The 288,358-nt window shown below is 45.3% G+C and overlaps 2 protein-coding genes across 2 annotated transcripts; one reads left to right on the top strand and one right to left on the bottom strand.

Annotated features, from left to right (window-relative positions):
- Positions 1–2,848: 2,848 nt before the first annotated feature.
- DMC1 (DNA meiotic recombinase 1) lies at positions 2,849–162,305 on the bottom strand. Its single transcript, XM_088455055.1, has 13 exons — positions 162,228–162,305; positions 155,426–155,470; positions 147,518–147,664; positions 137,339–137,421; positions 89,803–89,855; positions 82,877–82,918; positions 71,774–71,846; positions 69,295–69,386; positions 65,529–65,602; positions 45,164–45,278; positions 44,049–44,109; positions 23,019–23,135; positions 2,849–3,132 (listed from the first exon to the last, which is right to left on the bottom strand). Exons 1-13 carry the CDS (start codon positions 162,282–162,284, stop codon positions 3,063–3,065), a joined length of 1,029 nt encoding a protein of 342 aa, XP_088311181.1. The 5' UTR covers positions 162,285–162,305; the 3' UTR covers positions 2,849–3,062.
- A 72,156-nt stretch (positions 162,306–234,461) lies between these two features.
- Positions 234,462–236,246, top strand: LOC148479040 (zinc finger MYM-type protein 1-like). Its single transcript, XM_088455107.1, has one exon. It carries the CDS (start codon positions 234,462–234,464, stop codon positions 236,244–236,246), a length of 1,785 nt encoding a protein of 594 aa, XP_088311233.1.
- Positions 236,247–288,358: the final 52,112 nt, after the last annotated feature.

Raw genomic sequence — 288,358 nt, forward strand, 5'->3', positions numbered from 1 at the left:
ACTGAGAATAAAACAAAATATAATGTCACCATTTTCAGAGCTGGATTAAGAGTCACATGGACCTGGGACTGAAAATGTTTAACGGCCTATACTGAGAAGGGGAGGAGCTATAACCTTTGCTGTGTGGGTGTGACCAGAGCCAAGTGCATGTGCACCTCCCATACACTATCAGCCCCACTGTCTCTATAAAAATAGAAACAAATTTGTGAGAAAACTAGAAAAACTATTTTAATACTTAGAATTTATGGCTGACTGTGTGACCAGCTAGGCAGCTGGTCATCATCATGCTGATGATGGGCCTATTTTTATATGGAGACATGGAGCTGGAGCTCCATCCGCTCCATTGTTAATCTGGCCCAGACATCAGGTTTTTTTTGTATCAAGTGACCAAGAAAGGGAAACATATTGTTGAACAATTGGTAGTCCTGAAGGCATATAGAAGAATGGTGTTAAACCTGGCTCATGGTCACATAACTGCAGGTCACCTGGGTGTAGAAAAAAAACACAGAGAGAGATTTTTCCGGCCCGAGATCCATAAAGAGGTATCTGAATATCGTGCATCCTGCCCTGAGGTATCTGAATATCATGCATCCTGCCCTGAATATTGGTACCATGCTCTAAGGCCACATTTTAGAAGTCTGCTTGTCCCGGTACTCAATATTAAGGTTCCGTTTGAGAGAATAGCTATGGATTTGGTTGAACCTTTAATAAAATTGGCCAGGGGCCATCAATATGTTTTGGTGATAATGAGTACACTACCAGATACCCAGAAGCAATACGCTAACAAAGACCATTGCTAAAGAAATAGTACATGTCTTTAGCAGATTGGGAATACCCATACACCATTTATGTAAAAATGAAAGAATGATGTCGCCTGTTTAAATTTACTCAGCTAACAACCTCTGTGTATCACACCCAAACTGATGGTTTAGTGGAGAGATTTAACAAAACTTTAAAGAACATGCTTAAGAAAGTGGTGGATAAAGATAGAAGAGATTGGAATTATTAGTTAACTTATTTATTACTGGACATTAGAGAGATTCCCCAATCTTCCACAGGGTTTTTACCTTTTGATTAGTTGACTAAAGGGGATTGCTGGACATTGCACAGGAAACATGAGAGGGGCAATCCAGTCCTTATAGAACTGTTATTGAGCATGTTTCTCAAATGCAGTAAGCTGCACAGAAAGAGAGCTAATAAAGGCATGCCTCTGAGTATGCAGGGGCGTGCCTTGAGCACTGATGGATACCTTGGATGTGTATTGTGACCAGGAAGTGCACTGCAGTATTTAGAGATTGGAGTTCAGTCAGCAGCAAGATAAGACACAGTGATGAAGTAGGTGATGGGAGAGTTAGTGAGTAGGGGAGAGATAGGCTCCCAGCACTCAGACCCATCTCCATATGTGCCTTCCCAGGCATTGACCTCACTGCACATCACTGGATACTACTTGCTGGGAAGGGAATGCAGGTTGATCACCTGATAATGCCCCTTTAAAATGGATGTCTGATGGTTATTGCCATTACATTTTCAGTAGGGCACAGGCCAGGAAGCCAACTGGCCAATGCAGATGCTTTGTCGCATGTTTTTTTGTTTGGGGGCTGTAGTTGTTCCGCCACACAGGTCAAAATAAAGGGGTGGGGGATAGGTGACAAAAACACTGGTAAGATTATACACAGGATATATTTGCCCCCAGGGGGGCACCTGGGGTGCATCACCTTACGTTGATCTTCCTGTGGATTATTATTATCCCCTATTCTATCTTAGAAGCCTTGGGTGTTCCGATTGGAGTAGTCCTCTAAGTACCCCCCCTATGACCTTTATTGAAACACCACTTCTTTCGGGTGTGTGTGCGACCATAAACTGATGTACTTACACATATAGGTATTGGTTTTGTTTCCCTTTTTTATATACCATCACAACGTGACTCTTGGAGTAGAGTAAAAAGAGAAACAAAGATCGGTATTACTTACCATTTGGTGAAACTTTTTTCTAATTTTTATGTTTAAATATGTTTTGTTTATAATGATATTATCGTGTTAGCCCCTTAGATTATATAGCCATACCTTATAAATTAATAATACGGCAGAAGGTTGTCAGCTGGGTATAAAGCTGACACAGTGCTCATAATGAAAATGGTTGGGGGAGGAGGCGTGTAACTTAAAACATTTTTTAAAACCAAAGGAAATCACTTTTAAAAAACTAAAGCTGTAAAATACCTTGCATTTTAAGTTCCAATGGTACTATTAGGGGCATATGATCAATTGGGCACATTTCCCGTTGTTTTAACTTTCCCGCATCCCTCGTGCGAGATTTGTAATGTGTGTGGTCCTGTTTAAGTGCTGTCCAATTGAAAACAAATTTTGCATGTGATTTGCATGCAAACGCGAGAGAGGGCTGGTCCAAAAATCACACACGTCATATATAAACCTCGCCCTCCATGTTTGCAGCATCTATTTTGTGAAAAACGCACTGGGAGCCGGCTGGTGATACCTGCCTGGTGTTATAATTTTTTATTTACTCTACTTTGACTTATATAACCCTCCCCACACATCCTCCACATAGTTTATTTTACATACCCAACCCCCCAGTACCACCAGACACACATTACACAGACCCTCTCACCGCATACACCCCTCCTTATTTTTATACTTAAACACCCTTCCCCCCTAGACATTTCCCACCTATTTAAATACTCCCAGCACCAAGAATATAAATTTCTAAAGTTATCTTTCTGCTAGTCAGAGGGAGGATAAGGAAATGATAGACTAAGAATGTTGGTGATAGTTTTAATTTTAATATATGCTGAAGACTTAATTCTATATTTATGTCTAAAACATCTAATTGGAAACACATGCAGGGACATTTAACCAAACATTGATTATAATTTAAAATTAAACCTATGGAAACTTTGCAAGCAAACAATTGAACCATTCATGTTGTAAATACTATATGTGGTCGTCAGTTTAATAATATCTCTACTTTTATGTGAAGAAATGCACTGGAACGGTGATAGGTGCTAAATCTCATGCGGAATGTCTTCTTTCCCAGATGTAGGCCAGTTGTCACTCTTTTGCATCACAGATACCACCAGCAGTGATTGCGAATGTGGCTTCATTTTCTGGCATCTCAGGGCTGTCAATGAACAACATTTAAACATTATGTAACATGTATAATAAGAAATGTGTCATTTTAATTTTATCAGTATTTAAAAATGAAACAATGTTCTAAAGATATTTTGAAATCAACTTTTCATATTTAATGTTACAAAAACCAGTGTACAGTATATATGCCCAGAGTATGCCAAACAGTACAGGCAAGGCGTCTTTTCTGTACTGGCAGCCAAGACTTACAAGGAAGAATTACTAACAGAGACAGTCACTAGAACTTTTAAAGTTTGATTTAGTGCTGGTCAAACTCTTAATGAAAGAGGGGCACATTGTTTTCAAACTATAAGCAGGCGGTCAAATACCATAAAGGCCATGATATAATGAAACAGTAGACATCTTCCATTGTGTAAAACTGCATATACATTGTGAAGTACATGAGATTGGAGGTTGGATTGCCTACAAAACTAGGGAACTAAATTGGAGCTATGCAATTACTGTGCGCAGTAAGCCAATGTCTAGTCCGAGGGTGTGAACAGAAATCCACGTTAAGTGCACCTTCAAGTCTGGTGCATATCCACTAGCAGATAGTGGAACAACAGTACGATTACAACATTGTAATCATACAGTCGTTCCTCTTCCCCTGCAGTGCCTACACTGAATGATATGTCGTCCAGTGTAGGCACCCTCCCTCATCCCTGAACATGGTCAATCTGTATTTATCGGCAGATTGACTGGCATGTTCAGGCGATGATTGATGCCGAAAACGACCAGCGGGAGCACGCATAGTTTTCGACACTTTCATGCCCGATTAATGAACGATTGCACGATTACGATGTTGTAATCGTGCAATCGCTCATTAATATCTGCTAGTGGATACGTGGCATTACTGAGACAGTAATTGAATAGCTCAGAGTTCTTAACCGGGGAGCTAAAAGACTGCAGTAAGTCGCGCAGCTAATTGAATTCCCCCTGTGTGCTCAATCAGTTATTCACAGATAGCCAGAGCCCCAACAGGCACTGGTGAGTGTTACAGAGCTAAAGGACAACTGCGAGAAGAACAGAGTGGAAGTTGCCGCTCTGGCTTGCTTTAAGTATAATACTTCTTATGCTGTGACCTAAAGCAACCCCCTTGTTTTTTACTCCTTGTTTTGTTCAGAGTGAGCCTGTTCCTCATATATGTCTCCAAACAGAATTTATGCTAAATAATCATTTGGTAAAGTTACAACAGACTGAGTTTATTTACCAGCACCTGAAGCATGAATCTATACTATAAAATGATGTCATCACTTTGGCGAATATAAAAAGCTTTGAAAAAAATGTCAGGGGCTGACCGTGGCAGAGTGGTGACAGAAATGGTGGAGTATAGCTTTGAGTTAAACAGTTTCAGAGCCGTCATGTACAGGGGGTGTATGGCTCTTGGGGAGAGGTGGAACATGCTGGGGGGATGTATACAGTGGATTTATTTGAACTCTGAGAGATTGTATATCCTGACAATGTGGCAAACTGCAGGGACCCAAAATTCATCTTGGAAAGAATATCTAAGACGCCTGGACTCAGAAAAGGTAAAGCCAGGTTGGACAACAAGAGTGCAATTATTAGCAGAGACGAGTAAGAAGGGAGATGGAAAGAGAAGTTTTTCTCCTAACCATCTTTCATTTTTTGTCTCCCAAAAGTAATAATCTAAGGGGTAAATTTACTAAGATTCGAGTCTGATTGAGTCTTTGTGTTTTAAACTCGATTTGCCTCGCCAAAACTCGGGTGATTTTCCCATTTTTAAACACTCAAATTTACTAAGAAGTGAGTTTAGCTGAAAGTGAGTTGGCTGGTGAAGCAAATCGAGATTTCTCCTCCGAGTAACAAGTTTAGATGAGATAACTCACCCAAGATTGCAGTGTTTTCTATCCGCAAAACTCTCCCGAGCAAGCAGCCTGCACACATCAGTTAGATATGTGAAGGCTGCTTGTGTAGTTTACCTGTTAAACAAGGGTTAAAGCTTTAAAATAAATGTAGGGTCCCCCCCCCAAAAGCAGAACCAGCCCCGGACAGCTCAGCCAGTCCTGGTTCCTAAAATTACGGGGAACAAAATGATTAGGGTAACCCATCATTTAGGAACCAGCACCAGTGCTGGTTTTAAATATAGGGGGGTAAAAATGCATAGGGGTCCCCCTATATTTAAAACCAGCACTGGACCCAAACCGACTGGGGTGTAATGCCACAGCCAGAAGACTATCATCGGGTCTCCAGGGCCAAATCATTAACACCCAAGCCAGTCAGCCCAAGTCGGGGATCTCAGGGGAGGTGGGGACCCCCCAAGAAGGGGTCCCACTCTCCCGAAACCCTAGACTCAGGCTGAAGCCCGGGGCTCTTCTCCGCAGCCCTGAAGTGGTGGGTACAGGGGTAATAATGGGACAAATAGTTAAAAACTATTGTATTTTACAGTAGAACTACAGGTGCCAGCATGCCTGCCCTTTGGAAGTTGTACAGCTATAAGTGCCAGCAGGTTGCCAGCACCCGTACCCCCACTGTAAATTAAATAGTTAAAAAAACACAAGAAGGGATCCCCCTCTCCCGAAACACCAGACTCAGGCTGAAGCCCGGGGCTCTTTTCCGCACCCCTGGAGCAGTGGGTACAGGGGTAATAATGGGGCAAATAGTTCAAAACTATTGTATTTTGCTGTAGAACTACAGGTGCCAGCATGCCTACCTTTTGGCACTTGTGAAACTACAAGTGCCAGTAGGCGGCTGACACCAGGACCACCACTGTAAATGAAATAGTTAAAAAACACAGTACTCACACCATATACAGTATAACTATATTACATACCTACCTATCCCATTCACACATACTTATCTACTGCTAGCTGATTTGTCCACTTCTCCCATGTAGAATCCAATGGGTGTACCTTGAATACAGATTTGATACTCACCTCCATCCTCACGCTGCTCTCCGTAGCATCCCTGGACTTGGCAACATAACAAATCGACTGCCCCGAAGCCATACGGACAAGTATTGGTATGTGTTGTCTCACATACCAATACTTTGCGAATGCCAGCTGACGGGCCTCTTTGGGAAATCCCTTGGCCCACCAGCCAATCAGAAGAGGCCCTTCAGCTGGCATTCGCAAAGTATTACATCTGAGGTAGCCGCTGACAATACTAGCAGGCGGAGAAACACGTTATTTATCCCCTATCTACAAGAGGCTGCATATTTGAATGATCTATCAGACGATCCAAACCCAGGAGAGAAGTATAAACCTATGTTTAAGTCTGTTCTAAACTGATTACATGCTCTGGTATAAACAGCCAGCAGTACAAACAGCTGATAAACTCCCTGGAAGTCCGGGCTGTATTCCTGCAAGAATATGCCAGTGAAATGGTGTCTGTGTCATGAAGTGCAGCATGATTAAACAATCATAAATAACTATACTACAAAATTAGTTATGGGACAAAAGGATATTCTTTGAATTGAACATTACAAAGTGCCTTTTTTTTACAACAAAAGCCTCTTATTATTAATTTTTCCATTTTTTATAAATTTTTGCTTTTTTCCTTTTTTATAAGCATGCTAATTTTAGAGTATTAAATAAGTGGTTGTAATAATTATGTGTTTTTGTGAATAGAAATATCATAAAACATAATATCCATTGGGAAATTAAGTACCAATTACATTGGAAGCATTGTGCAACACTTAATTAATTTTCTGTGTGGATTAATTGTTTTTTAGTTAATAAATTGAATGTTACGCCTACTAATTCACCCGAGATTGTAATCTCGATTCTTGGTAAATTCCCGAGTTGCATATTTTTCATGAAAAGTACTTCAGAGTTTGGAAGATGGTGAGTTGATTCGAATTTGCAATCTCACCCAAGTTTTTCAGTGAAAAATGAAAACTCTTTCCCAAACTCACACGAGTTTGTCTTTAGTAAATTTGCAAGATGAAAAACATGCCTAAACTCACCCGAGATTGCAAACTCAACCAAACTTGAATCTTAGTAAATTTACCCCTAACTGTCCATGGGGAATAATAAACCCAAAATTTCAGTAAATCCTTCGAAAACAGGTGTTTTCAGAAGATTTCTGCATTTTTGAGCATCCCCATATTTCCGATAGCAAATGCAGTTCACATCGGTTTCTATCATGACTGAAAAAATTTCACATTTACTAAACTCTGAAAAGCGTAGCTTTTGCAGTTCAGCTTGGGCCGATTAGCTAACACCATCTTTAGATAATGTTAGCCCATTGTACCCTACAGGCTACATTTTACTATTTTTGAGAGGGATCCAAAGGATGCTCAGTTGCCCATTTTCTTATGGACCCACAATTCTGTAAAACGTTGTGGAAGGCTTGTTTTAAAAGGATAGTTCCCAAAAATGGAACGAGGTCATGAACTATGTACTAGGAAGAGACTTAGGCTCATTTATACATACATACATTTATTATGGTTTCTAACATCTTTAATATTCAGATAATAATATTTATCTGTTCCCATAAATTGCCAGAATTTGAAATGCTTGTCTCCTTATGTGGCAGATTCAATTAGCTGCTAGTTTCCACAGGAACCTCTCATGCAAACACTACTAGAAATAGTACACACCATAGATTTGCAAGCAAAAGTAAGTGAGGTATTACCTACAGTATTAACCAGAAATGTGCACAGTTGCACATAGAGCGAGGCTCTGAAGCAGTCCTACTCTAGGTACATCTGAGTCATGTTTTACATTACTGCACGGCAAAGCATAAAGGAAGAGGCAGTGCAGTAAAAAAGAAATAAGATAGCTGGACTGAAATTGTTTACTACAGAGTGGCATGTCATATAAGATATGTTTACCTTATATACCATGCTGTATATTAGCATAGTGTATTTTTTACATACCTTGAAGACAAAAATTTACATTTTTGATCCATGTTTATAATTTGTCCAATATGTGTCTTTGTATAATTGTAATTAGTATATTAAGGAAAGTCTTTTGATGATTTAGGTACAGTAACTTGAATAGAGTAGATTTAGGGCTTGATTCAGAGGTGCACACTATTTGCGTGCGCTCGCTCTGAATCAGGGCGTCCCTATTTTTTTAAATTCTGGCCTGCAGGTCGCTCGCACAGCTGTGGGTGACCACCCACAGCCTGTGCAAGCAGCCTGGCGATGGTCACGATTATGGACAATCTCTCTCGCTGCACACATCCTGAAATACAAGTTCCAGAATGCGCCGTTCTCTGCATAAAGTTGTTCTGGCAGGGCCTGAGTAAGGGTTCTGATCACTGTAGGCTGATATACACCACAGTCCAGTCACCATCATGTTTGATTAATTCAACAAAATATTCCACTGCATACATTACATATATTAGTCCGTTATTTCAGGACAAAGCCCACCACCTACATTAGTCTGTCTGTTCCCCCAGTCCAGTTACATCATCTAGTAAGGGGAAAATCCCCATTCCAGCCATCACCCTGTCAGAGCACCCTATCTGTAGCCAGGAAAGCCTTCCGGCGCCAGCCAATTATGCAGGCCGCTAGTCCCCTGACAAGTATAGGGCAGTTCCTCCCATCATCTGTGTCTGGTATTATGTATTTGTAGGTGGTCCAGACTCCCCATTCTCCTTTTGTCTCTTCTTGACTGGACTGTGGCTTTTGCCATGGTCTTCCCTTTAAAGTTGTTCTCTTAACATTAGTTCCTGGGCAGACGACACCTCAGCCAGTTGAAGACATAGTTACAAACATAGAAAATACGGGGACAAGGTTCACTTCACATAATGTTAATACTAATTTTTAAGCTTCTTGTGATTTTAAACATGATATAACTCTTAACATGCATATATGTGGGTTTTCTTCATGATTGCATGAGTTGCATATTCATAAACACAACTTTACTGCACTCAGGTTACACTAGAATGTTCGCTTCTGAGCATGCGTACAGCAAAATGACATATGATAGGCTATACAAACTGGCATAGTACACACTATCTACCAAATATTAATTTAGAGTCCTTATTCTTGTGTTTCAAAGGCAAGAATCATGTCGACATCCAGCTACACCCATTTTCCACAATATTCAGAAAAATGTTTGCATCTAGAGACCATTTGTGACCTGATGGCCTTGCTCCTGTCAAGCGACCACAGATTAGTTTTGATCCCACTGGACTTTGGGGTATTAGGGAGTCCCTCTTACAACCAGTAACCACCTCTTACTGACCCTGCCCACTGCGCCGTGGGCGTGTAACGTTAATGCCACCTCAAAGCTCCTACACTGGCACTTGGAACTGCTTATTTTCACCCAGGCTCCTACGTCGGCACCTGGAACCGCCTCTGCTATGTATACATAGACAAGCTGCACCCGGTACGTTTCGGCTGATACTCACTAATCCCTCGCAATGGCTGGCAGTGGTCACTCCCCTATGCTCGTGCCTACCTGGTGTTTTAGTCGCCACCCAGGAGTCAGCTCGTCTAGGGCCGGGGGAGGTTTCCCTCCAAAACCGACTTCCAGGAATCTGCTAAGGGACCAAGCCTGCCACCTCTATCTGAATCTGGGTTCTAGAGGTGGGCAAGCAGGGTCCCCGGGCAGGGTTTCCTGGTCACGGAAGGGAAGCTATTTTGGAGCTCCCTGAAACAGTTAGCTGGCTGCATTAGCCAGCTGCATTAGCCAGCTTCTTATGCACCTCCTCTTCCCACTTCCAGAGGCTGCATAGGAGAACATTTATTCCTCTATTGATACCCCTTAATCGCTATACCTAAATGTCGCTATTTAGCGCTACAAGTCTCATAAGAAATAATTGCTTTCCAATCTAATTGTGGTTCCAAAGGACAAAAAGTTATATTATTCAATGAAAAGTATAATGCGCTGTGATCTAGACAATTAAATCAAAAAGCAAGTAAATACAAAAGGTACAAGCCGATACATACGCATGCGCACTGGTCCAGTATGCAGTATTTCAATCCTGAATCTGCGGTCACCGTCACCCAAGGATATGGAAAATTGATTGACTACTTCTCCAGCTCACAAGCCTATATTCGGTACAGGTTTCAGAGAAAACAAAGGCACAGAATAACAGATGCTCATTGGTTCTTGCTTCAGGTCATTCCGTTCATTGGTTAGTTCATATGGTGTCATCAGAGGTATGGATCAGCTTTCCAACAGCTTCTTTGTTTAGGTTTCCCTCCGAAGGACTGGTTTAAACTAGCCATAAGACACTACATACACGCAACCACGTGTTCCCCTCATACATGCTAATCCCTAATTCCCTATAATCCATAATTTACGGATGCATGATGCGATCTCCTTGCTGACAGAACCGGAGATCTGCAAATAAACAGGGATTTAGAATGGTACCAAACATGACATGTCTACTAGTTTCTGTACCTTAAATATAATATACATACATTTCACAACATAATTATTAGCTAACAAAACTTCTAATATTAAGCATAATGTGAGGGAACCTTTTTATAAGTGCCTGCATGTGTGAGATAGTTGTGTAAATTTGCTGGTATGAGTTGTGCATATTTTTATTTATGTATGTCTTGTGTATAATGCAAATGGCATAGTGTGTGTATGCATGTGAATACACATACGAGCGTCTATGTGTGAGCATATGTAATATGTAATATGTAATATTTATATTTCATATTTGGTTTGCCTAAACCAAATTCCATGGTGTAAGGGTGTTCTTCTGTATTGCATGTGTGTGTTCAGTAATGCCCTGTATTACACAGATCCCTATTTTCCAAGATTGTGTGTAAACCCACCCCTTTTTTTTCACAATCAGACATTAAGAACAACAGCAGGTCATAAATACAAATCACAATTCACATTAGTGTTGCACTCTAGCTCCTGTATAAACCATGATTATTCATAACAAACATCTTAAAATTTGCCAATTATAATGTTTGTGACATTCTCAGAACACCCCACATTGGAACAATCCATCAATATATATATATATATATATATATATATATATCACATTCTAATATGTAAAAATAATTTTATCACTAAGAAAAATGAATTTCCAGCTACATTCATTTGCTTCAAATATATAAAAATTAGTCACATCTGTGTTGGCTGCCATTACTTGTGAATTCCCCAGTACTTTAAAACAAGCATTGTACATGTGTGACTTTAATGCCCAATTTTCACTGCAGATATGCTGCCAGGTGGCCTATATGATATAGGCAGCACAGACAGGGTTAATACAAGATACCTTTGATTCCCATTTCTTCAAAAATAGAGAAAAATGAACATAAGTAAGTTTATAATTAGTACTATGAGAATTCAACGCTGGAGTGATATTCTTATTGAGATGGCTACCTTATGACTTAAGTTAACATTCTATCTAAGTAGCTTCAAGGGAAAAAAACCTGTTCTTATTAGCATATAGTAACTTTTCTGAATTGAATTCCCAATCCCAATATATACTGCATTCAAGGACACCTGATTTTTTTTTTTCACACTGCACAATGACTAAAGCTTGCACACGCTGAAAATTCCTAGAAGTGAATTAAACACTTTTTTTTTTTTCAGTTACATTTTTCCTAGAGGTGAATTAAACAGGGTATTAGGTTACATGTTACGATTTTTAGCATTTTTGGTATTAGCTGTACCATCACCTTCAACCGCATAAGGCGGTGACGGTGCACATGCGCGATCCCCTTTACCTTTGGAAGCGCTACCTTGCTATTTTGCGCCGCGTGCATGTCACGCAACCACGTGTTCCCCTCATGCTGCCATAATTTCAAACAATCATACTTTACTTGTTTTTTTTTTAGAGATTTCACCACACAGATGCTATCTCTAACATTATTCAACACTTCCACATCAAAACTGCCAATTTTAGGAAAAGGTTTCACACATCTCTTGGTCATCTTAACCCATACATCACAGTACGCAGTTGCATACGCACCATACTTTGTATACATTATATGCCTTGCCGAACCTGTCGGTCCTCCCACAAGCAGAGCATCATCGACCATTTCCAGTATCTGCTTAGCACCCATCTGGGAAAACGCTAAGCAGCTTATCACTAGAGAATGTGGACCGGTGAACGATTCCAATAGAGCTACATTCACGCACTCCTATCCTGTTGTGCACAATCGGCCTGCTAATCGTTGTGGACAGCGTTCACAACGAGGAACAGAATAATGTCTATACGATTATACTGTCTTTCCGGACACCTTTCAGCCCTTCCCTGGTAGCTTACCCTTTTTGTACTCTCCCCTGTTAGAATTTAAGTGTTCCAATAACAATTACCCTTTCCAGTGATTTCCTCCACTACAACCCAAGTCACAATCACGGTCTGCCCAACCGTGCGGTCTAGTCGCAGTGTCCAGAGAACCTAACTGATCAATGGGCTCTGCGATTACTATTGGGAGCCGAATTTCGAAAACCCCTTGTTTTCTTCGAGGTACAAAATCCCTGTCCTCGCTGCAATACACCTGCTATGTTTACACACTCAGTAGCTTTCTGCCTCGTCAAACACCTAACGAGTCTTTAGGACCGACACATGGTACCTAGCATAGGCCCCACACACAGTAGTAGCCTCTTTCACGTTACAATCACACGTTTGCTTTCATACACCTTTAGTTTTCTGCGCAGAAAAATAGACTTTTCGCTAGTATGCAGTATGATTCAGAGGTTTTAAACAATGTAATCACGCTATCAATACAACAATTCTATCAGAACGATTGTTTGAACACGTGGCAGCAATACAGGAAATACACATACGCTATTGTGCGACTCGTACTCTAGCGCCAAGACAGACAATGAAAGAAACAAACTTTTCTCTCCTGCCCCGTGTCCTAGTCAGCACTCCTTGAAATCACACAATAACGGATATCGGTTTCACAACACTAGATGGTACAGGTTTTGAACACAGTGCGTTCTTTCCTGCATATTGTGCCGTAGTCCACCCTTTGTTGGGAAACCGAGATCCGTATGCTATCGTGCGAATCCTGGTAGCGTGACCTCCAAAACTATGAGCCCCCAACTATTGATACCCCTTAAGGTGCATACACACTAGACGATATGCTCCCTGAGCGATATCGTCTAGTGTGTCCCCGGCAGGCTGTGCTCAATGTCGTTCATGACATTGAGCACAGCCGCTGAACGATATCATTAGCGATATCGTTCAGCGCCGGGCTCTCTCACCCATTCCCTGACATGCAGCAACCTGACGAGGTCGTCAGGTTGGCCTGCATGTCAGCGCGATGAACGATGATGACGAACGACCCGCGGGATCGTTCATCTTTTTTGTGTTAAAAATGGACGATAAAGTGGACGACTGAACGATAACGATATCGTTATCGTTCAGTCGTCCTCTTTAATCGCCCAGTGTGTACGCACCATTAATCGCTATACCTAATGTCGCTATTTCGCGCTACAAGTCGCATAAGAAATAATTGCTTTCCAATCTAATTGCGGTTCCAAAGCACAAAAAGTTGTTATTCAATGAAAAGTATAACGCGCTGTGATCTAGACAATTAGCACAAAAAGCAAGTAAATACAAAGGTACAAGCCGATACATACGCGTGTGCACTGGTCCGGTATGCAGTATTTCAATCCTGAATCTGCGCTGTCACCATCACCCAAGGATATGGAGAAATGACTGACTACTGCCCCAGCTCACAAGCCTATATTCGGTACAGGTTTCAGAGACAACAAAGGTACAGAATAACAAATGCTCATTGGTTCTTGCTTCAGGTCACTCCGTTCATTGGTTAGTTCATATGGTGTCATCAGAGGTATGGATCAGCTTTCCAACAGCTTCTTTGTTTAGGTTTCCCTCCGAAGAACTGGTTTCAACTAGCCACAAGACACTACATACAGAGGTATACATTCTAATCCTTAATTCCCTATAATCCATAACTTGCGGACGCATGATGCGATCTCCTTGCCGACAGAACTGGAGATCTGCAAATAAACAGGGATTTAGAATGGTACCAAACATGACATGTCTACTAGTTTCTGTACCTTAAATATAATATACATACATTTCACAACATAATTATTAGCTAACAAAACCTCTAATATTAAGCGTAATGTGAGGGAACATTTTTATAAGTGCGTGCATGTGTGAGTGTGAGATAGTTGTGCAAATTCGCTGGTATGTGTTGTGCATATTTTTATTTATGTATGTCTTGTGTATAATGCAAATGTGCGTAGTGCGTGTGTATGCATGTGAATACACATACGAGCATCTATGTGTGAGCATATAAGTCTATGTAGGGGCATTATGTGAATCAGTGAATGTGTAATATATATATTTAATATTTGGTTTGCCTAAACCAAATTCCACGGTGTAAGGGTGTTCTTCTTAGAGGTGACCAGCAGACCTTTGCTGGGTCTTGAAGTCTGCTAGCTCATCAAAGGCTTTTTTCTACTTGTTTGAAGTGCAAATATCAGTTCCTCTATGCAGGTTTCTGACAATGGCTTTTAACTCTGCATTCAGAACACTTCCTCTGAGCTATCAGTCTCTGTGTTACACTTCAATTGCCACAGACATATTGTATCTGTATGCGGAGCTTCTCAATATATATAAATGCAAACACACACAGACTTACGCATGGAACTTGTTTCTCACACACTTGACTAAACCTTGAATATTATATATATCTATATATATATACGCATCTGTGCGCATCGGATTGCGCTGATGCAAAGCATGCGTCCGAATTACTCTTTACCAGGCAACAGACTACTAAATCGTCAGATAATAATTGCAAATGATCACATCCAATTATTTGACTTCTACACCTCTGGAAGGAGCTGGGGAATCCAGCAGCCCACTGAGGTCTCTGGATTCGCTGGCCGTCCAGAGAAACCACAGGTAAGTGTATTTTCTTTACAAAACATACATTTAAAATCATACATTTTAAATACATTCACATATCATGCCTGTGCACAGCATCAGGCTTTGCACCCTGCAGCACTTTAGCCCAGGATCTGCTGTCCTGGCTCAGTGCTGCACATACCATTTTAAATACATTTTTAATTATTTTAAATGTGTGCTAGTGTGCTTTTATGTGCTCAGCGCTGGGCTTCCCTATACCAGTGCTGGTGGCACCGGGAGCTACTCTCCCGGTCCCCTGCACTCTGCAGCACAAGCAGTGCCCGACACTCATCGCCGGGCTCCCCCTGCTGCCATCTAAGGACCTGATTCAGACCTGCTCGCTAGCAAGCGCTCGCTTGTTGCTGGCGATGTTCGCTAATGTGCGCATGCGTAAAGTTCGCAGTGCGCATGTGGAAACTAGTACATGCGACCGGGATGCGCTCACTCGCCCTGCAAAGGCAGCCCAGTGGAATGAGTGACAGGAGAGGCCATTTGTGGGTGGTAACAGGGCCAGGGCAGTAGTAACGGGGGAGTGGAGTTGTGGACGCAGGCGTGCCTGAGTGTTTCAAAGCCGTTTCAGAGGCGTGCATAATTAACAGGCAGCGTCATAGTACACGTCACCTGGTTGAATTTTACACTGAAGTGCTCGCAGTGCTTGGGTACAGTCAATCTAATGAGAGAAGGAGAAGTGTAAGAAAGTGTAAGATAGATAAGAGCAGCTACTGCTGCATATATATATATATATCTTACACTTTCTTACACCACCTTCTCTCATTAGAGTGATGCTCTGGGGTGGCTCAGCTGGGCCTGTTTGGGGGTGTCCTGTGCTCTGGATTTCATCCCCAGTAGGTTAGGGACCTACCCTCAGAGGTTACCTGGGCACGGTGGGTAGGCCCATAACCATGGCCATGATTATGCTAAAACCTCTATGTATTGCAAAATTCTATTGCATAATGTATTATATATAATTAGTAATGTTGGAGTTGTGCACTTGTACTTTCTTTTCTTGTGTTTGCAACAATAGTCTCCACAGGTAGCACCTCCCATTATATATATATTCAGGGTGTGCAGTCTAGGGCCCCCCTTTCTATATCCTCAGACAACCTTTGATAGGAATATTTGTTTTTCTGTCTCTAGCAGATCTTGGATCCTGTGGGCCTATTTACATAGGGAGACCTGGAGCTGCAGCTTCATCTGTCTCGTTGGTAATCCAGACCTGTTTATACCGTGTGCCCAGTGCCGGGTTTTGTTACCACAGTCCTGTAGTGCTGGAGCTGGAGGTAAGCTCCCAGTCTCCAGAGTAAGTCACTCAGGTCTGCATCTGGGGGCCATGTCCTGGCTGCAGGAGCTCTACTTCCACACTGCAGCGCTCAGCTGCTGTTTCCCTCTCAGCGCTGGGAGGTACCAGGAGCTGCCCTTCCTGGTCCCCCAGTGCTACTGGCTCCCATTACATAGCCACAGCCTCCAGAGCTCCCAGGGCTGGCGGCACATCTGTTATATCCTGTATTATACTATGAATAATGAATTAATGATTATTGTTTTATGTAATACAAACCAATGTAGTCGTTAAACATTAAAGAGTCAACGCTGTCAGGCTCTGAATCAGGGCGTTTTTTTGGAGGGGCCTCCAGGCCGTTTGCATAGCTGTGGGTGACCACCCACAGCTATTGCGAGCGGCCATTATGATGGTCGTGATGGTCAAGAGCCGGAAGCTCTCCCACTGACATCACTGGTGATGTCAGTGGGGCCGCCCACAAACGGCAGGCGTTCGCATGGGAACGCCTCCGTTTGTGAAGCCACCCCCACGCCACGCCTCTATCAAAATCGACAGCCGCCCCCTTTTAGTGCGAGACCCGGAGCGACGGAGCGACCGTCGCTAGCCGGGTCTCACGCATGCGCACGTCGGAGCCGACTCCGGCATGCACATGCGCAGTGGCCTAACATCGACCCGCTCGCGAGCGCATAGTGCTTGCGAGCGGGTCTGAATCAAGCCCTCAGTTTCCTATGATATAGTATGAAAATTGAGTTTGGCACCAAAATGTGCCTTGACATGTCCAGCCGAGCCGTGTTCATAGTTGTCATCAGCATGCAAAATGCCACAGCCGCTGACACTGTAACGTAGTATTTCACATGCAGATACACCCACAGACGCACACAGAATACAGGCATGCCACATATCGTTTTAATCAACAGAAGCTGCGTAAGTCCTATTCACATCGCTTTGCCAATAATTTGAAGGTAAAAAGTTGCACAAAAAGATGCTCTGCAATACCGAGTCTCACAGGGCTCTCACATCATGTTTAATGTAACTTGTAGCGCACGGAGGTAAGATGTATGTGGACTAGGGGTGAGCGGGTTCGGATTTCTGAAATCCGAACCCCCCCGATCCGAGTCCGATCCGAGTCAGGCTCGACTTTTCCCGCCTGACTCGGATCTGAAATCGAGGCAAAACGTCATCATCCCGCCTTCCGAGTCTCGCGGGTTTTGGATCCTATATAAGGTACCCGCGTCGGCGCCATTTTCTCACTCGGCTGTGGACAGTGAAGAGGGAGGGTGGGAGTTAGGGCTGTGTAGTGTAGTGTAGTGCTGCTGTTGTCCACTACTTCAAAGTCCATAGGGGCTGGCTGTGTTGTGCTGTGCTGCTGTTGTTAATAGGAGCTGTGTCCACTACTTCAAAGTCCATAGGGGCTGGCTGGACTGTGTTGTGCAGTCAGTTCTCCATAGGGGCTGTGTCCACTCCAAAGTCCTGTGCAGTGTCCCAGTCCTAAAGGGGTGCTGTAGTGTTGTCCAGGGGGTGCTCTGTCCATCAGGGGTGCTCCCCCAAGTGCTAAAAAAATAATATATTTTCTGTGTTTGTGAATTGTGTGCGCAGTAGCCGCACGTGCATCAACAAAGTAGTGCCAAGCGTGCGCCTGTGTCATAAGTAAAGGGCCGGCTGGCTTGACCGTTAAGGGTGCTGTAACCCCCGAAAGTACACTCCAGTCCAAACCAAAAAAAAAATTATTTTCTGTGTTTGTGAATTGTGTGCGCAGTAGCCGCACGTGCATCAACAAAGTAGTGCCAAGCGTGCGCCTGTGTCATAAGTAAAGGGCCGGCTGGCTTGACCGTTAAGGGTGCTGTAACCCCCGAAAGTACACTCCAGTCCAAACCAAAAAAAAAATTATTTTCTGTGTTTGTGAATTGTGTGCGCAGTAGCCGCACGTGCATCAACAAAGTAGTGCCAAGTGTGCGCCTGTGTCATAAGTAAAGGGCCGGCTGGCTTGACCGTTAAAGGGTGCTGTAACCCCCAAAGTACACTCCAGTCCAAACCAAAAAAAAAATTATTTTCTGTGTTTGTGAATTGTGTGCGCAGTAGCCGCACGTGCATCAACAAAGTAGTGCCAAGCGTGCGCCTGTGTCATAAGTAAAGGGCCGGCTGGCTTGACCGTTAAAGGGTGCTGTAACCCCCGAAAGTACACTCCAGTCCAAACCAAAAAAAAAATTATTTTCTGTGTTTGTGAATTGTGTGCGCAGTAGCCGCACGTGCATCAACAAAGTAGTGCCAAGCGTGCGCCTGTGTCATAAGTAAGGGGCCGGCTGGCTTGACCTTTAAAGGGTGCTGTAACCCCCAAAGTACACTCCAGTCCAAACCAAAAAAAAAATTATTTTCTCTGTTTGTGAATTGTGTGCGCAGCAGCCGCACGTGCATCAACAAAGTAGTGCCAAGCGTGCGCCTGTGTCATAAGTAAAGGGCCGGCTGGCTTGACCGTTAAGGGTGCTGTAACCCCCGAAAGTACACTCCAGTACAAACCAAAACAAAAATTATTTTCTGTGTTTGTGAATTGTGTGCGCAGTAGCCGCACGTACATCAACAAAGTAGTGCCAAGCGTGCGCCTGTGTCATAAGTAAAGGGCCAGCTGGCTTGACCGTTAAAGGGTGCTGTAACCCCCAAAGTACACTCCAAACCAAAAAAATATATATTTTCTGTGTTTGTGACTTATGTGCACTGTGGCTGCACGTGCATCAACAAAGGACCAGCGCCAAGCGTGCGCCTGTGTCCCATAAGTAAAGAGCCGGCTGGCTCATTTCTTAAAGGGTGGTGTAACCCACAAAGTGCACTACTCTCCAGCAAAAATAAAAAAATATTTTCTGTGTTTGTGTGCGCTTTAGCCGCACGTATATATCAATATAACATAAATGGAGGACCAAACTTTCTCCGATAAAAATAAAATAGGGAAACATCAAGAACCACTTCCTCCTAGTGCTATTGCTGCTGCTGGGAGTTGTTCATCATCCCAGAGAGGAAGTAGGAACATCACTACTTTTACTAAACAATTGACCCTCCAACAGTCCCTAGCGATGAGGATGAAGTACGACAGCAGTCATCCTGAAGCAAAACATATAACTGAGGCCGTGACTGCTATGTTGGTGTTAGACGTGCGTCTGGTATCCGCCATTGGTGCAGTGGGATTTAGACAATTGATGGAGGTAGTGTGTCCCCGGTTCCAAATCCCGTCTAGATTCCACCTGCATCCTCAAAGCAGCAGCGACAAGCGTGCGTCTGTCTGTTAAAGGGTGGTGACACCCTCAAAGTGTGCTACACAAACAATAAAAATATTGTTCTTTTTTTTTTGGTCTTTGTGAAATGTGTGGGCTGTAGCCGCACCTGCACCCTTAAAGCAGCAGCGACAAGCGTGCGTCTGTCTGTTAAAGGGTGGTGACACCCTCAAAGTGTGCTACACAAACAATAAAAATATTGTTCTTTTTTTTTCTGTCTTTGTGAATTTTGTGGGCTGTAGCCGCACTTGCATCCTCAAAGCAGCAGCGACAAGCGTGCGTCTGTCTGTTAAAGGGTGGTGTAACTCTCAAAGTGCTCCAAAAAATAAAAAACTATATTTTTAATGAGTTTGTGATTTGTGTGCGATGTAGCCGCACTTGCATCCTCAAAGCAGCAGCGACAAGCGTGCGTCTGTCTGTTAAAGGGTGGTGACACCCTCAAAGTGTGCTACACAAACAATAAAAATATTGTTCTTTTTTTTTCTGTCTTTGTGAATTGTGTGGGCTGTAGCCGCACTTGCATCCTCAAAGCAGCAGCGACAAGCGTGCGTCTGTCTGTTAAAGGGTGGTGTAACTCTCAAAGTGCTCCAAAAAATAAAAAACTTTTTTTAATGTGTTTGTGATTTGTGTGCGATGTAGCCGCACTTGCATCCTCAAAGCAGCAGCGACAAGCGTGCGTCTGTCTGTTAAAGGGTGGTGACACCCTCAAAGTGTGCTACACAAACAATAAAAATATTGTTCTTTTTTTTCGGTCTTTGTGAATTGTGTGGGCTGTAGCCGCACTTGCATCCTCAAAGCAGCAGCGACAAGCGTGCGTCTGTCTGTTAAAGGGTGGTGTAACCCTCAAAGTGCTCCAAAAAATAAAAAACTATTTTTTTAATGTGTTTGTGACTTGTGTGCGATGTAGCCGCACGTGCATCAACATAGTAGCAGCGCCAAGCGTGCGCCTGTGTCATAAGTTATGGGCTGGTTTGGACATCTGGTCCGGACTGAAGGACGCGCCAACAATTTCTGACAAGTCTACTGTCACTGCATATGATACTGTCCTCAAAGCAGCAGCGACAAGCGCGCGTCTGTCTGTTAAAGGGTGGTGACACCCTCAAAGTGTGCTACACAAACAATAAAAATATTGTTCTTTTTTTTTCGGTCTTTGTGAAATGTGTGGGCTGTAGCCGCACCTGCATCCTTAAAGCAGCAGCGACAAGCGTGCGTCTGTCTGTTAAAGGGTGGTGACACCCTCAAAGTGTGCTACACAAACAATAAAAATATTGTTCTTTTTTTTTCTGTCTTTGTGAATTGTGTGGGCTGTAGCCGCACTTGCATCCTCAAAGCAGCAGCGACAAGCGTGCGTCTGTCTGTTAAAGGGTGGTGTAACTCTCAAAGTGCTCCAAAAAATAAAAAACAATTTTTTAATGTGTTTGTGACTTGTGTGCGATGTAGCCGCACTTGCATCCTCAAAGCAGCAGCGACAAGCGTGCGTCTGTCTGTTAAAGGGTGGTGACACCCTCAAAGTGTGCTACACAAACAATAAAAATATTCTTCTTCTTTTTTCTGTCTTTGTGAATTGTGTGGGCTGTAGTCGCACCTGCATCCTTAAAGCAGCAGCGACAAGCGTGCGTCTGTCTGTTAAAGGGTGGTGACACCCTCAAAGTGTGCTACACAAACAATTAAAATATTGTTCTTTTTTTTTCGGTCTTTGTGAAATGTGTGGGCTGTAGCCGCACCTGCATCCTTAAAGCAGCAGCGACAAGCGTGCGTCTGTCTGTTAAAGGGTGGTGACACCCTCAAAGTGTGCTACACAAACAATAAAAATATTCTTCTTCTTTTTTCTGTCTTTGTGAATTGTGTGGGCTGTAGCCGCACTTGCATCCTCAAAGCAGCAGCGACAAGCGTGCGTCTGTCTGTTAAAGGGTGGTGTAACCCTCAAAGTACGCTCCACAAACAATAAAAATATTCTTTTTTTTTTCTGTCTTTGTGAATTGTGTGGGCTGTAGCTGCACTTGCATCCTCAAAGCAGCAGCGACAAGCGTGTGTCTGTCTGTTAAAGGATTACATCGGTGACAGCATCCAAGTAGGCATGTCAGACAGTCCGTACCTGTACTGGCAGGAAAAAGAAGCAATTTGGAGGTCCCTGTACAAACTGGCTCTATTTTACCTGAGTTGCCCCCCCTCCAGTGTGTACTCCGAAAGAGTTTTTAGTGCAGCCGGGAACCTTGTCAGCGAAAGGCGTAGGAGGTTGCTTCCACAAAATGTGGAGAAAATGATGTTCATAAAATGAATTATCAACTCTTCCAGGGAGACCAGCCTCCAGAACGTACAGAGGGACCTGTGGTTCCAGCGGGGATGAATTAATACTCTGTGAGGATGAGGATGTACACACTGAAGAGGGTGAGGAATCGGTGGATGAGGAGGATGAGGATGACATCTTGCCTCCGTAGAGCCAGTTTGTACAGGGACAGATTAATTGCCAGCTTGTTTTGTGGGGGCCCAAACGAACCAATCATTTCAGCCACAGTTGTGTGGCAGACCCTGGCGCTGAAATGATTGGTTTGTTAAAGTGTGCATGTCCTGTTTATTCAACATAAGGGTGGGTGGGAGGGCCCAAGGACAATTCCATCTTGCACCTCTTTTTTTTCTTTGCATTATGTACTGTTTGGGGCCTAGTTTTTCAAACTGCCATCCTGTCTGCCACTGCAGTTTCACGCCTAGATGGGTCACGTGTTTGTGCCGCCCACTCGTGTCGCTTAGCATAGTCATCCAGCTACCTCGGTGCAACCTTTTGGACATAAAAACACTATTGTGAGGTGTGAGGTGTTCAGAATAGACTGGAAATGAGTGGAAATTAAGGTTATTGAGGTTAATAATAGCATAGGAGCAGAAAAACCTACAAATTCTGTGATTTTAGCTGTTTTTATGCTTTTTTTAAAAAAAATACAGATCCAAAACACAAAACCCAGAACCCAAAACAAGGAAGGGTGGTTTTGGCAAAACCAATCCAGATCCAAAACACGAAGAAAGATCCAGATCCAAAACCAAAACACAAAACACGAAAAGTGGCCGGTGCACACCCCTAATGTGGACACATCTGTATGTAAAGTCTTACACTAGGCAATATTTTACACGATCATTGGAACGAGAGATCGTGTAAAATATGTCCTCATCGTCCACTCACGATCACGCTGCCGATGCGCGTACCCGCTGGTTGTACATCGCATGTTTAGATCTTGCCTGCTGCAGGCAAGATCTGACAATCTCAGTCACGATGCTCTGTAAATAGTTAGGATGCACGTTAGATAATGGGTCAATTTGTACAGTTTTTAACACCAAATCGTGCCCATGACTCCCAGGGAGCTGCTGGGGAGAGTTCAAGGGGAGATCGGACATGATATTGTATCTTGACCACATCACCTAGTGTGTAGGCACCTATAGAAAAGCAAATCAGTATTGCTGTCAAGTGCCTGAGAAAGACATAGGAAAAACAAGTGCCACTTAGCACTTTAAATTAGTTTATGCATATGTGGTAAAGGAGCAAAAGTGTGTAACTTAAGATATTACCTGTCATATATTTTGGCAATACGAAGCTCGCCTCTTCCTTTTCTTAAGCTGATTCTTGTTGTGGAAGCGTGTGCGAGTATGTGACCTCCTATGGGCTTTTTGGGGTCAGCTTGAAATCTAGAACAAGGCCAAACGAAGCTAAATTGTTAATGCTGGTTTTATGCATATTTATTTTTATTTTTTTTAAATTACAGTATTACTATTTTCATCAATTTATTAAGTATAATTTTAATATTAAAACAACATGGAGACTCCACAGAAATTAAAACTTCAAAAAACTCTTTACTGTTTTCTAAACATTACAATATTAGAAGGCCTGTTAACACAAAGCTTGTTTTATTTGTGTGAACTAAATAAACAATATTAACTTTCTATGAAAGTGTCTCCTCTTATACGCTGTTGTATGTTAATCAGTGATGAATGTGTTTGACATATAGTGAAGAATAATTTGATACTGGACATCCTGAAAAACACATCATTAAAGTTGTTGGATCAGACATCTCTAGATTTGTTGACCTATATGCATAGACATCAAGGGGAGCGGGGATGGTGAGTACAAACTACATGGGCTTGGGCCTGATTTAGGGACCCACCACAGTGGCAGATTATATATTTGTGGCCAGAGCCATCTGCAAAGCAAAAATAAACAAAAGGGGAGTTGTTGACTGCATCGTAACTATTTAGTGCATCTCTATGGTCTCAGGAGGGGACTCAAGAACCTGGTGCACAAGATTTTGTTACATTTTGCTAGGGCAAGGTGATACTATGCTTAGTACCAACTTTTCTACAAAAAATTACATTTGCTTTCTATATGACCCTAAGGGGCTCATTTATCAACGAGTTTTATCATTCACGAGTGATAAAACTCGTAGCATATGATAAATGGCGCTCCAGCCAATCAGCTCCTAAATGTCATTTTTCAAACAGATGACAGTTGAGAACTGATTGGCTGGTGCAACATTATCATATGCTACGAGTTTTATCAATTGGTTGTGAATGATAAAACTCGTTGATAAATAAGGCCCTAAATCCAGGTACACACTAGATGATATATTTACCGATTTGTCGTTTAGAGGCGAATCGGAACGACAAATCATCCAATTTGTCCAGTGGGGTGTAGTAGGTATTACCGCCAACCACATGGACGGCGGTTCAAATCTCGACAGCGGAAGCCCGGCAGGGGTGAAGATCCTGATCGCTAATTCAGGTAAGTACCGCTAACCTAATTCCCTACCCTAACCCTCCTTTAGGGGTGCCTAACCCTAACCTATTCCCCAAGTTTTCAAAGACTGAAAAAGCCCCCACAGTGGAAAGAGGGGCGAAACGCATCAGCATCCCCAGTTTTTGCACTCTTTACTAATCAGCCAAGCACCACTACTAAAGCACTTATCGACCCATTTGGTTATGGAGCATCGGCACCTTTGTATACAATTTTCCGGATGACCATGTACGCCTATGCTTGTTGACGAGAGAGATCTGCGGCATTAACCTCAGGATAAGCGACGTGGCTTTAATGTAAGTCAGCTGTCTGGCTATTCAGTTACACTTCTTGAGAGAAAGATTATATGTCAGCTGTGCCACCTCTGCCCCGTGCAGTGTACGGAACATTATTTGTGGTCACCCAGGAAACCTAATATGCTTCCTGTATCCTCAGTCGGATCAATACTCCTCCAGATAAGAAGTCGATACATTTGTGTGCTCCTATTACTTGACAGTGTCAGTGGTTATAGTGTGAACTTAGAATCCCAGTCAGGCAGCCCTGTATATTTGCGGAGACATACCACCATCTTTTTGGCAAAGGATCACTTGAATATATATTTGACTGCCTAGAGACTATTGGGACACATGCAAGCCGTTCTAAATAATTAACCATAGGAGGAATCTCTGTACGGGTGAATTCAGATCATACAAGCCAATTAGAGTGGTCATATAGTGAAAATTTTTTATATGTGTAGTGCTTAATATGCTATTTTAGTCTTATATGTACTATTAAGGTTTTTTATTTTAGAGAGGTGTTAATTGGATTTAATTATATATGAAGGATAATTAGTAATATGGTTATTTTCATGCAATAGATGCTCAAAACTGTTTTATGAATAAAACTGTACATTTATACATATAAGATCGAGTTGTGTTGAATTTATTCTGCCATTTCAGATTATCATTAGGCAATAAGCGCAGAGTCCATTTTGTCTTGTTTATCTGTTTGTAGTTGTATGGGGCAATTCCAGCCCTTATAGTGACTTTGCAGCTGCCGATATTCAATTGAGATTTATCTCTATAAATTATATTTTTGAAAAACGTTTTTTTATTAGCGCTGTAGCCATTCTTTTGAAGTTTTGCTGTCGTTATTATCTTCCTTTGAAGACAATGAGATGATGATTTTGGATGCTCGGATGTCTCAAATTCTTTTGGTAAAGCTGTTGATGGACTTCCACTCACCTTGTATGTCCTGTAATCTCTCAAGGATGCACACCACCGAATATTGGTACTCAGCTCCCGATGAGAAATCTAGCCCTCAGGTGGTTTATTTATACCCTCCAACTGTGCTGAGAGTTTAGGGTGCGGAGAGTGGGAAGTTAGGTTCAGGCACTAGGGGGGAGGTTAGGGTTAGCCACCGGGGAGGGAGGGTTAGGGTTAAGGGTTCTTTTCCTTATGGGTGTCGGGATTCTGACCCAACCGCCGGGATCTCATACCCAATCCGTCCAATACCTGCTCCAACAGTTTTAGTACCCATTACCTTTGCCCCCCTCCCCATATTTTTTTCAAATAGGGACATAAGACGCGTGCTTGAAAAAGGGACATTGCCTCATGTATAAGTAGCATGACAAATCTGGTCTACCATCAGAAATTGCGGGGTAGATTGCTGTGTGTGTTAAATAAGAGAGGATGTGGCTGAAGGTGCTTGGGGAGATGGCCGCATGGAGGGGAGTCAGCCAGGGAGAAGATAGGGGCAGCCACTGCAGTACAAGTGAGATAAAAGAAGAGAAAGCTGCAGTACAAGTGAGAATGATTATAAACAAAAAATTGACAGGCCTGCGGTGCACAACCCTAGTTACGGCCCTGATAGGAAAACCTCCTATCAGAGAGAGGTATACGTGCGCTCCTTGGTGTATGTAAATTGAATGGTGTAGTTGGGAGGACGGTGGTTGGAAAGGGGGGGAGAAGGGGGTTGTGACAGTGTATGGATGTAACGTGGGTGGGTATGGGGTGTGTAAAGGATGAGACAGACACTTGGGGCCATATGTAATAGGGTGAGAGTTTAGAAAATGTGAGAGTTTAGCAGTAAAGTCTCACATTGGTTGAGTTTTATCTTCAAAATGGGAAAACATCTGAATGAGATTTTAAATCGTGAGAGTTTTTTAAGTCTGAAAAAACATGCAAGTTCACTCTGTTACTTTGTTTTTGGACTCTATTACATTGGCAAAGTTTAAATAGTGTCAGAAACTCTCACTTTTCTAAACTCTCACCCTATTACATTTGGCCCTATGAGTTGAATCCAACCTGTTTATTGGTGGGGCACAATGCTCCCCAGGCGGTTTCGTTTTTTGGGTTTTGGGGACGGATGGATGATTCCATGTGATCCTGGACAGGGAGTGGGTGGACCCTTTTAGGGGGCACCTTGCTGTGCGGCCCTTACTTTTGCACGCCCCCTTGCTGGACCTATGGTCTACAGTCTTATGGGACCAGGATGTATGTGCTGTTAAGGAAGTCTGTTAGGAAGTCCCGTACAGTAGCAAATGGCGGCGTCCCGCACTGGTTGGATAGGGGAACCTACTGGTAGGTCTGTTGTCCCTTGTTCGAAGCGACGTTGGTCTGCTCTTCGGTATGGGCTCGGTGGTTCCTGACAGCCCTGCGAGCCCACAGGGTGTCTGCTGGATGGGCGCCCGTCACTGCTCTGTGGGTTGTGGTGATGCGGAGGTCCGCGTTGTGGTTCTGCCCCACGGTCCCGTGGTGTCAGTGAACAGCACAAAGGTGTATTGCTTTAGCGGTGGTGTGTGGGGGATGTGGGTTCCCCAACGCATTTCGGCCGTAGCCTTCATCAAGGAGTTCACATTACATCCATACACTGTCACAACCCCCATTCCCCCCCTTCCCTCCCCCCTTCCCAACTACACCATCCAATTTACACACACCAAGGAGCGCACGTAACCTCTCTCTCTCCTCAATACCACCAGGATATGGTACTCCTGTTCCACGTGCAGCACCGCCATATTTCCCACCCCATGTCCCCCCCAGTCTCTCCCCCCCCTCCGTTTCCCCACACCCCCTCAGATTCACCCACTAGGACTTGGAGCACGGACCACTCTGCTTATCTACTCACTTGGTTCACTATTACAGGTGCTGGTGAACTCTGGATTGGAGTGGAGTACGATGAAGACGTACAAACGTAGTTGACAAGTCAGGTCAGAACCAAACGGACAAGACGATACCAGGGATCAGACATAAACAGAGTAGCCAAAGTCAATACTGGATATCTAGTGCAGTACCAGGGGTTAGACGGAATCAGGTCACAAACAAGCCAAGGTCAGGAACGAGCAGTATGGATCACTAGAAAGCTGGAGTATGGTTGGGGAGCCTTTACTCTGGCATCTGCCTGGTGCCCTGAGACTCTCTTTAGAGAGAGGAGTTCAATCTTGGGCCAAACGTGACGTCACACGTTTGACGCGCCTGTTCCTTTAAATCTTCCTGCAGGTCGGCGCACGCACTCCTAAGGGACCTGCAGCCGCCTGCACTTGCAGCCGCCGAGGAAGAAAGAGAGAAGCCAGGAGCCAGAGGATCAGAAGCGGGCGCTGGGGACTCCCCATCTGCTGCCCTATGCCATCCGGGACCTCAGTGCTGCCAGACCCAATAAATGGGTGTCGGGTTCGGTGGCACTGTAACATTGGTCATAGTAAACACCCAAGTACCTAAGATAATCTACTAAAAACCTGCTCGTTAGGCTGCGCTCACACGCAGCCAGGCGATTTTTGCAAATTGCGCATGCGTACGCATTGCAGAGCGTGTGCACGATCCAGTGCGAGCGATCGGGAAGCGCTTGCTCGCTGCGCATAGACAGCCCGGCTGATTGAGTGACAGGAGAAGCCGTTTGAGGGTGGTGATGGGCTGGCCGCTAAAACAAGGGAGTGGAGGTGCATACGCAGGCGTGCCTGGGCGTCTTAACGCCGTTTCAGAGGCATGCATAATTAAGAGGCAGCGTCATAGTACACGTCACTTGGCTGAAATTGACACTGAAGTGGTCGCAGTGCTTGCGGCAGGGTAGGGTCAACCACAAGTGCTGCGATCGCATCCGATGGTACTCGATGTTACCGATGGTTGCATACACTTCCTGGAGATGACTTGCGCAAGTTGGCATCTTAAGAAAGGCTGGTGGGTGTCTGCATACACCATGCGATCTCACACTAAGACATAGTGGGCGTGCTAATGCCTTGCCGTGCGATCGCCTGCCTTGCCAAATTTGCATACGCATCTAGCGAGCGGGTCTGAGTCGGGCCCTCTATTTGTTGTAGTGTAAAACATTATCACACGAGTGTGTTCTTTTGTGTTTTCTTTTTTGCTAATATGAAACAACCTACCGGCACCAGGACTAGTGTATATAGAAACAAGATATTTGATAAACAGTCCTATGCCCCAGTATAAGAATGCATAGATATATGATGTATTTAAAAGTGAATAAAAAGTATTTTACTGGAAGGTCCTGTAGCCTTGGGGGTAAATGTAATAGGTTGCAATTTGTTAAAAATTAGAGTTTTGCACTAAACTCGCATTTTTTATTCATTTTTTATTCATTCGCAAATGTAATAGGGTGCGACTATAGTAAAACTTCGGGCTTTACTATAACTCGCAAAAAACATCTTGCATCCAGATGTTTTCCCATTCTCTAGATCAGGGGTCTTCAACCTTTGGCCCTCCAGCTGCTGTGGAACTACAGATCCCAGGATGCCCTGCCACAGTTTTAGCATGCTGTTATATCAAAATGGTGGCAAGGCATGCAGGGATGTGTAGCACCACAGCAGCTGGAGGGACAAAGGTTGAAGACCCCTGCTCTAGACAGAACTCGGACAATGTAATAGAGTGAGAGTGCTTCACTCGCACATATTACTGCCTGAGAACTCGCAAAAACAATAGACCAGCTTCAGGATAGCGAGTTTTTCCTGAGCAGATCAGAGTAACACATAAACATGCACATATCCATGAGATACTTGCATGTTTCATATAAAAACACTTTAAAAAAAGTCTATGGTGGGAACCGCGACATTGTATCTAATGATGTAACCACAAGGTTACTTGAGGTGAACCTTGTGGTTACATCATTGGATACAATGTCGCGGTTCCCACCATAGACTTCAATGGAGATTTCTCACCATTGAAGTCTATGGAAGAGACAGGCTGACCACACACAGCCAATCAGCGAGCAGCTCCGACGGAGACGCCCGCTGATTGGCTGGCGGCTCCTGCAATGACTGGGCACATGTGGGCCCCAGTCATTTGCTCATAGGAAAGGTATGTGTAAACACATACCTTTTCCTCCTGTTTGGCATGGTTTCATGAGTATTTGTGTTTTATTTTTTTAACCTCCTGGATGCCTACAGGGACCAAAGAGGACATAAACATCGCATAGTTGAGGTGAGTATGGCTTTTCTATTACAGGTACACCTATGGAACCCTACTGGACATTAGGTTACTAGTAGGGGTGAGCGGGTTCGGATTTCTGAAATCCGAACCCCCCCGAGCCCCCCCGATCCGAGTCCGATCCGAGTCAGGCTCGACTTTTCCCGCCTGACTCGGATTCTGAAATCGAGGCAAAACGTCATCTTCCCGCCTTCCGAGTCTCGCGGGTTTTGGATCCTATATAAGGTACCCACGTCGGCGCCATTTTCTCACTCGGCTGTGGACAGTGAAGAGGGAGGGTGGGAGTTAGGGCTGTGTAGTGTAGTGTAGTGTAGTGCTGCTGTTGTCCACTACTTCAAAGTCCATAGGGGCTGGCTGTGTTGTGCTGTGCTGCTGTTGTTAATAGGGGCTGTGTCCACTACTTCAAAGTCCATAGGGGCTGGCTGGACTGTGTTGTGCAGTCAGTTCTCCATAGGGGCTGTGTCCACTCCAAAGTCCTGTGCAGTGTCCCAGTCCTAAAGAGGTGCTGTAGTGTTGTCCAGGGGGTGCTCTGTCCATCAGGGGTGCTCCCCCCAAGTGCTAAAAATATAATATATTTTCTGTGTTTGTGAATTGTGTGCGCAGTAGCCGCACGTGCATCAACAAAGTAGTGCCAAGCGTGCGCCTGTGTCATAAGTTAAGGGCCGGCTGGCTTGACCGTTAAAGGGTGCTGTAACCCCCGAAAGTACACTCCAGTCCAAACCAAAAAAAAAATATTTTCTGTGTTTGTGAATTGTGTGCGCAGTAGCCGCACGTGCATCAACAAAGTAGTGCCAAGCGTGCGCCTGTGTCATAAGTAAAGGGCCGGCTGGCTTGACCGTTAAGGGTGCTGTAACCCCCGAAAGTACACTCCAGTCCAAACCAAAAAAAAAATTATTTTCTGTGTTTGTGAATTGTGTGCGCAGTAGCCGCACGTGCATCAACAAAGTAGTGCCAAGCGTGCGCCTGTGTCATAAGTAAAGGGCCGGCTGGCTTGACCGTTAAAGGGTGCTGTAACCCCCGAAAGTACACTCCAGTCCAAACCAAAAAAAAATTATTTTCTGTGTTTGTGAATTGTGTGCGCAGTAGCCGCACGTGCATCAACAAAGTAGTGCCAAGCGTGCGCCTGTGTCATAAGTAAAGGGCCGGCTGGCTTGACCGTTAAAGGGTGCTGTAACCCCCAAAGTACACTCCAGTCCAAACCAAAAAAAAAATTATTTTCTGTGTTTGTGAATTGTGTGCGCAGTAGCCGCACGTGCATCAACAAAGTAGTGCCAAGCGTGCGCCTGTGTCATAAGTAAAGGGCCGGCTGGCTTGACCGTTAAAGGGTGCTGTAACCCCCAAAGTACACTCCAGTCCAAACCAAAAAAAAAATTATTTTCTGTGTTTGTGAATTGTGTGCGCAGTAGCCGCACGTGCATCAACAAAGTAGTGCCAAGCGTGCGCCTGTGTCATAAGTAAAGGGCCGGCTGGCTTGACCGTTAAAGGGTGCTGTAACCCCCAAAGTACACTCCAGTCCAAACCAAAAAAAAAATTATTTTCTGTGTTTGTGAATTGTGTGCGCAGTAGCCGCATGTGCATCAACAAAGTAGTGCCAAGCGTGCGCCTGTGTCATAAGTAAAGGGCCAGCTGGCTTGACCGTTAAAGGGTGCTGTAACCCCCAAAGTACACTCCAGTCCAAACCAAAAAAAAATTTATTTTCTGTGTTTGTGAATTGTGTGCGCAGTAGCCGCACGTGCATCAACAAAGTAGTGCCAAGCGTGCGCCTGTGTCATAAGTAAAGGGCCGGCTGGCTTGACCGTTAAAGGGTGCTGTAACCCCCGAAAGTACACTCCAGTCCAAACCAAAAAAAAAATTATTTTCTGTGTTTGTGAATTGTGTGCGCAGTAGCCGCACGTGCATCAACAAAGTAGTGCCAAGCGTGCGCCTGTGTCATAAGTAAAGGGCCGGCTGGCTTGACCGTTAAAGGGTGCTGTAACCCCCAAAGTACACTCCAGTCCAAACCGAAAAAAAATTATTTTCTGTGTTTGTGAATTGTGTGCGCAGTAGCCGCACGTGCATCAACAAAGTAGTGCCAAGTGTGCGCCTGTGTCATAAGTAAAGGGCCGGCTGGCTTGACCGTTAAAGGGTGCTGTAACCCCCGAAAGTACACTCCAGTCCAAACCAAAAAAAAAATTATTTTCTGTGTTTGTGAATTGTGTGCGCAGTAGCCGCACGTGCATCAACAAAGTAGTGCCAAGCGTGCGCCTGTGTCATAAGTAAAGGGCCGGCTGGCTTGACCGTTAAAGGGTTCTGTAACCCCCAAAGTACACTCCAAACCAAAAAAATATATATTTTCTGTGTTTGTGACTTGTGTGCACTGTGGCTGCACGTGCATCAACAAAGGAGCAGCACCAAGCGTGCGCCTGTGTCCCATAAGTAAAGAGCCGGCTGGCTCATTTCTTAAAGGGTGGTGTAACCCACAAAGTGCACTACTCTCCAGCAAAAATAAAAAAATATTTTCTGTGTTTGTGTGCGCTTTAGCCGCACGTATATATATCAATATAACATAAATGGAGGACCAAACTTTCTCTGATAAAAATAAAATAGGGAAAGATCAAGAACCACTTCCTACTAGTGCTGTTGCTGCTGCTGGGAGTTGTTCATCATCCCAGAGAGGAAGTAGGAACATCACTACTTTTACTAAACAATTGACCCTCCAACAGTCCCTAGCGATGAGGATGAAGTACGACAGCAGTCATCCTGAAGCAAAACGTATAACTGAGGCCTTGACTGCTATGTTGGTGTTAGACGTGCGTCCGGTATCCGACATTAGTGCAGTGGGATTTAGACAATTGATGGAGGTAGTGTGTCCTCGGTTCCAAATCCCGTCTAGATTCCACCTGCATCCTCAAAGCAGCAGCGACAAGAGTGCGTCTGTCTGTTAAAGGGTGGTGACACCCTCAAAGTGTGCTACACAAACAATTAAAATATTGTTCTTTTTTTTTCTGTCTTTGTGAAATGTGTGGGCTGTAGCCGCACCTGCATCCTTAAAGCAGCAGCGACAAGCGTGCGTCTGTCTGTTAAAGGGTGGTGACACCCTCAAAGTGTGCTACACAAACAATTAAAATATTGTTCTTTTTTTTTCTGTCTTTGTGAATTGTGTGGGCTGTAGCCGCACTTGCATCCTCAAAGCAGCAGCGACAAGCGTGCGTCTGTCTGTTAAAGGGTGGTGACACCCTCAAAGTGTTCTACACAAACAATTAAAATATTGTTCTTTTTTTTCGGTCTTTGTGAAATGTGTGGGCTGTAGCCGCACCTGCATCCTTAAAGCAGCAGCGACAAGCGTGCGTCTGTCTGTTAAAGGGTGGTGTAACTCTCAAAGTGCTCCAAAAAATAAAAAACTATTTTTTTTATGTGTTTGTGACTTGTGTGCGATGTAGCCGCACTTGCATCCTCAAAGCAGCAGCGACAAGCGTGCGTCTGTCTGTTAAAGGGTGGTGACACCCTCAAAGTGTGCTACACAAACAATAAAAATATTCTTCTTTTTTCTGTCTTTGTGAATTGTGTGGGCTGTAGCCGCACCTGCATCCTTAAAGCAGCAGCGACAAGCGTGCGTCTGTCTGTTAAAGGGTGGTGACACCCTCAAAGTGTGCTACACAAACAATTAAAATATTGTTCTTTTTTTTTCGGTCTTTGTGAAATGTGTGGGCTGTAGCCGCACCTGCATCCTTAAAGCAGCAGCGACAAGCGTGCGTCTGTCTGTTAAAGGGTGGTGACACCCTCAAAGTGTGCTACACAAAGAATAAAAATATTCTTCTTCTTTTTTCTGTCTTTGTGAATTGTGTGGGCTGTAGCCGCACTTGCATCCTCAAAGCAGCAGCGACAAGCGTGCGTCTGTCTGTTAGAGGGTGGTGTAACCCTCAAAGTGTGCTCCACAAACAATAAAAATATTCTTTTTTTTTTTCTGTCTTTGTGAATTGTGTGGGCTGTAGCCGCACTTGAATCCTCAAAGCAGCAGCGACAAGCGTGCGTCTGTCTGTTAAAGGATTACATCGGTGACAGCATCCAAGTAGGCATGTCAGACAGTCCGTACCTGTACTGGCAGGAAAAAGAAGCAATTTGGAGGTCCCTGTACAAACTGGCTCTATTTTACCTGAGTTGCCCCCCCTCCAGTGTGTACTCCGAAAGAGTGTTTAGTGCAGCCGGGAACCTTGTTAGCGAAAGGCGTAGGAGGTTGCTTCCACAAAATGTGGAGAAGATGATGTTCATAAAATGAATGATCAACTCTTCCATGGAGACCAGCCTCCAGAACGTACAGAGGGACCTGTGGTTCCAGCAGGGACGAATTAATACTCTGTGAGGATGAGGATGTACATAACACTGAAGAGGGTGAGGAATCTGTGGATGAGGAGGATGAGGACGACTTCTTGCCTCCGTAGAGCCAGTTTGTGCAGGGACAGATTAATTGCCAGCTTGTTTTGTGGGGGCCCAAACGAACCAATCATTTCAGCCACAGTTGTGTGGCAGACCCTGGCACTGAAATGATTGGTTTGTTAAAGTGTGCATGTCCTGTTTATACAACATAAGGGTGGGTGGGAGGGCCCAAGGACAATTCCATCTTGCACCTCTTTTTTTTCTTTGCATTATGTACAGTTTGGGGCCTAGTTTTTCAATGCCATCCTGTCTGCCACTGCAGTTTCACGCCTAGATGGGTCACGTGTTTGTGCCGCCCACTCGTGTCGCTTAGCATAGTCATCCAGCTACCTCGGTGCAACCTTTTGGACATAAAAACACTATTGTGAGGTGTGAGGTATTCAGAATAGACTGGAAATGAGTGGAAATTAAGGTTATTGAGGTTAATAATAGCATAGGAGCAGAAAAACCTACAAATTCTGTGATTTTAGCTGTTTTTATGCTTTTTTTCAAAAAAATACAGATCCAAAACACAAAACCCAGAACCCAAAACACGGAAGGGTGGTTTTGGCAAAACCAATCCAGATCCAAAACACGAAGAAAGATCCAGATCCAAAACCAAAACACAAAACACGAAAAGTGGCCGGTGCACACCCCTAGTTACTAGGCGAGTATGTGTGATAGTGAGTGTGCATGTATGTTATAATAAACTTTTACTGACACGGTGTGTGTGTTGTGTTTTTTTTTTTAAAGTATTTCTTTGGCTGTGGAACTACAGAGAAGTTCGTAATGCCCTGCATGCTGGTACTTGTGATTCTCCAAGTACCAGCATGCGGGGGAGGCTTGCTGGGATGTGTAGTACCACAGCTAAAGACAATATAAACACTTCTATTGTACACAACACATTTACACTATCAACTGTGGTGCCCTGCAGAGGGGGACCCCCCAGGGCTGGGCAGACTAGCGGTCAGGAGTAATACTCTGGCTGGGGAAAGGTTTTCTCTGGCTGTGGCATTACCCCCCCCCCCCCTCACTAGAAAGAGTCTGGTGCTTGTTATGGAAATTACAGGGGACCCCTACTCGTTTTGTCCCGTTTTCCATAACCAGGACCGGCTCAGAAAAGCCCTGTGCTGGTATTTAATATACAGGTGATCCCTACGCATTTTGGATCCTGCATTTTTAGAACCAGTGCAGGCTGTACAAAGCCCGGGCTGGTTATGCTTGGGAGGGGGCGCACGTCCTTTTTATTAAAAACACACTGACAGAAGCCTTCACGGATCTCACTGATCTGTGATGGCTTAATTGCATTAAAAGGTGCGATTAAGCCATCATTAATTGTGATGGCTAGTCGCATTAAAAGGTGTTAGTTTACATAGGGAAATACTCGCATAGATTCGCATAGTGTAGTAGCCTCAAGCTCAAAAGTTTGCAGTCTATTACATTTGCGAGTCCCGGCACAAACTCACACCTTCAAAATATGCGCAAAGGTGCGAGATGGATTTTACTTTAAATCGCGACCTATTACATTTATTTATTACCAGTTATTTATATAGCTCACACACTATGGTATATTTTTGTGGGGAGCCAATTAACCTATCAGTATATTTTTGGAGTGTGGGATGAAACCGGAGCAAACCCATGCAAGCACAGGGAGAATATACAAACTCCACACAGTTAGGGCTGTAGTGGGAATCAGATCCTTGACCTCAGTGCTGTGCGCCAATAACGCTAACCATTACACCGTCTGTGCTGCACAATTTTGGCCCTCAGTGTTTAAATCCTGGTGCTGAGCACAAAGCAGAGTATGCAAAATGTGCATATATTTTATATGTTTAGGCCCTCATTCAGAGCCGTACGCTCTGAGCAGAGCGCACGCTCTGAATGAGGGCCGGGCTCCATTTTCATGGAGCGTCCTCCTGGACGCTCGTATAGCTGTGGGTCACCACCCACAGGCTATACGAGCGTGCTTTTTGATGGCCGCGATGGTCGAGACCATCGCGACCATCGAAATTGCGAGCCGGAGCCTGCGGTTGAGGTTTTCAACCGCAAGCTCCGGAGTGATTTTGGCTCTATCAGAGCCAAAATCACTCCCACTGACATCACTAGTGATATCAGTGGGCCGGCTTCTGACGGGAGGCGTTCCCGTGGGAACGCCCCCGTCAGGGAGGCACGCCCCCGGCACGCCCACCAAAGGGGGCGTGCTGTCAATCAACATTGACAGCACGCCCCCTTTGATCGGACACAACGAGCGAAGGACTTTCCTTCGCTCGTCGCGTCTGGTGCATGCGCACGACGGAGCTCCCTCCGTCGTGCGCATGCTCAGTGCATAACATCGACCCACTTGCGAGCGGACAGCCGCTCGCGAGTGGGTCTGAATCAGGCCCTTAATGTGTTGAAATGTATAGGTGTATAAAATAAGTAAGTAATATATTTCAAAGGTATTTTGTTTTATTAGGCTTTATCATTTGGGAAAGATTGTTCTTGGGACATTCTCTCATAGAAAGTGTGAAGCTGCATACACACACAACGATTTTTTGAACCATATATTGTTAAACGATATCGTTTAACGATAATCATTTGAAAAAAATCGTTCACTTTCTGAGTCAAACGATGAACGATAATCGTTCATGCGCGTTCAAGTTTGCAGTTTGTAGTTCAGTCAGACTTGTCAACTCAACGATTTTCATTAAGGGAATATGCAAAAATCGTTTGTAGTTCAAAAAAATCGTTCATTACACTTTAAAAAATCTGACAGATAATCTGACAGATAATCTGACAGAAAATCGTTCATAAAATCGTCCATAAAATCGTTGGTAACAAAATCATTGTGTGTGTATGCAGCTTTAATGTTAACGACTGTATCCTGAGATCAGCAAAGGCAATGTTAACTTATAGCACTTTCTTTGAAATGCACACTAGGTGGTCTCTTGTGTGTCTGTGTGTACATGTACTTGAGGAAGTCATATGTTAATTATATTACTGTTTAAATCATATAGACCAGTAGTCAGGGAACAGGGGTAAATTAGCCCACATGGGGTAAAAATGAAATTCCTGGGGGTAATCGACGGACAGCCGGGCATGCATATGAATCATTCTATAATATAGAATGATTCATATGCATGCCCAGCGCACGCAGGGAGGCTCTAAACCGGACGCCCGCTGAGATGTTATTACCAGCGGGCACCTGGCTCCTTCCCTGCAGTGTCGCGTTAGCCAGAGGCTGGAGTTCTCTTCTGAACTCCAGCTTCCGCCTCTCTTCATGCGCACTATGGGAGGGACGTCACATGCTACGCCGCCCACCGCCCCCTCCTCATTGGATGATACACGTGACGTGCCCGCCCCCCCACACCCGGAAGTGCAGATAAATGAGCAGCACAAGCATTGTCCACTCACAAACTCCTGGAAGGCCTTACCGCCGAAACGCGGGTGGCGACTTTACACAGACAACAAACCCCACCTGAACCCACGACACCCGCATCCGGATACAGGATCGCCGGTGTCATTTTGCAACGCCTCCACTCCGTCCACGGCTATACAAGACACTAGGAGGCTCCCATCGGTCCAGGGGACCTGGAACCCCACATACACTGCGTGTACGCTGACAACAAATAGCCATTCAAAGACCCCTCGATCTCGTGAGGTGCACTCACTCATTAAGGTGGCCCGGCCACCTCCTCCAACAAGCGCCCTGCATTCTCGCATTCCGACCACCAAACCAGCAGAGCATGCCAGGAAGAGAAAAACACAGCATTCATTCCCAAGCATCTCGGCCGCACCATCCACCCACTCCAATAACCTATCTGTAGGTAAGTACTCTGTAAACTTTGATACCACCGTGCAGGACGCCGCCTATTGCGAGACATTCATTAAGCAATAAACTGACTTCCAAGGTACCTGGACACTCCCAAAAGGCTTGTAAGACTGCAGCACTCCCGCTAGGCTGTTTTAGCGGGGCGCTGCGCCCTGCCCTCCTTCTGGAGGGCAAAAAGCGCCCTGCCCTCCTTCTGGAGGGCAAAAAGCGCCCTGCCCTCCTTCTGGAGGGCAAAAGTGCCCTGCCCTCACCGCACAGTGCACAGCTAACACCAGTGGTGGGCTGGGCTGGGGGGCAGGGTGCCATGTGCACCCCGGGCCGCAGCGTCATGCGGGCCGCGGGCAGTCTGTGTCACTGTGACACAGACTGCACCACGTGTGTAGCGATGACCGGACGGAGTTCGGTCAGCCCTACACAAGTGACAAACACACAGCCGCCGGCTCCGGCAGCTGTGTGTTTGTTGTAGGCAGCAGCCAATGAGAGTCTGTCAGACTCTCATTAGCTGCTGCTGCGCCCACTGCGGGAACCGCTTCATCTTCCGGCTACCGCAGTGGGCAATGGGAGAAACTTCATGATGTCATATGACGTCTCTCCCATAATGCAGAGCGGCCCGGGAGGACAGACGGAGGAGCAGATGGCGGCGGCGGGTGTCTACTGGGGGGGGGTCTGGCACTACAATGAGGAGACCACTACTGGGGGCACTACAAAGGGGGGGATATACTACTATTGGGGGCACTACAAGGGGGGTGGGGGACTACTACTACTACTGGGGACACTACAAGGGGGGGACTACTACTGAGGGCACTACAAGGGGGGGGACTTCTACTACTGGGGGCACTACAAGGGGGCGGACTACTACTACTGGGGGCACTACAAGGGGGGGACTACTACTACTGGGGGCACAAGGGGGGGACTACTACTACTGGGGGCACTACAAAGGGGGGGACTACTACTACTGGGGGCACTACAAGGGGGGACTACTACTACTGGGGGCACTACAAGGAGGGGGACTACTACTACTGGGGGCACTACAAGGGGGGACTACTACTACTGGGGGCACTACAAGGGGGGTCTACTACTACTGGGGTCACTACAAGGGGGGGACTACTACTCCTGGGGGCACTACAAGGGGGGGCTACTACTGGGGGCACTACAAGGGGGTTCTACTACTACTGGGGGCACTACAAGGGGGGGGACTACTTCTAGGGGCACTACAAGGGGAGGGGACTACTACTAGGGGCACTACAAGGGGAGGGGACTACTACTAGGGGCACTGCATAGGGGGGAGGGGGCTAGTACTAGGGGCACTACATAGGGAGAGGGGACTACCACTGGGGGCACTGCATCGAGGGACCACTGCTGGGGGCTCTATATAAAGGGCAATACTGGGGGTACTGCATAGGGGGAGACTACAACTGGGGCCACTATATAAGGGGCACTGCATAGGGGGTACCACTATTGGGGGCACTATATAAGGGGCTTACTACTGGGGGCACAAGGGGCACTGCACAGGGGGGACCACTACTGGGGGCACTATATAAGGGGCTTACTACTGGGGGCACAAGGGGCACTCCATAGGGGGGATCACTACTGGGGGCACTACTGGAGGCCTGCATAAGGGTGTTCTCTCCTGTGGCACACGGGGGCACTGCATATGGGCACTACGACAGGGGGCTGCCCCTAATCTTTATTTTTACCTTACATTAATCCCATATGGACCCGCCTCCTCCCTGAAACACTTGAGGGGAGGCAGCGCCGTAGCACGCACGTTCTTCGGGCACCCTGGCTACACGCTACTCCTCTGCCAGGGCCGCCTGCATGCATTTGCCCCCCAGGCTAAAAGTTGCCAGCCAGCCCCTGGCTAACACAGCCTGTGGGAGCCGTCTTCACCCGCGGGTCACAGTGTCCCGCTGGTGGGGAAATGTGCAGTGACCTGGTCACCACCGGTGAATAGACGCTGATATGTGCAGGCTGCTTGCTCGGGAGAGTTAGGCAGAGAGAAGACACTGCAATCTCGGGTGAGTAATCTCCTGCAAAACGTGCTACTCAGGGGAGATATCTCGTTCTGCTTCACCATCAGACGTCTCACTCTCAGCTAAACTCACTTCTTTGTAAATTTAAGAGTTTCAGGAGCCTCAAATCACCCGAGTTTCTGCGAAGCTAATCTACCCCTTATAGTAAAAAATACTAAAACAGTAAAGTGCAATAAAAGATATAAATGTTCACAGGTCTTGTGCAAAGAAACAAAATGATGTAAAAGTGAAAGCAAGTGTCCTTCACCATTTTCACATGTGGTAAGAGTGAATGAGAGGTACTCAAAATGCGTCAGTAGGAGTGAGGCAAAACTCCAAAGGACCGCCAAACGGACATCTGGTGGCTTACTTTCACCCTTTCCTGGACCCCAGGAATTCAATGGAGATGTGGTGATCAGGGACGTATCTATAATGGGTGCGGGGCACACGGGCCCCCGGGTCCAGGGGGGCCCCGCACCACACACCCTGCACCCGGTGTCCTGCGCACTTTTAAATAGACTCTGGGCGCACTCTAGTGCCCAGAGTCTATAACTCCGGCACTGGCCGCGCACAGCTCAGTGCGCTGCCGGACAGAGAGGAGGGGGCCAGTGTCGGAGACAGCACACGGGCCCCCTCCTCTCTAGAAACACCCCTGGTGGTGATATATGCTATTCCTATGCTGACTGCCTTGAGGTATTAATTGGATGGTTTACTGTGTGTTATATGTTAGCACACATGTGTGCTTGTACGTTTGTCTAATAAATTATCTTTTTAAATTTATCTGGCAATACATCACAATGTGATATGTTATTTGCTTTATACTGCTGCTTATCACAACCCTGTATATCGTGAGGACTACATGGCTTACTTGAAATATTGAGAAATTAAATCCCTACACCTTCCTTGCCAGTGTAAGCTTTGTTCTAAGACTGGTAAAAGGGATGTGAAAGTGGTGTAGGACACTTGTTTTCACTTTTACATCATTTTCTTATGTATATGTTTTATATTTTCTGGTCTTATATGTTGTAGATTATATGAGACACTTAGGTGGTCATATTCATGTGGATTGCACAATATTATTTCTTTGCACAGTTTCTGTGAACATTTATATCTTTTATTGCACCTTGAAATTGTTGCAAGACTGAAAGGTACCATAAAGAAGGACCTGTTTAAAAAAAAAAAAGGGTGATAGATCCATGGAAGCATACATGGAAAATCATACAGTTAAATAATTGGAAAATCATACAGTGGAAAATCATACAGTTAAATAATTCAGCAATACATGGTACAAATAAGGGGATTTTTGGTTACTTACCGTTGAGTCCTTTTCTCTGAATCAGGCTGGAGGACACTGGACCATGGGATTGTAGGTTGGGGCTGCAGCTGGCACTTATTAAACTGTAGCTTTAACTCCTATGCTCCTCCCCCCTGCAATCCCACAATTCCAGTACTTCTTTAAAAGAGTCCGGAGTGGAGTAGCAGGAACCCCATAAAACTATGAAGATGGGCGGTAGAACTGCGCTCTCGTTGACCAGGGGGTGGTGTGTTGTGGTTTCGGGGTGCTGCACCTTTGTGTGGGAGTAACTTTCCCGCACTGAATACGTATGGGGGTAGGGGGGGTAAGGTGCTCTCTTCCTGCTAGTAGTGGTGATGGTGATGACTTGTGTATGTTTGTGAGTGGTATTAATTGGAATGTTCTTCTGGTGGTGGTGGTGTTTTGGGAGTGAGAAGGAGGGTGTGATTGGGTATGGAGTGTAGTTTGGAGTAATGTGAAAAGGGGAATAAAATAGGATCAAAATGAGGCCAGTGAGACACAGTAATTTGGGACAAAATCTTTTATTGAGTAGTCACAATGCTGCTCTGTTGAGATCCCGGGCAGGTGGGTGGAGTTCAGTGATGAGTGGTGATGAGACTGGGGAGGTAGGTGGACCCTTTCAGGGGGCTTCTTCCCGTGCGGTTCAGTGACCTTGCACGTCACACCTGTGCGGCGTCCTGCGTGTTGGTGTGAGTCTTGGCAGTACTTACCTACCGGTAGGTTTTTTGTTATGGTGATGTAGGTCGATGTCGCGGCCGTTGCAGTTAGGTTGGAAGTTGCAGGTTTGTTGGTGAGCTGGATCAGCGTGTTGCTGGTGTGCTGCAGGTGCACGGCTGTTCTGATTGGTCTGTGGAGGTCAGCGACCGGAGTGTGCAGCTGAGGTTGGCTCTTGGTCGTGCCGCTGGTGGTGCGGAGCCAGAGGTGTGGATGGGTGAGCCACTGGGAGGCTGGGTTGCAGTGTGTGTGCTAGGACCACCCCTGGGAGGGGGGATGGTCTGCCCGGGATATTGACTGGAAAAAAGCCAGGGAGGAGGGAGGGATGTGGAAGGTGTGACCGGGATGGAGCTGGTCACTGGCGATGTTGGCTGTGTGGACTTGCGGCCGGATGTGCATGGTGCTCTTTTCACTGACGGTCCCTCGTGGAAATGGGATCGACGGTGGAGACAACCCTGGCCAGTAGTCAGTTGCTGCGCACGCCTGGATCGGTGTCAGGTTTGATGTGAGGGTCCCCAACGCGTTTCGGCACAGGTGCCTTCTTCAAGGAAGTGTGAGAGGATCAATGCTTCTGAGGTTCTTATGTAGTGCAACTACACTCCATACCCAATCAAACCCTCCTTCTCACTCCCAAAACACCACCACCACCACCAGAAGAAACATTCCAATTAACACCACTCACAAACACACACAAGTCATCACAATCACCACTACTAGCAGGAAGAGTGCACCTTACCCCCCCTACCCCCAACCCCATGAAACTGTTTAGAACAACCAAACAAACCAGTAGGGAAAAATAAAAACGGTCAAAAACCAAACACCTCGCACTACTGAGCATGAGAGAGGGAACGTAGTATCCCCCAGCCTGATTCAGGAAAAAGAACTCAACAGTAAGTAACCAAAAATCCCCTTTTCTCCTTCATCAAGGCTGGGGGACAGTGGACCATGGTACGTTCAAAAGCCGCGCCCAGGGGAGGGAACGCTCAGGCTGCCTGACCGGAGAACTTTTTTTTTCTTTTTACACCAGAAGTGGGTGCCGCCGGCAGCAAAAAAACCTGAAACGGAAATATGAGCAAACGTGCGGACAGGGGACCAGATAGCTGCACAGTGGGTCTGTGCATCTGAAGTCCCGCGTCGCGCTGCCCAAAAGATCACCGCCGCCCAAGCGGAAGGCGCCGACACCCAGACTGGTGGCAGTCAACCCGTCCCAGAATAGGCTGAGTAATGACCGAGCTGAAATAAAACAAAATAACAGTAAAAACAAATGTGCTGCAGAATGGCTGCATAGCAGCCCATAAAAATGGTGCCTAACTCCTCAGGCACTTAACGAAGACTGGAATTGTGGGATTGCAGGGGGGAGGAGCATAGGAGTTAAAGCTACAGTTTTATTCAGTGCCAGCTTCAGCCCCCACCTACAATCCCATGGTCCAGTGTCACCCAGCATTGATGAAGGAGAAATATTGCAATTGTTAAGACTTATGGCCTGATTCAGCAAGGATCGCAACTATGATTACACACGCAATAGGACGATTGTTGCGTTCTACGCATGCCTATGCATTGCAGTGCGCTTGCGCGAAGACTCCACTGCGATCGTGATTACGTAGACCCATCACAGAGTGATTGACAGGAAGTGCCATTTGTGGGAGGGGACGGGGGTAGGTCAGTGAAACGCAGGCGTTCCAGGGCGTTTGAACGCCGTTGCAAGGGCGTGCATAAATTAGGCACTGCGATGCCATAGGCAGCATGAGTACTCACAGCGTGTGATGAAGTTAGCAATTTCTGAGTAAGGTCAGAGCTTGTGCAAGTGTGCATGAAGCTGCGATGGTACTCGATGTTACTGGTGGTTTCACAGTCTTGCTACATTACAGTTGTGTGTAAGGTAAGGTGGGCGTCCTTATGTTGTGCTGCGACTGCATAGCAATAGCAAAGGATTAGCATATCATCGCAGTCAGACTGCGTGCGTAATCACAGCTGCGTTCACAGTTGTAAATCAGGCCCTTAGATAGAAAATATTATGTAAAGAAAGATACCCCCCAATGAAAACAAGCCTCCTATTTATTGGAATGTGTTTCCAATAGTCCCTCATTCTATTTTATCATATTAAAATGTTTAGGAAACTCAATTTTCTTAAGTGATTTATCAATATAACTTACGTCATTGTTGCTCCTGGATCAGCAGTCATTTGATTTGTGATAAATACAGCAACATTGTATTCTAAAGATAAAAGAAAGCAAAATGTTGCTCTTTTCTAATACGGATCAAACAAGCCAATTTACTTACACATGGAGGTATATTTACTTAAGTGAGAGTTTTAAAATTTACCCCATGAGCTCTGTAGTTGTTAGAGGCACAGGGTCTGATTCAGAAATTTGTACGCAGCTGCTGTGCGAAAATAGCCAATTGTCACAGAAGGCATAACAAATCCAAGTAGCTGTGTACAAAGATGCGTCATCGGTCACAGATCCTTCGATGCTCAACCTACTCAGTAGCCATATGGTCGCATAGAATAGCTGCATGTACTGATACACTATAGCCATTTTTATTTTTTTTCTGTGCCGCCTCCTGGCCACTCGCATAGCTGTGGGTGACCACCCACAGCTATAGCGAGCAGCCATGATGATGGTCGCGATGGTCAAGACCATCGCGATAATCGGGCTTGCGACGAGACCCTTGTGGTAAGGTCTCGTGGCCGCAAGCCCCAGAGAGATTTCGGCTCTAACAGAGCCGGAATCTCTCCACTGACATCACTCGTGATGTCAGTGGGGCCGCCCCCAAACGGCAAGCGTTCCCTCGGGAAAGCCTCCGTTTGGGCAGCCACCCCCCCCCGTCCCGCCCACCAAAGGGAGCGTGCTGTCACTCAACAGCGACAACTCGCCACCTTTGGTGCGAGACCCGGAGCGACGGATTGCCCGTCGCTAGCCGGGTCTCGCGCATGCGCACAACAGAGCCGGCTCCGTTGTGCGCATGCGCTGTGGGCCACCATCGACCCGGTTGCGAGCGCTCAGCGATTGCGACCGGGTATGAATCAGGCCCTCAATTTGGAATGTTGCAATGTTCGATGGTGCGACCAATGGTGCATCTTAATACTGTACACACCGCAGCACATTAACACCGCAACCGGCGGGCGTCTCTGTACAAATTCCATCCATCATTAAGATGTAGCCACAGCTGCAATAGCGCGCACCTCTGAATCAAGCCCTTTATGTTAGTTGTAAACTAGTGTCACAAACTGAGCTTGTAGGATGAACAATACAATAAATTATCTGACCTTCTGAAATTTTCTGAAGCCTGGAGAGCATCTGAGCTAGTTTCTGCTGCCTCTCAGCCAATTCTCCTCGGCCACTAAAATCCACCCGGAAGAGAGCCATGATAGAATCGATAATCTGAGGAGACCAGAAAGCAGTCACATACCTTATTCTATTCACAAATTCTGCTGTGACATGCATTTTTAACCATACCTTTAATGTAGAAATGACAAATAGAATAATCAAAATAATAGCACTAAATATTTTTGGATTCTGGTAGAAACTGTCATAAGAATCTTTGCACAAATGCAAGCACAGACTCTTATAAGGGGGCATTACAAATGTAAAGGGTAGAATATACTTAGAAACAGTTTTGGACTGGGGCATGAAGGGCCCACTGGGGGAATTTAGCAGGAGAAGCCAATGCTTAAGGGGGGTGGCCAGTCATCCCAGATGCTTGGCTAACCAATAGACAAATCTTGGTGTAGTTTCTATAGAAGGGAACCAAGCACCCATATTGATTAGTGGTACTGCTCCACTAGGTAACTGACTGCCTAATAGAGTAACAATGTATAATTTGAGGTCTGTAACCCGACACCTTGAAGAGGGGATGGGCTCTTAGGCAGTGGGGCCCACCTGGGTTTTCCCCTGTACCCCTGTGGGCCAGTCCAACCCTGCTTAAAACTATAAAATGTTAAACACCAAATTTTCATGGACATAATTCCACCTGCTATACAATAAAGTTTTTATTTACATTTAAGTACTGTATACTTGAATCCTGTCCTAGTTAAGGCTACAAGCAGGACCGGCAATATCACTAATTACTTGGTTTCCAAAGCTTTGGAGGCACTGTATAGTTTTCATTTTATTTTCCCTTTGTCACCCCAACACTATGTGCCAGCCGCTCTGATGATTTAAAATAAACACCCCTTTTCTTATTGGATGACTAGCTGGGATACCTTGCGTTGCCCGGGGTAAAGACTGGACCCTGAAATATCCCTGCAGCCTTTGTTTACATTGTCCTCGCTTATAACCCCATTCCATTGATCCTGAAGAGGACCCCATTGTTTGTTAACATGCTTGCAAACAGTTGCGTAACTAATGCGGGTGCAAGGGGTTCGGCTGCTATGGTACCCCTAGCTGCCTGTGTTGCCCGCCACTCCCCCTGCAGCCAGTCACGCACACAAGGTGGGCTGGTCCAGTCAGAGCCATCGAGGGGGTCCGGGTGTCAGCAATGTTGATTTGGTGATTACAGCTGGCGCACTGGCAGGCAGTCATGGAGAGACAGCACCACCATTCGCGAGGCAATCAGTGCTTGCGGATTGGCAGCCAATCAGCAGTGGTGACTCCTGATTGGCTGCCGGTCCGCAAGCTCCAATTGGCTCACGACCAACACCAGCACTGTCTGTTCATGTCATGCCACTGCCTGCCAGTAATTAGCTGGTGGCCCAGGCCCAAATCCACATCTGCTGATGGCACACAGGGGGGAGGCAAGAGGCTGTTGGAGGGACATCGGAAGGTGAGTTGCTGGGGGGGGAATAATGTTTAAGGGGCACTACTATTGTGTGAAATAATGTTATATGGGGCACTACTACTATGTGGCATAATCTGTAAAGGGCATTACTGTGTGGTATAATGTGTAAGGGCATTAATATGCAGTGTAAGGAGCTTTACTGTGTGGTATAATGTATAAGGGGCACTACTACTGCGTGGTATAATGTGTATAAGGGGTACTACTGTGTGGCATAACCTGAATGGGCACTGTGTGGCATAATCTGAATGGGGTCTGTGTGGCATAATCTGAATGGGGTCTGTGTGGCATAACATGAATGGGCTATGGGGGTCATTCAGACCCACTCGCGAGCGGCAGTACACTCGCAAGTGGGTCGATGTTCCCCACTGCGCATGCGCACGACAGAGGGAGCTCCGTCGTGTGCATGCGCGAGACCCGGGGAGCGACGGGCTTCCCATCGCTCTGGGTCTCGCACCAAAGGGGGCGTGCTGTCGATGTTGATTGAAGCCGGCCCCACTGACATCACTAGTGATGTCAGTGGGAGTGATTTTGGCTCTGATAGAGCCAAAATCACTCCAGGGCTTGTGGCAGGGAAACCCTACCACAGGGTCTCCATCGCAAGTCCGATGGTCAAGACCATCGCGACCATCTTTTTGGACGCTCGTATATGCTGTGGGTGGTGACCCACAGCTATACGAGCACCCAGGAGGACGCTCCATTTTCATGGAGGAGGGTCCTGATTCAGAGCGAGTACTCTGGTCAGAGCGTCCGGCTCTGAATCAGGCCCTATGTGTGGGGCAAATGTATGTTTTTTAACTCTCGGAGGGGCTTTTAAGATCTTGCTATGTGGCCCACGAAGTTGTAGTTACACCCTTGGATGCAAACACAGAGGGCTGACTAATATATATGGTAACTTTAAAAAAGACTAACTCTGGCTTTAATATGAAATTGCACGAGTCATAAAGTTTGACACTTGCTCAGACTGTGAGGTTAAAAGGATACCTTTGTAGTTTTCACACAGGTTTTTGGCAGAATGCCAATTTCCACTTCCGCCAGCTCGGATCCTGTGTAAGAATGTCCCCATTTTTAGGGATTGTGTGGCCATGACGAAGTTCAACCCTAGGCAAAAACCTAATTCTTGTCAAACTATACCACCCTTCCAAATTTGGTGGAGCTAGGTCCAAAACTCTTGCCATGCATAAAGGACAAACAGACAGACGCTTTCTCGCTTATTATATATACAGTTGTGGTGGGGAACAAGTGCTACTTTTGGCCACCAGGTGGTGATGCAGAACACATTCAAACTGTATTTATTGTGCCCTTCAGGTTATGTGTAATGGGAGAGTAAAATACCACAGTAATGCACTTTACAGATTATTCCACATAGTAGTGCCCCATATAACACATTATTCCACACAATAGTAGTGGCCCTTCCACATTATGCCACACAGTAATGCCCCTTATAACATTATTCCACGGTAATGCCCCTTACACATTATGCCCCCCCAGCAACTCGCCTCCCCGTGTCCCTCCAGCAGCTTCTTGCCTCCCCGTGTGCCATCAGCAGCCAGCAGGTGTGGATTTAATTACAGCCGGCGCACCGGCAGGCAGCATGAGACATGGACAGACAGCGCCGGCGCAATTTGAATCTTGCGCCGGTTGCGAGCCAATCGGAGCTCGTGGACCAGCAGCCAATCAGGAGCCACCACTGCTGATTTGCTGCTAGTCTGCGAGCTGATTGCCTCACGTTCAGCGGCGCTGTCTCTCCATGTCTGCCTGCCGGTGCTCCAGCTGTAATCACCAAATGAATACTGCTGCCACCTGGGCCATTTTTGGTGGCTCTGACTGGACCGGCCCACCTTGTGTGTGTGACTGGGTACAGGGGAAGCGGCAGGCCAGAGGTAGCTCGGGCACCAAAGCAACCATACCCCTTGCATTCACGGTAGTTATAGTTACTAATAATTGAGATCCTCTGCGCTAATTAAAGTGAAAAGAAGGCTAGACTGAAATAAACCACAATATGTTTTATCAAAAAATAAAAGGAAATGTAATATCCTAAAACAACAATATAACCGGTCACATAATAAATATCACATATAAGACAATGATAATGTCTACAAAAATTTTTTTTCAATATAAAACAGATAAATCAATGTTATACTACAATATATATTGAAACCTGAAGGAGTTGGATCCTAAAAAACCTGGTATTACCAGTATAAAAATTTGTAATGTGTGATACTCGAGGATTGTAATTCACATCAATTGATGCAAAATATTTGGAGTCCCGTAGCTAGTTCAGTAGAACTCAATCAAAAGTTCTGTGGAGTTCTGTTGGAAATCCGTAATAACAATGCTGGCTATGAAGTATGTATCATACGGTGTGCACACAATATATATATATATGTGTGGATGGAAGGAGACAAAGGGAGGCACTTCTCCAAACGGAGTTACCAGGCATCAACTATCTGTCAAATAAATGCAGTCCTGTAACTCACGTGTTGTACCCAGCCTCAACCTTAATCACAACAGTGTATCAGCTGTGCAGTGTATCTATGTCTCCAAGGTTCCACGGTTGTCAGGTATACACGATCCTGTGGATCTCCTGATATGCCTAGCTTCCACTTAAACAGCAGTAGTGCGTCCAGCCATGATATAAAGCATCTGAATCTCCGGGGCTCCACAGCAAGCGACAAGTGTTCAAGGAGTATACACAATAGGTCCAATACTAAGCCCTGACGCATTTCGTACCACAGTATGGGGGCTTTTTCTCTTTGAAACACCAGAAAATGGACGAAAACTGTTGTTTGAACAAATTGTTTAGATCAAACATTTAACAAACTTGTCTAAACGACAATTTTCATCTGTTTTCTGGCATGTCAGAGCAAATTGCTGATCATCAGTTACTCCCATACGTCTTCCGACTTGATCTTCCAGTTTCTATGAATGTTTGCACAGTTTTATATAGTTGTCTACTGAAACCAGTGAGCCATAATCCATTTCCTTTCCGTATCTTGACTTATACACAGTCGAGTCACATTATTATGACCATACTAATAGTCAGAGTAACCACCGTGTGCAGCATGGACAGCAGCTAGACGGGCTGGGAGTGACTCAATAAGGTGCTGGTAGGTTGACGCAGGTATCTGGAGCCATGCTGTCTGCATGGAATCGGTATGATTCCGGACCCATGCCCGGCGGTTGCAATCCCGACAGCGGCATCCCGGCAGAAGAGGAAATCCCAATTGTCAAAGGTAAGTATATACTAACCTATTTCTAACCCTAACCTTCCCCCCCAGTGCCTAACCATAATCCCCCCTAAGTCCCTAAACCTAACCCCCCCCTTCCCCGCTGCCTAAACTTAAGTCCCCCGGGAGGGTGGCTAACCCTAAGTCCCCCCCCTGGGGATGCCTAACGCTAACCCCCCCTTCCCCTAGCCTAAACGTAACCTCTCAGGGGGGTGCCTAACCATAAGTCCCCCCCAGGAACCCTAAACCTAGCCCCCCCCGCGGCTTTCCGCGCTCGGCGTCCATTCAATTGGAATGGCGGGCGTCGGGCTCCCGGCGTATGTCTAATGACAGGCGTCGGCATATTGACGCTTGTCTTTAGACCCTTGCCGGGATATGACAGTCGGGAAACCGGCTGTCTGGATTAGGTCCGCCGGCTTCCCGACTGCATACCGTCTGCAGTGCATCCCACAGGTGCTGGAGGGTTCATGGTGGAGTATCCATAGAGCGAACACAGCGATCGAGGTGGTCCCACAGATGTTCAACTAGGTTCAAGTCCAGGAAATTAGGGGGCCAGGGAAGTACTTGGAAGTCTTGGACGTGGTCGTCCAACCACTGTCGGACATTTCTAGCCATGTGACATGTCGCATTGTCTTGCTGGAAGATCCCATCTGCCTCAAGGAAGACAATCAGCATGTATGGGTGTACATGGTCTGCAAGGATGGATTCAAATCCAAATCGGGTGCCTTCCACATGGATGAGTGGGCCCAGAGAATGCCATGAAAACATTCCCCAGACCATAATGCTGCCACCACCAGCTTGTGTTCTCCTAGCAATGGTTGCAGAGTGTTTGTGTTCTGATGTTTCTTACCTGACATTCCAACGTCCATCCGTTTGATGAAGCAGAAAACGTGACTCATCAGAGAAGGCAACCGTATGCCAATCAGCGGAGGCCCAAGTCCAATACAGGCGTGAAAATTGAAGCCTTTTCTTCCAATGCACCTTCGTTAGCATAGGAGCAGTGACCATCTGTTTGCTTCAAAGCCCCATACGCAGCAGGGTTCGTTGAACTGTCAGTTTAGATACACGTCTGGTGGCCCCTGGGTTAATTTTGATGGTAAGCTGCTCCACTGTAGTGTGTTGGTCAGCCCTCACGCACCTTCGTAGCCGACGTTCACCTCACCGCATGTGGTGTGCCGCAGTTTTCACGTCGTTTATTCACAATGGTGCCATTTGAAACGCGTTGGAGACTACTATACCATAACCCCAGACCACTATACACGAGAAATATAACTATCACTTCCAGCTTCCGACAAACCGCAGTCACGTGACCACAAGCCCGAAAGCAGGAACTTGCCGCAGCAGAAGACGCACCCCAAGCCGGCTAGGGGAAGGAGTAGTCGGCCGTTGAGATCACCGAAGGTAAGTTCTCTGAATTGGAGGGGGTACCCAGCAGCTGGTTTGGAAGAACCACTTCCGTGACATCCCCTACCCAGGCAGCAGCTCACCTCCCCGGAAACACGGTCCCAGTGGGGGACCTGGAGACAGGAACACTGCTGGTGTCCGTTCCTGGCCAGAGTAGAGCCCCCTTCAGAGCGCTCCTGCACTTCTCCGGCTACTGTACTTCCTTGCGTCAACAAATTCACCCCGGGCAACAATACCATCATTATTGGACTTGGGCCAGTATCATTTACTTTGTTTTGCTTTTTAATATGTATATATTTTTTCAACAATCCTCCCAATACATCTAGGTGTTTAGCGGGACGCCGCAATCACCTTACATAAACGCTTTACTTTTACCTTGGATCTACTATATAGGGACATCATCTATATAATCCTATTGAGTATATTCCGGTGGATATTTACCAGACTGTAATTATCAGACAGGAGCGATTGCCACTACTAACCATATCCCCCAACTAGTGTCTGTGGCTAGTTGCAGATTCATATTTATAATTATTTTTATTTCTACTTCACTCATCATTTATTTATACTGAAGTTTGGAGTTTTCATTACCAACTGACCAACATGTCTGTCCAACTAAAATGATTCCCCACACATCTAACCAACTTTTCATCCAACCTGACAACTTTTTGTTAACAGACCAGCCAACTTCTGTCCAACTTGTGATGTCACAGAAGTAGGTGGGCAGTGTCTGCCTACTTCTGCAGGTTTTAAATAATTACATAAATAAGGGCCCCATTTAACAAAGAGCCTTCTTACCAGTGGCAAAGCCTCCCGGGCATTGCTGGGGCCGGCTCGGTGAAAGTGTCATGTGCTTGTGCAGACTACAGGGTCGGTGCTACCAGTAGGCAACCGTAGGCAGCCGCCTAAGGCGCCGGCCACTGGAGGGTGCCCCTGAGTCCACATAAAAAAATGAATGGCATAATTCATGGCTGAGTGACATATAATGAATTTGTGGCACAGTTGTGTGGCATATTACGAATTTGGGGCACTGTGATGAGGTACATTATGATTTTGGCGTTCTGCTGTGTGTAATATTCTATATAGTATATTATGAATTTGGGACACTGCTGTGTGGCATGTTATTTAACTGGGGAGACTGGTACGTGGCATATTATGAATTGGAGGGAGCAGGGGCGGTTAGTGGAATGTTGCCTAGGGCGCCCGGAAACCTTGCACCGGTCCTGGCAGACTAGCCATCACACAACAAACAAGAAAAAGCAAGGCTATTTGTTGGGGCACACTTAGATGATAATTCATATGCAAAAATAATATTTTAAGACATAACTTTTATTAAATATCCATAAAATTAAGAGGTATCCACATATGACATATTCATTTGATCAGAATATGGTTATAGAGTAAGATAATAATCTACTGGTGTTTTAACTAGCATCACACCTGCGCATGACACAGCAGCCGAGGAGGAGCGGAGTATGATGCCAAGGAGGGGAATGTAAATACTAACAGCATGTCCAGTGACATGCGTCACCTTGGAGACCTCCTTAGGGAGTACTTTGGTCCTGATTACAAGCAGCTGTGCAAATCCGTCCATCTCAGATGCAAATACAGAAGCAGGTGTCAGACACCTCCTTGCTGCATTTGTGTGATCCCGGCGCTGTATCCATGGTCGCGATTGTTCTCCCTTCTGAAGCTTCCCGCAGTCAGGCCAGTGCCTGGTCATGCAAGAAGCCAGGAATCTGCGTCCGATGACACAGAACCTGGTCTCGTCCATCCCAGAAAACGTAGACGACACGGCCACGCTCCGCCCCCCCAAACGCCGCAGGATATCAATAATGCTGGAGCTTGGGTGGTCTGTGAGTGAGATCGCAGGACCCATTCTGTGCATATGCAGAACGGGTCCTGCGATCTCGCTCACAGACCACCCAAGTTGCATCGGAGATGTGCGTTCATCCTCGGATGAATGTACATCTCTAAATGAGGCCCTTTATCCACAGTTTTGTTAAAAGTCTGCTGTACATGCCCCTGTATGTGCTACTTTGTAGCTGAGGTAAGGTGCTTCCAGGGTGCCCAGTGTGTGGGATGTTATGCGGCATCCGGCAGTGAGGAGGTATTTACTGGCAGGTGCCCAGCGGTTATATTCACAGCATCTGAACTGTTGTATGTCCAATTCTGTGTATTTCTGTGCCTGGCATGCAGGCCCGGCGACAGAGGGGGACTAAGGGGACACCAGTACCAGGCTCCGAGGGTAAGGGGGGCCCCGAGGATTCAGGGAAATAAAAAAATCAGTCTGCAACAAACACCTACTTTTTAAACGCTGTGCTGCTGTAGACAGGAATCATACAGCGGCAGCAGCCAGCAGCAGTCCAGCAGTAGCTCCTCCCATCATCACCCTTCCTTCCTTCCCCAAAGTCAAAACAGTCACACATCACTGACACGCGGAGGCTGGTGTATGTTCCTACTCCTGGAGCCGCAACCCCGATTGCACCCAGCTCCAGCAAGCAGAAACGACAACTCTCCCATCTGCTTGTTGTCCAACTCCCCATCACTACCCCTCCCCCACTCGCGGCACTCCCGACTCCCCCCCACTCGCGGACCCCTTCCCCCACTCACGGACCCCCCCACCACACTTGCGGCCCCTCCGACCACCCCGTCGAGGCACCTCTGCCCCCCCTACTCGCGGCACCTACTATGATTTGTGCCTGGCTGATGCCAAGGACTATGCAAAGCTAAAATGGGATATCCTAACTCGCTTGGGAGTTACCTCATGTGTTCGGGCCCAACAAGTCCACCGCTGGGAATTCCAAATGGAAAAGCCTCCACGCTCACAGATGCATGACCTCGTCCATCTAACCACAAAATGGCTACAGCCCGAGACGCTGACAGGACCGCAGATCATAGAAAGTCATGATGGATCGATATCTGTGATCGCTTCCTGCATCTCTGCGCAAGTGGGTGAGCCATGCAGACCCTAAGTCCGCAGACCAGTTAGTCGAACTGGTGGAGAGGTATGTGGCGGCAGAGGAACTGTTGAGTGTGTCCCACCGGCATTCGGTATGAAATAACGGCTGACGCATGGCCGGCAGTTCGATTCCCGGCAGCGTCAGGCCGACAGATGCAGAGATCCTGGCAGCGGCAGCCCGACAGCGCTGGAAATCCCGATCGTCCCTAGGTAAGTACAAACTAACCTAACCCTCCTTAGGGGTGCCTAACGCTAACCTCCCCCCCTTTGCCTAACCCTAATCCCCCCTCTAAGTGCCTAAACCTAGCCCCCCCCACTTCCCCCCGCCTAAACCTAAGTCCCCCGGGGGGGTACCTAACCCTAACCTCTCCCCTTCCCCTAGCCTAACCCTAACCTTCTAGGGGAGGGGGGGTGTCTAACCCTAAGTTCCCCCCAGGTGCCCTAAACCTAACCCTCCCCCCCTGCGGCTGTCCGCTTGCAGCGGCCGGCATCCCTTCGATCGGGATGCCGGTCTCCCGGCGTCGGAAAAATGACAGGCGTCTAGATTTAGACGCCTGTCATTTAACCCTCGCTGGGATAAAGCAATCGGGAAGCCAGCTGTCGGGCTTACGTCATCCGGTTTCCCGATTGAATCCCGTCCCACCGGACCCCGATTCCGCAACGGCGATCTTCCGTGACTACTGGTAAGACTGTTTCAGGGGAGAAGGGTGCTGGGCGGTGGAATGAACTTAAGACTGTGGGTTTGGAACCTGGGGATAGGCCAGCCAGGCCAGGATGGTTCTTACCCCATAAGAGACTTGATAATAATGAAACAATGTTGTCGATTTAGTGAATTGGGCCATATTGCTGCTAATTGTCCACTCACCTCTGAACCTATGCAATGTGATACTGCTTATGTTCGTCGCAGAATGTCTTTCTTTGCACAGCCTGCCTGTACTGCTGACCGACAGACTGAGACAGATAAGCAAATGTGTAAGGTTACTGTAGAAAGCAATCAAGTAGCGGCTCTGTTAGATTCTGGCAGCTTGGTTACACTTATGAAAGCTGAACTGGTGAACCCCTTAAAGCACAAGGGAAGAGCTGTTGGTGTGACCTGCATACATGGGGATACTCGGTATTATGTTACTGCGGAAGTGAACATAGTAACACAGTGTGGTTCCACTATAGTCTCTGTGGGTTTGGTGCATGGCTTGAGGTATGATATAATGTTGGGGAGAGACTTTGCTCAGTTCTGGAAGTTGTGGGAAAGCCAATTTGTTACCTAAGTAAATAACCCCGACCCATTTCAGAAGGTTGCTGATGCAGTAGCAGGGGAAGTTTCTTCCGAGTCTGAGAAGTTCCCTTTTTCTAGCGTGATTGGTGGACCAGAGAATATGGAGATGGGAAGTATTGTTAAGCCAGTTGATCGTCTGTCTGATCTTGAGGTCAGAAAAGAGATCTTGGCAGTGGAGCAGTTAAATTACCCTACTCTGGTAAAAGCCGGGGAAAATGTAAAAGTAATTGATGGTAAATCCATAGACCCTGATAGTCCATTGTCATATCCTCACATGGCAGTACGCCAGGATTTTTTGAACGGGAGACATCCAAGGGGATTACCTGACATTGCCAAAGAGACATGGGAGGGGCAGTCCAGTCCCTATAAAACTCATTGAGCCTAGGAAAAGAAAGCCAGAACAGTTATACCATGTAAATCTTATCAAACCTTGGAAGGATAGGGCAGCTCTGTCAGCCGTCCCGGCCCCTCCAGTAAACTTAGGGCCTTTGGTTCCTGAAGTGACAATAGCTAAAACCCTGTCGACCGTTCAACAGCAGGAAGTTAAGGAATTTCTTATCAGAAATAGAGTTTTGTTCTCAGATGTACCAGGCAAAACCACAGTCATTAAACATAACATAATCACTGACCCACGGGTTAATATTAACCTAAAGCCCTATAGATTACCAGAAGCCCAAAGAGAATCAGTGTCTAAAGAAATTAAAAAAAATGTTGGAACTGGGTGTAATTGAAAAATCACAGTGAGAGGTCAAGTCCCATTGTGCTTATTCCAAAGCCTGGGAGTATATGTTTCGGCAATGATTTCCGAAAATTGAACAGTGTGTCAAAGTTCGATGCCTACCCAACGCCAAGGGAGGATGAACTAATTGAAAGGCTAGGAACAGCCAGGTATTTAACCACTCCAGACTTAACCAAAGAGTATTGGCAAGTGCCGTTAATTGAGAATGCCAAAGAAAAGACAGCTTTTTCGACACCAGAAGGAAAACAGCACCTAGGAAAACAGCTGACACACGTTTTTGTGATCACATTTTCTCATGCACCCCTTTTAACTAGTTATCTAACTTGTGTCAGCTGTTTCCCTAGGTGCTTTGCAACAGGTGTGCTTGGTAACTGTCTCTCATTTAAAAGCAAAGTTGCTGTGAGCTTTAAACCTTGATAGCATACCCTGAGTTTAACACTAACGTGATGGCTATGTCCATGTTATAATTCTGAGCAATAGAGTAGGGACTTGCAGTAAAGTGGGGTCCCGTGACGATGGGCTGCAAGCTTAAATGCATTGATCAATTCATGAACCAAAACCCCAGTTTATTATGTTTATTATTATTATTATTATTAGTTATTATGGTGAGTGCAGAGCCCTTGTGATTTATATATATATATATAATATATTTTTTCTTTTACACTAATCCATACATGAGCTAGATAGAGAGGATACAGTCAGTTTGCCGGCAGACGGGATGCCAGCTGTTGACATCCCAGTGTCGACTAAACACAGGCTTCGAAATTCCGACGCCAGTTTAGATACCGACGCTGGAATCCCGTAGGTATAGCAGGGCGCCGTAGTTGCCGCAGCCAGGGAGGGTTAGTTTTAGGAACCACAGGGGGCGGAGGGGGTTAGGCACCACTTGGGGGGGATTAGGGTTAGGCATCAAGGGGGCACGATAAGGTTTAGGCATCAGGGAGGGAGGGGTAGGGAGAAGGGGGAAGGTTAGGATACCAACCGACAGGTGTCGATATCCTAACCCTGTCAGGATGCCGGTGTCAGGATTCTGACCACCGGAATCCCAAGTGGGGCGGGTTGGGGGCCCCAGAGATATCAGCGCACCAGGCCCCAAGATTTCTGTTGCCGGCCCTGCTGGCATGCCAGGGTGGCATCTGTGATTGCAGATGGGGAGGGGGGGAGTTTGGGGTGCACCCGCGCGGGGGGGGGTGCATCTATGATCGCCGGGGGGGTTTGCATCTGGGATCGCGGGGAGGGGGGCCACATGCGGGGGGATGCATCTGTGATCATGAGGGGGGGTGCTTCTATGATCTCGGGGAGGGGAGGGCCACCCGCAGGGGGAGGGCATCTGTGATCGCGGGGAGGAGGGGCACCCACATGGTGGAGCATCTGTGATCACAGGGGGAGGGGCACCTGCAGGGGGGGTGAATCTATGATCGCGGAAGCAGGGCCGGTGCAAGGTTTTAAGGCGCCCTAGGCAAAGGTTCACTATGCCGCCCCTACTTCCCCCAAACCCTCTGCCCAGCCCCTCACATACATATCTACTCCAGCTCCCTAATGCTGGGTACACACTGGCCGATATGTTGGCCGATCAATTGATCGGCCAATATATCGTGCCCCCGTTGGCCAGTGTGTACAGACGATATGTCAGTGAACAACGTCGTTCACAGACATATCGCATTAGCTGTGTTGCACAACCAATGAACAGATATGTATGCAGACATATCTGTTCATCGGCAAGTGTGTACGGGCGATCAGCCGATCGCTCATACACAGGGGTGCAGAGAGAGGGGGGGAGCTGCGACTCCGGCACAGCTCCCCATCCATAGCAGCCCAGCACACGCTGCTGTGTGCTGGGCTGCTCTGAGAGACTGTCCAAGGCTGCTTAAGCAGTAGCCCGAGCAGTCTCCTATGCCAAAGGGGGGAGCGATCATGCTGATCACGCCCCCCATTTGCTGTGCGCCGGGCTGAGGGGCACACGGTGCCCCCCTTGCTAGCGCTATGTCGCAATTGTTTTTTTGTGTGTTTTTCCCGAAGGGGGTGTGGCCACGTCCTCCGCAATTAGGCCACGCCCCCTACCCGCTCCCGGTCCGGCCCTACCCGCTGCAGCAAGCAGATGATGGTCGTTCATTGTGTATCATCATGATACACCATCAATCATGATGTGACCATCATCTGCAGATATATCTGTCAGGTGTGTACCCACCTTAATAGTACAGACTGCATCTGTGAAAAACTGCAGCAAATGCAAAGATAGATAGATAGATAGATAGATAGATAGATAGATAGATAGATAGATAGATAGATAGATAGATAGATATGAGAGATTAAGGGGTCTATTATCTAAGCAGTGTTAGGAGACAAAGTGAAAAGTGATAAGGTGCCAGCCAATCAACTCCCACCTGCCATCTTACAGGCTGTGTTTGAAAACTTAGTTGGGAGCTGATTGGCTGGCACCTTATAGGTGCCCACACATATAGCAACATTTTACACGATCTGGCCGATTTCGACGAAGCGTGACGACGAATCGGGTAAAAAAAGTACAAATCGTGAGTTTATACTCACGAGCACGATGCCGATGCGCGTCCCCGCTCGTCGTACATCGCATTTTCTGATCTACCATGCTATAGGGCAGATTAGCCAACCATGAGCACGATGGAAGCAGATCGTGAGGGTTCATCACACAATGCGGAATTTGACTGACAGAAGCCTGGACACGCCCCATCGCCATCTTGTGCAGCATCGTGTATGGAGCAAGACAGTCGCACATTGAGGAGCCTGCACACTGGATTCTTGTTTTGGACAAGTTTTGGTGAGTACTATTGGTACAGTTTAAATACAACCACACTGACCACCAATATGTGCTCCCCACTGCCCACCAATGTGTGCCCCCAGGTAATAATGCATGACCCAGCAACCGCCCGCCGTATTGAGGCGGGCGGTGGCTGGGTCATGCATTAAGCTCCCAACTGCCCACCAATGTGTGCCCCCAGGTAATAAATGCATGACCCAGCCACCGCCCGCCGTATTGAAAAAAAATAAATAAATAAACACGTATTTTACAAAAAAATCACCATACATTACTTTTAAAAACAAACATTATTTAAAGCTGGGGGTCTTCTACCTTACGGTCTCCAGCTGTTGTGGAACTGCAGATCCCAGGATGACCTGCCACCCACCTTTGAAACTGTTTTTAGGGCATCCTGGAATCTGTAGTTCTACCACAACGACAGGCCCAAAGGTGGAAAACCCATACTGTCAAACAAAGAAAAACATTATATTACCAAGCAATAAACACATGACATTCCTGTAAAAGAAAACATGATTAGAATACCATAACAAACCTTTAAAAACCTGTAAAAAAGATAATATTAAAACATTAAAAATGTGAACTATAACAACATTACATTTAACAAAACTATATACACAAATATTTAAATGTTCTTTTTTTTCTTATTCATAGATAATGTCCATGGATTCTGAACGTGAATTCGTTACAGGACTCATTGAAATCCTGCACTCGAAAGAGTGTCTGTGGAAGATCAGTTCTCGGAAGTACCACAATAAGTCGCACAAGTTGGCCGCACTAGAGGAACTTTTGGTGTATACAAAAAAATACATATCTGATGCAGACCTGAAAACTGTACGGCAAAAGATTCAAAATCTCAGGACAGTGTACATCAAAGAAAAAAAGGTGGATGACTCCAAAAAATCAGGAGCGGGCACAGATGAAATATATACTCCTGCACTGTGGTACTACCATATGATGTCATTCATCAGTGAACAAGAGCCTCAAAGGGAATCAATCATCTTGATGTCTGAGCGTGAGGGAGATGAGGAGGTTGCAGAAGTCTTGGTAAGTAGTGACACAGTTTAAACCAAAATCCTTAATGTTTTTGTTGTTAAATCCCAAATGTCCAATTTAGTCAGTAATTCACAGACAGTCCTCCTGCCATGGTACAGCACCTGGTCCATTGAAATAGGTCATGTACTCCTCCTGGATGTTGTTGTAATTGGTGGTGCAGACACAGATGTCAAATGTTCAATGTCCTCCAGGGGTCCTACATCTTCTGTTCTAACTGGGACAGGTCCTCGTTGAGTAGATTTTCTTTGCAGAAAGTTGTGCAGCACACAGCACGCCATCACGACCCAGTCTATCTTCTCCACATGTAGATTGATGGTGGTGTGGAAAATACGGAAGCGGCTGCTCATTATTCCAAACGCATTTTCCACAATGCGCCGTGCCCGGGATAGACGGTAGTTGTAGATCCTTTTCTCTCTGGTCAGGCCCCTGTGTGCAAATGGCTTCATCACATGTTCATGTAATGCAAAAGCCTCGTCTGCAATGGAAACATAATTTAGGCCGTGCTTTGTCTGGTCCAGTGGGGAAAGTTGAGGGTTTTGTTGGCGAGTCTCTGGTAGAAAGCCGTCTTTTTGAAGGACCCACCGTCCAAAGCACGGCCATTCTTGCCGACATCCACAAACAGAAATTCGTAGTTGGCATTCACCACTGCCATGAGAACGATGCTGAAGAATCCTTTGTAGTTGTAGTAGTATGATCCGGTGTTGGCAGGTGGCTGGATGCGGATGTGTTTCCCATCGATGGCTCCTCCGCAGTTAGGGAAATTCCAACGTTGTTCAAAATCTTCCGCGATGCTGGTCCACTCCTCAACGGTGTTAGGAAACTGTAAAAATAGTAAAAAAGGGGTTAAAACATGACTATAATTTTTTTTTATATATCTTTTTTTCCTATATAGACTCCCACCCAACACCCTGATTTAGCATCCACACCGGACCTCAGTCTGCTCGGTGGTGACAGTGATTCGGAGAATAGCACACAAGTGGAAACTCCACTTCCACCTGGACCCTCATCTTCTCAACAACCCCAAAAAAAGAAAAAAAAACAAGGGAGAAAGGAGAATCTTACTGAACATGAGGAGCAATTTTTACAAAACGCAGAACGGCTGCTGCAGAAGGAATTGGTATGAAATACCGCCGGCAGCGGCAGCCCGACATCAGCAGAGTTACGAGCAGCGGAAGCCCGACAGCGCTGGAAATCCCGATCGTGGATAGGTGAGTATCTACTAACCTAACCCCCCTAACCCTCCTTAGGGGTGCCTAACCCTAACTTCCCCCCAAGTGCCTAACCCTAATCCCCCCTCTAAGTGCCTAACCCTAACCACCCCCTTCCCCGCTGCCTAAATCCCCGGGGGGGTGCCTAATCCTAAATCCCCCCGGGGGTGCCTAACCCTAACCCTCCCTCCCCCTAGCCTAACCCTCCCGGGGGGGGTGCCTAACCCTAATTCCCCCCCGGGAGCCCTAAACCTAACCCTCCCCCCTCACGGCTGTCCGCTCGCGGCGCCCGGCATCACTACGATCGGGATGCTGGGTGCTGGTCTCCCGGCGTCGGGGAAATGCCGGGCGTCTACATCTAGACGCCCGGCATTTCACCCTTGCCGGGATATGACAGTCGGGAAGCCGGCTGCCGGTATTTAGGCAGTCAGCTTCCCGATTGCATACCCTGCAGAAACCCCCAGATGCAATAGATGATTTCACAGCTCATGTGAACAGCATATTGAGAAATATGGATACAGATATCCAAAGAAATTTTCTAAGGTTAACCCACGACCTATTGAGTCGCAGTATGAGCAAAAATCTCACAAATTCTACATACATTGCAGATCCAATGCTATTTTCCCCTGCCCCAAATAGGTATGTCCGTCCCCCCGCCCAGTTAGATATTACTCCCCCACCAAGCACCCCAAGCACCAGCACGACCTTGTATAATGCTCTGCTGGATGCAGCAGATGAGTCGCCCCAATATACAGAGATGTAAATTTATTTGATATTTAATTTGGTTGTTTTTTCTGTCTTGCTTTTAATGTCACCAAATTTTATGAATTCTAATAGGTGCTTGCTGCATGGGATAGGGTGGTGATGACGCCATTTGGACAAGGTCACTACGCACATGGCACAAGTACACATTGCTGGAAGCCGGGACCACAAGGTATACTTGTGCCATATGTGTATTGGCCTATTCAAACTGGCGTCTGACCCACCCTATCACATACAGCCGGCTACCTATTGGGATTCATAAAATTTGGAGATATTTAATTTGGTTGTTCTTTTGTCCTGCTTTTAATGTCACCAAATTTTATGAATTCTAATAGGTGCTTGCTGCATGGGATAGGGTGGTGATGACGCCATTTGGACAAGGTCACTACGTACATGGCACAAGTACACATTGCTGGAAGCCGGGGCCACAATGTATACTTGTGCCATATGTGTATTGGCCTGTTCAAACTGGCGTCTGACCCACCCTATCACATACAGCCGGCTACCTATTGGGATTCATAAAATTTGGTGATAATGTTCTTTTGTAAAATTGTTATAAAAAAAGGATATTGCACACAGTTTAGTGCACACTTTCAGTTGCCTGCAGGTCAGTGCACATTGTACTAAATGAAGGCTATTTTTTGCTTTATGTTGAGTACAAAATAAAAAAAATGTTTTTCTTTACACAAGAAAACAATGTGTGGTGTTTTTTTTTAACTTACCTTGCAATAATGGTACTGTAGCACTTTTACGATGGCTTTGCAGGTCTCCGGAATGATGACGCCCAAGGACTGAGGTGAGATGAGTGTCCCAAACTTTAGGTCTTCCAGTGACCTTCCTGTAGCCAGGTACCTTAGGGTAGCCACCAGTCTGTCTTCAGCAGGGATTGCCCTCCGCCACCTTGTGTCCTGTCTCTGGATGTGGGGGGTCAACAGATGCAGCATTTCTTGGAAGCTGGCGTTATCCATGCGCAGGTAGTTCCGATAGTCCTCCGGGTTGTTCTCCTTGATCTCCATCAGAAGGGACATGTGAGAGCGGGTATCCCTTTGTAGCAGCCACTCCTTTGTCCAGCATGCTCTCGTCCTTCTTTGCTGGGCCCTCTTCCTAATCTCCTGGACCCCAACTTCAGCGACCAACACTCTATACTGATAGGGATGCATCAGTACAGAATTCAAGAACAGGATAGAATGCAGGTAGGTAGCACACACTTGCAGGTAGAATAAACTTTGTAAAAGGCAAGCCAAATACAAAGAGCACAGTAGCAATGTACAGGATTCAGCAGGAATACACCTAGCCTCATCTAGTAGCAGAGCAGAATGTACACAGAGTTTAAAGGGTTCTCGCTGTTTATACTCCCTAGATAGCCCCTCCCATTATTATGGCTATTTAAATTTCCCACCAATAGTCAAGAGCCTGTTTTATTTTATTTTTTAAACTCACGATTTGTTATGGCCAATCTCACGATGCTTACGATCCGATAGATCGTGAGATCGTAAGACAGATTGGGTGTCTTTTTTCCAAAATCGTGATCACGACGGCAAGGGAGCTCCCGTGAAAGTTCATGAGGAAATTGGCCATAAAATCGTATCGTGAGGACATCGGTATATGTGTGGGCACCTTATCACTTTTCACTCTGTCTCCTAACACTGCTCAGTAAATAGACACCAGAGAGAGATATGAGATACATAGATAAGAGAGTGAGAGAGAGTGCCTCCAGTAACACAGATGTGTTTGCAAATCATAGCAAATAAGACTAAATTACAAGTGTCAGTTACATTTCTGACACAGGCACATTGCACTTACCACCAGTGTGAATCTGCACTCCAGCTCTCATCCCAGCACAGGCTCCCCACCTGTCTCTTCTAGGGGACGGAGCTACTCTATGTCTGGCTGGGACTTGAGTGAGGAAACAGTAAGTGGAGGGGAGGAATCAGCAGGAGACATGAGCGCTGTCTGTGTGAAGAGTCACAGCACAAGTCTCAGTCTATGTAACTAGCTAGACTGAGACAGGGAGCAGGTGAGAGCAGTCACTGCAGTTTCCGTTTCCGGCAGAATGATGATTGTAGATGAAGGATGTCTTGATTAGAGACATCCTTCATGTTTATGGTAGTCTGATTCAGCAGCTCCCTCTAGTGGCCGGCGCCCATAGGCAGCTGCCTAATACTGCCTAGTGGTAGCGCCGGCCCTGCGCGGAAGGGAGGGGCACCTGCGTGGGTGGGGAGTGCATCTGTGATCACGGGGGGGGGCACACTGGTCCTAGAAGAGTATGATAGTTAAGTTATTATGAGAACCTGGTCCAGCTGCACTGATCCTCTCCCCCGCCCAGCCGCTGCCAGGGAGGGATCCCAGGCTGCAGGGGAAGCACAGCCGGCAGATGGTGATGAAGTAGGCGGACACTAGCGGCCAGTGTCCACCTAGTTATCTTTCAGTCAGGGGGAACTTTCCCCCTATACTAGAACGATAGTTTGATTTTCCTCAACTAGTTGGAATGAACGTTTTTGCCTTTTTTGCAGCGTGTGGGAGCAAAGGGCTGATTATTGTTTGCTCCCACACACCATACATGCCTACTCTCCCGGAAGTCGTGGGAGGCTCACGATTTTTCAGGTAACCCCCCCGCACCACCGGTAGAGTAGGCATTTCTCCCGCAAGTGGGCAGAATGGGGAGAATTTCCGCAGCAATTGCGGGTCCCCGTGTAGGGGGCGGGGCGTAATGACGCGATTCTTCAATAATCGCGTAATTTAGTCCTACCCCCTATTTAAATTTACACCAATCGCAGCAATTTACTGTGAAGGGGGAGGGGCTTAATCATGCAAACCGTCAGGCCCCAGTCCCATCGCAACCCACCTGCTTCTCCTCCCTGGGAGGAGAAATAAAAAGTAGACAAGTATGCCACACATTAGACGATTATCATTCCAACCAGTTGGCTGGCTGGAATGATATCATCCTGGTGTATGGCCAGCTTTAAAGTGTGGAAGACCATAGCAGCATTGACACTTGTTAAACGCAATAACTGAACAACTACATCAGCACAATTTTACAATTAATTTGGGTGGGCAAATTTTTTTTTTGATCTGCTTATTGGTAGTTGCACCAAAATACTAGATGGCAACATGTATAGGCCCTAATTGCTTTGATGATGAAAGGAGGAGCCTAATAGGTGCAGGTAATCATTGATTGGTGGGGCTACACATTAGTTATACTGGCATGAGGAAATCAAAAGAAAACTAATTTCCAGGTTTGTATAATATCAAGTCTCTTTGGGGCATCTGGTAAATTTAACAGTGTATAGTGTCATTAAGACTAGTAATTTCGCAGTCTTCTATTTTTTTCTATTTGTTATCCAAAGGTAGAAATGTGCTTAATTAATGTAAAAACTGCTTCATATTTATTTATAAATGAAATATTTTCACCATAGTAGATTTCAAATTTACCAAAAGTTTAAAAACACCAGCTTCTTCATGAAATTTTGCTGCCACATAATCCAAGAGCTCCATCTGGTGTTCACCTGCAGAACAGAAAATGTTGAGAGAATACTTTGTGTCTTCAGACACCTCTGTCTGTTAAAAAGCATATTTCAGCATCATTTGCAAAACTGCAGAAATACATATTTGTGGACTGGCCACCAGTGCATGCTAGTTTTCCTCATGTAACACTTCAAGGCAAAGGCAATTCAGCAGTGCTATTTACTATCACTTTTTAACTACCCCTTAAATCATGCTTGCCGACTGTCTGGCTGCCCCTTCCGGGAGGGAGCAGCCAGATCGGCTTGACTGGGGGGGGCGTAGCCGGCCAGACTTCAAGTGTTTGCGGGCGGAGCCACGTGATCGCGTCATTTTGGCCCCGCCCCTGCTACACGCTGCCGATATTACAGGCAGCATGAAGCAGGGGGCGGGGCCAAAATGACGCGATTCGACGATTTGCCCTTCTGCTCCACGGGAGGTTTCTGTCCTCCGTGAGCTCGCCTTAGGACACCTGCATTACGGTTTGACAGGTGTACCGCCCCAGTCAAACTCCCCACCTGCCGCAGCCCCCCGCTGCCGAGGATTTTTCTGTAATTGCGGTGGGGGGCAGGAGGGGTCGGCAGCTGCCGGGAGACTTGCCTGCCTTCCCGGGAGGTCAGGAGCGGCACCCGATTTTCGGGAGGCTCCCGATCAAACTGGGAGGGTAGGCAAGTATGCCTTAAATCATCTCAAATTTCTATTTATTAGTTAAAATTCTGTTTATGTCCTAAGTCGGTCATGAGAGAAATGTGAGATGTGGGTTGTGCTTACATGTGTCACCTTTGTATACAGGCGTTTGTGCACTTGTGCAGACATGGACAGATTACTTGATACCCTTACAGCTAATTGAAACAATGCTTCATTCCTCCTGAAAAGTGATGCATTAAAAGCTATTGTCTCATGTATAACTGCATTCCTTTGCTATGTCACAGAATAAAAGCAAATATACTGTAAAAAGATAGAAATTATTTCTTATTCTCCAAACATATTCAAACATGGCCTGGACATATTTGTTGGTACCCCTAAAAGAGAATAAATTAATTATAGTGATATTTCGAACGAATCGATTCTTGAATTAGCATCACACGTCTTCAGTCTTCTAAACAGTCATTCAGCCTCTTTGCTTCAGTGGACAAGTGTGTGTTATTTTTATACTTCAGTATTTTGCCAGATGGCGTGAGGTACCCCGGCACCTAGAGAGATGAGGGCACCCTTGTTTGAAAGAGAGGCACCAGGCAAAACTCCCTACAGTACAGCAAAATCATGCACTAGAGGGATGAGTGAAGCTCTCCCCAAAATCTAGCATCCATGAAATCAAGGGTCATAGAGAGCAATGGAGACTCAGGGTTAAAGGAGAGACATGGCCACACCCCACAAAATTGGAAAAAAACCCTCAAAAACTGGTATGCGAGGAGGGGCATTCTTCCCCCTGCACTGCTGACCTGGGCCCCCTCTGTGCCTTCTTCTTAAATAGTACCCACTCGACTCCCCCCCCCTCCTCCTGCATTTGTAATCTACACCCATTGTAGCTCATTTAAATTCCTTGGGACAAATTTATGTATATCTGCAACTTAGCCGCAAGTATAAAAATTTCTAATCGCCACAATAAAAATTTGATTGTAGGGACAATATACGAAAAAAACATTGCAGGGCATATCAGAGCCCATCCCTGCAAAGTGTAAATAGTAAAGCAATTGCGTAACTTCGGGTTTCTGCCAGAGAGGGATCCAAAGGATCACCCTCTGAGAAACGTTGCAATATTGTATACTATAGGCTAGAATGGCTAAAGGCCTGTACACACTGGACGATATCCATGAACGCTATGAACGATGACGATATAGTTGAACAATATATCGTTCATATCGTCCAGTGTGTATGCACTCATCAACGAATGATGCAAGCTCCTGTGGGTCATTAACGATATCCCCAGTCGGCTGTACATGCAGCTCAATCTGGGAATATCGTTAGCGATGCCATGCTGCCGAATGCAGCATGGCCCCGCTCCCCTCCTCCCGCCGACGAACGTCGTTGCCGGCATCGTCAAGTGTGGATGCACTTAACGATGCTGGCACCCCCGCTGGGCCCGCCGCTGGCGACATCGCTCTATACACACATATTCCAGTATGTACGGGCCTTAACACTATCAAAAAGTCTTAAGTCAACCATCTATTGGGAGACAAGATACGAAAAGCTAAGCTTGATGAATTTGGCCATATCACGGTCCCTGCAGACTTCTATGAGGACATTTGCAATAAAAAATATTTGCTCCACTACTCTCTTTGGGGCATATTTACAGTACCACAATAATGCGGTTGTGGTGTGATGTTTTTGACAGTAGGTGTTATATTATTTATTTTCACAGAACATTCTCTGTGATCAGCCTGGGGTCTCTTAGATACACATGGCTGATCACTGAAGCTTGCTCCGGCCTCTGCTCTGCCTGTCAGCATGCAGGCAGAGCAGAGAAGGAGTTTGGGTATGGAGGGAAGTGCAATCTGTTAAAAAATCCTCCAAAGCCCATTGATACATTTAAATCAGTGATTCCCAACCTCAGTCCTCAAGGCACACTAAAAGGCTGGGAACACACCTAAAGATTTTCTGTCGAACCATCCAACTAGTTGATTGGTTGGAATGAAAATCTGGTAAGGTATGAAAGCAAATGACAATCAGCAATTTGCTCCCAAACGCCGGAAAATGGACAAAAACTGTTGTTTGAACAAATTGTTTAGATTAAACATTTAACAAACTTGTTTGATGGCCATTTTCATATGTTTTCTGGCATTTAGGAGCAAATTGCTGATCATCATTTACTCCCATACGTTACTAAATTTTTATTCCAACCAATCAACTAGTTGGATGTTTGGACAGAGAATATTTAAGTGTGTACCCAGCTTAACAGTCCTGGTTTTAGTGATATCCATGATTGTGCACAGATGGTTAAATCAAAATAACTGAGGCACAAATTAAGTCACTTGTGCTCAAGTATGGCTATCCCTAAACCTGGACTGTTAGTGTGCCTTGTGGACCGTGGTTGGGAACCCCTGATTTAGATGATACTAAAATAATGTGAAAAGGGTGAGAAAACACCCATTTTCACATTGTATTAGTCAAATAATTGATAAATATGCCCACTCAATACATCATGGGATAACTTAATGTGGAAATCCCCTAAAAGCTGCAGTGTCTTCATCGCTATTGCATATACCCAGCAAAAAAAACAAAGTGTGTGACAATCTGCTCAGCTGCTCCCAAAAGGAGCACAATTTTGCACTTGTGCTATCACTGTCCTCCACAGGTCCATCAATCTCTTTCCCATACATATTGGTGCAATAGCATTTGCAGTACATTACTGCAGTGGTTCTCAAACTCGGTCCTCAGTCAGGACCCTACACAGGTCATGTTTTTCAGGTCACCCAGCAGATGCACAGGTGCATTCATTACTCACTGACACATTTTAAAGATCCACAGGTGGAGCTAGTTATTTCACTTGTGATTCTGTGAGGAGACCTGGAAAACATGCACTGTTTGGGGTCCTGGGGACCGAGTTTGAGAACCGGTGCATTACTGCATTTGCGCAACTTGGTGAAGTTTTGTTGCCAATAAATTTAATTTTTTTTCACAAACTAGTTATCAATTAGGTATAATAAGCACAGAGATACAGTAATTAACAGTTATATAGAAGTTGTCAATCTCTTACTGGTGTATGCTCTGGCATATAACACATTATCTAGCATTGCATCATGGTCCACACCGAATCGGTCAGCAATATCTCGAAGTCGATCTGGGCGGCTACAGTTAATAACGTTAAGGAAGCAATATTTTTCAGCGAACTTAACTGTTTTGCTAATCCATTAAAAAGGATAACGAATAAAAACAAACTCATTACTATTGTGGAAAAAGGAGATCTTACTCACTAAAAACATTGCGGAATGTGCCAGATATTGTTCCTTGGGCGGAAAAATAATTTGTGATTCAAAAAGGGGATTTCTTTTTGTGTGTGTGTGTATATATATATGTATATATATATATATATATAGTTATATAGTACCAGTCAAAAGTTTGGACACACCTTCTCATTCAATGGTTTTTGTTTATTTAAATAATTTTCAACATAGTAGATTAATACTGAAGACATCAAAACTATGAAAGAACACATGTGGAATTATGTTGTAAACAAAAAAGTGTTAAACAAATCAAAATATGTTTTATATTTTAGATTACTCAAAGTAGCCCCTTTTGCTTTGATAACAGCTTTGCACACTCTTGGCATTCTCTCAGTCAGCTTCATGAGGTAGACTCCTGGAATGGTTTCAATCTTGAAGGAGTTCCCAGTGGCTGCTTTTCCTTCACTCTGCGGTCCAACTCACCCCAAACCAGCTCAATTTGGTTTAGGTCGGGTGACTGTGGAGGCCAGGTCATCTGACGCAGCACTCCGTCACTTTCCTTCTTGGTCAAGTAGCCCTTATATAGCCTGGAGGTGTGTTTGGGATCATTGTCTTGTTGAAAAACAAATGATGGTCCCAGTAAGCGCAAATCAGATGGGATGGCATGGCGCTGCAGAATGCTGTGGTAACCATGCTGGTTAAGTGTGCCTTGAATTTTGAATAAATCAACAACAGTGTCACCAGCAAAGCACCCCCACACCATCACACCTCCTCCATGCTTCACAGTGGGAACCAGACATGCAGAAGCCATCCGCTCACCTTCTCTGTGTCTCACAAAGACACGACGGTTGGAACCAAAAATCTCAAATTTGGACTCATCAGACCAAAGTACAGATTTCCACTGGTCTAATGTCCATTCCTTGTGTTTCTTGGCCCAAACAATTCTATTCTTCTTGTTGTTCATCCTCAGTAGTGGCTTCTTCGCAGCAATACGACCATGAAGGCCTGATTTACGCTATCTCCTCTGAACAGTTGATGTTGAGATTTGTCTGCTACTTGAACTCTGTGAAGACTTTATGTGGTCTCTAATCTGAGGTGCTGTTAAGTAGTGGTTTCTGAGGCTGGTAACTCTAATGAACTTATCCTCTGCAGCAGAGGTAACTCTTGGTCTTCCTTTCCTGGGGCGGTCCTCATGAGAGCCAGTTTCATCATAGTGTTTGATGGTTTTTGCAACTGCACTTGAGGATACATTCAAAGTTCTTGAAATTTTCCGTATCGACTGACCTTCATGTCTTAAAGTAATGATGGACTGTCGTTTCTCTTTAATGAGTTTTTAGTGGTTGGTGCCATAATATAGATTACAACAGTAGTCAAATAGTGGTGTCCACTATGTATTAACTCTACCTCTGCACAACACAATTGATGGTCTCAAACACATTAAGAAGGCAAGTAATTCCACAGATTGACTCTTGACAAGGCACACCTGTTAATTCAAAACCATTCCAGGAGGCTACCTCATGAAGCTGATTTAGAGAATGCCAAGAGTGTGCAAAGCTGTCATCAAAGCAAAAGGGGGCTACTTTGAGGAATCCAAAATATAAAACATATTTTGATTTGTTTAACACTTTTTTGTTTACAACATAATTCCATGTGTTCTTTCATAGTGTTGATGTTTTCAGTATTAATCTACTATGTTGAAAATAATTTAAATGAACAAAAACCATTGAATAAGATCCAAACTTTTGACTGGTACTATATATATATATATATATATATATAATTATATATATATATATATATATATATATATATATATACTCAAGGATCCATAACGGTGCATGTTTTGCAGGTCTCCCAGTTGGTACATCGGTGTATTCATTACTGCCTAACACATTTTTTAAGATCCACAGGTGGAGCAAATTATTTAAATTGTGATTCTGTGGTAAGGCCCCCATGCATCAGCGACGGATCGCTGCGTTCCTGCAACCCGGAATCGCAGGATCGGTGAAATCTAACATGTTCACAGATTTGCCAATCACAAGCAAAAAATTATCGTGATTGGCACATCGGTGAAATTTGACATGTAGAATTTCAACAATCCTGCAATGGATCGCGAGATCGGATGCCTGATGTATGGGGGCCTTTACTGGGGGGATCTGTCAAACATGCACTGTCTCTGAGGTTTGGAGTTGAGAACACAGATGTATATAATCACTAACTGAAACGTGCACAAAATTTATAAAATAAATTTATAAAACAAACAAAACAGTACAAAAGTATATGATAAGATTCAATGTGTTTTCAGTATCCACGAATATCACCTTCCCTCCAGGATATCCATTGTGTCCAGAAAGTTGGGCAGTCACTGTGGTTAAAAGACACATATCTGGTCAGGAAGTTTCATGTTGAACAGTCACAGGGGTATATTTACTAAAGTGCAGGTTTTTAGAAGTAGAAATGGTGCCCATAGCAACCAATCAGATTCTAGCTATTATCTTCTATAAGGTGCTAGATAAATGTTAAGTAGCATCTGATTGGTTGCTATGGGCAACATCTCCACTTCTAAAAACCGACACTTTAGTAAATATATGCCATGTAGTGCTAAGTGTTGTCCCACCAATAATAAGATCGTTTTAACAATGAGAGTTATGTTAAGAACTCACCTTTGTTAACTCTTTCTTCGAAGTCCATAGGGTCCACAGGGAGACCTTGGGGGTGTAGGTTGGATTTGGATCCTGGGCACCACGGAGTCAAAGCTTTGCTCTCAGGATGCACTGGTCCATCCTCCCTATACCCCGCCCCCGAGCCTAGAGGCACCTCAGTTGGTAAGTAGCCAAAGGCCGGAGGATGAAAAAGAGAGAAGGAAAACTGGAACACTCGAGAATAACACTCACAGAGAAGGAGACGGGAAACCAGTGACCAGCAACATAGTCCATATCAAGCCAGGTGCGTCAGGGCGGGTACCCTGTGGACCCTATGTACTTAGAAGAAAGAGAGATAACCAAGGTTAAGTTCTTACCATAACTCTCATTTTCTTCTTCAGGGTCCATAGGCTCCACGGGGAGACCTTGGGGATGTCCCAAAGCAGTCCTTTTAAGGGTGGGGACACTCCTGCGCTGAGAGGAGAATCCGGCACCCAAAGGAAGCATCATGAGAGGCGAAGGTATCAAATGCATAGAACCTTTGGAAGGTCTGAATGGAAGACCACATGGCCACCTTACAAAGCTGAACAGCCGAGGTGCCACAACGAGCTGCCCACGAGGGGCCCACAGACAGAGTAGAATGAGCAGTAATAGAAGCCGGATCAGGCAAGCCTGCCTGTGTGTAAGCCTCTGAGATAGTCTGGCCATCTGGCCAATGTTTGTTCATCCTTTCTTGTGAAATCCATAGAGCACAAATAAACCACATAAACCCAGAGAGCACGGACAGCATCCAATGAGGCCTCACCTGCCGAGAGGTCAGGTGACTGAAAGGCCGGTACAATAATTTCCTGATTAATATGGAAATTAGAAACCACTTTAGGAAGAAATTCAGGGCGAGTGCGAAGCACAGCCCCATCCAGGTGAAATATCAGAAAGGGAAGACGACAGGAGAGCGCCCCCAATTCTGACACCCTCCTGGCAGAAGCAATCACCAGGAGAAAGAGAGTCTTCGCTGTTAACCACTTGAGATTCAGCAAATCTAGTGGTTCAAATGGAGGACCCTGGGGGGCCTGAAGAACAATCGCCAAATCCCAAGGAGCCACAGGGGGGACAAAGGGAGGTTGCATCCGGAGAACACCCTGTAGAATGGTGTGGATATCCGAGAGCAGAGGTATCCTTCATTGGAACCACACTGACAGTGCGGAAACATGTAGTTTCAACTAGGCCAGGCGAATCCAGCTTGAAGGAATGCCAGAATCCTGGAAATACGAAACACCTGAGGGTCGTAATCCCAAGAGTGGCACCATTGGAAATATGTATGCCACACCCTGTGGTATATCCTGGCCGAAGCAGGTTTATGTGCTCGGAGCATCGTGCTGATGACTGAGCTAGAGAATCCCTTGGACCTTAGGATGGATGTCTCAAGAGCAACGCCATCAAAGACAGACGATCCAGGCCCGGGTAAAGGCAAGGACCCTGAGACAACAGGTCTGGACGTTGAGGCAGCAGGAACGGAGAGTCAATGGAGACTCTGAAGATCTGAGTACCAAAGACGTCTGGGCCAAGCTGAAGCCACCAGGACTGCCCCCGTCTTGCTTGAACTTCCGAAGAACCCGAGGAAGCAGGGATATCGGAGGAAAGTGGTACGCAAACTGGAAGGTCCACCTTACTGACAGAGCTTCCACCAAGCTTGCTTCGGCATCCCTTGTTCTGGACCCGTACACTGGTAACTTGTGATTGTATCGGGAGGCCATGAGGTCCACCTCTGGGAGGCTCCATTTGTCCACTAGGATTTGAAATACCTCTTAGTGAAGAGACCATATTTCGGGATGCACGTCGTGATGGCTGAGGAAGTCTGCTTCCCAATTGAGAACTCCTGGTATGAGCACTGCAGAAATGGCCGGGAGATGACACTCTGCCCATGTCAAAATGCATTACTCTTCTGTCATTGCTTCCCGACTTCGAGTGCCTCCTTGATGGTTGATGTAAGCCACCATTGTGGCATTGTCGGACTGAACTAGCACAGGTTTCCGCTGAAGTATGTGTTTGGCCAGTTTGAGGGCCCTGTAAACAGCACGAACTTCCTACATGTTGATTGGTAGTTGCTTCGACCGCTGTCCAATGGCCCTGAAAGACTAGTCACTGCACCCCATCCCCGGAGACTGGCGTCCGTTGTTAGGTTCACCTAGTCCAGGATCCAATAGGGGCGACCTATGGTTAGATGAGATGTCAGTAGCCACCAAGACAGAGACAGATGCACCTGCGGAGAGAGCACCATTGTCTGAGCTTTGATCCGATGGGGTAATCCGTTCCACCTGGAGAGGATCAGCCATTGCTGAGGCCTGCAATGAAACTGAGCATATTCCACCATGTCGAAGGTCGATACCATGGATCCCAGAACCTGCATTGCTGAGTGGATCAACACTCGGCGACTGTGGAGACATCTGCGCACTCGTAGTCGAAGTGTGGAGATCTTGTCTGAAGTCAGAAAGATTCTCTGCTGTTCAGATGCATCATCCTCTGTGAGGGATCAGGGAGGACTATTTGTGCTTCTAGAAAAGCAATTGTTAGTTGCAGATGGAGGTGGAGCACTTCTGGAGAAGCTGCTAATAGCAGGTCGTCATCCAGATATGGTAGCAGCTGGACACCCGGACTCCGCAGATAGGCCGCCATGATAGCCATAGCTTTGGTAAATACCCGTGGAGCTGTGGATAGGCCAAAAGGGTAGAGCCCAAAATTGGAAGTGTTTCTGCAGTACAGCGAACCGGAGATAACGCTGGTGAGGTACATATAGGTATGCATCCTGAATATCCAGCGATACCATAAAATCCCCACGTTCCATAGCCAGTACGATGGAGCATAGGGTTTCCATCCTGAACCGTGGCACCCTGAGGACTTTGTTTAGGGATTTGAAGATGAGGATAGGCTGATGAGACCCATTTGGCTTCTGAACCAGAAAGAGAGTAGAATAATAACCAGTCCCTCGCTGAGATAGTGGGACTGGCACAATTACCCCCGCATGTAGCAAGGACAGTATGACTATCTGGATCTATAAGGCCTTGTTTGGGTCTGAAGGAGGACCTGTGTAGAAAAACTGGTGGGGAGGCCGTCGGAGAAATGATAGGGCGTACCCGTGAGAGACCACTTCTCTTACCCAAGCATCCATGGTGGTTTGACACCAGCACTGTGCGAACTGAAGAAGTCGCCCTCCCACTCTGGGATCCCGCAGAGGGAGGTACGCCCCGTCAGGCTGAGGGTTTATCCTCTGGTTTAGCAGCAGCAGGGTGTTTTGTGCTCCAGGCCTGTTTCTTGGGTTTGGCGGCCTTCTTGGAAGCTGACTGTCTACAAAAGGACTGTCCTTTGAGCTTTCCTTGGGGACGAAAGGACCTAAAAGAAGAGGTTCGAGGCTTTGAAGAAGCAGATGCTGAAGTCAGAAACGCAGATTTCGATGCTGCCAGTGTGTTTAATCACCGGGACACTGGTTCCCGCACTATATGTACCCTGGTGGTTTAGTGGATCACAGTGGCTGGAGCCTGTGTCCACACTCAGGACCTCATTCAGAGTCGGTCGTTGCGGCCGCACGGTCGTACGCCACCGATGTTCGCTGAACTGCGCATGCGTAAAGTTCGCAATGCGCGTGCGCAAACTAGCTGCTATGATCAGAAATTTCTCTCTCCTTGAATACAGCCAGGTCGGTAGTTTGAGTGACAGAATGAGGTGTTTGTGGGAAGGTGCTTGAAAACGGGGGAGTAGAGATCCGAACGCAGGCGTGCCTAATTATGCGAACGGCGTTTTATGGGAGTGGATAATTAACAAAGTAGTGTCATTGCACACGTGACATGGGTGGTTTGTACACTGACCTTAAGCTCTACGACCAGTTTCGATGGTTCCCGATGGTCTCGATTAATCCCTATATGCCCGAAGATGATGTGTAATGCGTACGGGAAGGGGGCGTATTTTTTGTCTTCCGGCCGCTTCCTTCCCTTGGTCGGCCAGCTAACGATCCGATCTTAAGGACGCAACATGCGAGTGCATCATTTGCATATCCGGCCCCTTTTCCCGTACGACCGTGCAGCCGCAACGACCGACTCTGAATGAGGTCCTCAGCACCTCCGGTCTGTCCCGAGACCGGAGGTATGACTGCTAAAGCGCGGGTCACCGCAAGCGATAACCCTTCTTACCTTGTCCGCTATCATCCGGGTTGCAGTCTAGGTCCGTCCATGGGTCCGGCTAGCAAGGACCCCGGGATGCCCGCCGAAATCCGCAGCCGGAACTGGCGTTGCGGTGACGAAGGGGTGATGGTGCGGCAGCGCAGTCTGATGCTGTACGCTCTTAATAGAAAAAGTTTTAAAAAATTTAATAAAATAAAAAGCTGCCCCCTGCGTAATGGTAACCCGACTCCGACCAGGCACCAATGAAACTGAGGTGACACTGGCTCGGGGGCAGGGTATAAAGAGAGTTGACCAGTGCATCTTGGGAGCTGAAAGCTTTAACTGTGTGGTGCCCAGATTTCTATGGAGCCTATGGAACCTGAAGAAGAAATAATGTGTTTTTGGAACACACAAAAAAAGGATTACACAAAACTGCAGCTCCACAGCTCAAATGCAGCTTTGAATCCATTGAGTACCTAGATTTACACAAATACTAGATGACTACATTTGCGGGCAAGCAGTGTAGAAGTTATATTTCAATTTGTGAGTGATTTAATAATTAGGTAAGGGATGGACTTTCAGAATTGTTCCTTACCGTGCCCAGTCAAAACAACTTGAATTTGAACAGTTAGGGCTATTTCACATTTGCCGGTTTTGGCCGGGCGGCAAAAAGCCGCCCAGTTTTTAGCCGGGCTTGAAAAATAGATGAAAGGGAAGCAGGTGGGTCCTTTCTCACGGCACATTGCCGTGTTACAGCAGGAAATATCCACTGTACAGGACGGCTGCCGTGCTGTCCCTGCACGCCAGTGGTGTAAAGGTAACAATGTCTCCTTTCACACACACACGGGCTTGTGCAGCAGCAGCTGCTGCTGCGCATACGCCCAATAAAAAAAACCATCACATTAAAAGCGGTTCAAAGCCGCTGCGTATGAAAGGCACTGAGTGACTGAAAAAAGCCGGCCGGCTACCGCCAGGTTCTTCCCCGGCCGGCCAAAACCGGCAAATGTGAAACTGGCCTTACAGTAGCAGAGATTGCTTTCAAAACTTTTTATTTGTATCAGCAGAACAATACATGTCATAAAGTCCAACAGATGTACATAGAAATGTAAAGAAAAAGGGTCCAGCACAGAGAATGAACATTTGTCATTTTGACAATAAAACTACAACAGATATTAAGAACTAAGGGGCTGATTTGCACGCAACAGCAGGGGGTATATGACACCCCCTGCTGCATTTGCGATCCCAGCAATCACCATCGCGAACATTGGTGGTCAATGGATGCGATGGTGGACGGCACCAGGTCACAAGCCAGCTTACTCAGGCGGACCGGCCTTGCCACTCCCAGAAAACGGTGCTACAGGAACGCAGGCTGACCCAGCACCTCCCCTTAAATGCATCTGTATGTCAATCAGGCAGAGGCTTTGAAGGGGCTGCGTGCGATTGCGCAGAATGGATTCTGCGCATGCGCAGATTCCCGATAGTCATAACAGAATAGTCACACTCTTTTAAGACCATGTAGCTCTGGGAGTAAACAGTAAAAAAGCTAATATATATTATTTTTTTTTAGGTGAGGGGTAATGTTGGGAGCCAGGGGAGAGATTCACTTTATACTTTTAATGAGAAAAAAAACAGTTTATGTGCATAATAAACTACTGTATGTAAAATAAATAAATTATACATATATGGGTAGCATGCAAACCTCCATACTCGACCAGTCCCAGTATAGTTCAAGAGTTGGGGAGGGGTCACACTAATTACTTATTTTAATATAAGTGGCAACTTTGTGTGTGAAATGTATTATATTACTCAGCGTCACACCCTGGCTCCCGTTATCTGGTCCAGCCATGCCTGCTGCTGCTCTTCAGTCTTTTTATACTGTATGGCTTCTGCCCTCTACTGTAGGCAAGGTATCCTCCACGGCGGTTCCTACACCTCCAGTCCATGGGCGAAGCCATCTTGGAATGTCGTCCGGGGAATCCTATTTAATCTCTTGGGTGCTGGCAATGAGTTGCCAGTACAACTTCTCTCCTAAAGTCCTCAGTACTTTGGCTCCTTGTTTCTGTTTGCTTTAGTGAATCCTGTTACCTTGCTGAATCATCCTGCTGTGTCTGCATTGTGGAATCCTAAAAATCCTGCGGTGCAAGCCTGCTAATCTGCATGGTGCAATCCTGTTGTATCTGCATTGAGCAATCCTGAAATCCTGCAGTGCAAGCCTCCTAATCTGTATGATGCTATCCAGTTATCCTGCTGGATAATCCTGTTGTATTTGCATTGTGAAATCTGGCAATCCTGCTAACCTGCACTGTGCAATACTGTAATCCTGTGGTGCAATCCTGGTAAATGTTACTGTGCAATCCTGATTTCCTGCTGTGCTATCCAGTTGCAATTACTTTGTGCTATCTTGAATTTTGCGACTTGTATCCTGAATTCTATTACTCTGCATATCTGTACCTTGTATGTTGTGGACTCTTGATACCTGTACCTGTGCAGCAGTATGCTGTAATCCTGCAACCCTGTCTGGTAGAGACGTGAATTTTGCTATTTGTATCCTGAATTCTATTCTAAGGACTCTGGGCCTGATTCTGACCTGTTCGCGAGCGCTGTACGCTCGCAAGCGGGTCGATGGTGCCTAAGTGCGCATGCGCACGACGGAGGGAGCTCCGTCGTGCACATGCGCGAGACCCGACGAGCGACGGGGAAGCCGTCGCTCGGGGTCTTGCACCAAAGGGGGCGTGCTGTCGATGGTGAGTGACAGCACGTCCCCATGCCGGGGGCGTGGCTGCCAGACGGAGGCGTTCCCATGGGAACGCCTACCGTCTGGGTCCGGCCCCACTGACATCACTAGTGATGTCAGTGGGAGTGACTTTGGCTCTGATAAAGCCAAAATCACTCCAGGGCTTGCTGCAGCGAGACCCTACCGCAGGGTCTCATCGCAAGCCCGATGGTCGCGATGGTCTTGACCATCACGACCATCATCATGGACGCTCGCATAAGCTGTGGGTGGTAACCCACAGCTATGCGAGCGTCCAAGAGGCCGCTCCAAGTTGAGGTAGGAGGGCCCTGATTCAGAGCGAGCGCTCTGGTCAGAGCGTCCGACTCTGAATCAGGCCCTCTGCACACTGCACCTTGTATATTTGATACCTGAATCTGTGCAACTGTAGGCTGCTATTGTTGTATCATCTGAGTCATGATATTAAAGCTTCTGATTTTAAGCTGCATTGTAGGGTTATTCGGCCATTGGGCTTCACTCACACTCCAGTCACCACTGCTAACCACACTCGGAGAGCACCTGCAAAGGCGCTGCCCATTTTACATACAGGGTGAGATCTGATCTCCACCAGTCAATGTAATAAAAAGCTTCGCCCAGAAAAGTGACACATGCAAGAGCACATTAAGGTTTGTGGCGTCCCTACCAATATCAATATACAGGTGGCACCTCTGCAGGGCAATGTCATTACTATCAGGTGTGTGCGGGATAAGCTGTACTTATTGAGAGGGCTTGCTCTCTGGTGGGATAGGCAGTCGCTCACTGTCCCTCTGGTTTCTGCCCTAGCTGCACCCCTGTGGAGACCCCCCTCGTGTGTGGTGGCCCCTGGACGAGAGCCCTGTCCAGCCAGCCGGTAATGCAGCACTAAACACATTTAATTAAAACAGTCCCAATGCCCCTAACATTATTTAAAACATATATGATATCAGCTAAACGAAGCCCCCCTCGAACCGCCCACTTACACGTGCTGGTGCGGGGAGGGAGGTAGACAATGCGGGGGACTTGCCTACTCTTGCTGGGTGCCGGGAGCGATTTTCGGGAGGCTCCTGACATTCTCGGGAGTAGGCAAGTATGCCTTACACATTATGTCCACAGTAGTAGTGCTCCTTACACATTATGGGGATGATTCAGCAGAGGACGCAGTACTTTTGCAGCTGCTAAAGCTGTAATATGGTAATGCAGTAGGAGGCGTCATGGCTCCAGCATGCATTACTTATCTGAGTTGTGTCTAAAGAGTTCAGGGCCTATGTCCACAGACACTGTCAACCAAAATAGTAGTCTCAAATATTTAGGCTGTGTATAAAACCTTTTTACTTACTTTAATGGGACTTGGATGGTACTGGGAGCCTGGCTTGCTGACTGAGGGGCGCCACCTGCCGCCGCGGCTAGCAGATACATGCAGGAACAGCAGAGTCCTCAGGTCCAGGACTCCTCACAAACAGCCAGACGCAGCTGGCTGCCAGTGCGACGTGACATCATGTCGCCTGGCCCAGTAGACGCCCAAGCAACGAAGCCGTGGCCCGCCCCTAACATAATGGTACGGTGCAGGCAGCGGTGTCACAGTATGACTGCCACCCGCCCGCCGGAGCTTACTGAATGTCGCTGGCCACCGCCGGGTCAGAGAGCCCCCTTCTTTATGTAGCACCCTACTCGGCTGCGTAACCAGCGTATCTATAGTACTGGTCCTGTTAATTATGCCTAGTATCATTGTTTATTAACCACTTAACTGGCTAATATTTATTTTATTTTTTATAATCTCTCAGATTTTTTTTTTTTTTTTATTGAATTATGTCAAGAACATCTATTTATAACTTATCCAACACAATTTTATAAATAATGAAACAACTGTTCTGAATGAATGTTATTCAGTGATTGGGCATGAACGATAATCATTCACAGGCTGAAAACTGAGAAACGGCCTGGATTGTTTGCTTATCAACAATGGGCCTGATGCAGAGATGGACGCAGTTCATACAGCAGCTGCGTCTTTCCAAGGACGCAGCCACTGGCCTCAACACGCCCCCATTTTCTGTAATGCTGGTCATTGACAAACCTTCCCTGCCCCCAAACGGCCGCAGCTTGTCAGTCATACTGCAGCTTAGGGGCCACACTGATCACTTTACAAAAACCATTGGGTTTACGTACAACTCTGAATCAGGCTCATTATCCAATCCACCCGACCGTCATTCAATTGACTCTACACTGGTAAGTAAAGATCGCCTCCATATATCTTACAGAGCATGGAGGCACGCTGATAACTGTGCCTATGCTCCTCCCGATCAACTGCATTATCGAGCAGCCTATGGTTAGCTTAAGAATGCCGTCTCAGACAGGATGCAGTCAGGAAGCCGACGGTCACAATGCCAACCGCCGGCTTCCCGGCTGTCTAATCCCGGCAAGGTACACATAACAGGCATCGAAATCCCGACGCCTGTCATTAGACATACGCCGGGAGCCTGACACCCGGCTTACCGATCGAAGGTAAGCCGGGCGCGGACAGCCGCAGGGGGGGGTTAGATTAGGGGCTCCCGGAGGGACTTAGGCACCCCTCTGGAAGGTTAGGCTTGGGGAAGGGGGGTTAGGAACCCCCGGTGGGAGGTTGGGGTTAGGCACCCCCACCCCCCGGGAGACTTAGATTTAACATAGAAACGTAGAAACATAGAATTTGACGGAAGATAAGAACCACTTGGCCCATCTAGCCTGCCCCATTTTTAAGCATATTATTACCTCAACCCTTATTGATCCTTACTTCTTCTGAAGTATATCCTTATGTCTATCCCATGCATGTTTAAATTGCTCTACTGTCTTAGCCTCTACCACATCTGATGGGAGGCTATTTCACTTGTCCACTACCCTTTCTGTGAAGTAATTTTTCCTCAAATTTCCCCTGAACCTACCACCCTCCAGTTTTAGAACATGTCCTCATGTTCTAATACTTCTCTTTCTTTGAAGAATGTCTCCTTCCTTTACCTTGTTAAAACCCTTTATATATTTGAACGTTTCTATCATGTCCCCCCTATCCCTTCTCTGCTCCAAACTATACATATTAAGATCTTTTAGTCTTTCCTGGTACGTTTTGTGGTGTAGACCTTGCACCATTTTAGTTGCCCTTCTTTGTACAGTCTCTAATGTATTAATATCCTTCTGGAGATATGGCCTCCAGAATTGAAATTAGGCTACGGGGAAGGGGGGGGTTAGGTTTAGGCACTTAGAGTGTGGTTAGGGTTTGGCACTTTTGGGGGGAGGTTAGGGTTAGGCATCCCTAAAGGAGGGTTAGGGGGTAAAAAAAGGTTAGTTAATACTTACCTTTGTAGCTTTGGGATCTTCACCCCTGCCGGGCTTCCTCTGTCAGGATTTGAACTGTTGGCCATACTGATTCCGTTCCAGACACCATGCAAGCCACATGCAGGTGGCGTGGACAGCAACAGTGCTGCCCCTAGGGCCCTGCACCCTGATTGAAAAGACTACGGTAAACTGAGTACACTGAAGTTGTAACATAAGCAACACCTAGATTAAGCATTAAGTATATGAGGAAAGAGTTTGATATGGATATTCTATCCTTGGTCAACACTGTGTTTAAGAAAACATATATTTAACTTAGACTAGACTTAGACCTTCCCTACCCACACATACGCAGATTATACATAGGGGTGAGCGCGGTAACTCTCTATACTTCTGTTATAATCAGAGGCTTAAGGCATCTCTTATCCACCTGCGGCACACCCCGCTACAAAGAGTTTCATGCAGTGCGCAAGGAAACAAACCAAGTTTACTGTTCTTAAAAGGTCACCAGATATTTTATAAGTGGACAGATTAACCATACATACATACATACCACATAGTGTATGAGACAGCTGGGTTTTTCCTGTTCTAAATTCTAGAATAAACAAAAAATAATTATCTCATGGTACACAGGTGTAACTAATTCACAAGAACAATTTTCACAGGGTTGCCAGATCATCTCTGTATTTTATTTTATTTATTTATTAACAGTTTCTTATATAGCGCAGCATATTCCGTTGCGCTTTACAATTGGAAACATAAATAGAACAAAACTGGGTAATAACAGACAGATATATAAGTAGGAAGGCCCTGCTCGTAAGCTTACAATCTATAGGGAAATAGGCATTGATACATAAGGATAGGTGCTACGGTATATATTGCATTTTGATCCAACCAGAATGCAGAGTTTCTTGGTGGGCTGCATGATCCAGTCACACAGGAATGTCGGCCAAATATCAGGAGGATGTGAAAGAAAGACAATGTGTGAGGTTATGTGTGGACTGTGAAAGGGGATGTAATTAGATATGGAAGCTATGAAGGTTATGTGGGAAGTTCTGGAATTTGATAAGTTTGCCTGAAGAGGTGAGTTTTCAGGGAACGCTTGAAGAATTGGAGACAAGAGGAAAGTCTTATTGTGCGTGGTAAAGCATTCCACAGAGTGGGTGCAGCACGAAGAAAGTCCTGCAACCGTGAATGGGAGCAAGTAATGCGTGGGGATGACAGACGCAGATCTTGTGCTGAGCAGAGAGGTCGGGTTGGGAGTTATTTTGAAATGAGTGAAGAGATGTATGTTGCTGTGGTTTGGTTAATAGCCTTATGTGTAAGTAAAAGTATTTTAGATTGAATACGGTAGAAAACCGGCAGCCAATGGAGGGACTGACAGAGCGGTGCAGCAGACAATAACCGTTTGGCAAGGAAGATAAGCCTCGCAGCTGCATTCATAATGGATTGTAATGGCAATAGCCTGTTTTTGGGAAGACCAGTAAGGAGACTATTGCAATAGGGCAGCACAGCACAGCACAGAAATAATGAGTGCATGGATTAGAGTTTTTGCAGTGTCTTGTGAGAGATATGGTTGGATTTTGGATATGTTTTTTAGATGTATGTAACATGAACTTGAGACAGATTGAATGTGGGAAACAAAGGACAGTTCAGAGTCAAGTATGGCACCTAGGCAGCGAGCTTTTGGGGCAGGGTGGATTGTCGAGTTATCAACAGAGATAGAGAGATCAGGTTGGTAACTGTTATTGGCTGGTGGAAATATAATTCATTCTGTTTTCGAAATATTAAGCAGAAAGACATTTAGTGACACGGACCAATACAGATGGTGATAAATCTGGGGAGGATAGGTAGATTTGAGTATCATCCGCATACAGATGGTACTGAAATCCAAAAGAGCAGATTAGTTTGCCAAGAGAGGTGGTATAGATTGAGAATAGCAGAGGACCTAAGACAGAACCTTGCGGTACTCCAACTGATAGAGGTAGCGAAGAGGAGGCAGAATCAGAAAAACGAACAGTAAAAGAGTGATCAGATAGGTAGGAAGAGTACCAAGAAAGAGCTTTGGGCCTGATTCAGACCCACTCGCGAGTGCTGAGCGCTCGCAAGCAGGTCGATGTTGGCCCAGTGCGCATGACCCGGATAGCGACGGGCAAGCCGTCGCTCCGGGTCTCGTACCAAAGGGGGCGTGCTGTCGATGGTGAGTGACAGCACGCCCCCTTTGGTGGGCGTGCCGGGGGCGTAGCTGCCCAGACAGAGGCATTCCCATGGGAACGCCTACCGTCTGGGGCCGGCCCCACTGACATCACTGATAGAGCCGAAAGCACTCCAGGGCTTGCGGCAACGAGACCCCACCACAAGGGTCTCGTCGCAAGCCCGATGGTCGCTATGGTCTTGACCATCGCGACCATCTTCCTGGCCGTTCGCTATAGCTGTGGGTGGTCACCCACAGCTATATGAGCGGCCAGGAGGCCGCTCTAAAAATTAAGGACGGCCCTGATTCAGAGCGAGCACTCTGTCAGAGCGTCCGGCTCTGAATCAGGGCCTTTGTCCTTAAGACCTAGGGATTGTAGTGTTTGTATGAGAAGAGAGTGGTCAACAGTGTCAAAAGCAGCAGAGAGATCTAGAAGAATTAGTAGTAAGTGACCTTTAGCCTTGGCAGTGACCAGATCATTTACTGCCTTAGTCAGTGCTGTCTCCGTGGAGTGTTGGGAACGAAAGCCAGACTGAAGTGGGTCCAATAAGTTGTGTGAGTTAAGAAAGTGTGTTTGGCGGGTGTAGACAAGTCTCTCAGGTAGCTTGGAGAGGCATGGGAGCTGGGAGATAGGACGGTAATTTTAGAGAGTGTTAGGGTCAGAATTTTGTTTTTTCAGAATGGGAGTAATCACTGCATGCTTGAACACTGATGGCAAGATGCCAGTAGAGAGAGAGAGATTACAGATTTTAGTTAGGGTTGGGATGAGCACTGGAGACAGAGCTTTACTGATTTGTGTGGGTATACGATCTAGAGGAGAGGTAATAGAGTAGGAGGATGAGAGGAGGATATCTCTTTAATAATGATGTTGTGTTTCTGGGGCTAAATCACACATTTCCTAATACTTAAAAAAAGTAAAAAATTGTCTGTTTGTAAATGTGTGATTTAGCTCCAGAAACACAACATCGATTTTGATTGATTTTCATCTTTTTTAAATTAATCAAAATCAATTACAATCGCCCATTAGTAAATATACCCCTTGAAGTCAGCAAGCCACAGAATCTGTGTAATTTATGTGTCCCTTATTAAAGTGATGAGGTGGCAACCCTAGGCCCAACGGAATGTAAAACATGGAAATGCATTATTTACGTATAACTATAACATATACTAGCCTATCTATGCAGATAAAGTAGCTAAATAAAATTTTATTTATCTACTGCAAACCATCTGCTAAATTTTATGAAGATTTATACCCTGATAAATATAAAATGTTCTTATTACGTTTACTGCTTACATTTTTGCAGCTTGTGATCATTAAGGCCTTCTCTGTTATGGATATGAGCGGTAGTTGATCATGTGGTGATGCTATAAAACAGCGGTGGCCCACCTGTGGCTTTTGAGCCACATGCGGCTCTTCCGTTGTTCTGATGCGGTGGGGGGGGGCTTGAGTGGCACATAAGGGTCTACTGTTGTGACACAGGGTTGCTGGAGTGACACATGGATGAGCTGCTGTTGTGACACATGAGGGGCTGCTGGGGTGACAAATGGGGGGCTGAAGTGACACATGAGGGGGACTGGAGTGACACATGGAGGGGCTGGAGTGACACCAGGGGGGGGGGGCTGTATTGTATTATGTGAATCTGTTTTGTTTGTTTTTTTCAATGTATTTTTTTGTGGATGTGGCTTTTTCAGTGTATTATTTGTGTAAGTGGCTTTTTCAGTGTATTTTATGTGGATCTATTTTTATAATGTTTTTTATATTGTTCTGGCTTTTTATTTCTCTTTAATAGTTACCTCCATGGTAATTGTGTGCATGTGCTTTTACATGCTCCTACAAACACCATACCAAGGGCATGGCCTAGCTGGTCACGCCCCTTTTTGCACGTGCGCTTCTGGCGTGCGCATGATCTCAGCTCTTTTACATACCTACAGATATTTTTGGGCTCTTTGCCTCTGACTGGTTGGACACCCCTGCTATAAAACATGCATGTCATAAACTTGCAAGTTCCTAGCTTTGCCCAAACCTGAGTCACCTTACTCTGTTTTGCCATAGGTCTTCAAAAGATAGGTTTCCTGTATTAACAAAGGTCGACAGGTGCTAAAAGGTCCACTGACAAAAGGTCGACAGGTTGAAATGGTCAACTTTTTTTTTTTGTAATTTAACCCTAATCCTTCCCTTAGTGCAGGGGTGGGGAACCTTTTTTTCTGCCGAGGGCAATTTTGATATATATAACATTATTCGCAGGCCTGGAGCAGACCACGCCCCCTCCTTGTGACATCACACAGGGGTGGGGCCTCAATCGATGGGCAGCAATGCCCGAAGCATCCTGAGGATGCTCCAGGGACCTGTAAGGGCAGTGGTGTGACCATCTGAAGCATCCTAAGGACACTCCAGATGGCACTGCTGCATAGATTCTGGCTGCAGAGTGCCCTTCTAGGCACCTTGCTAGCCAGATGAGGCCAGCAGAATAAAGTTCTGAGGGCCAGACCAAATGATTCCGCTGGCCTTATACGGCCTCCCAGCCTTAGGTTCCCCATTCATGCCCTAGTGCCTAACCCTAAACCTCCCCCAGAGGCCTTACCCTCCCCCTAGTGCAGAGGTTCCCAAACTCTGTCATTACAGTCCAGGTTTTAAGGATATCCATGTTTGAGCCCAGATGGTTACATCAAATTGACTGAGGTGCTAATTAAGTCACCTGTGCTCAAGCAAAGATATCCTTAAAACCTGAGCTGTAATGGTGAAGTTTGGGAACCTCTGCCTTAGTGCCTAAATCTAGCCCTATCCTAACTCCAACCCTACACTAAGTGCCTAACCCTCACCCTAAAAATGTTGAAAAAAACATTCAAAAAATGTGTCAACCATTTTTGTGTCGACCATTTGAACCTTTTTGATACTTTTTCTCTGTCGACATATTGCACATCGACCATTTGGTGTCAACCTATTGACTGTCGACCATTTTACGGTGAATCTTCTAATCGGGATACCATCCAAATAAACATAACTGGTCTATATAGGTAAATTTAAAGTGATAATCTTGTATAAATAAATTACCAAAACACCATATCAATGTGTCTCTTAGGTAAGGACATATATCCATAGCTCCTCTTAAAGTACTCACAGGCAAAATCCCTCTTTTATGAGTTTCATCTGCATTCTCCCAAACACCAGAAAACACGAAAAAAAGGTCGCTCAGGCAAGTTGGTTTTGATTTAAAAAACTTGTCTGAACAACAGCTTTCCTCTATTTTCCGGTGTTTGGGAGCAAATGGCTTATGGTCATTTGCTCCCATGCATTACCGGATTTTCATTCTAACCAACCAACTAGTTGGATGGTTTGAGGAACATTGGGCTGGTGTATGGCCAGCTTAGAGAACGTTGAGGACTGAGTTTGGAAACCTTTGGAATGGAGTACGAATGAGCAAGTAACTGTGCATCTTGGTAAAACCATGCTGCATTGCAGTTGGGTCAGATTTAAAATGTGCAGAGAGTTTTTGGGAGGGCTGTGTCCAACCTGAAATCTAAATTGCAGTGTAATAATAAAGCTGTCCTTTGTGGGCTACATGCAAAAGCAGTCAGTATTTACCCCACATGCAAATAAAATGTATGTATTTACACCCCTTGCATTGCAACATGGTTTGTCCAGACACACAGATACTTCCTCTGTCTATAGCTGCATACACACGTAAAGATTTTCTGTCCAACCATCCAACTAGTTGATTGGTCGGAATGAAAATCTGGTAACACATGGGAGTAAATGATGATCAGCAATTTGCTCCTAAATGCCAGAAAACAGATGTAAATGAACGTTCAGACAAGTTTGTTAAATGTTTGGTCTAAACAATTTGTTCAAACAACAGTTTTTGTCTATTTTCCGGCGTTTGGGAGCAAATTGATGATTGTCATTTGCTTTCATACCTTACCAGATTTTCATTCCAACCAATCAACTAATTGGATGGTTGGACAGAAAATGTTTACGTGTGTACCCAGCTTTACTCTATTCCCAAATGTGATTCAGACCGATATGGCCTTATTCCGAGATTTACGCAATGCCAATATTTTATGGTTAGATGGGGCAATTGTTTGCCATTGCTCATGCGTAGCGATTGCATTGCGATTACGCTCGCTAAGAGGATTCAGTCGCAAGTTGAGTGACAGGTAGTTAGCGTTTGGGGGAGGTAACAGGGGGAGGAGACAAAAACGCAGGTACTGACCGTTTAAACACCATTCCATGGGTGTGCGTAAATTAGCCATAGCGATCTCCTTTGGAGTATGAGAACTCTCAACGTGTCAGGAGAGACGCAGTGTTTAAGACAAGTCAGACTTGACTTAGAGGCTGTGTGGTTGCTCAAAGTGCATCAATGTTACAGATGTTTTATGCTGTTGTACGTCATCAGGCAGATATGTGAAAGCAGCAGTGGGCGTCCCTATGCTCTGGTAAGCTTTAGAAGGCATCAGTTGAGACCTGTGAGAGATCTCAGCAGTGAGTGCTTTAACGTAAATCTCAGAATCAGGCCCATAGTTGATACTTAAATGAGGTTTATTAGAAAACAGTTATACAAATAAATCAGGCAATGTTCACAATTAACTAGAGGAGAATACACATTTGGAAATACTGACTGAATCTGTCTCATTCTGTATTAAATTGCCCCTGATCAAAGCAGAGTTGAATGTAAAGTTGCCCTATTTGTGCTTAAGCACAGATGCATTTGCACATATGTATTTCCACATTTTAAAGGTAAATAAGAATAACATGCATGTGTCTGCATGCCCTTATTGTACTGCACTTGCACATTAACACCCCAGATCCGCCATTCTGTATAGTGCAAGATACACGCAGCTGTACATACAGATGCAAGTTGTGCACATTGTGACAGTTTTGCACCAAGACTCATTCTTATTTCCCACAAATACACTTAAATTCAACTACTGTATCAATTATTCCCACTAAAACCTGGGTACACAATATACGATGTGTGTACCCAGAGACGGTGTAATGCAATGCGATGTAACAATACACGCTGCATGTAACAGCACCATGTCGTTGACTGCATCGTCCCATCTGCTGTGCAGAACATCAGATAGGACGATGAGATGAACGACAGTCGTGAAAGTCAGATCGGGGGTACTCACTATACGATGTGTACGATTTATCGTTCCGATCCGTGTGGGAACGATCTATCATATAGTGTGTACCCACAGTACAAAACACTGCAACAATTCACATTTTTGCTCTGTGATGTCCTGTTGTAAACTTTCCCTGATATTTACACAGTGTATACAATCACCTCCAAAAGTCTCTGTTATCGCCATACTTTCAATTCCACCTCCTAATAGCTTGCTGAAACAAAACATATACATTAGGGCTAAGTCTACTCAGTAGAAAACAAGAATGAATACAAAGAGGAATATTGGTAATACTAGAAAGTAAGTTGGGGTCATGTCAGACATGTAGAAATAACGGACAAATCAGCCTAATAATTCCATTATTAGAAATTATAAGATTTTTGGTACTTACATGCATAAATCGCTTTCTCCGAGGACATCTGGGGGACACTTTGATCATGGGGTGTAGTAAGGGTTGAGGAGCTAGCACTTAATAGCTTAACTTTTTTAGGGTATTAACCCCTCCCCTTTAACTCCTTCCACAGTTTAAACTTAAGAAGTCTTAAGGATAGATTTTTAGAATAAGGACAGGATTGCATCCTTTTCCACGCAGAACCCAATAAGGGAGGGATTGTATTGTCCCTAAGATGGACTCGGAGAAACAGATTTATCAGTAAGTACCAAAACTCTTATTTTCTCCTTCCTCCATCTAGGGGACACTCTGACTATGGCATGTACAAAAGCTTCCCCTACAGGAGGGTATGTTCAGCTTCGACTGACGTCAAGACAGACGACCCAGGTCCGGGTAAAGGCAAGGACCCTGAGACAACAGTTCCGGACGTTGAGACAGCAGGAACGGAGTGTCGATGGAGAGACTCCAAAGATCTGAGTACCAGTGATGTCTTGGCCAAGCTGGAGCCCCCAGCAGGACAGTACCCCCGTCTTGTTTGAACTTCCGCAGGACTCGAGGAAGAAGGGAGACTGAAGGGAACAGGAACGCAAACAGGAAGGTCCACTTCACTGACAATGCATCTAAGAAGGTTGCTTTGTCATCTCTTGGTCTGGACCCGTACACCAGCAATTTGTGATTGTGTCGGGAGTACATGAGGTCCTTCTCTGGGAGGCCCCATCTGCTCACTAGGAGTCAAATCACCTCTAGGTGAAGAGACCATTCCCCGGGATGCACGTTAAGATTGGCTGAGGAAGTCTGCTTCCCAATTGAGTACTCCTGGAATGAACACTGCAGAGATGACTGGAGGGGGCCCTCGGCCCATGTCAGAATGTGTGACACGACTGTCATTACTGCCCAACTGAGTGTCTCCTTGATGATTGTCGAACTGAATCTGTACAGGAATCACGACCAGGGTTTCTCGGCATAGGGGACGACGGGTATTACCTGTGAGGGCACTGTGGCGTGGTCCTTCCGGCGGATGGGCTGGCGGCAGGCGTTGGCTGTGCGAAGTGTTCAGCGGGCACTGTGTCATTCTGGCCAGGGTAAGCCTGGTGGTGTTTCCATTCTGCTCTGGTATGGGCGCCGCCATCTTGCCTCTGGTCATGTGACTTAGCTGCTCCAGTCCTGGCGTGTCACATGCTCTTCCTGACCTATCACGATTCTGCACTGGGTACTTAAGGGAGATCAGAGCTTCCCATAGTTGCCAGGGCAAAGTGTTTCACAGCGCATGCTGTGAGAGAGTTCCTGTGCTCCTGTAAACCTGCCTGTTTGAGTGCTCGCCTGTGCTCCTGCTGGATCCCAGCTTCCAAGTAGCCTGCACCACTCTACCTGCTCCCAGTCTCCTGCTGTAACCATCCTGCATTATTTACCCTTTCCCTGCCAAAGGACCTGTGTGTACAGTTAACCCTGAACCTACACTGCCTTCATTTACCTAACTCTCTGTTTCTACACTGAGCCATCTCAGTACAACTCTCCACTTAATTCATCAGCTGCTGCTATTCTAATAACTCCATTACCTTTCCGGATTTCACCTCACCAGTTTAAATCAGTACTGTTATCCTGTCTGCAGCCTTGCAGTGACCATTTGGATTACAAGACTTTTATTAGTTCTGCCACTACCTGGACATTACCTATACATACTTCACTACAGTTTCTAATCAACACCCACCTCTTAATATTCTGGACTTTATTTTATCCGTGTACATGTCTGCAAGTTCACCCATTAAAAAACCCACTTTTCAATTTAAATCTGTTCAGGTGTCTGATCCTATTTCCACCCCGGGTCCACAACAAACTCAGATCCTAAAAACAGGTTTCCTTTGAAGTATGTGCTGGGCCATTTTGAGGGCCTGTAGACAGCTCGAAGTTCCAATATGTTGATTGGCAGGGTTGATTCGACTGATGTCCAACAGCCCTGAAAGGAGTGCGGACCGGCCACTGCGCCCCAGCCTGGAGACTGCCGTCCATTGTCAAGATTACTCAGTCCGGGATCCAAAAGGGGTGACCGTTGGTTAGATGAGATATCTGTAGCCACCAAGACAGAGACCGACACACCTCCGGAGAGAGCACCATCATCTGAGCTCTGATCCGATGGGGTAACCTGTTCCACCTGGAAAAGACCAGCCTTTGCAAAGGCCTGGAATGGAACCGAACATATTCCACCATGTCGAAGGTGGACACCATGGATCCCAGAACCTGCATTGCCGAGTGGATCAATGCTCAGTGACTATGGAGACTTCTACGCATTTGTAGTTGAAGTGTGGAGATCTTGATTGATGTCAGAAAGATTCTCTGATCCAGAGAATCCAGCAGTGCTCCTAGATGAATTATTGAGGGATTCAGGGAGGACATTTTCCAGTTGACTAACCATCCGTGCTTGTGAAGGAAAGCAATGGTTAGCTGTAGATGGCTTTAAGTGGGACTGGTATAATTATCCCTTCTTGCAGCAAGGACTGTATAGCTTTCTGGATTTGTAAGGCCTTGTTCGGGTCTGACCTGTGTAGAAAAACTGGTGGGGAGACAGTCTGAGAAATGAGAGGGCGTACCCGTGAGAGACCGGAATCGGTATGATTTACCGCCGGACCCATGCTCGGCAGTTGGAATCCCGACAGCGGCATCCCGGCAGTGGAGGAAATCCTGATCGTCCAAGGTAAGTATTCTCTAACCTAATTCTACCCCCTAACACTCCCTTAGGGGTGCCTAACCCTAACCTTCCCCCCCAGTGCCTAACCCTAATCCACCCTCTAAGTGCCTAACGCTAACCCCCCCTTCCCCTAGCCTAAACCTAACCTCTCGGGGCGGTGCCTAACCCTAAGTCCCCCCGGGAAACCTACATCTAACCCTTCCCCTCCCCGTGGCCATCCGCACTCGATGCCCGGCATCCCGGGCGTTGGTCTCCCGGCGTCGGTAAAATGACATGCGTCTAGAGTTAGACGCCTGTCATTTAAACTTTGCCGGGATTAAGCAGTCGGGAAACCGGTTGTCCGGATTAGGTCCGCCGGCTTCCCGACTGCATACCGAGAGACCACTTCTCTTACCCAAGCATCCATGGTGGTTAGACACCAGCACTGGGAGAACCAAAGAAGTCGGCCTCCCACTCTGGGAACCCCACATGGTTCAGGCTGAGGGTTTATCCCTGGGTTTAGAAGAAGGGCGTCTGGTGTTCCAGGTCTACTTGGTTTGGCTGCTCTCGTTGAGGCTGACTGTCTAGGAAAGGACTGGCCTTTTGGTTTTCCTTGAGGACGACGATTAACCCCCGGGATGCTGGCTCCCTCACCAAATCAAAGTCCCTGGTGGTCTTGTGAAGCGCAGGGTATTGTGAGCCTGCTTCCACAGTCAGCACCTCCGGTTTGTCCCCAGAGACCGGAGGTAGGACTGCTAATACGCGGGTCACCGCTCTTACCTGTCTCCGTATGTCCGGCCGCAGTCCGGGATGTTCCGCGGGGCCCGGCTAGCAAAGACTCCGGGGTCCTGCCGAGATCCCCAGGCATAAATTAGCCATTGCGATTGCATACGCAGCTTGTGTACTCACTGCGAGCAACAAGGTTAGCAATTTCGAAGTAAGGTCAGGGCTGCTGTAATTCTGTGTGAGGGGCCGATGGTACTCAATGTTTATGGAGGTTTGCAAGGTATTACGGATGTGAGATAGCGGTAGTGGGAGGCAGTGTGCGTCTCTATGCTGGCAGTGAGAAGGTATTGCGATAGCAATCATTATCATATTTTCGCCACAGACCTGTGTGCGGTTACAGAGCTGCAATTACAATAGCGATCCTTAATGAATCAGGCCCATAGTCTGAACTATTGAATCCGAAAACCACTACTTTTTCTAAGAGCCTGGCTTCAAGAGCCCTGCCTTTAATTTTAAACAATGAATGTCCCAATAACAAATGGCCACTGAGAGAACAGGTCCTGTTGAAGTAGAAGTCCACTCCATGGACCCACTACCATGTTTAGTACTTCTGAATACCAAACTCTCTTTGGCCAGTCTGGAAACATGTATATCAGTGGAAAATATAACCTAAATGAAAATCTCAAGGACCAACCAAAGCATCTATTAGAAAGGCTACTGGATGACCCCCCCAAAATGCCACTAGGTCTATATCAGGCTGACCCACCTCATACCAGACTGCTTAAGCTTCTGGTTGCAGAGACTCTTCCACTGGAAGAATGGACTGGTGACTCGGAAGTCCACCTTCCAATTCTGTATTCCTGGAAAAAAAAAGTATGCAGAAATCACTGGATCATGAGCCTCTGCCCAAGATATGATCTGAAAAGGTTCAATCATCACCAGGGACCTCTTGTCCCTCCGTGATGCTGTAGCATTTTCTGACTGAATCCTTACAGGACTTCCCTAAATAAGAGATTGTGCTTTCTTCAATGTGTTTAGGACCTGTCTTAGATCCAGTATATTCAAAAGAAGCCTAGTTTCCTACCTGCAGCCATTGGTATTACCAGGTGGTCTTCCATTCAATTACTAACCTGGCCCAACACTGTATAGCTTCGAGATTGTGCATGTAGTGTGTGGCGTGGTTGTAGGTTTTCTGGACCAGTCCCTGAAAATGAAGGTTCCACCTAACCGTCCCAACCCTGGAGACTGGCATCGATCGTGATAACCAACCAATCCTGGTTGAGGCACTCCTGGCTTTGTTCAAGTTTTGCTGCCGGCTTCATCATGTGAGATATGGTCTTGTTTCTGGTGAAAGGATCATGAATTGAACCAATAGTTGGTTGTTTCATTTGAACATCCTGGAATGCAGCCTTGCAAACTGGACTATTTCTAACGAGAACATCATCTTTATAAAAATTGGGCTTTTGACTTTCAGAATTTTTTTTTGAATGATGGGGGAGCCTTTCTTTTGCCAAGAAGACCCTGGTGAGTTGGGTATTGAACCCATGGGCTAAAAATCTCATGCACTGACCAAGAAGCATCCTGGACTTTTGCCAGAGCTTCCCTTTAGACTGCGTTGTAAAGAATATTGTCTAAATGGGGACTAAAGCTTAATTCTATAGATTTTATTAGGCCTGCCATGACCTTGGGGATTGTTAAACAAAAGAGAAGAGCCCTGACCCAAATGAGTACGTGAAGCTAGGCATCATTGATGTCTAAACATGCCAAAAATTAGTTTACCTTATTTTCATTTATGACCATACTTACAGATTCCTTCCTGAATCTGTCTACCTGCAGTCTTGTATTAGGTCCTTTGCATTTAAAATGGGTCTGTCACTCCCTTCTGGTTTTTGGACCAAACCATTTTTTTATGAGATTTCTCTTTGTTTTTCTGGTCCTGAGAAAACGCCAGAATCCAGAAGAGCTGAAATTACTTGATCTAAGGCCAGACATTTCTGTCTGTCATTTGGTTTCTTTATTGAAAAGTACCCTCTTTGGTACAGGACCCTATTGAAGACCATCACCACTGGTCCCTAAATGACAGTAGATGGTCCCAACCACAGAACTTCTTGGTGTATGTCCTTCCTGTCAAGCAGGCTTATCTTGGAACCTAGGCCCCTTTGCTCCATTTCTACTTGTTCACAGTTGTCTTCCTCTAACTGTAAAACCTCGGAATCAGGGTCCTGTTCCCTGGTCCAAAAGGATGAAGATAATTGCCCCTGTTTAATGAATGGATCTAGCACTGAGCCAATAATTTTCCTATAAAAGATAAACTTTTTAGAAATGTCTGTCTCGGTATCCAAGATTATTTTAACAAAGAATGCAGATAGCCACCACTGCCTTAAATAAGAATCTGCTCCTACTCTGAGCTGCTCTGCAATAGAAAATACCTGGATATGTATACATCTATGCTGAGTGTTACCCTTTTGGTTAAGGGTAGGAAGTGGGTGGATCTGCTTCAACTCTGACCATCTCAATAGGGTGAGAGAGGAGGCTGTTGCCGTAGATGCAGCCAACCCACCTCTCATTAGGCAGGGTGGCCTGATCTGGATGCACTTCCTGCTGCCGGCCCATTTCATCTGTTGCTGGTCCGCTCACTTTGAGAGGAGCCCGTTGTCCTGGAAACATCCACCTCCCTCTCATTAAGCATTATGGCCTGGTCCGGATTCAACTTCCTGCTGTTATCCGTAATGGCAGCAGCTACTTTTAATTATCAATAGGTTACTTAGCGCTCACTATGGGGTGGCAGCAGATCTAGAAAAAGCGAGGTCCCCACCTCGGGTTAGTAACGCGGCTAGTGTACAAACCTACTTGTATCTGTGTATTACACTTATTTAGTTCTTTTTTGGAACTATAAAAGATAATATACAGTTAACTACCAGTAGTTCTAAATTATAAAAACAGATGACAGTAGTAAGTGGGTCATTAGTGTTTTTTCTTTGTAGTCCCTGGATAGACTGTGTGTCTTCAGGCCTTTCCAAATGTTTCTGATGTGTTCAGAAATTCTCATTCTCAATTTTCTCATGGTTCTGCCTATGTAATAGATAAATGACACCAGTGCTGTTGCATGTTATATGTTCCCCAATGTTAAACTCTTTTTGGGTTTTGTTGGACTTGAAGGAGATAGTCTTTCTCGTGGTTCTGGTAGTCAGTTTGCAGTACAGGTAGTCCCCGCAATTGAAAAAACCAGCACTAAGGGGCCTATTCATCAACACTAAAATAACGGTTTTAAGGACATTTTCCTTAATTACCGTTATTTTAGCATTCATTATCACTGATGTCTCCTGGTTAAGTCCGTCTGCGTTAATTTCCACACTCCCCATACATTAGTATGGGGATGTAGAAATTAGGCTATTCATCAAATTCTGAAAATTATGTATTTTTGGAATTTGATGGTGTTACTATACGCAACTCTCAGGTGGCGTATAGCGGGTTATACTTACCTGCTTTCAGTGCGAGCAGAACCTCCTCTGCTCCCTCAGTCGCTCACTGGTCCCTTCTCTGGCTCCGGCTGCTGCTCTGACATAGACTGTGTGTTCGTAGAACACAATAAAGTAAAAAAAAACCCAATAAAGTTTAAAAAAAAAAAAAAATCTTCAGACGGGAGGTCCGGGGTCCGCGGCTGCAGCCAGCTAGGTGGGAGAGGGGTTGGGGGTGGCAGACAGATACAGAATTACCGCATATAGCTAGTCAGTACTGCGTATGCGCCGCTATTGTGATCGTAACGGCACATGCACAGCACTGATTACAGCTGCGGTAAGTTAGAGCAGGTAGGGAAAAGTAAAACTATATACAAGTTGCGCTGCTGTAATGTAAAGTGCAATTTACCAAAATGATCCACATCACAAACTTCTCTGAATCATGAAAAAACATTTAATAAACATACAATGGAAGAAACTCATAAATAGCCATAGAAAATGATCATAAGAATCTCACTGTGGAGAATAATGTATCAAAATTGAACAATATCTGCGACTGCTCGTACAACTCTAATAAATGTATTTAAATTCGATACAATACAATTCAGTTGCTCACCGCTTGATACATCAAAATTATTGTAGTATCCCATTGATATAAATGTTGAAATGTCAATAGTTTGATGATACTTAGTGCACTGGAGCTTTTTATAATAGATGGTCGGTGTAGAAGCGCTGATTGAAATACCATGGGCCAAATGTAATAGGGTGAGAGTTTAGAAAATGTGATAGATCAGCAGTAAAACTCTCACACTAATACATAGAGATATATTTTCAAAACAGGAAACACCTGGATGAGAGTTTAAGTCTTGAGAGGTTTTTGAGTCTGAAAAACAGGCAAGTCTGCATTTTCTGTGACTTGATTACATTGCCTGAGTTTAAAAATATGACAGTTTTTACTCACATTTTCTAAACTCTCACCCTATTACATTTGGCCCCATATGTCCGCCCGAATGGCACTTCACACAATACTTGCTGGACAAGAGTTTTCCCCTTCAATTGGGTTGTGTGTGTGTGTCAGTGTTGGGCTGAGACCTGTGGTGCGCTGGTGCCCCTTTGTAGTGTATGTAACCCGCTAGGTGTAGTGGGAAGGAGTATTCGGGATTTACACTCCGCACATGGATGGTATCTGCAACAGGAGTCACCTCTTGACTGTAGGGCAGGAGTGGCAGCTGTAAGTGAGACACATACCTGGCCGACAGCGGCCTTGTGTCTCTGCTGATAGCGTATATTATCCACCCCACTCCTCCACGTCCTAATTGCCGGCTGGCTGCGCTCTGAATGGAGCTGGCACCTCTCCTGTGCAATTGAAGTCAAAGCGGTGATGGATGTTGGCAAATGATAAAAAATCCACTCCAAATAAATAGCAGCACTGGTCACAGTATATAACAGCCTCCTTCGACGCGTTTCTCTCCCCTCTTGGAGCTTTTTCAAAAATGGGGTATTCAGTCGATAACCTTCCTTTAAAACTATTGACATTTCAACATTTAAATCAATGGGATACTACATTTGGCCCATGGTATTTCAATCAGCGCTTCTACACCGACCATCTATTATAAAAAGCTCTAGTGCACTATAAGTATCATCAAACTATTGACATTTCAAAATTTAACTCAATGGGATACTACAATCATTTTTGATGTATCAAGCAGTGAGCAACTGAATTGTATTGTATCGAATTTAAATACATTTATTAGAGTTGTACGAGCAGTCACAGATATTGTTCAATTTTGATACATTATTCTCCACAGTGAGATTCTTATGATCATTTTCTATGGCTATTTATGAGTTTCTTCCATTGTATGTTTATTAAATGTTTTTTCATAATTCAGAGAAGTTTGTGATGTGGATCATTTTGGTAAATTGCACTTTACATTACAGCAGCGCAACTTGTATATAGTTTTTCTTTTTCTTCTTGTTGTGTATGTCAGACTAGCAACTGACAAACAAGTTTTTGCAGCGCTGTATATTGCATCAGATAATTCAATTCGATATACATATCTTTTTAGTTTTTCATTTTCCATTATGTTATATAGAACGCCAGGTGTGAACTGAGGATCTCAGTTTTCTGTCTTACATCAGTTCGTGTTGTGTTAATAGGTAGGGAAAAGTATCTGTTTTCAGAAAACCTGTCATCGCAAAAATGACAGCTTTTCGGAATAGATACTTATGGAGAGGAGGAATGATGAATTCCTCCGGTAATTATGTAGAACTCCATGCGAGTTCTAAACCTAATTACCTCCAGAGAGTTTTTAGTTGTGATGAAAAGGCCCCTAAGTAAGATACTGGTTAATGTGGTTTGTATACAGTCAAGTGCATAAATATTGGGACCTTGACAGAATTTTCATATTTTGGCCTCTATTCACCACCACAATGGCTTTGAAATGAAACAAACAAGATGTGCTTTAACTGCAGACTTTCAGATTTAATTTGAGGGTAATTACATCCAAATCAGGTGAACGGTGTAGGAATTACAACGGTTTCTATATGTGCCTCCCACTTTTTAAGGGGCCAAAAGTAATGGGACTATCAACTCAATAGCTATTTCATGGACAGGTGTGGGCTATTCCCTTGTTATTTCATTATCAATTAAGCAGGTAAAAGGTCTGGAGTTGATTCTAGGTGTGACATTTGCATTTGGAATCAGTTGCTGTCGACTCTCTATATGAGATCCAAAGAGCTGTCACTATCAGTGAAGCAAGCCATCATTAGGCTGAAAAATCAAAACAAACCCATCAGAGAAATAGCAAAAACATTAGGTGTGGCCAAATCAACTGTTTGGAACATTCTTAAAAAGAAAGAAAGCACTGGAGAGCTCAGCAACACCAAAAGACCCGGAAGACCACGGAAAACAACTGTGGTGGATGACAGAAGAATTATTTCCCTGGTGAAGAAAAACCCCTTCACAACAGTTGGCCAAATCAAGAACACTCTCCAGGAGGTAGGTGTATATGTGTCAAAGTCAACAATCAAGAGAAGACCACAAGAGTGAATATAGAGGGTTCACAACAAACTGTAAACCATTGGTGAGTCACAAAAATAGGAAGACCAGATTAGAGTTTGCCATACACATCTAAAAAAGCCATTTCAGTTCTGGAACAACATCCTATGGACAGATGAGACAAAGATCAACTTGTACCAGAGTGATGGGAAGAGAAGAGTATGGAGAAGGAAAGGAACTGCTCATGATCCAAAACATACCACCTCATCAGTGAAGCATGGTGGTGGTAGTGTCATGGTGTGGGCATGTATGGATGCCAATGGAACTGGTTCCATTGTATTTATTGATGATGTGACTGCTGACATGCTCATATTCAGTCTAATGCTTCAGAACTCATTGTACGGCGCTTCACAGTGCAGATGGACAATGACCCGAAGCATACTGCAAAAGAAACCAAAGAGTTTTTTAAGGCTAAAAAGTGGAATATTATGCAATGGCCAAGTAAATCCCCTGACCTGAATCCGATTGAGCATGCATTTCACTTGATGAAGACAAAACTGAAGGGAAAATGCCCCAAGAACAAGCAGGAACTGAAGACATTTGCAGTAGAGGCTTGGCAGAGCATCACCAGGGATGAAACCCAGCATCTGGTGATGTCTATGCGTTCCAGACTTCAGGCTGTAAGTGCCTGCAAGGGATTTGCAACAAAGTATTAAAAAGTGAAAGTTAGATTTAGGATTGTTTAGTTTGTCCCATTACTTTTGGCCCCTTAAAAAGTGGGAGGCACATATAGAAACCGTTGTAATTCCTACACCGTTCACCTGATTTGGATGTAATTACCCTCAAATTAAATCTGAAAGTCTGCAGTTAAAGCACATCTTGTTTGTTTCATTTCAAAGCCATTGTGGTGGTGAATAGAGGCCAAAATATGAAAATTCTGTCAATGTCCCAATATTTATGCACCTGACTGTATGTACCCCATGTCTGTGTAACTGTGAACCAGATGTTTCTTTAGGGACTTTCCTATATGTGATTGTGGGGTTGTCTGGTAGTAAATCGTTCAAGGTCTCTTCCTCTAGTATACTTTGCATCCACTGCTATGGCCATGGCTTGCCGGAGGTGAGGGACGCCCACCCACCGGCACCTAACATTCCCCCCTGGGACTGATCATGCCTATCACACACGGACCCCCGTGCTCTCTCCCCCCTCCCCCTGTTTCCCCATACCCACTGGATCCTGTATTACATGCATTATTAGAGCGGACCGCTCTCTCATAGTGCAATTTTTATTGTTTACATTAAAATATTCCTGAGAGCACTCTGACTTAAAGGATTTTTGCACATACCATTACTGACTACTGTCATCTGTGTTTCTAATTTAGAAGGCAAAGAAAGAAAGATGTGTAGGAGCGCTTGTTTGTAATAAAACAAATTCAAATGTAAATAATAATTTAATGACAATAAAAGATGACAATGATAAAGATATAGGTCAATAGCAACAACAATATCAATAGAGCATTGCTCTGTGCAATATTCAGACTGTCCTAGGTGGACACTGCTATAATAGAACTGCTGTTATAAATGAGTCTGTTCCAATATAGAAACAAGGCTTTAAATAGGATAATCCTGAAACATGCAACAGTGAAACAGTTTATCTTCTTTATAAACGTGTATGCCGCAATGGCATACACCAGCAATGATATGTAACTGCTGTTGGGGCTCACTGGATAGATGAAAATGAATGCACTTTCCTGCAAATGCCTGAGTGCAAATGATGTGCAAAGGATAGTGGACATCATTCAGAGTCGGTCGTTGCGGCCGCACAGTCGTAAGGTAAAAGGGGCCAGATATGCAAATGAAGCGCTCGCAAGTTGCGTCGTTACGATGGGATGGTTAGCTGGACGAGCGAGGGGAGGATGCGGCCGTAAGACTAAAAATACGCCCCCTTCTCGTTCCCATTACACGTCATCTCCGGGCATATAAGGATTAATCGAGACCATCGGGAACCATCGGAGCTGGTCGTAGACCTTAAGGTTGACCATACCCTCTCTTAAGCACTACGATCAAGTCAGTGTAAAAACCTCCCATGTCACATGTGCCATGACACTACTTAGTTAATTATGCACTCCCATAAAACGCTGTTTGCATAGTCAGGCACACCTGCGTTCGGATCTCCACTCCCCCGTTCACAAGCACCTTCCCCTGTTACCACCCACAAACGCCTCATCCTGTCACTCAAACTAACGACCTGGCCAAGTTGAAGGAGAGAGCAATTTCTGATCGTAATAGCTAGTTTGCGCATGCGCATTGCGAATTTTACGCATGCAAAGTTTAGCGAACATCGGTGGCGTACAACCGTGTGGCCGCAACGACCGACTCTGAATGAGGTCCAGTGTCTCTACCGCTAATAGCGGGAGTGTTTATTTTGTGTATGTGGGATATTACCATGTCCAGTATCCAGGTAGCCCACAGGGAGATGCTGCAGATGCAATCTCTGGGAGAAGGTAATGCTCTGACCACTTGTCAGCGGGAGCGTGGGGCTGGCAGGTTAGGAGCCGATGGTTTGATGCTCCATGTAGCCGGATATGTCCCCTGTGTAGGTTCAAACAACCGCCAAGTAAAGCCCAACCGACAGCTCGCGGCAGCCTCCTCATACGGCGAAAGACCCAAATAGCAGGATAGGTGACAGTCTGATAGGAGCAAGCGGAAATTCCTTGACGCGTTTCTCCGGGCAGTGAACACCCAGTTTCCTCAGAAGGCATGGTATCCGCTATCCGGTATAGGGTTTAAATTAGGGGTGAGCGGGTTCGGATTTCTGAAATCCGAACCCCCCCCATCCGAGTCCGATCCGAGTCAGGCTCGACTTTTCCCGCCTGACTCGGATCTGAAATCGAGGCAAAACGTCATCATCCCGCCTTCCGAGTCTCGCGGGTTTTGGATCCTATATAAGGTACCCGCGTCGGCGCCATTTTCTCACTCGGCTGTGGACAGTGAAGAGGGAGGGTGGGAGTTAGGGCTGTGTAGTGTAGTGCTGCTGTTGTCCACTACTTCAAAGTCCATAGGGGCTGGCTGTGTTGTGCTGTGCTGCTGTTGTTAATAGGGGCTGTGTCCACTACTTCAAAGTCCATAGGGGCTGGCTGGACTGTGTTGTGCAGTCAGTTCTCCATAGGGGCTGTGTCCACTCCAAAGTCCTGTGCAGTGTCCCAGTCCTAAAGGGGTGCTGTAGTGTTGTCCAGGGGGTGCTCTGTCCATCAGGGGTGCTCCCCCCAAGTGCTAAAAAAATAATATATTTTCTGTGTTTGTGAATTGTGTGCGCAGTAGCCGCACGTGCATCAACAAAGTAGTGCCAAGCGTGCGCCTGTGTCATAAGTAAAGGGCCGGCTGGCTTGACCGTTAAAGGGTGCTGTAACCCCCGAAAGTACACTCCAGTCCAAACCAAAAAAAAAATTATTTTCTGTGTTTGTGAATTGTGTGCGCAGTAGCCGCACGTGCATCAACAAAGTAGTGCCAAGCGTGCGCCTGTGTCATAAGTAAAGGGCCGGCTGGCTTGACCGTTAAAGGGTGCTGTAACCCCCAAAGTACACTCCAGTCCAAACCAAAAAAAAAATTATTTTCTGTATTTGTGAATTGTGTGTGCAGTAGCCGCACGTGCATCAACAAAGTAGTGCCAAGCGTGCGCCTGTGTCATAAGTAAAGGGCCGGCTGGCTTGACCGTTAAAGGGTGCTGTAACCCCCGAAAGTACACTCCAGTCCAAACCAAAAAAAAAATTATTTTCTGTGTTTGTGAATTGTGTGCGCAGTAGCCGCACGTGCATCAACAAAGTAGTGCCAAGCGTGCGCCTGTGTCATAAGTAAAGGGCCGGCTGGCTTGACCGTTAAAGGGTGCTGTAACCCCCGAAAGTACACTCCAGTCCAAACCAAAAAAAAAATTATTTTCTGTGTTTGTGAATTGTGTGCGCAGTAGCCGCACGTGCATCAACAAAGTAGTGTCAAGCGTGCGCCTGTGTCATAAGTAAAGGGCCGGCTGGCTTGACCGTTAAAGGGTGCTGTAACCCCCGAAAGTACACTCCAGTCCAAACCAAAAAAATAATAATTTTCTGTGTTTGTGAATTGTGTGCGCAGTAGCCGCACGTGCATCAACAAAGTAGTGCCAAGCGTGCGCCTGTGTCATAAGTAAAGGGCCGGCTGGCTTGACCGTTAAAGGGTTCTGTAACCCAAAAGTACACTCCAAACCAAAAAAATATATATTTTCTGTGTTTGTGACTTATGTGCACTATGGCTGCACGTGCATCAACAAAGGAGCAGCGCCAAGCGTGCGCCTGTGTCCCATAAGTAAAGAGCCGGCTGGCTCATTTCTTAAAGGGTGGTGTAACCCACAAAGTGCACTACTCTCCAGCAAAAATAAAAAAATATTTTCTGTGTTTGTGTGCGCTTTAGCCGCACGTATATATCAGTATAACATAAATGGAGGACCAAACTTTCTCCGATAAAAATAAAATAGGGAAAGATCAAGAACCACTTCCTCCTAGTGCTGTTGCTGCTGCTGGGAGTTGTTCATCATCCCAGAGAGGAAGTAGGAACATCACTACTTTTACTAAACAATTGACCCTCCAACAGTCCCTAGCGATGAGGATGAAGTACGACAGCAGTCATCCTGAAGCAAAACGTATAACTGAGGCCTTGACTGCTATGTTGGTGTTAGACGTGCGTCCGGTATCCGCCATTAGTGCAGTGGGATTTAGACAATTGATGGAGGTAGTGTGTCCTCGGTTCCAAATCCCGTCTAGATTCCACCTGCATCCTCAAAGCAGCAGCGACAAGCGTGCGTCTGTCTGTTAAAGGGTGGTGACACCCTCAAAGTGTGCTACACAAACAATAAAAATATTCTTCTTCTTTTTTCTGTCTTTGTGAATTGTGTGGGCTGTAGCCGCACCTGCATCCTTAAAGCAGCAGCGACAAGCGTGCGTCTGTCTGTTAAAGGGTGGTGACACCCTCAAAGTGTGCTACACAAACAATTAAAATATTGTTCTTTTTTTTTCGGTCTTTGTGAAATGTGTGGGCTGTAGCCGCACCTGCATCCTTAAAGCAGCAGCGACAAGCGTGCGTCTGTCTGTTAAAGGGTGGTGTAACTCTCAAAGTGCTCCAAAAAATAAAAAACTATTTTTTTAATGTGTTTGTGTGCGATGTAGCCGCACTTGCATCCTCAAAGAAGCAGCGACAAGCGTGCGTCTGTCTGTTAAAGGGTGATGACACCCTCAAAGTGTGCTACACAAACAATAAAAATATTCTTCTTTTTTCTGTCTTTGTGAATTGTGTGGGCTGTAGCTGCACCTGCATCCTTAAAGCAGCAGCGACAAGCGTGCGTCTGTCTGTTAAAGGGTGGTGACACCCTCAAAGTGTGCTACACAAACAATTAAAATATTGTTCTTTTTTTTTCGGTCTTTGTGAAATGTGTGGGCTGTAGCCGCACCTGCATCCTTAAAGCAGCAGCGACAAGCGTGCGTCTGTCTGTTAAAGGGTGGTGACACCCTCAAAGTGTGCTACACAAACAATAAAAATATTCTTCTTCTTGTTTCTGTCTTTGTGAATTGTGTGGGGTGTAGCCGCACTTGCATCCTCAAAGCAGCAGCGACAAGCATGCGTCTGTCTGTTAAAGGGTGGTGTAACCCTCAAAGTGCGCTCCACAAACAATAAAAATATTCTTTTTTTTTTTCTGTCTTTGTGAATTGTGTGGGCTGTAGCCGCACTTGCATCCTCAAAGCAGCAGCGACAAGCGTGCGTCTGTCTGTTAAAGGATTACATCGGTGACAGCATCCAAGTAGGCATGTCAGACAGTCCGTACCTGTACTGGCAGGAAAAAGAAGCAATTTGGAGGTCCCTGTACAAACTGGCTCTATTTTACCTGAGTTGCCCCCCCCTCCAGTGTGTACTCCGAAAGAGTGTTTAGTGCAGCCGGGAACCTTGTCAGCGAAAGGCGTAGGAGGTTGCTTCCACAAAATGTGGAGAAGATGATGTTCATAAAAAAAATTATCAACTCTTCCAGGGAGACCAGCCTCCAGAACGTACAGAGGGACCTGTGGTTCCAGCAGGGACGAATTAATACTCTGTGAGGATGAGGATGTACACACTGAAGAGGGTGAGGAATCGGTGGATGAGGAGGATGAGGATGACATCTTGCCTCCGTAGAGCCAGTTTGTGCAGGGACAGATTAATTGCCAGCTTGTTTTGTGGGGGCCCAAACGAACCAATCATTTCAGCCACAGTTGTGTGGCAGACCCTGGCGCTGAAATGATTGGTTTGTTAAAGTGTGCATGTCCTGTTTATACAACGTAAGGGTGGATGGGAGGGCCCAAGGACAATTCCATCTTGCACCTCTTTTTTTTCTTTGCATTATGTACAGTTTGGGGCCTAGTTTTTCAAGCTGCCATACTGTCTGCCACTGCAGTTTCACGCCTAGATGGGTCACGTGTTTGTGCCGCCCACTCGTGTCGCTTAGCATAGTCATCCAGCTACCTCGGTGCAACATTTTGGACATAAAAACACTATTGTGAGGTGTGAGGTGTTCAGAATAGACTGGAAATGAGTGGAAATTAAGGTTATTGAGGTTAATAATAGCATAGGAGCAGAAAAACCTACAAATTCTGTGATTTTAGCTGTTTTTATGCTTTTTTTCAAAAAAATACAGATCCAAAACACAAAACCCAGAACCCAAAACACGGAAGGGTGGTTTTGGCAAAACCAATCCAGATCCAAAACACGAAGAAAGATCCAGATCCAAAACACAAAACACGAAAAGTGGCCGGTGCACACCCCTAGTTTAAATAGCTCAGTTCATTAGTTTTACTGAGCTATTTAAACCCTATACTGGATAGCGGATACCATACTTTCTGAGGAAACTGGGGACATATCAGGGGACAGGGGACATATCCGGCTACATGGAGCATCAAGCCATCGGCTCCTAACCTGCCAGCACCGCCAGCCCCATGCTCCCGCTGACAAGCGGTCAGTGCGTTACCTTCTCCCAGAGATCGCATCTGCAGCATCTCCCTGTGGGCTACCTGGATACTGGACAGATATACATGGTAACTATCCCACATACACGAAAGAAACACTCCCGCTATTAGCGGTAGAGACACAGGGTCTCATTCAGACCCGGTCGCAAGCACCGATGTGCTCGCAACCGGGTCAATAGTTAGCCCTGCGCATGCGCAGCGGCCGCACTGCGTGTGCGCAAGCCCCGGAGCAAGAGAGAAACTCACTCCAAAGCTCTCTACAAAAGGGGCGGCTGTTGATCGACAGCTCGCCCCGTTTTGTAGGCGGGCCGGAGGGGTGGTTTCCAAAACGGAGGCGGTCCTTAAGGAACGCCTACCGTTTTGTGGGCGGCCGCACTGACATCATCAGTGATGTCAATGGGGAGTTTCCCGCTCTTTCAGAGCAGGAAGCTCCCTGGGGCTTGCGGTTGCCGAGACCCAACCTTAGGATCTCGTCGCAAGCTCCGATGGTCGCGATGGTGTTCCCCATCGCGACCATCAACCTGGTCAGTCGTTAAGCTGTGGGTGGTAACCCACAGGTTACCTAATGACCAGGAGGCCGCACTTCAAAAATGAGGCGGTCGCCCTCAATCAGAACGAGCGCTCGCTTCTTATGAGCACCTCTGAATGAGGGCCACTATCCTTTGCACATCATTTGCACTCAGGCATTTGCAGGAAAGTGCATTCATTTTCATCTATCCAGTGATCCCCAACAGCAGTTACATATCATTGCTGGTGTATGCCATTGGGACATACACATTTATAAAGAAGATAAACTGTTTCACTGTTACATGTTTCAGGATTATCCTATTTAAAGCCTTGTTTCTATATTGGAACAGACTCAGGACCTCATTCAGAGTCGGTCGTAGCGGCCGCACGGTCGTACGCCACCGATGTTCGCTAAACTGCGCATACGTAAAGTTCGCAATGCGCGTGCACAAACTAGCTCTTACGATCAGAAATTTCTCTCTCCTTGAACACAGCCAGGTCGTTAGTTTGAGTGACAGAATGAGGCGTTTGTGGGTGGTAACAGGGGAAGGTGCTTGAAAACGGGGAGTGGAGATCCGAACGCAGGCGTGCCTAATTATGCAAACGGCGTTTTATGGGAGTGCATAATTAACAAAGTAGTGTCATAGCACACGTGACATGGGAGGTTTTTACACTGACATGATCGTAGTGCTTAAGAGAGGGTCTGGTCAACCTTAAGCTCTACGACCAGTTTCGATGGTCTCGATTAATCTTTATATGCCCGGAGATGACGTGTAATGTGCACGAGAAGGAGGCGTATTTTTTTGTCTTCCGGCCGCATCCTCCCCTTGGTCGGCCAGCTACCGATCCGATCTTAAGGACGCAACTAGCGAGTGCATCATTTGCATATCCGGCTCCTTTACCCGTACGACCGTGCGGCCGCAACGACCGACTCTGAATGAGGTCCTCATTCATACCAGCAGTTTTCACTATAGCAGTGTCCACCTAGGACAGTCTGAATTATTGCACAGAGCAATGCTCAATTGATATTGTTATGCCATTGGGACATACACGTTTATAAAGAAGATAAACTGTTTCACTGTTGCATATTTCAGGATTATCCTCATTTAAAGCCTTGTTTCTATATTGGAACAAACTCATTTATACCAGCAGTTCTATTATAGCAGTGTCCACCTAGGACAGTTTGAATATTGCACAGAGCAATGCTCTATTGATATTGTTGTTGCTATTGACCTATATCTTTATCATTGTCATCTTTTATTGTCATTAAATTATTGTTATTTACATTTGAATTTGTTTTATTACAAACAAGCGCTCCTACACATCTTTCTCTTTTTGCCTTCCATTTTTTAGCAAATAGCAGACCCTGCTTGTTAGGAGCTGCCAGTTTGGTTTAGCATTGTGTTTTTGGTTGATCAGCGCACCTTTTTTCTAATTTAGAACTACTGGTAGGTGACTGCATAGCATTATTTATTTATTAACAGTTTCTTATATAGCGCAGCATATTCCGTTGCGCTTTACAATCAAGTTCCATAGTTCCAATAAAGAACTAAATTAGTGTGATACACACATACAAGTACACATACAAGTTTGTACACTAGCAGCATTACTAATTCCCCTCTGCCGCAGACTGTATTTGTTGTTCTCTTAACATAGAGCGTGCCAGCAATGCCTGCTCTGTTCTCTTACACAGTCTAGCAGGGAAAGGGAAGAGAAATAAATAAATCAGATATGCCGCCGGACAGCACATAAACGGAGCGCAACCTCCAACACATGCACAGATGCAAACACTTCCAGCATGCTGCCTCTAGCAGCCCCTGCACCACCTATTCTCTGTGGTCAGAAGACTACTTTCCCCCACCCCCTCACCATAAGGGCACCCTTCTTCTTTCACTGCATTCGGCACTGCCACCGGAGCCCTACCGCAGCCCTGAGATGTCAGACCTCCGGCTGCTGTTTTACAGGTAAGGAGAGGGTTGGTAGAGAGGGAGAAGAAAAATGGTGCAGTTAAAAAATAGTAAATAATAAAAATTATATATATATATATATATTTATTATACCAGCTAACCTAGTGATGACATTCTTACATTTAAACTGAAAAAGGGGTTGGACGGGAGCAAGTTAACCTGTTAAGTGCTAGCTCCTCAACCCTCACTACACCCCAGATGGAGGAAGGAGAAAAATACTTAAATCTATTTGTGTATAGACCAGTGGTTCCCAAACTGAACCGTGGCATCCTGGGGTGTCTCAGTACACTTGCAGGGGTGCCTCAGGTTGGTTGTCCAGCACCAAATCAAATTATTTATGGTCAATGTAATGTAAATATGTGGACAAACAGAAGCTCAAACCTGTCCACATACACATTACTGAACCCAAGAATGACAGGTAAGCACCATTTACTACTTTACTACATTTTTCCTGAATTTCTCAATAACAAACATTTGGCTTAGGGGTGCCGTGAAAACAATGCTGGTAGTCTAGGGAGCCGTGATTCAAAAAAGTTTGGGAACCCCTGGTATAGACTTTTCACTTTACTTAATTAATGATCATAAGCATGTATATTTACACCATGGCTTTGGGAGCCACCTAAGTGGTGCATCTCTGGAGCCGTGCTACACTTGCATGTGCACAAATTAACTGTAATTAACTTATGCTTACACACCCATGATCCACCTCTACAGGCATAGGGTAAGTTAACAAGGGTAAGTTCTTACCATACCTATCTCTTTTTCTACGAGGTCCATAGGATCCACAGGAAAAATTGGGGTATAGGTGATGACGAAGACATCCGGGCACCATCAGTTAAATTTTTTCTCCCAGGATGCAACGGGGCCTCTCTCTATACCCCGCCCGGAGTCTCCTCAGTTATGTAGCAAGCCAAACCGGAGGAGGATAAAAGAGAGAAAAAAGTCTGGAACACACTAGAATCACATTCTCACACCAAAGGAGACGTAAAACCGGTGACCAGAGCGAAGCCCATCGGAAGCACCAGTGTGCCAGGGCGGGCGCCCTGTTGACCCTATGGACCTCATAGAAAAAGAGATAACAAGGGTAAGTTCTTACCATATTTCTACTTTTCTACTTTTACTTCTAGAAAACCTTGGGAATTTCCAAAGCAGTACCCTCAAGGGCGGGGACGCTCCTGTGCAGAAAGGAGAATCCGCCGCCCGAAGGAAGCATCCTGAGTGGCAAAGGTATCAAAGGAATAATACCTCAAAAAGGTCTGGATAGAAGACCACGTGGCCACCTTACAAAGTTGTACAGCCGAGGAACCACGACTAGCTGCCCACAAAGAGCCTACAGACCGAGCAGTAACAGAGGGTGGGACTGGAAGGCCCTCATGAATGTAAGCCTCAGAGATAGTCATGCGAAGCCATCTAGCCAAAGTTTGTTTATTGGCTGGCTATCCTCTCTTGTGGAAACCATAAAGAACAAGGAGTCCGATTTCCGAAGAGAATTGGTATGATCCACATTAATCCTGAGGGCACGTACCACATCCAATGAGGCCTCCCCTGCTGAGAGGTCTGAGGAATTAAAGGCAGGCACAATAATTTCTTCATTAATGTGGAAACTAGAGACCACCTTAGGAAGGAACCCTGGGCCTGATTCAGAGGCGCTCACAAAAAGCGAGCGCTCACTCTGAATCAGGGCGGGCGCAGGTTTTTTTAGTTGCGCCTCTTGTCCGCTCACATAGCTGTGGGGTACCACCCACTGCTATTGCGAGCGGCCATGATGATGGAAGTTCTCTCACTGACATCACTGGTGATGTCAGTGGGGCCGCCCACAAACGGCAGGCGTTCGCATGGGAACGCCTCCATTTGTGAAGCCAACCCCCCTGCCACGCCTACAAAATGGGCGAGCTGTCGATCAACATCGACAGCCGCCCCTTTTGTAGTGAGTCCCGAAGCGAGTGCTTTTTGCGCTCGCGCGTGCGCACTGGGCCACCATCGACCCGCTTGCGAGCGGGTCTGAGTTAGGCCCCCAGTGCGAGTTCGAAGCACTGCCTTGTCCCTATGAAAAATTTTAAATGGGGAACGACAAGAGAGAGCCCCTAAATCAGAAACTCTTCTGGCGGAAGCAATGGCCAGAAGAAAAACAGTCTTGGCAGTAAGCCATTTGAGATCTACTGAGCCCAGTGATTCAAATGGAGGGCTCTGGAGAGCCTTAAGGACAACAGCCAAATCCCAATGCGCTACAGGAAGGACAAAGGGAGGCTGGATACGAAGGACCCCCTGCAGAAAAGTGCGGATGTCAGGAAGAGAAGCAATCCTTCGCTGGAACCACACTGAAAGGGCCGAGATATGGACCTTCAGTGTAGCAAGGCGGAGACCAAGGTCTAAACCTGCTTGCAGGAAAGCCAACACTCTGGGTATCCTAATCACCTGGGGGTCATAACTTTTTGGACGACACCATTCAAAATAGGTATGTCATACCCTGTGGTAATTCTAGCAGAAGCAGGTTTACGTGCTCTGAGCATGGTGTTAACCACAGAGCCGGAAAAACCTTTAGATCTTAAGAGGGATGTCTCAAGAGCCACGCCGTCAAAGACAGACGACCCAGATCTGGGTAGAGGCAAGGACCCTGAGACAACAGACCGGACGTTGAGGCAACAAGCACGGAGTGTCGATGGAGAGATTCCGAAGATCTGAGTACCATGGACATCGGGGCTACGCTGGAGCCACCAGCAGGACCATACCTCCCTCTTGTTTGAACTTCCGAAATACTCGAGTAAGGAGGGAAATTGGAGGAAACAGGTACACAAACTGGAAAGTCCACTTGACTGACAGAGCATCCACCAAGAGAGCACTGGCATCTCTTGTCCTGGACCCGTACTGAGGCAGCTTGTGATTTAGTCGAGAGGCCATGAGGTCCACGTCTGGAAGGCCCCACCTGTCCACTAAGAGTTGAAACACTTCTTGGTGAAGAGACCATTCCCCTGGATGCACATCGTGACGGCTGAGGAAGTTCACTTCCCAATTCAGCACACCTGGAATGAACACCGCCGATATGGCTGGTAGATGGCCTTCCGTCCATGTCAGAATGCATGACACCTCTGTCATTGCCACCTGACTTAGAGTTCCTCCTTGATGGTGTAAATAAGCCACTGTTGTGGCATTGTCTGACTGTACTTGCACGGGGTTTCCGTGAAGCAACAGCCTTGCTTGCTGCAGGGCCCTGAAGACTGCCCGCAGTACCAATATATTGATTGGAAGCGCAGATCCCTCTGCAGTCCACCTTCCCTGAAAGGAGTTTGGACCCATCACTGCGACCCAGCCCCGAAGACTGGCATCCATCGTCAGAAGGACCCAGTCCGAGATCCAAAAGGGACGCCCCATGGTGAGGTGAACCGTCTGTAGCCACCAGGTTAGCGACTGGCATACCTCCGGAGAGAGCACCATCATTTCAGTCCGTATATGATGGGGAAATCCGTCCCACTTGGAGAGGATCAAAAGCTGCAGAGGCCAGAAATGAAACTGGGCATACACCACCATGTCGAATGTCGACACCATAGATCCCAGTAACTGCATTGCTGAGTGGACTGACACTCTGCGATTGTGAAGGCGTCTGCAAAGTGGAGATCTTTTCTGCTGTCAGAAAAATCCTTTGCTGTTGTGAATCCAACAGAGCTCCCAGACGGAGCATCCTTTGAGACGGAATCAATGAGGACTTTTTCCAATTTATCAACCACCCGTGTACCTGGAGCACAAGTATCGTTAGCTGCAGGTGGTGGTGAAGTACTTCCGAGGTCCCTGCTAGTAGCAAGAGGTCGTCCAGGTATGGTAACAGGCGGATCCCCTGCAGCCGCAGATTGGCTCCATGACCGCCATGACCTTTGTAAACACCCGAGGTGCAGTGTCAAGGCCAACGGCAGAGCCTGAAACTGGAAATGTTTTTGTGACACAACGAACCTGAGAAAACATTGGTGAGCTGAAACAATCGGAATATGCAGGTATGCATCCTGAATATCCAGGGATACCATAAAATCCATTCTGAACCTGGGTACCCTAAGGAATTTGTTCAGGGACCTGAGATTGAGAATAGGACGGTAAGAACCGTTTGGCTTCTGGACTAGAAAAAGGATGGAATAATACCCTGTTCCTCATTGGGACATCGGGACCAGTACAATGACTCCTGCCTGTAGCATGGATTGTACCACCTGTTTAATAGCCAAAGCCTAGTCCGCATTTTTCGGAAGGCCTGTGCAAAAGAATTGATGGGGAGGCCTTCTGTGGAAGGAGAGGGCATACCTCAGAGAGACCACTTCCTTCATCCAGGAATCCGTGGTAGTTTGACACCAGTACTGGGAGAACTGAAGTCGGCTTTCCACTCTGGGGTCCCCCAGGAGGAGGCCCGTCCCGTCAAGCGGAGGGCTTGTCATCAGGCTTGGCAGCCAGATGTCTGGTACTCCAGGGCTGATTCTTAGGCTTGGCAGATTTCTTGGTGGTGGACGGCCTGGGAAAGGACTGAGGCCCTGATTCAGACCTGCTCGCTGCCGGAGGCAACTCACAAGTCTGAAGGGCGTTGGGTTTTTTTTCTGTCCGGCCTCCTGGTCGCTCGCCACCCACAGCTTTAGCGAGCAGCCAGGTGATGGTCGCGACCATCGGGGCTTGCGACGAGACCCTTGTGGTAGGGTCTCGTCTGCCGCAAGCCCCAGTGAGCTTCCGGCTCTAATAGAGCTGGAAGCTCACCACTGACATCACTCGTGATGTCAGTGGGGCCACCCCCAAACAACAGGCGTTTCATCGGCAATGCCTCCGTTTGGCCTGCCACCCCCCCTGACCCGCCTACCAAATGGGGCGAGCTGTCGATCAACATCGACAGCTGCCCCTTTTGGATGTGAGCGCCGGAGCGAGTGATTTCTCGCTCGCTCCGGGGCTCGCGCGTGCGCACTGCGCGGCCATTGACCCGATTGTGAGCGAATAGCGCTTGCGAGTGGGTCTGAATCAGGCCCTGAGTTCTAGCCTAACCTGGGGCCCGATAGGTCCGAAAGGACGGAGTCCGAATCCCCGAAGAAGCTGGAGCAGAAGGCAGGCAAGCTGACTTAGCTCCTGCAAAGGTATTCATAATCTTGTCCAAATCAGGGCCAAACAAGACTTTACCGCCATAAGGCAAACATTCCAACCCCTTCTTGGATTCTGCATCAGCTCTCCAAGAACGGAGTCTCAGAGAACGGCGAGCCACAATGGCTGCTGAGGAAACCCTTGCATTTATTAGGCCAATATCCAACGCTGCCTCATTTATATAGGTAGCCGAATCTCTGAGATTTCCCACCAGATTCAGCTGTTCCTTGGTAGCATTAGAAGCTAAGGATGTTTCAAGGCTATTAGCCCAACATTCCATGGCCTGAGCCACCCAGCAAATGGCCATAGCTGGTTTGCACGCAGCCCCCGAAAGGGAATAAACAGATTTAAGGCATACCTCTACCTTGCTATCTGTAACATCCTTCAGGGACAACATGGAAGGCATAGGAAGCGTTGCGCTTCTTATCAAGCGCATGACATGGGAATCCACCACCGTCGTAGTCTCCCATTTGGAAAAATAATTCTCAGCAAAAGGGTAAGCAGAGATTAGACGCTTCTGTGGTTGATAGCGCTTTCAAGGCGTTTTACAAGCTACCTCCAAATGATTCACCAATTGGTCAGACAATGGGAATGTAGCCTCAGTCACTTTTTCTTCCATGAAATATGCATGCCTAGATTTAGGCGCAGGAGGCTCATCCTCCTCAATGATCAGGCTGCTTTTACAGCTTGTATTAGCCCTGGAATATATATATTAGACTTGACCCCTGCCTCCAGAGGTAGCTCAGAGTCAGACTCATTCAGAAGCAGTCCATCATCAGATGACACATCATCATCATCATCATCATCCTATAAAGTAGATTGAGATGATAGCAAAACCCTTTTAGCTGGTTTGTTGATAGGTGCGCCCTGCTGGCGTACCTCAGTCGCACCCTGCAATATAGCAGGAACTGTATTAACCCACTGTGGACACATAGGAGGGCCTGCTAAACGCCCATGGCGGCTCCCGCTGAATGGCCAAAGCCTCAGAAGGACCCGGGGCAGTGTAACACCGGAAACATAACTCCTCAGAGGCTATGTCCCCTGCCCCTAACACTGCTGTACATTTTTTACAGAACAGTATAATAGGAGTTAACTTAGTCATATCACTCTCACTGCCAGACATAGTAAAGAGGATCACTTAATCAGAGACTGAGGGCCTGATTCAGACCCGCTCGCAAGCGAGTCGATAGTGGCCCAGTGCACACGTGCGGCGTGAGCCCAGGAGCGAGTGAGACCTTCACTCGCTGCGGAGCTCGCAGCAAAATGGGCGGCTGTCGATATTGATCGACAGCTCGCCCCATTTTGTAGGTGGGTAGGGGGGATGGCTGAACAAACAGAGGCGTTCCCGAAGGCGGCCCTACTGACATCACTCGTGATGTCAGTAGTGGACTTCCGGCTCTATTAGAGCTGGTAGTCCACTTGGCATTGCAAGGGCAGAGACCCTACCACAAGGGTCTCCTCGCAATGCCGATGGTCGCGATAATCGCGAAAATCACCAGGCCACTCGCACAAGCTGTGGGTGGTCACCAACAGCTGTGCGAGCGGCCTGGAGGCCGGAACTGAAAAAAATAGGGACGCTCTGATACAGAGCGAGCGCACGCAAATAGCGTGCGCCTCTGAATCATGCCCTGAGTGTCAGCTGCGACTTGTGCCACACCCGCACCACACCCATGCATATGGCCTTTTCAGAATAGCAGAACAGGTACAGAGATAGCAACAAAAGATAGTTTTTTAGCAAAGAAAACAGACAGAGCTAGCATACAGTCTCAAACAAATGCAGAAAACAATAATACCTGCACTTAATGGCACTTCCTTAAGGTGAGCTCAGGGAGGACAGAAACCTCCCACTTAAATCAACTACAAGACAGCGTCTAGTAGGACAAGAAGTGCTACATACACTGACCACCAACCAGAGGAGAGGTATGTAGGGGGACCCGTACTCCGCACTGCCTGTGGAGATCAGCGACACACAGCCAGGAGAATGACCATCGAAGAACTCATGGGGAGGCGGAGCCGGAAACAGGAAGCTGTCACAGATCAAGCCAGACCACAGTGGAAAGGCGTGTCCACCAGCGGGGAGGAGCCGCCTGTTAGACAGGGAACGCTGTCTCCCCTGGCCAGAGTGTAACCCCTAGGATGCTGAAGTGTTCTGAAAACTCCAGTCTCAGGGGGCGTGGCCAAGACGGACATGGAGTAGCTAGCACTAAGCTGAGCTCTCCAGCCGCGATATCCGCTGCCAACATCCAGACCTCTGACCAGCGGTGCCCACTATACTTACCATGTGGGGGAAGGTGTGCTGCCTCTGGGGAAACAGTTTGAGCCACTTCCCATCTCCTTCTGTCCGTCCGCGCGGCTCCGTGTGCTGTTTCCTCCTGCCTCTGCACGTGGCCCCGTCTCCTGCTGCGGCTTCCTGTCCTGCCACTGAGTGTCACGGCCAGGGTATTTCAGCATGGCGCTAGGCGAGTGTTACCTGTGAGGTCGTTGTGGCGCGGGCTGTCTGGTGGGGGGCTTTGGCTGCATGCGTTGTTGTGCGTGTATGTTGTCACTCTGCGCTGGTAAGGCCTGGAGGCGTCTCTGTTCCATTTGGCATGGGCGCCGCCATCTTGCCTTCTGGCCATGTGATGCGACTGGCCAATCCTGGTGAGTCACATGTTCCCTCCGGCCAGTAACAGCACGGCATGGGGTATTTAGGAAGGGTCAGTGCCTTCCTTCTTTGCCAGTGCAACGTGTATCTCAGCCTAGCTGAGAGGGAGTTCTCTGTGCTTATCCTGTTCCTGTGAATTCGCTGTCTGCCAGTCTGCCTGTCAGCTCCTAGCTTCCGCTGGACTACCCCGCTTCCTCCATCACCCTTGCCCATACCTGAGTGCCTGAGCCTGCTGAAATCCTGCTCATTTTCTTTAGTTCACTACCTGCATACCTGGCTTATTATTTCCTGCATCACTACCTGCATACCTGCTTGATTATTTTCAGTCTCACTACCTGCACATCTGGACAGCTCTAATTGTTTCTACTTGGACATTAACCCATTACTCCCACCACAGAACTCTTGTGCACATTTATATATTCCTGGATTTTTATTTACTGCCATATTTTATGTCTACTCAAGCACTTATTAAAAAACCTAGCTTTTTATTCAAACCTGCTTCTGTGATCGCTCCTGCTACCACCCTGGGTCCACAAACAACCCAGAATATAACACTGAGCTCCCTGGAGTTGGTGTTTGCCGCGTGTGCTGCTGTGGGATCCTGCAGCCGCCGGGGATATTTGCGGGGCACGTGCCTCCTCCTCCTGCCCTTCCATTGCCGGGTGCATCCTGGGACTGTTGCTGGCCTCATCTGCCGCGGGGGGACCCTGTAGCCTGCCGGAGCTCGCTGTGTACATAGTGGCAACTACAAGTGAGTGCCTGATCACCCCCTCATCTTCCTCGGACCTCCTGAGCAGCGGTGCTGTTTAGCCCTCCCCTTGCTGTACAGTGCTGGCCATAGTGCTTTTCTGGGGCTACTCAGTGCTGTTATCTCTGGGGCTGTGAAGCTTTATCCTGTGAGCCTGGTAGCGGCCATTTTTTTCCTCAGTTAACCCATTGACTCTCTGCCTGCAGTAGCTCTCTATATCCCTAGTCTGTTTTGTCCTTCAGCTATAGGGAAAACAAACCATACATCAGCTGCTGCTAAACTGGAACGCTTCTCTCGTAACCCTGTGTCTAATACTCCACAGAAGGAAAATCCTGTAGAAACGCCCGATCAATCACCCCCTTTAAATACAGCTCCTCCTGCTGCGCAGACCCAGGAGATCACCTTACAGCAGGTGTTGGATGCTGTAACTACCAGTGAGAAGCGCTTAGCTGACCAGATTGGCTCTGTACAGTCCGATCTGACTGTTATTCATCAAGATTTACAGCGTGTTCGCGAGAGGGTTGGAGAGACTGAGACACGGATTTCCACCTTGGAAGATTCGTTCTCCCCACTTAAAGTACGAGTTAATACCTTGGATTCTCAAATGTCGGCCGTGCAACGTAAATTGTCAGATATGGAAGGGCGATTATGTCGCAACAATGTTCGCTTCATAGGATTGCCGGAAAAGGAGGAAGGAAATAATCCTGAAGAATTTCTAGAAAAATGGCTCCTGGAAGTTTTTGGTCGTGATGCTTTTACTTCTCACTTTGCAGTGGAACGGGCTCATCGCGTTCCTACTAGGGCACCGCCACCTGGAGCACCTGCCCGCACGTTCATAGCCAAATTCTTACACTATCAAGATCGTGATTCGGTCCTCAGGCTAGTTCGTGTCAAAGGTCCTATGGAAAGGAATGGCTGTCGGGTCTCAGTATTTCCTGATTTTTCTATTGATGTGCAAAAGGAGAGAGCTCAATGTATACCAATTAAGAGACGCCTGCGTGAATTGAATCTCCCATATGCAATGTTATTTCCGTCGAAGCTAAGAGTTATTGCTGAGGGGGAAACAAAGGGCCTGATTCAGACCCACTCGCGAGCGGCTGTCCGCTCGCAAGTGGGTCGATGTTCTGGACCGAGCATGCGCACGACGGAGGGAGCTCCGTCGTGCGCATGCGCCAGACGCGACGAGCGAAGGAAAGTCCTTCGCTCGTTGTGTCCGATCAAAGGGGGCGTGCTGTCAATGTTGATTGACAGCACGCCCCCTTTGGTAGGCGTGCCGGGGGCGTTCCCATGGGAACGCCTCCCGTCAAAAGCCGGCCCACTGACATCACTAGTGATGTCAGTGGGAGTGATTTTGGCTCTGATAGAGCCAAAATCACTCCGGAGCTTGCGGTTGAAAACCTCAACCGCAGGCTCCGGCTCGCAGTTTCGATGGTCGCGATGGTCACGACCATCGCGGCCATCAAACTGCACGCTCGTATAGCCTGTGGGTGGTCACCCACAGCTATACGAGCGTCCAGGAGGACGCTCCTTTTTCATGGAGGCCGGCCCTCATTCAGAGCGTGCGCTCTGCTCAGAGCGTACGGCTCTGAATGAGGGCCAAAGTTCTTTATGTCTCCGAAAGAGGCTGCTCTATGGCTAGATCGCACCAGGCCCGGTCGCAGACAGGTGGCTGAAGACTAATTCAGATGGACCATAACTTGCCTTGAACTCACGTAACTATGTTTTGATTCTGAGTACTGTCTGTTGCTCTTATATAGGCTGAGCGCTTATGACTTGCTGTGATCTCCAAGTTATTAACTATTTGTTGATAACAAGTCTGATAGTATTACGAGATCACTATATTTACATCTGTTACTGATTGCAACTAACGACTATTGTTTATTTGTCGGTTTATTGCCTTGTATTCCGATTGCGCTATACAAGCTTATGTCACCTTTCTGCTGTATGTATTATATTTGGGTTTGTGCACCTTCCCCTGCTATTGTATGTTCTTTGTTTTTTTTTTTTTGCAGGGGCACCGAGGGTATTATTGGCTGGAGAGTTCCCTCATGTCTAGGGGTCATTTAAATTCTTTGCTCCATACTCTGTAGGTGGGTTGCTATAACAGGATAATTGTTAGGAATTATAGTTAGGGATTTAGGTATGCCGAAGTTGGGGTTAGGTATACGGGTTGGGGTTTTTCTTTTGCTTTTTTGTGTGTCTTGAGGGAAGTTTCTATAGTGAGGTCATGTTAATTTTTTTTGTATCACAATTTTTTTTTATGCATATACCATTGTATATTTAAAGTACTTATTTGATTGTTTCGCACATTCTAATGCTATTTTGTGGGCTATCCGCTATTTATTGTTGCTATTATCTGTTGATAATCTGGAATGATGGCTACTCCATTGAGAATTGTATCTTGGAATGTCCGAGGGCTTAATGATAAAATTAAAAGATCCTTAGTCCTCCGGCAGCTCCGACAATATGGTTCTGACATTGCATGCCTCACTGAAACACATTTGCTGGGGGGTAGGTTTATGTCAGTAAAAAAAATGTGGGTTGGCTGGGCTTACCATACGTCACACACTTCATCATCCAGGGGTGTTTCAATCCTTATACGCAGATCACTTGGTTTTGAGTTGGTTTCCCTGCAAAGTGACCCTTGGGGACGGTATGTTTTTTTACAATGTCGAATAAATGCTGCCCCCATTCTTTTACTGGCTACATATATCCCACCTCCGAACTCATCTGAGGTTATGAAAAAAGCAGCTAAATACATGGCTAGATTCCCAGATACACCTGTGATCTGTGTGGGGGACTTTAACAACGTAATGGATCCTGTTCTTGAAAGGCGGAGCAATGCCTCTGGTTCCTCTTTCTCCAGTAGTGGTCGCTTCGTGGCCCTTGTGGCAGAGCTGGGTTTAGTGGATGCTTGGAGAACGAGACATCCAACGGAGAAACAATATTCCTGTTTTTCACATAGTTATCATTCGTTCTCCAGGATTGACCTTGCCCTGATCTCCCCCAATCTGTTGCCTAAACTTCAGGCAGTTTTATACAAAGCAAGAGGGATTTCAGACCACTCCCCATTAGTACTTGGGTTGGACCTGATTGGTCATCGCGGACATTCCTTCTGGAAGCTCAACCCCTTTTGGTTAACCCGTATGGGAGCGGGGTCGGAACTAGAGGCTACCTCGGGTGAATTCTTCTCTAATAACCATGGCTCGACTTCTGCTACGGTGGTTTGGGATGCCTTTAAATCCTTCTTAAGGGGTACCCTGATTAGACGTGTGTCCGAATTAAAATCTTCCTACAAGCATCAGGAGAAAGAGTTAGAATCCTCCTGCAGGGATTTGGAGGCAGCGTATTTGTCTGATGGGCAGGACTCTTCCAAACTTGCTTGGCTCGCCACGCAGAAGGAGTGGAGTGACTTGCTATTGGCTAAGACCCAGTATAGGCTGTTGTTTGCAGCACATTCCCAGTATGCCTTGGCTGACAGGCCGGGTAGCTATCTTGCTAATTTGGCACGTGCAGAGAGGTCCCCTGTAGCTGTGGTTGAAGTTCTTGATTCTGCTGGGGTGGCCCAGATACAGACCCCAGATATTGCTGCAGTCTTTGTACAATTATATAAGGCTTTGTATACTTCTAGACTGACCTGCACGTTAGACGATGTACAATCCTATCTCGCAAGTATAGTACTCCCCACTATGACTGCGGAGGATGGGGACCCCTGACTCGAGAGGAGGTAGATGAGGCTTTGCGTTCATTCCCTGGTGGTAAGGCACCCGGGCTAGATGGAGTTCCGATTGAGCTGTACAAGAAGCACAGTCAGTTTTATGTCCCACGTCTCCTTGACTTGTTTAACCAGTTATATGAGGGCACTGCTCTCCCACAATCTATGTCAGAGGCTCTTATTGTAGTTCTGCCTAAACCGGGGAAGGATCCGAGGCTTTCTGACTCTTGCCGACCCATATCCCTTCTCCCTACAGATGTTAAAATTTTAGCTAAATTATTGGCCATTCGATTAGGTAGGGTAATTTTATCTGTTGTCCACCCAGAGCAGACAGGGTTTATGCCCGGCAAGTCCACATCCATTAATTTACGGCGTCTTTTCACTCATCTGCAGGTCTCTCGTGGGCAAGGGTCCTCCCAGCGGCGTCACTAGGGGGGTGCGGGGGGTGCGGCCCGCACCTGGTGTCACCCTTCAAGGGGGTGATACCAAGAAGAGCAGCACGTCACACCCGCCTGTGTGGTTCTGGACGCCGGCCGCGATGACGTCATCGCGCACACCGGCTCCGCTTGTCCTTCTGGGAGCCGCTCAGCCTGCTGGAGAAGGAGGAGGGACTACGGACCTGAGCGCGCTGCGTGTCAAGAAAAGAAGAACTTGGAAGCCAGCCAGGAGTCAAGTGCACAGTGCGCACCCCACCCGGACACACCCAGAGGTAAGTACTGAGTCACTGCACAGGGGGGGCACAGTATAAGGGGGATTACTGGGGACCGGGCCACCATTGGAGTTCCATGCTGGGACACTGTATAAGGGCACTACTGGGGGCCATGGGACACAATATAAGGGCATTACTGAAGGCCTGTGTCACGGCCAGGGTATTTCAGCATGGCGCTAGGCGAGTGTTACCTGTGAGGTCATTGTGGCGCGGACTGTCTGGTGGCGGAGCTGGTGTCTGGCGGGGGGCTTTGGCTGCGCGCGTTGTTGTGCGGGCCTGTTGTCACTCTGCGCTGGTAAGGCCTGGAGGCGTCTCCATTCCGTTTGGCATGGGCGCCACCATCTTGCCTTCTGACCAGGTGATCCGGCTGACCAATCCTGGTGAGTCACATGTTCCCTCCGGCCAGTAACAGCACGGCATGGGGTATTTAGGAAGGGTCAGTGACTTCCTTCTTTGCCAGTGCAACGTGTATCTCAGCCTAGCTGAGAGGGAGTTCTCTGTGCTTTCCTGTTCCTGTGAATTCGCTGTCTGCCAGTCTGCCTGTCAGCTCCTAGCTCCCACTGGACTACCCCGCTTCCTCCATCACCCTTGCCCATACCTGAGTGCCTGAGCCTGCTGACATCCTGCGCTTCAGTTCACTACTTGTATACCTGGCTTGTTTATTTTCAGTTCACTCCCTGCATACCTGGTTTGATTATTTTCAGTTTCACTACCTGCACACCTGGACAGCTCTAACTGTTTCTACTTGGACATTAACCCTTTTACTCCCACCACAGAACTCTTGTGCACATTTATATATTCCTGGACTTTTATTTACTGCCATTATATGTCTACTCAAGCACTTATTAAAAATCCTAGTTTTATTTTCAAATCTTTCTTCTGCCATTCCCAAGGAATATCAGATGTTCGCCGACGTTTTCTCTGAACAACAAGCAAATATCTTACCCCCTCATAGGGAATGGGACTGTCCAATTGAATTGATACCTGATAAGATACCACCTCGCGGTCGTACCTATCCGCTGTCCTTGCCTGAGACTCAAGCCATGACCGAGTACATCCGGGACAACCTGGCAAAGGGGTTTATTCGCCCCTCTACTTCACCTGCCGGAGCTGGGTTTTTCTTCGTTGGCAAGAAGGACGGTGGTCTAAGACCATGTATCGATTATCGAGGCCTTAATGACATTACTGTAAAGAATCGATACCCTCTTTCCCTGATTACTGAGTTGTTTGATAGGGTCAAGGGCTCTGTAATTTTTTCTAAATTAGATCTAAGAGGGGCTTACAACCTCATTCGTATCCGAGCTGGCGATGAATGGAAGACCGCTTTTAATACCAGAGATGGACATTTCGAGTATTTAGTAATGCCTTTTGGATTGTGTAACGCCCCTGCTGTCTTTCAAAGTTGCGTTAATGAGATTTTCCGGGATCTGTTATATGTTTCGGTTGTTGTCTATCTGGATGACATACTAATTTTCTCACCCTCTGTGGCTAAACATCAAGAACATGTTAAAGAAGTTCTGACCCGTTTGAGAGAAAACCACCTTTACTGCAAACTGGAGAAGTGCGTCTTTGGAGTGCCCAGTGTACCTTTTCTCGGCTATGTAATATCTGGCTCCAGTTTAGAAATGGACCCTAAGAAAGTACAAGCAATTCTGGATTGGACCCGACCTCAGACACTGAAGGCTATCCAGAGATTGTTGGGCTTCGCCAATTATTATAGACGCTTCATTAAGGGATTTTCTACACTGCTGGCTCCCATTACAGCCTTGACCCGCAAAGGTGCTAATCCTGCCCAATGGTCACTTGAGGCAGTCTGCCTTTCATCTTCTAAAACAGGCCTTCATCTCAGCACCAGTTCTTCGACAACCAGATCTGGACAGGCCTTTTTTGTTGGAAGTAGATGCATCATCTGAAGCTGTGGGAGCAGTCTTGTCTCAACGTTATGAGGACAACCGAGTCCATCCGTGTGGGTTCTTTTCTAAAAAATTCTCACCTGCCGAAAGGAACTACGCCATAGGTGAGCAAGAACTACTAGCTGTAAAGTTGGCGTTGAAGGAATGGAGATATTTGCTAGAAGGCGCCAAGTTTCCATTTACTGTATTTACGGACCATAGAAATCTCCTATTTCTCAAAAACCTCCAATGTGTGAATCCTCGTTTGGCCCGCTGGGCAATATTCTTTGCCAGGTTTCAGTTCACCCTGACCTTCCGGTCTGGAGCACTTAACCAGAAGGCTGATGCCCTATCGAGATCTCTCCTCTGTGATGATCAATCTGAAAATCAAAGCAATACCCCTGTCTTGGAATCAAGAGTTTTCGCCGCATTACAACTTCAGCCTCCTACGGGAAAATCATTTGTGGCCCCGGAATTAAGGAAGCAGCTTCTCACTTGGGCACAATCCTCTCGCTTCGCAGGGCACTCAGGCACTCGGAAGACCTTGGAGTTCCTGAAAAGACACTATTGGTGGCCTTCTATGAAGGCAGATATAATGGAGTTTATCTCTTCCTGCTCCTCCTGTGCCCAGCATAAATCATCACGACAAGCTCCAGCTGGGGAATTGCTTCCATTACCTACTCCATCACGTCCATGGACGCATCTCTCCATGGATTTCGTCACAGACCTGCCAGTCTCTCAAGGTTTCAACACTATCTGGGTTGTAATAGACCGATTTTCTAAGATGGTCCACTATATACCGTTGAAGAAGTTACCTTCTGCCCCTGACCTGGCACAGTTGTTTGTCCAACACATATTTCGTCTACATTTCCTGCTGAAATTGTCTCTGACCGTGGTGTGCAGTTTACTGCAAAATTCTGGAGGGCTTTGTGTTCTGTTCTTCAAGTGAAGTTAAACTTTTCCACGGCCTACCATCCGCAAAGCAACGGCTCCACCGAGAGAGTTAATCAAGATCTAGAGACTTTCTTAAGAATTTTTATGTCATCTTCCCAGGACAATTGGGCTGCCTTGCTGCCGTGGGCTGAGTTTGCACATAATGCTTCTTACCACTCGTCAACTAACCAAACGCCATTTCAGGTTGTATATGGCCTTCATCCTCGTGTTCCCGAATTCCGAAGCCTGCCTGTTTTCGATGTTCCGGCCGTGGAGGACACGGTGCGGAATTTTGCTGCCATCTGGACTCAAGTATGGTCTGATTTGTTGAAGGCATCCTCTCGCTATAAGACCCAGGCCGATAAGAAGCGTAGAATAGTTCCACGCATGCAAGTTGGAAGCCAGGTCTGGTTATCCACCCGGAATCTTTGTCTGAGGGTTCCTTCTATGAAATTTGCACCACGCTTTATCGGTCCCTTCTCCATAACAGAAGTCATTAATCCAGTGGCCTATCGTTTACAGTTACCCCCATACCTAAAAATCCCTAATTCCTTCCATATTTCCTTATTGAAGCCCCTGGTCCTGAATAAATTCCATAGTGCTCTACCTGCTTCTCCTCGAGTCCAGACGGAGAGAGGAGTTGAGTTTGAGGTCGCCCAGATCTTGGACTCTCGTCTACGCAGAGGTCGTCTACAGTATTTGCTGGACTGGAAAGGTTACGGTCCAGAGGAACGTTGCTGGACCGATGCTCGTGATGTCCACGCTCCCACGCTCATCAGGAGATTCCATTCTGCCCATCCGGAGAAGCCTGGTGAGTGTCCTGAGGCCACCCCAAAAGGGGGGGGTACTGTCACGGCCAGGGTATTTCAGCATGGCGCTAGGCGAGTGTTACCTGTGAGGTCATTGTGGCGCGGACTGTCTGGTGGCGGAGCTGGTGTCTGGCGGGGGGCTTTGGCTGCGCGCGTTGTTGTGCGGGCCTGTTGTCACTCTGCGCTGGTAAGGCCTGGCGGCGTCTCCATTCCATTTGGCATGGGCGCCACCATCTTGCCTTCTGGCCAGGTGATCCGGCTGGCCAATCCTGGTGAGTCACATGTTCCCTCCGGCCAGTAACAGCACGGCATGGGGTATTTAGGAAGGGTCAGTGCCTTCCTTCTTTGCCAGTGCAACGTGTATCTCAGCCTAGCTGAGAGGGAGTTCTCTGTGCTTTCCTGTTCCTGTGAATTCGCTGTCTGCCTGTCAGCTCCTAGCTCCCACTGGACTACCCCGCTTCCTCCATCACCCTTGCCCATACCTGAGTGCCTGAGCCTGCTGACATCCTGCGCTTCAGTTCACTACTTATATACCTGGCTTGTTTATTTTCAGTTCACTCCCTGCATACCTGGTTTGATTATTTTCAGTTTCACTACCTGCACACCTGGACAGCTCTAACTGTTTCTACTTGGACATTAACCCTTTTACTCCCACCACAGAACTCTTGTGCACATTTATATATTCCTGGACTTTTATTTACTGCCATTATATGTCTACTCAAGCACTTATTAAAAATCCTAGTTTTATTTTCAAATCTGCTTCTGTGATCGCTCCTGCTACCACCCCGGGTCCACAAACAACCCAGAACATCACAGCCTGGCTATGGGACACTGTATAAGGGCATTACTGGAGGCTATGGGACACTGTATAAGGGCACTACTGGAGGCTATGGGACACTGTATAAGGGCACTACTGGGGGCCATGGGACACAATATAAGGGCATTACTGAAGGCCTGGCTATGGGACACTGTATAAGGGCACTACTGGAGGCTATGGGACACTGTATAATGGCACTAATGAGGCTATGGAACACTGTATAAGGGCACTACTGGAGGCTATGGGACACTGTATAAGGGGCATTACTGGAGCCTATGGGACACTGTATAAGGGCATTACTGGAGGCTATGGGACACTGTATAAGGGCACTACTGAGGCTATGGGACACTGTATAAGGGCACTACTGGAGGCTATGGGACACTGTATAATGGCACTAATGAGGCTATGGGATACTGTATAAGGGCACTACTGAGGCTATGGGACACTGTATAAGGGCACTACTGAGGCTATGGGACACTGTATAAGGGCACTACTGAGGCTATGGGACACTGTATAAGGGCACTACTGGAGGCTATGGGACACTCTATAAGGGCACTACTGAGGCTATGGGGCACTGTATAAGGGCACTATTGGAGGCTATGGGACACTGTATAAGGGCACTACAGGGCCATGGGACACTGTATAAGGGCACTACAGGGCCATGGGACACTGTATAAGGGCACTACTGGGGGCACAGCTTAAGGGGCATTGCTGGGGCACTGCATAAGAGATGCAATCCTGGGGGCACTGTATAAGGGCACTATGGGGGGTCACGGCTCAAGGGGCATTGCTGGGCCACTGTGTAAGGGGTGCTACTGGAGGCACTGTATAAGGCATACTTCTGGGGGTACTGCATAATGGGCACTGTATAAGGGGCACTACTGGCGATACTGTATAAGAGGCACAACATAAGGGGCATTACTGGGGCACTGCATACTGGGCAAACTGAATAAGGGGCATAACTGAGGCACTGCATAAGGAGTGCTACTGGTGGTACAGTATAAGGGGCACTACTGGGGGTACAGCATATGGGGCTCTAATAAAGGGGGCATTGCATAATAAGCTCTAATACAGGGGGCATTGCATATTGGCCACATCTACGGGGGGCATTGCCTAAAGGGGCACTACTACAGGGGGAACTGCATAATGGGCACAACTATAGGGGATTGCATAAGGGGCACTAATACGGCATTGAATAAGGGGCATTCCATAGAGGTAATGCGAGTGCTTGTCCATCTGCAAATGGAAACTCTTGCTGCCCATTAATTTAACATATATAATAGTGCTTTATAAATTATCCATATATTAGAGTTGCTCATTTATTATAAACATATTTTCAGAGAATAAAGTGAGAGGTTTCATAGCAGTCTGGAGGAGACAGCCTAACCCTACTCCTGACGCTATTGGAATTGAGTGCTGCCTAGTTTCTGCTTTCACCTTCAAGAAATCTGCACTGTAAGTCTGAGTATGTTTGCACTGATATTGTATAGTATGCTTATTGTTGTGACTTAAAATACATAATACACATTTATATGTTAAAAGCATTGTACCAGTCTAAATTTTTTTGGGTCAGGTTGGTGGGGGGGGGCAAGGAAACTTTTGCCCTGAATAAACACTTGGCTGCAGATAAGGGAGGGAGAGAGGGTCCATTTTGTATTATTGCATAATAGAATATATTTCTTTACATGTAATCAAACTTTGATTTATAATATGATCTTACTGTTATGAGTTTAATGTGAGGAGGGAATGAGGTAGTAGAAAAAGTCAATGGAGGGTTGGTCATTGGGGACGATTCAATTGTTTTATCGCACCCTATCTCCCGCCTAAAGTGACGGGAGATTGGGGTGCGATATTCAATTGTTTTTGGGCGCCCATGCATGTTGCGCCCAAATCGACAGGGCTAAACCCGTAAAGCGGCTAAGTCCTGCTTTGGGCACCCAAACTCCCATTTAGGGAGTACATCTATCCTCGATATGCTATACAGCGCGAGATGCCTGACATGAGTGAGCCGCCAGGTCCAGTGCAGCTCTGCTAACGTTGGGCATATTTGTTTGCTAAAAATGAGTCTCAGTCACAATACAATGTGACTACTATAGTACGCACAAGGAGACTGTGTTGATTAATTTGATATATGACACAAGTATATTGTGTCAGTATACAGATCAGAGCTTGTATTGGAAGAAAGCTGCAGCTGCTACTACTGCACTTTATATACAGATTCAGAGACTCAGTTGCACACAGATATACAAGTGTCATAAGAGAGCATTGGTGCCCCCCCATTTTTTAAATGGGTACATAAAATAGTGCACCTGAAAAAAGGCCATGGCCTCATGGGAAAAGGCCAGGGAAGAGATAGGGGAGGCCAGGAGATGCTAGGGCCAGGGAAGAGACAGGAGAGGCCAGGAGATGCTGGGGATAAAAGAAGAGGAAGCTACAAGTGAGAATGATAACAGGAAAATTGACAGGCCCGAGTAGCGCCCCCAGCCCTGCGGTGCCCTGTGCCATGGCACTGGTCGCACTACCCTAGTTACCCTGAGTGTCATATATCAAATTAATCCTCCTTTTACGTCCTAGTCACATTACGTTGCAACTAGAATGCATTTTTAGCTAGAAACAAGCAAAGAAGATGCCCAATGCTAGAAGATTCTTAAGCGACCTGGCGTATGAGGACACATCTGTATACATATATTAACATGACTTTTTTTTGTTTTTCAAAATGTTTTGTTTTCCTTTTCTAAATTTTGCATGTTTTTGAACCCTGCATTGATTTCAATATTGACTTATTAGGGGTAAAATACACACCTTTTCTCATTGACTAACAGGGTATATTTAAATTAACTTCCCCATTCAGTGTTCTGCACTTGTAATTAACCTGGCAGGGTAACAGCAGAATCACATGGTCCAAGGTTTTCCTTCATTTGCCTGTACTATTTACAATAGATTTACATTTTACATATTTTTATTTTATTTTGCAAAAAAATTCTATCATGCATTTTTACATTGTGCAGTGATATTCAATCATGCTGCATGGTGTACATAAAGCAAAGAGGCCAAGTGGATGCCAGCAAAGGAAGGCAAAAGAAACAAGAAAAAAAGCACTGAAAACGCAAGCTGGATCAATGCTTCAATTTGTCAAAAGACAGGATGATGGCCAGGGTTCATCAAAAGACACAGCTCCTCCGTGTCAGTCTCCCAATTGATAATACTAATTATTCTGATGATTGCGTGCATTCTACAGAAGAGCAAGAAGTGGAAATTGCAGAATTTAGAGCAGAAAAACAAGGAGTGGAAATGGAAGAATGTCAAGCAGAAGAAAGTGCTGAAAGTGACTCTAGCCTTGATACTGCAACGGAGATGAGTGATGTTATGGAGAAAGATTTGCAAATTTTCCATGATGTTTCTTTCTGGGAAATACCAGTTCCAGATCACTTTCGGGTTGAAATCATCAAAAAGGGAAGTACTTATTTCCAGAACAAAGATGGTCCTTTCAGTGCAGTGGCAAGGCAAGATTCAGATGGAAAAGCAAAGGGTGGTGTACGTCAGCTTTCAAAAGAGTGGTTTTACAAGATGATGGCAAATGGCGAGAAAATTCTACGGTCTTGGATGATTTACTCAGTTGTCAGCAACAAATTATACTGTTTTTGCTGCCTACTGTTTGCAGTTAGTACTACAAGTATGACATCCAAATTTGTGACTGGGTTTCAGATGTGGTGGAAACTGAACCCTAAAGTATATAACCATGAGACATCCGAAGAGCACCTATGTTGCCTTGAAAAGTGGAAAACATTAGCAGCAGGACTTAGGCTGCACAAAACCATTGATGCCAAAAGTATTTCTTTAATGGAAATGGAGAAGAAAAAGTGGAGGGACATCTTGTACAGATTGTTTGATATAACATTGTTTCTTGCCAAGCAGAATCTAGCATTCCATGGCCACAAGGAAGATGAAACTTCATTAAATAAAGGGAACTTTCTTGAGATGGTTGAGATGCTGTCAAAATATGATCCAGTGCTGAAAGAGCACCTTATGAGATTAAAACAGAGCACATGTAAACTTAAAGTGTCAGTCTCTTATCTAGCACCAAACACTCAGAATGAGTTTATAAGTGCCTTGGCAAACCATGTGAAGGAGAAGCTTGTCATTGGCATAAAGTCTGCAAACTGTTTTGGGATCATGTTTGACAGCACACCTGACATATCACAAACGGACCAGATGTCCGAAGTGATCAGATATGTAAAAATCAACGATATGAAAGTTGAAGTAAAAGAGGTATTTCTTGGATTTTTTTCTTTAAAGGGGAAAACCGCTGCTGACCTCAGTTCTGACATTCTTAAAACACTGGAAAAGAATGGACTGGACATAATGATGTGCCGCTCTCAAGGCTATGATAATGCTGCCACTATGGCTGGAATCCATGGAGGTGTGCAAGCCATTCTTAAAAAAAAGAACAGGAAGCCTATTTTTAGTGGATGTGTGGACCATTCACTTAATTTGTGTGGTCAGCACTCTTTTGCTGAAAATGCATCATGTGTGACATTTTTTGGGACTCTTGAAAGAATGTTTTCTTTCTTTGCTGCTTCCACCCATCGATGGTATGTGTTAATGGAACATATTGGAGTCTCAGTGAAAAGGCTGTCAACAACACGCTGGAGTGCTCATCATGCTGCTGTTACACCAGTTAAGGAGAAGTTTGATAAGTTTGTGGAGGCGATCAAAGCTTTTTGTGATCTACATGAACATTTGGACACAAGGGGAGCAGCACAAACTCTTTTGCCTGCTGTCTGTGATTTCACTTTTCTGTGCTACCTATACTTCTGGTGTAATGTACTTCAGGAAGTTAATCTAACACAGCAGTACCTGCAGACAAAGGGCTTAAATCTTGACAAGGTGGTGACAAAGTTAGAGGCGCTTAAACTTTTTTTTACATGATGAACGCAGTCAACTAGTGGAGCATGCAATTGAACAGGAACTTTCAAAGTCAGAAGAATATGGAATTGCAGTACAGAGAAGAGCCAGGGTCAAGAAGAGGTTGGCAGGGGAACAAGCATGTGATGCTGGACTCTCTCTTCAAGAAGAAAATAGGAGGGCGATGCTTGAGTGCATTGATCGCTTTCATTCTGAGTTTCAGATCAGATCAAGAGCCATCCAGAAAATAGCAGCCATGTTTGAAACTGTTCAAGCGAAGAGTCTCATATCTGCCACTGATGAACAGTTAAAGGTGTCCATTCCAAAATTGACCACTTTCTATGATGAGTTATCTGAAAGTGCTCTTTTAATAGAAATACCAAGGCTAAGAAGGCACCTGAAAGCAGCAAAGATTGATCTGGAAAAAGCCAAAGATTGGGTAGTATTAGATATTTTGAAATTCATAGCAGAATGGGACTTTGTAGAATCTCTACCAATCCTTTCACAAAGTCTAAAATTATTTTTGATGATCTGTGTCTGTGGCTTCATGTGAGAGGAGCTTTTCAAAGCTGAAACTTATAAAGAACTATTTGCGATCTACCATGGGACAGTCAAGGCTTTCAGACCTTGCAATTCTATCAGTTGAAAGTGAGATGGCAAAAGGCATTGACTTTGATGAAGTGATTCACAAGTTTGCAGCTGTGGAGGCCAGGAAAGGAAAGTTTTGATTTTTTTTGTGGAGATGTTCATTAAGTGCTAAAATGCTTTTGTATTTGTTACTGTTTATGTTTTTTATGGTATTACTTCAATTAAATTATCGAGGAGTGCAAATGAATACTTTGTGTGATATACTTTGCTGAATATAATACATTTAATATGGTTTGGCGTGCTGTTCATGAGAGTCTCTCTTAATGTCTTCATCCCTATGTTGCCCTTCCGAATCCTGGCTAACACATGAAAAACCTCATTGCAATGCAAAACCGTTTTACAGTCTAAGTTTGTGGCCAGTAAGTCATGAAACTGTTGAGTCAAATAATTTAAGCATTGAGTTTAGTTTGCATAACACTTATGTAAATGTTATAATGTTTTACCTGTGATATTGTATTTTAAAGGTATGTTAGTTTTGTTAGCTGTTTATTTGATTACTATTGCCATTGCATTTAGTGATAGTACAAAAACAGTACTAAGGATGGGGGGGGGGGTAACACCATGAGCTACCACACCGGGTGACACCAACCCTAGTGACGCCTCTGGGTCCTCCACAGTTATTGTCTCGCTGGATGCAGCAAAAGCCTTCGATTCTGTGGAGTGGCCCTTCCTATGGGAGACCATGCGCTGTTTTATGATTGGTCCTGGGTTTATAAAATGGGTTCAGCTCCTATATTCGGCCCCATCTGCTAGGGGGTCAATTAATGGCTTTATCTCCACTTCTTTTCCTTTATCGCGTGGAACGAGACAGGGATGCCCTCTGTCCCCTGCCCTGTTTGCTATAGCAATTGAGCCTTTGGCTTGTCTCATTCGGGCACATAGGAATATCGGGGTATTGGAGCTGGGGGCCAGAACAGACAAAGTGTCGTTGTACGCTGATGATATGTTGCTCTTTATTTCTGACTATTCCAGCTCTATGCCTCATGTTCTTGATCTCATTACTCGGTTTGGTAGTTTCTCGGGTCTTACAATAAATTGGGGTAAATCCTGTATTCTCCCCCTTAGGGGACCGTGCCCTGTAAGTCCGAGTGTTTCACTCCCGCTGAAGTGGGTCAATACCTTTAAATATCTTGGTATTTGGATATCTAATGCTCCCCGAGATTATGTGACCTTAAATGTGGTGCCCCAGGTGGACTATTTACGGGCTCGGGCAAAGACATGGAGTAAACTTCCACAATCACTCACCGGGCGTGTTAATTTAATTAAATGGTGCTACAACCTAAACTGTTATATGTACTCCATAATTCTCCGATTTATCTTCCCCAAAAACTTTTCCATCAAATAAATAGTTTAATCTCCTCTCTGGTCTGGGCGGATCGCCAAGCTTGCATAAAATTAGATGTGCTTACTAAGCCTCGTACACAAGGGGGTCTGGCACTTCCCCACTTTCGCATGTACTATTTTGCATCTCAACTAGAGCATTTGTGGAATTGGATAAATGACACTGACCCTCAGGCCTTACATGCTGTTATGATCTCCCAAGGTACTCCAGGCCATACTCCTCTGCAGCCACTACTTAGTGGTAATATATCTAATACTGTTACCTATACTTAACCAAGCTGTCAGAATATGGCACTCTGTCTCAAAGCTTCTGAAGACACAGGGCTTAGATCCAGCTACTCCATTATGGTGCTCTCGAGCTTTGCCTGAACTTTTGATGTTACAGACCAGGGAGATTTGGGGCAGATGGGGAGTGGTCTCCTTGGGACAGCTATATACTGCAGGAGTGCTTAAATCCTTTAGTCAGTTACAGGTTGAATTTGGCCTCCCACAGTCACATTTCTTTAGGTACCTGCAAATTAGGCATGTACTAGCAACTCAATTCCCTGATGCTCCCCCAAACATTCAAGATTCCCCTGTCAAAAAATTCTTGTCTATAAGCGGACCTCGTCGTTTTGTTTCTCGTGCCTACTCCTTTGTAATGCAGGCTCATCACCATGACGATCTGCCAGCTCTCAGAGCTAAATGGGAGGTTAATCTGGGTGCAATACAGGAACATTCATGGCAGGTTGCATTGGGATGTCCAAGATTAGCTACCACCTCAATTCGTTTCCAACAAATCCAGTTATTCCTGTTGCACCGAGTTTATTTAACCCCTGATCACCTGTTCAGGTTTGGTGGACGCTCGGACTCAAGTTGCCCTAAATGTAGTGCTCCATTGGCTAACTTTTGGCATTTGCTTTGGGATTGTCCTCAGATTGTCATTCTGGGAAAAAATACTCTGGGTAATCTCCTCTACAGGAGTTCCGCGGGCTGTTCTTACTCCTACTGTATGTACGCTTGGAATTATAAATGATCATTTGACTGATAGACACACTCGTCAATATGTACTGAATGTCTGCATGCTGGCTAAAGTTTGCATTGGCCGCTCCTGGATGGCCTCCACAGGGCCGGAGTATTATGATTGGGTATCCTTAGTCTCTACCACAATTGCACATGAAAAATATACCTATTTGGCTAGAAACGCTGAATCTAAATTTGAACATATATGGGCTAAATGGCTTAACTCTGCTCATGCTCGGAACTCACATCGCCGGCTCTCTGTCTCCAATTATACATCTGGATCTGTTATCCAATAGTACCAGTCGGGGAAATAATGTTACATAATCATTTATTGGTGTGCGAGAAAATGGGGAAAAAAATAAATAAATTATATATAGGTAGACAATTGTTATATTTAACTATTGTATGCCAGTCTGTTTGCCTATTATAATGTGACATCAAAGATATGCTATTTTAATATCTTTTTATTTTGTTTTATGTTTGGTTTATGTTTGTTTAATTGTTGTTTTTCTTTTTGAAAATCAATAAAAAAACACCTAATTAAAAAAGAAAACTCCAGTCTCAAGTCCCAGGTGGCTTAGTGTGGACGCAGGACTCCGTGCCTGGCCATACTTGCTGTCATCCCCAGGGTGTCCCCCAACCCTGGAGGAAAAAAACTGTGTCTCGGCACGCACCACCGTGGTGTGTGTCACTTACCTGCACCCCTTAGCGTCCAGCCACAGTCTAGGAGTCCTCCGGGGTCCCTGCTAGCCAAGACTCCCGAGGTCCGCCGAGAGGCACGAATCAGTGCCGGCGTCTCAGCACCAGCGGGGTGATGATGCAGCCATGCAAATTTCCACTGGATTGTTCACGCTGACCGCACTTAGAAAAACTTTACATTTTCAGAACTGTTAGTACCAAACGAAACTGAGGAGCCTCCGGCGTGGGGGCGCGGTATAGAGGGAGGCCCCGTTGCATCTTGGGAGAAAAAATTTAACTGTATGGTCCCCGGATGTCTTCGTCATCACCTATACCCCAAGGTTTCCTGTAGACCTTCTATGGACCCTGAAGTAGAAATTAAAATAAAGTATATTTTTTCAAAATAGAAGCCAGACCCTGTCGCTGCACATTGAGCTGGGTTGTGTATCTTTATTCCTCGTAGTCTCCAAGGTACAGCGAACCAGTAAGATTCCTTAGAATCTTGCTAGCTCTCAAGGAAATTGGGCTGACACTTCTGCTTTCCATTCCACATGGGGATTCAGGTTGCAGTAGCCTAAATGCTGCTGGTCTAGGGATGGCCATCGGAGGGTTAACCATCGATGGTGTCCATTGATAGTGCAATTGGTGCTTAGCATTGACGTTTTAAAACCACCGATGGAAAACGAATCATGTCCACCCAACTATGGACATCCCTGCTTTTCAGACACAGTGGGTGCTGGGCCAATCAGGGAAGGAGGTCTAAGATAAGTGGCACAATGGGGGAGGCGGGGCTGAGTCCCATGTCATTGGATCTCTGACAATGATAGAAAAACCGACCATCGGTGGTAAATCATGATGGTTGATGGCCATCCCTATGCATATGATATATTAAAACAAGATGTCCTGTGCAGACACTTCAGCAGTACATTTATACCTCAAGGCACCAAACAGCCAGAGCATATGTAGTGGTTGGGAGCAAGGTAGAACAAGCTATATCTATGCTTTAAACTCTAATGTAAATGTGCCACATTTTGCAATTACATTTTAATTAATCTAAAGTTTCTCAACATACCTTAAACCACATCTAATGGTCATACACACGTAGCAATCAGCCAGCGATACGATATTGCTGGCTGATCGTCCTGCACCCTCCCTGGTGTGCTGGATGATCGATATCGATCACCGACGACTATAGCGACCCGCGATCAACGATTGCGGGTACCTATAGTAACCTGCTCGATATCGAGAAAGTTGACCTGCACGCAGGGCCGATGGACAATATCGCTATCGTCCATACGTGGCCGCGCATCGCTGGTCGATGGTGAGTTGGTAGGGACCTAAAAATGAACGATTTTAACGATATCGTTCAAATCGCTTTTATATCGCTACATGTGTACGCACCATAAGTTGTCCACTACACTTGTAACACCTCCTTTTATAAACATGCATATTGTATAAAGTTAGAAGTTACATTACTATTTAACATATTTATTTACTGCAGTTATATTTGCTTTAAAGTAATTTAATACCTCTTTTCCACCAAAAACCTGGGTCCGAACTGGGTTTTTAGACATGGTTGCAACCCAGGTCAGCCCCATTCACACTGAACCTGGGTCTGCCCTGCTAAACTGGTGAGGTCATAAAAAGTGGGAGGTGACTGCTCCACAACCACCAATCAGCTCATTTTAGGCATGACCCAGGTCGCATAACCCGGGTTGCGCCGTTTACACTGCACCATTACCCAGGTCCATCCTGGGTCCGGCCCTGGTAGGTACCTGGGTTGTATTGCCGGGTCACTTGACCCGGATTATTTTTCAGGAACCCCTTACACTGGGCTGCGACCCGGGTAGACCCAGCAATAACCCGGGTTTTAGCTCTGGTGTAAAAGGGGTATATTTTAAATAAGCTACTAAAACGAATATAAAATTAATTTTAAAAAAAAAACAACATAAAGCCTGGTTCCATGTTCTAACATTGCTTTTCATAAGCGCAAAAGCAAAGCATGTCAGAGCCCAATTTTAAACAACACCAATAGATTTACTCAAGCTCTTGGCTTCCAGTAGAGATATGGAACACCATCTTCCTCTTGACACTGTATTCAAAGGCAGTAAGAAAACCAGGTTCCTACGGATCATACAGAAAAGAAGATCATTGTAATATTATAGATAGTATAGTCATCTCTGATTTAATTATTTTACTGAAATATTTCATTTTGGTAACTTCTCATCTAAGATGATTTACTACTGCTACTCAAATGCTTTTGCTACTACAAGAATTTACTATACATTTAATTTGTACCCACCTATGCAAGAGAAGAGAATTGTCAGACTAAGGGGTAAATATAATAGGATGTGAATTTGAAAAATGTGTGATTCCAGCGATATTCCTGCGAGATTGGAGTCACCATATGTAATAGAATACTAGTACATGCTAACTCGCCAGACTTTCGCATCTACCGTTCTCGCTGTGACACAACCCTCCAGATGTTTCTCATATAAAACATACGCCTAGCCACATGTAATAGGCAATGAGTTGTAAACTTGCTGGAAACTCGCCAGACTGACTCGCCAAACAATAGACGGCCCCAAGGCCAGCGAGAAGAATGAAAGTTAGCATCTAAGGACTATTATGACACATATGTGGCTGATTAGAACACATGTAAACTCTATAAATACTTCACCAGAGGACATGTAACGTCTGTGTGACAGTTTAGAAATTATAGTAATTTACCTATGAGAAGTGCTGGCCAAACTAAGTTTGCCACCAATGATAAAAGTTATTTGTGTGCTTGGTTATTATAATGTGTGAATAGAAAATGTAATTTATTTACAATAAATACAGATTTCTAAAAATAAAATACAAATGTAGTTTTTACTAAACACAAAATGTGCAAAATACATAAAAAAATACAATACATTTACCGGAATGTAACCTTATATTTTACCATGTCTGTCCCCATCTGTGCCCATAAACATCCCTTATATTAGTGGAGTGGAGTAATGGGAGCAGAAGTTGGTGGAATTGTTGTTTGTCTAGTTGCTGTTGATGGTGCAGATACACTTTCAAGGTGCGCAAGCGTCTCTCGGTGCAGCATAACTACAGCTTGTATTTGCTCCATAATAACATTAGTGAGGCCTGCCTTCTCAGTTGTGTTAGCCATTTGTATGAATGTGGATTGTGGAGGAGTCGGTCCATGCCATTTGTCTAAGTTCTGATGAAATATGGCTTCACTGTCAGGTCTGTGTCAGCATAAAGTCCCTCTGCATTTGCTGAAAATCAGCCAGGAATTGGGACATTTCCACAAAACTTGGCAGCGGTTCTGACTGGGAAGCCATCTGCTGTGGGGAAGATGTAGATGGCTGCTGTTTGTCTGCCCTCTCCTCTACAGGCTCTTCTGGATCAACCACCATGAGGATGATATGCTCCTCATGTTCCCTAGCATCCATCTCTGCTGGTGGCGAGATGTGTAGGATTGTCCTGGAAAAACAAGTGTTTAAGTATTCATTCCACTTTCACATAAATCCAGAAGTAAATTCAGTTACTGTAACACATAATTAAACACGCTAGTATATTGGTTTACTGTGCTTTAACTTAACCATGCCTTAAACTAATGCACTTACCATGCATTCATTTTGCCTGGTATTAGCTGCGCTAAAATGGCAAATTCACACTGTACCACAAAAATGTTGCATCTAACATATGATAACCGCATAAAAGGCTATTAGCGGCCAAAGGCAAAGTATTTTAGGATGAAATGGTGACAAATTGCTTTTTTTTTCACTTTTTAGAAACAGCGAAAAGTAATAGGTAGAAAGCGATTTTCAGCACTTTAAAGGCTGTGGATGATTTTTGGATGCATAAAATGGCTGTAAGGTGATTTATGTATCATTTTATGCCACTTAGAAAAAACACCTCTAGCTCCTGTCTGCAAGCTTAAAACACGAGTCCCATCAAAACAACACCCCTATATATTTGACCCACATCATGTAACCAACTATTCTACTTTTTCAAGAATATCATCCCAAAAAATGACATGTAATTATTGGACAATTATTTATCATTTGAGAGGGGAGGGGCAGGAGCGCCGAGAGGGGGGGGGGGGGGGTACAGATTACCCGGGCCCGGGCCGCCCGCAGCACATCACGTTTTTTTTTTTTTTTTATTTCAACCTATTTTTTCTTTATTCTTCTTTTCCAATCACTGCAGACAACGGGCGTCAGTTCGGGGGAAGGGAGGGCAAGTGGGGCATGGCCGCACTGTCTGTGTGACTGTCACACACAGTGTGTGTCAGTGTCACTAACTTTACTTGCAAAACAGGCAGCAGGCTGCAAGTCCCACCGCTGCGGACCTGAATCGACTGATGCTCTCGCGAGATGATGACATCATCATCTCGCGAGGCTCTCTCAGCATGCACCATTTTTCTTTAAATTGTAATTGGCAGGAGCAGCAGCAGCCTCAGAGGCTGAGCCGGAGAAGCTCCGCCTCCCTCCTTCAGCTCTGCTTCCTGTGCGTGGCTGCTGCTTGTTGTGGCAACTTGTGGGAACCTGAGAGCAGTACAGGGACAACTTGGACTGAAAGACCAGCAATCACCAGCATCCGGTAAGGAAGGTTTTTTTTTTTTTTAACTAGTGTGCTGCTGGTGTTGGTAAGGGGTATGTAAGTGTATGTAAGTGCTGCTGGTGTTGGTAAGGGGTATGTAAGTGCTGCTGGTGTTGGTAAGGGGTATGTAAGTGCTGCTGGGGTTGGTAAGGGGTATGTAAGTGTATGTAAGTGCTGCTTGGGTTGGTAAGGGGTATGTAAGTGTATGTAAGTGCTGCTGGTGTTGGTAAGGGGTATGTAAGTGCTGCTGGTGTTGGTAAGGGGTATGTAAGGGGTATGTAAGTGCTGCTGGGGTTGGTAAGGGGTATGTAAGTGTATGTAAGTGCTGCTGGGGTTGGTAAGGGGTATGTAAGTGCTGCTGGGGTTGGTAAGGGGTATGTAAGTGTATGTAAGTGCTGCAGGGGTTGGTAAGGGGTATGTAAGTGTATGTAAGTGCTGCTGGGGTTGGTAAGAGGTATTTAAGTGTATGTAAGTGCTGCTGGGGTTGGTAAGGGGTATGTAAGTGTATGTAAGAGCTGCTGGGGTTGGTAAGGGGTATGTAAGTGTATGTAAGTGCTGCTGGGGTTGGTAAGGGGTATGTAAGTGTATGTAAGTGCTGCTGGGGTTGGTAAGAGGTATTTAAGTGTATGTAAGAGCTGCTGGGGTTGGTAAGGGGTATGTAAATGTATGTAACTGCTTCTGGGGTTGGTAAGGGGTATGTAAGTGCTGCTGGTGTTAGGTGGGGGGGTGTAACTGCTGCTGGTATTGGGGTGTTGGTTAAGGGGGGAGGGTAACTCTGGGTGCTGCCGAGATTGGGGTGTTGGTAGAGGGCGTAAGTGTGTCTCTGGGTGCTGCTGGGGTTGGTCAGAGGGGAGTGTAACTCTGGGTGCTGCTGGGGTTGGTCAGAATGGTGGGAGTGTAACTCTGGGTGCTGCTGGGGTGTTGATAGAGGACATAAATGTGTCTCAGGGTGCTGCTGGGGTTGGCCAGAGGGGTGGGTGTGTAACTTTGGGTGCTGCTGGGGTGTTGGTAGAGGGCATAAGTGAAGTCTCTGGGTGCTGCTGGGGTTGGTCAGAGGGGTGGGAGTGTAACTCTGGGTGCTGCTGGGGTGTTGGTAGGGCTAATAAATGGTATCTCTAAGTCCTGTTGAGGTTGAGGTGTTACGCAGGAGGAGTGTGTCAGGTTGCTGCTGGGGTGATGGTTGGAGGGTGATTGTAACTCTGTGAGGCCCATTGATCATTGTATAGTTGCAGCTTAATTCCCGAAAACACCAGTTTCAACATTTCATTATCATCATGCTCCTGTGAGTGGTTGCTTCACGTGTGAGACACCCCCCCAAAGAAGTGCAGCATCGACCCCAACATGCTGTGGCTGCACCCCCTCCAGTGGGGACCTCGGGAAGTTGCTGTACCAGGGCCCAAGATTTCTCTTGGCAGCCTTGGGGAGGGGGTGCTATCCAAACTTTTTTTCTATAAATAGGGGGTTTGTCCTTAATTTACACCTGCTCAGGGGCTGCAAACAAGAAGTCACATTAATTTCTATGGAGAGTTAACGCAGGATAATATGTGCATATCATTGAATATCAAAAGAATTCTGTCTGGCCACGTTAACCCACGGAAATGGTCTATCGTGACTAATTAAATTTGGGCCTTCATGTTAAGTCTATTATATTAACAATGATTTCCAATTTGTTACAGATCTACTCGCCAGCTATTGCACCATCCATGATGCAGGATGCCTTCTTTTAGATGGTAATTTCTTCCTGGCTTGGGCATCTGTGGAAAAATGGAAGACATCACTATTTGAAAATATTTAACTGTACTTTATTTAACAATTTTAACCATAGGAAATGGTGACATAATTTGTGCTTAGCATGGAATACTATATTAAAACAAAAATACAAATGCTATATTTGCAAAGTAAGTGTTACTCACCAGGTTGTGGCTGAGAGGGCACCCGATCTGTTTCCTCAACATGGCCACCAAGGGGAACTTCAGGAGGGATGATCTGTCTAAATTCCTCCTCGTATGAGGTGATGTCAACGCGAAGGTGGAGGACTCCCACCAGTGCCTCTGGCTGCATGCAGCTCCTCCGACAGCTTCTTCTTAAGTTGTCTCTTCACACAAGAGAAGTGCTTGCGGCAGTTGTCAACATGATGTCTCATTCATTCCGCCACATTAACTGCATCACACATGCCCTGCCATAAGGCCTTTTTGTGTGCAAGGGATGTGGGGTGTGTCTGAATCCCTAGCAGACTATCCTACATTGCACATTGCATGTACCAGTGCACAATTATCTTCATAAGTGAACCGCACGTTGCTCTTGCCAGGAGCTCACTCTGTTTCCTCTTCTTTTGCCACCCTTTTCAACTAACTCAAGATACCAGCCTCTCGTCGTCACTAAACTCAGCTTCCACCCTCCTACCACTCATCACATCAGACAACAGATTAAGACAAACTACAGTAAACCTGGAAAAAAAAACAGACACTAGCACACAGCAGTCACACACAAAGAACACAGGACAAACAAACTGACAGAAAACACAAGGATAAAAAAAATACAATATATAATAAACTAGACAGACAAGAGCACAAAGACAAATGAATCAGTAATTGTATTATCCACTTACAAAACCACCGACAGGACTGCTCTCTGTCCTTTCTCTACCTAGATACTTCTAAACCCTTACTGTATAATGGGGCAAACCAGGCTTATATACTGAAGAGTTATTGATGTCAAACTTATCCAGTGCCTGCTATGGAGAGATCTTAAACCCACTCAAAGTATTGAAACTGATGGTGGATTGCAAATTTTTCACAAGTTACGACAGCAGCACCAATTGAAGTCGCAGGTAGGTATCTTCGCAGGCTAATACATCCGTAGAGTTGCTATGCATTCTCACACCAAACTCGTAGCGAGCATAGACGAGTACAATCTCGCACCAAACTCACATACCCTTAAGGACCAGACTAAATTAGCCTTATTTCCTTCCCGCACAAGGAAAGGGTTGTAGCCTGAAGGTGCCCACACACATACCGATGTGCTCACGATCCGATTTCTTGTCCAATTTCCTCATGAACTTTCACGGGAGCTCCCTTGCCGTCGTGATCACGATTTTAGAAAAAAGACACCCAATCTGTTTTACGATCTCATGATCTATCGGATCGTACGCATCGTGAGATTGGCCATAACAAATCATGAGTTTATAAAAAAAAAAAAAAAAACAGGTTCGACTATTGGTGGGAAATTTAAATAGCCATAACAATGGGAGGGGCTATCTAGGGAGTATAAAAAGCATGCACCCTTCAAACTCTGTGTACATTCTGCTCTGCTACTAGCTGAAGCTAGGTGTATTCCTGCTGAATCCTGTACATTGGCTACTGTGGTCTTTGTATTTGGCTTGCCTTTTACAGAGTTTATTCTACCTGCAAGTGTGTGCTACCTACCTGCATTCTATCCTGTTCCTGAATTCTGTACTGTTGCATCCCTATCGGTGTAGAGTGTTGGTCGCTGAAGCCGGTGTCCGGGAGATTAGGAATTGGGCCCAGCGAAGAAGGACGAGAGCATGCTGGACCAAGGAGTGGCTTCTACAAAGGGATACCCGCACTCACATGTCCCTGCTGATGGAGATCAAGGAGAACAACCCGGAGGACTATCGGAACTACCTGCGCATGGATGACGCCAGCTTCCAAGAATTGCTGCATCTGTTGATACCCCACATCCAGAGACAGGACAAAAGGTGGCGGAGGGCAATCCCTGCTGAAGAGAGACTGGTGGCTACCCTGAGGTACCTGGCTACAGGAAGGTCATTTGAAGACCTGAAGTTTGGGACACATCTCACCTCAGTCCTTGGGCGTCATCATTCCGGAGACCTGCAAAGCCATCGTTAAAGTGCTACATTACCAGTATTGCAAGGTAAGTAAAAAAAACACATCACACATTGGTTTCTTGTCTAAAGAAAACATTTTTTTTTATTTTTTACTCAACATAAAGCAAAAAATAGCCTGCATTTAGTACAATGTGCACTTACCTGCAGGCAACTGAAAGTGTGCACTAAACTGTGTGCAATATCCTTTTTTTATAACAATTTTACAAAAGAACATTATCACCAAATTTTATGAATCCCAATAGGTAGCTGACTGTATGTCATAGGGTGGGTCAGACGCCAGTTTGAACAGGCCAATACACACATGGCACAAGTATACATTGTGGTCCCGGCTTCCAGCAATGTGTACTTGTGCCATGTGTGTAGTGACCTTGTCCAAATGGCGTCATCACCACCCTATCCCATGCAGCAAGCACCTATTAGAATTCATAAAATTTGGTGATATTAAAAGCAAGAAAAAATTTACATATCTGTATATTGGGGCGACTCATCCGCTGCATCCAGCAGAGCATTATACAAGGTCGTGCTGGTGCTTGGGGTGCTTGGTGGAGGAGCCATCGATGGGAAACACATCCGCATCAACCCACCTGCCAACACCGGATCATATTACTACAACTACAAAGGATTCTTCAGCATCGTTCTCATGGCAGTGGTGAATGCCAACTACGAATTTCTGTTTGTGGATGTCGGCAAGAATGGCCGTGCTTCGGATGGTGGGTCCTTCAAACAGACGGCTTTCTACCAGAGACTCGCCAACAAAACCCTCAACTTGCCCTCACTGGACCAGACAAAGCACGGCCTAAATTACGTATTCGTATACTCCAAAAGTACCTCTAGTGCGGCCAACTTGTGCGATCTTCCACAGACACTCTTTCCATTGCAGGATTTCAATGAATCCTGTAACAAATTCACATTCACTATCCATGGACATTATCTATGAAGAGAAAAAAAAAGGACATTTAAATATTTGTGTATATAGTTTTGTTAAATTTAATGTTGTTATAGTTAACATTTTTAATGTTTTAATATTTTTTTTTACAGGATTTAAAAATTTAGGGGGTCATTCAGACCCCGTCGCAATCGCTGAGCGCTCGCAACCGGGTCAATGTTTGCCCACTGGGCATGCGCACGTTGGAGCCGGCTCCAACGTGCGCATGCGCGAGACACGGCTAGCGACGGGCGTTCCTTCGCTACGGGTCTCGCACCAAAGGCGGTGAGCTGTCGATGGTGAGTGACAGCTCGCCCCGTTTGGGAGGCGGGCAGGGGGTGTGGCCGGCCAAACGGAGGCGTTCCCTCGATCAGAGCAGGAAGCTCCCTGGGGCTTGCGGTTGACGAGCCCCAACCTTAGGGTCACATCGCAAGCCCCGATGGTCGCGATGGTCTTGACCATCGCGACCATCACCCTGGTCGATCGCAAGAGCTGTGGGTGGTAACCCACAGCCTAGCGATCGACCAGAAGGCGGCACTTAAAAAAGTAAGCGGCCGCCCTCATCCAAAGAGATCGCTTGCAGCAAGCGATCGACTCTGAATGAGGTCCTTAATATTGTTATAGTTAACATTTTAATGTTTTAATATTTTATACAGGTTTTTAAAGGTTAGTTATGGTATTGTAATCGTGTTTTCTTTTACAGGAATGTCATGTGTTCATTTCTTGGTAATATACTGTTTTTCTTTGTTTGACAGCATGGGTCTTCCACCTTTGGGCCTGTCGCTGTTGTGGAACTACAGATCCCAGGATGCCCTTAAAACAGTTTTAACATGCTGTTATTTCCCAAGGATGGGTGGCAGGGCATCCTGGGATCTGTAGTTCCACAACAGCTGAAGACCGGAAGGTAGAAGACCCCAGCTTTAAATAATGTGTGTTTTTAAATGTAATGTATGGTGATTATTTTGTTAAATACGTGTTTATTTATTTATTTTTTTGTTATATTACTTAAAATGTATTTTTATTTGATCTGTATTGAATTGATTTTTAAACATGTTTATTATTAATATAATATGTTATTTCAATATGAACAATATTCCTGGAATGTATTTGTTTATCTTGATTAAATATTTTTGTCTATTTCTAATTACTTATTAGGTGGCCCCATGACATTGGTTGCAAGTTAGTGGTTAGGTAGGGGGCACACATTGGTGGGCAGTGGGAGCTTAATGCATGACCCAGCCACCGCCAGTCTCAATACAGCGGGCGGTGGCTGGGTCATGCATTTACTACCTGGGGGCACACATTGGTGGGCAATCGAGCTTAATGCATGACCCAGCCACCGCCCGCCTCAATATGGCGGGTGGTGGCTGGGTCATGCATTTATTACTTGGGGGTACACATTGGTGGGCAGTGGGAGCTTAATGCATGACCCAGTTACCGCCAGTCTCAATACAGTGGGCGGTGGCTGGGTCATGCATTTATTACCTGGGGCACACACTGGTGGGCAGTGGGAGCTTAATGCATGACCCAGCCACCGCCAGTCTCAATACGGCGGGCAGTGGTTGGGTCATGCATTTATTACCTGGGGGCACACATTGGTGGGCAGTGGGAGCTTAATGCATGACCCAGCCACCACCCGCCTCATTACGGGCGGGCGGTGGCTGGGTCATGTATTTATTACCTGGGGGCACACATTGGTGGGCAGTGGGGAGCACATATTGGTGGTCAGTGTGGTTGCATTTAAACGGTACAAATACTCACCAAACTTCCAACAAAACAAGACTTCAGTGTGCAGGCTCCCAAAGTGCGTCTATCATCCTCCATACACGGTGCTGCACAAGATGGCGATGGGGCGTGCACAGGAAGCTGTCAATCAAATTCCGCGTTGTGCGATGAATCGTACGATTTGTCGTGAGGGAAAAAACCCTCACGAATGGCTTCCATCGTGTTCCAGGTTGGCTAATCTGCCCTACAGCACGGCAGATCAGAGGATGTGAGGACCGACGAGCGGGGACTCGCATCGGCATCGTGCTCGTGAGTATAAACTCACAATTTGTACTTTTATTACCCGAATCGTCGTCACGATTCGTCGAAATCGGCCAAACTGGATGAAAAATCGCTGTGTGTGTGGGCACCTTCAGACTTTTATGCCTGGGGCTATTCAATTACAAGCCCCGTTAACCCTCAGATTCTGGAATAAGTACCTGGACCTGTGGGTTAATGCGTTCGCGGCAGCTGCGATAAGGGCAGAAAGCCCTACTTAACGCTGATTTCTACTTGAGGCTCAGGAGGAGCTGCAATTGAATAGCCCCTGAAGCAGCATTGCGGCTAATACTCACTTTGAGGAAAATTGAATTCAGTCCTACATGTTATCTGAGAGTTGAGATGAGTAATAAGTCATAAGCATAGTTTAACTCTCAAAAGATTTTTAAACTGCTCCTACAGTATGTACCACATTTTGTTTGTCCCTCTATTGCAATTATAATGCTCAGATTCTAAAAATATAAATTTTATCCTCTTTAAAGGTTAAGAAATTTAATTTTTGACAAGGTAGGCAGGTGGATCAGGACATTTCTTTGGTTTCGTAGTAGTCATACATCTTGAATTGCCCTATGATCTATTCCAAACACAACATTTTAGATAATTACTGTAACTGAGAATCAAAAGAGAAAGATGGAGAATTCTGGTATCACATTACATGGCTTACTCCAATCTAGCTATTAAGTGTAATTTTTGCTTGTAATATAAACAACTGCTTTAGTTTTGGACATTATATAGTAAAATCCTAGATCACATTTTGCATATTATGATATGTAGCAAAAACTCACTATTAATTTGTTTGCAGCCTCTTTTATTTTATCCACTTTAGCCTCAGATAGTCCTTTAATGTTACACAAGGTCTTTTTGGTGGTCATCTGTACTCCTTTCACTGTGCATATTCCCACTGACTTTAGTTTTTTAATGTCTGCTACATTCTGTGAAGTAAAAAAAATGTTTTAAGGAGCTTGCTTTTTAGGTCTCTGTCCTACATACAGGGCCGGCTCGAGGCACGATCGACCAATGCGGTCGAACAGGGACTGTGAAAGAGCTCCAATATTGACATAATCTCAGTGCCACTAAGGATTTTACGCAGGGGCCAGAAGATTTAGATTTTGAATAGTTCAAAACCAGCTCATACCAAACAAAGAAACATGACTGTAATAGGACCTAGCAACCCAAATATGCTCTCTTTCCTGCCACTGCCGTCCAAGACACGCACACTCTCTCTGCAGCTACACACAGAAACTCACCTGGCTCCCTGGACTATTCAAGGTACTCTGTATTAATCCTTCTCTGCCTGCATCTGATAACTATATTACTTTTGTCTGCTTCCAAATAACTATCTCTGTAATAACTCTCTCTATATTACTATTTGCCTGTACTTTCCTTCCCTGTCTGTATCTGATAACTATCTGTAATACTGCCTGCATAATTATTTATATAGAATAGATAGGACAATGAATCTGAAATCATCTCTCTCTTTCTCTCATCTCCATGCACACAGGCATGCTCACAAATGCCTATATGGTGATAAAAGGTCACCATCATGGCTGCCTTGCCACGAGGCTTCAACCCTACCCCACACATAGCACACTCTATCACCTCCATGCTCATAGGTATGCTCACCATCATGGCTACCTTGCCATGAGGCACCCCCACACATAGCACAAAGAACACTAATATCTCTCTATCCTATCTATCTATAGATATATACGGACATGCTGGGCAGCCTCCAAACGCCGCGGTCACTGTGAATGGATGCCGGGCGAATGCGTCCGTCATCCAATCACCAGTGGTGACCGCAGCTCTGCGTTTTCCCCACCCGCGGGAAACTGCGGCCCGTGGGTGGAGAACAGAACTCGCAGGCTGGTTCAGCGGGTCGCCGTGCTGGAGGGCAGGGTGCTTTCTGCCCTTCAGAAATAGGGCATGACGTGGCGCCCCGCTGAAACAGCCTAGGGGGAGCGCTACATACATACACACACACACATACATGTACACAACTCACACTACTTTCAGCCATGTGCTTTCTTTATGTCACTTTCTTATACACATGTACACAGAGAAGAGCAAAATTATATAACACTTGCCTACACCTTTATTACAAACACACATACATATAAACACACATATACTGTATATACTGTGTGTATATATATATATATATATATATATATATATATATATCTGTACGTACACCAAGATTATATACTAAGGAGGATTAAATAAAATTTGCATTGAAGTTTATTTAGCAACTGCATGGGGTAATTTATTGCTGGGATTAAAGTTAGAAATTCACTTCTGAGTTATTACGGCATACTGTGTTATTTCTGTATTTTTCACATGTAAACCAACTATTACCTTGCAATTCCCGTTTATAGAGTAAAATACTTTTTATATCATGTACAAGGTCTTTAGATAACTGAGTATGATTTCAAGGTTTGATTAATATGCATAATACATTATGAGTAAGATAATCAGGTGACTTGATAGATTTGTCAAGGGATATTTGGGCGGTTTAGGCCCAGTAAAAGCTTGCATGGTTAGCTCAGATGGAGCTTTGGTTGTTATGCATAACATGACAATGGCAACCTTCTGTCTGGGTTTTTTCTGGTAAAAGACGGAATAAGTAAGAAGATTGTATGGAAGATTAATAAAGTAATCTATGGTGTCATAGATGTAGCAATATCAGACAGAAAAAATAGATTAAAGAGGAAAATATTGTGTCATATTTCTATAATTAATTATAATCGTCACTATTGATGAAGAGAATATTTTGTGCAACTATTAGATCCTCAGAGGAGAGGTGGTCAAGCAGACCACCGGAAAATACAATCTTACAGGGGCACCACCACATAGAGGGCGCACCCCTCCAAACCATCCTGAAGTTTAGCGGGACAGTCCCATTTTTCGGGCACTGCACCGCTGTTACACCCACACCCACTGTCCCGCCGGTGGTGAGGAGGATGGGCACCCCCACTGCCGCAGCTCTGCAATGGTGCTGGCCCCGGAGAAGAGGAAAGGATGGCGCGCGGGAGAGGGCTGGGAGAAGCCCAGCTACTGAAGGAGTGCTGGGCTTGCCCTAAGCCTGACGTTAAATGAGAGGTGTGGCATATGGGTAATTAGACCATGCCCCCTTTTCATACGCGCCCGCATCGCCGTGCGCAGGGTAAGGGGCCGTCGGAGTCTCTCTCTGCGCAGGGTGCGGCTCCTCCTCGAGCCGGCCTTGCCTACATATTCTACATATTCTACTATATACATAATAATTCTACTATATACATAATAGCAGAATATACAATTTAGTAGAATCTTTTTAAATGGATAACTGAAGGTGGGTGTGTTTGTCCACGAGGGACCCACAGAGCAAGTAGAATGAGCAGATACTGTAGTCGGCACAGGAAGGCCAGCCTGCGTGTAAGCTTGTGAGATAGTCATGCAAAGCCATCTGGCCAGAGTCTGTTTGTTAGCTGGCTATCGCTTCTTGTGGAATCCATATAGGACAAAGAAGGAATCCGTTTTCCTGATGGAACCAGTACAGTCCACGTAGATCTTCAGAGCATGGACCACATCCAAGGAGGCCTAACCTGCTGAGAGGTCTGGTGATTGGAAGGCCGGAACTACAATTTTCACTTTAAGGTAAAAATGAGAGACCACCTTGGGAAGGAAGCCAGGGCACGTTCGAAGAACAGCCCTGCAGGGACCTGGAGTGGAACTGGGTATACGCCACCATGTCGAATGTGGACAGCATGGAGCCCAGCACCTGCATTGCCAAGTGAACTGATACTTCCTGCCATCAAAGTCGACTGTGCACACGAGATTGAAGTGCTGCAATCTTGTCCTCTGGTAAAAGAATCCTCTGTCCCAGAGAGTCCAGCAGTGCCCACAAGTGCACCATTTGCTGAGTTGGACAAAGAGAAGACTTTTTCCAATTGATTATCCAGCCGTGCTCTTGTAGGCAGACATTGGTCATCTGGAGATGACATTGCAACATCTCCTGAGATTGTGCCAATATCAGGAGGTCGTCCACATATGGTAGTATCCTGACTACTTGTCATCTGAGATGAGCCATCATGACTGCCATTATCTTAGTAAATAATTGGTAATCTTGCTGATCTACCATTATTCTCAGAAATCTTTAGTGAGATCATGCAATAGGAACATGCAGATAAGCATCCTGTATGTCCAGAGATACCATGAAATCTCCAGGCTCCATTGCCAGCATAATTGACCATAGGGTTTCCATACGGAATTTAGGCACATGGATGAATCTGTTGAGAGACTTCAGATTCAGGATAGGGCGATGTGACCCATTTGATTTCTGAATCAAAAATACATTTGAATAATAACCCCTTCCCTGTTGCGTCACAGGAACGGGGATTATGACTCCTGACCTCAGGAGGGCCCCAACAGCCTCCCGGAAGATCTGACCAGGTCTACCAGAATGGTTGTACCAACAAACCTCTGAGGAGGATGCCTCAGGAACGTGATGGCGTTACCATGAGAGATCACCTCTCGAACCCAGACATCCATAGTCGTCTGATGCCAGGCATGAAAAAACTGTAGAAGTTGGCCTCCCAACCTGAGACTCCTCAGGGGGAGGCCCGCCCCATCAGTCAACTGACCAGCCCCCTCAGGGGTATTGGTAGGATATAGAGTGCTATAAAACTGACCCAAGGAAGAGGTATACAGGGAGACAGACCTAACCTCTGAGACCAACAGCTTTTTAGCAGTGCACCCAAGGTGGACTGTGAGTGTCTCACACACAAGGTGGTCAGAAGTAGCAAACCAGACGCGGGAATCCACAACCGGAAGTTGCCTCTGGGTTGGAGGAGGAGCGGCCAGGGGAGCGCCTATCTCCCCATAGCTGCAATTTTGACGGCACGGGTACGCTGCCCTCACAGTAGTAGATGCTCCTAGTGCGCTCTAGTGCATCTACTACCCGTCCCTGGCGACAGACGATAAGACCTCGGCCGCCTTCGTGAGGCCACGTTTAAACGAGACCTTCGTCTCCTACACCGGAGGCCTGGACTGCTTCATGCACAATTCCCCTCACGAGGAATCACCTTACCTGCCATCTCCATGAATCCGATCGCAGTCCGGACCCCAACGATGCTGCTAGCTGAGCCACGCTGAGGCCCGCCGAAATCCCCAGGGCATATAGCGGTACTGGCGTTTCGGCATCGGCGGAGGTAGAAGGAGTTGCAGTATATGTGTCGTATTCGGCGCCTAATACTGCTAACTCAAAGGTTAAAAAAAAAAACTAAGGTAAATCAAGAAAAGAAAAAGCCTGGGCTGCCTAGACAGTCCCTCTGTTAAAACGGTGCGTCTGGATACTTGCCAAGCACCAAACAAAAAAACTGAATGCCTGTGGCAGGGGGCGGGGTATATAGGGAGGAGGACAGTGCATGCTGGGAACTTCAAAGCTGTAAGCTGTTCGGTGCAATGGATCACTCCAACTACATACCTCTAAGGTAGATCCTGTGGACCCTATGGTTATGAAGAAGAAATGGATTTGTTTACCGAAGTCCAACTTTAAGGTGTATAATGTGTCCCATTAAAATATAGGATGAGAACTCAGGACCTTTGGTGCGAGACCCGGAGCGACGGAGTGCCTGTCGCTATCCGGGTCTCGCGCATGCACACGACGGAGCCGGCTCCGTCGTGCGCATGTGCACTGGCCCACCATCGACCCGGTTGCGAGCGCACAGCGCTTGCGACCGGGTCAGAATCAGGCCCTCAATTCAGTGCGATGTTGAATAGCTCTGGGAAGGAGTCCCCGGAGCTATTCAATTGACCACACTGTCCACTGCACTTAGTAGGGAGATGCCGGTTACCGTGCCTTAAGCTGAGTGTAACCGGCATTCTCTGACTTAAGTGCCGGCCGCGCTGTTGTTAGTACACACGCTAAACTGTAAACCAGCAATGCGGCCCTAGGGATTTCTACTCACACCTTAAGAGGGCATTCGGTATGATTTACCGCTGGCCGCATGGCCGGCAGTTCAAATCCCGGCAGCGGCAGCCCGACAGAGGAAGAAATACCGATCGTCCTAAAGGTAAGTATAGACTAACCTAATTCTAACCCTAACCCTCCTTTAGGGTGCCTAACCCTAGCCTCCCCCCCGTGCCTAACCCTAATCCTCCCTCTAATTGCCTAAACCTAACCCCCCCTTCCCCGCCATCTAAACCTAAGTAATGTTCACTCTAGCTCCTGCGACAGGCAGGGCGCCGGAGCTAGAGAGGGCACCACCCGAAAATGCGCCTGGCATCTATTCTCCGGCGGTGACCAGGTCACCGCACATTTCCCCACCCGCGGGAACTTGGGGTATCAGGGATTCCCGCTTACCGTCAGTGACCACCTGTCACTGACTCCGCCCACTGCGCAATGGGCGTGTATGTTGCTGCCACCACCGAGCTCCTTCAATCGGCGCTCGGAACCGCTTATGAACACTCAGGCTTCTGCCGCCGGCACCTGGAACTGCTTCTGCTGCATATGCGTTGAAAAAGCTGCAGCCGCACCCCCTGATTACTGTCGGCTGATATCCCCCTGATCCCTCACAATGGATCAGGCTCTACACGGTAGCTGGCAGAGGGCTTGAACTTGGATACGCTGAGCTCCACCCATGACAGCCGGAAAATGAAATAGCGTTTGGCGCAATTCTGTTGGTCGCAGGATTGAGAGCCGTAGTAAAGGCAAGATGTTTATTGCTCCCAGGGCCTGATTCTGACCCGCTCGCGAGCGCTGTACGCTCGCAAGCGGGTCGATGGTGCCTAAGTGCACATGCGCACGACGGAGGGAGCTCCGTCGTGCGCATGCGCGAGACCCGGCGAGCGACGGGGAATCCGACGCTCGGGGTCTCGCATCAAAGGGGGCGTGCTGTCGATGGTGAGTGACAGCACGCCCCCTTTGGTGGGTGTGCCGGGGGCGTGGCTGCCAGACGGAGGCGTTCCCATGGGAACGCCTACCATCTGGGTTCGGCCCCACTGACATCACTAGTGATGTAAGTGGGAGTGCTCTTGGCTCTGATAGAGCCAAAAGCACTCCAGGGCTTGCGGCAGCGAGACCCTACCGCAGGGTCTCGTCGCAAGCCCGATGGTCGCGATGGTCTTGACCATCGCGACCATCATCATGGACGCTCGCATAAGCTGTGGGTGGTAACCCACAGCTATGCGAGCGTCCAGGAGGCCGCTCCAATTATAGGTAGGAGGGCCGTGATTCAGAGCGAGCGCTCTGGTCAGAGCGTCCGGCTCTGAATCAGGCCCCCAGTCTTGAAAAAGACCCTTCCTTCAGTTTGAAGGGGTTCAGCATACAGAAATCAAACAGCAGTTCTTCTCCACAAAGGATATACAAAGATGTACACAACCCAGGCTCGCAGGCCTGGTATATATGTAACTCCAATACACATTACCACAGGGGGTCAATCCGCCCTGTGGGCCTGATTCAGAGCCGCTCGTAAGTGGCGCTCTTTCTGCTCCGAGCGATTTTCGCACATCTGCGCATGCGTACCAGGCACTACCAGGGGGAATTAACTTCTGGGGGCACTACCAGGGGGAATTAACTTCTGGGGGCACTACCAGGGGGAATTAACTTCTGGGGGCACTACCAGGGGGAATTACTTCTGGGGGCACTCTGGGGCACTACCAGGGGGATTACTACTGGAGGCACTACCAGCTGCTGCATTTCCCACCCTAGGCTTATACTCGAGTCAATAAGTTTTCCCAGTTTTTTGTGGTAAAATTAGGTACCTCGGCTTATATTCGGGTGGACTTATACTCGAGTATATACTAGGGATGTGCAGGCTCGGATAGGTTCGAGTTTGCACGTGGAGTTCGGATTTTTCCCTCCAAAAAAACGGAACTCAGAAAGAGGCTAAACGTCATCTTGCACGGACGAACATCATCATTCCTGGACTTTTGTCCAGGAATGATGATGTTCGTCCGTGCAAGATGACGTTTTGCCTCTTTCTGAGTTCCGTTTTTTTGGAGGGAAAAATCCGAACTCCACGTGCAAACTCGAACCTATCCGAGCCTGCACATCCCTAGTATATACGGTAACATATCACTAGGAGGTGAGAATGTCTCTAAACCATTTAATTCTAAATGTTACAGCCTTCTAAAACAAAATATCTTATACATTCCTTATAAGTGCATAGACTATACATTTAAAAGTACATTTCCCCAACTGCGCACAGCACATTGAATACAAAATGTTCAAACACATTACATATACATTCGCAGCACTGCGTCTAAAAGGTCCTTTTAAAATGGTGCCGGGGCATGAGGGTTAATCCCTTCAGTGCCGTGGCAGCCATTTTAATCACGTGTGGTCGGGCTCCAGCCACAATGTACATGTTTATATACAATAGTATTTTATTTGCTTACCCAGCCAATACTATACACCACAGGTTCTAAAACTCAGTCCTCAGGACCCCAAACAGGGCATGTTTTCCATGTCTCCTCACAGAATCGCCAGTGAAATAATTAGCTCCACCTGTGGATCTTTTAAAATGTGTCAGTGAGTAATGAATACACCTGTGCACCTGCTGGGTGACCTGGAAAACGTGACCTGTGTGGGGTCCCGAGGACAGAGTTTGAGAACCACTGTTATACACAAACACTTATGTGTGAGATTTAGTATCAGATATGAGGAAAATTAATTTTGCTAAGTTATCAAGTAATAAACAATTTTAATTTATACTTACAATACCATGCTTCTGTAGCATATCAATATCTTGGAAAAAAGTTTCCTAAAAAAAATATAACAAATAATATTAAGATATGGTCTTTATGTTTTAGCTTAAAGTTGTATAACCACCTAGCAAAATATATTACTGGGTGACCCCCTCACCCAAACTAGATCCCTTTAATGCTAGGGGAGGGACAGATAGAGCTTGTGCATTCTGGAGGACAAAAGCAGCAATAAAGAGATTGAGGCTTCTGTATAGTCCTCTTCACCACTATTTAATGTTCACTAACAAATTTACTTTGCCAGTTCTGTATTACAAAACCATGAAAAAAGGCTGTAAGTCAGTGGTTCCCAAACTTTTTTGAATCATGGCACCCCATAGAATCAGGTTTTTTTCTTGGTACCCCTAGGCCAAAGTTTCTTCTTGAGAAAGTCTGCAAAAATTATTAAATTATGTAAATTGTGCTTCCTTAGGTTCAGTTATGTGGTGGTAGACAGGGTGGTGCTTCTTTTTATCCACATACAGTATTTTATGATTGGCAGCAACCAGCTCTTGTTCTGCCTATCACATGGACCATAAATAATTTCACTTGGTCCTGGACACCCAATCCATGGCACTGTACAAGTGCACCGGAACCTAGTTTAGGAACCACTGCTGTAAGTAGCTGCCTCTGGGGCTCTGACTGGGGTTTTTTCCTAGGTTGTAAGGCAGTTATAAAAATTTAAATTTATAACTACAAGTTTTACAATATACAATATGTCTGTGCGTAAAATTTACAAATGGAGCACATTTTGATTATCTCCTCGTCATTCACCCAGTTAATCCCAAATTTATCCATATAAGTATAGTATGCTAACTACTCCTCTGCAGCCTTCCAGCTTTACTGGCAACATTAATATCTTTTATAATTTGATACTAGTTCTTATAAATGCATTTGTGACTTGTGGATCTCTATAATGGTGCGTACACACGGTCAGATATAACAGGACGATAACGATATTGAGCATATCGTTAATATCGTCCTGTTTTTGGGCCCTTCCAACCCCCAAACGATGGTCGATATCGACATCGACCATCGCCCGTGCATGCAGGCCAACCTGGTCGATATAGACCAGGTTAGCCTGGTTACTATAGGAACCCGCGATCATTGATTGATTGCGGGTCGTTATAGTCGTTTGGGGATTGGTGCATGTGCTGGATGTTCGATACCAAACATCAAGCACATGCAGGACGATCAGACAACGATATCTGATCGTTGTCTGATCGCTCGGTGTGTACGGAGCTTAAGGAGTTTTCCTGCACCAGTGGGCTTGAGGAGCAGGCAATGGAGGGCTGAATGCCCCACATCAGACCAGCCATGATGCTAGGTGATTGGCATTAATGGTGTCCTCCTCTGGGGCTGTAGAGTGGTCATTGGTGGGACTGCTGTATAGGCCTGCCAAGTAAACTCTTAAGCTGGGTACACATTAGACGATATTTTGCGCGATCCAACGGATGCGTCCCTTCAACTCAGGCACTGCCATGCCCAATTTTAGTTCTTAAAGGTATGGTAAACTAAAGTGATCTTTTCTACTTCACTATATACAAGTATTTGGTGGGGGGGAATTCAATTGTTCATGCCCGTGGCTGCTACGACGGAGCAATTCAATTGTTGCTCCATTCAGGTGCGAATGCCACTGGCACTCAGATTTCCGCTTGGACCCTCTTGTGTTGGTGAGCAAAAATCAACAAAAAGTCCTGGTTTTGGGCGACCATACTGCTGTTTGGGCGTTCTAACCAGAACTTTAGATGGATTTAGCCACTTATATCTATATAGATATACTGTGGGTGCAAATCACTTCTGTAAAATGCTGGGAAATATGTTTGCCTTTTTATTTCCTGCTCTGTCATATCTTTATTCCTTGATGGACCTGGCCATACCCTAATGCAAGCATAAGTTTGCTGGTGGGCTATATGAGATGATTATCATAACTTGATAATACTGGCAGAAAAGTTCTGATAGAAAAATATAATGATTATGGTAAAGATAAAGCAAACTAAGGAAGGTTTTTTTAATTGAGAACCCTGCAATATTTGTATTACACATATACAATTGGAAAATGTATAGGTAGTCTGTCAAACATAGAAAATATTGTTTCTGATTAAAATTAGCAGATATCATAATGTCCAAAGGCATCTTGCAACTAGAGAGATCCTAGTGATGTGGCACATATCCCTTTCCAGTAGTCCCTGGCCTTATGATGTTGGTTTGTGATGAGATTAACATATCTAGGAGAGCTGTGGGAGCAGAATGAATATAAAGAAGAATGGAAGATGGCTTTAAAAACAATGGAAGATGGTATTAATAGTGAGCTCTGCAATATTTAAATTAGACAAATACAAATTATAAAATGTATTTTTATAGTTCCTGTATAAATTTACGGTACATCCAAATTTTGCAACCAGCCATAATAATTCCATTGACACCAAAGTAACTACATTAATCTTATTTGATTTTTAAGAAGATTAAAAGTTATTTGGAGATATTAGTACAGGCTGTGGACGGAGAACAGTGGGCACTGTGGCCTGAAGCTGTAGGCACTAGCGGCTCCAGGCACGGGCAAGCCGGTCAGTCGCCCGTAGCGCCATGAGATCCGGAGGGCGCAGGAAAAGCCCTCCCTCCCGGCGCTATGTTGATGATATACGCATAGGGGAGGGAGTGGAGGAGGGAAGGGGCGGTAACACAGGACGGCGCTGGGCGCTGCAAACCCTAGCGCCGGCCCTGGCCGTAGGGATCATTGCATTAGCCCTAAGGAACCTTATTAGCAATAGCATAAGGTAGTAAGTCTAGATTCTGCAGCTACACTCAAGCACAGCCATTTTGCAACTGAGTCAGAACCAGCCGCTTTATGCTTAAAGAGTACATAGCAAGTACAACCGTACTCTAAAGAGTGTATTTCTTGTACAGAAAGTAGAATAATATGGGTTGCGATCACAATCCTGGCGCTGGCATGCCAACGTTAAGTACTGGGGGTAGGGGGAGTGGAGGGCTAGGGTTAGACTTAGCCACTAGGTGAGAGGTTAGGTGTAGGCAGCAGGGAAGGAGGGTTAGGGTTAGGATAATGATTGACAGGTGCCGGTATCCTAACCCTGTGGGGATGCCAGAGTTGGGATTCTGACCACTGGGATCCCGAGCGCCAGCATCCCGTACCCAACCCAAATAGTATTATACAAAGTCAATCACTTACATGGCAGGTAAGACAGTATTATATGATATTTATCTTTTGTACAGCAGGTATAAGTGCACTGTCTAGACTCTAGACCAGCGATGGGGAACCTCATTTGGTCTGGCCCTCGGAGCTTCTCTCTACTAGCCTCATCTGGCTAGCAGGGTGCCTAGAATGGCACCCTGCTGCCAGAATCTATGCAGCAGTGCCATCTGGAGCGTCCTCAGGACGCTTCAGATGGTCACACAGCTGCCCTTACAGCTCCCTGGAGCATCCTCAGGATGCTCCGGGCACTACTGTAATCACCAGCGACTGTGACCCCCACCCCAGTGTGATATCACACGGAGGGGCGTGGCCTGCACCGAGCCCGCAAATACTGTTATATATATCAAAATGGCCTCGGTAGAAAAAAAAGGTTCCCCATCCCTGCTCTAGACCCTATCACTTGCTCAGAAGGTAGGATAGATAGTACTGATTCATGCTTAGATATATATAATTGTATTGTATGAAGTCTATTTCTTATAGGGGCCCATTTATGATTAATGGGGCATATCCGCAAATAATTAGTATCCTTACAATGTATTATGGAGGGACCACAGCAGATATCGGAGATTTCTGCTGCAGTCCCTCCATTTCTGCCAGCTGCCAAAACCCCCACAGGTTTCTATGGGGGATGCAATGCTATCAGATTTATCAAGCTCCGGAATGTGAAGCCCCGATGGTGTTGTGCTGCTGTAGCTACAAATCGCATAACTAGCCAGGAGAGGGTTCCGGAGGAGCCCTCCCCGGCAATGGCCGCCGGGCATGTGTGGTCTGTAGACCACGCATGCGCAGGAGCCCAGCACAGGAGTGAAAAGACAGTCTCTACACTCCAAGCACCTCGCAGGGACGGGCTTCTTTCGTGCTCAGATTGCATTGCAAAAGCTATTGATGATAAATGGGCCCCTCCATGGAGAAGATTGATGCCTGCTAAGCTTTTTACAACATATTGTTATTGTAAAGCTGAATTGACTGCCATCTCTCAGATCTGACCCTATGATGAGGCTAAAGGCTCATACACACTAGAAGATAAATGTAACGATATGGACGACAACGATATCGTTAATGTTCATAGCATTCAATATCGTCCAGTATGTATGAATGATATAGTTAACGATGAGCGCTTCCGCGGATTGTTAACGATGTTTTTCATTGCCCGAACTTGCAGGACAACCTGACGATATCGTCAGGCACTGCAAGGTCAGGGATGTGGCAGGTGACGTCACTGAACGATATCGTTAATGATATTGTTCAGTGCGCATGCTTAATGTTGTTCCCGACATTGAGCCCGGCAGTTCGAGGGATAATACTTAATGATATCGCTCATGGAGCATATTGTTAAGTGTGTATGAGCCTTAACCCTTTGTACACAGTAGAGATATTCATTCACCCCAGTACTCCACTTTCTGTAAATTATATTATTTATATCGCAAAAATTGGAATGGTTTACATGTATCATATATGAATACGGACACAGAATATTTTTAGCAAAGCAGGTAAAATGCCAACATGAATTTTGTCATGGGAATATCAAGGCAAAATGTTTGTAGTATACTTTGTGTATTTATTTAGGTTCTGGTCAATCACAACTGTTTCCGTCATATCTTCTTAGACCAATCAAATAGCTTTCAATTAGATTGACAGCTGGTTATACTAAAAGGTTTTGGTCATTGAAGATGATATTGCATAGCAACACATGAATATAAACAAATAATTATATATCCCTGGTAAGACACCTTGGGCAAATGAAATGAAGAACAATAACTGATTTTTAGCACTTTTTTGGAGGGGGCTTACAGCAACAATTTAAAGGTCACTTTAAAACCCAAAGCAAATACTGCAAATAATATATGAATATGACAAATAATTATTCATTACATTTACCCCCAGATACATAATCATGCCATAATTCATAATGGATCATTTATTCAGATTGTAAAGGGTCAGTACTACAATGTAGTGACTATACAGCAAGTAATTATATTATGTACATAATACTACATATATAATTGTGATAAATTATCCAAATATAGTGTAGTATAGTTGTGCCCTGCTCCAGCACTAGCACCTCTATACCCAAGGTACAGCAGTGTCGCCAATATGCATAGAAATCCATAACTTTTTGGTGAGATGACTGATATATTTACACAGAGATATCACTTGAATGTTTTAATGTATGAGGTAATATTAGTGTAACGTTATGCAAGTTCTTGTATTGTTAAGATTCTGCAAACTAAATAAAGGTAATAAGCTAAATGAATGGGCTGGGAGGCACAGTTGGTGTAGTGGTCAGCATTACTGCCTCACAGAGGTCTTGGGCCTGATTTCCACCAAGGCACTGTGTTGAGTTTGTATGTTTTCTCTGTTTGCGTGGGATTCCTCCAAGTGCTCTAGTTTCCTCCACAGCTCCAAAACATACTGGTAGGTTAATTGGAGTCAGACACTAATGCCGTGCATACACTCGCCGATATAAATGAGCGATTTAACAATAACGAAATCGTTATCGTTCAATCGATCACTAATCGTGCATAAATCGTGCAGCATAAGGTCAGAAACGACCAGCGATGCGGGCTCCCACTGGTCGTTTCCAACATCAATCATCGCCTGAACATGCTGGTCAATCTGCCGATAACGACAGATTGGCCATGTTCAGGGATGAGGGCGGGTGCTTGCACTGAACGACATATTGTTCAGTGTAGGCACTACAGGGGACGAGGAACGCCTGTACGATTACAATGCGGAAATCATACTGTCGTTCCTCTATCTGCTAGTGGATACGCACCTTAACACCTTCAAGATGACAGAAAGTACTTCTGGAATAACAGCCTTCTGTTTTATTATTAAAATAGCAAGCAAATAAACTTCCCTAACAGTTTCCAGATCTTTTAAAATGTGACAGGGTTAGTAATCAGTATACCTGTACACCAGCTTGGAGATCTAGAAAATGTGAAGTGTTAGGAGTCCTGAGGACAGAGGCCCTGATTCAGAGCCGTTCGTGAGCGCTGTGCGCTCGCAAGCGGCCTGATGTTTATGCACTGCGCATGCGCCGCGGCTGGCGTGCACGAGCCCCGCTGAGCGACTGAAGTTCAGTCGCTACGGGGCTCGCAACAAAACGAGGCGGCTGTCGATGGTGAGTGACAGCTTGCCCCGTTTTGTGGGCGGGTAAGGGGGGTGGCTGGACAAACGCAGGCGTTCCCTTAGAACGCCTGGCGTTTGTTGGGAGGTCATACTGACATCGCTACTGATGTCAGTAGTGGACTTCCTGGTCTTTTAGAGCAGGAAGTCCACTTGCGGCAGCCTAGACCCTACCGTAGGCCGATGGTCACGATTATGGCGATAGTCTCCTGGCCACTCGCACAAGCTGTGGGTGGTCTCCCACAGCTTTGCGAGCGGCCGGAGAACGAAAAATTAAAAACGCCAACAATCCCAGCGAGTGGCCAGCGGCTGCGAGCGGGTCTGAATCAAGGCCTGAGTTTGAGAAACACAGATCTATTTGGTCTAAGGAAGGTTTCTTCTCTGTCAAGTTGCTCTTGATGTTTTTTTTTTCAATTATGTGTGATATGAATATTTACCTCATCATCATGAAATCCCACTTCTTCATCCACTACTTGATCCTCCATTGATTTCATGATAATTACCAAAAGATATTGGACCTGCACAGATTAAAAATAATGTCTTAATTAATCAGAATTGAAACTATAAGGTCAAACCTATTAGCTGCGATGATCTCGTTGGTGAGAGACATTGCGGCAATGGGCACACTTTACAGCAGTACGGATTTGCTGAATTTTTCTTGCAGCCCCATATGGCTCAGAGCAAAATTCTGCGAATTCGGGCTCGGAGCGGGCCGCAAAGGTTGCCGGTCCATTGCCAGCGTTTTAATGGCAACTCGCACCCTTCACACATAATAGGCTTGACCCCCAAATATTGTATTTTAGGTTAACTGATCACATTCCAACATAAGTATTGTACCGTGTCAGTTTGTAGTTTTTTTATTAACCTATTATTTTGTGAAAATATACAGAAATAGAGAGAGAGAGAGAGAGAGAGAGAGAGGCACCACTTACACTGAAACATTTTTTAGACACTTAACTTGTGATTTTTCTTCCCCAAAAAATGCTCAGAAATTGATGGGGTTTTTTTTATTGCTTTAGGTCAAGAAAATCTATTTATAACTTATCCCACATGATTTTATTACAAAAAATATATGTATTTTTGGGGGAAACACATAACATTAACATTGATTTTTTAATATTGGTCATCGATATATCGGACCATCTTTAATTTTCCCAGTAGCTGCTCCTCTAAGCAGCTGCCAGGTACACACTGGGGTGAAAGGTGTGGAGGTGTGGGCGGGTAATTCACATTTCCTCGGCGACTGCTGGGGGCAACACAGAGGTTACTGGGGGAGGTTGTATGGATGCAAAGTGTTGCCCTGCTATTGATCGGCAACACAGAGGTTACTGGGGGAGGTTGTATGGATGCAAAGTGTCGCCCTGCTATTGGCGGCTGCTGGACGATTAACTTCTGGCTGCCGCCCACTGAGTGTTACTGACAGGTCCCATCATTTTTAGTTAACGCACTCCCTGGCGTGGTTCGAAAACAATTTGACCATGCCAGGCAAGGGGTTATGAAGAATCTATATATGTGTGTAAGAACCTATTAGACTGTATGGGTGTAGCTATAGTTGGTGCAAGGTGTGTCATTGCTATTGGACTCAGAGGGGAGGGGGAACAGACCCATGTCATATAGCGGTCTACCAAGTTCCCAGAACTGCAAGTTAGGCAATTTCCCGTTTTGAAAAGAGGGACTTGTCAGTGTTGTTATAGGTTGCATTCTGTATCTCTCACTCAGTAAAGCTCCACACTGATATAATCCATCTTCTTCTCTCCCGTTCCACCATCACAGGCACAAGCTGGACTAATCAGTGAGCATAGCAATGTCAGAGAATAGGCCTCTCCATGATAACAGCCTTTGTGAAGTGAGCTATGTGGGGATTGAGCTGTGATATTAGAACTTTCCCAGAAATTGACAATGGCCTGATTTGGTGGACGCAGTACTGCTGTTTGTAGTGTTCACTCTAGGAACTGTGTAGGGCAGGGAAACATTATTTAAAGAGGTCACATCTGCACATGCCAAAGGGGCATGGCCTATCTGTTTACATTAAGAAACTCTCCATTCAAAGTGGAATTTCTTGCATTAGGAACTATTCATCTTGGGTACAGTAGGAGTTGGTTGATCCCCACGCCCTACCCTCCTGTTTTTACATGCACTGTAAACGTCTCAGCCCTGTAGACGTAAGGCTTCCATGTGAGATTCACTATTGCTGCAGTCGCGCCAAACAGCACTTATTGTCATGTAAGGTCTCGGCTGACTCAGCTTGTGCTGAGCATCTTTGTTGCATCAGTTTCGCCTGCAAACGTCTCAGCCTTGAAGACGTAAGGCACCCATGCAGGGCCGTCTCTTCCATTGGGCTTTTTGGGCAGCTGCCCAAGGGCCCGAAGCTTCAAGGGGCCCGCCAACCCCCCTGCAGCCGCGGCCAGTTGTTTAAATGTTTTTTTTGTTTTTTTTATCACTGTGTTCCGATCCGCCAGATCCCCAACCCCCCCCCCCCCACACCCCGATCTTCCCGAAGCACTTACTAAGTTGGCTGCTGTCAGTGACAGCTGCACCCTCCCAAACCACGCTAAACCTCCCCTGCCCGCTTCCCCAAATCAATGGGCCTTCTGCAGATGACGCGCAGCCTGCGCGGCGCAGGTGACATGACGATGTCACGCTATGTATGACTGAGTGCTCATGAAGAAGAGTGGAAGAGCCAGAGCTGCGCGCAATCAACAGGACGCGAATCTCCTCAGTAAGTGAATTATGTGTATACTGTGTGTATGTTATGTGTATACTGTGTGTGTATGTTATGGGTATACTGTATGTGTGTATGTTATGTGTATACTGTGTGTATGTTATGTGTATACTGTGTGTATGTTATGTGTATACTGTGTGTGTATGTTATGTGTATACTGTGTGTGTATGTTATGTGTATACTGTGTATGTTATGTGTATACTGTGTGTGTGTATATTATGTGTATACTGTGTGTGTGTATATTATGTGTATACTGTGTGTGTGTGTATATTATGTGTATACTGTGTGTGTGTGTATATTATGTGTATACTGTGTGTGTGTGTATATTATGTGTATACTGTGTGTGTGTATATTATGTGTATACTGTGTGTGTGTATGTTATGTGTATACTGTGTGTGTATGTTATGTGTATACTGTGTGTGTGTGTATGGTATGTGTATACTGTGTGTGTTATGTGTATACTGTATGTGTGTATGTTATGTGTATACTGTGTTTGTGTATGTTATGTGTATACTGTGTGTGTATGTTATGTGTATACTGTGTTTGTGTATGTTATGTGTATGCTGTGTGTGTGTATGTTATGTGTATGCTGTGTGTGTATGTTATGTGTATGCTGTGTGTGTGTATGTTATGTGTATACTGTGTGTGTATGTTATGTGTATACTGTGTGTGTGTGTGTATGTTATGTGTATACTGTGTGTGTATGTTATTTGTATACTGTGTGTATATGTTATGTGTATACTGTATGTGTGTCTGTGTATGTTATGTGTATACTGTGTGTATTTATGTGTATACTGTGTGTGTATGTTATATGTATACTGTGTGTGTATATGTTATGTGCATACTGTATGTGTGTCTGTGTACGGTATGTGTATACTGTGTGTGTGTGTATGTTATGTGTATACTGTGTGTGTATGTTATGTGTATACTGTGTGTGTGTATGTTATGTGTATACTGTGTGTGTATGTTATGTGTATACTGTGTGTGTATGTTATGTGTATACTGTGTGTGTGTATGTTATGTGTATACTGTGTGTGTATGTTATGTGTATACTGTATGTGTGTATGTTATGTGTATACTGTGTGTGTGTATGTTATGTGTATATGTTATGTGTATACTGTGTGTGTATGTTATGTGTATACTGTGTGTGTGTATGTTATGTGTATACTGTGTGTGTGTCTGTTATGGTGTATACTGTGTATGTTATGTGTATACTGTGTGTGTATGTTATGTGTATACTGTGTGTGTTATGTGTATACTGTGTGTGTATGTTTTGTGTATACTGTATGTGTGTCTGTTATGGTGTATACTGTGTATGTTATGTGTATACTGTGTGTGTATGTTATGTGTATACTGTGTGTGTGTATGCTATGTGTATACTGTGTGTGCATGTTATGTGTATACTGTGTGTGTGTGTGTGTGTGTGTATGGTATGTGTATACTGTGCGTGTATGTTATGTGTATACTGTGTGTGTTATGTGTATACTGTGTGTGTATGTTATGTCTATACTGTGTATACTGTGTGTGTGTGTATGTTATGTGTATACTGTGTATATTATGTGTATACTGTGTGTGTGTGTGTGTGTGTTATGTGTATACTGTGTGTGTATGTTATGTGTATATGTTATGTGTATACTGTGTGTGTATACTGTGTGTGTATGTTATGTGTATAATGTGTGTGTATGTTATGTGTATACTGTGTGTGTGTATGTTATGTGTATACTGTGTGTGTGTGTGTGTTATGTGTATACTGTGTGTGTGTGTTATGTGTATACTGTGTGTGTGTGTTATGTGTATACTGTGTGTGTATGTTATGTGTATACTGTGTGTATATGTTATTTGTATACTGTGTGTGTACGTTATGTGTATACTATATGTGTGTCTGTGTATGTTATGTGTATACTGTGTGTGTATGTTAAAGTATACTGTGTGTGTGTATGTTATGTGTATACTGTGTGTGTATGTTATGTGTATACTGTATGTGTGTATGTTATGTGTATACTGTGTGTGTATGTTATGTGTGTACTGTGTGTGTGTATGTTATGTGTATACTGTGTGTGATATGTGTATACTGTGTGTATATGTTATGTGTATACTGTGCGTGTATGTTATGTGTATACTGTGTATGTTATGTGTATACTGTGTGTGTATGTTATGTGTATACTGTGTATGTTATGTGTATACCGTGTGTGTGTATGTTATGTGTATACTGTGTGTGTGTATATGTTATGTGTATACTGTGTGTGTATGTTATGTGTATACTGTATGTGTGTATGTTATGTGTATACTGTGTATGTTATGTGTATTGTGTGTGCATGTTATGTGTATACTGTGTGTGCATGGTATGTGTATACTGTGTGTGTATGGTATGTGTATACTGTGTGTGTCTGTTATGTGTATACTGTGTGTGTATGATATGTGTATACTGTGTATGTGTATGTTATGTGTATACTGTGTGTATGTTATGTGTATACTGTGTGTATGTTATGTGTATACTGTGTGTGTTATGTGTATACTGTGTGTGTGTATGTTATGTATATACTGTGTATGTTATGGGTATACTGTGTGTGTATGTTATGTGTATACTGTGTGTGTGTATGTTATGTGTATACTGTGTGTGTATGTTATGTGTATACTGTATGTGTGTATGTTATGTGTATACTGTGTGTGTATGTTATGTGTATACTGTGTGTGTATGGTAGGTAGCGTTCCCGCTAGGCTGTTTTAGCGGGGCGCGGCGCCCTGCCCTCCTTCTGGAGGGCAAAAAGCACCCTGCCCTCCAGGAGGAGGGCAAAAAGCGCCCTGCCCTAACAGCCTGCGGGAGCCGTTCTCACCCGCGGGACGCAGTGTCCCGCGGGTGGACAAACATGCGGTGATCCGGTCACTGCCGGTGTGTGTATGTTATGTGTATACTGTGTGTGTGTGTATGTTATGTGTAGTGTTCCCTCTAGCTCCGGCGTGAGGCAGGGCGCCGGAGCCAGAGAGGGCATGCCCGTGCGCGCGACCGAGAAGGGGGCGTGGTCATCGGAAAAGGAGGCGTGTCTATAAGACACGTCCCCTTTTCGTCACTCTTGGAGGCGTGCCCGGCACTTACGGACACGCTGGGCAGCCCCCAAGCCCTGCAGACAGGGAGAATAGATGCCGGGCGCATGCGCCCGGCGTCTATTCTCCGGCGGTGACCGGGTCACCCGCACGTTTCTCCACCCGCGGGACACTGCGTCCCGCGGGTGAGAACGGCTCCCGCAGGCTGTGAGGGCAGGGCGCTTTTTGCCCTCCTCCTGGAGGGCAGGGTGCTTTTTGCCCTCCAGAAGGAGGGCAGGGCGCCGCGCCCCGCTAAAACAGCCTAGCGGGAACGCTATATGTGTATACTGTGTATGTTATGTGTATACTGTGTGTGTGTATGTTATGTGTATACTGTGTGTGTATGGTATGTGTATACTGTGTGTGTATGTTAGTGTCAGGAGACTCCTCTGCCAGGCGAGCCACTGCCTCCTGACCCCGGCAGGTCAGAGCCTGTTTTCCACGACAGGGTCTGACTGGGCATTTATTATACTTTGCGTCCTTCATTAGGGCTTGGGAATGGATGTTACATGATCTCCCACAAAAAAAAAAAAAACTGCAATAAATACCAGGCTAGAATAGATGGCACCAATACGGGAAGCAGGCTCTCTTTTGTACTATATGGTGGCTGTGTCATATTATTTTCTGGGAAGCATATACACAGTACTGTAGGTAGTAGTAATGCGCATAATTATTGTGTCATACTGAATATTATATATATTTATATATATCTCCTATTCCTATATACTGAGTGTATGAGAGCTGCTCTCTCAGTGCAGTGAAGATGCTCTTACAGTGCATTGAGGAGAGACCCTCACACATTACTGTGCATTATTTTGACTGCAACTCCACTCCTCTGGTTATTTCATACTGTACGGTTTGCCAATTATTTAACTTTTTTTTTATATATATATATATATATATATATATATATATATATATATATATTTAAACTGATTTTGTTGGACGTACTTCTAAATCTAAGGGGCATATATAATTGGGTGCGAGGTTTAGCGAGTTAAAATCCTCGCGTACCTCGCGCCCAATACTGGAATACTGCGGGTATGCGCGCTCCCGCTACCCACGGTATTCAATTTAAAAAATAGTGATCGCGGAGTTTTCAGCTCTGAAAACCCCGCACCGCGTAAATAGAAAACAAAACAAAACACCTGCCTGGCTGGGGGGCTCCGCGGCTCCCAGTAGTTTCCCCTCTCTCTTCTTACTGTAGAGGGTGCTGCTGGGAGTCCCGGGGGCTGATGGGAGGAGCAAGGGCTGCTAGGAGATGTAGTTCTCCCAGCGCCCATTCCGGGGGGGCCACACATACCGCACTGGGTGTCACACGCACACACTCACTCACTCATACACACTTACATACAGCACACACACTGACATACTCACCCTGCTGCAGAAGAGCCGGCTCCCAACGCAGGATGCAGAAGAAGATGCAGAAGACAGCGCTTTGGAACGTGAGTAATTAAGGACTAATTAAGCTATTTGGATACTTCCAATTGCTTAATTAGTCCTCAGGGGGAGTTCCGCGGGGGTGTCAGTGCAAGTCCCGGTGATTTTTCCTAAAATCATCGATTTTAGGAAAAATCACGCTTGCTCAGGAGATGCGTGAAAAAAAACCTCCCGGTGCAAAAACACGCACCTAATAGAATAGCAAAAAACCCACACCTGCAGGAAAAATCTCCCGGTGCGTGTTTTTTATAAAAACACGCACCTAATAGAATAGCAAAAAACCCGCACCTGCAGGAAAAACCTCACAGGTGCGTGTTTTTTGCTATTCTCGAACACCATTGAATATGCCCCTAAAAGTTTAATTTTATTAACCATTTACATTTTGTTCCCGTGAATGGGTGGGTAGGGGCCCCAGAGCATTGCTTTGCCCAGGGCCCACACTGCTGTTAAGACAGCCCTGCTCCCATGTAAGGTTCAAAAGCTGCCAATAGGGATGCAGGACTTGAAACATTGCCATCGGCAAATAACATTAGAAATGATAAGAGATCAATAGGATATATCTCTTAACAGACTTTTATGTAGGATTATGGTGGGTACACACTACACGATATGCTCCCTGAGCGATATCGTGTAGTGTGTCCCCGGCAGGCTGTGCTCAATGTCGTTCATGACATTGAGCACAGCCGCTGAACGATATCATTAACGATATCGTTCAGCGCCGGGCTCTCTCCCCCATTCCCTGACATGCAGCAACCTGACGAGATCGTCAGGTTGGCCTGCATGTCAGCCCGATGAACGATGATGACGAACGACCCGCGGGAACGCGCGTCGTCGTCATCGTTCATCTTTTTGGTGTTAAAAATGGACGATAAAGTGGACAACTGAACGATAACGGTATCGTTCTGTCGTCCACTTTATCGCCCAGTGTGTACGCACCATAAGGCTGCCTAATGTGGAGACAGTCAATTCTCAATGATTAATGTGTGGCATAATCTGAACTGGAGCACTGTAATGTAGCAGAATATGAAGTGGAGTGCACTGTAATGTGGCACAATATGAACTGGAGAGCACTGTAATGTATCAGAATATAGTGTTCACTGCAGTTTTGGCGCCGGGTAGGACGCTGGACCTAGAAAGGGCACTCTAGCGCACGCTGAAGGAGTGCTCCCTTTTCATCACTCTTGTGCCCGGCTGCCCCTAAGCACTCTCTGCTCTGTGAATAGATGCCGTGCACCACTATTTTTCCCACCTGCAGAACACTGGGGACGGCACCCGCCATGTTGTTTCAGCATAACAGGAACGCAACAATATGAACTGAAGGCACTATACTGTGACATAATATGAACTGGAAGCACTGTAATGTAGCATAATATGGACTGGAGAGCACTGTAATGTGCCACAATATGAACTGGAGGCACTATAGTGTGGCATAATATGATTGGGGCACTATAATGAGGTATAATATGATCTGGTGGGGCACTGCAATGTGACTTATTATGAACTGGGGGCACTACAATGTGAGATATTATGAACTGTGTACAAATTAAAGTAGCATAAAATGTACTGGCGCACTGTGTGTTATTATGTTCACTGGCAACACTATATTGTGAACTGAGGGCACTACGATGTGCCATAATATGAACTGGGGGCACTGTGTGGTATAATGTAGCACTAGAATGGGGCATAAAATTAACTAGTGCACTACTATTGGGCATAAAATTAACTAGGGAACAACCACTGTGGAGAGAGGTCCCTCTCTAAAAGCATTGAAGGGGGCCCCATCAAAATGTTACTATGGGTCCCACAAACTTCTGGCTATGCCCCTGTGTAAGTTGACTTTTTCAAATTGATTACATGTATGAGCAGAACATTCAAGCATTGTAGTTCAAACCCCGTTTTGTATTTGTTTATAGCAAAGCACAGAAACTATATGGCAGCTGCCCTGCAGAGATCTCTGCAAATCATACTTCACAAATCTGCTGCCAGCCTCATCATGCTTCAGGCCAGTCACCCACTGGTGTTTAACCACTTACTTGGCATGGTCGCATGGGATGCGACTGCAGCCAGCTGGCCTTTAGCGGACACAATTGCATCCCATGTGACCGTGTTGTCCCGCTTCTGGCCCCCCTGGAGTGATGTTAAGGTCGGGTAGGGGTCAAGGTACCCGCTAGATATTTTTACTTTCATTAAAAAAATATATATCTAAATATATTTTTTGAAAATACATTCTAAACTTGATTAAATCATTAAAAAAATTTAATTTTCTGAATGGATTTTGATGAAAAAATTTATAATTTTAGTGGTTTAAAGCTGAATCTGTCTTCCATTTTTATTCATAACAATTCTATTTTCTATTGAATAAGTATATATACATTTGCACTTACATGAATGAGGTTGAGCACTTTTTGGACACTTGGGGGTAAATTTACTAAGGTGAGAGTTTTTAGAAGTGGAGATGTTGCCCATAGCAACCTATCAGATTCTACTTAACGTTTAACTAGCACCTTCTAGAAGATAATAGCTGGAATCTGATTGGTTGCTATGGGCAACAGCCCCACTTCTCAAAACTCTCTCTTTAGTAAATTTACCCCTTGGGGCGGTATTCAATTGTTATAGCGCACCTGATCTCCCGTCTTAAGTGACGGGAGATTGCGGTGCGCTATTCAATTGTTGCAGATTTTCACACTGATCGCGCCCATAGTGGTCGGGTTGAGCAGCGCAGCGGAAAACGGTTACCCCTGACCAGTGGCTGCGAGCTGAAATGGTGCGCCGGAAGCTGATCGCGCCCAACAGGAGCAACAATTGAATAGCTCCTGTTGGTTGTGTAGGGGAGGGGGGGGGGGGGTCGATACAATTGAATACTGCCCAGAGTTGCTCCATTTCAGTGTGTTCAAAGCATACCACACACTTTCATGTATATGTGAATAAATTGTGTACATACCGACTAGTGCAGGGGTTCTTACCACCAAACCTCAAGAACCATATCTCCCAACTTCTTTGCAATGTAAATCGGGACCTTGGCACGCCATTTTTGTCACGCTGGGGGCATGCCCCAGTCTTTCTTTTCTGGGAATAGATGCTGCACTCATGCGCACGGCAAATATTCACCGCTGCTCTGCTAAGTCATACTGTATTATACAAAGATGCAAAGACACAGGCCCTCATTCAGAGGTGCTCGCAAGAAGCGAGCACTCGTTCTGAATGAGGGCGACCGCTTGTTTTTTTCAGTGCGGCCTCCTGGTCGCTAGCTAAGCTGTGGGTTACCACACACAGCGTCAGCGACCGACCAGGGTGACCATCGGGGCTTGCGACAAGACCCTAAGGTTGGGTCTCGGCAACCGCAAGCCCCAGGGAGCTCCCTGCTCTGATCGAGCAGGAAGCTCCCCACTGACATCACTGCTGATGTCAGTGCGGCTGCCCACAAAACGGCATGCGTTCCGTAAGGAACGCCTCCGTTTGTGTAGCCACCCCCCCGCCTTGCCTACAAAACGGGGCGAGCTGTCGATCAACATCGACAGCCGCCCCTTTTGTAGTGAGCTCCGGAGCGAATTTCTCTCTCGCTCCGGGGCTTGCGCACGCGCATCGACCCGGTTGCGAGGGCTCAGCGCTTGCGACCAGGTCTGAATGAGACCCACAGTGTAATACATTGTGTATTGTCTTTAGTGCTATTTACCAAACTAGTTAGTACAGTAATCCTATTTTCATTATAATTTGCATAGTTTCTGTGGTTACCAATGAATATTTTTTTTACATATACAAACTAGTAATTATATAATTGCCATAATTAAAAATGCATTGTATTCTGTGGAATCAGATGATGGGGTAGGTAATTCATGAGTGAATAGCATTAGTAATATGAGTTTTTTTATATAACATGTATTTCTTATTTGAATTATGTCCAAAATTAGTACAAACCTTTATGACCAAAAGTGAAGTCTAGAATAGATAAAGGCCTGAGGCTGAGCCTTGAGTGTGAAGCTGCAGGTCCTGTCAGGTCACTGTCCTGTTAAGGCTGACACAAGCAGAAAATGGCCGCCACCCATCAGGCAGGTAACAAAGCTGAAAGCTCCAGTCCCAGGAGGGATGATGAACATACAGTAGGAGGAGTTTTCAGTGAAGGCGGAGCTGCAGTGTCATGAGATCATGGCTTATCCAATAAGGCTCTGTGTTAGTGTGCAGCCTAAGCCTCCTATTTAGTTACTTCATATTGTTATATAATAAAAATAACCCTGTCACTCTTAACATCACATCTCTGCTGTATGTAGTGCTGGTCAGTGTATAATATCTATCTATCTATCTATTTATCTATAACACAAATAAGACAAGACAACATATTGTTTATTAATTTAATTTTAATCAGTGTTTATAATATATTAAATGGATGTAATGAAAATAAGTTAATGCCATCATGAGGTATTAGTTTATTTTAGTTATATATCTGATCATGGTAACAGTGGTTATATTGCTTTGCTATGGCTGGTGGCTAGCAGCACTTGTGTTCCTAACTCATGCAAAAGCCTGCCCAGCTACTCTTTTCTCTAATGTACAGATGTAGGGTCAGGCTGTCACACACAGTGTAAAAACAGGGGCCCCGGGCTATCAGTCTAGGCCTGGGGTGCCCTGGAGAGGGGTACCTCTTTATTGGGGGGCTACCCAACTCCCCAGGGATCCCCGGCCTGGACTGACTAGCGATCAGGGATAATGCTTTGGCCGGGGAAACCGCTGAAAGGTTTTCCCTGGCTATGGCATTATCCCCCCGCTAGAAAGAGTTCGGTGCTGGTTTGGGAATTTTCAGGGGACCCATACTCGTTTTGTCCCCTGATTTTCCAGAACCAGGACCAGCTCAACAAAGCCCTGTGCTGGTTCTTAATATACAGGGGCCCCCTATGCATTTTGGCCCCTGTATTTTTAGAACCAGAACAGGCTTTATAAAGCCCGGGGCTGGTTATGCTTTTGGGGAGGGGGTGCACGTCATTTTTTTTTTAACATTTATAACCTTTTACATAAGTACAGTACACACAGAAACATGCACGTATCTCATGGATATGTGCATGTTTCTGTGTTAATCTGACCTGCTCAGGATGTACTCGCTAGCCTGAAGCAGGTCTATTATTTGGGGACTTTTGGTTATCTTTTTTTTGCGAGTCTGAAACATACACTCTATTACATTGGGCGAGTTGATTGTTTTCAATGTGAAAACATCTGGATGCGAGTTTGAGAATGGGGAGTTTTAGTAACTCTGAAAAATGCGAGTTTTAGTGAACAGATACCCTATTACAGTGATCAGGAAGCCAGCTTCACCCCCTCCCGGCATGGGTTCAAAGAAAGCATGTCCAGCCAGGGACACCAGAGTCGGATTTAGACCTCATGGGACCCTAGGCAAGATACCAATTTGGATCCCCCCACCCTCAAACAATCCTGTGCATTACAGTAGGCGTCGCTGTAGCAAGATACACACCATATTATATACACACACCATAGTTTATATATATATATATATATATATATATAATGTGTTTAACTTGCTCCAGTGACACTACTGTAATATATGCAGTCATTACTGTAATCAAATACACACTTGAAAACATGAGAGCAAGGCAAAACATCAAATATGACGCATATACACAATTGTAGAATGAAAATTTTAAGTGAACGGCCAAGGCCCTCCTTTTGCAAGCCTACAATGTAGAACTGTAGGAATGGGGGACAAACAGTGGAAAACAGGAGGAGAGGGGGACAAACAGAAGTAGAGGGGAGGAATGGGGGACAAACAGAGGGAGACGGAATAAAGGGGGACAAATAGAGGTAGACAGGAGTAAAGGGGGGACAAACAGAGGTAGACGGGAGTAAAAGGGGACAAACGGGTAGAGGGAGAAGGAAAAGGGGAAAACATGGTGAGACAGAAGGAAAAGGGGAAGACCAAAAATAACTATTTTAATTCCGACGTTTCAGGCTTCCGCCCGTTATCAAGCATACACCAACATATAATATACACGTGTATATATATATATATATATATATATATATACATATATACACAATACCAAGCCCCCAGGATCCAACTCACCTGGGTAACGCCACCATCCGTGTCTCACTCATGTAGCTTTCCATAATCATGGACTCTCATCCACTGTGACGTCAGCGGCAGCGCATCCCAGGGAGCGAATCCTTGTGTCTGCTCAGTTGCCTTGGCAACATGACCACATATCCCTTTGAATAGTGAAAAGATCAGTGAATAAAAACAACTTAGACAACAATTTACACAACAATTAATGTAATGTAATCACTTTGCTACTGTTAACCACAACTTTACTAATAGATCCTAATCATGTTATGCTTTGAACTGAGGACTCATACATATATAGAATATTATAAAGATTTGAATTTTTTTTTATAAAAAGCAGTGAAGTCCCAGTGTTTCATATAAGCCCTTCAGGGCCATAGTTCCTAATCTGAAAATCCATTTGGATTCGGCTTGTAGAAGTAACTTGCCTCTGCTACCCCCTCTCAAATTACTAGGTATGTGATCAATTATACATACTCTCAGGTCTATCACACCATGTTTTGCAAGGGAAAAATGTTTAGCGACCAGCTGGTCACTATTGCCTGTGTTTGAGGCTGAGGGGATGGCGGATCTGTGTAGCGCCATCCGCTCTTTGAATTGCCTTTCTGTCTTGCCCACATAGCATAAGCCACATGGGCAAGACAGAAGGTATACCACATACATGGTGCTATAAGTCACTAGAAATTGAATGGTAAATATAGCCCCCGTATATACAGATGACTAAATGTGTCACCCAAAACGAATGCCCTGCATGTGATACATCCCAAATACCAATGGTATCCATTTTTTTGCATGAGAAAATGTTTGGGTCTGTTCTTAGCTTTCAATTTGCCAACATTTAGTTGGACTAGGCGGTCTTTAAGATTACGACCCCTAGTACAATAGGGGAGCAATCGGGTATTAATTAAGTAAGCCAGGGAGAGTTTTATCTGTACTTACAATGGGCCACAATTGTTGTGCTATCTTAGTTATTTCTTGACTCTTCATGGTATTCCTATTCACCTATGGTATATGTAGTCCCTTAGTCGTGTTTTGTGTAGACGAAATCTGAATAGGATTGAGGATAAATAAGATTGCTGTTTTTTTGCTGAATGTTGTGGTTATGACAGCCTTGTTGCTGGGTAAGTTTCTGTGGTCAGCTGGTGTGATGAGCCAATACTATTGATGGAAGGAGGGGTTTTGAATGTTAGTATATATTGGCCTGCTCGTTATATTGATACCTACCTATCTATACACTCTAAATGTCGCTATTTAGCGTTATAAATCGCACAAGAAATAATTGCTTTCCAGACTTTGATTGTGTTTCCAAAGCACAAAAAGATATTATTCACCAAAAAGCAGATAGTTACACGCTTTGATCTAAAATACAATTAGCTCAAAAGATTATACATAAACAAGGTACAGTCAATACATTACGCAGACGCTCTGGATCCAGATTTCCGGCATCAAAGGTGAAGCCTCCATCAACAGAAAGAATATGATGACTAACTAACAGATCCAGGGTGCTTGCATATAAACCCTTGCAGAGATTAGGCAATACAATAGAAACAAGTTGGCATAATCCTTTTGGTTCTTCTTGGTTCTTCTGTCATAGGTCAGGTGGTACAATGGTAGTTCAGCCCTCCAATGGCTCTTTGTGTGTGTTTTAACTAAGCAATAGACATTACATACAGAGTACATTCTAACACATAATTCCCTATAATCCATAACTTGCAGATGCATGTTGCGATCTCCTTGTCGATGGAACCAGTGATCTGCAAATAAAATGTGGTTTAGAATAGCACCAAACACGATGTGGCTACTACATACTAAACCTTAGATATCAAATACATGCGTATTATAACATTATACAATAACGAATAAACCTTCTAATATTAGCCTTTATACTAAGGAGCCTTTTAGGAAATTTGTGTATGTGTACATGTAAGAGAATCTTGCGTAAAGTTGCTAATATGCATGGTGCGTTTATGTGTAGAGTACTTATGATAAAGTCTATGTGTGTGTTATGCAATTCAGTGTATTTATGATGGATTAATATTTATTTTTTATCCCTTTATAACATATTTTAAAACTACAGTGCAAGGTGTTACAAGCTGCTAGGTTCTCTTTCAAGCAGGGTGGAGACCTCCAGCTGACTGCCGTTGCCACTTCGTCTGATAGCTAATTCAAAGGTTTTCCTCTGCCTATTTAGAATACACTTGCCAGTACTTCTTAAGCAAACCTCTGATCATTGTTTCTGACTCTTCATTTAGACAAATTCAATTGTGTCTGGGTTATATTTCAATTGCCACAGCCATACTTGTCTGTATGCGGGGCTTCTCAATTTATATGTAAAACACTCACAGTATCCTGGTATATTTTTTTAATTACTTTTCTCAGACATGTATACAGAAGCTGTTCCTCATTACTAACTAAACCCTGCATGAATATTGTTTTTGTCAGTGTGAGAGTGTTGTATATTATTCGCTATTTAGTGTTGTGCGAATGTGTGGATACATGCACACACTGGGTGCGTGCGCACGCAATGGTGCGTCGTGGATTGTACAAACATAAATCGGACAGCGAACGACCAAATCGTCAGATAACAGTTGAATTGCGGTCGCATGCAATTATTCGACTTCGTCAGTCCACCCTTTGATAGCAAACAAGACACTATCACAATTTTATCCTAGTTAGTCATGCATAACAAATTATTATCTAATGTCCTATACGGTATGACACAGTTAGGTAATTGAACCGTTAGTAATGCGCCTCGGGAAGGGGTGAAACAACCCTTATATGCGCTCAGCGGATCTATACGGGACCATGGGCAGGATGTGGGATCTCATCGAACCTATAAGAGTGGAGTGGGGGAAATGGAGACTACATTAACTAGGATGTTTAAAGGAACATTTGCAATATTTTAACATACATGACCAATCCTAAGCAATCACCTGATTGTACACTCTAGTTAAGAATTGTAATACAGCGTGTCATTTACCTTGGTATCCATATTATTGCTACTAACCACCATCATGATTTCATTCTCCCTGTTAGTTTTAGAAGTACCTTTTCCACACTTCATCACAGTAGGAACACACCTGACACATAAGCCAATTACTAAGATGACAACCACTATGAGAATCAGGAGTTTACCTACACTAGTAACCAACTCCTGGACCCACTTTCCTAGACCGGAGAACCATTTTACGGGGTTCAACAAAGAGAACCACTCTTCTACCTTTTCCTCTACTTCAGCCACTGAAGCATTATGGTTCTTACGAAATTCCCATTTCAGCTGCAGAATCTCATCCATCTTCCGGTCTATCACATCATTAGTGTTATTGGTGATGTACGTACAACACTTGACACCAAACTGGGTGGCTAGAGTCACACAGTATCCACCAGTAACAGCTGTTAAATAATTTAACGCTAACCTATGTTGCACAAGTTCTTTCTTGTGGGCCTGTAAGTCCTTACCCGTGTACCTAAAAGTGTTGTCATACATCTCGGTGATATTATCTATCGATTTGGTAATATCTTGTATATATCTGAAATTTAGAGTACCCCGAGCGATCCTGGTGGGATCCAATGCTACTAAAATTTGAAAGCCAGTTGTTTCACTAATTAACTGTGTGGCTTTATGTACATCACCAGGTATCATATTCCTTTTGTCTCTGAGTTTATACTGTGTGTGAAGATATGGTGATGGTGTGTTTTTATGAATACCAAGCATTTCACCATGTGTAAGGGTCAAAACCTCTGGGAGTACTCTTCCCAGGTAACACAAACCTTCGGAACTTGGAGAGAGCCACTTCTACGCTTTCCTTCCACACATAAAATATACATCATCGGGGAGAACATAAGGAATAGAATGCATCATGATCATCCAACACATTTCCCTAGCAAATGATCCTATCTCAGGTTCTCCCATCTGGCTAACACATGTTTCTGGTTGTATAACCCTGGCACAATACCCTTCTGGCACTCTGCCAACCATTTCTTTGATGTTACTTAGTGTGTACCGATACCGGAAGTGTCTCCCATTTAACCTAATTGTGCGTAACAGTTCAGAATTTATAGGCTCATAATCAGCTCTTAGCGAGAAGGTCATCGTCTGGTTATTCCCAGTCACCTCCCAACTTCCTGGTTTATTGGAGTTGGTGATGCTCAAACACAAAAGTGATTTATCTACTTGGTACTGGTGGAGTTTAAAGTGAGATGGTTTGGTGTTTAGAAATTTTCCATCCAGCGTCTTCCCTTGTTGCAGTTCTAAAACCTCAGAGACATTTAATGGAAATGGCACTAACCCTACATTATGCTGTCCCTGGGGCACATGAGAACAGTCAGTCTGGTTTAAAACTTTGCCCACCATAGTATGATACTCCTCTAAAGGATACCCACCCCAATACTGGTTATACTTAGGTTGGCACTGCTGGATGCAATACTCATCAACTAAGGACCCACAAAATTCACACATACAATAATCTTCAGATGATAGACCTTCACATTGTCTCCGAGTTTCCAACATAGCAGATCTCTTAACAATTACTGTACTGGGTTTGGTCAGATACTCCCCCGGTTGGTTTAGCACTCCTTCTCCCAACTCCACTCCATTGATATCACCATCAGCTCCCCTCTCCATCCTCTGTCCTACGTCACAGAAACCAGAGATCCTGAAACAACCCAGGATAATGAGAACTCTGGGAGAAAACACAAAGATAACCACAGCAGACCAATCCATTGCTGAAAACGATGACCTACAAATTTCTTTAGCTCAGGTATCTCACTGTAACCTTTAACCTTCCTGGAACAGACTCGCAATTGACAGGGCTACGTTATCTGCCTCGAGTCCGCCTTGTCTCTCCACCGATTGGTTGATCTTCTTACAGTGAGTGGAATGGACCCAGGTATCTCTCTCCACCACTTTCAATGATGTTGTACATGTCAGCAACACCTGATATGGACCTTCCCACCGATTTGTCAAACAACCTGAACGCAAGAAATTTCTGATCATAACAAATTCTCCAGTTTTGACATCATGACAGTTTATTTCAGGCATATCATGTGACAACAATTTCAGTTTCTGCTGTTGCTGTTTTAACTGTTTACTCATTGTTATAGGATTCCTTATAGTAACCTCGTTATTACCCTTTAAATCATCCTGTGGATTTACAATCAAATGAGGTTGCTTACCGAACAGTATCTCAAAGGGGGACAGATTAAGAGGCGGCCTGGGGGTGGTCCTGACGCTATTATTACCCATCAACTTACACATGTTCTGGAAGACATCACCTGTAAAATGAGTACCCCTATCACTTTCAATAATTCTAGGGATACCGTATCTGCATACAAACTCCTGTACAGCCTTTTTGTCAGTGAATACAGCAGTATTAGTGGCAGCTGGATATGCCTCTTATCCAATTACAAAACACATCTGCACAAACTAATAAATACTTAAGTTTCTTGCAGGGTGGTAATTGGATGAAATCAATTTGTATTACCTGAAAAGGTCCATCTGTTGGAGGGATGTGTGATGACTCAGACGGTATTGTTTTCCCAATGTTTTCCCAACAGGTCAGAGTCAGACCATGCGCTGCCTCAGCCAAGCTTGGATAATATGCCTTGGGAGCCACTGGCTTACCTTGTCCTGCTTTCCAGAGTCCAGAGGACTCTGGCTCACATCCCTTTGATCTCCAGACTGCCTTTTCCTGAATGGAACACAAATTTTGCATCTCAATTAATTTATGCATATCACCAGTTTGAAAAACCACCCTTTGATCAACCGTCATATTTATTCTTAAACCTGCTGCCCCTTTTTGCAGCTTCGTCTGCCCTGTTATTGGAACAGCTGTTAACAGTAATGTTGTAGCCCCTGGGTTTAGACAATGTCCCAAGTATTTGACCCAGGTCTGACATGGCCGTAGTTTGTTCTTTGCAACCTTGTGCCCTGTTTATGAGAACTGAAGCACGACAGTTTAGTATCATTAAACATGACATAAACAAAATCAGAGCACAACAGTAAATCATCTGCATATCAGATCCACTGCTTTAAAACATGCCCTGTATAGTTTCACTGCAGATATACTGCAGGGGTTAGTGTGCTTCAGTTCTTAATCTCAATGTTTACTGTAAACAAGGACACTTGATTTTACCAACATGTACAATGACTTGTGGCTTACACACACTTATTACATTTCCTTAGAGGTGCAATGTCCTAGAGGTGACTTAAAACACATTTTTTTTTTGCTGGTCTTTAAGTGCTAATAATATTACCCCTCCTGCCACGCTCTTCACTACTCTCACCGGTTTCAACGGCTGCCCCTGGTGGTTGCAGATTAACATCTCGGGCAATGGCTGATTTTACGGTGGATTCATCATCATCTATAATTACATTTTCCTGTGGGTGACTTAAATCAGGGTATAAGTTACTTATTACGATTTTTTTTTATGATTTTTGAGATTGACTGTACCTTTACCCCCATCCACATAGGGCGAGGTGGTGAACATGTGCTACTAACATTCCCTTCGGCAACGCTACCTTGTCTTGTGTGCGTGCTCTTTTGTGGAGTGAGCATGACGCTAGTTTGCATCACGTGCCCACCGCTAAGTCAAATGTTCCCCTCGTGCTGCCACAACTTTAAACAGTCATTATATTCTACTCTTTTCTTCAAAGATTTGACCATACAGATGCGATCTCTGACATTGTTCAATATCTCCTTATCAAAGCTGCCAATTCTGGGAAACGGTTTCACACTCATTCTCGTCATCTTAAACCATACATCACAGAACATAATTACATACCCAATCAGCGCTTCCAAAAGCAGCACATCATCTAACATCTCTACCGTTTGCTTGGCTCGCATCTTGGGAAAATAACACTAAACTTTTCAATAGAGATTTAAATCGGTGAAAGAATGTCAAGGCTACTTTCACTTACCTGTGGACGATATTAACAGGACGCGCCCACACACCTATGGAAGAATAACCAGGCTGCTTCCACGCACCTAAGCCCTTTTTGAGTACTTTGCACTGCTAGAATTTAAGCATTCCATTAACACTTACACTTTTCAGTGATTTCGTCCACCACTACTGAGTTCACAATCACAATATGCCACAACTGTGCGGTTCAATCACAATACCCAATAACCCTAACTGTTCACTGGATGCTGCGATCACACTGAGAGCTGATACCTAACACAAAACAACAACTACACCTGATGTGTGTATAGACTTCGGTATCTACTACCGAGCCACTAGGCCGACACCAGGCGCCTAGCCCCTAAGGGTCCTACGATAACCCTAGCTAGGGAACATGTTACCCCTACCAGCACACGTTCACTGTTACACACCCTTTTCCTGCGCAGAAAAATAAACGTTTTCCCAGATATGGCAACACCGATCTAAGATATTTAAAACAATGCTATCACACTATCAATATCACTATCAATATCACAATGCAATCTCAACGGCTTTGTTTAAACATGCGGCAATACAGGAAATACGTATACGCTATTGTGCGACTAGTTGCATACACAATAATGCGACCGCTACACAAAATGTATTATTACCCTTATGCTATTGTGCGACTTTTAACATGAAATTCTATCAACGGAGGAAAACAAACTTTTTCCTTCCCTGTCCCTGGATTCTAATCAGCGCTCCTTGAACTTACACAATAACGGATAGCGGTCTCTCAGCAATAAAGTGGTAGCAGGTATTCGAAGGCACAATGCGTTCTTTCCTGCGTATGGCACCTCCGCCCTTTGCTGAGAGATCGATAACCGTGTGTTACCGTGTGAATGGCAGCGTGATTTCGCTATGAGCCCTCAACTATGAATTCTTATCTGTCTATACACCCTAAATGTTGCTGTGATCTAAAATACAATTAGCGCAAAAGATTATACATAAACAAGGTACAGTCAATACATTACGCAGGCGCTCTGGAATCAGATTTCCGGCATCAAAGGTGAAGCCTCCGTCAACAGAAAGAATATGATGACTAACTAACAGATCCAGGGTACTTGCATATAAACCCTTGCAGAGATTAGGCAATACAATAGAAACAAGTTGGCATAATCCTTTTGGTTCTTCTTGGTTCTTCTGTCATAGGTCAGGTGGTACAATGGTAGTTCAGCCCTTTGTGTGTGTTTTAACTAATCAATAGACACTACATACAGAGTACATTCTAACACATTATTCCCTATAATCCATAACTTGCAGACGCATGTTGCAATCTCCTTGCCGATGGAACCAGAGATCTGCAAATAAAATGTGATTTAGAATAGCACAAAACACGATGTGGCTACTACATACTAAACCTTAGATATCAAATACATGCATTTTATAACATTATACAATAATGCATAAACCTTCTAATATTAGCCTTTATACTAAGGAACCTTTTAGGAAAATTGTTTATGTGTAAGTGTAAGAGAATCTTGCGTAAAGTTGCTAATATCTGTCGAAGCTGGATAATTGGCTGAGACAGAATCTGTTAAAATTAAAATCTGCACGATGCCATTTTGCGAATGGCAACAAGATGCCATTTTGCGAATGGCCGCCCAGCGCCATTTTAGTGAATCTCACACATAAGTACATACGGCGATGCTATTATTTTGCATCGTGCGATTCCCATGCAATAGAACAATGTTAAAAGTCCTCATTATATTAATACATATATTTACTAAAACATATAATATGAACAACCCTGCAAAACACGTACCACGGTGTACTCCACAAACACGTAGTCGCACAACGCTAACTAGCGTCTTTTCTTAATATCCTTACACTTACACACTGCACACTTACATAAAAAGGTTAATATTCAAGGTTTTATTCAGTATTAATTATGTAATAAAGCTACTGTATTTAAGATCTCAGGTTTAGTACATGATAAGCAGACCATGTTTGGTGCCATTCTGAACCACTGTTTATTTGCAGATTTCCAGTTCCATCGGCAAGGAAATCGCAACATGCGTCTGGGAATTATGGATCATAGAGAGATAGGCACTGAAATGTACTCTGTTCATGTAATGTAATTAGCCAGTTTAGACTTGTTCTTCGGTGGGAAAACGGACACAAAGAAGCTGTTGGAGGCTGAACTATTACAATACAAACTGACCTATGAACTGCATCGTAACAGGAGAACCAGGAAGAAGAACCAATGGGATTATGCCAACTTGTTCTATTGTATTGCCTATCTCTGCAAGGGTTTATATGCAAGCACCCTGAATCTGCTAGTCAGTCATCTTTTCTTTGCTGTTGACGGAGGTTTCATAGTTGATGCCAGGAATCTGGATTCAGAGCGAATGCATATGTATTCGACTGTACCTAGTGATTGTATAATCTGTTTGCGCTAATTGTATTTAGATCACAGCGTGTAACTATCTGCTTTTTTTTTCTTGTGCGACTTATAGCGCTAAATAGCAACATTTAGGGTGTATAGACAGATAAGAATTCATAGTTGAGGGCTCATAGCGAAATCACGCTATCATTCACACGGTAACACACGGTTATCGATCTCTCAGCAAAGGGTGGAGGCGCCATACGCAGGAAAGAACGCATTGTGCCTTCGAATACCTGCTACCACTTTGTTGCTGAGAGACCGATATCCGTTATTGTGTGAGTTCAAGGAGCGCTGATTAGAATCCAGGGACCAAGAAGGAAAAAGTTTGTTTTCCTTCATTGATAAAACTTAGGCCCTGATTCAGAGCCGTTCATTAACAGCAGTACGCTCGTTGCGTTCCGATGTTGAGAAAGCGCGCATGCGTCGGTGTAACACTGTGCATGTGCGTACGGCAGATTGCGAGCTTTTTTGGCTCATTCGTCAAATAGCGTACAGGAAGTGACATGTCAAATGTGATTGACAAAACAGGGCGTTTTTGGGCGTTGACGGGGGTGGAGATGGAAAAACGCAGGCGTGGCGAGGCGTTTTTGGGGCATACATACATTATCAGATGCGAACGTCAAATGTGTTCGTACCAACTCATACGTCACTGGATGATCCTCTTTCCCTTCAAAATGCTCGCACAGCTTAGGGTCTGGATTACTCGACCACATTGGCGATGGCCTTGTCCTCCGTCCCGGCACTCCACGATGTTGCATCAATTAATCACGGCTTGTCAGAAAATCAATTAGTGTTGTATTGAAATCCGGCTTGGTATGTGTTTTGAAATCAGTTTTTTGGGTTAGCACAAAACCGTACGCTGGTGGAAATCATAGGTGCTAATGTCAGGATTACACAATCAATTTGCGTACATTTGTGGGGGTTTATTTTTGGGTTGATATTTGGTTTTTGGCCTATTGTAACAATAATGACATCATACGAATATATAGAGATATAGTTCTTGCGCCACTAGAAAAAGTCACCAAATATTCCTCTGTAAAATATAAGGAATAGGTCCGATGATATCAGTCACCAACGTTTCTTGCACAATATTACTGTCTCAAATCTTCTTATGGCTCAGGATAACACTTTAATGAATATTCCAAAGATCATGTAAACGAGAAGAAAATAAAAATTTCTGTATGGTGAAGTACGTTTAGACAAACTTTATTTCCACATCAACATATAAAAACACAATCCAAGGATAGGGTAAAGATTAGCCGTGTACCGTATTATAGGGGTGTAGTCTCCTAGCACCCAAGCAAGCATAAAATGGTAAAACTCCACTACGTCTCCCGGGAATGACTCGTGGACTTGCTTCGGTCTTGGAGATATCCCCCCACGGTACCAGTCACACACCAACGCGTTTCGACTCACCAATAATCAGAGTCTTCCTCAGGGTATGTGTGTCCTGTATGCCACTCACTTATATCCCCCTTACTGGTTTCTCATTGGGTAGGACAATAACCTTTCAATTTTGTCTTAGTCCTAATCTGTCAGATCAATCACTATCCTTAATCCACTAGGTACTTTTTCAGTTAACCTGTATATATTCATTTCTATAAATAAAATAAAATATTAAATATATAATCCACAAATATACTTAATTGCGTTCCACAGCCGGAACGCATAGTGCTTCCTGTTTCCTGATTCCCCATTATCCATTTACTTCCGGTCCGGAGTGCATATCGTTCCATATCCTGCTGTCAATCTAAAGTCAATCTAATTTCCCCTGAACCTACCACCCTCCAGTTTTAGAACATGTCCTCATGTTCTAATACTTCTCTTTCTTTGAAGAATGTCTCCTTCCTTTACCTTGTTAAAACCCTTTATATATTTGAACGTTTCTATCATGTCCCCCCTATCCCTTCTCTGCTCCAAACTATACATATTAAGATCTTTTAGTCTTTCCTGGTACGTTTTGTGGTGTAGACCTTGCACCATTTTAGTTGCCCTTCTTTGTACAGTCTCTAATGTATTAATATCCTTCTGGAGATATGGCCTCCAGAATTGAAATTAGGCTACGGGGAAGGGGGGGGTTAGGGTTTGGCACTTTTGGGGGGAGGTTAGGGTTAGGCATCCCTAAAGGAGGGTTAGGGGGTAAAAAAAGGTTAGTTAATACTTACCTTTGTAGCTTTGGGATCTTCACCCCTGCCGGGCTTCCTCTGTCAGGATTTGAACTGTTGGCCATACTGATTCCGTTCCAGACACCATGCAAGCCACATGCAGGTGGCGTGGACAGCAACAGTGCTGCCCCTAGGGCCCTGCACCCTGATTGAAAAGACTACGGTAAACTGAGTACACTGAAGTTGTAACATAAGCAACACCTAGATTAAGCATTAAGTATATGAGGAAAGAGTTTGATATGGATATTCTATCCTTGGTCAACACTGTGTTTAAGAAAACATATATTTAACTTAGACTAGACTTAGACCTTCCCTACCCACACATACGCAGATTATACATAGGGGTGAGCGCGGTAACTCTCTATACTTCTGTTATAATCAGAGGCTTAAGGCATCTCTTATCCACCTGCGGCACACCCCGCTACAAAGAGTTTCATGCAGTGCGCAAGGAAACAAACCAAGTTTACTGTTCTTAAAAGGTCACCAGATATTTTATAAGTGGACAGATTAACCATACATACATACATACCACATAGTGTATGAGACAGCTGGGTTTTTCCTGTTCTAAATTCTAGAATAAACAAAAAATAATTATCTCATGGTACACAGGTGTAACTAATTCACAAGAACAATTTTCACAGGGTTGCCAGATCATCTCTGTATTTTATTTTATTTATTTATTAACAGTTTCTTATATAGCGCAGCATATTCCGTTGCGCTTTACAATTGGAAACATAAATAGAACAAAACTGGGTAATAACAGACAGATATATAAGTAGGAAGGCCCTGCTCGTAAGCTTACAATCTATAGGGAAATAGGCATTGATACATAAGGATAGGTGCTACGGTATATATTGCATTTTGATCCAACCAGAATGCAGAGTTTCTTGGTGGGCTGCATGATCCAGTCACACAGGAATGTCGGCCAAATATCAGGAGGATGTGAAAGAAAGACAATGTGTGAGGTTATGTGTGGACTGTGAAAGGGGATGTAATTAGATATGGAAGCTATGAAGGTTATGTGGGAAGTTCTGGAATTTGATAAGTTTGCCTGAAGAGGTGAGTTTTCAGGGAACGCTTGAAGAATTGGAGACAAGAGGAAAGTCTTATTGTGCGTGGTAAAGCATTCCACAGAGTGGGTGCAGCACGAAGAAAGTCCTGCAACCGTGAATGGGAGCAAGTAATGCGTGGGGATGACAGACGCAGATCTTGTGCTGAGCAGAGAGGTCGGGTTGGGAGTTATTTTGAAATGAGTGAAGAGATGTATGTTGCTGTGGTTTGGTTAATAGCCTTATGTGTAAGTAAAAGTATTTTAGATTGAATACGGTAGAAAACCGGCAGCCAATGGAGGGACTGACAGAGCGGTGCAGCAGACAATAACCGTTTGGCAAGGAAGATAAGCCTCGCAGCTGCATTCATAATGGATTGTAATGGCAATAGCCTGTTTTTGGGAAGAGCAGTAAGGAGACTATTGCAATAGGGCAGCACAGACGGTGTAATGGTTAGCATTACTGCCTCACAGCAATGAGGTCATGGGTTCAATTCCCACCATGGCCCTTACTGTGTAGAGTTTGTATATTCTCCCTGTGCTTGCGTGGGTTTCCTCCAGGTACTCCGGTTTCCTCCCACACTCCAAAAATATACTGGTAGGTCAATTGGTTCCCCACAAAAATTAACCTGTGTGTGCGCATGTGATAGGGAATATAGATTGTAAACTCCACTGGGGCAGGGATTGATGTGAATGGCCAAATATTCTCTCTGTAAAGTGCTGTGGAATATGTGTGCGCTATATAAATAACTGGTAATAAATAAATAAATAGTCAATGCAGGAAATAATGAGTGCATGGATTAGAGTTTTTGCAGTGTCTTGTGAGAGATATGGTTGGATTTTGGATATGTTTTTTAGATGTATGTAACATGAACTTGAGACAGATTGAATGTGGGAAACAAAGGACAGTTCAGAGTCAAGTATGGCACCTAGGCAGCGAGCTTTTGGGGCAGGGTGGATTGTCGAGTTATCAACAGAGATAGAGAGATCAGGTTGGTAACTGTTATTGGCTGGTGGAAATATAATTCATTCTGTTTTCGAAATATTAAGCAGAAAGACATTTAGTGACACGGACCAATACAGATGGTGATAAATCTGGGGAGGATAGGTAGATTTGAGTATCATCCGCATACAGATGGTACTGAAATCCAAAAGAGCAGATTAGTTTGCCAAGAGAGGTGGTATAGATTGAGAATAGCAGAGGACCTAAGACAGAACCTTGCGGTACTCCAACTGATAGAGGTAGCGAAGAGGAGGCAGAATCAGAAAAACGAACAGTAAAAGAGTGATCAGATAGGTAGGAAGAGTACCAAGAAAGAGCTTTGGGCCTGATTCAGACCCACTCGCGAGTGCTGAGCGCTCGCAAGCAGGTCGATGTTGGCCCAGTGCGCATGACCCGGATAGCGACGGGCAAGCCGTCGCTCCGGGTCTCGTACCAAAGGGGGCGTGCTGTCGATGGTGAGTGACAGCACGCCCCCTTTGGTGGGCGTGCCGGGGGCGTAGCTGCCCAGACAGAGGCATTCCCATGGGAACGCCTACCGTCTGGGGCCGGCCCCACTGACATCACTGATAGAGCCGAAAGCACTCCAGGGCTTGCGGCAACGAGACCCCACCACAAGGGTCTCGTCGCAAGCCCGATGGTCGCTATGGTCTTGACCATCGCGACCATCTTCCTGGCCGTTCGCTATAGCTGTGGGTGGTCACCCACAGCTATATGAGCGGCCAGGAGGCCGCTCTAAAAATTAAGGACGGCCCTGATTCAGAGCGAGCACTCTGTCAGAGCGTCCGGCTCTGAATCAGGGCCTTTGTCCTTAAGACCTAGGGATTGTAGTGTTTGTATGAGAAGAGAGTGGTCAACAGTGTCAAAAGCAGCAGAGAGATCTAGAAGAATTAGTAGTAAGTGACCTTTAGCCTTGGCAGTGACCAGATCATTTACTGCCTTAGTCAGTGCTGTCTCCGTGGAGTGTTGGGAACGAAAGCCAGACTGAAGTGGGTCCAATAAGTTGTGTGAGTTAAGAAAGTGTGTTTGGCGGGTGTAGACAAGTCTCTCAGGTAGCTTGGAGAGGCATGGGAGCTGGGAGATAGGACGGTAATTTTAGAGAGTGTTAGGGTCAGAATTTTGTTTTTTCAGAATGGGAGTAATCACTGCATGCTTGAACACTGATGGCAAGATGCCAGTAGAGAGAGAGAGATTACAGATTTTAGTTAGGGTTGGGATGAGCACTGGAGACAGAGCTTTACTGATTTGTGTGGGTATACGATCTAGAGGAGAGGTAATAGAGTAGGAGGATGAGAGGAGGATATCTCTTTAATAATGATGTTGTGTTTCTGGGGCTAAATCACACATTTCCTAATACTTAAAAAAAGTAAAAAATTGTCTGTTTGTAAATGTGTGATTTAGCTCCAGAAACACAACATCGATTTTGATTGATTTTCATCTTTTTTAAATTAATCAAAATCAATTACAATCGCCCATTAGTAAATATACCCCTTGAAGTCAGCAAGCCACAGAATCTGTGTAATTTATGTGTCCCTTATTAAAGTGATGAGGTGGCAACCCTAGGCCCAACGGAATGTAAAACATGGAAATGCATTATTTACGTATAACTATAACATATACTAGCCTATCTATGCAGATAAAGTAGCTAAATAAAATTTTATTTATCTACTGCAAACCATCTGCTAAATTTTATGAAGATTTATACCCTGATAAATATAAAATGTTCTTATTACGTTTACTGCTTACATTTTTGCAGCTTGTGATCATTAAGGCCTTCTCTGTTATGGATATGAGCGGTAGTTGATCATGTGGTGATGCTATAAAACAGCGGTGGCCCACCTGTGGCTTTTGAGCCACATGCGGCTCTTCCGTTGTTCTGATGCGGTGGGGGGGGGCTTGAGTGGCACATAAGGGTCTACTGTTGTGACACAGGGTTGCTGGAGTGACACATGGATGAGCTGCTGTTGTGACACATGAGGGGCTGCTGGGGTGACAAATGGGGGGCTGAAGTGACACATGAGGGGGACTGGAGTGACACATGGAGGGGCTGGAGTGACACCAGGGGGGGGGGGCTGTATTGTATTATGTGAATCTGTTTTGTTTGTTTTTTTCAATGTATTTTTTTGTGGATGTGGCTTTTTCAGTGTATTATTTGTGTAAGTGGCTTTTTCAGTGTATTTTATGTGGATCTATTTTTATAATGTTTTTTATATTGTTCTGGCTTTTTATTTCTCTTTAATAGTTACCTCCATGGTAATTGTGTGCATGTGCTTTTACATGCTCCTACAAACACCATACCAAGGGCATGGCCTAGCTGGTCACACCCCTTTTTGCACGTGCGCTTCTGGCGTGCGCATGATCTCAGCTCTTTTACATACCTACAGATATTTTTGGGCTCTTTGCCTCTGACTGGTTGGACACCCCTGCTATAAAACATGCATGTCATAAACTTGCAAGTTCCTAGCTTTGCCCAAACCTGAGTCACCTTACTCTGTTTTGCCATAGGTCTTCAAAAGATAGGTTTCCTGTATTAACAAAGGTCGACAGGTGCTAAAAGGTCCACTGACAAAAGGTCGACAGGTTGAAATGGTCAACTTTTTTTTTTTGTAATTTAACCCTAATCCTTCCCTTAGTGCAGGGGTGGGGAACCTTTTTTTCTGCCGAGGGCAATTTTGATATATATAACATTATTCGCAGGCCTGGAGCAGACCACGCCCCCTCCTTGTGACATCACACAGGGGTGGGGCCTCAATCGATGGGCAGCAATGCCCGAAGCATCCTGAGGATGCTCCAGGGACCTGTAAGGGCAGTGGTGTGACCATCTGAAGCATCCTAAGGACACTCCAGATGGCACTGCTGCATAGATTCTGGCTGCAGAGTGCCCTTCTAGGCACCTTGCTAGCCAGATGAGGCCAGCAGAATAAAGTTCTGAGGGCCAGACCAAATGATTCCGCTGGCCTTATACGGCCTCCCAGCCTGAGGTTCCCCATTCATGCCCTAGTGCCTAACCCTAAACCTCCCCCAGAGGCCTTACCCTCCCCCTAGTGCAGAGGTTCCCAAACTCTGTCATTACAGTCCAGGTTTTAAGGATATCCATGTTTGAGCCCAGATGGTTACATCAAATTGACTGAGGTGCTAATTAAGTCACCTGTGCTCAAGCAAAGATATCCTTAAAACCTGAGCTGTAATGGTGAAGTTTGGGAACCTCTGCCTTAGTGCCTAAATCTAGCCCTATCCTAACTCCAACCCTACACTAAGTGCCTAACCCTCACCCTAAAAATGTTGAAAAAAACATTCAAAAAATGTGTCAACCATTTTTGTGTCGACCATTTGAACCTTTTTGATACTTTTTCTCTGTCGACATATTGCACATCGACCATTTGGTGTCAACCTATTGACTGTCGACCATTTTACGGTGAATCTTCTAATCGGGATACCATCCAAATAAACATAACTGGTCTATATAGGTAAATTTAAAGTGATAATCTTGTATAAATAAATTACCAAAACACCATATCAATGTGTCTCTTAGGTAAGGACATATATCCATAGCTCCTCTTAAAGTACTCACAGGCAAAATCCCTCTTTTATGAGTTTCATCTGCATTCTCCCAAACACCAGAAAACACGAAAAAAAGGTCGCTCAGGCAAGTTGGTTTTGATTTAAAAAACTTGTCTGAACAACAGCTTTCCTCTATTTTCCGGTGTTTGGGAGCAAATGGCTTATGGTCATTTGCTCCCATGCATTACCGGATTTTCATTCTAACCAACCAACTAGTTGGATGGTTTGAGGAACATTGGGCTGGTGTATGGCCAGCTTAGAGAACGTTGAGGACTGAGTTTGGAAACCTTTGGAATGGAGTACGAATGAGCAAGTAACTGTGCATCTTGGTAAAACCATGCTGCATTGCAGTTGGGTCAGATTTAAAATGTGCAGAGAGTTTTTGGGAGGGCTGTGTCCAACCTGAAATCTAAATTGCAGTGTAATAATAAAGCTGTCCTTTGTGGGCTACATGCAAAAGCAGTCAGTATTTACCCCACATGCAAATAAAATGTATGTATTTACACCCCTTGCATTGCAACATGGTTTGTCCAGACACACAGATACTTCCTCTGTCTATAGCTGCATACACACGTAAAGATTTTCTGTCCAACCATCCAACTAGTTGATTGGTCGGAATGAAAATCTGGTAACACATGGGAGTAAATGATGATCAGCAATTTGCTCCTAAATGCCAGAAAACAGATGTAAATGAACGTTCAGACAAGTTTGTTAAATGTTTGGTCTAAACAATTTGTTCAAACAACAGTTTTTGTCTATTTTCCGGCGTTTGGGAGCAAATTGATGATTGTCATTTGCTTTCATACCTTACCAGATTTTCATTCCAACCAATCAACTAATTGGATGGTTGGACAGAAAATGTTTACGTGTGTACCCAGCTTTACTCTATTCCCAAATGTGATTCAGACCGATATGGCCTTATTCCGAGATTTACGCAATGCCAATATTTTATGGTTAGATGGGGCAATTGTTTGCCATTGCTCATGCGTAGCGATTGCATTGCGATTACGCTCGCTAAGAGGATTCAGTCGCAAGTTGAGTGACAGGTAGTTAGCGTTTGGGGGAGGTAACAGGGGGAGGAGACAAAAACGCAGGTACTGACCGTTTAAACACCATTCCATGGGTGTGCGTAAATTAGCCATAGCGATCTCCTTTGGAGTATGAGAACTCTCAACGTGTCAGGAGAGACGCAGTGTTTAAGACAAGTCAGACTTGACTTAGAGGCTGTGTGGTTGCTCAAAGTGCATCAATGTTACAGATGTTTATGCTGTTGTACGTCATCAGGCAGATATGTGAAAGCAGCAGTGGGCGTCCCTATGCTCTGGTAAGCTTTAGAAGGCATCAGTTGAGACCTGTGAGAGATCTCAGCAGTGAGTGCTTTAACATAAATCTCAGAATCAGGCCCATAGTTGATACTTAAATGAGGTTTATTAGAAAACAGTTATACAAATAAATCAGGCAATGTTCACAATTAACTAGAGGAGAATACACATTTGGAAATACTGACTGAATCTGTCTCATTCTGTATTAAATTGCCCCTGATCAAAGCAGAGTTGAATGTAAAGTTGCCCTATTTGTGCTTAAGCACAGATGCATTTGCACATATGTATTTCCACATTTTAAAGGTAAATAAGAATAACATGCATGTGTCTGCATGCCCTTATTGTACTGCACTTGCACATTAACACCCCAGATCCGCCATTCTGTATAGTGCAAGATACACGCAGCTGTACATACAGATGCAAGTTGTGCACATTGTGACAGTTTTGCACCAAGACTCATTCTTATTTCCCACAAATACACTTAAATTCAACTACTGTATCAATTATTCCCACTAAAACCTGGGTACACAATATACGATGTGTGTACCCAGAGACGGTGTAATGCAATGCGATGTAACAATACACGCTGCATGTAACAGCACCATGTCGTTGACTGCATCGTCCCATCTGCTGTGCAGAACATCAGATAGGACGATGAGATGAACGACAGTCGTGAAAGTCAGATCGGGGGTACTCACTATACGATGTGTACGATTTATCGTTCCGATCCGTGTGGGAACGATCTATCATATAGTGTGTACCCACAGTACAAAACACTGCAACAATTCACATTTTTGCTCTGTGATGTCCTGTTGTAAACTTTCCCTGATATTTACACAGTGTATACAATCACCTCCAAAAGTCTCTGTTATCGCCATACTTTCAATTCCACCTCCTAATAGCTTGCTGAAACAAAACATATACATTAGGGCTAAGTCTACTCAGTAGAAAACAAGAATGAATACAAAGAGGAATATTGGTAATACTAGAAAGTAAGTTGGGGTCATGTCAGACATGTAGAAATAACGGACAAATCAGCCTAATAATTCCATTATTAGAAATTATAAGATTTTTGGTACTTACATGCATAAATCGCTTTCTCCGAGGACATCTGGGGGACACTTTGATCATGGGGTGTAGTAAGGGTTGAGGAGCTAGCACTTAATAGCTTAACTTTTTTAGGGTATTAACCCCTCCCCTTTAACTCCTTCCACAGTTTAAACTTAAGAAGTCTTAAGGATAGATTTTTAGAATAAGGACAGGATTGCATCCTTTTCCACGCAGAACCCAATAAGGGAGGGATTGTATTGTCCCTAAGATGGACTCGGAGAAGCAGATTTATCAGTAAGTACCAAAACTCTTATTTTCTCCTTCCTCCATCTAGGGGACACTCTGACTATGGCATGTACAAAAGCTTCCCCTACAGGAGGGTATGTTCAGCTTCGACTGACGTCAAGACAGACGACCCAGGTCCGGGTAAAGGCAAGGACCCTGAGACAACAGTTCCGGACGTTGAGACAGCAGGAACGGAGTGTCGATGGAGAGACTCCAAAGATCTGAGTACCAGTGATGTCTGGGCCAAGCTGGAGCCCCCAGCAGGACAGTACCCCCGTCTTGTTTGAACTTCCGCAGGACTCGAGGAAGAAGGGAGACTGAAGGGAACAGGAACGCAAACAGGAAGGTCCACTTCACTGACAATGCATCTAAGAAGGTTGCTTTGTCATCTCTTGGTCTGGACCCGTACACCAGCAATTTGTGATTGTGTCGGGAGTACATGAGGTCCTTCTCTGGGAGGCCCCATCTGCTCACTAGGAGTCAAATCACCTCTAGGTGAAGAGACCATTCCCCGGGATGCACGTTAAGATTGGCTGAGGAAGTCTGCTTCCCAATTGAGTACTCCTGGAATGAACACTGCAGAGATGACTGGAGGGGGCCCTCGGCCCATGTCAGAATGTGTGACACGACTGTCATTACTGCCCAACTGAGTGTCTCCTTGATGATTGTCGAACTGAATCTGTACAGGAATCACGACCAGGGTTTCTCGGCATAGGGGACGACGGGTATTACCTGTGAGGGCACTGTGGCGTGGTCCTTCCGGCGGATGGGCTGGCGGCAGGCGTTGGCTGTGCGAAGTGTTCAGCGGGCACTGTGTCATTCTGGCCAGGGTAAGCCTGGTGGTGTTTCCATTCTGCTCTGGTATGGGCGCCGCCATCTTGCCTCTGGTCATGTGACTTAGCTGCTCCAGTCCTGGCGTGTCACATGCTCTTCCTGACCTATCACGATTCTGCACTGGGTACTTAAGGGAGATCAGAGCTTCCCATAGTTGCCAGGGCAAAGTGTTTCACAGCGCATGCTGTGAGAGAGTTCCTGTGCTCCTGTAAACCTGCCTGTTTGAGTGCTCGCCTGTGCTCCTGCTGGATCCCAGCTTCCAAGCAGCCAGCACCACTCTACCTGCGCCCAGTCTCCTGCTGTAACCGTCCTGCATTATTTACCCTTTCCCTGCCAAAGGACCTGTGTGTACAGTTAACCCTGAACCTACACTGCCTTCATTTACCTAACTCTCTGTTTCTACACTGAGCCATCTCAGTACAACTCTCCACTTAATTCATCAGCTGCTGCTATTCTAATAACTCCATTACCTTTCCGGATTTCACCTCACCAGTTTAAATCAGTACTGTTATCCTGTCTGCAGCCTTGCAGTGACCATTTGGATTACAAGACTTTTATTAGTTCTGCCACTACCTGGACATTACCTATACATACTTCACTACAGTTTCTAATCAACACCCACCTCTTAATATTCTGGACTTTATTTTATCCGTGTACATGTCTGCAAGTTCACCCATTAAAAAACCCACTTTTCAATTTAAATCTGTTCAGGTGTCTGATCCTATTTCCACCCCGGGTCCACAACAAACTCAGATCCTAAAAACAGGTTTCCTTTGAAGTATGTGCTGGGCCATTTTGAGGGCCTGTAGACAGCTCGAAGTTCCAATATGTTGATTGGCAGGGTTGATTCGACTGATGTCCAACAGCCCTGAAAGGAGTGCGGACCGGCCACTGCGCCCCAGCCTGGAGACTGCCGTCCATTGTCAAGATTACTCAGTCCGGGATCCAAAAGGGGTGACCGTTGGTTAGATGAGATATCTGTAGCCACCAAGACAGAGACCGACACACCTCCGGAGAGAGCACCATCATCTGAGCTCTGATCCGATGGGGTAACCTGTTCCACCTGGAAAAGACCAGCCTTTGCAAAGGCCTGGAATGGAACCGAACATATTCCACCATGTCGAAGGTGGACACCATGGATCCCAGAACCTGCATTGCCGAGTGGATCAATGCTCAGTGACTATGGAGACTTCTACGCATTTGTAGTTGAAGTGTGGAGATCTTGATTGATGTCAGAAAGATTCTCTGATCCAGAGAATCCAGCAGTGCTCCTAGATGAATTATTGAGGGATTCAGGGAGGACATTTTCCAGTTGACTAACCATCCGTGCTTGTGAAGGAAAGCAATGGTTAGCTGTAGATGGCTTTAAGTGGGACTGGTATAATTATCCCTTCTTGCAGCAAGGACTGTATAGCTTTCTGGATTTGTAAGGCCTTGTTCGGGTCTGACCTGTGTAGAAAAACTGGTGGGGAGACAGTCTGAGAAATGAGAGGGCGTACCCGTGAGAGACCGGAATCGGTATGATTTACCGCCGGACCCATGCTCGGCAGTTGGAATCCCGACAGCGGCATCCCGGCAGTGGAGGAAATCCTGATCGTCCAAGGTAAGTATTCTCTAACCTAATTCTACCCCCTAACACTCCCTTAGGGGTGCCTAACCCTAACCTTCCCCCCCAGTGCCTAACCCTAATCCACCCTCTAAGTGCCTAACGCTAACCCCCCCTTCCCCTAGCCTAAACCTAACCTCTCGGGGGGGTGCCTAACCCTAAGTCCCCCCGGGAAACCTACATCTAACCCTTCCCCTCCCCGTGGCCATCCGCACTCGATGCCCGGCATCCCGGGCGTTGGTCTCCCGGCGTCGGTAAAATGACATGCGTCTAGAGTTAGACGCCTGTCATTTAAACTTTGCCAGGATTAAGCAGTCGGGAAACCGGTTGTCCGGATTAGGTCCGCCGGCTTCCCGACTGCATACCGAGAGACCACTTCTCTTACCCAAGCATCCATGGTGGTTAGACACCAGCACTGGGAGAACCAAAGAAGTCGGCCTCCCACTCTGGGAACCCCACATGGTTCAGGCTGAGGGTTTATCCCTGGGTTTAGAAGAAGGGCGTCTGGTGTTCCAGGTCTACTTGGTTTGGCTGCTCTCGTTGAGGCTGACTGTCTAGGAAAGGACTGGCCTTTTGGTTTTCCTTGAGGACGACGATTAACCCCCGGGATGCTGGCTCCCTCACCAAATCAAAGTCCCTGGTGGTCTTGTGAAGCGCAGGGTATTGTGAGCCTGCTTCCACAGTCAGCACCTCCGGTTTGTCCCCAGAGACCGGAGGTAGGACTGCTAATACGCGGGTCACCGCTCTTACCTGTCTCCGTATGTCCGGCCGCAGTCCGGGATGTTCCGCGGGGCCCGGCTAGCAAAGACTCCGGGGTCCTGCCGAGATCCCCAGGCATAAATTAGCCATTGCGATTGCATACGCAGCTTGTGTACTCACTGCGAGCAACAAGGTTAGCAATTTCGAAGTAAGGTCAGGGCTGCTGTAATTCTGTGTGAGGGGCCGATGGTACTCAATGTTTATGGAGGTTTGCAAGGTATTACGGATGTGAGATAGCGGTAGTGGGAGGCAGTGTGCGTCTCTATGCTGGCAGTGAGAAGGTATTGCGATAGCAATCATTATCATATTTTCGCCACAGACCTGTGTGCGGTTACAGAGCTGCAATTACAATAGCGATCCTTAATGAATCAGGCCCATAGTCTGAACTATTGAATCCGAAAACCACTACTTTTTCTAAGAGCCTGGCTTCAAGAGCCCTGCCTTTAATTTTAAACAATGAATGTCCCAATAACAAATGGCCACTGAGAGAACAGGTCCTGTTGAAGTAGAAGTCCACTCCATGGACCCACTACCATGTTTAGTACTTCTGAATACCAAACTCTCTTTGGCCAGTCTGGAAACATGTATATCAGTGGAAAATATAACCTAAATGAAAATCTCAAGGACCAACCAAAGCATCTATTAGAAAGGCTACTGGATGACCCCCCCAAAATGCCACTAGGTCTATATCAGGCTGACCCACCTCATACCAGACTGCTTAAGCTTCTGGTTGCAGAGACTCTTCTACTGGAAGAATGGACTGGTGACTCGGAAGTCCGCCTTCCAATTCTGTATTCCTGGAAAAAAAAAGTATGCAGAAATCACTGGATCATGAGCCTCTGCCCAAGATATGATCTGAAAAGGTTCAATCATCACCAGGGACCTCTTGTCCCTCCGTGATGCTGTAGCATTTTCTGACTGAATCCTTACAGGACTTCCCTAAATAAGAGATTGTGCTTTCTTCAATGTGTTTAGGACCTGTCTTAGATCCAGTACATTCAAAAGAAGCCTAGTTTCCTACCTGCAGCCATTGGTATTACCAGGTGGTCTTCCATTCAATTACTAACCTGGCCCAACACTGTATAGCTTCGAGATTGTGCATGTAGTGTGTGGCGTGGTTGTAGGTTTTCTGGACCAGTCCCTGAAAATGAAGGTTCCACCTAACCGTCCCAACCCTGGAGACTGGCATCGATCGTGATAACCAACCAATCCTGGTTGAGGCACTCCTGGCTTTGTTCAAGTTTTGCTGCCGGCTTCATCATGTGAGATATGGTCTTGTTTCTGGTGAAAGGATCATGAATTGAACCAATAGTTGGTTGTTTCATTTGAACATCCTGGAATGCAGCCTTGCAAACTGGACTATTTCTAACGAGAACATCATCTTTATAAAAATTGGGCTTTTGACTTTCAGAATTTTTTTTTGAATGATGGGGGAGCCTTTCTTTTGCCAAGAAGACCCTGGTGAGTTGGGTATTGAACCCATGGGCTAAAAATCTCATGCACTGACCAAGAAGCATCCTGGACTTTTGCCAGAGCTTCCCTTTAGACTGCGTTGTAAAGAATATTGTCTAAATGGGGACTAAAGCTTAATTCTATAGATTTTATTAGGCCTGCCATGACCTTGGGGATTGTTAAACAAAAGAGAAGAGCCCTGACCCAAATGAGTACGTGAAGCTAGGCATCATTGATGTCTAAACATGCCAAAAATTAGTTTACCTTATTTTCATTTATGACCATACTTACAGATTCCTTCCTGAATCTGTCTACCTGCAGTCTTGTATTAGGTCCTTTGCATTTAAAATGGGTCTGTCACTCCCTTCTGGTTTTTGGACCAAACCATTTTTTTATGAGATTTCTCTTTGTTTTTCTGGTCCTGAGAAAACGCCAGAATCCAGAAGAGCTGAAATTACTTGATCTAAGGCCAGACATTTCTGTCTGTCATTTGGTTTCTTTATTGAAAAGTACCCTCTTTGGTACAGGACCCTATTGAAGACCATCACCACTGGTCCCTAAATGACAGTAGATGGTCCCAACCACAGAACTTCTTGGTGTATGTCCTTCCTGTCAAGCAGGCTTATCTTGGAACCTAGGCCCCTTTGCTCCATTTCTACTTGTTCACAGTTGTCTTCCTCTAACTGTAAAACCTCGGAATCAGGGTCCTGTTCCCTGGTCCAAAAGGATGAAGATAATTGCCCCTGTTTAATGAATGGATCTAGCACTGAGCCAATAATTTTCCTATAAAAGATAAACTTTTTAGAAATGTCTGTCTCGGTATCCAAGATTATTTTAACAAAGAATGCAGATAGCCACCACTGCCTTAAATCAGAATCTGCTCCTACTCTGAGCTGCTCTGCAATAGAAAATACCTGGATATGTATACATCTATGCTGAGTGTTACCCTTTTGGTTAAGGGTAGGAAGTGGGTGGATCTGCTTCAACTCTGACCATCTCAATAGGGTGAGAGAGGAGGCTGTTGCCGTAGATGCAGCCAACCCACCTCTCATTAGGCAGGGTGGCCTGATCTGGATGCACTTCCTGCTGCCGGCCCATTTCAACTGTTGCTGGTCCGCTCACTTTGAGAGGAGCCCGTTGTCCTGGAAACATCCACCTCCCTCTCATTAAGCATTATGGCCTGGTCCGGATTCAACTTCCTGCTGTTATCCGTAATGGCAGCAGCTACTTTTAATTATCAATAGGTTACTTAGCGCTCACTATGGGGTGGCAGCAGATCTAGAAAAAGCGAGGTCCCCACCTCGGGTTAGTAACGCGGCTAGTGTACAAACCTACTTGTATCTGTGTATTACACTTATTTAGTTCTTTTTTGGAACTATAAAAGATAATATACAGTTAACTACCAGTAGTTCTAAATTATAAAAACAGATGACAGTAGTAAGTGGGTCATTAGTGTTTTTTCTTTGTAGTCCCTGGATAGACTGTGTGTCTTCAGGCCTTTCCAAATGTTTCTGATGTGTTCAGAAATTCTCATTCTCAATTTTCTCATGGTTCTGCCTATGTAATAGATAAATGACACCAGTGCTGTTGCATGTTATATGTTCCCCAATGTTAAACTCTTTTTGGGTTTTGTTGGACTTGAAGGAGATAGTCTTTCTCGTGGTTCTGGTAGTCAGTTTGCAGTACAGGTAGTCCCCGCAATTGAAAAAACCAGCACTAAGGGGCCTATTCATCAACACTAAAATAACGGTTTTAAGGACATTTTCCTTAATTACCGTTATTTTAGCATTCATTATCACTGATGTCTCCTGGTTAAGTCCGTCTGCGTTAATTTCCACACTCCCCATACATTAGTATGGGGATGTAGAAATTAGGCTATTCATCAAATTCTGAAAATTATGTATTTTTGGAATTTGATGGTGTTACTATACGCCACTCTCAGGTGGCGTATAGCGGGTTATACTTACCTGCTTTCAGTGCGAGCAGAACCTCCTCTGCTCCCTCAGTCGCTCACTGGTCCCTTCTCTGGCTCCGGCTGCTGCTCTGACATAGACTGTGTGTTCGTAGAACACAATAAAGTAAAAAAAACCCCAATAAAGTTTAAAAAAAAAAAAAAATCTTCAGACGGGAGGTCCGGGGTCCGCGGCTGCAGCCAGCTAGGTGGGAGAGGGGTTGGGGGTGGCAGACAGATACAGAATTACCGCATATAGCTAGTCAGTACTGCGTATGCGCCGCTATTGTGATCGTAACGGCACATGCACAGCACTGATTACAGCTGCGGTAAGTTAGAGCAGGTAGGGAAAAGTAAAACTATATACAAGTTGCGCTGCTGTAATGTAAAGTGCAATTTACCAAAATGATCCACATCACAAACTTTTCTGAATCATGAAAAAACATTTAATAAACATACAATGGAAGAAACTCATAAATAGCCATAGAAAATGATCATAAGAATCTCACTGTGGAGAATAATGTATCAAAATTGAACAATATCTGCGACTGCTCGTACAACTCTAATAAATGTATTTAAATTCGATACAATACAATTCAGTTGCTCACCGCTTGATACATCAAAATTATTGTAGTATCCCATTGATATAAATGTTGAAATGTCAATAGTTTGATGATACTTAGTGCACTGGAGCTTTTTATAATAGATGGTCGGTGTAGAAGCGCTGATTGAAATACCATGGGCCAAATGTAATAGGTTGAGAGTTTAGAAAATGTGATAGATCAGCAGTAAAACTCTCACACTAATACATAGAGATATATTTTCAAAACAGGAAACACCTGGATGAGAGTTTAAGTCTTGAGAGGTTTTTGAGTCTGAAAAACAGGCAAGTCTGCATTTTCTGTGACTTGATTACATTGCCTGAGTTTAAAAATATGACAGTTTTTACTCACATTTTCTAAACTCTCACCCTATTACATTTGGCCCCATATGTCCGCCCGAATGGCACTTCACACAATACTTGCTGGACAAGAGTTTTCCCCTTCAATTGGGTTGTGTGTGTGTGTCAGTGTTGGGCTGAGACCTGTGGTGCGCTGGTGCCCCTTTGTAGTGTATGTAACCCGCTAGGTGTAGTGGGAAGGAGTATTCGGGATTTACACTCCGCACATGGATGGTATCTGCAACAGGAGTCACCTCTTGACTGTAGGGCAGGAGTGGCAGCTGTAAGTGAGACACATACCTGGCCGACAGCGGCCTTGTGTCTCTGCTGATAGCGTATATTATCCACCCCACTCCTCCACGTCCTAATTGCCGGCTGGCTGCGCTCTGAATGGAGCTGGCACCTCTCCTGTGCAATTGAAGTCAAAGCGGTGATGGATGTTGGCAAATGATAAAAAATCCACTCCAAATAAATAGCAGCACTGGTCACAGTATATAACAGCCTCCTTCGACGCGTTTCTCTCCCCTCTTGGAGCTTTTTCAAAAATGGGGTATTCAGTCGATAACCTTCCTTTAAAACTATTGACATTTCAACATTTAAATCAATGGGATACTACATTTGGCCCATGGTATTTCAATCAGCGCTTCTACACCGACCATCTATTATAAAAAGCTCTAGTGCACTATAAGTATCATCAAACTATTGACATTTCAAAATTTAACTCAATGGGATACTACAATCATTTTTGATGTATCAAGCAGTGAGCAACTGAATTGTATTGTATCGAATTTAAATACATTTATTAGAGTTGTACGAGCAGTCACAGATATTGTTCAATTTTGATACATTATTCTCCACAGTGAGATTCTTATGATCATTTTCTATGGCTATTTATGAGTTTCTTCCATTGTATGTTTATTAAATGTTTTTTCATAATTCAGAGAAGTTTGTGATGTGGATCATTTTGGTAAATTGCACTTTACATTACAGCAGCGCAACTTGTATATAGTTTTTCTTTTTCTTCTTGTTGTGTATGTCAGACTAGCAACTGACAAACAAGTTTTTGCAGCGCTGTATATTGCATCAGATAATTCAATTCGATATACATATCTTTTTAGTTTTTCATTTTCCATTATGTTATATAGAACGCCAGGTGTGAACTGAGGATCTCAGTTTTCTGTCTTACATCAGTTCGTGTTGTGTTAATAGGTAGGGAAAAGTATCTGTTTTCAGAAAACCTGTCATCGCAAAAATGACAGCTTTTCGGAATAGATACTTATGGAGAGGAGGAATGATGAATTCCTCCGGTAATTATGTAGAACTCCATGCGAGTTCTAAACCTAATTACCTCCAGAGAGTTTTTAGTTGTGATGAAAAGGCCCCTAAGTAAGATACTGGTTAATGTGGTTTGTATACAGTCAAGTGCATAAATATTGGGACCTTGACAGAATTTTCATATTTTGGCCTCTATTCACCACCACAATGGCTTTGAAATGAAACAAACAAGATGTGCTTTAACTGCAGACTTTCAGATTTAATTTGAGGGTAATTACATCCAAATCAGGTGAACGGTGTAGGAATTACAACGGTTTCTATATGTGCCTCCCACTTTTTAAGGGGCCAAAAGTAATGGGACTATCAACTCAATAGCTATTTCATGGACAGGTGTGGGCTATTCCCTTGTTATTTCATTATCAATTAAGCAGGTAAAAGGTCTGGAGTTGATTCTAGGTGTGACATTTGCATTTGGAATCAGTTGCTGTCGACTCTCTATATGAGATCCAAAGAGCTGTCACTATCAGTGAAGCAAGCCATCATTAGGCTGAAAAATCAAAACAAACCCATCAGAGAAATAGCAAAAACATTAGGTGTGGCCAAATCAACTGTTTGGAACATTCTTAAAAAGAAAGAAAGCACTGGAGAGCTCAGCAACACCAAAAGACCCGGAAGACCACGGAAAACAACTGTGGTGGATGACAGAAGAATTATTTCCCTGGTGAAGAAAAACCCCTTCACAACAGTTGGCCAAATCAAGAACACTCTCCAGGAGGTAGGTGTATATGTGTCAAAGTCAACAATCAAGAGAAGACCACAAGAGTGAATATAGAGGGTTCACAACAAACTGTAAACCATTGGTGAGTCACAAAAATAGGAAGACCAGATTAGAGTTTGCCATACACATCTAAAAAAGCCATTTCAGTTCTGGAACAACATCCTATGGACAGATGAGACAAAGATCAACTTGTACCAGAGTGATGGGAAGAGAAGAGTATGGAGAAGGAAAGGAACTGCTCATGATCCAAAACATACCACCTCATCAGTGAAGCATGGTGGTGGTAGTGTCATGGTGTGGGCATGTATGGATGCCAATGGAACTGGTTCCATTGTATTTATTGATGATGTGACTGCTGACATGCTCATATTCAGTCTAATGCTTCAGAACTCATTGTACGGCGCTTCACAGTGCAGATGGACAATGACCCGAAGCATACTGCAAAAGAAACCAAAGAGTTTTTTAAGGCTAAAAAGTGGAATATTATGCAATGGCCAAGTAAATCCCCTGACCTGAATCCGATTGAGCATGCATTTCACTTGATGAAGACAAAACTGAAGGGAAAATGCCCCAAGAACAAGCAGGAACTGAAGACATTTGCAGTAGAGGCTTGGCAGAGCATCACCAGGGATGAAACCCAGCATCTGGTGATGTCTATGCGTTCCAGACTTCAGGCTGTAAGTGCCTGCAAGGGATTTGCAACAAAGTATTAAAAAGTGAAAGTTAGATTTAGGATTGTTTAGTTTGTCCCATTACTTTTGGCCCCTTAAAAAGTGGGAGGCACATATAGAAACCGTTGTAATTCCTACACCGTTCACCTGATTTGGATGTAATTACCCTCAAATTAAATCTGAAAGTCTGCAGTTAAAGCACATCTTGTTTGTTTCATTTCAAAGCCATTGTGGTGGTGAATAGAGGCCAAAATATGAAAATTCTGTCAATGTCCCAATATTTATGCACCTGACTGTATGTACCCCATGTCTGTGTAACTGTGAACCAGATGTTTCTTTAGGGACTTTCCTATATGTGATTGTGGGGTTGTCTGGTAGTAAATCGTTCAAGGTCTCTTCCTCTAGTATACTTTGCATCCACTGCTATGGCCATGGCTTGCCGGAGGTGAGGGACGCCCACCCACCGGCACCTAACATTCCCCCCTGGGACTGATCATGCCTATCACACACGGACCCCCGTGCTCTCTCCCCCCTCCCCCTGTTTCCCCATACCCACTGGATCCTGTATTACATGCATTATTAGAGCGGACCGCTCTCTCATAGTGCAATTTTTATTGTTTACATTAAAATATTCCTGAGAGCACTCTGACTTAAAGGATTTTTGCACATACCATTACTGACTACTGTCATCTGTGTTTCTAATTTAGAAGGCAAAGAAAGAAAGATGTGTAGGAGCGCTTGTTTGTAATAAAACAAATTCAAATGTAAATAATAATTTAATGACAATAAAAGATGACAATGATAAAGATATAGGTCAATAGCAACAACAATATCAATAGAGCATTGCTCTGTGCAATATTCAGACTGTCCTAGGTGGACACTGCTATAATAGAACTGCTGTTATAAATGAGTCTGTTCCAATATAGAAACAAGGCTTTAAATAGGATAATCCTGAAACATGCAACAGTGAAACAGTTTATCTTCTTTATAAACGTGTATGCCGCAATGGCATACACCAGCAATGATATGTAACTGCTGTTGGGGCTCACTGGATAGATGAAAATGAATGCACTTTCCTGCAAATGCCTGAGTGCAAATGATGTGCAAAGGATAGTGGACATCATTCAGAGTCGGTCGTTGCGGCCGCACAGTCGTAAGGTAAAAGGGGCCAGATATGCAAATGAAGCGCTCGCAAGTTGCGTCGTTACGATGGGATGGTTAGCTGGACGAGCGAGGGGAGGATGCGGCCGTAAGACTAAAAATACGCCCCCTTCTCGTTCCCATTACACGTCATCTCCGGGCATATAAGGATTAATCGAGACCATCGGGAACCATCGGAGCTGGTCGTAGACCTTAAGGTTGACCATACCCTCTCTTAAGCACTACGATCAAGTCAGTGTAAAAACCTCCCATGTCACATGTGCCATGACACTACTTAGTTAATTATGCACTCCCATAAAACGCTGTTTGCATAGTCAGGCACACCTGCGTTCGGATCTCCACTCCCCCGTTCACAAGCACCTTCCCCTGTTACCACCCACAAACGCCTCATCCTGTCACTCAAACTAACGACCTGGCCAAGTTGAAGGAGAGAGCAATTTCTGATCGTAATAGCTAGTTTGCGCATGCGCATTGCGAATTTTACGCATGCAAAGTTTAGCGAACATCGGTGGCGTACAACCGTGTGGCCGCAACGACCGACTCTGAATGAGGTCCAGTGTCTCTACCGCTAATAGCGGGAGTGTTTATTTTGTGTATGTGGGATATTACCATGTCCAGTATCCAGGTAGCCCACAGGGAGATGCTGCAGATGCAATCTCTGGGAGAAGGTAATGCTCTGACCACTCGTCAGCGGGAGCGTGGGGCTGGCAGGTTAGGAGCCGATGGTTTGATGCTCCATGTAGCCGGATATGTCCCCTGTGTAGGTTCAAACAACCGCCAAGTAAAGCCCAACCGACAGCTCGCGGCAGCCTCCTCATACGGCGAAAGACCCAAATAGCAGGATAGGTGACAGTCTGATAGGAGCAAGCGGAAATTCCTTGACGCGTTTCTCCGGGCAGTGAACACCCAGTTTCCTCAGAAGGCATGGTATCCGCTATCCGGTATAGGGTTTAAATTAGGGGTGAGCGGGTTCGGATTTCTGAAATCCGAACCCCCCCCATCCGAGTCCGATCCGAGTCAGGCTCGACTTTTCCCGCCTGACTCGGATCTGAAATCGAGGCAAAACGTCATCATCCCGCCTTCCGAGTCTCGCGGGTTTTGGATCCTATATAAGGTACCCGCGTCGGCGCCATTTTCTCACTCGGCTGTGGACAGTGAAGAGGGAGGGTGGGAGTTAGGGCTGTGTAGTGTAGTGCTGCTGTTGTCCACTACTTCAAAGTCCATAGGGGCTGGCTGTGTTGTGCTGTGCTGCTGTTGTTAATAGGGGCTGTGTCCACTACTTCAAAGTCCATAGGGGCTGGCTGGACTGTGTTGTGCAGTCAGTTCTCCATAGGGGCTGTGTCCACTCCAAAGTCCTGTGCAGTGTCCCAGTCCTAAAGGGGTGCTGTAGTGTTGTCCAGGGGGTGCTCTGTCCATCAGGGGTGCTCCCCCCAAGTGCTAAAAAAATAATATATTTTCTGTGTTTGTGAATTGTGTGCGCAGTAGCCGCACGTGCATCAACAAAGTAGTGCCAAGCGTGCGCCTGTGTCATAAGTAAAGGGCCGGCTGGCTTGACCGTTAAAGGGTGCTGTAACCCCCGAAAGTACACTCCAGTCCAAACCCCAAAAAAAATTATTTTCTGTGTTTGTGAATTGTGTGCGCAGTAGCCGCACGTGCATCAACAAAGTAGTGCCAAGCGTGCGCCTGTGTCATAAGTAAAGGGCCGGCTGGCTTGACCGTTAAAGGGTGCTGTAACCCCCAAAGTACACTCCAGTCCAAACCAAAAAAAAAATTATTTTCTGTGTTTGTGAATTGTGTGTGCAGTAGCCGCACGTGCATCAACAAAGTAGTGCCAAGCGTGCGCCTGTGTCATAAGTAAAGGGCCGGCTGGCTTGACCGTTAAAGGGTGCTGTAACCCCCGAAAGTACACTCCAGTCCAAACCAAAAAAAAAATTATTTTCTGTGTTTGTGAATTGTGTGCGCAGTAGCCGCACGTGCATCAACAAAGTAGTGCCAAGCGTGCGCCTGTGTCATAAGTAAAGGGCCGGCTGGCTTGACCGTTAAAGGGTGCTGTAACCCCCGAAAGTACACTCCAGTCCAAACCAAAAAAAAAATTATTTTCTGTGTTTGTGAATTGTGTGCGCAGTAGCCGCACGTGCATCAACAAAGTAGTGTCAAGCGTGCGCCTGTGTCATAAGTAAAGGGCCGGCTGGCTTGACCGTTAAAGGGTGCTGTAACCCCCGAAAGTACACTCCAGTCCAAACCAAAAAAAAAATAATTTTCTGTGTTTGTGAATTGTGTGCGCAGTAGCCGCACGTGCATCAACAAAGTAGTGCCAAGCGTGCGCCTGTGTCATAAGTAAAGGGCCGGCTGGCTTGACCGTTAAAGGGTTCTGTAACCCAAAAGTACACTCCAAACCAAAAAAATATATATTTTCTGTGTTTGTGACTTATGTGCACTATGGCTGCACGTGCATCAACAAAGGAGCAGCGCCAAGCGTGCGCCTGTGTCCCATAAGTAAAGAGCCGGCTGGCTCATTTCTTAAAGGGTGGTGTAACCCACAAAGTGCACTACTCTCCAGCAAAAATAAAAAAATATTTTCTGTGTTTGTGTGCGCTTTAGCCGCACGTATATATCAGTATAACATAAATGGAGGACCAAACTTTCTCCGATAAAAATAAAATAGGGAAAGATCAAGAACCACTTCCTCCTAGTGCTGTTGCTGCTGCTGGGAGTTGTTCATCATCCCAGAGAGGAAGTAGGAACATCACTACTTTTACTAAACAATTGACCCTCCAACAGTCCCTAGCGATGAGGATGAAGTACGACAGCAGTCATCCTGAAGCAAAACGTATAACTGAGGCCTTGACTGCTATGTTGGTGTTAGACGTGCGTCCGGTATCCGCCATTAGTGCAGTGGGATTTAGACAATTGATGGAGGTAGTGTGTCCTCGGTTCCAAATCCCGTCTAGATTCCACCTGCATCCTCAAAGCAGCAGCGACAAGCGTGCGTCTGTCTGTTAAAGGGTGGTGACACCCTCAAAGTGTGCTACACAAACAATAAAAATATTCTTCTTCTTTTTTCTGTCTTTGTGAATTGTGTGGGCTGTAGCCGCACCTGCATCCTTAAAGCAGCAGCGACAAGCGTGCGTCTGTCTGTTAAAGGGTGGTGACACCCTCAAAGTGTGCTACACAAACAATTAAAATATTGTTCTTTTTTTTTCGGTCTTTGTGAAATGTGTGGGCTGTAGCCGCACCTGCATCCTTAAAGCAGCAGCGACAAGCGTGCGTCTGTCTGTTAAAGGGTGGTGTAACTCTCAAAGTGCTCCAAAAAATAAAAAACTATTTTTTTAATGTGTTTGTGTGCGATGTAGCCGCACTTGCATCCTCAAAGAAGCAGCGACAAGCGTGCGTCTGTCTGTTAAAGGGTGATGACACCCTCAAAGTGTGCTACACAAACAATAAAAATATTCTTCTTTTTTCTGTCTTTGTGAATTGTGTGGGCTGTAGCTGCACCTGCATCCTTAAAGCAGCAGCGACAAGCGTGCGTCTGTCTGTTAAAGGGTGGTGACACCCTCAAAGTGTGCTACACAAACAATTAAAATATTGTTCTTTTTTTTTCGGTCTTTGTGAAATGTGTGGGCTGTAGCCGCACCTGCATCCTTAAAGCAGCAGCGACAAGCGTGCGTCTGTCTGTTAAAGGGTGGTGACACCCTCAAAGTGTGCTACACAAACAATAAAAATATTCTTCTTCTTGTTTCTGTCTTTGTGAATTGTGTGGGGTGTAGCCGCACTTGCATCCTCAAAGCAGCAGCGACAAGCATGCGTCTGTCTGTTAAAGGGTGGTGTAACCCTCAAAGTGCGCTCCACAAACAATAAAAATATTCTTTTTTTTTTTCTGTCTTTGTGAATTGTGTGGGCTGTAGCCGCACTTGCATCCTCAAAGCAGCAGCGACAAGCGTGCGTCTGTCTGTTAAAGGATTACATCGGTGACAGCATCCAAGTAGGCATGTCAGACAGTCCGTACCTGTACTGGCAGGAAAAAGAAGCAATTTGGAGGTCCCTGTACAAACTGGCTCTATTTTACCTGAGTTGCCCCCCCCTCCAGTGTGTACTCCGAAAGAGTGTTTAGTGCAGCCGGGAACCTTGTCAGCGAAAGGCGTAGGAGGTTGCTTCCACAAAATGTGGAGAAGATGATGTTCATAAAAAGAATTATCAACTCTTCCAGGGAGACCAGCCTCCAGAACGTACAGAGGGACCTGTGGTTCCAGCAGGGACGAATTAATACTCTGTGAGGATGAGGATGTACACACTGAAGAGGGTGAGGAATCGGTGGATGAGGAGGATGAGGATGACATCTTGCCTCCGTAGAGCCAGTTTGTGCAGGGACAGATTAATTGCCAGCTTGTTTTGTGGGGGCCCAAACGAACCAATCATTTCAGCCACAGTTGTGTGGCAGACCCTGGCGCTGAAATGATTGGTTTGTTAAAGTGTGCATGTCCTGTTTATACAACGTAAGGGTGGATGGGAGGGCCCAAGGACAATTCCATCTTGCACCTCTTTTTTTTCTTTGCATTATGTACAGTTTGGGGCCTAGTTTTTCAAGCTGCCATACTGTCTGCCACTGCAGTTTCACGCCTAGATGGGTCACGTGTTTGTGCCGCCCACTCGTGTCGCTTAGCATAGTCATCCAGCTACCTCGGTGCAACATTTTGGACATAAAAACACTATTGTGAGGTGTGAGGTGTTCAGAATAGACTGGAAATGAGTGGAAATTAAGGTTATTGAGGTTAATAATAGCATAGGAGCAGAAAAACCTACAAATTCTGTGATTTTAGCTGTTTTTATGCTTTTTTTCAAAAAAATACAGATCCAAAACACAAAACCCAGAACCCAAAACACGGAAGGGTGGTTTTGGCAAAACCAATCCAGATCCAAAACACGAAGAAAGATCCAGATCCAAAACACAAAACACGAAAAGTGGCCGGTGCACACCCCTAGTTTAAATAGCTCAGTTCATTAGTTTTACTGAGCTATTTAAACCCTATACTGGATAGCGGATACCATACTTTCTGAGGAAACTGGGGACATATCAGGGGACAGGGGACATATCCGGCTACATGGAGCATCAAGCCATCGGCTCCTAACCTGCCAGCACCGCCAGCCCCATGCTCCCGCTGACAAGCGGTCAGTGCGTTACCTTCTCCCAGAGATCGCATCTGCAGCATCTCCCTGTGGGCTACCTGGATACTGGACAGATATACATGGTAACTATCCCACATACACGAAAGAAACACTCCCGCTATTAGCGGTAGAGACACAGGGTCTCATTCAGACCCGGTCGCAAGCACCGATGTGCTCGCAACCGGGTCAATAGTTAGCCCTGCGCATGCGCAGCGGCCGCACTGCGTGTGCGCAAGCCCCGGAGCAAGAGAGAAACTCACTCCAAAGCTCTCTACAAAAGGGGCGGCTGTTGATCGACAGCTCGCCCCGTTTTGTAGGCGGGCCGGAGGGGTGGTTTCCAAAACGGAGGCGGTCCTTAAGGAACGCCTACCGTTTTGTGGGCGGCCGCACTGACATCATCAGTGATGTCAATGGGGAGTTTCCCGCTCTTTCAGAGCAGGAAGCTCCCTGGGGCTTGCGGTTGCCGAGACCCAACCTTAGGATCTCGTCGCAAGCTCCGATGGTCGCGATGGTGTTCCCCATCGCGACCATCAACCTGGTCAGTCGTTAAGCTGTGGGTGGTAACCCACAGGTTACCTAATGACCAGGAGGCCGCACTTCAAAAATGAGGCGGTCGCCCTCAATCAGAACGAGCGCTCGCTTCTTATGAGCACCTCTGAATGAGGGCCACTATCCTTTGCACATCATTTGCACTCAGGCATTTGCAGGAAAGTGCATTCATTTTCATCTATCCAGTGATCCCCAACAGCAGTTACATATCATTGCTGGTGTATGCCATTGGGACATACACATTTATAAAGAAGATAAACTGTTTCACTGTTACATGTTTCAGGATTATCCTATTTAAAGCCTTGTTTCTATATTGGAACAGACTCAGGACCTCATTCAGAGTCGGTCGTAGCGGCCGCACGGTCGTACGCCACCGATGTTCGCTAAACTGCGCATACGTAAAGTTCGCAATGCGCGTGCACAAACTAGCTCTTACGATCAGAAATTTCTCTCTCCTTGAACACAGCCAGGTCGTTAGTTTGAGTGACAGAATGAGGCGTTTGTGGGTGGTAACAGGGGAAGGTGCTTGAAAACGGGGAGTGGAGATCCGAACGCAGGCGTGCCTAATTATGCAAACGGCGTTTTATGGGAGTGCATAATTAACAAAGTAGTGTCATAGCACACGTGACATGGGAGGTTTTTACACTGACATGATCGTAGTGCTTAAGAGAGGGTCTGGTCAACCTTAAGCTCTACGACCAGTTTCGATGGTCTCGATTAATCTTTATATGCCCGGAGATGACGTGTAATGTGCACGAGAAGGAGGCGTATTTTTTTGTCTTCCGGCCGCATCCTCCCCTTGGTCGGCCAGCTACCGATCCGATCTTAAGGACGCAACTAGCGAGTGCATCATTTGCATATCCGGCTCCTTTACCCGTACGACCGTGCGGCCGCAACGACCGACTCTGAATGAGGTCCTCATTCATACCAGCAGTTTTCACTATAGCAGTGTCCACCTAGGACAGTCTGAATTATTGCACAGAGCAATGCTCAATTGATATTGTTATGCCATTGGGACATACACGTTTATAAAGAAGATAAACTGTTTCACTGTTGCATATTTCAGGATTATCCTCATTTAAAGCCTTGTTTCTATATTGGAACAAACTCATTTATACCAGCAGTTCTATTATAGCAGTGTCCACCTAGGACAGTTTGAATATTGCACAGAGCAATGCTCTATTGATATTGTTGTTGCTATTGACCTATATCTTTATCATTGTCATCTTTTATTGTCATTAAATTATTGTTATTTACATTTGAATTTGTTTTATTACAAACAAGCGCTCCTACACATCTTTCTCTTTTTGCCTTCCATTTTTTAGCAAATAGCAGACCCTGCTTGTTAGGAGCTGCCAGTTTGGTTTAGCATTGTGTTTTTGGTTGATCAGCGCACCTTTTTTCTAATTTAGAACTACTGGTAGGTGACTGCATAGCATTATTTATTTATTAACAGTTTCTTATATAGCGCAGCATATTCCGTTGCGCTTTACAATCAAGTTCCATAGTTCCAATAAAGAACTAAATTAGTGTGATACACACATACAAGTACACATACAAGTTTGTACACTAGCAGCATTACTAATTCCCCTCTGCCGCAGACTGTATTTGTTGTTCTCTTAACATAGAGCGTGCCAGCAATGCCTGCTCTGTTCTCTTACACAGTCTAGCAGGGAAAGGGAAGAGAAATAAATAAATCAGATATGCCGCCGGACAGCACATAAACGGAGCGCAACCTCCAACACATGCACAGATGCAAACACTTCCAGCATGCTGCCTCTAGCAGCCCCTGCACCACCTATTCTCTGTGGTCAGAAGACTACTTTCCCCCACCCCCTCACCATAAGGGCACCCTTCTTCTTTCACTGCATTCGGCACTGCCACCGGAGCCCTACCGCAGCCCTGAGATGTCAGACCTCCGGCTGCTGTTTTACAGGTAAGGAGAGGGTTGGTAGAGAGGGAGAAGAAAAATGGTGCAGTTAAAAAATAGTAAATAATAAAAATTATATATATATATATATATATATTTATTATACCAGCTAACCTAGTGATGACATTCTTACATTTAAACTGAAAAAGGGGTTGGACGGGAGCAAGTTAACCTGTTAAGTGCTAGCTCCTCAACCCTCACTACACCCCAGATGGAGGAAGGAGAAAAATACTTAAATCTATTTGTGTATAGACCAGTGGTTCCCAAACTGAACCGTGGCATCCTGGGGTGTCTCAGTACACTTGCAGGGGTGCCTCAGGTTGGTTGTCCAGCACCAAATCAAATTATTTATGGTCAATGTAATGTAAATATGTGGACAAACAGAAGCTCAAACCTGTCCACATACACATTACTGAACCCAAGAATGACAGGTAAGCACCATTTACTACTTTACTACATTTTTCCTGAATTTCTCAATAACAAACATTTGGCTTAGGGGTGCCGTGAAAACAATGCTGGTAGTCTAGGGAGCCGTGATTCAAAAAAGTTTGGGAACCCCTGGTATAGACTTTTCACTTTACTTAATTAATGATCATAAGCATGTATATTTACACCATGGCTTTGGGAGCCACCTAAGTGGTGCATCTCTGGAGCCGTGCTACACTTGCATGTGCACAAATTAACTGTAATTAACTTATGCTTACACACCCATGATCCACCTCTACAGGCATAGGGTAAGTTAACAAGGGTAAGTTCTTACCATACCTATCTCTTTTTCTACGAGGTCCATAGGATCCACAGGAAAAATTGGGGTATAGGTGATGACGAAGACATCCGGGCACCATCAGTTAAATTTTTTCTCCCAGGATGCAACGGGGCCTCTCTCTATACCCCGCCCGGAGTCTCCTCAGTTATGTAGCAAGCCAAACCGGAGGAGGATAAAAGAGAGAAAAAAGTCTGGAACACACTAGAATCACATTCTCACACCAAAGGAGACGTAAAACCGGTGACCAGAGCGAAGCCCATCGGAAGCACCAGTGTGCCAGGGCGGGCGCCCTGTTGACCCTATGGACCTCATAGAAAAAGAGATAACAAGGGTAAGTTCTTACCATATTTCTACTTTTCTACTTTTACTTCTAGAAAACCTTGGGAATTTCCAAAGCAGTACCCTCAAGGGCGGGGACGCTCCTGTGCAGAAAGGAGAATCCGCCGCCCGAAGGAAGCATCCTGAGTGGCAAAGGTATCAAAGGAATAATACCTCAAAAAGGTCTGGATAGAAGACCACGTGGCCACCTTACAAAGTTGTACAGCCGAGGAACCACGACTAGCTGCCCACAAAGAGCCTACAGACCGAGCAGTAACAGAGGGTGGGACTGGAAGGCCCTCATGAATGTAAGCCTCAGAGATAGTCATGCGAAGCCATCTAGCCAAAGTTTGTTTATTGGCTGGCTATCCTCTCTTGTGGAAACCATAAAGAACAAGGAGTCCGATTTCCGAAGAGAATTGGTATGATCCACATTAATCCTGAGGGCACGTACCACATCCAATGAGGCCTCCCCTGCTGAGAGGTCTGAGGAATTAAAGGCAGGCACAATAATTTCTTCATTAATGTGGAAACTAGAGACCACCTTAGGAAGGAACCCTGGGCCTGATTCAGAGGCGCTCACAAAAAGCGAGCGCTCACTCTGAATCAGGGCGGGCGCAGGTTTTTTTAGTTGCGCCTCTTGTCCGCTCACATAGCTGTGGGGTACCACCCACTGCTATTGCGAGCGGCCATGATGATGGAAGTTCTCTCACTGACATCACTGGTGATGTCAGTGGGGCCGCCCACAAACGGCAGGCGTTCGCATGGGAACGCCTCCATTTGTGAAGCCAACCCCCCTGCCACGCCTACAAAATGGGCGAGCTGTCGATCAACATCGACAGCCGCCCCTTTTGTAGTGAGTCCCGAAGCGAGTGCTTTTTGCGCTCGCGCGTGCGCACTGGGCCACCATCGACCCGCTTGCGAGCGGGTCTGAGTTAGGCCCCCAGTGCGAGTTCGAAGCACTGCCTTGTCCCTATGAAAAATTTTAAATGGGGAACGACAAGAGAGAGCCCCTAAATCAGAAACTCTTCTGGCGGAAGCAATGGCCAGAAGAAAAACAGTCTTGGCAGTAAGCCATTTGAGATCTACTGAGCCCAGTGATTCAAATGGAGGGCTCTGGAGAGCCTTAAGGACAACAGCCAAATCCCAATGCGCTACAGGAAGGACAAAGGGAGGCTGGATACGAAGGACCCCCTGCAGAAAAGTGCGGATGTCAGGAAGAGAAGCAATCCTTCGCTGGAACCACACTGAAAGGGCCGAGATATGGACCTTCAGTGTAGCAAGGCGGAGACCAAGGTCTAAACCTGCTTGCAGGAAAGCCAACACTCTGGGTATCCTAATCACCTGGGGGTCATAACTTTTTGGACGACACCATTCAAAATAGGTATGTCATACCCTGTGGTAATTCTAGCAGAAGCAGGTTTACGTGCTCTGAGCATGGTGTTAACCACAGAGCCGGAAAAACCTTTAGATCTTAAGAGGGATGTCTCAAGAGCCACGCCGTCAAAGACAGACGACCCAGATCTGGGTAGAGGCAAGGACCCTGAGACAACAGACCGGACGTTGAGGCAACAAGCACGGAGTGTCGATGGAGAGATTCCGAAGATCTGAGTACCATGGACATCGGGGCTACGCTGGAGCCACCAGCAGGACCATACCTCCCTCTTGTTTGAACTTCCGAAATACTCGAGTAAGGAGGGAAATTGGAGGAAACAGGTACACAAACTGGAAAGTCCACTTGACTGACAGAGCATCCACCAAGAGAGCACTGGCATCTCTTGTCCTGGACCCGTACTGAGGCAGCTTGTGATTTAGTCGAGAGGCCATGAGGTCCACGTCTGGAAGGCCCCACCTGTCCACTAAGAGTTGAAACACTTCTTGGTGAAGAGACCATTCCCCTGGATGCACATCGTGACGGCTGAGGAAGTTCACTTCCCAATTCAGCACACCTGGAATGAACACCGCCGATATGGCTGGTAGATGGCCTTCCGTCCATGTCAGAATGCATGACACCTCTGTCATTGCCACCTGACTTAGAGTTCCTCCTTGATGGTGTAAATAAGCCACTGTTGTGGCATTGTCTGACTGTACTTGCACGGGGTTTCCGTGAAGCAACAGCCTTGCTTGCTGCAGGGCCCTGAAGACTGCCCGCAGTACCAATATATTGATTGGAAGCGCAGATCCCTCTGCAGTCCACCTTCCCTGAAAGGAGTTTGGACCCATCACTGCGACCCAGCCCCGAAGACTGGCATCCATCGTCAGAAGGACCCAGTCCGAGATCCAAAAGGGACGCCCCATGGTGAGGTGAACCGTCTGTAGCCACCAGGTTAGCGACTGGCATACCTCCGGAGAGAGCACCATCATTTCAGTCCGTATATGATGGGGAAATCCGTCCCACTTGGAGAGGATCAAAAGCTGCAGAGGCCAGAAATGAAACTGGGCATACACCACCATGTCGAATGTCGACACCATAGATCCCAGTAACTGCATTGCTGAGTGGACTGACACTCTGCGATTGTGAAGGCGTCTGCAAAGTGGAGATCTTTTCTGCTGTCAGAAAAATCCTTTGCTGTTGTGAATCCAACAGAGCTCCCAGACGGAGCATCCTTTGAGACGGAATCAATGAGGACTTTTTCCAATTTATCAACCACCCGTGTACCTGGAGCACAAGTATCGTTAGCTGCAGGTGGTGGTGAAGTACTTCCGAGGTCCCTGCTAGTAGCAAGAGGTCGTCCAGGTATGGTAACAGGCGGATCCCCTGCAGCCGCAGATTGGCTCCATGACCGCCATGACCTTTGTAAACACCCGAGGTGCAGTGTCAAGGCCAACGGCAGAGCCTGAAACTGGAAATGTTTTTGTGACACAACGAACCTGAGAAAACATTGGTGAGCTGAAACAATCGGAATATGCAGGTATGCATCCTGAATATCCAGGGATACCATAAAATCCATTCTGAACCTGGGTACCCTAAGGAATTTGTTCAGGGACCTGAGATTGAGAATAGGACGGTAAGAACCGTTTGGCTTCTGGACTAGAAAAAGGATGGAATACCCTGTTCCTCATTGGGACATCGGGACCAGTACAATGACTCCTGCCTGTAGCATGGATTGTACCACCTGTTTAATAGCCAAAGCCTAGTCCGCATTTTTCGGAAGGCCTGTGCAAAAGAATTGATGGGGAGGCCTTCTGTGGAAGGAGAGGGCATACCTCAGAGAGACCACTTCCTTCATCTAGGAATCCGTGGTAGTTTGAAACCAGTACTGGGAGAACTGAAGTCGGCTTTCCACTCTGGGGTCCCCCAGGAGGAGGCCCGTCCCGTCAAGCGGAGGGCTTGTCATCAGGCTTGGCAGCCAGATGTCTGGTACTCCAGGGCTGATTCTTAGGCTTGGCAGATTTCTTGGTGGTGGACGGCCTGGGAAAGGACTGAGGCCCTGATTCAGACCTGCTCGCTGCCGGAGGCAACTCACAAGTCTGAAGGGCGTTGGGTTTTTTTTCTGTCCGGCCTCCTGGTCGCTCGCCACCCACAGCTTTAGCGAGCAGCCAGGTGATGGTCGCGACCATCGGGGCTTGCGATGAGACCCTTGTGGTAGGGTCTCGTCTGCCGCAAGCCCCAGTGAGCTTCCGGCTCTAATAGAGCTGGAAGCTCACCACTGACATCACTCGTGATGTCAGTGGGGCCACCCCCAAACAACAGGCGTTTCATCGGCAATGCCTCCGTTTGGCCTGCCACCCCCCCTGACCCGCCTACCAAATGGGGCGAGCTGTCGATCAACATCGACAGCTGCCCCTTTTGGATGTGAGCGCTGGAGCGAGTGATTTCTCGCTCGCTCCGGGGCTCGCGCGTGCGCACTGCGCGGCCATTGACCCGATTGTGAGCGAATAGCGCTTGCGAGTGGGTCTGAATCAGGCCCTGAGTTCTAGCCTAACCTGGGGCCCGATAGGTCCGAAAGGACGGAGTCCGAATCCCCGAAGAAGCTGGAGCAGAAGGCAGGCAAGCTGACTTAGCTCCTGCAAAGGTATTCATAATCTTGTCCAAATCAGGGCCAAACAAGACTTTACCGCCATAAGGCAAACATTCCAACCCCTTCTTGGATTCTGCATCAGCTCTCCAAGAACGGAGTCTCAGAGAACGGCGAGCCACAATGGCTGCTGAGGAAACCCTTGCATTTATTAGGCCAATATCCAACGCTGCCTCATTTATATAGGTAGCCGAATCTCTGAGATTTCCCACCAGATTCAGCTGTTCCTTGGTAGCATTAGAAGCTAAGGATGTTTCAAGGCTATTAGCCCAACATTCCATGGCCTGAGCCACCCAGCAAATGGCCATAGCTGGTTTGCACGCAGCCCCCGAAAGGGAATAAACAGATTTAAGGCATACCTCTACCTTGCTATCTGTAACATCCTTCAGGGACAACATGGAAGGCATAGGAAGCGTTGCGCTTCTTATCAAGCGCATGACATGGGAATCCACCACCGTCGTAGTCTCCCATTTGGAAAAATAATTCTCAGCAAAAGGGTAAGCAGAGATTAGACGCTTCTGTGGTTGATAGCGCTTTCAAGGCGTTTTACAAGCTACCTCCAAATGATTCACCAATTGGTCAGACAATGGGAATGTAGCCTCAGTCACTTTTTCTTCCATGAAATATGCATGCCTAGATTTAGGCGCAGGAGGCTCATCCTCCTCAATGATCAGGCTGCTTTTACAGCTTGTATTAGCCCTGGAATATATATATTAGACTTGACCCCTGCCTCCAGAGGTAGCTCAGAGTCAGACTCATTCAGAAGCAGTCCATCATCAGATGACACATCATCATCATCATCATCATCCTATAAAGTAGATTGAGATGATAGCAAAACCCTTTTAGCTGGTTTGTTGATAGGTGCGCCCTGCTGGCGTACCTCAGTCGCACCCTGCAATATAGCAGGAACTGTATTAACCCACTGTGGACACATAGGAGGGCCTGCTAAACGCCCATGGCGGCTCCCGCTGAATGGCCAAAGCCTCAGAAGGACCCGGGGCAGTGTAACACCGGAAACATAACTCCTCAGAGGCTATGTCCCCTGCCCCTAACACTGCTGTACATTTTTTACAGAACAGTATAATAGGAGTTAACTTAGTCATATCACTCTCACTGCCAGACATAGTAAAGAGGATCACTTAATCAGAGACTGAGGGCCTGATTCAGACCCGCTCGCAAGCGAGTCGATAGTGGCCCAGTGCACACGTGCGGCGTGAGCCCAGGAGCGAGTGAGACCTTCACTCGCTGCGGAGCTCGCAGCAAAATGGGCGGCTGTCGATATTGATCGACAGCTCACCCCATTTTGTAGGTGGGTAGGGGGGATGGCTGAACAAACAGAGGCGTTCCCGAAGGCGGCCCTACTGACATCACTCGTGATGTCAGTAGTGGACTTCCGGCTCTATTAGAGCTGGTAGTCCACTTGGCATTGCAAGGGCAGAGACCCTACCACAAGGGTCTCCTCGCAATGCCGATGGTCGCGATAATCGCGAAAATCACCAGGCCACTCGCACAAGCTGTGGGTGGTCACCAACAGCTGTGCGAGCGGCCTGGAGGCCGGAACTGAAAAAAATAGGGACGCTCTGATACAGAGCGAGCGCACGCAAATAGCGTGCGCCTCTGAATCATGCCCTGAGTGTCAGCTGCGACTTGTGCCACACCCGCACCACACCCGTGCATATGGCCTTTTCAGAATAGCAGAACAGGTACAGAGATAGCAACAAAAGATAGTTTTTTAGCAAAGAAAACAGACAGAGCTAGCATACAGTCTCAAACAAATGCAGAAAACAATAATACCTGCACTTAATGGCACTTCCTTAAGGTGAGCTCAGGGAGGACAGAAACCTCCCACTTAAATCAACTACAAGACAGCGTCTAGTAGGACAAGAAGTGCTACATACACTGACCACCAACCAGAGGAGAGGTATGTAGGGGGACCCGTACTCCGCACTGCCTGTGGAGATCAGCGACACACAGCCAGGAGAATGACCATCGAAGAACTCATGGGGAGGCGGAGCCGGAAACAGGAAGCTGTCACAGATCAAGCCAGACCACAGTGGAAAGGCGTGTCCACCAGCGGGGAGGAGCCGCCTGTTAGACAGGGAACGCTGTCTCCCCTGGCCAGAGTGTAACCCCTAGGATGCTGAAGTGTTCTGAAAACTCCAGTCTCAGGGGGCGTGGCCAAGACGGACATGGAGTAGCTAGCACTAAGCTGAGCTCTCCAGCCGCGATATCCGCTGCCAACATCCAGACCTATGACAAGCGGTGCCCACTATACTTACCATGTGGGGGAAGGTGTGCTGCCTCTGGGGAAACAGTTTGAGCCACTTCCCATCTCCTTCTGTCCGTCCGCGCGGCTCCGTGTGCTGTTTCCTCCTGCCTCTGCACGTGGCCCCGTCTCCTGCTGCGGCTTCCTGTCCTGCCACTGAGTGTCACGGCCAGGGTATTTCAGCATGGCGCTAGGCGAGTGTTACCTGTGAGGTCGTTGTGGCGCGGGCTGTCTGGTGGCGGAGCTGGTGTCTGGCGGGGGGCTTTGGCTGCATGCGTTGTTGTGCGTGTATGTTGTCACTCTGCGCTGGTAAGGCCTGGAGGCGTCTCTGTTCCATTTGGCATGGGCGCCGCCATCTTGCCTTCTGGCCATGTGATGCGACTGGCCAATCCTGGTGAGTCACATGTTCCCTCCGGCCAGTAACAGCACGGCATGGGGTATTTAGGAAGGGTCAGTGCCTTCCTTCTTTGCCAGTGCAACGTGTATCTCAGCCTAGCTGAGAGGGAGTTCTCTGTGCTTATCCTGTTCCTGTGAATTCGCTGTCTGCCAGTCTGCCTGTCAGCTCCTAGCTTCCGCTGGACTACCCCGCTTCCTCCATCACCCTTGCCCATACCTGAGTGCCTGAGCCTGCTGAAATCCTGCTCATTTTCTTTAGTTCACTACCTGCATACCTGGCTTATTATTTCCTGCATCACTACCTGCATACCTGCTTGATTATTTTCAGTCTCACTACCTGCACATCTGGACAGCTCTAATTGTTTCTACTTGGACATTAACCCATTACTCCCACCACAGAACTCTTGTGCACATTTATATATTCCTGGATTTTTATTTACTGCCATATTTTATGTCTACTCAAGCACTTATTAAAAAACCTAGCTTTTTATTCAAACCTGCTTCTGTGATCGCTCCTGCTACCACCCTGGGTCCACAAACAACCCAGAATATAACACTGAGCTCCCTGGAGTTGGTGTTTGCCGCGTGTGCTGCTGTGGGATCCTGCAGCCGCCGGGGATATTTGCGGGGCACGTGCCTCCTCCTCCTGCCCTTCCATTGCCGGGTGCATCCTGGGACTGTTGCTGGCCTCATCTGCCGCGGGGGGACCCTGTAGCCTGCCGGAGCTCGCTGTGTACATAGTGGCAACTACAAGTGAGTGCCTGATCACCCCCTCATCTTCCTCGGACCTCCTGAGCAGCGGTGCTGTTTAGCCCTCCCCTTGCTGTACAGTGCTGGCCATAGTGCTTTTCTGGGGCTACTCAGTGCTGTTATCTCTGGGGCTGTGAAGCTTTATCCTGTGAGCCTGGTAGCGGCCATTTTTTTCCTCAGTTAACCCATTGACTCTCTGCCTGCAGTAGCTCTCTATATCCCTAGTCTGTTTTGTCCTTCAGCTATGGGGAAAACAAACCATACATCAGCTGCTGCTAAACTGGAACGCTTCTCTCGTAACCCTGTGTCTAATACTCCACAGAAGGAAAATCCTGTAGAAACGCCCGATCAATCACCCCCTTTAAATACAGCTCCTCCTGCTGCGCAGACCCAGGAGATCACCTTACAGCAGGTGTTGGATGCTGTAACTACCAGTGAGAAGCGCTTAGCTGACCAGATTGGCTCTGTACAGTCCGATCTGACTGTTATTCATCAAGATTTACAGCGTGTTCGCGAGAGGGTTGGAGAGACTGAGACACGGATTTCCACCTTGGAAGATTCGTTCTCCCCACTTAAAGTACGAGTTAATACCTTGGATTCTCAAATGTCGGCCGTGCAACGTAAATTGTCAGATATGGAAGGGCGATTATGTCGCAACAATGTTCACTTCATAGGATTGCCGGAAAAGGAGGAAGGAAATAATCCTGAAGAATTTTTAGAAAAATGGCTCCTGGAAGTTTTTGGTCGTGATGCTTTTACTTCTCACTTTGCAGTGGAACGGGCTCATCGCGTTCCTACTAGGGCACCGCCACCTGGAGCACCTGCCCGCACGTTCATAGCCAAATTCTTACACTATCAAGATCGTGATTCGGTCCTCAGGCTAGTTCGTGTCAAAGGTCCTATGGAAAGGAATGGCTGTCGGGTCTCAGTATTTCCTGATTTTTCTATTGATGTGCAAAAGGAGAGAGCTCAATGTATACCAATTAAGAGACGCCTGCGTGAATTGAATCTCCCATATGCAATGTTATTTCCGTCGAAGCTAAGAGTTATTGCTGAGGGGGAAACAAAGGGCCTGATTCAGACCCACTCGCGAGCGGCTGTCCGCTCGCAAGTGGGTCGATGTTCTGGACCGAGCATGCGCACGACGGAGGGAGCTCCGTCGTGCGCATGCGCCAGACGCGACGAGCGAAGGAAAGTCCTTCGCTCGTTGTGTCCGATCAAAGGGGGCGTGCTGTCAATGTTGATTGACAGCACGCCCCCTTTGGTAGGCGTGCCGGGGGCGTTCCCACGGGAACGCCTCCCGTCAAAAGCCGGCCCACTGACATCACTAGTGATGTCAGTGGGAGTGATTTTGGCTCTGATAGAGCCAAAATCACTCCGGAGCTTGCGGTTGAAAACCTCAACCGCAGGCTCCGGCTCGCAGTTTCGATGGTCGCGATGGTCACGACCATCGCGGCCATCAAACTGCACGCTCGTATAGCCTGTGGGTGGTCACCCACAGCTATACGAGCGTCCAGGAGGACGCTCCTTTTTCATGGAGGCCGGCCCTCATTCAGAGCGTGCGCTCTGCTCAGAGCGTACGGCTCTGAATGAGGGCCAAAGTTCTTTATGTCTCCGAAAGAGGCTGCTCTATGGCTAGATCGCACCAGGCCCGGTCGCAGACAGGTGGCTGAAGACTAATTCAGATGGACCATAACTTGCCTTGAACTCACGTAACTATGTTTTGATTCTGAGTACTGTCTGTTGCTCTTATATAGGCTGAGCGCTTATGACTTGCTGTGATCTCCAAGTTATTAACTATTTGTTGATAACAAGTCTGATAGTATTACGAGATCACTATATTTACATCTGTTACTGATTGCAACTAACGACTATTGTTTATTTGTCGGTTTATTGCCTTGTATTCCGATTGCGCTATACAAGCTTATGTCACCTTTCTGCTGTATGTATTATATTTGGGTTTGTGCACCTTCCCCTGCTATTGTATGTTCTTTGTTTTTTTTTTTTTGCAGGGGCACCGAGGGTATTATTGGCTGGAGAGTTCCCTCATGTCTAGGGGTCATTTAAATTCTTTGCTCCATACTCTGTAGGTGGGTTGCTATAACAGGATAATTGTTAGGAATTATAGTTAGGGATTTAGGTATGCCGAAGTTGGGGTTAGGTATACGGGTTGGGGTTTTTCTTTTGCTTTTTTGTGTGTCTTGAGGGAAGTTTCTATAGTGAGGTCATGTTAATTTTTTTTGTATCACAATTTTTTTTTATGCATATACCATTGTATATTTAAAGTACTTATTTGATTGTTTCGCACATTCTAATGCTATTTTGTGGGCTATCCGCTATTTATTGTTGCTATTATCTGTTGATAATCTGGAATGATGGCTACTCCATTGAGAATTGTATCTTGGAATGTCCGAGGGCTTAATGATAAAATTAAAAGATCCTTAGTCCTCCGGCAGCTCCGACAATATGGTTCTGACATTGCATGCCTCACTGAAACACATTTGCTGGGGGGTAGGTTTATGTCAGTAAAAAAAATGTGGGTTGGCTGGGCTTACCATACGTCACACACTTCATCATCCAGGGGTGTTTCAATCCTTATACGCAGATCACTTGGTTTTGAGTTGGTTTCCCTGCAAAGTGACCCTTGGGGACGGTATGTTTTTTTACAATGTCGAATAAATGCTGCCCCCATTCTTTTACTGGCTACATATATCCCACCTCCGAACTCATCTGAGGTTATGAAAAAAGCAGCTAAATACATGGCTAGATTCCCAGATACACCTGTGATCTGTGTGGGGGACTTTAACAACGTAATGGATCCTGTTCTTGAAAGGCGGAGCAATGCCTCTGGTTCCTCTTTCTCCAGTAGTGGTCGCTTCGTGGCCCTTGTGGCAGAGCTGGGTTTAGTGGATGCTTGGAGAACGAGACATCCAACGGAGAAACAATATTCCTGTTTTTCACATAGTTATCATTCGTTCTCCAGGATTGACCTTGCCCTGATCTCCCCCAATCTGTTGCCTAAACTTCAGGCAGTTTTATACAAAGCAAGAGGGATTTCAGACCACTCCCCATTAGTACTTGGGTTGGACCTGATTGGTCATCGCGGACATTCCTTCTGGAAGCTCAACCCCTTTTGGTTAACCCGTATGGGAGCGGGGTCGGAACTAGAGGCTACCTCGGGTGAATTCTTCTCTAATAACCATGGCTCGACTTCTGCTACGGTGGTTTGGGATGCCTTTAAATCCTTCTTAAGGGGTACCCTGATTAGACGTGTGACCGAATTAAAATCTTCCTACAAGCATCAGGAGAAAGAGTTAGAATCCTCCTGCAGGGATTTGGAGGCAGCGTATTTGTCTGATGGGCAGGACTCTTCCAAACTTGCTTGGCTCGCCACGCAGAAGGAGTGGAGTGACTTGCTATTGGCTAAGACCCAGTATAGGCTGTTGTTTGCAGCACATTCCCAGTATGCCTTGGCTGACAGGCCGGGTAGCTATCTTGCTAATTTGGCACGTGCAGAGAGGTCCCCTGTAGCTGTGGTTGAAGTTCTTGATTCTGCTGGGGTGGCCCAGATACAGACCCCAGATATTGCTGCAGTCTTTGTACAATTATATAAGGCTTTGTATACTTCTAGACTGACCTGCACGTTAGACGATGTACAATCCTATCTCGCAAGTATAGTACTCCCCACTATGACTGCGGAGGATGGGGACCCCTGACTCGAGAGGAGGTAGATGAGGCTTTGCGTTCATTCCCTGGTGGTAAGGCACCCGGGCTAGATGGAGTTCCGATTGAGCTGTACAAGAAGCACAGTCAGTTTTATGTCCCACGTCTCCTTGACTTGTTTAACCAGTTATATGAGGGCACTGCTCTCCCACAATCTATGTCAGAGGCTCTTATTGTAGTTCTGCCTAAACCGGGGAAGGATCCGAGGCTTTCTGACTCTTGCCGACCCATATCCCTTCTCCCTACAGATGTTAAAATTTTAGCTAAATTATTGGCCATTCGATTAGGTAGGGTAATTTTATCTGTTGTCCACCCAGAGCAGACAGGGTTTATGCCCGGCAAGTCCACATCCATTAATTTACGGCGTCTTTTCACTCATCTGCAGGTCTCTCGTGGGCAAGGGTCCTCCCAGCGGCGTCACTAGGGGGGTGCGGGGGGTGCGGCCCGCACCTGGTGTCACCCTTCAAGGGGGTGATACCAAGAAGAGCAGCACGTCACACCCGCCTGTGTGTGTGTCTGGACGCCGGCCGCGATGACGTCATCGCGCACACCGGCTCCGCTTGTCCTTCTGGGAGCCGCTCAGCCTGCTGGAGAAGGAGGAGGGACTACGGACCTGAGCGCGCTGCGTGTCAAGAAAAGAAGAACTTGGAAGCCAGCCAGGAGTCAAGTGCACAGTGCGCACCCCACCCGGACACACCCAGAGGTAAGTACTGAGTCACTGCACAGGGGGGGCACAGTATAAGGGGGATTACTGGGGACCGGGCCACCATTGGAGTTCCATGCTGGGACACTGTATAAGGGCACTACTGGGGGCCATGGGACACAATATAAGGGCATTACTGAAGGCCTGTGTCACGGCCAGGGTATTTCAGCATGGCGCTAGGCGAGTGTTACCTGTGAGGTCATTGTGGCGCGGACTGTCTGGTGGCGGAGCTGGTGTCTGGCGGGGGGCTTTGGCTGCGCGCGTTGTTGTGCGGGCCTGTTGTCACTCTGCGCTGGCAAGGCCTGGAGGCGTCTCCATTCCGTTTGGCATGGGCGCCACCATCTTGCCTTCTGACCAGGTGATCCGGCTGACCAATCCTGGTGAGTCACATGTTCCCTCCGGCCAGTAACAGCACGGCATGGGGTATTTAGGAAGGGTCAGTGACTTCCTTCTTTGCCAGTGCAACGTGTATCTCAGCCTAGCTGAGAGGGAGTTCTCTGTGCTTTCCTGTTCCTGTGAATTCGCTGTCTGCCAGTCTGCCTGTCAGCTCCTAGCTCCCACTGGACTACCCCGCTTCCTCCATCACCCTTGCCCATACCTGAGTGCCTGAGCCTGCTGACATCCTGCGCTTCAGTTCACTACTTGTATACCTGGCTTGTTTATTTTCAGTTCACTCCCTGCATACCTGGTTTGATTATTTTCAGTTTCACTACCTGCACACCTGGACAGCTCTAACTGTTTCTACTTGGACATTAACCCTTTTACTCCCACCACAGAACTCTTGTGCACATTTATATATTCCTGGACTTTTATTTACTGCCATTATATGTCTACTCAAGCACTTATTAAAAATCCTAGTTTTATTTTCAAATCTTTCTTCTGCCATTCCCAAGGAATATCAGATGTTCGCCGACGTTTTCTCTGAACAACAAGCAAATATCTTACCCCCTCATAGGGAATGGGACTGTCCAATTGAATTGATACCTGATAAGATACCACCTCGCGGTCGTACCTATCCGCTGTCCTTGCCTGAGACTCAAGCCATGACCGAGTACATCCGGGACAACCTGGCAAAGGGGTTTATTCGCCCCTCTACTTCACCTGCCGGAGCTGGGTTTTTCTTCGTTGGCAAGAAGGACGGTGGTCTAAGACCATGTATCGATTATCGAGGCCTTAATGACATTACTGTAAAGAATCGATACCCTCTTTCCCTGATTACTGAGTTGTTTGATAGGGTCAAGGGCTCTGTAATTTTTTCTAAATTAGATCTAAGAGGGGCTTACAACCTCATTCGTATCCGAGCTGGCGATGAATGGAAGACCGCTTTTAATACCAGAGATGGACATTTCGAGTATTTAGTAATGCCTTTTGGATTGTGTAACGCCCCTGCTGTCTTTCAAAGTTGCGTTAATGAGATTTTCCGGGATCTGTTATATGTTTCGGTTGTTGTCTATCTGGATGACATACTAATTTTCTCACCCTCTGTGGCTAAACATCAAGAACATGTTAAAGAAGTTCTGACCCGTTTGAGAGAAAACCACCTTTACTGCAAACTGGAGAAGTGCGTCTTTGGAGTGCCCAGTGTACCTTTTCTCGGCTATGTAATATCTGGCTCCAGTTTAGAAATGGACCCTAAGAAAGTACAAGCAATTCTGGATTGGACCCGACCTCAGACACTGAAGGCTATCCAGAGATTGTTGGGCTTCGCCAATTATTATAGACGCTTCATTAAGGGATTTTCTACACTGCTGGCTCCCATTACAGCCTTGACCCGCAAAGGTGCTAATCCTGCCCAATGGTCACTTGAGGCAGTCTGCCTTTCATCTTCTAAAACAGGCCTTCATCTCAGCACCAGTTCTTCGACAACCAGATCTGGACAGGCCTTTTTTGTTGGAAGTAGATGCATCATCTGAAGCTGTGGGAGCAGTCTTGTCTCAACGTTATGAGGACAACCGAGTCCATCCGTGTGGGTTCTTTTCTAAAAAATTCTCACCTGCCGAAAGGAACTACGCCATAGGTGAGCAAGAACTACTAGCTGTAAAGTTGGCGTTGAAGGAATGGAGATATTTGCTAGAAGGCGCCAAGTTTCCATTTACTGTATTTACGGACCATAGAAATCTCCTATTTCTCAAAAACCTCCAATGTGTGAATCCTCGTTTGGCCCGCTGGGCAATATTCTTTGCCAGGTTTCAGTTCACCCTGACCTTCCGGTCTGGAGCACTTAACCAGAAGGCTGATGCCCTATCGAGATCTCTCCTCTGTGATGATCAATCTGAAAATCAAAGCAATACCCCTGTCTTGGAATCAAGAGTTTTCGCCGCATTACAACTTCAGCCTCCTACGGGAAAATCATTTGTGGCCCCGGAATTAAGGAAGCAGCTTCTCACTTGGGCACAATCCTCTCGCTTCGCAGGGCACTCAGGCACTCGGAAGACCTTGGAGTTCCTGAAAAGACACTATTGGTGGCCTTCTATGAAGGCAGATATAATGGAGTTTATCTCTTCCTGCTCCTCCTGTGCCCAGCATAAATCATCACGACAAGCTCCAGCTGGGGAATTGCTTCCATTACCTACTCCATCACGTCCATGGACGCATCTCTCCATGGATTTCGTCACAGACCTGCCAGTCTCTCAAGGTTTCAACACTATCTGGGTTGTAATAGACCGATTTTCTAAGATGGTCCACTATATACCGTTGAAGAAGTTACCTTCTGCCCCTGACCTGGCACAGTTGTTTGTCCAACACATATTTCGTCTACATTTCCTGCTGAAATTGTCTCTGACCGTGGTGTGCAGTTTACTGCAAAATTCTGGAGGGCTTTGTGTTCTGTTCTTCAAGTGAAGTTAAACTTTTCCACGGCCTACCATCCGCAAAGCAACGGCTCCACCGAGAGAGTTAATCAAGATCTAGAGACTTTCTTAAGAATTTTTATGTCATCTTCCCAGGACAATTGGGCTGCCTTGCTGCCGTGGGCTGAGTTTGCACATAATGCTTCTTACCACTCGTCAACTAACCAAACGCCATTTCAGGTTGTATATGGCCTTCATCCTCGTGTTCCCGAATTCCGAAGCCTGCCTGTTTTCGATGTTCCGGCCGTGGAGGACACGGTGCGGAATTTTGCTGCCATCTGGACTCAAGTATGGTCTGATTTGTTGAAGGCATCCTCTCGCTATAAGACCCAGGCCGATAAGAAGCGTAGAATAGTTCCACGCATGCAAGTTGGAAGCCAGGTCTGGTTATCCACCCGGAATCTTTGTCTGAGGGTTCCTTCTATGAAATTTGCACCACGCTTTATCGGTCCCTTCTCCATAACAGAAGTCATTAATCCAGTGGCCTATCGTTTACAGTTACCCCCATACCTAAAAATCCCTAATTCCTTCCATATTTCCTTATTGAAGCCCCTGGTCCTGAATAAATTCCATAGTGCTCTACCTGCTTCTCCTCGAGTCCAGACGGAGAGAGGAGTTGAGTTTGAGGTCGCCCAGATCTTGGACTCTCGTCTACGCAGAGGTCGTCTACAGTATTTGCTGGACTGGAAAGGTTACGGTCCAGAGGAACGTTGCTGGACCGATGCTCGTGATGTCCACGCTCCCACGCTCATCAGGAGATTCCATTCTGCCCATCCGGAGAAGCCTGGTGAGTGTCCTGAGGCCACCCCAAAAGGGGGGGGTACTGTCACGGCCAGGGTATTTCAGCATGGCGCTAGGCGAGTGTTACCTGTGAGGTCATTGTGGCGCGGACTGTCTGGTGGCGGAGCTGGTGTCTGGCGGGGGGCTTTGGCTGCGCGCGTTGTTGTGCGGGCCTGTTGTCACTCTGCGCTGGTAAGTCCTGGCGGCGTCTCCATTCCATTTGGCATGGGCGCCACCATCTTGCCTTCTGGCCAGGTGATCCGGCTGGCCAATCCTGGTGAGTCACATGTTCCCTCCGGCCAGTAACAGCACGGCATGGGGTATTTAGGAAGGGTCAGTGCCTTCCTTCTTTGCCAGTGCAACGTGTATCTCAGCCTAGCTGAGAGGGAGTTCTCTGTGCTTTCCTGTTCCTGTGAATTCGCTGTCTGCCTGTCAGCTCCTAGCTCCCACTGGACTACCCCGCTTCCTCCATCACCCTTGCCCATACCTGAGTGCCTGAGCCTGCTGACATCCTGCGCTTCAGTTCACTACTTATATACCTGGCTTGTTTATTTTCAGTTCACTCCCTGCATACCTGGTTTGATTATTTTCAGTTTCACTACCTGCACACCTGGACAGCTCTAACTGTTTCTACTTGGACATTAACCCTTTTACTCCCACCACAGAACTCTTGTGCACATTTATATATTCCTGGACTTTTATTTACTGCCATTATATGTCTACTCAAGCACTTATTAAAAATCCTAGTTTTATTTTCAAATCTGCTTCTGTGATCGCTCCTGCTACCACCCCGGGTCCACAAACAACCCAGAACATCACAGCCTGGCTATGGGACACTGTATAAGGGCATTACTGGAGGCTATGGGACACTGTATAAGGGCACTACTGGAGGCTATGGGACACTGTATAAGGGCACTACTGGGGGCCATGGGACACAATATAAGGGCATTACTGAAGGCCTGGCTATGGGACACTGTATAAGGGCACTACTGGAGGCTATGGGACACTGTATAATGGCACTAATGAGGCTATGGAACACTGTATAAGGGCACTACTGGAGGCTATGGGACACTGTATAAGGGGCATTACTGGAGGCTATGGGACACTGTATAAGGGCATTACTGGAGGCTATGGGACACTGTATAAGGGCACTACTGAGGCTATGGGACACTGTATAAGGGCACTACTGGAGGCTATGGGACACTGTATAATGGCACTAATGAGGCTATGGGATACTGTATAAGGGCACTACTGAGGCTATGGGACACTGTATAAGGGCACTACTGAGGCTATGGGACACTGTATAAGGGCACTACTGAGGCTATGGGACACTGTATAAGGGCACTACTGGAGGCTATGGGACACTGTATAAGGGCACTACTGAGGCTATGGGGCACTGTATAAGGGCACTATTGGAGGCTATGGGACACTGTATAAGGGCACTACAGGGCCATGGGACACTGTATAAGGGCACTACAGGGCCATGGGACACTGTATAAGGGCACTACTGGGGGCACAGCTTAAGGGGCATTGCTGGGGCACTGCATAAGAGATGCAATCCTGGGGGCACTGTATAAGGGCACTATGGGGGGTCACGGCTCAAGGGGCATTGCTGGGCCACTGTGTAAGGGGTGCTACTGGAGGCACTGTATAAGGCATACTTCTGGGGGTACTGCATAATGGGCACTGTATAAGGGGCACTACTGGCGATACTGTATAAGAGGCACAACATAAGGGGCATTACTGGGGCACTGCATACTGGGCAAACTGAATAAGGGGCATAACTGAGGCACTGCATAAGGAGTGCTACTGGTGGTACAGTATAAGGGGCACTACTGGGGGTACAGCATATGGGGCTCTAATAAAGGGGGCATTGCATAATAAGCTCTAATACAGGGGGCATTGCATATTGGCCACATCTACGGGGGGCATTGCCTAAAGGGGCACTACTACAGGGGGAACTGCATAATGGGCACAACTATAGGGGATTGCATAAGGGGCACTAATACGGCATTGAATAAGGGGCATTCCATAGAGGTAATGCGAGTGCTTGTCCATCTGCAAATGGAAACTCTTGCTGCCCATTAATTTAACATATATAATAGTGCTTTATAAATTATCCATATATTAGAGTTGCTCATTTATTATAAACATATTTTCAGAGAATAAAGTGAGAGGTTTCATAGCAGTCTGGAGGAGACAGCCTAACCCTACTCCTGACGCTATTGGAATTGAGTGCTGCCTAGTTTCTGCTTTCACCTTCAAGAAATCTGCACTGTAAGCCTGAGTATGTTTGCACTGATATTGTATAGTATGCTTATTGTTGTGACTTAAAATACATAATACACATTTATATGTTAAAAGCATTGTACCAGTCTAAATTTTTTTGGGTCAGGTTGGTGGGGGGGGGCAAGGAAACTTTTGCCCTGAATAAACACTTGGCTGCAGATAAGGGAGGGAGAGAGGGTCCATTTTGTATTATTGCATAATAGAATATATTTCTTTACATGTAATCAAACTTTGATTTATAATATGATCTTACTGTTATGAGTTTAATGTGAGGAGGGAATGAGGTAGTAGAAAAAGTCAATGGAGGGTTGGTCATTGGGGACGATTCAATTGTTTTATCGCACCCTATCTCCCGCCTAAAGTGACGGGAGATTGGGGTGCGATATTCAATTGTTTTTGGGCGCCCATGCATGTTGCGCCCAAATCGACAGGGCTAAACCCGTAAAGCGGCTAAGTCCTGCTTTGGGCACCCAAACTCCCATTTAGGGAGTACATCTATCCTCGATATGCTATACAGCGCGAGATGCCTGACATGAGTGAGCCGCCAGGTCCAGTGCAGCTCTGCTAACGTTGGGCATATTTGTTTGCTAAAAATGAGTCTCAGTCACAATGCAATGTGACTACTATAGTACGCACAAGGAGACTGTGTTGATTAATTTGATATATGACACAAGTATATTGTGTCAGTATACAGATCAGAGCTTGTATTGGAAGAAAGCTGCAGCTGCTACTACTGCACTTTATATACAGATTCAGAGACTCAGTTGCACACAGATATACAAGTGTCATAAGAGAGCATTGGTGCCCCCCCATTTTTTAAATGGGTACATAAAATAGTGCACCTGAAAAAAGGCCATGGCCTCATGGGAAAAGGCCAGGGAAGAGATAGGGGAGGCCAGGAGATGCTAGGGCCAGGGAAGAGACAGGAGAGGCCAGGAGATGCTGGGGATAAAAGAAGAGGAAGCTACAAGTGAGAATGATAACAGGAAAATTGACAGGCCCGAGTAGCGCCCCCAGCCCTGCGGTGCCCTGTGCCATGGCACTGGTCGCACTACCCTAGTTACCCTGAGTGTCATATATCAAATTAATCCTCCTTTTACGTCCTAGTCACATTACGTTGCAACTAGAATGCATTTTTAGCTAGAAACAAGCAAAGAAGATGCCCAATGCTAGAAGATTCTTAAGCGACCTGGCGTATGAGGACACATCTGTATACATATATTAACATGACTTTTTTTTGTTTTTCAAAATGTTTTGTTTTCCTTTTCTAAATTTTGCATGTTTTTGAACCCTGCATTGATTTCAATATTGACTTATTAGGGGTAAAATACACACCTTTTCTCATTGACTAACAGGGTATATTTAAATTAACTTCCCCATTCAGTGTTCTGCACTTGTAATTAACCTGGCAGGGTAACAGCAGAATCACATGGTCCAAGGTTTTCCTTCATTTGCCTGTACTATTTACAATAGATTTACATTTTACATATTTTTATTTTATTTTGCAAAAAAATTCTATCATGCATTTTTACATTGTGCAGTGATATTCAATCATGCTGCATGGTGTACATAAAGCAAAGAGGCCAAGTGGATGCCAGCAAAGGAAGGCAAAAGAAACAAGAAAAAAAGCACTGAAAACGCAAGCTGGATCAATGCTTCAATTTGTCAAAAGACAGGATGATGGCCAGGGTTCATCAAAAGACACAGCTCCTCCGTGTCAGTCTCCCAATTGATAATACTAATTATTCTGATGATTGCGTGCATTCTACAGAAGAGCAAGAAGTGGAAATTGCAGAATTTAGAGCAGAAAAACAAGGAGTGGAAATGGAAGAATGTCAAGCAGAAGAAAGTGCTGAAAGTGACTCTAGCCTTGATACTGCAACGGAGATGAGTGATGTTATGGAGAAAGATTTGCAAATTTTCCATGATGTTTCTTTCTGGGAAATACCAGTTCCAGATCACTTTCGGGTTGAAATCATCAAAAAGGGAAGTACTTATTTCCAGAACAAAGATGGTCCTTTCAGTGCAGTGGCAAGGCAAGATTCAGATGGAAAAGCAAAGGGTGGTGTACGTCAGCTTTCAAAAGAGTGGTTTTACAAGATGATGGCAAATGGCGAGAAAATTCTACGGTCTTGGATGATTTACTCAGTTGTCAGCAACAAATTATACTGTTTTTGCTGCCTACTGTTTGCAGTTAGTACTACAAGTATGACATCCAAATTTGTGACTGGGTTTCAGATGTGGTGGAAACTGAACCCTAAAGTATATAACCATGAGACATCCGAAGAGCACCTATGTTGCCTTGAAAAGTGGAAAACATTAGCAGCAGGACTTAGGCTGCACAAAACCATTGATGCCAAAAGTATTTCTTTAATGGAAATGGAGAAGAAAAAGTGGAGGGACATCTTGTACAGATTGCTTGATATAACATTGTTTCTTGCCAAGCAGAATCTAGCATTCCATGGCCACAAGGAAGATGAAACTTCATTAAATAAAGGGAACTTTCTTGAGATGGTTGAGATGCTGTCAAAATATGATCCAGTGCTGAAAGAGCACCTTATGAGATTAAAACAGAGCACATGTAAACTTAAAGTGTCAGTCTCTTATCTAGCACCAAACACTCAGAATGAGTTTATAAGTGCCTTGGCAAACCATGTGAAGGAGAAGCTTGTCATTGGCATAAAGTCTGCAAACTGTTTTGGGATCATGTTTGACAGCACACCTGACATATCACAAACGGACCAGATGTCCGAAGTGATCAGATATGTAAAAATCAACGATATGAAAGTTGAAGTAAAAGAGGTATTTCTTGGATTTTTTTCTTTAAAGGGGAAAACCGCTGCTGACCTCAGTTCTGACATTCTTAAAACACTGGAAAAGAATGGACTGGACATAATGATGTGCCGCTCTCAAGGCTATGATAATGCTGCCACTATGGCTGGAATCCATGGAGGTGTGCAAGCCATTCTTAAAAAAAAGAACAGGAAGCCTATTTTTAGTGGATGTGTGGACCATTCACTTAATTTGTGTGGTCAGCACTCTTTTGCTGAAAATGCATCATGTGTGACATTTTTTGGGACTCTTGAAAGAATGTTTTCTTTCTTTGCTGCTTCCACCCATCGATGGTATGTGTTAATGGAACATATTGGAGTCTCAGTGAAAAGGCTGTCAACAACACGCTGGAGTGCTCATCATGCTGCTGTTACACCAGTTAAGGAGAAGTTTGATAAGTTTGTGGAGGCGATCAAAGCTTTTTGTGATCTACATGAACATTTGGACACAAGGGGAGCAGCACAAACTCTTTTGCCTGCTGTCTGTGATTTCACTTTTCTGTGCTACCTATACTTCTGGTGTAATGTACTTCAGGAAGTTAATCTAACACAGCAGTACCTGCAGACAAAGGGCTTAAATCTTGACAAGGTGGTGACAAAGTTAGAGGCGCTTAAACTTTTTTTTACATGATGAACGCAGTCAACTAGTGGAGCATGCAATTGAACAGGAACTTTCAAAGTCAGAAGAATATGGAATTGCAGTACAGAGAAGAGCCAGGGTCAAGAAGAGGTTGGCAGGGGAACAAGCATGTGATGCTGGACTCTCTCTTCAAGAAGAAAATAGGAGGGCGATGCTTGAGTGCATTGATCGCTTTCATTCTGAGTTTCAGATCAGATCAAGAGCCATCCAGAAAATAGCAGCCATGTTTGAAACTGTTCAAGCGAAGAGTCTCATATCTGCCACTGATGAACAGTTAAAGGTGTCCATTCCAAAATTGACCACTTTCTATGATGAGTTATCTGAAAGTGCTCTTTTAATAGAAATACCAAGGCTAAGAAGGCACCTGAAAGCAGCAAAGATTGATCTGGAAAAAGCCAAAGATTGGGTAGTATTAGATATTTTGAAATTCATAGCAGAATGGGACTTTGTAGAATCTCTACCAATCCTTTCACAAAGTCTAAAATTATTTTTGATGATCTGTGTCTGTGGCTTCATGTGAGAGGAGCTTTTCAAAGCTGAAACTTATAAAGAACTATTTGCGATCTACCATGGGACAGTCAAGGCTTTCAGACCTTGCAATTCTATCAGTTGAAAGTGAGATGGCAAAAGGCATTGACTTTGATGAAGTGATTCACAAGTTTGCAGCTGTGGAGGCCAGGAAAGGAAAGTTTTGATTTTTTTTGTGGAGATGTTCATTAAGTGCTAAAATGCTTTTGTATTTGTTACTGTTTATGTTTTTTATGGTATTACTTCAATTAAATTATCGAGGAGTGCAAATGAATACTTTGTGTGATATACTTTGCTGAATATAATACATTTAATATGGTTTGGCGTGCTGTTCATGAGAGTCTCTCTTAATGTCTTCATCCCTATGTTGCCCTTCCGAATCCTGGCTAACACATGAAAAACCTCATTGCAATGCAAAACCGTTTTACAGTCTAAGTTTGTGGCCAGTAAGTCATGAAACTGTTGAGTCAAATAATTTAAGCATTGAGTTTAGTTTGCATAACACTTATGTAAATGTTATAATGTTTTACCTGTGATATTGTATTTTAAAGGTATGTTAGTTTTGTTAGCTGTTTATTTGATTACTATTGCCATTGCATTTAGTGATATTACAAAAACAGTACTAAGGATGGGGGGGGGGTAACACCATGAGCTACCACACCGGGTGACACCAACCCTAGTGACGCCTCTGGGTCCTCCACAGTTATTGTCTCGCTGGATGCAGCAAAAGCCTTCGATTCTGTGGAGTGGCCCTTCCTATGGGAGACCATGCGCTGTTTTATGATTGGTCCTGGGTTTATAAAATGGGTTCAGCTCCTATATTCGGCCCCATCTGCTAGGGGGTCAATTAATGGCTTTATCTCCACTTCTTTTCCTTTATCGCGTGGAACGAGACAGGGATGCCCTCTGTCCCCTGCCCTGTTTGCTATAGCAATTGAGCCTTTGGCTTGTCTCATTCGGGCACATAGGAATATCGGGGTATTGGAGCTGGGGGCCAGAACAGACAAAGTGTCGTTGTACGCTGATGATATGTTGCTCTTTATTTCTGACTATTCCAGCTCTATGCCTCATGTTCTTGATCTCATTACTCGGTTTGGTAGTTTCTCGGGTCTTACAATAAATTGGGGTAAATCCTGTATTCTCCCCCTTAGGGGACCGTGCCCTGTAAGTCCGAGTGTTTCACTCCCGCTGAAGTGGGTCAATACCTTTAAATATCTTGGTATTTGGATATCTAATGCTCCCCGAGATTATGTGACCTTAAATGTGGTGCCCCAGGTGGACTATTTACGGGCTCGGGCAAAGACATGGAGTAAACTTCCACAATCACTCACCGGGCGTGTTAATTTAATTAAATGGTGCTACAACCTAAACTGTTATATGTACTCCATAATTCTCCGATTTATCTTCCCCAAAAACTTTTCCATCAAATAAATAGTTTAATCTCCTCTCTGGTCTGGGCGGATCGCCAAGCTTGCATAAAATTAGATGTGCTTACTAAGCCTCGTACACAAGGGGGTCTGGCACTTCCCCACTTTCGCATGTACTATTTTGCATCTCAACTAGAGCATTTGTGGAATTGAATAAATGACACTGACCCTCAGGCCTTACATGCTGTTATGATCTCCCAAGGTACTCCAGGCCATACTCCTCTGCAGCCACTACTTAGTGGTAATATATCTAATACTGTTACCTATACTTAACCAAGCTGTCAGAATATGGCACTCTGTCTCAAAGCTTCTGAAGACACAGGGCTTAGATCCAGCTACTCCATTATGGTGCTCTCGAGCTTTGCCTGAACTTTTGATGTTACAGACCAGGGAGATTTGGGGCAGATGGGGAGTGGTCTCCTTGGGACAGCTATATACTGCAGGAGTGCTTAAATCCTTTAGTCAGTTACAGGTTGAATTTGGCCTCCCACAGTCACATTTCTTTAGGTACCTGCAAATTAGGCATGTACTAGCAACTCAATTCCCTGATGCTCCCCCAAACATTCAAGATTCCCCTGTCAAAAAATTCTTGTCTATAAGCGGACCTCGTCGTTTTGTTTCTCGTGCCTACTCCTTTGTAATGCAGGCTCATCACCATGACGATCTGCCAGCTCTCAGAGCTAAATGGGAGGTTAATCTGGGTGCAATACAGGAACATTCATGGCAGGTTGCATTGGGATGTCCAAGATTAGCTACCACCTCAATTCGTTTCCAACAAATCCAGTTATTCCTGTTGCACCGAGTTTATTTAACCCCTGATCACCTGTTCAGGTTTGGTGGACGCTCGGACTCAAGTTGCCCTAAATGTAGTGCTCCATTGGCTAACTTTTGGCATTTGCTTTGGGATTGTCCTCAGATTGTCATTCTGGGAAAAAATACTCTGGGTAATCTCCTCTACAGGAGTTCCGCGGGCTGTTCTTACTCCTACTGTATGTACGCTTGGAATTATAAATGATCATTTGACTGATAGACACACTCGTCAATATGTACTGAATGTCTGCATGCTGGCTAAAGTTTGCATTGGCCGCTCCTGGATGGCCTCCACAGGGCCGGAGTATTATGATTGGGTATCCTTAGTCTCTACCACAATTGCACATGAAAAATATACCTATTTGGCTAGAAACGCTGAATCTAAATTTGAACATATATGGGCTAAATGGCTTAACTCTGCTCATGCTCGGAACTCACATCGCCGGCTCTCTGTCTCCAATTATACATCTGGATCTGTTATCCAATAGTACCAGTCGGGGAAATAATGTTACATAATCATTTATTGGTGTGCGAGAAAATGGGGAAAAAAATAAATTATATATAGGTAGACAATTGTTATATTTAACTATTGTATGCCAGTCTGTTTGCCTATTATAATGTGACATCAAAGATATGCTATTTTAATATCTTTTTATTTTGTTTTATGTTTGGTTTATGTTTGTTTAATTGTTGTTTTTCTTTTTGAAAATCAATAAAAAAACACCTAATTAAAAAAGAAAACTCCAGTCTCAAGTCCCAGGTGGCTTAGTGTGGACGCAGGACTCCGTGCCTGGCCATACTTGCTGTCATCCCCAGGGTGTCCCCCAACCCTGGAGGAAAAAAACTGTGTCTCGGCACGCACCACCGTGGTGTGTGTCACTTACCTGCACCCCTTAGCGTCCAGCCACAGTCTAGGAGTCCTCCGGGGTCCCTGCTAGCCAAGACTCCCGAGGTCCGCCGAGAGGCACGAATCAGTGCCGGCGTCTCAGCACCAGCGGGGTGATGATGCAGCCATGCAAATTTCCACTGGATTGTTCACGCTGACCGCACTTAGAAAAACTTTACATTTTCAGGACTGTTAGTACCAAACGAAACTGAGGAGCCTCCGGCGTGGGGGCGCGGTATAGAGGGAGGCCCCGTTGCATCTTGGGAGAAAAAATTTAACTGTATGGTCCCCGGATGTCTTCGTCATCACCTATACCCCAAGGTTTCCTGTAGACCTTCTATGGACCCTGAAGTAGAAATTAAAATAAAGTATATTTTTTCAAAATAGAAGCCAGACCCTGTCGCTGCACATTGAGCTGGGTTGTGTATCTTTATTCCTCGTAGTCTCCAAGGTACAGCGAACCAGTAAGATTCCTTAGAATCTTGCTAGCTCTCAAGGAAATTGGGCTGACACTTCTGCTTTCCATTCCACATGGGGATTCAGGTTGCAGTAGCCTAAATGCTGCTGGTCTAGGGATGGCCATCGGAGGGTTAACCATCGATGGTGTCCATTGATAGTGCAATTGGTGCTTAGCATTGACGTTTTAAAACCACCGATGGAAAACGAATCATGTCCACCCAACTATGGACATCCCTGCTTTTCAGACACAGTGGGTGCTGGGCCAATCAGGGAAGGAGGTCTAAGATAAGTGGCACAATGGGAGAGGCGGGGCTGAGTCCCATGTCATTGGATCTCTGACAATGATAGAAAAACCGACCATCGGTGGTAAATCATGATGGTTGATGGCCATCCCTATGCATATGATATATTAAAACAAGATGTCCTGTGCAGACACTTCAGCAGTACATTTATACCTCAAGGCACCAAACAGCCAGAGCATATGTAGTGGTTGGGAGCAAGGTAGAACAAGCTATATCTATGCTTTAAACTCTAATGTAAATGTGCCACATTTTGCAATTACATTTTAATTAATCTAAAGTTTCTCAACATACCTTAAACCACATCTAATGGTCATACACACGTAGCAATCAGCCAGCGATACGATATTGCTGGCTGATCGTCCTGCACCCTCCCTGGTGTGCTGGATGATCGATATCGATCACCGACGACTATAGCGACCCGCGATCAACGATTGCGGGTACCTATAGTAACCTGCTCGATATCGAGAAAGTTGACCTGCACGCAGGGCCGATGGACAATATCGCTATCGTCCATACGTGGCCGCGCATCGCTGGTCGATGGTGAGTTGGTAGGGACCTAAAAATTAACGATTTTAACGATATCGTTCAAATCGCTTTTATATCGCTACATGTGTACGCACCATAAGTTGTCCACTACACTTGTAACACCTCCTTTTATAAACATGCATATTGTATAAAGTTAGAAGTTACATTACTATTTAACATATTTATTTACTGCAGTTATATTTGCTTTAAAGTAATTTAATACCTCTTTTCCACCAAAAACCTGGGTCCGAACTGGGTTTTTAGACATGGTTGCAACCCAGGTCAGCCCCATTCACACTGAACCTGGGTCTGCCCTGCTAAACTGGTGAGGTCATAAAAAGTGGGAGGTGACTGCTCCACAACCACCAATCAGCTCATTTTAGGCATGACCCAGGTCGCATAACCCGGGTTGCGCCGTTTACACTGCACCATTACCCAGGTCCATCCTGGGTCCGGCCCTGGTAGGTACCTGGGTTGTATTGCCGGGTCACTTGACCCGGATTATTTTTCAGGAACCCCTTACACTGGGCTGCGACCCGGGTAGACCCAGCAATAACCCGGGTTTTAGCTCTGGTGTAAAAGGGGTATATTTTAAATAAGCTACTAAAACGAATATAAAATTAATTTAAAAAAAAAAACAACATAAAGCCTGGTTCCATGTTCTAACATTGCTTTTCATAAGCGCAAAAGCAAAGCATGTCAGAGCCCAATTTTAAACAACACCAATAGATTTACTCAAGCTCTTGGCTTCCAGTAGAGATATGGAACACCATCTTCCTCTTGACACTGTATTCAAAGGCAGTAAGAAAACCAGGTTCCTACGGATCATACAGAAAAGAAGATCATTGTAATATTATAGATAGTATAGTCATCTCTGATTTAATTATTTTACTGAAATATTTCATTTTGGTAACTTCTCATCTAAGATGATTTACTACTGCTACTCAAATGCTTTTGCTACTACAAGAATTTACTATACATTTAATTTGTACCCACCTATGCAAGAGAAGAGAATTGTCAGACTAAGGGGTAAATATAATAGGATGTGAATTTGAAAAATGTGTGATTCCAGCGATATTCCTGCGAGATTGGAGTCACCATATGTAATAGAATACTAGTACATGCTAACTCGCCAGACTTTCGCATCTACCGTTCTCGCTGTGACACAACCCTCCAGATGTTTCTCATATAAAACATACGCCTAGCCACATGTAATAGGCAATGAGTTGTAAACTTGCTGGAAACTCGCCAGACTGACTCGCCAAACAATAGACGGCCCCAAGGCCAGCGAGAAGAATGAAAGTTAGCATCTAAGGACTATTATGACACATATGTGGCTGATTAGAACACATGTAAACTCTATAAATACTTCACCAGAGGACATGTAACGTCTGTGTGACAGTTTAGAAATTATAGTAATTTACCTATGAGAAGTGCTGGCCAAACTAAGTTTGCCACCAATGATAAAAGTTATTTGTGTGCTTGGTTATTATAATGTGTGAATAGAAAATGTAATTTATTTACAATAAATACAGATTTCTAAAAATAAAATACAAATGTAGTTTTTACTAAACACAAAATGTGCAAAATACATAAAAAAATACAATACATTTACCGGAATGTAACCTTATATTTTACCATGTCTGTCCCCATCTGTGCCCATAAACATCCCTTATATTAGTGGAGTGGAGTAATGGGAGCAGAAGTTGGTGGAATTGTTGTTTGTCTAGTTGCTGTTGATGGTGCAGATACACTTTCAAGGTGCGCAAGCGTCTCTCGGTGCAGCATAACTACAGCTTGTATTTGCTCCATAATAACATTAGTGAGGCCTGCCTTCTCAGTTGTGTTAGCCATTTGTATGAATGTGGATTGTGGAGGAGTCGGTCCATGCCATTTGTCTAAGTTCTGATGAAATATGGCTTCACTGTCAGGTCTGTGTCAGCATAAAGTCCCTCTGCATTTGCTGAAAATCAGCCAGGAATTGGGACATTTCCACAAAACTTGGCAGCGGTTCTGACTGGGAAGCCATCTGCTGTGGGGAAGATGTAGATGGCTGCTGTTTGTCTGCCCTCTCCTCTACAGGCTCTTCTGGATCAACCACCATGAGGATGATATGCTCCTCATGTTCCCTAGCATCCATCTCTGCTGGTGGCGAGATGTGTAGGATTGTCCTGGAAAAACAAGTGTTTAAGTATTCATTCCACTTTCACATAAATCCAGAAGTAAATTCAGTTACTGTAACACATAATTAAACACGCTAGTATATTGGTTTACTGTGCTTTAACTTAACCATGCCTTAAACTAATGCACTTACCATGCATTCATTTTGCCTGGTATTAGCTGCGCTAAAATGGCAAATTCACACTGTACCACAAAAATGTTGCATCTAACATATGATAACCGCATAAAAGGCTATTAGCGGCCAAAGGCAAAGTATTTTAGGATGAAATGGTGACAAATTGCTTTTTTTTTCACTTTTTAGAAACAGCGAAAAGTAATAGGTAGAAAGCGATTTTCAGCACTTTAAAGGCTGTGGATGATTTTTGGATGCATAAAATGGCTGTAAGGTGATTTATGTATCATTTTATGCCACTTAGAAAAAACACCTCTAGCTCCTGTCTGCAAGCTTAAAACACGAGTCCCATCAAAACAACACCCCTATATATTTGACCCACATCATGTAACCAACTATTCTACTTTTTCAAGAATATCATCCCAAAAAATGACATGTAATTATTGGACAATTATTTATCATTTGAGAGGGGAGGGGCAGGAGCGCCGAGAGGGGGGGGGGGGGGGGGGGTACAGATTACCCGGGCCCGGGCCGCCCGCAGCACATCACGTTTTTTTTTTTTTTTTATTTCAACCTATTTTTTCTTTATTCTTCTTTTCCAATCACTGCAGACAACGGGCGTCAGTTCGGGGGAAGGGAGGGGAGGGCAAGTGGGGCATGGCCGCACTGTCTGTGTGACTGTCACACACAGTGTGTGTCAGTGTCACTAACTTTACTTGCAAAACAGGCAGCAGGCTGCAAGTCCCACCGCTGCGGACCTGAATCGACTGATGCTCTCGCGAGATGATGACATCATCATCTCGCGAGGCTCTCTCAGCATGCACCATTTTTCTTTAAATTGTAATTGGCAGGAGCAGCAGCAGCCTCAGAGGCTGAGCCGGAGAAGCTCCGCCTCCCTCCTTCAGCTCTGCTTCCTGTGCGTGGCTGCTGCTTGTTGTGGCAACTTGTGGGAACCTGAGAGCAGTACAGGGACAACTTGGACTGAAAGACCAGCAATCACCAGCATCCGGTAAGGAAGGTTTTTTTTTTTTTTAACTAGTGTGCTGCTGGTGTTGGTAAGGGGTATGTAAGTGTATGTAAGTGCTGCTGGTGTTGGTAAGGGGTATGTAAGTGCTGCTGGTGTTGGTAAGGGGTATGTAAGTGCTGCTGGGGTTGGTAAGGGGTATGTAAGTGTATGTAAGTGCTGCTTGGGTTGGTAAGGGGTATGTAAGTGTATGTAAGTGCTGCTGGTGTTGGTAAGGGGTATGTAAGTGCTGCTGGTGTTGGTAAGGGGTATGTAAGGGGTATGTAAGGGGTATGTAAGTGCTGCTGGGGTTGGTAAGGGGTATGTAAGTGTATGTAAGTGCTGCTGGGGTTGGTAAGGGGTATGTAAGTGCTGCTGGGGTTGGTAAGGGGTATGTAAGTGTATGTAAGTGCTGCAGGGGTTGGTAAGGGGTATGTAAGTGTATGTAAGTGCTGCTGGGGTTGGTAAGAGGTATTTAAGTGTATGTAAGTGCTGCTGGGGTTGGTAAGGGGTATGTAAGTGTATGTAAGAGCTGCTGGGGTTGGTAAGGGGTATGTAAGTGTATGTAAGTGCTGCTGGGGTTGGTAAGGGGTATGTAAGTGTATGTAAGTGCTGCTGGGGTTGGTAAGAGGTATTTAAGTGTATGTAAGAGCTGCTGGGGTTGGTAAGGGGTATGTAAATGTATGTAACTGCTTCTGGGGTTGGTAAGGGGTATGTAAGTGCTGCTGGTGTTAGGTGGGGGGGTGTAACTGCTGCTGGTATTGGGGTGTTGGTTAAGGGGGGAGGGTAACTCTGGGTGCTGCCGAGATTGGGGTGTTGGTAGAGGGCGTAAGTGTGTCTCTGGGTGCTGCTGGGGTTGGTCAGAGGGGAGTGTAACTCTGGGTGCTGCTGGGGTTGGTCAGAATGGTGGGAGTGTAACTCTGGGTGCTGCTGGGGTGTTGATAGAGGACATAAATGTGTCTCAGGGTGCTGCTGGGGTTGGCCAGAGGGGTGGGTGTGTAACTTTGGGTGCTGCTGGGGTGTTGGTAGAGGGCATAAGTGAAGTCTCTGGGTGCTGCTGGGGTTGGTCAGAGGGGTGGGAGTGTAACTCTGGGTGCTGCTGGGGTGTTGGTAGGGCTAATAAATGGTATCTCTAAGTCCTGTTGAGGTTGAGGTGTTACGCAGGAGGAGTGTGTCAGGTTGCTGCTGGGGTGATGGTTGGAGGGTGATTGTAACTCTGTGAGGCCCATTGATCATTGTATAGTTGCAGCTTAATTCCCGAAAACACCAGTTTCAACATTTCATTATCATCATGCTCCTGTGAGTGGTTGCTTCACGTGTGAGACACCCCCCCAAAGAAGTGCAGCATCGACCCCAACATGCTGTGGCTGCACCCCCTCCAGTGGGGACCTCGGGAAGTTGCTGTACCAGGGCCCAAGATTTCTCTTGGCAGCCTTGGGGAGGGGGTGCTATCCAAACTTTTTTTCTATAAATAGGGGGTTTGTCCTTAATTTACACCTGCTCAGGGGCTGCAAACAAGAAGTCACATTAATTTCTATGGAGAGTTAACGCAGGATAATATGTGCATATCATTGAATATCAAAAGAATTCTGTCTGGCCACGTTAACCCACGGAAATGGTCTATCGTGACTAATTAAATTTGGGCCTTCATGTTAAGTCTATTATATTAACAATGATTTCCAATTTGTTACAGATCTACTCGCCAGCTATTGCACCATCCATGATGCAGGATGCCTTCTTTTAGATGGTAATTTCTTCCTGGCTTGGGCATCTGTGGAAAAATGGAAGACATCACTATTTGAAAATATTTAACTGTACTTTATTTAACAATTTTAACCATAGGAAATGGTGACATAATTTGTGCTTAGCATGGAATACTATATTAAAACAAAAATACAAATGCTATATTTGCAAAGTAAGTGTTACTCACCAGGTTGTGGCTGAGAGGGCACCCGATCTGTTTCCTCAACATGGCCACCAAGGGGAACTTCAGGAGGGATGATCTGTCTAAATTCCTCCTCGTATGAGGTGATGTCAACGCGAAGGTGGAGGACTCCCACCAGTGCCTCTGGCTGCATGCAGCTCCTCCGACAGCTTCTTCTTAAGTTGTCTCTTCACACAAGAGAAGTGCTTGCGGCAGTTGTCAACATGATGTCTCATTCATTCCGCCACATTAACTGCATCACACATGCCCTGCCATAAGGCCTTTTTGTGTGCAAGGGATGTGGGGTGTGTCTGAATCCCTAGCAGACTATCCTACATTGCACATTGCATGTACCAGTGCACAATTATCTTCATAAGTGAACCGCACGTTGCTCTTGCCAGGAGCTCACTCTGTTTCCTCTTCTTTTGCCACCCTTTTCAACTAACTCAAGATACCAGCCTCTCGTCGTCACTAAACTCAGCTTCCACCCTCCTACCACTCATCACATCAGACAACAGATTAAGACAAACTACAGTAAACCTGGAAAAAAAAACAGACACTAGCACACAGCAGTCACACACAAAGAACACAGGACAAACAAACTGACAGAAAACACAAGGATAAAAAAAATACAATATATAATAAACTAGACAGACAAGAGCACAAAGACAAATGAATCAGTAATTGTATTATCCACTTACAAAACCACCGACAGGACTGCTCTCTCTCCTTTCTCTACCTAGATACTTCTAAACCCTTACTGTATAATGGGGCAAACCAGGCTTATATACTGAAGAGTTATTGATGTCAAACTTATCCAGTGCCTGCTATGGAGAGATCTTAAACCCACTCAAAGTATTGAAACTGATGGTGGATTGCAAATTTTTCACAAGTTACGACAGCAGCACCAATTGAAGTCGCAGGTAGGTATCTTCGCAGGCTAATACATCCGTAGAGTTGCTATGCATTCTCACACCAAACTCGTAGCGAGCATAGACGAGTACAATCTCGCACCAAACTCACATACCCTTAAGGACCAGACTAAATTAGCCTTATTTCCTTCCCGCACAAGGAAAGGGTTGTAGCCTGAAGGTGCCCACACACATACCGATGTGCTCACGATCCGATTTCTTGTCCAATTTCCTCATGAACTTTCACGGGAGCTCCCTTGCCGTCGTGATCACGATTTTAGAAAAAAGACACCCAATCTGTTTTACGATCTCATGATCTATCGGATCGTACGCATCGTGAGATTGGCCATAACAAATCATGAGTTTATAAAAAAAAAAAAAAAAACAGGTTCGACTATTGGTGGGAAATTTAAATAGCCATAACAATGGGAGGGGCTATCTAGGGAGTATAAAAAGCATGCACCCTTCAAACTCTGTGTACATTCTGCTCTGCTACTAGCTGAAGCTAGGTGTATTCCTGCTGAATCCTGTACATTGGCTACTGTGGTCTTTGTATTTGGCTTGCCTTTTACAGAGTTTATTCTACCTGCAAGTGTGTGCTACCTACCTGCATTCTATCCTGTTCCTGAATTCTGTACTGTTGCATCCCTATCGGTGTAGAGTGTTGGTCGCTGAAGCCGGTGTCCGGGAGATTAGGAATTGGGCCCAGCGAAGAAGGACGAGAGCATGCTGGACCAAGGAGTGGCTTCTACAAAGGGATACCCGCACTCACATGTCCCTGCTGATGGAGATCAAGGAGAACAACCCGGAGGACTATCGGAACTACCTGCGCATGGATGACGCCAGCTTCCAAGAATTGCTGCATCTGTTGATACCCCACATCCAGAGACAGGACAAAAGGTGGCGGAGGGCAATCCCTGCTGAAGAGAGACTGGTGGCTACCCTGAGGTACCTGGCTACAGGAAGGTCATTTGAAGACCTGAAGTTTGGGACACATCTCACCTCAGTCCTTGGGCGTCATCATTCCGGAGACCTGCAAAGCCATCGTTAAAGTGCTACATTACCAGTATTGCAAGGTAAGTAAAAAAAACACATCACACATTGGTTTCTTGTCTAAAGAAAACATATTTTTTTATTTTTTACTCAACATAAAGCAAAAAATAGCCTGCATTTAGTACAATGTGCACTTACCTGCAGGCAACTGAAAGTGTGCACTAAACTGTGTGCAATATCCTTTTTTTATAACAATTTTACAAAAGAACATTATCACCAAATTTTATGAATCCCAATAGGTAGCTGACTGTATGTCATAGGGTGGGTCAGACGCCAGTTTGAACAGGCCAATACACACATGGCACAAGTATACATTGTGGTCCCGGCTTCCAGCAATGTGTACTTGTGCCATGTGTGTAGTGACCTTGTCCAAATGGCGTCATCACCACCCTATCCCATGCAGCAAGCACCTATTAGAATTCATAAAATTTGGTGATATTAAAAGCAAGAAAAAATTTACATATCTGTATATTGGGGCGACTCATCCGCTGCATCCAGCAGAGCATTATACAAGGTCGTGCTGGTGCTTGGGGTGCTTGGTGGAGGAGCCATCGATGGGAAACACATCCGCATCAACCCACCTGCCAACACCGGATCATATTACTACAACTACAAAGGATTCTTCAGCATCGTTCTCATGGCAGTGGTGAATGCCAACTACGAATTTCTGTTTGTGGATGTCGGCAAGAATGGCCGTGCTTCGGATGGTGGGTCCTTCAAACAGACGGCTTTCTACCAGAGACTCGCCAACAAAACCCTCAACTTGCCCTCACTGGACCAGACAAAGCACGGCCTAAATTACGTATTCGTATACTCCAAAAGTACCTCTAGTGCGGCCAACTTGTGCGATCTTCCACAGACACTCTTTCCATTGCAGGATTTCAATGAATCCTGTAACAAATTCACATTCACTATCCATGGACATTATCTATGAAGAGAAAAAAAAAGGACATTTAAATATTTGTGTATATAGTTTTGTTAAATTTAATGTTGTTATAGTTAACATTTTTAATGTTTTAATATTTTTTTTTACAGGATTTAAAAATTTAGGGGGTCATTCAGACCCCGTCGCAATCGCTGAGCGCTCGCAACCGGGTCAATGTTTGCCCACTGGGCATGCGCACGTCGGAGCCGGCTCCAACGTGCGCATGCGCGAGACACGGCTAGCGACGGGCGTTCCTTCGCTACGGGTCTCGCACCAAAGGCGGTGAGCTGTCGATGGTGAGTGACAGCTCGCCCCGTTTGGGAGGCGGGCAGGGGGTGTGGCCGGCCAAACGGAGGCGTTCCCTCGATCAGAGCAGGAAGCTCCCTGGGGCTTGCGGTTGACGAGCCCCAACCTTAGGGTCACATCGCAAGCCCCGATGGTCGCGATGGTCTTGACCATCGCGACCATCACCCTGGTCGATCGCAAGAGCTGTGGGTGGTAACCCACAGCCTAGCGATCGACCAGAAGGCGGCACTTAAAAAAGTAAGCGGCCGCCCTCATCCAAAGAGATCGCTTGCAGCAAGCGATCGACTCTGAATGAGGTCCTTAATATTGTTATAGTTAACATTTTAATGTTTTAATATTTTATACAGGTTTTTAAAGGTTAGTTATGGTATTGTAATCGTGTTTTCTTTTACAGGAATGTCATGTGTTCATTTCTTGGTAATATACTGTTTTTCTTTGTTTGACAGCATGGGTCTTCCACCTTTGGGCCTGTCGCTGTTGTGGAACTACAGATCCCAGGATGCCCTTAAAACAGTTTTAACATGCTGTTATTTCCCAAGGATGGGTGGCAGGGCATCCTGGGATCTGTAGTTCCACAACAGCTGAAGACCGGAAGGTAGAAGACCCCAGCTTTAAATAATGTGTGTTTTTAAATGTAATGTATGGTGATTATTTTGTTAAATACGTGTTTATTTATTTATTTTTTTGTTATATTACTTAAAATGTATTTTTATTTGATCTGTATTGAATTGATTTTTAAACATGTTTATTATTAATATAATATGTTATTTCAATATGAACAATATTCCTGGAATGTATTTGTTTATCTTGATTAAATATTTTTGTCTATTTCTAATTACTTATTAGGTGGCCCCATGACATTGGTTGCAAGTTAGTGGTTAGGTAGGGGGCACACATTGGTGGGCAGTGGGAGCTTAATGCATGACCCAGCCACCGCCAGTCTCAATACAGCGGGCGGTGGCTGGGTCATGCATTTACTACCTGGGGGCACACATTGGTGGGCAATCGAGCTTAATGCATGACCCAGCCACCGCCCGCCTCAATATGGCGGGTGGTGGCTGGGTCATGCATTTATTACTTGGGGGTACACATTGGTGGGCAGTGGGAGCTTAATGCATGACCCAGTTACCGCCAGTCTCAATACAGTGGGCGGTGGCTGGGTCATGCATTTATTACCTGGGGCACACACTGGTGGGCAGTGGGAGCTTAATGCATGACCCAGCCACCGCCAGTCTCAATACGGCGGGCAGTGGTTGGGTCATGCATTTATTACCTGGGGGCACACATTGGTGGGCAGTGGGAGCTTAATGCATGACCCAGCCACCACCCGCCTCATTACGGGCGGGCGGTGGCTGGGTCATGTATTTATTACCTGGGGGCACACATTGGTGGGCAGTGGGGAGCACATATTGGTGGTCAGTGTGGTTGCATTTAAACGGTACAAATACTCACCAAACTTCCAACAAAACAAGACTTCAGTGTGCAGGCTCCCAAAGTGCGTCTATCATCCTCCATACACGGTGCTGCACAAGATGGCGATGGGGCGTGCACAGGAAGCTGTCAATCAAATTCCGCGTTGTGCGATGAATCGTACGATTTGTCGTGAGGGAAAAAACCCTCACGAATGGCTTCCATCGTGTTCCAGGTTGGCTAATCTGCCCTACAGCACGGCAGATCAGAGGATGTGAGGACCGACGAGCGGGGACTCGCATCGGCATCGTGCTCGTGAGTATAAACTCACAATTTGTACTTTTATTACCCGAATCGTCGTCACGATTCGTCGAAATCGGCCAAACTGGATGAAAAATCGCTGTGTGTGTGGGCACCTTCAGACTTTTATGCCTGGGGCTATTCAATTACAAGCCCCGTTAACCCTCAGATTCTGGAATAAGTACCTGGACCTGTGGGTTAATGCGTTCGCGGCAGCTGCGATAAGGGCAGAAAGCCCTACTTAACGCTGATTTCTACTTGAGGCTCAGGAGGAGCTGCAATTGAATAGCCCCTGAAGCAGCATTGCGGCTAATACTCACTTTGAGGAAAATTGAATTCAGTCCTACATGTTATCTGAGAGTTGAGATGAGTAATAAGTCATAAGCATAGTTTAACTCTCAAAAGATTTTTAAACTGCTCCTACAGTATGTACCACATTTTGTTTGTCCCTCTATTGCAATTATAATGCTCAGATTCTAAAAATATAAATTTTATCCTCTTTAAAGGTTAAGAAATTTAATTTTTGACAAGGTAGGCAGGTGGATCAGGACATTTCTTTGGTTTCGTAGTAGTCATACATCTTGAATTGCCCTATGATCTATTCCAAACACAACATTTTAGATAATTACTGTAACTGAGAATCAAAAGAGAAAGATGGAGAATTCTGGTATCACATTACATGGCTTACTCCAATCTAGCTATTAAGTGTAATTTTTGCTTGTAATATAAACAACTGCTTTAGTTTTGGACATTATATAGTAAAATCCTAGATCACATTTTGCATATTATGATATGTAGCAAAAACTCACTATTAATTTGTTTGCAGCCTCTTTTATTTTATCCACTTTAGCCTCAGATAGTCCTTTAATGTTACACAAGGTCTTTTTGGTGGTCATCTGTACTCCTTTCACTGTGCATATTCCCACTGACTTTAGTTTTTTAATGTCTGCTACATTCTGTGAAGTAAAAAAAATGTTTTAAGGAGCTTGCTTTTTAGGTCTCTGTCCTACATACAGGGCCGGCTCGAGGCACGATCGACCAATGCGGTCGAACAGGGACTGTGAAAGAGCTCCAATATTGACATAATCTCAGTGCCACTAAGGATTTTACGCAGGGGCCAGAAGATTTAGATTTTGAATAGTTCAAAACCAGCTCATACCAAACAAAGAAACATGACTGTAATAGGACCTAGCAACCCAAATATGCTCTCTTTCCTGCCACTGCCGTCCAAGACACGCACACTCTCTCTGCAGCTACACACAGAAACTCACCTGGCTCCCTGGACTATTCAAGGTACTCTGTATTAATCCTTCTCTGCCTGCATCTGATAACTATATTACTTTTGTCTGCTTCCAAATAACTATCTCTGTAATAACTCTCTCTATATTACTATTTGCCTGTACTTTCCTTCCCTGTCTGTATCTGATAACTATCTGTAATACTGCCTGCATAATTATTTATATAGAATAGATAGGACAATGAATCTGAAATCATCTCTCTCTTTCTCTCATCTCCATGCACACAGGCATGCTCACAAATGCCTATATGGTGATAAAAGGTCACCATCATGGCTGCCTTGCCACGAGGCTTCAACCCTACCCCACACATAGCACACTCTATCACCTCCATGCTCATAGGTATGCTCACCATCATGGCTACCTTGCCATGAGGCACCCCCACACATAGCACAAAGAACACTAATATCTCTCTCTATCCTATCTATCTATAGATATATACGGACATGCCGGGCAGCCTCCAAACGCCGCGGTCACTGTGAATGGATGCCGGGCGAATGCGTCCGTCATCCAATCACCAGTGGTGACCGCAGCTCTGCGTTTTCCCCACCCGCGGGAAACTGCGGCCCGTGGGTGGAGAACAGAACTCGCAGGCTGGTTCAGCGGGTCGCCGTGCTGGAGGGCAGGGTGCTTTCTGCCCTTCAGAAATAGGGCATGACGTGGCGCCCCGCTGAAACAGCCTAGGGGGAGCGCTACATACACACACACACATACATGTACACAACTCACACTACTTTCAGCCATGTGCTTTCTTTATGTCACTTTCTTATACACATGTACACAGAGAAGAGCAAAATTATATAACACTTGCCTACACCTTTATTACAAACACACATACATATAAACACACATATACTGTATATACTGTGTGTATATATATATATATATATATATATATATATATATATATATATCTGTACGTACACCAAGATTATATACTAAGGAGGATTAAATAAAATTTGCATTGAAGTTTATTTAGCAACTGCATGGGGTAATTTATTGCTGGGATTAAAGTTAGAAATTCACTTCTGAGTTATTACGGCATACTGTGTTATTTCTGTATTTTTCACATGTAAACCAACTATTACCTTGCAATTCCCGTTTATAGAGTAAAATACTTTTTATATCATGTACAAGGTCTTTAGATAACTGAGTATGATTTCAAGGTTTGATTAATATGCATAATACATTATGAGTAAGATAATCAGGTGACTTGATAGATTTGTCAAGGGATATTTGGGCGGTTTAGGCCCAGTAAAAGCTTGCATGGTTAGCTCAGATGGAGCTTTGGTTGTTATGCATAACATGACAATGGCAACCTTCTGTCTGGGTTTTTTCTGGTAAAAGACGGAATAAGTAAGAAGATTGTATGGAAGATTAATAAAGTAATCTATGGTGTCATAGATGTAGCAATATCAGACAGAAAAAATAGATTAAAGAGGAAAATATTGTGTCATATTTCTATAATTAATTATAATCGTCACTATTGATGAAGAGAATATTTTGTGCAACTATTAGATCCTCAGAGGAGAGGTGGTCAAGCAGACCACCGGAAAATACAATCTTACAGGGGCACCACCACATAGAGGGCGCACCCCTCCAAACCATCCTGAAGTTTAGCGGGACAGTCCCATTTTTCGGGCACTGCACCGCTGTTACACCCACACCCACTGTCCCGCCGGTGGTGAGGAGGATGGGCACCCCCACTGCCGCAGCTCTGCAATGGTGCTGGCCCCGGAGAAGAGGAAAGGATGGCGCGCGGGAGAGGGCTGGGAGAAGCCCAGCTACTGAAGGAGTGCTGGGCTTGCCCTAAGCCTGACGTTAAATGAGAGTTGTGGCATATGGGTAATTAGACCATGCCCCCTTTTCATACGCGCCCGCATCGCCGTGCGCAGGGTAAGGGGCCGTCGGAGTCTCTCTCTGCGCAGGGTGCGGCTCCTCCTCGAGCCGGCCTTGCCTACATATTCTACATATTCTACTATATACATAATAATTCTACTATATACATAATAGCAGAATATACAATTTAGTAGAATCTTTTTAAATGGATAACTGAAGGTGGGTGTGTTTGTCCACGAGGGACCCACAGAGCAAGTAGAATGAGCAGATACTGTAGTCGGCACAGGAAGGCCAGCCTGCGTGTAAGCTTGTGAGATAGTCATGCAAAGCCATCTGGCCAGAGTCTGTTTGTTAGCTGGCTATCGCTTCTTGTGGAATCCATATAGGACAAAGAAGGAATCCGTTTTCCTGATGGAACCAGTACAGTCCACGTAGATCTTCAGAGCATGGACCACATCCAAGGAGGCCTAACCTGCTGAGAGGTCTGGTGATTGGAAGGCCGGAACTACAATTTTCACTTTAAGGTAAAAATGAGAGACCACCTTGGGAAGGAAGCCAGGGCACGTTCGAAGAACAGCCCTGCAGGGACCTGGAGTGGAACTGGGTATACGCCACCATGTCGAATGTGGACAGCATGGAGCCCAGCACCTGCATTGCCAAGTGAACTGATACTTCCTGCCATCAAAGTCGACTGTGCACACGAGATTGAAGTGCTGCAATCTTGTCCTCTGGTAAAAGAATCCTCTGTCCCAGAGAGTCCAGCAGTGCCCACAAGTGCACCATTTGCTGAGTTGGACAAAGAGAAGACTTTTTCCAATTGATTATCCAGCCGTGCTCTTGTAGGCAGACATTGGTCATCTGGAGATGACATTGCAACATCTCCTGAGATTGTGCCAATATCAGGAGGTCGTCCACATATGGTAGTATCCTGACTACTTGTCATCTGAGATGAGCCATCATGACTGCCATTATCTTAGTAAATAATTGGTAATCTTGCTGATCTACCATTATTCTCAGAAATCTTTAGTGAGATCATGCAATAGGAACATGCAGATAAGCATCCTGTATGTCCAGAGATACCATGAAATCTCCAGGCTCCATTGCCAGCATAATTGACCATAGGGTTTCCATACGGAATTTAGGCACATGGATGAATCTGTTGAGAGACTTCAGATTCAGGATAGGGCGATGTGACCCATTTGATTTCTGAATCAAAAATACATTTGAATAATAACCCCTTCCCTGTTGCGTCACAGGAACGGGGATTATGACTCCTGACCTCAGGAGGGCCCCAACAGCCTCCCGGAAGATCTGACCAGGTCTACCAGAATGGTTGTACCAACAAACCTCTGAGGAGGATGCCTCAGGAACGTGATGGCGTTACCATGAGAGATCACCTCTCGAACCCAGACATCCATAGTCGTCTGATGCCAGGCATGAAAAAACTGTAGAAGTTGGCCTCCCAACCTGAGACTCCTCAGGGGGAGGCCCGCCCCATCAGTCAACTGACCAGCCCCCTCAGGGGTATTGGTAGGATATAGAGTGCTATAAAACTGACCCAAGGAAGAGGTATACAGGGAGACAGACCTAACCTCTGAGACCAACAGCTTTTTAGCAGTGCACCCAAGGTGGACTGTGAGTGTCTCACACACAAGGTGGTCAGAAGTAGCAAACCAGACGCGGGAATCCACAACCGGAAGTTGCCTCTGGGTTGGAGGAGGAGCGGCCAGGGGAGCGCCTATCTCCCCATAGCTGCAATTTTGACGGCACGGGTACGCTGCCCTCACAGTAGTAGATGCTCCTAGTGCGCTCTAGTGCATCTACTACCCGTCCCTGGCGACAGACGATAAGACCTCGGCCGCCTTCGTGAGGCCACGTTTAAACGAGACCTTCGTCTCCTACACCGGAGGCCTGGACTGCTTCATGCACAATTCCCCTCACGAGGAATCACCTTACCTGCCATCTCCATGAATCCGATCGCAGTCCGGACCCCAACGATGCTGCTAGCTGAGCCACGCTGAGGCCCGCCGAAATCCCCAGGGCATATAGCGGTACTGGCGTTTCGGCATCGGCGGAGGTAGAAGGAGTTGCAGTATATGTGTCGTATTCGGCGCCTAATACTGCTAACTCAAAGGTTAAAAAAAAAAACTAAGGTAAATCAAGAAAAGAAAAAGCCTGGGCTGCCTAGACAGTCCCTCTGTTAAAACGGTGCGTCTGGATACTTGCCAAGCACCAAACAAAAAAACTGAATGCATGTGGCAGGGGGCGGGGTATATAGGGAGGAGGACAGTGCATGCTGGGAACTTCAAAGCTGTAAGCTGTTCGGTGCAATGGATCACTCCAACTACATACCTCTAAGGTAGATCCTGTGGACCCTATGGTTATGAAGAAGAAATGGATTTGTTTACCGAAGTCCAACTTTAAGGTGTATAATGTGTCCCATTAAAATATAGGATGAGAACTCAGGACCTTTGGTGCGAGACCCGGAGCGACGGAGTGCCTGTCGCTATCCGGGTCTCGCGCATGCACACGACGGAGCCGGCTCCGTCGTGCGCATGTGCACTGGCCCACCATCGACCCGGTTGCGAGCGCACAGCGCTTGCGACCGGGTCAGAATCAGGCCCTCAATTCAGTGCGATGTTGAATAGCTCTGGGAAGGAGTCCCCGGAGCTATTCAATTGACCACACTGTCCACTGCACTTAGTAGGGAGATGCCGGTTACCGTGCCTTAAGCTGAGTGTAACCGGCATTCTCTGACTTAAGTGCCGGCCGCGCTGTTGTTAGTACACACGCTAAACTGTAAACCAGCAATGCGGCCCTAGGGATTTCTGCTCACACCTTAAGAGGGCATTCGGTATGATTTACCGCTGGCCGCATGGCCGGCAGTTCAAATCCCGGCAGCGGCAGCCCGACAGAGGAAGAAATACCGATCGTCCTAAAGGTAAGTATAGACTAACCTAATTCTAACCCTAACCCTCCTTTAGGGTGCCTAACCCTAGCCTCCCCCCCGTGCCTAACCCTAATCCTCCCTCTAATTGCCTAAACCTAACCCCCCCTTCCCCGCCATCTAAACCTAAGTAATGTTCACTCTAGCTCCTGCGACAGGCAGGGCGCCGGAGCTAGAGAGGGCACCACCCGAAAATGCGCCTGGCATCTATTCTCCGGCGGTGACCAGGTCACCGCACATTTCCCCACCCGCGGGAACTTGGGGTATCAGGGATTCCCGCTTACCGTCAGTGACCACCTGTCACTGACTCCGCCCACTGCGCAATGGGCGTGTATGTTGCTGCCACCACCGAGCTCCTTCAATCGGCGCTCGGAACCGCTTATGAACACTCAGGCTTCTGCCGCCGGCACCTGGAACTGCTTCTGCTGCATATGCGTTGAAAAAGCTGCAGCCGCACCCCCTGATTACTGTCGGCTGATATCCCCCTGATCCCTCACAATGGATCAGGCTCTACACGGTAGCTGGCAGAGGGCTTGAACTTGGATACGCTGAGCTCCACCCATGACAGCCGGAAAATGAAATAGCGTTTGGCGCAATTCTGTTGGTCGCAGGATTGAGAGCCGTAGTAAAGGCAAGATGTTTGTTGCTCCCAGGGCCTGATTCTGACCCGCTCGCGAGCGCTGTACGCTCGCAAGCGGGTCGATGGTGCCTAAGTGCACATGCGCACGACGGAGGGAGCTCCGTCGTGCGCATGCGCGAGACCCGGCGAGCGACGGGGAATCCGACGCTCGGGGTCTCGCATCAAAGGGGGCGTGCTGTCGATGGTGAGTGACAGCACGCCCCCTTTGGTGGGTGTGCCGGGGGCGTGGCTGCCAGACGGAGGCGTTCCCATGGGAACGCCTACCATCTGGGTTCGGCCCCACTGACATCACTAGTGATGTAAGTGGGAGTGCTCTTGGCTCTGATAGAGCCAAAAGCACTCCAGGGCTTGCGGCAGCGAGACCCTACCGCAGGGTCTCGTCGCAAGCCCGATGGTCGCGATGGTCTTGACCATCGCGACCATCATCATGGACGCTCGCATAAGCTGTGGGTGGTAACCCACAGCTATGCGAGCGTCCAGGAGGCCGCTCCAATTATAGGTAGGAGGGCCGTGATTCAGAGCGAGCGCTCTGGTCAGAGCGTCCGGCTCTGAATCAGGCCCCCAGTCTTGAAAAAGACCCTTCCTTCAGTTTGAAGGGGTTCAGCATACAGAAATCAAACAGCAGTTCTTCTCCACAAAGGATATACAAAGATGTACACAACCCAGGCTCGCAGGCCTGGTATATATGTAACTCCAATACACATTACCACAGGGGGTCAATCCGCCCTGTGGGCCTGATTCAGAGCCGCTCGTAAGTGGCGCTCTTTCTGCTCCGAGCGATTTTCGCACATCTGCGCATGCGTACCAGGCACTACCAGGGGGAATTAACTTCTGGGGGCACTACCAGGGGGAATTAACTTCTGGGGGCACTACCAGGGGGAATTAACTTCTGGGGGCACTACCAGGGGGAATTACTTCTGGGGGCACTCTGGGGCACTACCAGGGGGATTACTACTGGAGGCACTACCAGCTGCTGCATTTCCCACCCTAGGCTTATACTCGAGTCAATAAGTTTTCCCAGTTTTTTGTGGTAAAATTAGGTACCTCGGCTTATATTCGGGTGGACTTATACTCGAGTATATACTAGGGATGTGCAGGCTCGGATAGGTTCGAGTTTGCACGTGGAGTTCGGATTTTTCCCTCCAAAAAAACGGAACTCAGAAAGAGGCTAAACGTCATCTTGCACGGACGAACATCATCATTCCTGGACTTTTGTCCAGGAATGATGATGTTCGTCCGTGCAAGATGACGTTTTGCCTCTTTCTGAGTTCCGTTTTTTTGGAGGGAAAAATCCGAACTCCACGTGCAAACTCGAACCTATCCGAGCCTGCACATCCCTAGTATATACGGTAACATATCACTAGGAGGTGAGAATGTCTCTAAACCATTTAATTCTAAATGTTACAGCCTTCTAAAACAAAATATCTTATACATTCCTTATAAGTGCATAGACTATACATTTAAAAGTACATTTCCCCAACTGCGCACAGCACATTGAATACAAAATGTTCAAACACATTACATATACATTCGCAGCACTGCGTCTAAAAGGTCCTTTTAAAATGGTGCCGGGGCATGAGGGTTAATCCCTTCAGTGCCGTGGCAGCCATTTTAATCACGTGTGGTCGGGCTCCAGCCACAATGTACATGTTTATATACAATAGTATTTTATTTGCTTACCCAGCCAATACTATACACCACAGGTTCTAAAACTCAGTCCTCAGGACCCCAAACAGGGCATGTTTTCCATGTCTCCTCACAGAATCGCCAGTGAAATAATTAGCTCCACCTGTGGATCTTTTAAAATGTGTCAGTGAGTAATGAATACACCTGTGCACCTGCTGGGTGACCTGGAAAACGTGACCTGTGTGGGGTCCCGAGGACAGAGTTTGAGAACCACTGTTATACACAAACACTTATGTGTGAGATTTAGTATCAGATATGAGGAAAATTAATTTTGCTAAGTTATCAAGTAATAAACAATTTTAATTTATACTTACAATACCATGCTTCTGTAGCATATCAATATCTTGGAAAAAAGTTTCCTAAAAAAAATATAACAAATAATATTAAGATATGGTCTTTATGTTTTAGCTTAAAGTTGTATAACCACCTAGCAAAATATATTACTGGGTGACCCCCTCACCCAAACTAGATCCCTTTAATGCTAGGGGAGGGACAGATAGAGCTTGTGCATTCTGGAGGACAAAAGCAGCAATAAAGAGATTGAGGCTTCTGTATAGTCCTCTTCACCACTATTTAATGTTCACTAACAAATTTACTTTGCCAGTTCTGTATTACAAAACCATGAAAAAAGGCTGTAAGTCAGTGGTTCCCAAACTTTTTTGAATCATGGCACCCCATAGAATCAGGTTTTTTTCTTGGTACCCCTAGGCCAAAGTTTCTTCTTGAGAAAGTCTGCAAAAATTATTAAATTATGTAAATTGTGCTTCCTTAGGTTCAGTTATGTGGTGGTAGACAGGGTGGTGCTTCTTTTTATCCACATACAGTATTTTATGATTGGCAGCAACCAGCTCTTGTTCTGCCTATCACATGGACCATAAATAATTTCACTTGGTCCTGGACACCCAATCCATGGCACTGTACAAGTGCACCGGAACCTAGTTTAGGAACCACTGCTGTAAGTAGCTGCCTCTGGGGCTCTGACTGGGGTTTTTTCCTAGGTTGTAAGGCAGTTATAAAAATTTAAATTTATAACTACAAGTTTTACAATATACAATATGTCTGTGCGTAAAATTTACAAATGGAGCACATTTTGATTATCTCCTCGTCATTCACCCAGTTAATCCCAAATTTATCCATATAAGTATAGTATGCTAACTACTCCTCTGCAGCCTTCCAGCTTTACTGGCAACATTAATATCTTTTATAATTTGATACTAGTTCTTATAAATGCATTTGTGACTTGTGGATCTCTATAATGGTAGACACGGTCAGATATAACAGGACGATAACGATATCGAGCATATCGTTAATATCGTCCTGTTTTTGGGCCCTTCCAACCCCCAAACGATGGTCGATATCGACATCGACCATCGCCCGTGCATGCAGGCCAACCTGGTCGATATAGACCAGGTTAGCCTGGTTACTATAGGAACCCGCGATCATTGATTGATTGCGGGTCGTTATAGTCGTTTGGGGATTGGTGCATGTGCTGGATGTTCGATACCAAACATCAAGCACATGCAGGACGATCAGACAACGATATCTGATCGTTGTCTGATCGCTCGGTGTGTACGGAGCTTAAGGAGTTTTCCTGCACCAGTGGGCTTGAGGAGCAGGCAATGGAGGGCTGAATGCCCCACATCAGACCAGCCATGATGCTAGGTGATTGGCATTAATGGTGTCCTCCTCTGGGGCTGTAGAGTGGTCATTGGTGGGACTGCTGTATAGGCCTGCCAAGTAAACTCTTAAGCTGGGTACACATTAGACGATATTTTGCGCGATCCAACGGATGCGTCCCTTCAACTCAGGCACTGCCATGCCCAATTTTAGTTCTTAAAGGTATGGTAAACTAAAGTGATCTTTTCTACTTCACTATATACAAGTATTTGGTGGGGGGGAATTCAATTGTTCATGCCCGTGGCTGCTACGACGGAGCAATTCAATTGTTGCTCCATTCAGGTGCGAATGCCACTGGCACTCAGATTTCCGCTTGGACCCTCTTGTGTTGGTGAGCAAAAATCAACAAAAAGTCCTGGTTTTGGGCGACCATACTGCTGTTTGGGCGTTCTAACCAGAACTTTAGATGGATTTAGCCACTTATATCTATATAGATATACTGTGGGTGCAAATCACTTCTGTAAAATGCTGGGAAATATGTTTGCCTTTTTATTTCCTGCTCTGTCATATCTTTATTCCTTGATGGACCTGGCCATACCCTAATGCAAGCATAAGTTTGCTGGTGGGCTATATGAGATGATTATCATAACTTGATAATACTGGCAGAAAAGTTCTGATAGAAAAATATAATGATTATGGTAAAGATAAAGCAAACTAAGGAAGGTTTTTTTTAATTGAGAACCCTGCAATATTTGTATTACACATATACAATTGGAAAATGTATAGGTAGTCTGTCAAACATAGAAAATATTGTTTCTGATTAAAATTAGCAGATATCATAATGTCCAAAGGCATCTTGCAACTAGAGAGATCCTAGTGATGTGGCACATATCCCTTTCCAGTAGTCCCTGGCCTTATGATGTTGGTTTGTGATGAGATTAACATATCTAGGAGAGCTGTGGGAGCAGAATGAATATAAAGAAGAATGGAAGATGGCTTTAAAAACAATGGAAGATGGTATTAATAGTGAGCTCTGCAATATTTAAATTAGACAAATACAAATTATAAAATGTATTTTTATAGTTCCTGTATAAATTTACGGTACATCCAAATTTTGCAACCAGCCATAATAATTCCATTTACACCAAAGTAACTACATTAATCTTATTTGATTTTTAAGAAGATTAAAAGTTATTTGGAGATATTAGTACAGGCTGTGGACGGAGAACAGTGGGCACTGTGGCCTGAAGCTGTAGGCACTAGCGGCTCCAGGCACGGGCAAGCCGGTCAGTCGCCCGGAGCGCCATGAGATCCGGAGGGCGCAGGAAAAGCCCTCCCTCCCGGCGCTATGTTGATGATATACGCATAGGGGAGGGAGTGGAGGAGGGAAGGGGCGGTAACACAGGATGGCGCTGGGCGCTGCAAACCCTAGCGCCGGCCCTGGCCGTAGGGATCATTGCATTAGCCCTAAGGAACCTTATTAGCAATAGCATAAGGTAGTAAGTCTAGATTCTGCAGCTACACTCAAGCACAGCCATTTTGCAACTGAGTCAGAACCAGCCGCTTTATGCTTAAAGAGTACATAGCAAGTACAACCGTACTCTAAAGAGTGTATTTCTTGTACAGAAAGTAGAATAATATGGGTTGCGATCACAATCCTGGCGCTGGCATGCCAACGTTAAGTACTGGGGGTAGGGGGAGTGGAGGGCTAGGGTTAGACTTAGCCACTAGGTGAGAGGTTAGGTGTAGGCAGCAGGGAAGGAGGGTTAGGGTTAGGATAATGATTGACAGGTGCCGGTATCCTAACCCTGTGGGGATGCCAGAGCTGGGATTCTGACCACTGGGATCCCGAGCGCCAGCATCCCGTACCCAACCCAAATAGTATTATACAAAGTCAATCACTTACATGGCAGGTAAGACAGTATTATATGATATTTATCTTTTGTACAGCAGGTATAAGTGCACTGTCTAGACTCTAGACCAGCGATGGGGAACCTCATTTGGTCTGGCCCTCGGAGCTTCTCTCTACTAGCCTCATCTGGCTAGCAGGGTGCCTAGAATGGCACCCTTCTGCCAGAATCTATGCAGCAGTGCCATCTGGAGCGTCCTCAGGACGCTTCAGATGGTCACACAGCTGCCCTTACAGCTCCCTGGAGCATCCTCAGGATGCTCCGGGCACTACTGTAATCACCAGCGACTGTGACCCCCACCCCAGTGTGATATCACACGGAGGGGCGTGGCCTGCACCGAGCCCGCAAATACTGTTATATATATCAAAATGGCCTCGGTAGAAAAAAAAGGTTCCCCATCCCTGCTCTAGACCCTATCACTTGCTCAGAAGGTAGGATAGATAGTACTGATTCATGCTTAGATATATATAATTGTATTGTATGAAGTCTATTTCTTATAGGGGCCCATTTATGATTAATGGGGCATATCCGCAAATAATTAGTATCCTTACAATGTATTATGGAGGGACCACAGCAGATATCGGAGATTTCTGCTGCAGTCCCTCCATTTCTGCCAGCTGCCAAAACCCCCACAGGTTTCTATGGGGGATGCAATGCTATCAGATTTATCAAGCTCCGGAATGTGAAGCCCCGATGGTGTTGTGCTGCTGTAGCTACAAATCGCATAACTAGCCAGGAGAGGGTTCCGGAGGAGCCCTCCCCGGCAATGGCCGCCGGGCATGTGTGGTCTGTAGACCACGCATGCGCAGGAGCCCAGCACAGGAGTGAAAAGACAGTCTCTACACTCCAAGCACCTCGCAGGGACGGGCTTCTTTCGTGCTCAGATTGCATTGCAAAAGCTATTGATGATAAATGGGCCCCTCCATGGAGAAGATTGATGCCTGCTAAGCTTTTTACAACATATTGTTATTGTAAAGCTGAATTGACTGCCATCTCTCAGATCTGACCCTATGATGAGGCTAAAGGCTCATACACACTAGAAGATAAATGTAACGATATGGACGACAACGATATCGTTAATGTTCATAGCATTCAATATCGTCCAGTATGTATGAATGATGTAGTTAACGATGAGCGCTCCCGCGGATTGTTAACGATGTTTTTCATTGCCCGAACTTGCAGGACAACCTGACGATATCGTCAGGCACTGCAAGGTCAGGGATGTGGCAGGTGACGTCACTGAACGATATCGTTAATGATATTGTTCAGTGCGCATGCTTAATGTTGTTCCCGACATTGAGCCCGGCAGTTCGAGGGATAATACTTAATGATATCGCTCATGGAGCATATTGTTAAGTGTGTATGAGCCTTAACCCTTTGTACACAGTAGAGATATTCATTCACCCCAGTACTCCACTTTCTGTAAATTATATTATTTATATCGCAAAAATTGGAATGGTTTACATGTATCATATATGAATACGGACACAGAATATTTTTAGCAAAGCAGGTAAAATGCCAACATGAATTTTGTCATGGGAATATCAAGGCAAAATGTTTGTAGTATACTTTGTGTATTTATTTAGGTTCTGGTCAATCACAACTGTTTCCGTCATATCTTCTTAGACCAATCAAATAGCTTTCAATTAGATTGACAGCTGGTTATACTAAAAGGTTTTGGTCATTGAAGATGATATTGCATAGCAACACATGAATATAAACAAATAATTATATATCCCTGGTAAGACACCTTGGGCAAATGAAATGAAGAACAATAACTGATTTTTAGCACTTTTTTGGAGGGGGCTTACAGCAACAATTTAAAGGTCACTTTAAAACCCAAAGCAAATACTGCAAATAATATATGAATATGACAAATAATTATTCATTACATTTACCCCCAGATACATAATCATGCCATAATTCATAATGGATCATTTATTCAGATTGTAAAGGGTCAGTACTACAATGTAGTGACTATACAGCAAGTAATTATATTATGTACATAATACTACATATATAATTGTGATAAATTATCCAAATATAGTGTAGTATAGTTGTGCCCTGCTCCAGCACTAGCACCTCTATACCCAAGGTACAGCAGTGTCGCCAATATGCATAGAAATCCATAACTTTTTGGTGAGATGACTGATATATTTACACAGAGATATCACTTGAATGTTTTAATGTATGAGGTAATATTAGTGTAACGTTATGCAAGTTCTTGTATTGTTAAGATTCTGCAAACTAAATAAAGGTAATAAGCTAAATGAATGGGCTGGGAGGCACAGTTGGTGTAGTGGTCAGCATTACTGCCTCACAGAGGTCTTGGGCCTGATTTCCACCAAGGCACTGTGTTGAGTTTGTATGTTTTCTCTGTTTGCGTGGGATTCCTCCAAGTGCTCTAGTTTCCTCCACAGCTCCAAAACATACTGGTAGGTTAATTGGAGTCAGACACTAATGCCGTGCATACACTCGCCGATATAAATGAGCGATTTAACAATAACGAAATCGTTATCGTTCAATCGATCACTAATCGTGCATAAATCGTGCAGCATAAGGTCAGAAACGACCAGCGATGCGGGCTCCCACTGGTCGTTTCCAACATCAATCATCGCCTGAACATGCTGGTCAATCTGCCGATAACGACAGATTGGCCATGTTCAGGGATGAGGGCGGGTGCTTGCACTGAACGACATATTGTTCAGTGTAGGCACTACAGGGGACGAGGAACGCCTGTACGATTACAATGCGGAAATCATACTGTCGTTCCTCTATCTGCTAGTGGATACGCACCTTAACACCTTCAAGATGACAGAAAGTACTTCTGGAATAACAGCCTTCTGTTTTATTATTAAAATAGCAAGCAAATAAACTTCCCTAACAGTTTCCAGATCTTTTAAAATGTGACAGGGTTAGTAATCAGTATACCTGTACACCAGCTTGGAGATCTAGAAAATGTGAAGTGTTAGGAGTCCTGAGGACAGAGGCCCTGATTCAGAGCCGTTCGTGAGCGCTGTGCGCTCGCAAGCGGCCTGATGTTTATGCACTGCGCATGCGCTGCGGCTGGCGTGCACGAGCCCCGCTGAGCGACTGAAGTTCAGTCGCTACGGGGCTCGCAACAAAACGAGGCGGCTGTCGATGGTGAGTGACAGCTTGCCCCGTTTTGTGGGCGGGTAAGGGGGGTGGCTGGACAAACGCAGGCGTTCCCTTAGAACGCCTGGCGTTTGTTGGGAGGTCATACTGACATCGCTACTGATGTCAGTAGTGGACTTCCTGGTCTTTTAGAGCAGGAAGTCCACTTGCGGCAGCCTAGACCCTACCGTAGGCCGATGGTCACGATTATGGCGATAGTCTCCTGGCCACTCGCACAAGCTGTGGGTGGTCTCCCACAGCTTTGCGAGCGGCCGGAGAACGAAAAATTAAAAACGCCAACAATCCCAGCGAGTGGCCAGCGGCTGCGAGCGGGTCTGAATCAAGGCCTGAGTTTGAGAAACACAGATCTATTTGGTCTAAGGAAGGTTTCTTCTCTGTCAAGTTGCTCTTGATGTTTTTTTTTTCAATTATGTGTGATATGAATATTTACCTCATCATCATGAAATCCCACTTCTTCATCCACTACTTGATCCTCCATTGATTTCATGATAATTACCAAAAGATATTGGACCTGCACAGATTAAAAATAATGTCTTAATTAATCAGAATTGAAACTATAAGGTCAAACCTATTAGCTGCGATGATCTCGTTGGTGAGAGACATTGCGGCAATGGGCACACTTTACAGCAGTACGGATTTGCTGAATTTTTCTTGCAGCCCCATATGGCTCAGAGCAAAATTCTGCGAATTCGGGCTCGGAGCGGGCCGCAAAGGTTGCCGGTCCATTGCCAGCGTTTTAATGGCAACTCGCACCCTTCACACATAATAGGCTTGACCCCCAAATATTGTATTTTAGGTTAACTGATCACATTCCAACATAAGTATTGTACCGTGTCAGTTTGTAGTTTTTTTATTAACCTATTATTTTGTGAAAATATACAGAAATAGAGAGAGAGAGAGAGAGAGAGAGGCACCACTTACACTGAAACATTTTTTAGACACTTAACTTGTGATTTTTCTTCCCCAAAAAATGCTCAGAAATTGATGGGGTTTTTTTTATTGCTTTAGGTCAAGAAAATCTATTTATAACTTATCCCACATGATTTTATTACAAAAAATATATGTATTTTTGGGGGAAACACATAACATTAACATTGATTTTTTAATATTGGTCATCGATATATCGGACCATCTTTAATTTTCCCAGTAGCTGCTCCTCTAAGCAGCTGCCAGGTACACACTGGGGTGAAAGGTGTGGAGGTGTGGGCGGGTAATTCACATTTCCTCGGCGACTGCTGGGGGCAACACAGAGGTTACTGGGGGAGGTTGTATGGATGCAAAGTGTTGCCCTGCTATTGATCGGCAACACAGAGGTTACTGGGGGAGGTTGTATGGATGCAAAGTGTCGCCCTGCTATTGGCGGCTGCTGGACGATTAACTTCTGGCTGCCGCCCACTGAGTGTTACTGACAGGTCCCATCATTTTTAGTTAACGCACTCCCTGGCGTGGTTCGAAAACAATTTGACCATGCCAGGCAAGGGGTTATGAAGAATCTATATATGTGTGTAAGAACCTATTAGACTGTATGGGTGTAGCTATAGTTGGTGCAAGGTGTGTCATTGCTATTGGACTCAGAGGGGAGGGGGAACAGACCCATGTCATATAGCGGTCTACCAAGTTCCCAGAACTGCAAGTTAGGCAATTTCCCGTTTTGAAAAGAGGGACTTGTCAGTGTTGCTATAGGTTGCATTCTGTATCTCTCACTCAGTAAAGCTCCACACTGATATAATCCATCTTCTTCTCTCCCGTTCCACCATCACAGGCACAAGCTGGACTAATCAGTGAGCATAGCAATGTCAGAGAATAGGCCTCTCCATGATAACAGCCTTTGTGAAGTGAGCTATGTGGGGATTGAGCTGTGATATTAGAACTTTCCCAGAAATTGACAATGGCCTGATTTGGTGGACGCAGTACTGCTGTTTGTAGTGTTCACTCTAGGAACTGTGTAGGGCAGGGAAACATTATTTAAAGAGGTCACATCTGCACATGCCAAAGGGGCATGGCCTATCTGTTTACATTAAGAAACTCTCCATTCAAAGTGGAATTTCTTGCATTAGGAACTATTCATCTTGGGTACAGTAGGAGTTGGTTGATCCCCACGCCCTACCCTCCTGTTTTTACATGCACTGTAAACGTCTCAGCCCTGTAGACGTAAGGCTTCCATGTGAGATTCACTATTGCTGCAGTCGCGCCAAACAGCACTTATTGTCATGTAAGGTCTCGGCTGACTCAGCTTGTGCTGAGCATCTTTGTTGCATCAGTTTCGCCTGCAAACGTCTCAGCCTTGAAGACGTAAGGCACCCATGCAGGGCCGTCTCTTCCATTGGGCTTTTTGGGCAGCTGCCCAAGGGCCCGAAGCTTCAAGGGGCCCGCCAACCCCCCTGCAGCCGCGGCCAGTTGTTTAAATGTTTTTTTTGTTTTTTTTATCACTGTGTTCCGATCCGCCAGATCCCCAACCCCCCCCCCCACACCCCGATCTTCCCGAAGCACTTACTAAGTTGGCTGCTGTCAGTGACAGCTGCACCCTCCCAAACCACGCTAAACCTCCCCTGCCCGCTTCCCCAAATCAATGGGCCTTCTGCAGATGACGTGCAGCCTGCGCGGCGCAGGTGACATGACGATGTCACGCTATGTATGACTGAGTGCTCATGAAGAAGAGTGGAAGAGCCAGAGCTGCGCGCAATCAACAGGACGCGAATCTCCTCAGTAAGTGAATTATGTGTATACTGTGTGTATGTTATGTGTATACTGTGTGTGTATGTTATGGGTATACTGTATGTGTGTATGTTATGTGTATACTGTGTGTATGTTATGTGTATACTGTGTGTATGTTATGTGTATACTGTGTGTGTATGTTATGTGTATACTGTGTGTGTATGTTATGTGTATACTGTGTATGTTATGTGTATACTGTGTGTGTGTATATTATGTGTATACTGTGTGTGTGTATATTATGTGTATACTGTGTGTGTGTGTATATTATGTGTATACTGTGTGTGTGTATGTTATGTGTATACTGTGTGTGTATGTTATGTGTATACTGTGTGTGTGTGTATGGTATGTGTATACTGTGTGTGTTATGTGTATACTGTATGTGTGTATGTTATGTGTATACTGTGTTTGTGTATGTTATGTGTATACTGTGTTTGTGTATGTTATGTGTATACTGTGTGTGTATGTTATGTGTATACTGTGTTTGTGTATGTTATGTGTATGCTGTGTGTGTGTATGTTATGTGTATGCTGTGTGTGTATGTTATGTGTATGCTGTGTGTGTATGTTATGTGTATGCTGTGTGTGTGTATGTTATGTGTATACTGTGTGTGTATGTTATGTGTATACTGTGTGTGTGTATGTTATGTGTATACTGTGTGTGTGTGTGTATGTTATGTGTATACTGTGTGTGTATGTTATTTGTATACTGTGTGTATATGTTATGTGTATACTGTATGTGTGTCTGTGTATGTTATGTGTATACTGTGTGTATTTATGTGTATACTGTGTGTGTATGTTATATGTATACTGTGTGTGTATATGTTATGTGCATACTGTATGTGTGTCTGTGTACGGTATGTGTATACTGTGTGTGTATGTTATGTGTATACTGTGTGTGTATGTTATGTGTATACTGTGTGTGTGTATGTTATGTGTATACTGTGTGTGTATGTTATGTGTATACTGTGTGTGTATGTTATGTGTATACTGTGTGTGTGTATGTTATGTGTATACTGTGTGTGTATGTTATGTGTATACTGTATGTGTGTATGTTATGTGTATACTGTGTGTGTGTATGTTATGTGTATACTGTGTGTGTATGTTATGTGTATACTGTGTGTGTGTATGTTATGTGTATACTGTGTGTGTGTCTGTTATGGTGTATACTGTGTATGTTATGTGTATACTGTGTGTGTATGTTATGTGTATACTGTGTGTGTTATGTGTATACTGTGTGTGTATGTTTTGTGTATACTGTATGTGTGTCTGTTATGGTGTATACTGTGTATGTTATGTGTATACTGTGTGTGTATGTTATGTGTATACTGTGTGTGTGTATGCTATGTGTATACTGTGTGTGCATGTTATGTGTATACTGTGTGTGTGTGTGTATGGTATGTGTATACTGTGCGTGTATGTTATGTGTATACTGTGTGTGTTATGTGTATACTGTGTGTGTATGTTATGTCTATACTGTGTATACTGTGTGTGTGTGTATGTTATGTGTATACTGTGTATATTATGTGTATACTGTGTGTGTGTGTGTGTGTGTTATGTGTATACTGTGTGTGTATGTTATGTGTATATGTTATGTGTATACTGTGTGTGTATGTTATGTGTATACTGTGTGTGTATGTTATGTGTATAATGTGTGTGTATGTTATGTGTATACTGTGTGTGTGTATGTTATGTGTATACTGTGTGTGTGTGTGTGTTATGTGTATACTGTGTGTGTGTGTTATGTGTATACTGTGTGTGTATGTTATGTGTATACTGTGTGTATATGTTATTTGTATACTGTGTGTGTACGTTATGTGTATACTATATGTGTGTCTGTGTATGTTATGTGTATACTGTGTGTGTATGTTAAAGTATACTGTGTGTGTGTATGTTATGTGTATACTGTGTGTGTATGTTATGTGTATACTGTATGTGTGTATGTTATGTGTATACTGTGTGTGTATGTTATGTGTGTACTGTGTGTGTGTATGTTATGTGTATACTGTGTGTGATATGTGTATACTGTGTGTATATGTTATGTGTATACTGTGCGTGTATGTTATGTGTATACTGTGTATGTTATGTGTATACTGTGTGTGTATGTTATGTGTATACTGTGTATGTTATGTGTATACCGTGTGTGTGTATGTTATGTGTATACTGTGTGTGTGTATATGTTATGTGTATACTGTGTGTGTATGTTATGTGTATACTGTGTATGTTATGTGTATTGTGTGTGCATGTTATGTGTATACTGTGTGTGCATGGTATGTGTATACTGTGTGTGTATGGTATGTGTATACTGTGTGTGTATGTTATGTGTATACTGTGTGTGTATGATATGTGTATACTGTGTATGTGTATGTTATGTGTATACTGTGTGTATGTTATGTGTATACTGTGTGTATGTTATGTGTATACTGTGTATGTTATGTGTATACTGTGTGTGTTATGTGTATACTGTGTGTGTGTATGTTATGTATATACTGTGTATGTTATGGGTATACTGTGTGTGTATGTTATGTGTATACTGTGTGTGTGTATGTTATGTGTATACTGTGTGTGTATGTTATGTGTATACTGTATGTGTGTATGTTATGTGTATACTGTGTGTGTATGTTATGTGTATACTGTGTGTGTATGGTAGGTAGCGTTCCCGCTAGGCTGTTTTAGCGGGGCGCGGCGCCCTGCCCTCCTTCTGGAGGGCAAAAAGCACCCTGCCCTCCAGGAGGAGGGCAAAAAGCGCCCTGCCCTAACAGCCTGCGGGAGCCGTTCTCACCCGCGGGACGCAGTGTCCCGCGGGTGGACAAACATGCGGTGATCCGGTCACTGCCGGTGTGTGTATGTTATGTGTATACTGTGTGTGTGTGTATGTTATGTGTAGTGTTCCCTCTAGCTCCGGCGTGAGGCAGGGCGCCGGAGCCAGAGAGGGCATGCCCGTGCGCGCGACCGAGAAGGGGGCGTGGTCATCGGAAAAGGAGGCGTGTCTATAAGACACGTCCCCTTTTCGTCACTCTTGGAGGCGTGCCCGGCACTTACGGACACGCTGGGCAGCCCCCAAGCCCTGCAGACAGGGAGAATAGATGCCGGGCGCATGCGCCCGGCGTCTATTCTCCGGCGGTGACCGGGTCACCCGCACGTTTCTCCACCCGCGGGACACTGCGTCCCGCGGGTGAGAACGGCTCCCGCAGGCTGTGAGGGCAGGGCGCTTTTTGCCCTCCTCCTGGAGGGCAGGGTGCTTTTTGCCCTCCAGAAGGAGGGCAGGGCGCCGCGCCCCGCTAAAACAGCCTAGCGGGAACGCTATATGTGTATACTGTGTATGTTATGTGTATACTGTGTGTGTGTATGTTATGTGTATACTGTGTGTGTATGGTATGTGTATACTGTGTGTGTATGTTAGTGTCAGGAGACTCCTCTGCCAGGCGAGCCACTGCCTCCTGACCCCGGCAGGTCAGAGCCTGTTTTCCACGACAGGGTCTGACTGGGCATTTATTATACTTTGCGTCCTTCATTAGGGCTTGGGAATGGATGTTACATGATCTCCCACAAAAAAAAAAAAAAACTGCAATAAATACCAGGCTAGAATAGATGGCACCAATACGGGAAGCAGGCTCTCTTTTGTACTATATGGTGGCTGTGTCATATTATTTTCTGGGAAGCATATACACAGTACTGTAGGTAGTAGTAATGCGCATAATTATTGTGTCATACTGAATATTATATATATTTATATATATCTCCTATTCCTATATACTGAGTGTATGAGAGCTGCTCTCTCAGTGCAGTGAAGATGCTCTTACAGTGCATTGAGGAGAGACCCTCACACATTACTGTGCATTATTTTGACTGCAACTCCACTCCTCTGGTTATTTCATACTGTACGGTTTGCCAATTATTTAACTTTTTTTTTTTATATATATATATATATATATATATATTTAAACTGATTTTGTTGGACGTACTTCTAAATCTAAGGGGCATATATAATTGGGTGCGAGGTTTAGCGAGTTAAAATCCTCGCGTACCTCGCGCCCAATACTGGAATACTGCGGGTATGCGCGCTCCCGCTACCCACGGTATTCAATTTAAAAAATAGTGATCGCGGAGTTTTCAGCTCTGAAAACCCCGCACCGCGTAAATAGAAAACAAAACAAAACACCTGCCTGGCTGGGGGGCTCCGCGGCTCCCAGTAGTTTCCCCTCTCTCTTCTTACTGTAGAGGGTGCTGCTGGGAGTCCCGGGGGCTGATGGGAGGAGCAAGGGCTGCTAGGAGATGTAGTTCTCCCAGCGCCCATTCCGGGGGGGCCACACATACCGCACTGGGTGTCACACGCACACACTCACTCACTCATACACACTTACATACAGCACACACACTGACATACTCACCCTGCTGCAGAAGAGCCGGCTCCCAACGCAGGATGCAGAAGAAGATGCAGAAGACAGCGCTTTGGAACGTGAGTAATTAAGGACTAATTAAGCTATTTGGATACTTCCAATTGCTTAATTAGTCCTCAGGGGGAGTTCCGCGGGGGTGTCAGTGCAAGTCCCGGTGATTTTTCCTAAAATCATCGATTTTAGGAAAAATCACGCTTGCTCAGGAGATGCGTGAAAAAAAACCTCCCGGTGCAAAAACACGCACCTAATAGAATAGCAAAAAACCCACACCTGCAGGAAAAATCTCCCGGTGCGTGTTTTTTATAAAAACACGCACCTAATAGAATAGCAAAAAACCCGCACCTGCAGGAAAAACCTCACAGGTGCGTGTTTTTTGCTATTCTCGAACACCATTGAATATGCCCCTAAAAGTTTAATTTTATTAACCATTTACATTTTGTTCCCGTGAATGGGTGGGTAGGGGCCCCAGAGCATTGCTTTGCCCAGGGCCCACACTGCTGTTAAGACAGCCCTGCTCCCATGTAAGGTTCAAAAGCTGCCAATAGGGATGCAGGACTTGAAACATTGCCATCGGCAAATAACATTAGAAATGATAAGAGATCAATAGGATATATCTCTTAACAGACTTTTATGTAGGATTATGGTGGGTACACACTACACGATATGCTCCCTGAGCGATATCGTGTAGTGTGTCCCCGGCAGGCTGTGCTCAATGTCGTTCATGACATTGAGCACAGCCGCTGAACGATATCATTAACGATATCGTTCAGCGCCGGGCTCTCTCCCCCATTCCCTGACATGCAGCAACCTGACGAGATCGTCAGGTTGGCCTGCATGTCAGCCCGATGAACGATGATGACGAACGACCCGCGGGAACGCGCGTCGTCGTCATCGTTCATCTTTTTGGTGTTAAAAATGGACGATAAAGTGGACAACTGAACGATAACGGTATCGTTCTGTCGTCCACTTTATCGCCCAGTGTGTACGCACCATAAGGCTGCCTAATGTGGAGACAGTCAATTCTCAATGATTAATGTGTGGCATAATCTGAACTGGAGCACTGTAATGTAGCAGAATATGAAGTGGAGTGCACTGTAATGTGGCACAATATGAACTGGAGAGCACTGTAATGTATCAGAATATAGTGTTCACTGCAGTTTTGGCGCCGGGTAGGACGCTGGACCTAGAAAGGGCACTCTAGCGCACGCTGAAGGAGTGCTCCCTTTTCATCACTCTTGTGCCCGGCTGCCCCTAAGCACTCTCTGCTCTGTGAATAGATGCCGTGCACCACTATTTTTCCCACCTGCAGAACACTGGGGACGGCACCCGCCATGTTGTTTCAGCATAACAGGAACGCAACAATATGAACTGAAGGCACTATACTGTGACATAATATGAACTGGAAGCACTGTAATGTAGCATAATATGGACTGGAGAGCACTGTAATGTGCCACAATATGAACTGGAGGCACTATAGTGTGGCATAATATGATTGGGGCACTATAATGAGGTATAATATGATCTGGTGGGGCACTGCAATGTGACTTATTATGAACTGGGGGCACTACAATGTGAGATATTATGAACTGTGTACAAATTAAAGTAGCATAAAATGTACTGGCGCACTGTGTGTTATTATGTTCACTGGCAACACTATATTGTGAACTGAGGGCACTACGATGTGCCATAATATGAACTGGGGGCACTGTGTGGTATAATGTAGCACTAGAATGGGGCATAAAATTAACTAGTGCACTACTATTGGGCATAAAATTAACTAGGGAACAACCACTGTGGAGAGAGGTCCCTCTCTAAAAGCATTGAAGGGGGCCCCATCAAAATGTTACTATGGGTCCCACAAACTTCTGGCTATGCCCCTGTGTAAGTTGACTTTTTCAAATTGATTACATGTATGAGCAGAACATTCAAGCATTGTAGTTCAAACCCCGTTTTGTATTTGTTTATAGCAAAGCACAGAAACTATATGGCAGCTGCCCTGCAGAGATCTCTGCAAATCATACTTCACAAATCTGCTGCCAGCCTCATCATGCTTCAGGCCAGTCACCCACTGGTGTTTAACCACTTACTTGGCATGGTCGCATGGGATGCGACTGCAGCCAGCTGGCCTTTAGCGGACACAATTGCATCCCATGTGACCGTGTTGTCCCGCTTCTGGCCCCCCTGGAGTGATGTTAAGGTCGGGTAGGGGTCAAGGTACCCGCTAGATATTTTTACTTTCATTAAAAAAATATATATCTAAATATATTTTTTGAAAATACATTCTAAACTTGATTAAATCATTAAAAAAATTTAATTTTCTGAATGGATTTTGATGAAAAAATTTATAATTTTAGTGGTTTAAAGCTGAATCTGTCTTCCATTTTTATTCATAACAATTCTATTTTCTATTGAATAAGTATATATACATTTGCACTTACATGAATGAGGTTGAGCACTTTTTGGACACTTGGGGGTAAATTTACTAAGGTGAGAGTTTTTAGAAGTGGAGATGTTGCCCATAGCAACCTATCAGATTCTACTTAACGTTTAACTAGCACCTTCTAGAAGATAATAGCTGGAATCTGATTGGTTGCTATGGGCAACAGCCCCACTTCTCAAAACTCTCTCTTTAGTAAATTTACCCCTTGGGGCGGTATTCAATTGTTATAGCGCACCTGATCTCCCGTCTTAAGTGACGGGAGATTGCGGTGCGCTATTCAATTGTTGCAGATTTTCACACTGATCGCGCCCATAGTGGTCGGGTTGAGCAGCGCAGCGGAAAACGGTTACCCCTGACCAGTGGCTGCGAGCTGAAATGGTGCGCCGGAAGCTGATCGCGCCCAACAGGAGCAACAATTGAATAGCTCCTGTTGGTTGTGTAGGGGAGGGGGGGGGGGGGTCGATACAATTGAATACTGCCCAGAGTTGCTCCATTTCAGTGTGTTCAAAGCATACCACACACTTTCATGTATATGTGAATAAATTGTGTACATACCGACTAGTGCAGGGGTTCTTACCACCAAACCTCAAGAACCATATCTCCCAACTTCTTTGCAATGTAAATCGGGACCTTGGCACGCCATTTTTGTCACGCTGGGGGCATGCCCCAGTCTTTCTTTTCTGGGAATAGATGCTGCACTCATGCGCACGGCAAATATTCACCGCTGCTCTGCTAAGTCATACTGTATTATACAAAGATGCAAAGACACAGGCCCTCATTCAGAGGTGCTCGCAAGAAGCGAGCACTCGTTCTGAATGAGGGCGACCGCTTGTTTTTTTCAGTGCGGCCTCCTGGTCGCTAGCTAAGCTGTGGGTTACCACACACAGCGTCAGCGACCGACCAGGGTGACCATCGGGGCTTGCGACAAGACCCTAAGGTTGGGTCTCGGCAACCGCAAGCCCCAGGGAGCTCCCTGCTCTGATCGAGCAGGAAGCTCCCCACTGACATCACTGCTGATGTCAGTGCGGCTGCCCACAAAACGGCATGCGTTCCGTCAGGAACGCCTCCGTTTGTGTAGCCACCCCCCCGCCTTGCCTACAAAACGGGGCGAGCTGTCGATCAACATCGACAGCCGCCCCTTTTGTAGTGAGCTCCGGAGCGAATTTCTCTCTCGCTCCGGGGCTTGCGCACGCGCATCGACCCGGTTGCGAGGGCTCAGCGCTTGCGACCAGGTCTGAATGAGACCCACAGTGTAATACATTGTGTATTGTCTTTAGTGCTATTTACCAAACTAGTTAGTACAGTAATCCTATTTTCATTATAATTTGCATAGTTTCTGTGGTTACCAATGAATATTTTTTTTACATATACAAACTAGTAATTATATAATTGCCATAATTAAAAATGCATTGTATTCTGTGGAATCAGATGATGGGGTAGGTAATTCATGAGTGAATAGCATTAGTAATATGAGTTTTTTTATATAACATGTATTTCTTATTTGAATTATGTCCAAAATTAGTACAAACCTTTATGACCAAAAGTGAAGTCTAGAATAGATAAAGGCCTGAGGCTGAGCCTTGAGTGTGAAGCTGCAGGTCCTGTCAGGTCACTGTCCTGTTAAGGCTGACACAAGCAGAAAATGGCCGCCACCCATCAGGCAGGTAACAAAGCTGAAAGCTCCAGTCCCAGGAGGGATGATGAACATACAGTAGGAGGAGTTTTCAGTGAAGGCGGAGCTGCAGTGTCATGAGATCATGGCTTATCCAATAAGGCTCTGTGTTAGTGTGCAGCCTAAGCCTCCTATTTAGTTACTTCATATTGTTATATAATAAAAATAACCCTGTCACTCTTAACATCACATCTCTGCTGTATGTAGTGCTGGTCAGTGTATAATATCTATCTATCTATCTATTTATCTATAACACAAATAAGACAAGACAACATATTGTTTATTAATTTAATTTTAATCAGTGTTTATAATATATTAAATGGATGTAATGAAAATAAGTTAATGCCATCATGAGGTATTAGTTTATTTTAGTTATATATCTGATCATGGTAACAGTGGTTATATTGCTTTGCTATGGCTGGTGGCTAGCAGCACTTGTGTTCCTAACTCATGCAAAAGCCTGCCCAGCTACTCTTTTCTCTAATGTACAGATGTAGGGTCAGGCTGTCACACACAGTGTAAAAACAGGGGCCCCGGGCTATCAGTCTAGGCCTGGGGTGCCCTGGAGAGGGGTACCTCTTTATTGGGGGGCTACCCAACTCCCCAGGGATCCCCGGCCTGGACTGACTAGCGATCAGGGATAATGCTTTGGCCGGGGAAACCGCTGAAAGGTTTTCCCTGGCTATGGCATTATCCCCCCGCTAGAAAGAGTTCGGTGCTGGTTTGGGAATTTTCAGGGGACCCATACTCGTTTTGTCCCCTGATTTTCCAGAACCAGGACCAGCTCAACAAAGCCCTGTGCTGGTTCTTAATATACAGGGGCCCCCTATGCATTTTGGCCCCTGTATTTTTAGAACCAGAACAGGCTTTATAAAGCCCGGGGCTGGTTATGCTTTTGGGGAGGGGGTGCACGTCATTTTTTTTTTAACATTTATAACCTTTTACATAAGTACAGTACACACAGAAACATGCACGTATCTCATGGATATGTGCATGTTTCTGTGTTAATCTGACCTGCTCAGGATGTACTCGCTAGCCTGAAGCAGGTCTATTATTTGGGGACTTTTGGTTATCTTTTTTTTGCGAGTCTGAAACATACACTCTATTACATTGGGCGAGTTGATTGTTTTCAATGTGAAAACATCTGGATGCGAGTTTGAGAATGGGGAGTTTTAGTAACTCTGAAAAATGCGAGTTTTAGTGAACAGATACCCTATTACAGTGATCAGGAAGCCAGCTTCACCCCCTCCCGGCATGGGTTCAAAGAAAGCATGTCCAGCCAGGGACACCAGAGTCGGATTTAGACCTCATGGGACCCTAGGCAAGATACCAATTTGGATCCCCCCACCCTCAAACAATCCTGTGCATTACAGTAGGCGTCGCTGTAGCAAGATACACACCATATTATATACACACACCATAGTTTATATATATATATATATATATATATATAATGTGTTTAACTTGCTCCAGTGACACTACTGTAATATATGCAGTCATTACTGTAATCAAATACACACTTGAAAACATGAGAGCAAGGCAAAACATCAAATATGACGCATATACACAATTGTAGAATGAAAATTTTAAGTGAACGGCCAAGGCCCTCCTTTTGCAAGCCTACAATGTAGAACTGTAGGAATGGGGGACAAACAGTGGAAAACAGGAGGAGAGGGGGACAAACAGAAGTAGAGGGGAGGAATGGGGGACAAACAGAGGGAGACGGAATAAAGGGGGACAAATAGAGGTAGACAGGAGTAAAGGGGGGACAAACAGAGGTAGACGGGAGTAAAAGGGGACAAACGGGTAGAGGGAGAAGGAAAAGGGGAAAACATGGTGAGACAGAAGGAAAAGGGGAAGACCAAAAATAACTATTTTAATTCCGACGTTTCAGGCTTCCGCCCGTTATCAAGCATACACCAACATATAATATACACGTGTATATATATATATATATATATATATATACATATATACACAATACCAAGCCCCCAGGATCCAACTCACCTGGGTAACGCCACCATCCGTGTCTCACTCATGTAGCTTTCCATAATCATGGACTCTCATCCACTGTGACGTCAGCGGCAGCGCATCCCAGGGAGCGAATCCTTGTGTCTGCTCAGTTGCCTTGGCAACATGACCACATATCCCTTTGAATAGTGAAAAGATCAGTGAATAAAAACAACTTAGACAACAATTTACACAACAATTAATGTAATGTAATCACTTTGCTACTGTTAACCACAACTTTACTAATAGATCCTAATCATGTTATGCTTTGAACTGAGGACTCATACATATATAGAATATTATAAAGATTTGAATTTTTTTTTATAAAAAGCAGTGAAGTCCCAGTGTTTCATATAAGCCCTTCAGGGCCATAGTTCCTAATCTGAAAATCCATTTGGATTCGGCTTGTAGAAGTAACTTGCCTCTGCTACCCCCTCTCAAATTACTAGGTATGTGATCAATTATACATACTCTCAGGTCTATCACACCATGTTTTGCAAGGGAAAAATGTTTAGCGACCAGCTGGTCACTATTGCCTGTGTTTGAGGCTGAGGGGATGGCGGATCTGTGTAGCGCCATCCGCTCTTTGAATTGCCTTTCTGTCTTGCCCACATAGCATAAGCCACATGGGCAAGACAGAAGGTATACCACATACATGGTGCTATAAGTCACTAGAAATTGAATGGTAAATATAGCCCCCGTATATACAGATGACTAAATGTGTCACCCAAAACGAATGCCCTGCATGTGATACATCCCAAATACCAATGGTATCCATTTTTTTGCATGAGAAAATGTTTGGGTCTGTTCTTAGCTTTCAATTTGCCAACATTTAGTTGGACTAGGCGGTCTTTAAGATTACGACCCCTAGTACAATAGGGGAGCAATCGGGTATTAATTAAGTAAGCCAGGGAGAGTTTTATCTGTACTTACAATGGGCCACAATTGTTGTGCTATCTTAGTTATTTCTTGACTCTTCATGGTATTCCTATTCACCTATGGTATATGTAGTCCCTTAGTCGTGTTTTGTGTAGACGAAATCTGAATAGGATTGAGGATAAATAAGATTGCTGTTTTTTTGCTGAATGTTGTGGTTATGACAGCCTTGTTGCTGGGTAAGTTTCTGTGGTCAGCTGGTGTGATGAGCCAATACTATTGATGGAAGGAGGGGTTTTGAATGTTAGTATATATTGGCCTGCTCGTTATATTGATACCTACCTATCTATACACTCTAAATGTCGCTATTTAGCGTTATAAATCGCACAAGAAATAATTGCTTTCCAGACTTTGATTGTGTTTCCAAAGCACAAAAAGATATTATTCACCAAAAAGCAGATAGTTACACGCTTTGATCTAAAATACAATTAGCTCAAAAGATTATACATAAACAAGGTACAGTCAATACATTACGCAGACGCTCTGGATCCAGATTTCCGGCATCAAAGGTGAAGCCTCCATCAACAGAAAGAATATGATGACTAACTAACAGATCCAGGGTGCTTGCATATAAACCCTTGCAGAGATTAGGCAATACAATAGAAACAAGTTGGCATAATCCTTTTGGTTCTTCTTGGTTCTTCTGTCATAGGTCAGGTGGTACAATGGTAGTTCAGCCCTCCAATGGCTCTTTGTGTGTGTTTTAACTAAGCAATAGACATTACATACAGAGTACATTCTAACACATAATTCCCTATAATCCATAACTTGCAGATGCATGTTGCGATCTCCTTGTCGATGGAACCAGTGATCTGCAAATAAAATGTGGTTTAGAATAGCACCAAACACGATGTGGCTACTACATACTAAACCTTAGATATCAAATACATGCGTATTATAACATTATACAATAACGAATAAACCTTCTAATATTAGCCTTTATACTAAGGAGCCTTTTAGGAAATTTGTGTATGTGTACATGTAAGAGAATCTTGCGTAAAGTTGCTAATATGCATGGTGCGTTTATGTGTAGAGTACTTATGATAAAGTCTATGTGTGTGTTATGCAATTCAGTGTATTTATGATGGATTAATATTTATTTTTTATCCCTTTATAACATATTTTAAAACTACAGTGCAAGGTGTTACAAGCTGCTAGGTTCTCTTTCAAGCAGGGTGGAGACCTCCAGCTGACTGCCGTTGCCACTTCGTCTGATAGCTAATTCAAAGGTTTTCCTCTGCCTATTTAGAATACACTTGCCAGTACTTCTTAAGCAAACCTCTGATCATTGTTTCTGACTCTTCATTTAGACAAATTCAATTGTGTCTGGGTTATATTTCAATTGCCACAGCCATACTTGTCTGTATGCGGGGCTTCTCAATTTATATGTAAAACACTCACAGTATCCTGGTATATTTTTTTAATTACTTTTCTCAGACATGTATACAGAAGCTGTTCCTCATTACTAACTAAACCCTGCATGAATATTGTTTTTGTCAGTGTGAGAGTGTTGTATATTATTCGCTATTTAGTGTTGTGCGAATGTGTGGATACATGCACACACTGGGTGCGTGCGCACGCAATGGTGCGTCGTGGATTGTACAAACATAAATCGGACAGCGAACGACCAAATCATCAGATAACAGTTGAATTGCGGTCGCATGCAATTATTCGACTTCGTCAGTCCACCCTTTGATAGCAAACAAGACACTATCACAATTTTATCCTAGTTAGTCATGCATAACAAATTATTATCTAATGTCCTATACGGTATGACACAGTTAGGTAATTGAACCGTTAGTAATGCGCCTCGGGAAGGGGTGAAACAACCCTTATATGCGCTCAGCGGATCTATACGGGACCATGGGCAGGATGTGGGATCTCATCGAACCTATAAGAGTGGAGTGGGGGAAATGGAGACTACATTAACTAGGATGTTTAAAGGAACATTTGCAATATTTTAACATACATGACCAATCCTAAGCAATCACCTGATTGTACACTCTAGTTAAGAATTGTAATACAGCGTGTCATTTACCTTGGTATCCATATTATTGCTACTAACCACCATCATGATTTCATTCTCCCTGTTAGTTTTAGAAGTACCTTTTCCACACTTCATCACAGTAGGAACACACCTGACACATAAGCCAATTACTAAGATGACAACCACTATGAGAATCAGGAGTTTACCTACACTAGTAACCAACTCCTGGACCCACTTTCCTAGACCGGAGAACCATTTTACGGGGTTCAACAAAGAGAACCACTCTTCTACCTTTTCCTCTACTTCAGCCACTGAAGCATTATGGTTCTTACGAAATTCCCATTTCAGCTGCAGAATCTCATCCATCTTCCGGTCTATCACATCATTAGTGTTATTGGTGATGTACGTACAACACTTGACACCAAACTGGGTGGCTAGAGTCACACAGTATCCACCAGTAACAGCTGTTAAATAATTTAACGCTAACCTATGTTGCACAAGTTCTTTCTTGTGGGCCTGTAAGTCCTTACCCGTGTACCTAAAAGTGTTGTCATACATCTCGGTGATATTATCTATCGATTTGGTAATATCTTGTATATATCTGAAATTTAGAGTACCCCGAGCGATCCTGGTGGGATCCAATGCTACTAAAATTTGAAAGCCAGTTGTTTCACTAATTAACTGTGTGGCTTTATGTACATCACCAGGTATCATATTCCTTTTGTCTCTGAGTTTATACTGTGTGTGAAGATATGGTGATGGTGTGTTTTTATGAATACCAAGCATTTCACCATGTGTAAGGGTCAAAACCTCTGGGAGTACTCTTCCCAGGTAACACAAACCTTCGGAACTTGGAGAGAGCCACTTCTACGCTTTCCTTCCACACATAAAATATACATCATCGGGGAGAACATAAGGAATAGAATGCATCATGATCATCCAACACATTTCCCTAGCAAATGATCCTATCTCAGGTTCTCCCATCTGGCTAACACATGTTTCTGGTTGTATAACCCTGGCACAATACCCTTCTGGCACTCTGCCAACCATTTCTTTGATGTTACTTAGTGTGTACCGATACCGGAAGTGTCTCCCATTTAACCTAATTGTGCGTAACAGTTCAGAATTTATAGGCTCATAATCAGCTCTTAGCGAGAAGGTCATCGTCTGGTTATTCCCAGTCACCTCCCAACTTCCTGGTTTATTGGAGTTGGTGATGCTCAAACACAAAAGTGATTTATCTACTTGGTACTGGTGGAGTTTAAAGTGAGATGGTTTGGTGTTTAGAAATTTTCCATCCAGCGTCTTCCCTTGTTGCAGTTCTAAAACCTCAGAGACATTTAATGGAAATGGCACTAACCCTACATTATGCTGTCCCTGGGGCACATGAGAACAGTCAGTCTGGTTTAAAACTTTGCCCACCATAGTATGATACTCCTCTAAAGGATACCCACCCCAATACTGGTTATACTTAGGTTGGCACTGCTGGATGCAATACTCATCAACTAAGGACCCACAAAATTCACACATACAATAATCTTCAGATGATAGACCTTCACATTGTCTCCGAGTTTCCAACATAGCAGATCTCTTAACAATTACTGTACTGGGTTTGGTCAGATACTCCCCCGGTTGGTTTAGCACTCCTTCTCCCAACTCCACTCCATTGATATCACCATCAGCTCCCCTCTCCATCCTCTGTCCTACGTCACAGAAACCAGAGATCCTGAAACAACCCAGGATAATGAGAACTCTGGGAGAAAACACAAAGATAACCACAGCAGACCAATCCATTGCTGAAAACGATGACCTACAAATTTCTTTAGCTCAGGTATCTCACTGTAACCTTTAACCTTCCTGGAACAGACTCGCAATTGACAGGGCTACGTTATCTGCCTCGAGTCCGCCTTGTCTCTCCACCGATTGGTTGATCTTCTTACAGTGAGTGGAATGGACCCAGGTATCTCTCTCCACCACTTTCAATGATGTTGTACATGTCAGCAACACCTGATATGGACCTTCCCACCGATTTGTCAAACAACCTGAACGCAAGAAATTTCTGATCATAACAAATTCTCCAGTTTTGACATCATGACAGTTTATTTCAGGCATATCATGTGACAACAATTTCAGTTTCTGCTGTTGCTGTTTTAACTGTTTACTCATTGTTATAGGATTCCTTATAGTAACCTCGTTATTACCCTTTAAATCATCCTGTGGATTTACAATCAAATGAGGTTGCTTACCGAACAGTATCTCAAAGGGGGACAGATTAAGAGGCGGCCTGGGGGTGGTCCTGACGCTATTATTACCCATCAACTTACACATGTTCTGGAAGACATCACCTGTAAAATGAGTACCCCTATCACTTTCAATAATTCTAGGGATACCGTATCTGCATACAAACTCCTGTACAGCCTTTTTGTCAGTGAATACAGCAGTATTAGTGGCAGCTGGATATGCCTCTTATCCAATTACAAAACACATCTGCACAAACTAATAAATACTTAAGTTTCTTGCAGGGTGGTAATTGGATGAAATCAATTTGTATTACCTGAAAAGGTCCATCTGTTGGAGGGATGTGTGATGACTCAGACGGTATTGTTTTCCCAATGTTTTCCCAACAGGTCAGAGTCAGACCATGCGCTGCCTCAGCCAAGCTTGGATAATATGCCTTGGGAGCCACTGGCTTACCTTGTCCTGCTTTCCAGAGTCCAGAGGACTCTGGCTCACATCCCTTTGATCTCCAGACTGCCTTTTCCTGAATGGAACACAAATTTTGCATCTCAATTAATTTATGCATATCACCAGTTTGAAAAACCACCCTTTGATCAACCGTCATATTTATTCTTAAACCTGCTGCCCCTTTTTGCAGCTTCGTCTGCCCTGTTATTGGAACAGCTGTTAACAGTAATGTTAGCCCCTGGGTTTAGACAATGTCCCAAGTATTTGACCCAGGTCTGACATGGCCGTAGTTTGTTCTTTGCAACCTTGTGCCCTGTTTATGAGAACTGAAGCACGACAGTTTAGTATCATTAAACATGACATAAACAAAATCAGAGCACAACAGTAAATCATCTGCATATCAGATCCACTGCTTTAAAACATGCCCTGTATAGTTTCACTGCAGATATACTGCAGGGGTTAGTGTGCTTCAGTTCTTAATCTCAATGTTTACTGTAAACAAGGACACTTGATTTTACCAACATGTACAATGACTTGTGGCTTACACACACTTATTACATTTCCTTAGAGGTGCAATGTCCTAGAGGTGACTTAAAACACATTTTTTTTTTGCTGGTCTTTAAGTGCTAATAATATTACCCCTCCTGCCACGCTCTTCACTACTCTCACCGGTTTCAACGGCTGCCCCTGGTGGTTGCAGATTAACATCTCGGGCAATGGCTGATTTTACGGTGGATTCATCATCATCTATAATTACATTTTCCTGTGGGTGACTTAAATCAGGGTATAAGTTACTTATTACGATTTTTTTTTATGATTTTTGAGATTGACTGTACCTTTACCCCCATCCACATAGGGCGAGGTGGTGAACATGTGCTACTAACATTCCCTTCGGCAACGCTACCTTGTCTTGTGTGCGTGCTCTTTTGTGGAGTGAGCATGACGCTAGTTTGCATCACGTGCCCACCGCTAAGTCAAATGTTCCCCTCGTGCTGCCACAACTTTAAACAGTCATTATATTCTACTCTTTTCTTCAAAGATTTGACCATACAGATGCGATCTCTGACATTGTTCAATATCTCCTTATCAAAGCTGCCAATTCTGGGAAACGGTTTCACACTCATTCTCGTCATCTTAAACCATACATCACAGAACATAATTACATACCCAATCAGCGCTTCCAAAAGCAGCACATCATCTAACATCTCTACCGTTTGCTTGGCTCGCATCTTGGGAAAATAACACTAAACTTTTCAATAGAGATTTAAATCGGTGAAAGAATGTCAAGGCTACTTTCACTTACCTGTGGACGATATTAACAGGACGCGCCCACACACCTATGGAAGAATAACCAGGCTGCTTCCACGCACCTAAGCCCTTTTTGAGTACTTTGCACTGCTAGAATTTAAGCATTCCATTAACACTTACACTTTTCAGTGATTTCGTCCACCACTACTGAGTTCACAATCACAATATGCCACAACTGTGCGGTTCAATCACAATACCCAATAACCCTAACTGTTCACTGGATGCTGCGATCACACTGAGAGCTGATACCTAACACAAAACAACAACTACACCTGATGTGTGTATAGACTTCGGTATCTACTACCGAGCCACTAGGCCGACACCAGGCGCCTAGCCCCTAAGGGTCCTACGATAACCCTAGCTAGGGAACATGTTACCCCTACCAGCACACGTTCACTGTTACACACCCTTTTCCTGCGCAGAAAAATAAAAGTTTTCCCAGATATGGCAACACCGATCTAAGATATTTAAAACAATGCTATCACACTATCAATATCACTATCAATATCACAATGCAATCTCAACGGCTTTGTTTAAACATGCGGCAATACAGGAAATACGTATACGCTATTGTGCGACTAGTTGCATACACAATAATGCGACCGCTACACAAAATGTATTATTACCCTTATGCTATTGTGCGACTTTTAACATGAAATTCTATCAACGGAGGAAAACAAACTTTTTCCTTCCCTGTCCCTGGATTCTAATCAGCGCTCCTTGAACTTACACAATAACGGATAGCGGTCTCTCAGCAATAAAGTGGTAGCAGGTATTCGAAGGCACAATGTGTTCTTTCCTGCGTATGGCGCCTCCGCCCTTTGCTGAGAGATCGATAACCGTGTGTTACCGTGTGAATGGCAGCGTGATTTCGCTATGAGCCCTCAACTATGAATTCTTATCTGTCTATACACCCTAAATGTTGCTGTGATCTAAAATACAATTAGCGCAAAAGATTATACATAAACAAGGTACAGTCAATACATTACGCAGGCGCTCTGGAATCAGATTTCCGGCATCAAAGGTGAAGCCTCCGTCAACAGAAAGAATATGATGACTAACTAACAGATCCAGGGTACTTGCATATAAACCCTTGCAGAGATTAGGCAATACAATAGAAACAAGTTGGCATAATCCTTTTGGTTCTTCTTGGTTCTTCTGTCATAGGTCAGGTGGTACAATGGTAGTTCAGCCCTTTGTGTGTGTTTTAACTAATCAATAGACACTACATACAGAGTACATTCTAACACATTATTCCCTATAATCCATAACTTGCAGACGCATGTTGCAATCTCCTTGCCGATGGAACCAGAGATCTGCAAATAAAATGTGATTTAGAATAGCACAAAACACGATGTGGCTACTACATACTAAACCTTAGATATCAAATACATGCATTTTATAACATTATACAATAATGCATAAACCTTCTAATATTAGCCTTTATACTAAGGAACCTTTTAGGAAAATTGTTTATGTGTAAGTGTAAGAGAATCTTGCGTAAAGTTGCTAATATCTGTCGAAGCTGGATAATTGGCTGAGACAGAATCTGTTAAAATTAAAATCTGCACGATGCCATTTTGCGAATGGCAACAAGATGCCATTTTGCGAATGGCCGCCCAGCGCCATTTTAGTGAATCTCACACATAAGTACATACGGCGATGCTATTATTTTGCATCGTGCGATTCCCATGCAATAGAACAATGTTAAAAGTCCTCATTATATTAATACATATATTTACTAAAACATATAATATGAACAACCCTGCAAAACACGTACCACGGTGTACTCCACAAACACG

This window comes from Taudactylus pleione, unplaced genomic scaffold (genome assembly GCF_031769625.1).
Source record: "Taudactylus pleione unplaced genomic scaffold, aTauple2 ptg000642l, whole genome shotgun sequence".
NCBI lineage: Eukaryota > Metazoa > Chordata > Amphibia > Anura > Myobatrachidae > Taudactylus > Taudactylus pleione.

What these genes read in the sequence shown, in the direction of transcription:
- LOC148479040 (XM_088455107.1), top strand. Translation starts at nt 234,462, where the DNA reads ATGATGGCCAGGGTTCATCAAAAGACACAGCTCCTCCGTGTCAGTCTC.
- DMC1 (XM_088455055.1), bottom strand. Translation starts at nt 162,284, where the DNA reads ATGAAATCAATGGAGGATCAAGTAGTGGATGAAGAAGTGGGATTTCAT. An exon ending in AGGCTGCAAACAAATTAATA is followed by an intron (nt 137,422 to 147,517) that starts GTGAGTTTTTGC and finishes TATGATCCGTAG; the next exon opens with GAACCTGGTTTTCTTACTGC. An exon ending in CTGGTGTTTTTAAACTTTTG is followed by an intron (nt 45,279 to 65,528) that starts GTAAATTTGAAA and finishes TGGTCTCCTCAG; the next exon opens with ATTATCGATTCTATCATGGC.